The sequence below is a fragment of the Sphaeramia orbicularis genome, chromosome 2 (assembly GCF_902148855.1).
Source record: "Sphaeramia orbicularis chromosome 2, fSphaOr1.1, whole genome shotgun sequence".
In the NCBI taxonomy this organism is placed as follows: Eukaryota; Metazoa; Chordata; class Actinopteri; order Kurtiformes; family Apogonidae; genus Sphaeramia; species Sphaeramia orbicularis.
The window spans coordinates 3,603,639-3,835,138 of record NC_043958.1 but is presented as its reverse complement, the minus strand read 5'-3'; the positions used below and the strand labels follow the sequence as shown (position 1 = coordinate 3,835,138).

General features: G+C 35.9%; 5 protein-coding genes and 7 non-coding genes across 12 annotated transcripts; 9 read left to right on the top strand and 3 right to left on the bottom strand.

Moving 5' to 3' along the window:
• Positions 1-321: 321 nt before the first annotated feature.
• trnav-cac (transfer RNA valine (anticodon CAC)) lies at positions 322-394 on the bottom strand. Its single transcript has one exon. It is a non-coding gene; the product is annotated as a tRNA-Val (tRNA).
• An 18,813-nt stretch (positions 395-19,207) lies between these two features.
• LOC115431870 (von Willebrand factor D and EGF domain-containing protein) lies at positions 19,208-94,152 on the top strand. Its single transcript, XM_030152549.1, has 33 exons — positions 19,208-19,421; positions 30,661-30,839; positions 32,045-32,273; positions 33,548-33,616; positions 35,375-35,607; positions 43,362-43,451; positions 44,201-44,342; positions 47,165-47,382; positions 48,999-49,072; positions 50,575-50,860; positions 51,623-51,825; positions 52,167-53,077; positions 53,974-54,110; positions 54,203-54,364; positions 55,257-55,361; positions 56,615-56,729; positions 60,261-60,541; positions 61,164-61,383; positions 62,568-62,705; positions 67,357-67,839; positions 68,682-68,852; positions 70,987-71,372; positions 72,761-73,268; positions 74,363-74,458; positions 75,625-75,720; positions 75,802-75,897; positions 77,217-77,312; positions 78,553-78,648; positions 85,186-85,281; positions 86,676-86,771; positions 90,013-90,108; positions 90,596-90,693; positions 93,423-94,152. The coding sequence occupies exons 1-33, from the start codon at positions 19,325-19,327 to the stop codon at positions 93,441-93,443; spliced, it is 6,324 nt and encodes a 2,107-aa protein (XP_030008409.1). The 5' UTR covers positions 19,208-19,324; the 3' UTR covers positions 93,444-94,152.
• On the top strand, positions 74,959-75,031 carry trnav-aac (transfer RNA valine (anticodon AAC)). Its single transcript has one exon. It is a non-coding gene; the product is annotated as a tRNA-Val (tRNA).
• Positions 75,221-75,293, top strand: trnav-cac (transfer RNA valine (anticodon CAC)). The gene has a single exon. It is a non-coding gene; the product is annotated as a tRNA-Val (tRNA).
• trnav-cac (transfer RNA valine (anticodon CAC)) lies at positions 81,341-81,413 on the top strand. Its single transcript has one exon. It is a non-coding gene; the product is annotated as a tRNA-Val (tRNA).
• trnav-cac (transfer RNA valine (anticodon CAC)) lies at positions 82,091-82,163 on the top strand. The gene has a single exon. It is a non-coding gene; the product is annotated as a tRNA-Val (tRNA).
• trnav-aac (transfer RNA valine (anticodon AAC)) lies at positions 83,965-84,037 on the top strand. The gene has a single exon. It is a non-coding gene; the product is annotated as a tRNA-Val (tRNA).
• trnav-aac (transfer RNA valine (anticodon AAC)) lies at positions 84,238-84,310 on the top strand. The gene has a single exon. It is a non-coding gene; the product is annotated as a tRNA-Val (tRNA).
• A 10,662-nt stretch (positions 94,153-104,814) lies between the features above and the next one.
• Positions 104,815-112,925, top strand: LOC115432715 (transcription factor 15-like). The gene is made up of 2 exons (XM_030153647.1): positions 104,815-105,498; positions 109,169-112,925. The coding sequence occupies exons 1-2, from the start codon at positions 104,899-104,901 to the stop codon at positions 109,202-109,204; spliced, it is 636 nt and encodes a 211-aa protein (XP_030009507.1). The 5' UTR covers positions 104,815-104,898; the 3' UTR covers positions 109,205-112,925.
• A 2,174-nt stretch (positions 112,926-115,099) lies between these two features.
• Positions 115,100-132,899, top strand: bzw1a (basic leucine zipper and W2 domains 1a). The gene is made up of 12 exons (XM_030153344.1): positions 115,100-115,213; positions 117,094-117,167; positions 117,287-117,463; positions 118,433-118,527; positions 119,350-119,415; positions 121,727-121,862; positions 122,647-122,756; positions 124,469-124,639; positions 126,409-126,555; positions 127,913-128,051; positions 128,482-128,604; positions 132,113-132,899. Exons 2-12 carry the CDS (start codon positions 117,104-117,106, stop codon positions 132,142-132,144), a joined length of 1,260 nt encoding a protein of 419 aa, XP_030009204.1. The 5' UTR covers positions 115,100-115,213; positions 117,094-117,103; the 3' UTR covers positions 132,145-132,899.
• A 9,200-nt stretch (positions 132,900-142,099) lies between these two features.
• Positions 142,100-182,221, bottom strand: aox6 (aldehyde oxidase 6). Its single transcript, XM_030152631.1, has 35 exons — positions 182,139-182,221; positions 179,668-179,725; positions 179,470-179,566; positions 174,372-174,480; positions 172,702-172,828; positions 171,693-171,754; positions 171,419-171,499; positions 170,605-170,679; positions 169,722-169,866; positions 169,549-169,641; positions 167,268-167,419; positions 167,082-167,175; positions 165,689-165,798; positions 164,622-164,806; positions 162,998-163,160; positions 161,711-161,788; positions 160,219-160,388; positions 160,009-160,135; positions 159,084-159,206; positions 157,047-157,143; positions 155,624-155,748; positions 155,331-155,464; positions 155,007-155,094; positions 153,373-153,459; positions 152,362-152,553; positions 151,440-151,667; positions 149,442-149,537; positions 149,210-149,338; positions 148,465-148,539; positions 148,216-148,268; positions 145,472-145,586; positions 145,331-145,396; positions 144,662-144,850; positions 144,394-144,561; positions 142,100-142,598 (listed from the first exon to the last, which is right to left on the bottom strand). Exons 1-35 carry the CDS (start codon positions 182,187-182,189, stop codon positions 142,548-142,550), a joined length of 3,993 nt encoding a protein of 1,330 aa, XP_030008491.1. The 5' UTR covers positions 182,190-182,221; the 3' UTR covers positions 142,100-142,547.
• Positions 182,222-208,014: 25,793 nt separating this feature from the next.
• On the bottom strand, positions 208,015-209,614 carry LOC115432748 (ADP-ribosylation factor-like protein 4C). The gene is made up of 2 exons (XM_030153708.1): positions 208,582-209,614; positions 208,015-208,551 (listed from the first exon to the last, which is right to left on the bottom strand). The coding sequence occupies exon 1, from the start codon at positions 209,186-209,188 to the stop codon at positions 208,604-208,606; it is 585 nt and encodes a 194-aa protein (XP_030009568.1). The 5' UTR covers positions 209,189-209,614; the 3' UTR covers positions 208,015-208,551; positions 208,582-208,603.
• Positions 209,615-231,500: the final 21,886 nt, after the last annotated feature.

The following is a 231,500-nucleotide window of genomic DNA, read 5'->3' as shown; positions in this document are numbered from 1 at the left end:
CCTGCCCACTGAAAAGAGCCTATTGAATATAAAAAAACACAGACTGAATTTGTGTTTTTTTTCTACATATGTTTTTTTAAGACCTGTATTTTTTATTTCCTTTTTCCAAACATATCATACATCAAATCCTAACATGAGGGCACTGGTAAATTAGCCCCCCATAACCAGTAGGGCTCTTCATATCAATATTGTGGCATTTATCCCACACACTTCGACTTTGAGTATCCATGTATTGTAAATATGTCTTCGATGAAGTGGCAAAAAGCTCTTTTAAGACTAACAAATATTGTGTAAGGTGACTTCTGTACTGTTGACAAAAAGTGTTTCCGCCCGGTTTCGAACCGGGGACCTTTCGCGTGTGAGGCGAACGTGATAACCACTACACTACGGAAACTGCTACACTGCAACAGAAAACATCGATTAAATACCTAAAAGCATTCAACATGTGGACCCATAGGTCTGAAAGCACGTGCTCCTGAACAGAAAGAGCAAGGAGACGGCGACTGACTTACACAGCCCCCCACCCCCACCCACCCACACACACACACACACACACACACACACACACACAGCGCATACTAGGGAACATCCAGCAATACAGACACCCTGTTGAAGAAGGGCCAGAGCTGACTCCACCTACTGACAAGACTGACACTCTCTGCCACATGCCATTTCAATGTACTTGCAGCTGACATTTGAATCATATTTAAACTAACCATTTGTTAAAATCATGTACCAAAATAAAAAGATTAGAGCTGAGATGGAAAAAGGTGTTGCATTGGCCAGGAATCAAACCCAGACCTCATCTATGGATAAATATATATATGGACAAACGGCCAGAAAGGCCTTGGCAGAGACATTCTGTGCTACAGATGGGTTAACTGCGTTAATATTTTTTATCAGATTAATCATGATGATGGGATTAATCTGCGTTAACACATTCATTTTGAGATATATATATATATATATATATATATATATATATAAAAAGCAGTGAAAAAACTCCTACTTAAATTATTTGTTCTTCTTTATGGTATTATTCAGTTATTAAACTATCTTAAAAACTTATAGTCTGAGTCTAAATGTCACAGCTTGATATCACAAATCACAAACTAAGCTTTACCAAACCTTTCAGTGTTTAAGGAGCAATGCTTCAAGGCCAAAGGATTTTCCTCTGTGTTGAGGAGTGGATTCTGTGTGTGTGTCTGTTTTATAACTCAAAAACAGACAGAGCTAGCCTTTTCCGTTTGGAGGACTTGTGTATTTTAGGTGAAGGATCAGACAGGCGAAAACAGCTTATTGATACAACCAATACTTTTTGACTTATTAGTTGTTTTAAAACTTACAATGGGCTTACAGTGCTGTTGCTATGACACCACAGCAACAGTTCTGACAGTTGCCAGGCTTCTAGAACCCATGGATTCCCACAGGTCAACATGCTAGTTAACCCATAAAGACCCAGTACTACTTTTCTGGCAGTTACCAAATGAATTTTATCTCTATTGAACCTTTATTAATTGATTTATCATCAATTATTATATTTTCCTCTATATTTTGCATTTTTCACTGTAAATCATGTGCTTTCCTGTATTTAATTTTCTATATTTAACTTACATGTTCATGAAAACTCACAGTAAAATCAAAGATTATATCAAAACAGAGAAAACTGATGAAAAAGTGTCTTTTTTAGCAAAGATATTGTATCTGAACATAAACCAAGTGTCTCCATCCACTGTCATTTGTCAAACTCCATGGGTTTTACTGGTGAATAAATGTTGTAGATGACGCTGTTTCCACGTTCACTATGGAGCCTCTGAACATCTAAATGACAGCAGTCTCTGACAGCAGCAGCGCGACCATATGGTATTATATGGATGAAACAAACACGTGGAAACAGCTGAAGGAATATGCATAGAAGGAAGGGAGTTCCTGCCGTTTCCGATCGTGTCTGTTCCAGCTGCCGCTGTAAGGTGGCTGCACGAGCCTTCGCTTCCCACAATGCATGTCACAACAAAATTCCGAAGATGCCCGAGTGACCTCCCAGCTTGTTTGCATACACATGGACTGTTTATGGTGGATAGCACTTCGAAACTGTTCACCGTAATACAAAAGATGCAGGTGAGTAATCACAGAGAGACTTACAGATTCGTGATACTTCGGTTATGACTGAGGTTTTACAGATTTGATGAAAAATTAGTCATGGAAGTCTCCAGCACCTTTAAATGTCTTAAGAGAAATGCAATTTTAACAATATTATGTTTGTTACTAAATGTTTTGTGCATTTATAGATACACTGTGATCTCTAAGTTGTAATTAACATATGTAAATGATAAACCGAAGCATAATACTGTTAAAAATGGCACTTATTTTGCTTAAGAAATTTCAGTGTGTTTATGTTATTCACATTGTTTCAAAAGATAGTTGGTAGATGTATCCATTTTCATCATGTCATTTTACATTTTTCACTCTAGAACAGGGGTCACCAACCCTGGTCCTTGACAGCTACTTTCCTGCATGTTTTAGACCAGGGGTATTCAGATTTGGTACTCAAGGGCTGGTATCCTGTATGTTTTAGATATTTCCCTCTTCCAGCACACCTGATGGTCGTTATCAAACTTCTGCAGAGCTTGATGATAAGCTTATGAATCAGGTGTGTTGGAAGAGGGATACATCTAAAACATGCAGGATAGTAGCTCTCGAGCACCAGGGTTGGTGACCCCTGCTCCAGAATATAAGGGAAAGTTTGGAGTTAACCATATCTATATATTATTATGTTACTATTTTACTGACCCGCCCCACTTTAGATCAAATTTGGCTGAATGTGGCCCCTTCCTGTTCTTTTCAGTACAACTAAACCACACCGATCTGCAGAACTGCAAACCCTTAATAAAGTCCTAAATGCATTTCCACTAGTCCTTATTCTTACCTTCTGAAAAGATCACCATGATGGATCTGGAGTCAAAGTTGGGTCCATCCCGGGGGTGAGGGCTGCATTTAGGTGCCCAGTTCTGGAATGTTGACTGGTAGGGTTGGATTATTTACTTCTTTTTGAGAATGCAGGTGCACAGGGGTGGCCATCTATGCAGAAACTGCAAGCATGAAAAAATTTACAGGTAGAAAATCTGCACATTGTCATTGAAATTAATACACAGTGGGGTTTCAAGAGTCTTAGTCTTTGTGGTCACCTCTTTGCCTTGATCCTCCATTTAAAGCAGGGGTGTCAAACTCATTTTAGTTCACAGGCCTGATTCAGCTAAATTAGATCTGCAGTGGGCCGAACCAGTAAAATAATAACATCATAATAATATATAAATTATGTCAACTCCAAACTTTTGTCTGTTTTAGAGTGAAAAAGTAAATTTACATTATGAAAAGGTTTACATCTACAAACTATCCTTTCAAAATATGTGAATAACATGAGCAAACTGAAAAAATAAGTGTAATTTTAACAATATTCTGCCTCAGTTTATCATTTACACATGTACATTATAACTTACAGATCACAGTGGATCTACAAATACACAAAACATTATAATAACAGACAGAATATTATTAAAATTGTACTTACTTCTCCAAAGACATTTCAGGTTATTCGCATTTTTTGCAAAATTATAGTTTGTTTTAGTGTAAATACATGAAAATATTTATATTTACAAAGAGAAATATTTGGAGTTGTCATTATTTATAAGTTATTATGATAGTATTTTACTGGTTTGACCCGGCGACACGGTGGTTAGCACTTGTGCCTCACAGCAAGAAGGTCCTGGGTTCGATTCCAACACCAGTTGACAGGGGGTGGGACCTTTCTGTGTGGAGTTTGCATGTTCTCCCCGTGTCTGCGTGGGTTCTCTCCAGGTACTCTGGCTTCCTCCCACCATCCAAAGACATGCACTGATAGGTTAGTTGGTTAATCTAAATTGCCCATAGCTGTGAATGTGAGTGTGATCGTTTGTCTCTATATGTTCAGCCCTGCAATGAACTGGTGACTTGTCCAGGGTGTACCCCTCCTTCGCCCCTATGTAGCTGGGATAGGCTCCAAGCGACCCCTGTGACCCTAGTGAGGATAAAGCAGGTTCAGAGAATGAATGAATGAATGGTTTGACCCACTTGAGATTGAACTGGTCTGAATGTGGAACCTGAATAAAAGGATTGTTAATATTTTAGTGTAATTTTTGCATTTCACAAATTCATCCCAAGGGCCAGACTGGACCCTTTGGTAGGCCGGATTTGGCCCCCGGGCCGCATGTTTGACATCTGTGGATTAAAGGGTGAAGTGAGAGGGCTATCCTGGTTTAAGGCTGTTCTTGGACATAAGCTAACAGGGTGGGAGAAGAGATATGAGCTGCGCTGCTGCGACCTTCTTGGCCACAGTGGCCCAACTCCCTCCATCAAGAACAGGCAGAGAGAGAAAATTCTAAAAGTGTATTGAGGGAATGCACATCCGTCACTTCCCCCCTGGGCCACGCCCCTCTAAGTCAGACTGAGTGGCAAAAACAAACCGGCTCAACATGGCGGAGTATAGCAGTAACTACAGTGAGACCGGGAAAAATGTGGAATATAACATGAAATTAAAGACAACTGGACTGGACATGGATCCATACAAGCTACCAAACAACAAGTGGTCTACGAACATTGATATGTGGCCAGAAATCACGTACCCTGACATTTATATTAACCTGATTTACAACGCCGGGAAAATACATAATGCAAAGGCTGAAAGCATACAAAAGCCAAAGAGTTGTTGACATCCTTGTCATCGTTAATTAGAGGATTACAGCTGGTGAGTGCTTTCAAGTCAACATACTATTGTTTTTGAGGTTTTATGTCAGTGCAGACGTATTTTCTTGGCGGTGATTGCCAAGGTAAAGGCCCAACAGTAGTGCTCACACTTCGCTTCTGATTTACTGGAGTTGAACCCTTAGTATTGACCCAAGTGAGTGTATGATCTACTGGTACTGTGGAGATTTAAGTATTTTATTTTATTTTATTTTTTTTATTTTACCTTTATTTAACCAGGAAAACCTCCTGAGACTTCCATACATAAAACGAATACACAAACAGTACATAGACAAGTCAAACCTTCCAAAGTCAACTCTGCAAAAAGTGCTCATGAAATGTAGACAAAAATGCGTCAGGCAAAACATCTGACGCCAGATATCTCCCTCTCTAAGTCATACAACATCCTCTTAAAAGTGTCCAACGAAACCAGATCCTTCACTTTCAGGTCTTTTTGTAGTTCATTCCAGGTGAAAGGGGCCGCAAACCTGAAGGCCTTTTTCCCCTGTTCAGTTCTAAGTAGAGTTAACATCAAATACTGGATACAACACAGCTACAACAGCTTTGTGCTAGAGTACCCCCTTATTTGGAAAACTAGGTTAGCCTCAGTTTAAGCTAGTTTACAAATCATGTAGAGCACAAGGTTCAGAATCACACAGTTGAAGACAAAAACGTTTCAGTTATGAAATCTAGAACTAAATGACAGATGCCAACATTAAGAGCTTTACTAAGAAGTAACGTTAGCCAAAACGATATGTAATTTAAGGGATGATTTTACACAAGAATACAGCATAAATTAACATTACCTGACTCAAATCCAGGTTTTGTTGCCTGGATTCCAGTGATTTCTATGAATTGCAGCGATCCATCTGCTTCTTCTGTCTTTGGCTTTAGGTTGCCGCTAAAACGATAGCTCCCAGTGCTTTTTAAACCTGTGCAATCGATGGCACAACAGCTCTTCCTCATTTTTCAGATTGTTCTAAAGTTTTCGCAGTATTCAAGCCAAAGCCGCTACTCATCTCCCTCTTTCTGCCACTCAGTGGGCGGAACCGCGGTGACTTCCGCTATCGGTGACGTCACATACATACCCTCTATATTGCTCACAGAGTAGGGTCCACTGACGAGGAACTATTCCAAGTTTGTCAGAGATAAAAACCTGCACTGGCCCCAAAACAATGTGTGGAAAAAAAGGACACATGGCGGCCTCTCACCTGTGCATAGCGGTTAGCTAGCATGTACTGCTAGCATGTCTGACCCACAGGCTGAAGACCCGGGCCTCTCCGCCATGTTGAACCTCTCATCCTTCAGTGATGCACCCGCTGGAGCCCCAGTACATCTGCTCTCCTACTCTCTGGCATCTTGGAAGTCAAACATGGCAGTACCAATGTCAATGTCATGTACGTGCCACCACCGCCGGAATTGAGAAGGACACACGCACGGCCCAGCGAAGCCACGCCCCAGCGAAGCCACGCCCCTGAGGACTCTGGGAAATGCAGTTCCATTAGCATCCCACCTGCAGCTGCAATGATGTAAACCTGGGTGAAACTTCTGCTAAGCTTTAGGGAATCTTCTGACAAACGTCTGCTTGAAAGACTCAGTAGCCCCTGGGAAGAGATATGAAGAAAAAAAAAAAAAACATTGCGTTTGTAATGCAAAAGTATTGCATCATAATGCACAAAACTATTGCATTATAACCAGAGGTGAGTAGTAACGCATTACATTTACTCTGTTACATTTACTTAAGTAACTTTTTACATAAATTGTAAGTGAAAAAGGTAAAATTCTATTCTGATCAGGTTTAGATCTACAAAGTTTCCTTAAAAATCTGAATAACATGAACAACTTGAATTGTCTTAAGAAAAACAAGTGCAATTTTAACAATATTCTGCCTCGGTTTATCAGTTTATCATTTACACATGTGCGTTACAATCGCAAAAAACATTTAGTAACGGGTATAATATTAGTAAAATTACATTTACTTTTCTTAAGACATTTCCGTTTGTTCATATTTGTTCAGGTTTTTCAAGGTTTTTTTAAAAGTATAATTTGGTAATGTAAACATTTTCATGTAATTTTACTTTTTTACACCAAAAAACACAAAGACAGAATTTGGGGTTGTCATTATTTATAGGTTATAACCAGAGGTGGGTAGTAACGCATTACATTTGCTCCATTACATATACTTACGTAACTTTTTACATAAATTGTACTTTTAAGAGTACTTTTAATATGACATACTTTTTACTTTTACTCTCGTATATTTATGAAGAAGAAACGCTACTTCTACTCTATTACAATGGTGCACATTCTACTTGTTACTTTTATTTTTGGTCATTTGTTAATGGACGAACCTTTTGTTTTGTTTTGTTAGAAAGATTTCCACCAAAAACTCACATGACTCCCATGAGTTAAAGAAATTCGACAGAAGGGGAAGATATGTTAAGATAAAGATATCTAGGCTAACTCGTAAAAGTAAATAGAAAAACATGCACAGTATCTGCGTCCATAAGAAAAGACTAGAAATATTAAAGTGTTGGAACCAACAATGATTACTGTGAGGTATAGTTGTAACTAGCTGTAATGTTCCCATACATATTCTATATATTTTATTCTAACATTTCATTTGTTAATTGTTGAATTTAAAAGAACAATAAATATGATGTTACTCAAGAAGTACTCAGTACTTGAGTAATTTTTTCATTAAGTTCTCCTTTACTTTTACTCAAGTAATTATTTGGATGACTACTTTTTAATTGTACTTGAGTAATATTTTTCTAAAGTAACAGTACTTTTACTTGAGTCTAATTTTTGGCTACTCCACCTGCCTCTGGTTATAACGTAAAAGTTTTTGTGAGATAATGTAATCATATTTGCTCTCTCTTTTCTGTACATAGTCCGCTGGGATCCAGTTCTGATCCAACCGTGCAGGTTTGACATGCCCCCCTGCCCCCTCTTTAATGCTTTAATTACAATGTACTTAAATGATTTAAGTTTTATGACATTACTATAAAATGTTCAGTATATTCTACTAGTTTATAGACATAGTTGAAAGTACGAAACAGTTTAAATTGAATAATTTTAAATCACTCAGTTTTAGTCATGACCACATGTTTTTATCTATGCATTGTATTGTGGGTATTGGGCATGTTGTTGAAAATGTGTTCTTTTTCTGTGCAGGGGTTCAGTGGGGTTGTGGTGTTACTGTTCATTTGGACTGAATGTGTGAATGGCAGTGTTTATTTTTATAGAGTTGCACCATGAGTCAGAGCCATCGGACGAACAATGACTTTCCTGTTTGTCAGCAATTGTTCTTGTATAACTAAACTTTTCATGCCTTGCCAAATTAAAAGCACTTCCTTCACTGGTAAATGACATTGAGCTAACTTTTTTTTTTTTCTTCATTCTAACTTTATTAATCAAAATCTTGTAAAACATTTCAACCATTTTCATATAAAAATTCTTATTTTCTCCAGACTGAGCAACATTTTCAAACTCAAGAGAACAATATTAATAAAGAACATCATAAAATAAAATACAATTGAATAAAATAAATAAAATAATTATCAAAATAAAGTCAGGGGTCTAATCAGGAATCAACAAATTAAAATTTTGACATCGAGCTAACTTCCATCCATGCTACAATATATTAAGCTGAATGATTGTACAAAGCATTTTATATTGCAAAAGATTTTAATTCAAATCAACTTGGAATTGAGTCCAATGAAGTGATAATATTAAGTCTAATGATTGTACAAAACAATTGACATAGCAACAAATTTGTAGTTAAATTTACTTGGCATTTAGTGTGCTGTACTTAAAATAGCAATTCCATTCAAATCAAGCATTTCAGTTTAATCCACTCAAGCTTTCATTACTCATTACTTACATTTTTTATGGCAACGAGTTACCTGAGATTGTTGAAGTAAACTCAACTATCTGGTCTTACAGTGCACTGTGATTAGAATTGTCTTTTGTGAGGGTGATGTGGCCAAGGTAGCAGCCACACAAAGTCAAAACTATATAAAACACATACATGATACACAATGAACAATAAAACAGAATAAGAATTCATGGAAGCTTTCTTCTTCTTCTTCTTTTTGTCCACTCCTGTTGAGTGTGATGGTGCTGAATGTTCTGCATTTGTTCACCATCTGCTTTACAGTCAACGGGTGGAGTCCACACTCGGATATTCTTCTGTAATCCTTTCCAGCGCCAACAATTACTCCTTCAAAAGTCCTCAGAAATCTTTGTTGAGCCATGAGACGTTTTCATAAAACTGTGCTGTCAACATCAGCTTTGATAGTCACATGACAAGACACATGTTAGCATTAGCATTAGCACATTCAGCTGCTCAGGTTTCCTTTGTGTTTCTAACTCATCCCTGAGTCCATTTACATTCACACTAAAACTCTGATCAATACCTGATTTCAGGAGTTATCTGATTATTCAAGTGATCATCCATGACCATAAAAATCTGATAAGTGTTAGTAATCAGAGAATTGTAATAATCTGATGAGTTTACATGCATTTCAGAAATAATCGAAAAACCCTAGTTTAGATGTTTCAGTCCGTTATTGGGTTTCTTTCGGAACATATATGTACGTAGTGATGGCAGAATCAAACTTCCTACATAAAAGAATAAAATAAATGAATGAATAAATGAATGAATGAATGAATGAATAAATGAATGAATGAATGAATGAATGAATGAATTTTGACCCATTATCAGAAAGTGATATACTGTGTGACAACTATAAAATAAAAGCATTTTTAATGCAGCTAATCTGATGTTTTCTCATATTTTAACATACTCTAATACTAGTTGCAAAAAAAAGCAAAAAAAAAAAACAAAACATAACTTTTTGTTAAAGAAAACTGTTAATTACAGTCTAATAACAATTAGCAACTGATTTACACTCAAACATGTTACTGCAGATCAGGTTCATCTAGAATGACAAAAATATAGTAAGGGTATGAACTGCAGTGTATGGGGATGGTGCTGTGTCGGCTGATATGGAACTAAAACAACAAAAGCCATGAATATACAAGAGAACAGCTGCAGAAGAACTGTCCACTGGAGTGACCACTGTGCATGAAAGGGTTAAAGACAGAAAAATGCTAAATACAAAGGGTAATATTATAATAAATGTTGATAAATCACTTAAGAAATGTTAAATCTACAGAAAAATTCATCTGGGAACTGCCACAAAAGTAGCATTGGGTCTTCATGGGTTAACTAGACCAGATCTTTCATCTTTAGCTTTTTCGATCTGTTTTTCTACTGAAAAAAAAAAAAAAAGCTTTGGGGCTTAGATTGCTCAAATGAATCTGTGCATTTTCGCTAATCCATGCCATTTATCCAGAGGCTTTAAAAGAAAGAGGTGCCCTCAAGGTCAGGACACTTGACCTTTGACCCTCAGCCAGATTTGAGATAATATTCAGGTCCTGATAGTTTCTCCTGGAGGCGTTTTGGAAAATGATCTAAATCTATAATAATTACAGATCTGCTTGTTTTTGTTTTTTTTTTCTTTCACTGCAATCTAAAAAGACACTGTTTGATTTTAAAGCCTATAGATAAACAAGCACTGCTGCCATTTCCCATCATGCATTGTGAGATGCCGAACTCCGCCTGTAAACGTGTTTGAAGTGACTCATGGTTTTTAACGGCGCAGAAACAATATGGTTGCAAGATGTTTGGGGGGGCATTGTAGCTGCTGACATGCCTCTTGTATGTGCCTCCCTCTTGTTCTCACAGTTAAACGGGATGGATGACATCTGGAAGTGCTCAGGAGGCCCGACCCCCCCCCCCCCCCCCCCCCCCCGTTGTCGCTTCTCAGGGCACAAACTTCAAAGACAGCTGCAGATAATGTCTTCACTCCTCCTGTAAAAACGCCACCAATGTAGTCTGAGATGGAGCTGTTTCCAGAAGTCTCTCAGGGTGGGGGGGTGGAAGGGAGGTGGTGGGTAGGGGGTGGGGTGGGGGGTCTGATGTGGGCAATTGGGCCCCCTCTGAAAACACAGGACGGAGAGTTATGAGACAAATTGTGGGAGGAAGCACAGGAAATGCTTTACCTTTTGTTTATCAACCATGTCTGGGATTTTTGTTTTTTTTTTTCATGGGGGGGGGGGGGGGGGGGGGGGGGGTAGTGTTGTCAAGGGCAATCAGTGAAACAACGCTTTATTAAATCATTTCACAGCATTGACACTACTTTTAGAACAGTGTGCAGAACGTTAACAGTAGCTCCTGTTGCACTTCACACATTATTTCGTGCTAACTTTAAAGGATTTCAGACCTAAAATATTCTGAGATGCACAAAACAAAGATCCAGTTGCATTTCTTGACAAAACTGGAAAAAAAACATGAGCGCACATTGATAGAAGAGTTACTTGGAATATACACTGATGTCAACATTTACTGCGAGAACCATGTTTTTTTTGTTTTTTTTTTCAAAATTATATTTACTGTCATTTTTGTTTTATACACACACTCACAAAATGACAATAAACAAAACAAAGAACATATCAACAGAACAACTAAACAAAAACAAAAAACTAAACAAAAAATTGGCCCATAAAAATGATGTTTTCATTTCAAAATACAAATGCCCTTTTAACAACTGTCGAAGCTTCCAGTCCCATATAGGTAAGAAAAAGTTCCCAAGTCTTTAGAAAGACATCATCCTTATGGTGTAATCGACATGTGAGATAGTCGAGGGAAACAGAACTAAAAACTGTCTTATGCCGTTGTGTCCGGGTGGGAATCTGATCTGAGATCCAGTTTACAAGCAAACATTTTCTGGCACAAAAAGTAAGCATTCGATATAGTTTTTTGTGATATTTGTTAGTAACAACAGGATCAGTTAACACAGGCAAAAGAAACAGAGGATTACAGTTCAGTTTCACATAAAATGTTTTTTCCATTTCCTGACCAATCATCTGCCAAAAATTTTGCACTTTTAAATAAGACCAAAAGCAGTGTATGAGGGTACCAGTCTCAACTTTACACTTCAAGCATAGTGGGGAGGAATCCGGCTTAAATTTGTAAAAGAAAAGTAAATACTGACCTACAGGGACATCGGTCCTATTTGGCTGGACTGGCTTCAGCTGAGGTGACATACCAGACATCTATTTCTGACTAAAACACAGATCTAAGCTTCTCTTTTTCCTTCAACACCATGTTTGAGTGCAGACACCACACACAGTTTTCTGGTCCTGTTCACTAAGTCGTCCCCATGTACTGTACATACTGTAAACCACTGCAGCCAAACAAGCCGGTCCTTGTTTCGTCCGACCACCAGATGTACTGTTTGTTTGTGAGTCGTGTTGTGGGTTTAATTCTTGGACTTGTTCACTCACAGTCTGGCCAGATGTTGTGGAAACATCTTGAACTACACTAGCAGCACTTTTAACATCTGTCCTGAAGAGGCAGCCTGAGGACATGAGTGTATGATCTGATTTTAAGTGATTTAACGCTATTAAAAATGTCACAAGAACAGAGACATTTGTAGTCTCTAACAGCGATGGGAGAATAAAATGACGTCAGCCAGCAGAAGAATTTGTTTTGCAATAGTTGAGAATTCTACGGAATTATTTGGAAACAGCAGAATCCTTTTAATTAATGCTTTTAAATAATACAGATGAATGGCATCATAGTAGGCTTAAGCAGTGTTCAGACTGCAGGTAAATGTGGCCCAAATCTGTTTTTTTTTGTCCATATGTGACCTGTATCTGATCTGTAAAGACAGTTTGGACAGCATAAATCTGATTTTTTTCAAATCCAACCAAAGACACTTTCATATGTGGTCCTAAATCCGATACGTATCAAATATTTTGCAATGCGACTTCAGTCTGAACAGCCAGGTCGCATTTATCCAACCTTTACGTCATTGAAACACGACAAACGTCACAATTCTGCGTCACAGTGTGTGCCTGCATGATTACGTATTACGTCAGGACCTCTTTTGTGCATACAGGTCACTTCAGAGTCGCATTCAGTTCGTACTCAGAACTGACAGAAGTCGCATTTAATGTGTAATATGAACAAGCACTCAAAAAAAATCGGATTTCACCCAAAAATCCAAACTGTGTATAAAGACCTGCTGTCTGAACGTAGCCTAAGTCACTTCCTTCTGACAACAGCCTAAGTTATACATGGTTCATTTTCATAATTAACCGATAAAGACCCAAACACCCACCTGTGACAAAAAGTACCTGCAGATGAATAATGTTTAACCCTTTCATGCATGAATTATCAGAACCTTAGTCAATATTTTTTTCTTGAGTGTTTTTATTCCTCTGTCGGCATGAAAAAAACAATGCAATTTAATTTTTTTTTCTTTTTTTTTTTAATGAACCTATTTTTCATGGAGTTACAAAATGTCCACTCAACTGGACACCATGCATTTTAATTTTTGAAGCAAATAAACATGTATTTAAAACCCATATCAGAAAGTGATAAACTGTGTGAAAACTATTAACCCTTTAATGCATGAATTATTAGAACCCTAAATGAGATTTTTTTTTTTTTTTCCTGAGTGTTTTTATTCCTCCTTAGGCATGAAAAAAAAAATAATGCGATTGAAATTGTTTTTTATGAACCTATTTTTAATGGAGTTGCAAAAATGTCTACTCAGCTGGACACCATGTGTTTAATTTCTGAAGCAATGAAACATGTATTTACTGATACACTGTGTGAAAACTATGAAATCATTTTAAAAATATTGTTAATCTGATGTTTTGTCACATTTTAACAAACTATAATACCAGTTATTACTCACTTTATGGAGATTATATGCAAAAAAAAAAAAAAAAAACAACTTAATGTTAATGACAGTCTAACAACAATAACAACCACTTGATTTACACTCAAACATGTTAGTACAGATCAGCTTTACCAAGAACAGCAAAGTTATAGTAATGGTATGAATTACAGTGTGTGGGATGATGCTTAAGTGTCCACTGTGTTGGCTGATATGGAACTGAAATAATAAAATCCTTGAATATACAAGAGAACAGCTGTAGAAGAACTGTCCACTGTAGTGACCACTATGCATGAAAGGGTTAAATAAAAACATTTTTAATGCCGCTAATCTGATGTTTTCTCACATTTTCTCATACTCCAATACTAGTTATTACTCATTTCCTGGAGATAATATCCTCCTGAGACCCAAGTAATTGACAATTTTAGCTTTTTTTACATTAAATAATCGTCTTGACTGTAAACTGCATAATGCAACAGTTTTTTTAGATACATTTTTATAATCATTTTTATTTGTTGATTGATTTTTTAATGGAATGTCCTTTGCAGTGGACAGTATTTTCAAGTTAAACTGTCAAACTTTTGTCCCCTACAGAAGACAAAATGTATTGCTGGGTCTCAGGGGGATATGCAAAAAAAAAAAAAAAAATTTTCCAGAAAACTGTTAATTACAGTCTAATAACAATTAGCACTTGATTTACGCTAAAACATGTTACTGCAGATCAGGTTTATCAACAACAGCAAAGTTATAGTAATTGTATGAATTGCAGTGTTTGGGGTCATGCATAAGAGTCCTGATATGGAACTAAAACAACAAAACCCATGAATATACAAGAGAACAGCTGCAGAAGAACTGTCCACTGGAGTGACCACTGTACATGAAAGGGTTAATACCTGTTGATCCACTAATCCTATCAATACATGTCAATAATTAGTATGACAACCGAAGTGGTTTGATAAATGACGGTTGATGGAGACGCTTGGTTTATGTTCAGTTAATGTGAATATTTTTACTGATAAAGTCACCATTTAGTCTGAACTTTTACATGAATAAACCTGATTTTCACTGAACAATGCAAAATGCAGAGGAGAATAAATGCCAACAAATCAAGGCTGAATGTAGAGAAAAATTCATGTGAATAATAAAAATATTCTAACAAGTACAGGTTCTAAGTGTTTAAGGGTTAAGTAAAATAAAAATGCTGAACATAAATGCCACAGCTGTCACTTTTTTTAATAGATTAATTGAGAAAACACATTTTAATTTGTGAATTGAACATATTACAACAAACCATAACTGCAGAAAGCTTCATTTACAGCATGCTTAGAAGGAAAGGGGTTGGGAAAACGTTCATGTTACTGAATTTATAGCTGCTGCACTTTGATTATGACAGTAAGAGGACATAGACAGTTTTAGTTTGGGTAATAGAGAAGGATAATATTTGAAGAAATGGTGATAAATCACTTGGGAAAGAAAAAAATAATCATTTGGGAGTTATGACAAAAGTAGTTGTGGGTCTTTAAGGGTCAATATTTGGTTCTTTTTTATACTTTGTGAAACTGTCAGAGACTTTTTTTTTTTTTTTTTGGTGTTGAATTTTATTTTTGTTTCAAGTACTTCTTAAGTTCATTTTTTAGTTTTGAAAGTCATTTAAAATGGAGTAAAAGTGCCATAAAATATCACAAATGGACAGAAATGGGAAATGTTGATTTGAAAATATAATGTTTGGTTTGAAATGATTGTTTTGTGAGTTAAGTTTATTCCATGATTAGAACAAAATGAGCACCACTAAGGCATTATAATTAAATCCAAAATGGAGACACAACAGCTCCACGACAATGTTAATTCTACACATTATTTATGCAGTATTGAATGTTTTTATGCGTTTACTTGAACACTTTGATGAGTTTTTAATAGAGTTATATGTGAAATGTATTGAATGCATCAGCTTTTATAGGGGCATGTTGGAACCCGTCTATTTCCTGGCATTAGCCTAAGAGACATTCAAAGACTGACGCATGCATCCATTATATGTATTTTGGATTTCTTTATAGTTTTCTAAATGTCTTTCAACGGTACCTTCGAGAGGCAGAGAAGTAAATGTTGAAAAGACAAAGGACAAACCCTGAAAACTGAAGGTTTCCGTCTCAACGCTGAAGTCAAGTGTAGATGAAAAAGCAAGTGCCGAACACCTGCTGCGCACCTCAGGTCTTTTATTTAGTGGAAAGGTATGTGTTTCAGTCTGGGAAGCCTCCAGCACCTGATATTTACTGGAGCAGCATCGAGGCCGAACCCCCTGCTGGGAAATGACCTCAGTCACAAACTGTTTACAGTCACATGACCACGGAATGAAGCGAGCAAACACCTGATTAAAAGGTGTGAGAAAAAATTTAAAAAAAGGAGATCAGGCTCTAGATCAGGGTGTCCAACATACGGCCCATGGGCCAAAACCGGCCCCCAAAGGGTCCAGTCTGGCCCATGGGATGAATTTATGAAATACAAAAATTACACTGAGGATATGAACAATCGAGGATGTTTAAATTATTTTAGTTCAGGGTCCACACACAGATAAATATGTTCTAAAGTAAAACACCACACTCTCAAAAACAGGGGTACCAGCTTGTACTTAAAAGGGTACGAATGCTTGTCGGTGGGGGTGTACTTTTTTGAGAGACATTTCTGTATCCTTTTGAAATGGTCCATTTTTGTACCTTAAGTACTTTACATAGAAAGAAAACTCTCATATAGTTGATAATGCCATGATGTTTAAAGTTTGAGCATGTGGCCTAATTGAGAAAAAAAAAACAAAAAACGCATAGGCAAGCTATGACATCAAGACAACGAGGTGTGAATGAAAACTGGATAAAACAGAGATTATGGCAATAATCAGAGGTTTGAATAAGCTAAATATTATTATTAATAATATTTATTAAATAATTATTATTAAATATAATATAGAGTAATTACAGTATGATATATAATAAATAATGCGCTAACCCTAATATTTTAACTATAATTAGTCCTACTGTTCAGTTCTCCTAGCCTATAGCCTATTCTCATGGTCTACACACAGTTTTAATGCTGCAGGGTACCTTATAGTACAAATTTGTACTTTACAGAACTTTGGACCCTTTTTCATACTCTATAGATGCAGTTCTGGCCTCCTAAAGACTAATATTGTACTTTTGAGAGAACATTCTTAAACATGTACTCATAGGAACATAAATGTTCTGATCTCGTACCTCTATTTTTGAGAGTGCATCATAATAACCTATAAATAACTAGATCCTCTGATCCAGTTCATTCCTTTCCTTTCTTGGTAAATTCCACTGACATTTTCAGTTGAATATCCTCTCAGCTGGCATGTCTGTTTCTGCACATGAAATTTGACACTATGCCCTTTTGCCCTTTTGTTTATCTGTTGCTAGGTAACCCACTTCAATGAGGATTCTATGAGTTTGTGCACTGGCCATTGGGAGGCCACTGTATTCCAAAATTACTAATATTTCCCAAAATATTGGTCCTATCAACTTGTCATTTTCATTAGTCTCTTCTTTGACCAAGCCTGAGTCCACATAGAGGATGGCAATTCAAATTTTTTCTCAGTGTTTTCAGGTGAAAATTGTAAAATGACATGATAAAAATGTTTACATTTGCAAACTGTTATTTAAAAAATGTGAATAACATGCACAACCTGAAATGTCTTGAGAAAATTAAGTACAATTTTAACAATATTCTGCTTCAGTTTATCATTTATACATGTACTTTACAACTTACAGATCACAGTGGATCCAAAACCGGCCCACCAAAGGGTCCGGTCCAGTCCAGCCTGTGGGAGGAATCTGTGAAATGCAAAAATTACACTGAAGATATGAACAATCAAGGATGTTCAAATCATTGTAGTTCAGGTTCCACATACAGGCCAATATGATCTCAAGAGGATTGGACCAGTAAAACAATAACATAATAACTGATGAATAATGACAAATACAAATTTTTCCTTTTGTTTTAGTGTCAGAATTTAAAATTACATGATACTGTTTACATTTACAAACTAACCTTTCACATAAATGTGAAACATAATGTGTGAGCACTTGAAAACCCTCGGCGTTTGGGTACCATGCCAAAGTTTTTGCACATACAGACGGACAAAAGGACTGACGCCCCCGCCCACATTCAATTTGATTTAATATCGATTCGATTCAGTATTAATTGATTGATTCAGATTCATTTAGTGATACCAAAGAACAATTTTGAGCTGTAACCTGATTATTTGACTACAGCAGCCATTCAACACATCAATACTGGTATCAATATTGACATTAGAAAGGAAATAAACATAACATTTCAGCAGTAAACAGATGAATCTGCTCTGAAATGAACAGGACAGAAACACGACCATGTTTCTACAGAGGCTCAGAACAGACTCCTCTGGTCCTCTTGGTTCTGCTCTGAAAATCGATCTGATCCACTATCACTGGACTACGCAAAATTAAAATAAAATCGATCTAAGACTGATTTTTTTCTTTTTTACACAGCCTGTATGTGGAGGACGTTTGGATAAAACTGTGACACAGTGAAAGTGAAGTCCGCTCCCTTAATCACTGTTATTAACCCTTTCATGCACGAATTATGAGAACCTTAATCAAAATTTTTTCCTGAGTGTTTGTATTCCTCTTTAGGCGTGAAAAAAACAATGTGATTGAAAATTTTCTTCTGAAAAATAAATAATAAATAAAAATTATTTTAAAAATTAAAAAAAGTACATACAAATACATACAAAAAATAATAATGAAAAAAAAATTCTTATGAACCTATTTTTTATGAAGTTGCAAAAATGTCCACTCAGCTGGACACCACACGTTTAATTTTTGACGCACAGAAACATGTATTTACTGATAAATTGTGTGAAAACTATGGGGAGGGCTTGTGATTCTGGGGGATTTTTACTTAGGAGAGATCTACATAATGTTACCAATTCATGTCAGAAAAGATATGTAGTGTCTTAAAACTTTGATAAAGATACATGTAAAAAACAAAACAAAACAAAACAATTAAAAGAAGAACAAAACCCATGAACATACAAGAGAACAGCTGTAGAAGAGCTGTCCACTGGAGTGACCACTGTGCATGAAAGGGTTAATTTAAATAAATAAATAAATAAATAAATAAAATAAAATAAAAATGAACGGCTCTTTACAAAGTCTCGGTTCCCATCCTTCATTTCAAAGAGCCGTTCAAAAGATTCGATTCGTTCGTGAATGTCACATCACTAACGTGTGTGACTTTGGGCCAGTGGAAACCTGAGAGTGGAACATGTGTCTGCTGCTGCAGAGTGTGTTCCATGTGCCCTTGTGCTTCAGTTTGTTCAGACTCACTCATGGCTCTGTGTGTGTGGTGGATTCTAAACAGACAAAGGAGACTGTGAGGGGACCGCACTGATGACACAGGGTTTACTGAGTTCCATCCATGTTGTGGTGATGTTCATCTGATCACAGAGGACCCACCTACAGGACACACTGCTTCCCTCATCTGCGTCCCCTCCCTCTCTCCCCCCAGACCTTCCCCTCTCTCTCTCTCCGCTCTGGTCTTTGTCATTTGCGCTCTCCGCAGAGGAAAGCGGCTGTTTCCAAAGAGCGGAGCGCACACTGAAGCCTCCTAACTCCCATTACCAGGAAAGAGCGAGCAGTTAAGTACACTTTGCGACACTTCCAAACTCTTTTTTTTCTTTCTTTCAATGGAACCAGACGACTCAGACTAGCATCTGTCCTCAACTCGGAGCCGCAGCCATGGACTTTTGCGCATTTGGATCCGTGCGCCTGTTCGGTGGATTTTTACGCATCGCGTTGCTGTGCGCTGTGCAGTTTGGAGCATTGGCACAACGTGGTAGGTGGATGGAAACACTGGTCTGTGTCATTGGAAAGCTACGGAAGTGCAAATTATTTACTTAAGTTAAAAAAAAAAAAAATAGACAATTTTTCTCGTAATTTTAAGATTTTATAAGATCCATGTCCCATAAAAATGTCATTATGATGAGGATTTCTGGGAAAAGTTGGTCCTAGTTACCTGTCAGCATCTAGTTACATGGAATATTTGATGGTTTTTGTATAATTTTTACACAGAAACAGAAAAAAACTGGACATATTACATCTGTTTTTAATGGGGTTGGCTTGTGTTATTTTAACTTTTTATGAAAATGTGTCATTTCTGGGAAAAGTTGGTCCTAGTTACCTGTCAGCATCCAGTTACATGAAATATTTGATGGTTTTTGTGCAATTATTACCCAGAAAAAAAAAAAACAAAAACAAAAAAAAACAAAAAACTGGACATATTACGTCTGTTTTTAATGGGGTTGATGTGCGTTATTTTAACTTTTTATGAAAATGTGTCATTTCTGGGAAAAGTTGGTCCTAGTTACCTGTCAGCATCCAGTTACATGAAATATTTGATGGTTTTTGTGCAATTATTACCCAGAAAAAAAAAACAAAAACAAAAAAAAACAAAAAACTGGACATATTACGTCTGTTTTTAATGGGGTTGATGTGCGTTATTTTAACTTTTTATGAAAATGTGTCATTTCTGGGAAAAGTTGGTCCTAGTTACCTGTCAGCATCAAGTTACATGAAATATTTGATGGTTTTTGTACAATCATCATCAAACACTGAACAGATAAGATACATTTTTATAAGTGAGTTTGATGTTACTTGGGTTATTTTAACTTTTTATGAAAATATTGTATATATGTGTATATAATAATTCTTTCACTAGGTTCAATGTCAAATAAAATAAGACACAGCACATATTATTAGATTTCAGTTTTGTTTTGTTTTGTTTTATAAGATCTCATGTATTTCTGGGAAAAGCTGGTCCTAGTTACCAGTCAGCATCCAAGTACATAGAATATTTGATGGTTTTTGTGCAATTATTACCCAGAAACAGAAAAAACTGGACAAATTACATCCGTTTTTAGTGGGGTTGGCTTGTATTATTTTAACTTTTTATGAAAATGTGTCATTTCTGGGAAAAGTTGGTCCTAGTTACCTGTCAGCATCAAGTTACATGGATTATTTGATGGTTTTCAGACAATAATTGTCAAAGACTAATTAACACTGAACAAAGAAGATATTTTTTTATAGGTGAGTTTGATGTTGCTTGTGTTATTTTAACAATATCAGAATTTTTCCATTAGGCTTCATGTCATTTAAACAAAGACACAGCTCATATTATTAGATTTCAGTGCTTTTTTATTATTTCATGTATTTTTTGGAAAAGTTGGTCCTAGTTACCAGTCAACATGAAACTACACAGAATCTTTGATGGTTTTTATGCAGTTATTGTCAAACACTGATCAAATCCGGTCCCTTTTTATTGGTGAGTTTGATGTTACTAACATTGGACGTTGGACCCCCCCCCCCCACCGCCCATTTGGTTCATTACGTTCCATATCCTATAAAATAAGACATGCATGATTATCATATTATTTTACTTCCTTTTTTACTCCTTATTTATTCTTACATTGAACCTGTTTTTTTGGGTGTGGTGCTGCTTGTGTTATTTGAACGTTTTAAGAAAATATTAGATTTTTTTCATTGGGTTCTATGTCATATGACAGTACTCTGCTGAACTGTAGTACTGTACTGAACAAATACGACACAGCTCCTATTATTTTACTTAATTACCTCCGCCAAGTGTAACGGTGGAGGTAATGTTTTCATCGGGGTTTGTCTGTCTGTCTGTTAGCAAGATAACTCAAAATGTTATGGACAGATTTTGATGAAATTTTCAGGAAATGTTGATACTGGCACGAGGAACAAATGATAAATTTTTGGTGGTGATGGAGGGGGGGGCGCTGATCTGCCATGGTGGATCTCTGAGTGCTTTTCTAGTTCCTTTTTATTCTTAGGTTAAAAAATTGTAATGAATAACGAATTTTAGTTTTAAAAATTGGGTAAAAATTTTTACATATGGGTAAAAAAAAAAAAAAAAAAAAAAAAGTTGTATTTGGGTCACTTTTCCCTGCAGTGTGAACCATAGTCTGAAGTGCATCCATAACAGAGAACAGCCTCCAGCCTCATATTAGGAACAGAAAAGTGTAGAAACAGGTCTGTTTGGGATCTGAACGTCAGACTGTGCAGAGGTTAGCGACTGGGCTTGTGAGGCTGCATTCCCATCAGTCATCAGGTCCACAGGTTATAGATGGACCCTCATAGACTAGAGGACTCCAGACCAGAGGACACGACAGAGACGCCCAGAGAGATTCCACTTCAGTAGAAGAAACCTGATCTCATCACAGGTTTTTATCATTACAGACGAGATGCTGTTTTTCTTCGTACGTTACATCAGTTTATAACCAAGTGCTGTTGGTCTGCTTGACAACAAGTGGAGAACATGTTGTAAAATCCTAGTGGAGTAAACAGAATCACAAAGAAGTCATCTTAAAAACACAAGGATAATTGAAACAAGATTATGAAAATGAGCAGCGGTGACTCATTACATGCTGTTCCATGTAATGCAGTAAATTACTTAATAGAGCTGTTGAGGATTCACTGGACCTCAAATGCCTCCAGAATAAAAAAAAAAAACAAAACAAAACAAAACAAAAACAAAGCATTAGTAGAAATAAAGAACAGCATTATGTTTCCCCCAAAACAAAAAAACAACTCATGGACAGGGGTCACAAATCTGGAGAACAACAAAACAAACCATTAAAAGAGGTCAAACGAATTAAGGGCACTTTAAGGGGTTCTAAAAGGCGACTGGAAATAAAACTTGTAACCACCCACTGAGTCCATCACAGAGATTCATAAAACTAAAAGATGGGTTTAACCCTTTTAGGATCATTGTGTCTCCAGTGACACAGTTTGGCGTAGACCCTCCTTTATATTACCATATTAAGTGCACCACTGACAGAATTCAAATGGCATCTGAAAGCTGAGAATCTGAGCTTAATTTATATATATATATTTTTTAGATTTTTTTTATTACTTTTAGCAGAGTTTTATCTGGGTTTTAGCAGTGTTTTTCCTGTGAATTCCTGTAAATAATTGTATATATTAGTGATAGTGCTGCTTTGGAGTATTCGACTAGTGTGTTTTGCCACGTTTTTGTTGATTTTCAGTTTTATTGTTGTTTTTTTTCACTGATTTTATCTGTATTTTTTCAATTTGTATAGTTTACGGCTGCATGATATTAGAAAAAACGGACATTGCGATTTTTTTTTAACCCTGCATTTTATATTGCAATATGGAAAACTACACAGGAAAGATATAATAGTTGTGTGGTGCCGATGTAAATGCTCAAACAAATTAGTTGTGTTTCCTCTCGTTGTGGCGACATGTGGAAGGCACTGTTGACACAGGACACGTGTTTCAGTATCCTCCTTCTTGTAGCCGAAATAATTCCAGATAACTGAGGGTGCTTTTCTTTTTGGCACCAAGTCTTCATTTTGGGGGATTTTCTCTTATTTGTTGCTCATTTTTAGCTTACCAGCCGACAGGCCATAAGCTATTGTCGTCATGTGGTGTCCGTTGTCATCATCTGTTGTCTGTCGTCGTCAGTTGTCTGTCGTCGTCTGTTGTCTGTCGTCGTCTGTCATCTGTCGTCTGTCGTCTCTCATCTGTCGTCGTCTGTCATCGGTCGTCTGTCGTCTCTCATCTGTCGTCATCTGTTGTCTGTCGTCGTATGTCATCTGTCGTCTCTCATCTGTCGTCGTCTGTTGTCTGTCGTCGTATGTCATCGTCGTCTGTTGTCTGTCGTTGTCTGTCATCGTCTGTCGTCATCTGTTGTTTGTCGTCGTCTGTTGTCTGTCGTCGTCTGTTGTCGTCTGTTGGTAGAGATGTAATGATATGAAACTTTCATATCACAGTTATTGTGACCAAAAAATATCACCGTTATCATTATTATCATGGCTCAAAATGTTCAAAAAGTACTTACACGCAAACTGAAGTAATATAACCAAATTTTATTCTAAACAAAAAAATAAAATAACACACACAGTGTACTTTCTCTTGGCAGAAATATTAAAACATTAAAAGAGTGCTGTCCGAGCAGGTGTCTACCACCATGTTTTCAGAGGCCAAGCTTTGCAAACTGCACACGATAATTAGAATTTGAAACAGTAATACTAACAGTTGGGAATTTTACCATGGTTTATTGTTATACCAGTAATTGTTACAGCCCTAGAGGGGGGCTTTATGTACACAGCTACATAACCCACCATGTCCTCCACATACAAGTTTTTCACTTAACTTTTAGAATAACCCCTGCTCCGTCCCAACTTTTTTGGGGGATGGGGGGTCGGCAGGAGGCTCATGATGCCGTTAGTGCAGGGTTTCCCAAAGTTTTTTGGCTCGTGACCCCATTTTAACATCACAAATTTCTGGCGACACCAGACATTCAAAACGGAGACTTTTTTTTTTTTTGCTAAAATTTATTTGTTTTTGATCATGTAATAGTTTGCTCTACTATGTTGCAAATAAATGTTAATTTTAGATGACATTTTGTCTATATAAAGTATATTATTATGGACAGAGGCAGTAAAGCCAGGTGTAGATTACTGCACAAAGTGAGAATTTTATTTTCCTTGGTCAGGATATGTACAGTCAGTCCAGCTTTTATTTACAAGGCTGACAATTAATACTGAACAAACAAGAACTCAAACTATGAATTATGAAAGAGCTGCAGCATCTGAAACCGACCCCAATGAACATTTGACAGATAAACAGAACCACAGTGCTTCAGTTTCAGCTTCAGTTTGTCTTTGATGGATTGTGTTTGTCTCTGTCAACTCACCATATATTTTTTAATACTAAGTTTATATTTTCATTTTTATCAATTACTAGAAATTTCAGGAGACCCTATTTGAATTCCAGGCGACCCCATGTGGGGTCCTGACCCCAAGGTTGAAAACACTGCGTTAGTGGGTCTTTGTTCAGAAAAGGTTGAGAAACACTGGTCTAGAGCATTCTGTGTCCATGTTACAGCTTCTTATTTTTTGTTATTTCTAAAAATGACTGAAAATAAGAAGCTTTTCAGAATGTTTGCACCAACTGGCTTCTTGCACCTGTTGACTCGGTTCATACTCATAGTGTAGTCTGGTCGTGTTCCCACCATAAATTGGTTGTTTTGTCTGTGCTGAGACCACTTGTTGCAGTTGTTTTGGTACAGTTGACATGCCAATGATAAAATGACCAAACCAAAGCATCAGCAGTGATAAAGAATCCCTCTGGCATTAGCAGATGTGAGCAGAACTGGGAAACTGAAGTGCAGTAGCTGTTGTTACTGGACTGAAACATGCATCTGCAGTGTGGCTCAGTCCAGCAGCCTCCCCTCACCTTTGCGGTCCATCTCGCTTATATCTCCGGGGTGTTTAACGACAGATCAAAGCACGCAGTCGTAAACTTTAAGGCAGCCCATCGTAAACTAAATGGTGTGGGTCTTTACAGAACCCCGTAACACAATCCCAGGCATTTCGGAGCCAAAACAAAGTCTACCACAAGGCTTGTAAACTCATGGAGACATGCAAGGATTGGATGAAAGATGTTAAACAGCATTGAGTTAACCTGCTGAGAGATAAAAGGTCATAACCCTGCTGACCCGTAAATGAAACCATCAATAACCAAGGCTCAAAGGTACTTCAATCTGCTCTGCAAAGGTGACACAAACATCAGACTCAAACACTGGTGGAAGGTAGTTCACTTATACTTCATATGAGTATTTCAATTTTCTGCAGCTTTGAATGGATGGATGGATGGATGGATGGATGGATGGATGGACGGACAGACCGACGGATGGATGGATGGGTGGGTGGGTGGGTGGACGGGTGGATGGATGGATGGATGGATGGATGGACGGACAGACCAACAGATGGATGGGTGGGTGGGTGGGTGGACGGATGGACAGGTGGATTGATAGATGGATGGACGGATGGATGGACAGACGGATGGATGGATGGATGGACAGATGGATGGATGGACGGATGGATGGATGGATGGATGGATGGATGGATGGACGGACGGATGGATGGATGGACGGATGGGTGGATGGACAGATGGATGGATGGATGGATGGATGGATGGATGGATGGATGGATGGATGGATGGATGGACGGACGGATGGATGGATGGACAGATGGATGGATGGATGGATGGACAGATGGATGGATGGACAGATGGACGGACGGATGGATGGATGGACTGTCTGGGGGTGATGCCCCCACCACTGATCTATATACATCTTTTTTTTTATACAACTATTATTATTATTATTATTATTATTTTGCATTTAAAATGATCATGTGACCTTTTCTACTCGTAAAACCTACAATGTTTATCCACTGCTGTTACACCAGTGTTTTAGAGTTGTCCATAATTGCTGTAATTACTGATACATGATACGTCAGTTGTCTGGTGGTTTTGGCTCTCCTGTAGCTGGTCTTGGTCCTGGTTTTGTGGCTGGTCTTGGTTCTGGTTTTGTAGCTGGTCTTAGTTCTGGTTTTGTGGCTGGTCTTGGTTCTGGTTTTGTAGCTGGTCTTAGTTCTGGTTTTGTAGCTGGTCTTGGTTCTGGTTTTGCCTTGTTTTTTTTGTGTTGTGCAGTGACTGACGGGGTCTTGGAAAAGGACCTGTAACCTCAGTTGTGTTAACACCACGCTCTACCAAACTAATCTCCTTTTCCTGAGAAACACAAGTATTCCCCACAGAGTCCCTGCGCATCTGGGCTGAAAAGCGCCTCCCTCTCAGTGGGATCCCCTTCACCCAGGGGCCGCTTCATTAGCTCACAGCCCCCCCTCCGGCTCTGTAAACTCATTAAGCTGCCAATTGGAGCAGTTTAGCTGGCCGACAAAGTTTCAGCGATTGTCTCTCATCCCTAGAAAACCTGAATATTTGGACAACCTGTGACCTCTCGGGTTGTCAGCGGAGCTTCCAGACAAGGTGTACACGCAAAGCCGACACTGTGTAAACAGAAGCTTTTGCTTTCAAGGGGCTGTCAACATGAAGATCAGCATGTAAGACCTTGTTTAGGCTTCTAGTAACTCAGCCCTGTCCATTCAAGGCTTTGACTGTAAATACCGCCAGTGTTTGTTTTACTCAGTCACAGTAAAAAGTCAAGACTGCAGAAAGAAACAGGTTTTTTGAGGTGAAAGAACAGCCCATTTCCCTTTTGTTCTGGCCTCCGTTGACAACTTTGACCCATTTTGCATCACTGATGTAGAGCTTTTGAGAGCGTGTTGGTGTGGAAAACCACATGTTCTGCTTAAATTATTTCCCCGGTTGTGTCTGCCTCCAGCTGCAGACTGTGTTCAGAGGCCTGTCATGCGCCATTGGCTTTAGCATCCCTTCCCGGGGCGAGTTTACAGAGGCGAGAGGTTCACAGGAATGTATGTTATTCTTAGTAATTGAGATAACCTCTGGGGGGGAATGATCCTTTAGAACCACTGACACTTCAATATAGGTGTCAGGAGTCCACACTTGAATTCCTCCCATAGAAGTAAAGGATACTTATGTAAAAGCAGACTGAAAATAGAAGTACTGATTCCATCCCTTTGGCAAAAAATGAGAATAACCTGAAATTTCTTCAGAAAAATAAGCACAATTTTAAACATATTACACCATTTCTATATTTTAAAGTGAAAAAAGTAAAATTACATTATGAAAATGTGAACATCTACAAACTATCCTTTTAAAAAATATGAAAAATGTGAACAAATAACATGAACAAATATGAACAACCTGAAATTTCTTAAGAGAAATAACTGCAACATGATGACTCATGTAAATATACAGACCACTTTTAATTGCCGTGTTATCTGCACACATTATACGCTTTCCTCATTTATGTTCACGCTGTGAATCAATGTGTCAAATACCACACACTTAGGGTTTGGGTTAGAGTTTATTGTTACGTGAACCGGAGATCTTGGCCTAAATTGGCACGTGATCAAATGGTGTTGAATAAGACGTGAAAGGTCTAAAATGCATGGGTATAGCACACCAAATGCCATAAGAACTGGTGTGACATACAACGCCTTTGACTGTGCTCAGTCTGGCCTTTTACTAAATGTTTTATGTATTTGTAGATCCACTGTGATCTGTAAGCTGTAAGTAAACCAAGTCATATTATTATTTGTACAATTGTACTTGGTTTTATTTTTCATGTTCACGGATTTTCATGTCATTCACATTGTTTTAAATGATAGTGTGTAGATGTTAACATTTTCATAATGTAATTTTAACTTTTCTACTCTAAAACAAATAGAAGAGGGATAATAATGTTAAAATTGCTTTTTATTTTTTTTTTATTTTAATACAAATGTCATGTTGTTCAGGTTATTCATATTTTTTGTGAAAGGATAGTTTGTAGATAAAAAAAAAAAATAAATAAATAAATAAAAAATTGTTACTGTAATTTTAGTTTTTGGCACTATAACAGGAAGAAAAATGTGAAGGTGAACAACCTGAAATGTTTTAAGAAAAAAAAAGTAAAATTTGAACAATATTCTGCCTGTTACTAAATGTGTTGTGTATTTGTAGATCCACTGTGATCACATGCATTACAAGCAGATGTAAATGAGAAGCTGAGGCATGATATTGCTAAAATTGATAAAAGCTTGTAGTTATTATTTATAGGCTATTGTGTTACTAGTTTACTGGTCTGACCCACTTTAGATCATATTAGACTGAATTTGACCCATGTAATAAAATGACTTTGACATCCCTGGTTTAGAAGCTAAGTGAAAAAACTTTGCTAGTTTTCAGTGTAGCTAATTAGCTTAGCTTAGCTTAACAAGTTCACTCAAATACGTTCACCTGTTAAAACGAACTTTCAGAGCTTCTGTGTGTTGAGTAACGTATATATTTTTCCTCTCAGACAAGTCGACTGAGGTTGGAGTTGGTAAGTTATACTAACAAGCCAGTAAAATGATTTTGTGACGCAAATGTTAAACGCGGGTTAGCTACCATTTTACCTGTTCTGTAAGTTAGCATCGGTTGCCTGTTAGCATAGATGAATTAGCCATAGTGTTGCACAAACTTGATATTACAGCCTGTGGTCTATCAGTGTTGCTTTATACATAGTATGGAGTAGGCATTAACATTATCAGACACAGCCACATGTGTTGATATTAATGTGAAACTGCCCGGTTAGCAATGTGGTCGACCACATTGCTAAAATTGTCAACAACTTGTCAGTAGTTAGCATTAGCTTAGCGAGTCCAAATGATAGTATAAGTGCACTCAAATTCTGCTTAGTTTTAGCTTATAGTCGTTTCCAGTGCCTTAAATCTAAGTAATTAAGTTTTCACTTCAGTAACAAACTGATTCAGCTTCTAGATTTTAAACTGTTACTAAATGGAGCGGTTTTGCATCTTTGTGGTGAGACCATGTCTAATAAGTTTGCTGTTAAATCTCAAAATTAGACAGTTTGTTTGTGTGTCTTATGGACATTTTTTTTCCTAAAACTACTTGTCAACAACTGCAACTAGAAGAAAAAAAAATGTGGAAAACCACATATGTAAGGCACATGTTTTTAAGACATAATTGCATTCAGCAGTGGTGGTTTTATTTAAAAGGCTATTTTCTTTGCAGTTTTACCCTATCATTTAATACCTCCAGTCACTAGTCTATTTAACTTTATCCAGTCTGTTTGAATTGGATTTAGGTCTATACATAATATATAGTGTGAATTTAAGTTCACATTATCAGTTACTTTCACATTAGCTGATAGAGTTAAATTAAACACAATCCATACAATGCAAATACAAATACATAAAGTATCACTGTACAGTAGGAACACACTTCAGTCATATGATGATGACATGAAAACTGGACAAATTCTGTCGACAAGAGGGGTGACAATACCCCTTAAAACTGCTATTTTATTTTGTAAAACTACTATTCTCAAACCTGAAATTTAACACTTGAGTTAAATTGAAGGATGCTCTGAGAAAGAGAAAACCAAGGATGTCAACCTCATATCTGCCGTTTCCCACGACAGTGTGAGATCCACTGGTTTGTTTTCTCTTTCTGGTCAAAGATGAAGACATTTCCAGGTTAAATCTGACTGTCAGATCATGGCCTTAGATACTTAAGTTTTAATTTCCTCCAGATTAAATAGACTGATGTGGAAATGAGAGGTTGGAGGTAAATTAGGAGGGGAGATTCAGTGAGTATATATGAAAAAAAAGAAAAACTATTAGTGTCTTTACAGCAGGGGTGTCAAACTCATTTTAGTTCAGGCGCCACATGCATTCCTATACAATCTAAAGTGAATCAGACCAGTAAAATAATAACATAATAACCTAAATATAACGACAACTTCAAACTTTTCTTTGTGTTTTAGAGGGAAAATATTTAACATTACATTATGAACATGTTTACATTTACAAAATGTCCTTTAAAAAAATGAGAATAACACAAACATAAAATTTTTAAAAGAAAAATAAGTTAGATTTTAACAATATTCAGCCTCAATTTATTATTTACACATGTGCATTACAACTTACAGATCACAGTGCATCTACAAATACACAAAACATTTAGTAACAGGCAGAATATTGGTCAAATTACACTTATCTCTATTAAGACATTTCAGGTTGTTCGTATTTGTTCAGGTTATTTGTTCACGTTTTTCACATTTTGTAAAAGGGAAGTTTGTAGACGTTTGCATTTTCATAATATCTTTTTACTTGTTTCAATTGAAAACATGGAAAACGTGTAATATTGTTAAAATTGTACTTATTTTTCTTAAGAAGTTTGAGGTTCATGTTATTCACTCTTTTTGTGATAGGATAGTTTGTAGCTAAATGTAAACTCTTCCATGTAATTTTACTTTTTTTACTCTAAAAGAGAAAAATGTGTGGTTGTCATTATGTATAGGTTGTTATGATAGGATTTTACTGGTTTGACTCACTTGAGATGTGAACTAAAATGATTTTACCATTCTTGATTGTAATATGTTCAGTGTAATTTTTGCATTTCATAAATTCATCCCAGGGGCTGGATTGGACCCTTTCGTGGGCCAGTTTTGGCCCACGGGTCGTATGTTGACCCCCTGCTTTACAGGAACAGATTAGAGTTTGGAGTTGAGTGTTGGACTAATGTTGTCCATGTTGTCCTCCCTTCTGCTCCAGAGTGTTTCCCGGGAGGACATCGGACTTTACGTAATCCCTACCGCAGCGTTGACTTCGACTCCACGGAGATCCAGAACACAGCGATCCAGGATCTCATCTGTGACCACTCACTGTCACCGGGCTGGTACAGATTCAAGATCAACAACAAGCCAGCCGAGATGCCGACCACCTGTGTTGAAGTAAGATATAAAAATAAAACATTAAAAAAAAAAAAAAAAAAAAAAGAATTTTAACCCATAAATACCCAGTGCTACTTTTAGAGGTTTCCTGAATAAATTTTCCCCCCCTTTTTAACCTTTGTGCAGTGATTTATCACCATTTGTTATAATATTATCCACATTATTTTGCATTTTTTCCAGTGTAAATCAGATATTTTCCTATATTTAATTCACTGATCATGTAGATGTTCATAAAGCTCAGAGTAAATTCAAAGGTTGTTATATCAGAACAGAGAAAATGTAAGAAAAAGTGACATAAAATATAAAACAAGTGTGTCCATCCACTATCATTTATCAAACTCCATGGGTTTTATTGGTGAATCAGTGCTGTAGCAGATGATTTGTTGTTTTTTTTAGAATTGTATGTGTGAGTTTATGTGTAAATTGTATGTATAAATCCAATGTCAGATTTTATTCATTCAACCTAAATAAAAGAAAGAGTCTACTAAAGTACAATTTTAACCCTTAAAGACCTAGAACTATTTTAGTGTCACTATCTCATTAATGGTTGTTTACATTTAACCTTTAAAGTGAGTTTGTTACCAGTTTTTGTAACATTATCCACTGTATTTTGCATTCTCCAGAGAAAATCGGGTATTTTCCTGTATTTAATTTACTGATCATTTCATAAATTTAAAGTTATTATATCAAAACAGAGAAAACAGCAGAAAAAGTGACTTTTTTAGTGTGTCCATCCACTGTCATTGTTCTAACTCCATGGGTTTGACTGGTGAATCAATGCTGTAGAAGATGACGGTGTTTCCACAGTAACTATGGCGCTTCTGAATGTCCAAAAGGGTCATATCTGATGACCATGAAAAGACGACAAACTGTATTTTACACCAGTTATTTACATGTGTTTATAGGATTAGTGGATCACCAGGCGTTAAACAGTTCAGATCAGTAGATGCTTTTGGTCAGTGGTGGATATTTGGGTCTTTATGGGTTAAAAACCTGCAGTATTCACATCCTTTGAGGAAGAATCTGCCTTGTTTGTGTCTTAAACATCCTGCCTCGCCACTGTTTGATGGTCATTATATCACACATCTCAGCCTCACTGTTACAGATCCAGGCTGATTGTGTAATAAGCACCTCCAGTCCAGGTAAAGGGCATAATAACCCCCTTGCTGTGATAATGACTGTTTCTGTTCCCGACCTCCCTGCAGATGAACCGTTGTGGGACCCAGGCGCCGGTGTGGCTGTCCCTGAGAGACACCTCCCTCCCGGGACCTGGCGAGGTCCGCCAGCTGTCGGCCTGCGCCACCTGGCAGTTCTTCCACGGCAGCGCCAAGGACTGCTGCCTGTTCCGCATCCCCGTCACAGTACGCAACTGTGGTGACTTCCTGCTCTACTACCTACAGCCCACGCAGGGGTGCATGGGATACTGCGCGAAAGGTAGGCTTCATTTGGTTAACACTGTATGGACAAAAGTATGTGGACACATTGAAGTCAGGTGTTTCTTTTCTAACAGGGTTCTGAGATAAGTAACAAAAATAACACATGTCATAATATAGTTTTATATTGGGATAAATATCATTGCATTGGTTAGTCTGGTTTAAATTGTTATCTTTGCTTCCAAAATGCCTCAGAGCATTAATTTCTTTTAAAATTGATTTTTTTTTTTTTTTTTTAATCCATGACCATGATTTTAAATGTTCTTCCTCTAAATTTCCAAAATATTTTTCATGCTCTGACTGTAAACAATAATTTTCTACCACAACTAACCAGCTACTGTCTTCACATCTCCCATTAAACTTTAAGGAAATATTGATGTTTTTATCTCAAATCATCATGAACATCTGACAGCTGTACACATGATGTGTCCCAAAATTTTTGTCCATATATTTTATAAATATCAACGTCTCCTTAAAGTTTAAAGGGAGATTTTGAGGCATTTTGGAGGCAAAGATAATAATTTAAACCAAACTAACCAATGCAATGATATTTATCCTAAATATAAAACTATATTATAACATTTGTCATTATAGTTTTGTATCCCAGACCCCTGTTAGAAAAGAAACACCTGAATTCAACATGTCCACATACTTTTGTTCATGTAGTGTGTGTTTCCATTAAGTCAAATGTCATTCACACACTTTTGTTCTGTGTTAAACTTCAGTTGGTTTTAACCCATAAAGACCCAGTGCTACTTTTGTGTCAGTTCCCAAATGTATTTTTCTCTCTATTTAACCTCTATTAAGAGATTTATCACCATTTATTTTAATATTATCCTCTGTATTTAGCATTTTTCGGTGTAAATCATGTTTTTTCCTATATCTAATTCACAGATCATGTACATGTTCATGAAAACTCAAAGTAAATTCCTATGTTATTATATGAAAACTTGGAAAACTGAAGAAAAAGTGACTTTTTCAGCAAAGATATTTTTAACTAAGCATAAGAACAAGTGTGTCCATCCACTGTCATTGATCCAACTCCATGGGTTTTACTGGTGAATCAGTGTTGTAGAAGATGACGGTGTTTCCACAGTAACTACGAAGCCTCTGAACGTCCAAACGGGTCATATCTGATGACCATGAAAAGATGATAAACTGCATTTTACACCAATTATTTATTTATGGGTTAAAGTAAGTATAAGCACGAGGCTGGATTAGTAGATATTGTCTTTTACATAATATTGTAGATATCTGATCAGTTTCCTGTTTCAGTTGCTCCAGATTTGGGTCCCACCAGGCTATGCCCACCAGGAGAGGTGGAAGTCGACGGTCGATGTACGGGTAAGAGGATCTCAAATAATGGCTTATAATTTCAGATCTCATCCAGATCTCATATCTGGACAAGAGGGTGGAGCGGGATAAGAGTGAGGGATGACGGGTGAAACAATCTTTTCAAAACAAACTCAAATCCTTCCAGACTTAGTTGTGGTTTGGGAGCTCCAGGTGAACTTGTAGATGACATTTTGAGATAGCTCTTAGACTCGAGAGTCTCGTAAATCCAGTGGGATCCAGCCGACTGAGCCGAGTGTCGCTGTTTTCAACATGCAAATAATATGGAACTCATCCCCCCCTGGTCCTTACCCTCAAACCCTCCCCTCCTTGTCAAAAAGGTGACAAAAAGTTGAAACTGAAAAACCACAGTAAGCATAAAAAAACTGATCAAAAAAGAAAAACGTCAGTGAAATTCTAAACTGTCATTGATAAAACAGTGGCATCAAACAAAAATAATATGATTCTCATTCAAAAACACTTCACAATGCAAAAAAAATATAAAAATGAAATAATATAACATTTGATGTCTGTGTTTTAAACTTCAGCAAAACGTTATCAATGCCAATACCAGTTTTGATGCCATTACAGTTTTTTATAATACACGATTTTCAATGCCAGCGTTTCTTTTTTGAGTTTCAGGGTGTGTTTTCAATGCAAAATTTTATTTTCAATGTCAAACATTAAAGTCATCGTTTTGGCTCCATATATTTGCTGCTCACGAGAAACTAAGTGATTTTCATTGTTCTTGTAACAATGACAATAAAGTTCTATTCTATTCTACGTGGCCCCTGAACTAACTAATTTTAACATCCTTGGTTGTTAATATTTTCAGTGTAATTTTTGCATTTCACAAATTCATCCCATTGGAAGGATTGGACTCTTTGGTGGCACCTGTTCACACAACCTGGTTTCCAGTTATCTTCTTGCCTGGGTAGAGTGTTCCTACCCCAGTTAACACTTCCACATACGTATGGACACTCTTAAGGCGAAGACACACCAACCAGATTTTCGGCAGTCGGATGTCGTCAGTCAGTCTGGCGAGGTCGGTGACATGAGTCTTGTTGGTGTGTTCTGTGTGATTGGCCGTCGTTAATGCCGTCGCCAGGCTTTTCAGCCGATTCAACATATCTAATTGACCGCTACCAGTCGTTCAGTCGGACCAATCTGATTGGTGGAGGGAAAGCCCTTGACTAGTGAATCAGTGAATGAAAAGTTTGCCTGTGAATCCAGCTATGCCAGGGTACTTCACACTATTATTGTCTTCTATAATAGGCCATTCACCTCTCGTATTGTATCTGAATGAGTCCCAGTCAGTGTTGCCTAGAGACTTCATTCATTCCATGAAGTGAACACTGTTAGTGTTGTTAGCATAGTGCGATTTCTCATTTGTTTTTGCTTGCGACATCTTTCTTCTTCCACAAGAAGACGCCCGAGAGCTGACAACGCCAGTGTTTTCTTATTACTAGCCATCTGGTCAACGAGTACAACAACAACAACCCTTCTTGACTACTCAACACTCTCTGCTGACAATGACTGATGACAACGAGCTCTGAGTTTGGAGAGATGTTCCGTTACTTTCCGGTTTTATGTCTTGCGTAAACTCAGAATGTACACTCAAGCTGATTTGGTGCGTTCTTCACACTTTTTTGACTGTGTTGGGAAGACAGGAGTCGATGGCTGTTGGTGTGTCTTCGTCTTTAGAATAGAAACAGCCCACCTGATGTTTGGTGCACAGCTAACTTCACAGCTTTACTTTTGTGTTTTCAGCCACTGTCCCATCCCTACCGTCCCGACCAGTGATCACTCCAGAGCTGATTGGCCACAGCGTCCACCTGCGATGCTCCTTCATCCCACCGCCATGGAGACAACCGCTGGGCTTCCAGGTGGTTTGGGCCAGACACATCGGCCACAGCATGAAGGCCGAGATCAGGCAGGAATCCACACTCAAGCCCTTCTCACTGGTGGAGATGGACGGTGTTCACTTCAGGCTGGGAGAAACGGTAATCCCTGCCAGACCAATGCTCAAAGTTATTGGGGAGAATGTGTGGAGGGTTTGACCTCTGGGTCAGGTCAAGATAACACGCACATCTATGAGAAAAATCAGTTTCTCTTATCCTTATCCTATTCGGTATCCTATTCTGCACTCATTTGTTTGTTTATAACTATGTTGTATTATAAAAACTGTATTAACAAGTGGTGCCAGGCACAACAAACCCGCCCCTCACATGTATTGTAGCTTATTTTGGCATCAATCCACTCTTTCATCCATATTCAATATCTGTGACGTATAAAAATATTTATGTGTTAACCCATAAAGACCCAGATCTACTTTTGTGTCCATTTCCAAATTAATTTTTCTCTATATTTCACCTTTCTTAAGTGATTTATCACCATTTACTAATATTTTATGCTCTGTATTTTGCATTTTCAGTGAAAATAATGTATTTTCTTATATTTAATTCACTGATCATGTAGATGTTCATTAAAGCTGAGAGCAAATCCAAAAATAATTATATAAAAACAGAGAAAACTGAAGAAAAAAGTATCTTTTTCTGTAAAATCTATCATTAATTGAACATAATCCCAGTGTCTCCATCCACTGTTATTTATTAAACTCCATGGGTTTTACTGGTGAATCAATGTTACAGAAGATAACAGTGTTTTCACAGTATCTACGAAGTCTCTGAACATCCGAATGAGTCATATATGATGACCATGAAAAGATGACAAACTGTATTTTACACCAATTATTTCAATATATTAATAGGTTTAGTGGTTCAGAAGTGATTAAACATTTTAGATCAGTAGATGGTTGTGGTCGCTGGTGGCAGGCTGGGTCTTTATGGGTTACAAATACCTACTGAAATACAGGACACACATTGATACAGGTTATATATGTACAAAGTTAGAGTCCATTGAACATGAAACACATAACCGTGTCACCTTTTGACCTGACCCCCCCTGGAGAAGCCATGGATCACACTGACCCTTCAAGGCCTGAGTTCAGCCTCACAAAGCACAGGCAGAGAGGCATTATGGGTCATGTCCTGCTAAGAAAAGGCAGAGGGTAAAGATGTGGAATGAGGTGCAGGTTAGAAAAGCCTGCAACTAATTTACCTTCACTGTTCAAAGTTAAATCAGTCATATCCCTTTAAGGGAAGAGGAGCCAATAGGAGGGGGAAGGGGAGGGGTTGGTAAATCAGATGCAGGTTACTTCACTTCACATGCTTTCCATTTAAACCTCTACATCCAAATTCAGAGGGAGTTTGAAGGAAGTTACTCTCACGTGGACAGATGCTCCAACACACATAGAATAAAGCACATTTGTATTGTTTTATTCTGGCGAACACTAAGAGGATTTCAGGCAGTATTAAAGACTGATTAACCCTTTAGGCAATGGAGTTTATTAAAGAAATATTCAAATTTGATATCAAGATTTCAAAAAGCTGTAGCTTGGAACGTGTAGGGGTAAAGACATGCTGTAAATGAGTTAAGATCAGATAAGATAAGATATAACTTTATTTATACATTCATACATCAAGCAAGTGCAGAGAAAAAGACAGGTAGAAAAACCGCAACTGAGTGAAAAATGAAATATACAAAGGAAAAAAATAAGAAATTAGGTATTTATATAAAAAATTATACATTAATATAGAATTAGAATCAAAGTTAAATATTATTTACATTGTGGTTGCACATACACATGATGTGTGTGTGTGGGGGGGGTATTAGGCATGACTCAAGGTTTATGATGGAAGTAAATGTGCTCATCTAATTTGCATATTGTGACATCACAGTATGGCGGCCATTTTGGACTGCGTAATTTTTGGTAAAATTGAACTTTGAACATATTTACATGGAAGTTTTCCTTGTGTTTTTGGTTTTTTGTTATCTTATCTTATCTTATCTTATCTTATCTTATCTTATCTTATCTTATCTTATCTTATCTTATCTTATCTTATGTCATCTTATAAATAAGTGGACTTAAACATTATTAGAAGTTTTAGTATGTTTTTATCCAACCAGCAAAGTAGCCAAATCTGTCCTTATTTATCAAAACTAAAACTAAATGAGCTTTACTTCCTTACCCACTAATCCAGCTCTGGCCCAAGCCTTTTAACTGGATTTACTTGTTCACTTTGAATAGAAACATACCCTGAAATGGTGTTAGGATTGAAGGGGCACATTGGTAAGAGGTGGTAACAAGATTTTTCAACTCTGTTTGGAGCTACGGTCTGTTTCATTCAGTCATGTTGTTTGCCACTTTGGCACTTAAAGGGTTAATTTATTAAACTGTAGAATCTTGTGAAATCACAGAACAACACATTTTCTGCCAGCATTAGCCAATTTATGCTAGGAAGTAGGCAGATACTCACTTTATTGCTGCTTACATTCTTAGCTAAAGGCCATGCAGTGACCCTCTCAGATACTTGTATGTCATAAATTTAACCCACTGAAGTGTACAAACACAGTGGAAGTGGGAGTGCTGTGTTTCCCACAGAGTCAGATTTTATCTGTGGTGGTAAAGTGCTCAGTTAGTCCACTTAAAGTTAGAGGAGTTTATTTTACTGCTGTTGTTAAGGCTGTTCAGGTCATGTTTGGCTGCAGATGTTTGGAGAAATACTGGTCAAAATGTCAACTATTTATGGACAGTAGGGAAATATGCATACAATTTGTCATGTTCAGATGCTTTCTGGTGTTTTTTTTTATCATCTTAGCTGTTCAGTTTGTCTCATGATGTGTACTTTACCTTCATGTTGGGTTAGTGAAACCATGCCACGAGTGATGAACCTGTTAGAATGTTAGAATCAGAATCACAATAGCCTTTGTTGTCATTGTGTGTGTAGTGAAAGTAGGAATACTACTCTAATCAGTGCATCAATATGAATAAATAACCAATAGGTAAGAAAATAAGAACAGAGCGAATATAAAAGTACAAAAACTAAAAAGTAAAATAAGAAAATAAAATATAAAATTTTACAAAAAGTAAAATAGGACTAGAACTAAAAGTAGAATAAAATAAAAATATACATAAAATATGAATAGACACAATATTAACAGTATCGCTGAACAAGTCTATAGAAATAGTGCATTTATGTTTGGATAAATACTGAAAAAATATTGCATTATTGCTCAAATTTAATGCACAGATTTCATCTTATACAGGATTACAGGTGAATGAATGGAAGGATTTTCCACTTGCAAAGTAAAAGCTGTGTAGATAGAGATGCAATTTGTCGTACCAATACTGTTAAGAGAGCTTTTGGGATGTCCATTGTCTAAAGGTTTGTTTTCTCCATTTTCTCCCCCAAAAAACAAAAAATCAAGGTCAAAGAAATTAAGTAAAAACCATCTCTGAGGCATTTTGGAAGGAAAGATAATTTCAACAAAACTAACAAATGCAATGACATTTATCCCAATATAAAACTATATTATGATATTTGCCATTATTGTTTTGTATCCCAGACCCCTGTTAGAAAAGAACCATCTGAATTCAACATGTTCACATACTTTTGTCCATATAGTGCAGTTGTACGGTAGCTCTTTGGCCTGTGGAAAAGCAAACCAGATCTTAGAAGGTTGAAAGGTTTAACCAACTCTGAACCAGGTAACGCACCAGCCTAGAAGTCAAAATAGATGTTTATTATTCTGTTGAAGCAGAGTTGGAGTGAGAAAAACACTATCACTAGCCATCTTTTTTAGAGGAGATCACATTTGGAGCGTGCAAACAAAAGTCCGACTGTTTGAACATTGTTTCTTGGACCGCAGCCGTCTGAAATGTTTTGTCTTCTCATACATCTGTAGCCTTTTACATGAAGTGATGCAATCAATTTGCTCTGTTGGCATTCCTCATTGTTTGAGGTTTCGTCGTCTCCTTTTTTGGACCAGTTAGAAACAGTGTTAAAAGAAAAATTAAAGCCAAAGAGCATTTCCATTTTAGCTTTAACATTTCAGTGGGTTGATCCCGTCTTGGCTCGGACCAGGAACACCTGCAGCAGTTATACGCCAACATCCTGATAGACTTACATTTGTCAGACTTAATTTATACTCGTAAAACCTAATTCTGTCTGTGGGGAAACAAGCAAAGTCTAGAGGAATTACATAAATCTGGCACTTGGTATAAACTGACAACAAAAGCTTTCTTGAGCGTCCACAGATTGGTTTGGTGAGTTGTTTTCTTACAATTGATGACAAACTCATTTTAGTTCAGGTTCCACATTCAGCCCAATATGATCTGAAGTGAGTCAGACTAGGAAAATAATGATATATAAATAATATCAACTCCAAACATTTCTCTAGTTTTAAAGTGCAAAAAGTAAAATTACCTTATGTTTACATCTACAAAGTATCCTTTCAAAATGTGGATAACATGAACAAATGGAAATTTATTAAAACAGGTGTAATTTCACAATATTATATTGCAGCTTCTCATTTACACATGTACATTACAACTTACAGTGGATCTACAAATACACAAAGCATTTAATAACAGGCAGAATATTGATATCTTACCCTTATTTTTCTTAAGACATTACAGGTTCATATTTCTTCAGGTTATTCACATATTTTGTTAATTATATCCCTGAAACTCCATTCTGACCTCTTGGTGTGAACACAATAACTTTGACAGATTTGGTTGGATTTCTTTTCCCTTGATAACCAACATAGGGGACCCCTTGTGGAAGAACTCTATTAATTTCAGCTTCTCCATGAGTATTATAAGTCAATCACATGGGGGCACTTGAGTTGAAAATCTGTTTTGTGGATGTAAATCAAGCAATAACAGACCGATTGCGATCAAATTTGGTTCATATTGATCGTCTTCCAGATGTCCATTTTCTGTCTACCATCCAGAGTTCATATGGTGTCATTTTCATTCATTAGGTGGAGTTTTGTGGGGAAAATGGGTTCTCTGACCATTATTCTGCCACTATCAGGTCCATGGATCTCAAATTGAGTTCATACCGATTGTCTAACAATGATCTTTCTTCATGCCACTACCTTGAGTTTACATGATGTCATATTTTGACTCCAGGTGGTGTGTTTTTTCTAAATGGTTGGGGGAGATTTTAGAGGATTTTGGGGATATACCCTTGCCGTCGACCCGTGACAGTTTAAGCCTCATTATTGTGATAGTATTTTACTGATGTAACCCATTTAAGATCATATTGGGCTGGATTACAGAGTTGGCTTTTGTATATTTGAGTATTTCTTGTAGTTTTGTACATTGTCAATTTTTTTGGGTACAGTTTGTGTGATATCTATTTTTATACAGACTTTTTTTGCACTCTAAGTGTTTGCTGCTAAAGAGAAACAGAGGAAACAGAGCTGCTAAACTGATTTTCATTGTTCTTGTAACAGTAACAACCTTCTATTCTATTCTATTCGATTCGATTTGATTCGATTCGATTCGATTCTATTGGTTTGACCTGTTTGAGATCAAATGTGGAACCTGAACTAAAATGTTTAATATCTTGAGTGTAATTTTTGCATTTCATATATTCATCCCACAGGCTGGATTGGACTCTTTGGTGGGCCAATCCAGCCCGGAAGAGTTGTTTTTGGCACTCGGGAAAATAAGTTCTAATCCTCTGCCACATCAGTGATCAGCTGCACAGCTTCATTTCCCAACATCCACAGCACAGAGGCTGCTGACAGCTCTCATTTCCTGGAGAAATAGTTTTTTTGTCAGGAGAAATGAAGTTACTCGATGCCATCTGAAACTGAGGTGATGTCACTCTCACTGACAGCGCTCATACAGCTGTGGAGGCTTCCTCTGCCATATCTGCAGAGCACTGGGCTGGCTCACAGGACTCATCCTTAACACATGTTGATGTAGCAGCTGGGCTGGGTCAAAGGTCATTTTCATTTTTTTAAATCCTGTGAGTGAGTTAAAAGTCCTTAGTGCTTGAAAACAGTTTTAGTGGATCAGAAATCAATTCAAAAAGTTTGGAAATGACTCACGCTTTGTATTAAAAATTTGAAAATATTAACAGGTAGTTTATATGATTTGAAAGTATAGATTTAGTTGATTTTTAAATGGTAGTTTTAAAGTGTACCTGTACTGGTCATGCTTACGACATTAATTTTGCTCTGTGTATTATTTACAAGCAAGAAAGGCATGAATGCTGTAAAAAAAATCACGGTAAACGCACCACACTGGATTATTTTATTATCTAAATTATGCACATGGGCAGAACCTATGGGGAGCAGCCATTGCTGACCAGAAAAGGGGTGTCTAAAAACAAAATAAAACACTAAATCTGAGGAAAAAAGGTACTCAAAACAAGTGAAATTCTCTGTCCATGCAGCAAGATAGTTTCACTTGACAAGATTTCTTGAATTATGGTTGTTAAATCTAGAAATAAGTTTGTCTACAGATGTATGAACACTTAAAATAAGAAATTAACTCTTAAAACAAGATAAATTCTCTAACACTTCTAAATCTAAGTTGGTTTTTTTTATCTTGTAAGAACCAAATAATTTGCAATGGACATACCCTTGTTGATTCCGAGTGATCAAGTACAAGTAAACAAGCAGCAGTCAGTGAGCAAGATTGAGTGGAAAGCATATGTTTGCACTTGTTGTTTGTGCAGACGTAAGCTTTGCACTCCCCCATTGTCCTAGAGACGCGACCCAACACGGTCTGATAATGTAAACAAACATCTTAGACTGGTGTCTGCTGCACAGGGTCAGTGACCAGTTCATCGCAGCCCAGGTAATCAGATAAACCAACAAAGCCTGCTTCACTACCGCTGTTGGAACAACCTGTGAAGGAGGTAACATGTCACTGACTATGCCTGACTGATGGAGGAGTGACTTAGAACTTGCACATATGAACAAAGCAACCGAATGGAACCACTAGTATTATACGTGATCTTTTGAAATAGCTGGCAAAGAAAATTCACCACAGGTACCGTTTAAGCACGGAGTCTATAGAAAAACTAGATAAAGCCTCATTGATATCCCCCATCCCTGTTGTTTTAAAGACTCATCTCCTTTTACACCAACATTCCCAGGAAGTTTAATATATTTACCTGAATGAAAGTATTCCTGGTAATCTGCCTGGTTTGCGTTTTCACCTCAAAGTTCCTGGAAATGTATTCAGATCAGGCTTTGTCGTTTCATTTGAATTTCTTTTGAACAGATTCTGCAAATACATTCAACGAGGTCCAGGTTTGTTTTCCAGAGTGGATTCAGATGGAAAGACAAAATATTGTAATGCACTGGTAGGAGCGAGATGAATACGCTCAAAAACTCAAAAATTGTATTCAACAAATGGATGTCATCATCGTCATCCACTTCTTATAGTTTCTCTTCATGTGCTCCATTTAAGATTAAATTCCTTGTTGCAGCTAAAATGTAATAATCACTGCAGTGTTTATCCAGAGGAGGATCTGAACTATTGGCTGAGTTAAATCCAGATGGGTCTTGTTGACCACAATAGTAAGTGCTAGCTAATTAGTTGGCTAGTTGACAGACTGTATAACAATGTCAGATTATTGCTAACTTAGTGTAGCTAGGTTAGGCTAATGGATCAACCAGCTGTCAATCAAAGCCCACATGGCAGACGCTTATATTATACATTACATTATAACGTCATTATAATTTAACAGGGTGAGTTTTGTAAAAATCCAACCCCTGTGTTGGCTTCATCTTTCAGTCGTAGATGTTTTTACAAGAAGAACACTAAATCCTGTAAAGCAAACATAAAATCACTAATGAGACTGATGGTCTGTGATGTTCTTTGCAGTTCTCCTGCAGTGTGTCAACCTTCAGAGCCAACTCCAGCTACAGCAGATCTGCATCTAAAGAAAGTGAGAGTTTCTTTGCTGGACTGAAGGTAATGTGAAACAGTTGGAGCTCCAATATAACTGAGCTATATAGATCCTTATACTTGGCTCATCATGGCTTTTACTACTGATAATAGGGTTTTATCACTGAACCATAGGTCTTATACTTGACACATAGTTTTTATTTGCATATTTATTCTATCTTGTATATATCGTGTCTGTTTTACGTATTGCTGCTGCTTCCTGAACCAGTTGCATTGAAATTTCATTTTCAGATCAGATAAGACAAGACTTTATTTATCCCACTGTGTGGAAATTTCACAGTTAACGGCACAAACGTACAACAAGCAAGTGCAAAGAAACGGACAGGTAGAAAACTCACAAACGAATGAAAAATGAAATAGAGAAAAATAAGAAATTTGGTATTTATATTATAAGTATTTATATAAATATAGAATTACAATTAAAGTTAAATACTATTATTATTGTTTCAATACTTTTTTCTTTTTTGTAGTTGTTTTGCTTTTTTCTTGTGGTATTTCTTCTGTGTATATTTGTTGTTGTGCTGCTTTTGGAACCTCAATTTCCTGAGGGCTCTGACCAGAGGATCAGTAAAATTCAATCAAATCTAATCTAATCTAATCTAATCTAATCTAATCTAATCTAAATATTACTTCCATATTTTCATTTTTAGATGTAAGTCTGGAATGACAAATAAAGTCTGTCTATGTCTAACTCTAGAGCTAAGAGTGACACTTTTAACCCAGATCTTATTTAGGACTGGCCTGTTTTCCTCCAGTTTTCTCCAGAATCTCTCCAGATCTCAGAGAACAGCCAGGAGCATGAGGTGAGCGTCCACACCACCGTGCCCATCCCTTGTTTTGGCTTGGACCAAAGTGACCAGTGTGGATTGGCTCTGGTTCTGAGCGTCCAAGACCCAGGTCAGACCTGTTGAATGATACGTGTCTGGAATGTCAAACCGGATTCTGTAAAGCTTAATTTTAGCTCAGCCCATAAAGACTCAAACATCTACTAGCGACCAAAACCATATACTGAGGTAAAATATTTAATACCTGTTGATGCACTAATCTTATCATGGCTCTGTAGTTGCCATGGAAACACCATCATCTTCTACTACATTGATTCACCAGTAAAACCCAGTGGATGGAGACACTTGGTTTATGTTCAGTTAATGATGTATTTTACTGAAATGGTCACTTTTTCTTCAGTTTTCGCTGTTTTGATATGACCTCTGAGTTTTTGTCATGAACATCTAAATTAAATATAGGAAAATACATTATGTACAGTGAAAAATACAAAACACACAGGAGAATATGATGATAAATGGTGATCACTTAAAGGTTAAATAGAACTAAGAACTGATACAAAAGTAGCACTGGGTCTTTATGGGTTAAACTTATTTTTACATCCATTTCAGAAAAGCAGTATAGAACTAACAATAAACTACATATCTCAATTAATATCATAATTTACTGTATTCTAAATGGATATAATGGATAGATATGGTTAGTGTTAGGAAGTTATTGCATTATTGTCCAGAATATTGTCTGTCTGTGTGTTGTCCTCATCGTCAGTCTTCCCTTAAGGTCTGTTTAAACCATTTATATTCACACAATTGTCCCAGCAACAGCAGTCTAGTCTAGTCTAGTCCTTTAAAGTCTACAAATACTGAAATGTGCTTTTGTCCAGTGTATGAATGGGACTGGTTAATATTTTTATTAACCTCATCAACGACAATAAACTTAGCTTCTCGTTTTTGTGTCCATTTAGAAAACTAATGACATTTTTCTAGTCTGTGTATTGTCCTAAATATCAGTCTTTATTTAAGGTCAAACTCATTTTAGTTCAAGTTCTACATTCAGCCCAAGTTGATCTCAGATGGGTCAGACCAGTAAAATAATAAAATAATACCATATAATTAATGGTGACTCCTTTTTTTCCTCTTTGTTTTAGTGCAAAAAGTAAAATTAGATATGAAAATGCTTACATTTACAGACTATCCTTTCACCAAAAAATGTGAAAAACCTGAAATTTGTTAAGAAAAATTAGGAATTTCAACAATATTCTGCCTCAGTTTATCATTTACACATGTTCATTACAATTTACAGATCTCAGTGGATCTACAAATACACAAAACATTTCATAACAGACAACAAATTGATAAAGTTTAGCAGTTTGGAACTAAAATGAGTTATATATCCTTTGTTGTTAACATCTTCAGTGTAATTTTTGCACTTTGCTAATTCATCCCATGGGAGGGATTGGACTCTTTAGTGGGCCACTTTTGGCCCGTGGACCATATGTTTGACACCCTGTCAAACATATTCATGTAATTGCCCCATAAATGAAGAATCCAACAGCTGCTCAAGCTGTTATTATTTATATTATGGTACAAGTCTCATTAGTGAGTAAGATGGTGGTGACATGGTAAGATCTTACACTATGCTCTTCCAGGTTCCAGTGTTTATGTCTGATCCAGTCTGACAGTCCGATGGATGGAACATTAGTATCAACTGAGGACATGTATTTACGTTTCAGATTACCAGCCCACAGCAGATGTACTCAACATGTTTCAGTCACGGAATGAAATGTTGGTGTCTTGTACTATCAAAACAGAAAAGCTGCTCTGACATCTGAACTTCTAAGTACATAGAATGGAAAAGGATAGAATAGAGTAGAATAGAACAGAATAAAACAGAACAGAAAAGGTAAGAATAGAACAGAATAGCGTAGAGAAGAATATAATATGATATAACAAAGTAGAGTAGAATAAAATGGAATAGAATAAAATAAAATAGATCAGAATCCAATAGAGTAGAATAGAATAGAATAGAATAGAATAAAACAGAACAGAACATAATATAATATAATAGAGTTGAGTAGAATAAGATAGAATAGAGTAGAACAGAATATAATATAATGGAGTAGAATAGAATAGAATAGAATAGAATAGAATAGAATAGAATAGAATAGAATAGAATAGAATAGAAACGCCTTTATTGTCAGTGTGCAGTGAAATTAGGAGTGCTACTCCAGTCAGTGCAACAATATGAATTAAAAAACAATACATCAGAAAGTAAGAATAAAGTGGATAAAAAATTACAGAAACTAAAAATTAAAATGAGAATAATAGAATAAAAAAGTAGAATGAAATAAAAATAGACATAAAATATGAATAGACACACTATTAACAGTATGTATATCTGTGAACAAGTCTATAAAAACTGAATTTCTGTTTAAAAATATTGAATAAATATTGCATTGTTATTGCAAAAACAGATGATTATTAGATTAAATTAGATTAGATTAGATTCAACTTTATTGTCATTGCACATGTCTAAGTACAAGCTATCGAATTGCAGTTTAGCATTTAACCAGAAGTACAATCAGTGGCTATACAGTATATACATAAATATAGGATCGATTGTTGGGGTACTATGAATACACTATATGGATGATTATATACAGATTAATAAACATTACAATATGCGGTGTTAATTATACATATATTACACGATTTAATGCACATAATTTACATTATACAGGCTCCAGTTACTGGTCAGTGGTAACCAGATTAAAATCTCCTCTTTGTCCTCCTGCTCCAACATGCCCTAGACATCATCCTCTTCATCATCATCATCATCCTCACATCAAAGCCAGCAGAGAAGGACTTGAATCCAGTCCTGTGAGCAGCTGTGTGTCGTCCATTAACACTGACTCACTGTTGTGTTGACATTCACAGACAGTCTTGCACATGAGGTGTCCAATGTGGTGTTGTCCACCTGCCAAGTGGAACTCCTGCCGAACACCTGCAGTCACGGCGTCTGCGGACGGGCTTCGTTTTATGTCGCTGCCGTCACTGATTTCACACGAGACTGGAACAGGATGAGCCTGGTCAGTGTTCAGCCCGGACACAGCGTGCCACGACTCTGGAGGAGCTACAGTCCAACATCACTGAAGGTAAGAAAACTCCTTAACCTTAACTCTCACTTACTATCTGTCATCTGCCATTATTCAGCCTCATTTATCTCCCATTAGAGACATTTGTTAAAAATAGAATGACTGACAACATTAATGATCAAAAGACGTTATGACAAAATGTCATTTTAGACATGTTTTCTTCACTTATGTATTATTTGAGTCATATATTCCACCACTGTTATGAAACTAAAACTTTGTTTAAAACTATTTCAACACTAAAACACTGTCCACATGAGTGAAGGGGTGTTTTTACTAGAGATATAACATTTTCATTCATCTGACTTCAGAATTTGAGCATTTGGGGTGAATTATCTCTTTGTTTAGTGCTCTGGGAAAAAAACAACTTCAAAGTAGGGTTGTCCTGAATATTTTGATGTAAAACACTTGTGTTTTGTGTTATTTGTGAGAACTTTAAAAGGTGAATTTAAGAAAGGATGTAGAACTAGATTTACAATTGTGTTGCTACTAAGAGATTTGATTTATGAAACACATTTGCCAAGATTGTATGAAGGAAACTAAAATGGATATTATCAGAGTCGGTTCATTTATGGGATTTTTCATCTGTGGAAATCTGAACAACTAGCAATTTAACTGAAGCCATAAACACCCAAACATCCACCATCAACCAAAATCATTTACTGGTGTAAATTGTTAAATACCCGTTGATCCATTAATCCTATCAATACATGTAGATAATTGGTGGAAAATGCAGTTTGTCGTCTTTTCATGGTCATCAGATATGTCCCATTTGGACATTCAGAGGCTCCATAGTTACCATGGAAACACTGTAATCTTCTACAACATTGATTCACCTGTAAAACCTATGGCGTTGGATCAATGACAGTGGATGGAAACACTGGGTTTATGTTCAGTTAATTTATATTAACTTATATTTTGCAGAAAAAGATACTTTTTCTTCAGTTTTCTCTGTTTTTGATATAACCCTCAACTTTTATCTAAGCTTTTATGAACATCTACATGATCAGTGAATTAAATATCAGAAAATACATTATTTACACTGAAAAATGCAAAATACAGAGGATAACATTAGAGTAAATGGTGATAAATCACTTCAAGAAAGGTTAAAAATTGAGGAAAAACTCATTTGTAGCTGCCACAAAAGTAGCACTGGGTCTTTATGGGTTGAATTATGGAGGAGTCCTTGAGGCAGTGTTGAGATTTCAGCAGCTGTGGTATGATGCAATTATCCAGGTATTACTTTAATTAAAGAAAGACAGTTATGATTAAAGGTATCTCTGTCGTAATGTTTACATAATATATATATATATATATATATATATATATATGTATACACAGAACTCCTTATGGCTGCGTATTGAAGGCCCAAAATGTGCCTGTTTGATTGTCTGACCTGATGTTAGAAGACTGCAGCTCTAAGTGGTCATTAGTTCCATCTATACAAGCCATTACCTTATGTAAGACATAATGTCAGTCCTCCAGACATTGTGTCTCGGAGTGTCCTGATGCTGACGTTTTCCCGCGTGTGCTTAGTGAAAACATCAAAGTGAGCATTCAGAGGATCAGAGGGTGGACTGAACTTCCCTAAACTCTGTCCTCTTGACCTTTGCCCCCAGGTCACGGTCCAGGACATTCCCACTTCCATATGCTACTCCCTGACCGATCCACACGTCATTACCCTGGATGGCAGGTAATTTACCTCTGTGTCTGCAGATGTTCACCATAGTAACGGCTTCACTTTATTACATTATCCATTCATAGAAATACTGAAAAAGACATTCACAATTGTTTGGAATCTATATTTAAGTCCACAGTCCCATTTGATGCTTTAACACTGTATATGGGAGCCATGACGCAGAACATTCAAACTACAGGAGACAAATATTTAATGAGTACTACTTATTGGAGGGAAAAAAGCTCTGACAAGGAAGTGGCTCCACCCAGATGCACCACAACACGAAGACTGGTTAAAAGCAATCTATGAAATCTATGTAATGGAGAAACTGTCATTTTCATTATAAGTAAAACAGGATAAAATTATGGAAATATGGTCAAAATGGATTGTATACATCACCCCATTGAGGCTAGATTTAACTTAACTGGACATGACAAGTTGTAATTGGACTGGTTCAATGTACTGGAGCTGAAACTTGTGTGGATTTTGGAATAAGAAAAATGACAAAAAGGGGAAAATGTGACATCTTTTTGTTCTAAGGTATGTTTAACAAAATATAACAAAAAGGGAAGACTTACTTTAAGAACAGTTTTTTGTTTTGTTTTTTGTTTTTTTCTGAACAGAGAACTTATATGGAATGTGTGTATGTTAAATTTCATGCTTTACCATTGTTGATTTTTCAGACATGATATACAAATGTGCTTAGTTGTTTGTTCTAAAGTCTCTTTCCAAATGAAAAACTAAAATTGTTTAAAAAAAAGAAATACTGAAATATGCTTGTGTGCAGCGTATGAGAAGGGACGGGATTGGTTAATGTTGGTGCATTATATGGACGACTATTGGGACACGGTGTTTCTTCACAGGTGTTTCTTCACAAAGCAATAATGATAAATGTCATAATACAGTTTTATATTGGGATAAATATCATTGCATTGGTTATCATTGCCTCCAAAATGTTTTTTTTTTATATCCATGACTATGATTTTAAATGTTCTACCTCTAAATTTCAAAAATATGTTTCGTGCTCTGACTGTAAATAGTAATTTTCTTCCACAACGAACAATGTACTTTCTTTAATCTCCCATCAAACTTTAAGGAAATATTGATGTTTGTATCGCAAATCATCATGAACAGGGCATCTTACAGGTGTAGCCATGATGTGTCCCAATACTTTTGTCCATATGGTTTATAAACATCAATGTTTCCTTAAAGTTTAATGGGAGATACTTTCTTCCTAAGAAAGTAATTATTTACAGTCAGAGCACGAAAAATATTTTAGAAGTTTAGAGGTAGAACATTTAAATCATAGTCATGGACTCAAAAAAAAAACAAATGCAATGTTGAGAGAAAGTAAAAAGTAAAGTAAAGAAAGTTAAAAACCATCTCTGAGGTATTTTGGAAGCGAAGATAACAATTTAAACAAAACTTGACCATCGATTTTTTTTTTCAATCCATGACTATGATTTTAAATGTTCTACCTCTAATAAAATCTCAACTCACATTCTGATCTTGATTAGACGTTATGAAAACCACCAAACGGGCACCTTCGTCCTTTACCGAAGTCTTTCCCGGGACTTCGAGGTCCACTCTCGCCAGTGGGACTGTGGAAGTCGACACTACGCAGTCGCCTGCAACTGTGGCGTGGCGGCGCGAGAGGGAAATGAAGTCGCCATCTTTGACATGTGCAATGGTCAGCCACAGGAAACAAGACCACACCTCACCTTGAAGAACCTGGATGGATCCACCAATGGCAAGGGCAACCGGGTCCGGGTTATGGAGTCCCACCAGGGGAAGAAGGTCACCGTAGGTATCTGAACGTTTTGACAATGCCCAAGATAAAATCCACAAAGAATCTTTAGGATCTCAACAGGGTTCCTGCAGGGTCTTAAAAGGTCTTAAAAGTCTTGAATTTACAAATCTACATTTAATACCTTAAAAAGTTTTTAAAAGGTATTAAATTAGTTATGGTAGGTCTTCAGTTATGTTGCCATAAACTTGTTGACTGTATTATGTTTAAATGGAGAAATGTCTAAGCTGCCAAGAAAGTAATGTTAGTCGACTCAGTTCCACCAGTTCCACCCTGACAATTTGTACTGAAATTAGGAACAAGTAATTGCTAACTTTGTAGGACATTGAGCCCAACACACGTGCAGTTGTTTGTCACCCGATAAAGCTGACTTTAGGAACTTTGACGGCTCACAAGTGAAAAGTAAACATGAGGAAGTGCAAATTTAATAATGCCAGGTTGGAGAAAAGATCATTCTAGACCTGGTTGACATGAGTCAAGCGGAATGTGTTGAAAGTTTGCTGTACCTTGTGCAAGAAACTCAGAGCAATGAGAATCAAGGCGTTGAAGTAAATAAATACATTTTCCAAAATTCTAGGAATTCACAAATTTTTGCCAGTATAGCTGTGATATTTTAAGTGGTCTTAGAAAGGTCTCAAAAAGGCTTAAATTTAACTTGTAGAAACCTGTAGGAACCCTGTCTCAGGTTCTAAAGCTTTGTTGTTTTTTTGGCGAGGAGGTTGTGTGCACTGATTCTGAGTATAACTCTCTTCTTGCAGTTGCTCTTTCCGTCCGGGGCCTTTGTCAGGGCTGATGTCGGCGACTGGGGGATGAGTCTTTCGGTTCGAGCGCCAAGCGTCGACTTCACCAACACACGAGGTCTATGTGGAACCTTTGACCGCAATGGCAGCAATGACTTCCACAGTTCTGATGGCAGCTCTCACAGCCCAGCTGACCTGCACCGCTTCATAGAGAGCTGGAGGTGAGTCACCTCAGTTATTTATGACGGTTATTTTTGAAAAATTGATAAAACATGAAAGTGGATGAGATGGTGAATTAAAATGAAAACGTATTAATATGGATGTTGCCTAAGGCCATGTATATGCAACTCTGGCAATTCAGGCATTAAGGGGCTAATTTTTTTGAACATATTTTTTCAACCTTTTGTCATGAAATACTTCATAATGCGCATAAAAACGCATTGTAAAAGAAAGATGGACATTCGCGGAAATCACTGTGTTGTGTTTTTTACATTGGGCATATTGAGCTGATGTCTTGAAAAGGTTTTTGTTGTCAGGTTTGACCTTTTTCCATCTGTGTTAGGATAGCTCCTGGTGAGAGTTTATTTGACAAGACACCATCTGGGGTAAAGCAGCAGGACCGGAGGCCTTTCTGTCAATGCCAGAAAGGATACAGTACTTCCCATACTTCAGGCAGAGGGATGAGGAACCTCTACAGTGCTCCTTCTCACTCTGACTGCATCGCATATGATGATGTGGATTACACATCTGTGTTCCCTGCTATGGATACGACACTGGAATACACCAAGAGTCCTGATAAAGACCAAGATGTCCTAGACATGTCGGACTTCCACAGTCACCCTCTGGAGAGGAGGCACCTTCAGCTTCACAGTCAAACAGACCAAAATGATAACGGTGATGATGAACTGGGCAGTGAGTTGAGGGAGGACCTTCTGTTTTTTCTTCATAGGCCGAAGAGGCAGGCATCACTTGAGTTCCAGCCTGTGTTTGCTGCTCATACTCTGACCCAGGCTGAGCTAGAGAACTTCAGCTACTTCTTTCCTGAAGATCACTCAGCTGAGCCTCGACCGGATGTCCAACCCCGATGGCCCACACCGAGTGGCCTGACCTCTGCCAAAGCCTTGGAGGTGTGTCAGATGGCTTTAGCTAACTCCACTGTTGGTGCAGTGTGCCGAGGGCTGCTGGGACGCCGCCTGGACGACGCTGTGGATCTCTGCATGTTGGACCTACAGCTCAAAGATGACCTGGCCTGGGAAGAGGCGCTTCTGCCATATCTGGAGAATGAGTGTGAGAGACGACTGCTGGAAAACCAGACCCAGCGTGCCTTGGAAGTAGCTGGTTCACCAGGACCAGCAGGGGAGGTGGTTACGGCACTACGCTGCCCCAACTTCTGCAACGGAAATGGAGAGTGCACGGAGTGGGGCTGTCAGTGCTACCCAAGCCACAGCTTCTATGACTGCAGCCTGGCAATTAGTGAGTATCTGATACAGGTGGTCAAATGCTTTACAGGTTCTGAACATTAATTTATTTTTTGTTATTTAACCAGGAAAAAGCTCATTGAGATTAAAAATCTTTTATTCAAGAGTGTCCTGGCCAAGACAGCAGCAGCAGAGGTTATACAGAATAGAAATGACAGCCATACATTAAATCTTACATACGTCGTACATCCACACTAAAAATATATGTAAAACACAATAAAAGGCAGTTCTAAAACCATACATAAATTCCTTAACTAAGAACATACATATAAAACACCATCAATAATTCTGATGATTGATAAACAGTAGATGAGCACGCTGGTTTTATGCTCAGTTAATGTTAGATTGTTTCTGTTTTGATATGATGTTTGATGTAATGACCTTTGAATTTACGCTGAGCTTTTTTGAACATCTACAAGATCAGTGAATTAAATATTGGGAAATACCTGATTTTCACTGATAAAATGCAAAATGCAGAGGGTAATATAATAATAAATGGTGATAAATCACTTGGGAATGTCTACAAACTTCTCAGTTTTGAGAAATTTCGATTTTAAAATATTTGACAAATTTTCAAAATTTTCAAAATTTGCCTTACAATGGTCTATATTTGGATGGTTTATTACATGTAAATGGTTACAGATATTAACATAGTTACTAGTGATCACTGATAGAAGTCATATATGGACTTTGATTGAATTAGTTGAGTTCTCCTCCAGTGAAAGTACCACCCACTTCTATAGGGAGATTGATCTCCTGCATCAGGACCACAGGACTCAGAACCTGGCAACCTCACAAATTCAGCTCGGTATTGATTCAGATGGAACATACTGGTCAGGTACAGGGACATTGGTTCTATTGTTTTGATTGTGTGGTGCTCCCCTCTGATAGGCCAGCCAGTAGAGTTAACCGATTTGGAGAATGGTGGTCTATGTGATATCCGCTCCTTCGACTGCCGCAGCATTCGAGTCTTTGGCCTTGGCTTCATTGACTCTTCTGACCTGAGCTGTCACGCCACCAGACTAAAGGTGAGAAATGGCAAGTTTAAAATGTAGAGGCTGACTCAAGCCTCTTAAGATGTTCAATGTTATATCTAAATATCATGACACAACTTCCGCAGTACCTGAATGGAGCTTGGATTCCAGGTGAGAAACAGAGGACCAAGGCCACCTTCCTCAGTTCCAAAGCACTGGACTGTTCTGTCCCATCCCTCAGCAACACAGCTGTCCAAACAGAGGACTTCATGATGGATGACAAGCCATACGCACGCTGGGAAATAAAGGTAATGAAGCCCCTTTTAGACCAGATACCCAGGTACTTTTATTACCATTTAGTTGGGTAAAAGAATTCCTGATAATCTGTGTTTCCACCTTGAAGTTCCTGGAAATGTATCCTGATGATGTTCTGTCATTTGGAGTCGTCAACTGCTTGAAGTCCTGCTGAATTGGTTTTGAGCATATTCTGCAGATGTTTGACAAGATTCAAGCTGTTTTGAGCGTATTAGCTGAAGTATATAAGTAATATTTCCACCGGTAAACTTTTGCTGCTTACACGCACCACCACCTTAACCCATAAAGACCCAGTGCTACAAATTTGGCAGTGCCCAAATGATTTTTTTCTCTATATTTTTAATCTTTCTTTAGTGATTTATCACCATTTACTCTAATATTATCCTCTATATTTTGCATTTTCAAGTGAACATCAGGTATTTTCCTATATTTAATTCACTGATCATGTAGATGTTCATTAAAGCTGAGAGTAAATCCAAAAATTATGAATGTCCAAATGGGTCAAATCTGATGACCAAGAAAAGACGACAAACTGTATTTTCCACCAATTATTTACATGGATTGAAAGGATTAGTGGATCAGCAGGTATTGAACAGTTTAGATCAGTAGATGATTTTGGTCTACAAGTGTGCTTCAACAATCAGTGTTCTTCAACACACAGCCCTGCCCTCGAATCTGAAAAGTCCATCCCCTACTAGGAACTTTTTCCAGGGAATGTTTGGGGTTGAGGGAATGTTTTTTACCTTTAACTTCTTCTCTTGGAGTGTGCTGAGATTTTTCGAAGTTCCTGGTGCAGTAAAAGTTCCTGTGGTGGAAAAGAAGCTATTGAAGAGTCTTTACTGATCCACAGTTGAAGTGGTTAAGTCCCTCCCCTCTCTGTCTCAGGTGACCAATGATGGCTCCCAGTACAGCCAGGCCAAAGTGTTGACTATCTACGACGGGGTCTGCCAGGTCTGTGAGGGATCACGCTCAGGACTCTGTAAGTTAAAGGTAACTCATACGTTGTCCCTGATATGATGTTGTTCAGCTCATTAAGACTGAAAACTCCAAACTATCAACCAAAACCATCCACTGGCAACCCACGCTAGGATTACAGTTACATTTGGCAGGAAGTTTAGTCTTATATATTAGTAATTTTGGAATACAATGGCCTTCCAATGGCCAGTGCCCGGCATCATAGAATCATCATTGAAGTGGGTTCCCTAGCAACAGATAAACAATAGGGCCAGATTTCATGTGCATAAACAGATATGCCAGCTGAGAGGTTATTCAACTGAAAATGTCAGTGGAATTTACCAAGAAATGAAAAAAAGGAAAGGAATGAACTGGATCAGAAGATCTAGAAGCCGTGGTTCCCCACAGGTCAACGCACTAGTTGTAGTATAATATAATATATTATCGTATAATATAGTATGTTGTAGTGTATTATGATATATACTAGAATGTTATGGTATATTATAGAATATTATGGTATAATTATAGTATATTAGTGTATAATATAGTATATTATGGTATACTGCAGTATATTATAGTATATTATGATATATTATTGTATATTACATTATATTATGGTAGTGATGGTGGTAGTTAGTGATGATGACTCTGGGTTGACAAAGTGAGCTGATAACTTCCATTGTGACACTGTAGCATTACTGCTAAGGTTTGTCGGGCTTTGTTGAAATAGATAGTGGTTTGTAGAAGCAGATTCATACGACAGATGTGATTCAGTGGGTGTCTGGTGGAAATGTAGTGAAGCGTTTTATCAGCTCTGCTCGGCTCGTAGTGTCTGTATTCTAATGTAGAATAACTAAACCAGACCAGAGACTGTATGATGTTGGGGGCAGCAGGTGGCTTTTTAAAAAACTATGTTAATAAAAACATTACAGTGGGGGTCTGTTGTTACTGGAACAGTGTTTTATTAGTGCATGAGGAAAATGTGCAATCCTGAAAACAAACTGTGGTGAATAAACACACAAGCAGTTCCTGACAAACGCCACCAGGGATTTCCAGGCCCGTGCCAGAAAAGCGCAACTAAATTGAATTAGCTGACAAAAGAGATGGAGCAGATGATGTATGTTTGGAGCTCATTTCCTGTTGCTTACCTGCTAACAGGATGATTTCTTTGGCATCTCCGAATGGAAAACAAACACATTAAAAAATGTTATAGAATGTAGTAAGTTTAACATATCAAGCTTAATACATAAACAAACCTGTTTGTGTTTCTCTGTGTGTCTGCTGCCCAGGAACGGACATGCAATATCGACGGGATGTGTTTTGCAGAAGGAGACTCCAATCCCAGCAGCCCCTGCCTCCTGTGTGACCCAGAAAAGTCCAAATTCACCTGGTCTGTCAACCAAGGTACACTCCACCTATGATTTTAATGCAATAAATAAGAACAAACACGTACATGTACAGTGAAGTGATTGGTATAACCCCTTAGTACCTAAAGTTATTATTGTACAAAAAAATTTTATGTGTGTGTGTATATATATATATATGTTTACCAATTATACTCTATTAAGACAAAATTAGAACAACAATTTGTACAATATATACTAGACAATATATTATCAATATAATTTAAAAAATAAATTTAAACAAATTTATTTTTGCATACTTATTATGTATAAGGTGGAAATAAACAGTTAAACCAAATCACTTGGTAATAGTTAAATGTAAAGAAAAATTCATTTGGAAGTCAACACACTCAATAAATTATACAAAATAACAAACAAATGAAAGAATATGATCAAGAAAATGAACAAAATCATTTAAAAAACTAACCAAATAATGAAAACAATCAACCTGAAATGAAGAAAATTGATACAGCATTGCAGCGTTGATTCACCAGTAAAACACATGGAGTTTGATAAATGATAGTGGATGGAGTGGAGATGCTTGGTTTATGTTCAATGATGATAGATTTTACTGAAAAAGACACTTTTTCCTCATTTTTTCCCAGAATTGATGTAATAACCGTTGACTTAACTGTGAGCTTTTATGAACATGTACGCAATCAGTAAATCAAAAATAGGAAATATCTGATTTTCACCGGGAAATGCAAAATACAGAGGATAATATTATTTTATGTTATTATATTATATTATTATGTTATTAGAAATTTAGTGTTTATGAACATCTACATGATTAGGAAATTAAATACAGGAAAATACCTGATTTTCACTGAAAAATCTGAATCAGAACACTTCATTAATTCCAGGGGAAATTATTGTGTGTTACAGTTGCTCCTTACAAGTTTAAAGTAGTAGGAAAAATATACACACACACATACTGGTATAAACACTATTAAATACAGTTAAAACACCAAGTTGTACAATATGTACGAGGTGAATATTATCAATATGATTATTAAAAGACATGTAGATGACTAAGTATGCAAAAATGTTGTTGTGTGTAATTATAATTATCAGGTTATAAAATGGAGTGAAACAGTAAAATGTAGATAATAATATGATAATAAATGGTGATAAATTACTTTGGAAAGACAAGAAAAAATATTTGAAAGTTGTGGCAAAAGTAGTTGTGGGTCTTTAAGGGTTAAATTTTTTCCAATATTTCCATTTTTCTAAAATCAGTGTACAGCATTCCCAAAGAATGGAAGATATAAGCAAATGAATGTGCTTTTATATGACATGCTTAATAATTTCTTTTGGCTGTAGACAGATCAGAGGTGTTGTTTTCTGCACAGCTTTAAGTCCACTAATGGGGGGAGGTGGATTTATCTCCCTTTGTTAGTGCAGCGGTGTGTCGCCGTGGTAGCCAACCCACTGTGGTCCTGTTTGTCTCCATTAGCTGATCAAAGCAGCAGGTTTAGGTTTCCCAGCATGCCTTGACCTGCTGCTTACACTCTGAGGCAGAGGAGAAGGGACAAGAGGGCAGTGAATCACATGGATGGTTTCCACGGCAACACAAACCAACAATCATCCAACAAACCACTGGACATTTGTATATAATAATAGCTGATAACGAACCAGTGTTTTCCATTTCATAATCTGCCTGTAAATGTAGTCATTGTTCTTTTATTTGTCTGATATTTGGATTTTAACTGTGTCAGGACTGCCTTGAAAAAGAGACTGGGATTTTCCTGGTTCAATAAAGGTTAGAATAGATAGTACATGCAAAATAAACAAAAATAAGCAGAAAAATCAATTTTAAAAAAATTAACATAATTAGATAAAATGAATAAAAATGGAACAAAATAAATGCAAATAAGTAGCACAATGAACAAAAAGTACCAATTAATTAACAAAATGAATAAAATGACAAACATAGATAGATGGATAGATAGGTACGTAGTTAGATACATAGATAATGAATAAAAAGAATGAATATAAGCAACAAAATGAGTAAAAAATTAAGAATGTAAGGAGCAAAATGCACAAAAATAAGTGGCAAAATCAGTAAAAAATGAACAAAATGAGATAAAATGAATAAAAGTTGAGCAAAAAAATAAACACAAAAATTTAGCACAATCAGTAAAAAGAACACAATAATGAACTAAATTAATAAAAATGACAAACAGAGAAAAAACGAGTAAAAAATTAACAAAATAAAGACCAAAATGGACAAATATAAGCAGTATAAAGTCAGATCTTATCTGGTCTGTATAATGAATAATGATTTTAATGTGTTTTGTTGTAAGTTTTAGGGTGAATAGATACTTTCTATCTATGTCTTAAATCAAAACTGCGCTTTATTTTCTGAGCACCCATGAACTAGAAATGTACCAAAAATGCCCCCCAAAAGATACAGGGAACTAGGAAATATCAGTGCAGCAGCAGCATGAGGCACAGAAAAAATGAATACAAAAATAAAAAAAAATAGAACACAACTTCAAACACTATACTATACACTATACTTCTATATCAGAAGAAAAACAGAACTGGTGAAATAAAAATTGTGGATAATCAAATATTAAACAACAAAAAACAGTAATGTGCAAAGTAAAATGCAATTTTGGAATGATCTCAGCACATGACCAGGTTGCTATGGATACCCCATTTCCTTGGATTATCACTTTCTACCTTTTAAACATCTGTGGATGAAGCAGTGGATACACATGATCCTGTTGAAATGACCACTAAGATCTCCCTTTGGACAGAAATGACTAAAACCCTTCCAGCTGTGGAAGTGAGCTTAAAATGACTCTTTCAGGTACAGTTTGGTCTGGAGGAAGGATTTTACTGAATCCCAGCTGAAAACAGTTGAGGTGAGTTCAGGACACAGGCTTTGTCATGTAGGAACCAACTTCTAACCCATAAAGACCCAAACATCCACTGGTGATCTAAAGCATCTACTGCTGTAAACTGTTTAATACCTGCTGATCCACTAATCCTATCAATACATGTAAATAATTCAGGTAAAATACAATAAGATATGACTAGGTTATGACCCATTTGGACGTTCAGAGGCTCTGTAGTTACCGTGGAAATACCGTCATCTTCTACAGCATTGATTCACCAGTTGGATCAATGACAGTGAATGGAGACACTTGTTTTTAAGAATTTAAAATAATAAATAAAAGAAAAATGAATTTAAAGACATTTACAAAATAATAAATAATGTTAAAAAAATAAGCAAAAAATGAGTAAAATTATGTAAAAAAAGAATAAATAGATCATTAAAATGAATAAAAATCAATAAGACATCAACAAAATAATAAGTAACATGAGCAAGGCAAAGTTTTGTTCTGGCGTAGCAAATATGATACATATGGTTTTATAGGGTTGAAATGAAGCCAAAGCCTAATGAGGCTGGCTTCAAAAACAACATTCCTCATTGACCACCATGTTAGAATGTCCAGCTTTAAAAGTTGCTTTCAGAATTCCCATGTAGCCTGAGTCTCCCATTCTTCTTCTCTGTCTTTAGTCAATGAACCTCCGACCTTCCACCGACCTCAGGGTAACCTACGGACGTTTGCCGGGGAAAACTTCGTCTTCCAGTTTGCAGCGTCAGACCCCGAGGGTTCGGCCCTCCTCTTCCAGCTGGAGAGGGGGCCGGCGGGGGCCATCCTGTCCCCAGCTGGTCTCCTCATCTGGAGGGTCCCGTCTCATCCAGAGGAGGAGGTGGAGGATGGACATCAGGCCAGACGTTCTGTGTTTTTCACGCTGTCGGACGAATGTGACGCCCAGAGCACCTTCACTGTGGAGGTAAAGTAGAAGAATATCAGAGGAGCTGGATACAAGAAAAGGGAAACAGAAACAGAGGAAGGTGAAAGGAGCGATTTGATCAACTTCGACAATTTATAGTAGTCATTCCTGAAAAGAGATGTGTGAAATATAACAAGACAAAGATGGTGTAGAGGATGTAACAACATGAGAGTGATGTAAATGCTGTTAATCTGAATCAGAATCTGAATACTTTATTAATCCTAGGGGGAAGTTATTGGGTGATACAGTCACTCCATTTAAGTAGAATAAAAAAGTAGCAGGAAAGAGATTATCAATACAACAGAAAAGGAATTATGGTGAATTATGTCACCAATTAATGTTTGTGGAAATGACCAAAAATAGTCTCTAATGACCGAAATATGCCAGGCTGAACAAAAAAGTAACAAAATTTTTATGTAGTGTATTGTATTTTTTGCATCAGAAAAATATGGTTTGTTTACATTTCAAAGATGACATTTAATAGGTTGTAAATATGAGTTACTGAGTATTTGATATTTTTGTTTTACGGCTCAAGTTGAATGAATCAGTACTTTCATAATTGCCAGGACTAGTGAAAGGTCACGTATGACTTTGACTTGTCTGTTCTCTGTCCGTTACACAGATCGATGTGGTGTCATGTGGTTGTCAGAACGGAGGCACATGTGTAACAGATGTCAACTTCCCCGCTGGTAGAGGGAAATACCTGTGTGTTTGCCCCGAGGGGAAACAGGGTGACCTCTGCAGTGACGATGTGGATGAGTGTTTATCGGCTCCGTGTACAGTCGGCAAGTGCATCAACACAGCCAGCGGGTTTAGATGCCAGTGTCCCGAAGGTCTGAGAGGTACAGTGTTATTAAAGTCACTCAAATATATGTATGTTATGAATTAAAACACACCTTTCATACTCAAAAGCAGCTGCTGTTTACATCATTTTAAACTTGTGTCTCATGCTGCAAAGCCAGGGTGTCAAAATCATTTCAGCCTTTTTATCTCAAGTGGGCTGGAAATAAGAATTAGAAAAATAAGAACCCCGAAATTTTCTCTATTTTAGTGCAAAAACATACTCTCCTTTCACAAAAAAGTGTGAAATACGTCAAATTCAAGTTTATTTCTGTAGTGTATTTAAAACAATGCAAGCTGCCTAAAGTGCTGGACAAAGATACAAGTAAAATACATGATATAATAATAATAAACTAGTAACAATACCAATAAAATATACTAAAACAGATACAGAGTAAATAAGATAGATAAGATAGAACATCTAAAACACCACCAGTAGATAAATAGAGAAGTCACAATAGTTTTAAAAGCCTTGTGCAAATACCAGAACAAATATGAACTACATGAAATGTCTTAAGAAAAATAAGTGCAATTTTAATGTTGCTATGTGTTAGCTTTACCCTGTTAAGACCCAGCAATGAATTTTTGTCCTCTGTTGGGGACAAGAGTTTCACACCTTTACTTAAAAAATAAAAAATATTGTCCACTGCAAAGGACATTCTATGAAAAAATTAAAATAAAATAAAAAATGTGTTTGAAAAAATTGTTGCATTATGCTATTTCCAATCAATCAAAGCAATTATTTATTGTAACAAAAAACAACAACCCAAAAACCAAATATTACTTTCCTGGGTCTCTGGATACAGATCTCAGTGAATCTACAAAGGGCACAAAACGTTTATTAATAAGCAGAATATTGTTAAAATTTTGGAGTTTATTTATTTTATTTGATGTCATTATTTAATTTATTTATTGTCTTCAGTGTAATTTTTGCACAAAGCGTTTTCGCAAAAACATTTTTTTCCCCACAAAAAAATTTTTCCTACAAAAATGTGATTTTCCGCAGAAATTTTATTCTTTTTTTTGTTTGTTTATTTTAGCTCAAATTCATCCCATGGGCCACAATGGAATCATTGGCAGGCCAGTTTTGACCCATGGGCCATATGTTTGACACTCCTGCTGTAGAGGATGAGTTCAAATGTTTGCATTCAATTGTAGAATGAATTGTCTGTGTATGTTTTGGCAGGTGTTACATGTCTTGAAGATGTCAATGAGTGTGAAAGGAAGCCCTGTTTCCCTGGAGTCCAGTGCTTCAATAGCTTTGGCTCCTACGGCTGTGGGCCCTGCCCCAAAGGCATGATGGGAAATGGGACGACCTGCACAGGTGAGTAATGGCCTATGGTGAAGATCTGACGCCTGAACAATACAAAGCATATTTACCAGAAACCCACCAAATCATACATGAAACACCCCTTCCATACAGTGACGTAGTTTGTAGTCTAAAATCTGGATCCCATTAACAAACACCGCAAGAGTTTATCAGTTTTTGATATAATGCAGCCAGTCTGTGGATTATTATGAAATACCGAATTCAACGAGCTGTTTGCCAACACTCTTATTCCGCCCTGAAGCAGTTAACTCTCTAACAGGATCATTTGTTCAAACCTTTGATGTTCCTTCCAACATTCTTTATAACTATCGCCTGCAAAACCAAACACTGATACTGATATTGCTGTTATGTTCACTCTGCATAAGAACATCAACTACCAGGAACTGTCTAAAACATGAAGGTGAATTCATTCATCATGGCCGTGCACCTCTGAGGAACACTCACGAGGGTTAATGTTCTTAAGCTGAATGGAAACCAGATGGCTGTTCACTTGCATCACCGAGACTGCTAACTGGAGTTAATGCTTGGAAAACATTACTTGAGGGAAAAAAACGAACTGCTGCCAGTTAAACACTCGAGCTGTTTATGAACATACATGTTTATGAGGTAGTTTACATTTTAAAATGGTGTTAAAGCGCAGAAACTCCACAAGATGAGCATTTTAGCAGAGTTTCTGAAATAAACTCCATCTAATGGTGTTCATTTTCAAACAGGGCCTGGTAATTAGATTAGATTAGACTAGATTAGACTTTATTGATTCCACAACAGAGAAATCCAATGGTCAAGGCAGCAACAGAATAAAGTGCAAGAAAAAGAGTGCATGCATACAGATAGTGCAAAAAACAAACAATATAAAATAAAAAATAATAGTAATAAAAACTGTATAGACTATATACATATTTACGTTGGAATTGCAAAATGTCAGACAGTACAGATGCAGATGAGACACATACAAGACAAGGTTATGATCGAGGTGATGTGTTATTTTGTTCTAGAAAGTCTGGAAATTAGGGAATGACACATTTTGACTGATAAAGGTATGTTCTTAGGCACCAAAATATCTGTTTCTGACTTCAGAGCTACAGTGCAACCCTTGAGTTTGAGCATTTTCAACATTCTATTTTATCAACCCTAACATATTGCATTAATGTGGACACAAGAGTTAAATTTAGTAAAGGTTGCATTTTTCTTGCGGAGGTGCCATAGTCTTTTTTAGCTACCAATGGTTGAAGTTGCGGTACACCCAGTTCATCACAGGGCTGACTTATTGTGGGATTTTTAGGGTGAAAATCACCACTTGTAGATGAGATGCCTGAAGAAGAAATGCTTAGTTTATTTCAAAGCCTTTGTGACAACCAGGGACAGTCGGGTTTTGAAGAGAGGTCTCTGCTGACCATCCAAAAGGAAGATACTTTTATACCCAAAAGTTGCTATCTCAGGTCTTTACTGCATGCATTAGACACATGACAATAACAATTTATGGACAAGATGACATCTTCAGGTGAGAATATCATCTTTTTGATACAAAGAACTCTGCCTTGGGGTAGGGTATGAGTTATAACAGAAGAACTGAGAAATATGTGTAGTAGAACTCATTTGAAAAAGGACGTCTTCCAGTTTCATCAGGTCAAACATGGCTCAAATATGACCCTAAAACTAACCCATAAATGGCTGATGTTAAAACGTTGATGTAATTTAGGTGCAGACCACAACAACTGTGCTGGGATTATCTACAGGAAGTTGTTTTCATTGAGTCCCAAGCAAACTCTGAAGCAATTTAGGAGAGATCTCTGCTGACCATCCAAAAGGAAGACACTTTTATGCCCAAAAGTTGCTATGTCAGGCATTTACTACTTGCATTAGACACATGACAACAATAAGCTTTATGGACAGGAGGCCATTTTAAAATGAGAATTTCATCTTCTTGATACAAAGAACGATCATATACAAAGACCATACAAAGACCACAACGCATTAGGACATTAGAATCCACACATGCAAGTTCCCCACAGAAAGACCCATGCATGGGGGCTCTTGCTTCTGGATTATCCCTGGCAGACCTGCTAAAGCCTAGTCCTACATCCCACTGCAAGATAAGGCCTGCGGCAACATGTCCATTACCACACCTCATCAACTCCAGCACAAGGTTGATCCTGCCAGTAGCATATGCTTATCTCAAACATTAAGCCATGCTGCAACAGAAAAATCATCACCCCTGACAAACCATCAAGCCCATCTTCAATATCTTCTATGATGGCACAAACAGCAGGGATGGAAAAACTGCGAGTAGCTAATTAAACCATTATGGTATCTTTGGTTGCACTAATATTACATGGAAAAATATACCTACCTAACCCTAGAGCCAGTACAAGAGAAGAGCGCCATAACAACCTTCACACTGTATTTTGATGTCCAGTTGAATGCCTACAGCTGCCACTTAACCTCTAAATGTTGACTCTGTTCTGGAAACCTTACCTAGCTCATTGCTATTTTTAACAAAAATCTGTTTTCTAATTGAGAGTAAACTGAAAATGTGGAGAAATCCCTGAATATGTTTGAGGTTTTGTATTGCATGACTTTAAAACAGACTGAGGCTTTAAAGAATTTGCTTTGTTTTTTTTCCATTTAGATTATTTGGAAGTCAGTTGAGGTTTTTTTTTTTTTTTCCTTTTTTTAAACTTTACTTTTATGGTTTCATTTTATGTACATTACAAAACAAGACAAACATAGGGGGCATATGGGATACATTGACTACAATAAACCTAGTGACTAATAATTGTTTTTAGAAGTGTGACGTTGAAATGAAAATTGTCTATTTCTTCCATTTATCATGACACTGTTCTTCTTCAGTCCTCAGTCTATGGGTCAGAATCTCCATGGAAGTCAGTCGAGTTTTGGCATTCTCACAGCCACACTGTTACCCCTTAATGCAAACCTTACAAATCTGTCAAACTGAAAATCTAATAAAGGTGTATGTTTCAAGACATTATTTCCACTAATGGAAGAATTGGCCCACAGCAAAGAGCACAGCGTAAATTATTATGTCAGTGTTATATTTGTCATTTTTAAAGAATGCTGTTGTGGTCTTGTGAGGCTGGATCCTTGAATTACATTTCATCATATGTTTGTTTTATGGCTCTCCCCTTAGTCTTCTGATCTTCCCGAGCCAAGTCAGTTTGGTTAAATCATGAAGCCTTCCAGTTCTGTTCACTGTGAAAGATGCACAACTTTATGTGTCAGCCATTAGAAGGTGCATGGGAGCAGTCAAACTGTGGACTTTCCAAATCCTACAAGCACTAAATGCAAAGGGATATGTGAATTATTACCCTTTTTTGAAGTAGTGATTTAGATCAACAGTACTCAGATACAGATACTAGTGTAAAGCAGACTGTGCTAAAAGTAGAAATATGGAACCAGGCTTTGAAATGTCCTCGAAAGTAACGAATCCAAAGTCAACCTTTGAAGGACATTTGAAGAAGCTGCTAAAGAGTGCAAAGAAGCTCATGTCATATTAATGTGAAGGTTATTAAAGTATTAACACAAAAAACAATAGACTGAAAAAAATGAAGATGAACTTAACTCCACTGTGTAAATCAGTTTACAATATCAGAACTTGTGCCTCATTAACTGGTCCTTTATCAGGCTTCCATCTTGCTGCATTTGTAGTGCATGATATGGCTGGATAAACAAAGGAATCATCTTTTCTGTGTGTTACCGTTCCATGCTTTTAGACTGAAATGTGTCTTGATGTTGGGAATGTGCACAATGAAGCAATATACAAATAACTGATAATTACCTGCATTAACCCTGAAATAGTAAACACTTTTGCCCATAAAATGTCATAAAATATTATTTCCTCTTCTCATGAAATGATTGCGACAATGTGATTTCTTATTGATGGACAAAGTGTAACTGGGACTGTTCATAATCATTGCACCTGATGATTAGTGATATATATAAACTGGAATAAATAGAGGAATGTGTCCGAAAATACAATTCCAATTTAATGGGCAACGGTGTATTTGTACTCTGTTATATCCCATCTCTGTTTAAAAATAATGTCAAAAGACACAATTAAAGACCCGGACAAATGAAATGAGAACAATTTAAATAATTACATGTAAAGCTCTAAAACCCCATGTACTACCGACTTATAGTTTAAACAAAATGTGCAAGATGAGAGATGAGTCTGATGTCAATGAGTCGCTACCCTACTTTTTTTATCAGGAAGATTCAAGGAAGAACTCTTGGTAATGTGAGCATAAGACAAATCAATGTCAGGTTGGTTGACTTGCAGCCATGTCTGCGGTCCGCTGCCGCCAATTACCAAATGTTTCCTGCTATGGTTGCAGCTTGTAAATGTGTTAAAAGGCTGTGAGTGGGAATCACGCCTCATTGAGATGGTTACAGAAACTTGTTACAAACTGATCCTGTTGCTGGGCTTCTGACTTAATAAACACCACCTTCTAACCTGTCAAAACCAGATTTTCTTGTTTTACTACAGACTCATCCAACATACCTCATGAATTCTGTAGCCTTCAGTCTGTGTTAATTTTGCTATGGTTTGCTTTTATGTGAGGCACCCTGATGTTGAGCAAGAAGGATAACAAGTGACAGATAAAGAAGTTTTTTTCTTCTCACACAGCAGTCGTCAGACCAGCCACCGTCGCTCCCACATCTGCTCCTCGTACAACTGTCTACCAGATACCACATGTGCTGCTGCAACCACCTAAAATAAAGACCGGGACTGTCCGGAAGACCTCCAGTGGTAGCTCTCCACAGACAAATGCTGAGGCAGCAAAGAAAGCTCCAAGAACTAGCCCCAACCAAGCCCAGATCACCACTTTGACGAGGATTCCAGGAATGAGGTCCAAATCTACCACCTCTACTGCAGACACTAATAAGAGCATCACAACAATCACCAAAAATGTGTCCCAAACTAGGGCTGATGCTTTGAGGAAAACCCAAGAAATTATACCTGACCAATCCAGGACAAACAAGAACACGTCCAAGAACATTTCAGGGATTACAACGGACCAAGCCAGACCTAATCTGTTGGAAGTCAGCAATATTATTCCAAAAGCCTCCACTGAAGTGCAGTCTTCAGGAAATAGAGGTCCTGCTGTGGGTAAGCACAGTGTTTCCAAAAGTCTGATGCATCTAATGTATTTCTTTCCTTTAAGAAAAATATGCACTCTCCAATGGGATAGTCAATCTGGAAATGACACTCATCAAAAACTGTTAAAAGAAATGTATATGAAAGCAAGGAATCCCATGGATGTTTTCACACCTGCAGTCTTCTTTGTATGGGACCATAGTTTGTTTTCCCCCTTGGTGAGATTCATTTAGGTAGGTATGGACTGTGTGTTTAACCTTTTAACATCAATCCTTTTCATGGAACTTCTGCCTTGGGGAAGGGTACAAGTTCTAACAGAAGAACTGACAGGAATACAGGTATTAGAACTCATTCAAAAAACAACATCTTCCAGTTTCATCAGGTCAAACGTGGCTCAAAAATGACCCTAAAACTAACCAGTAAATGGTTGATGTCGAAAAGTTCATCACATTTAGGTGCAGGCCACAACTACACCACGATTATTTAAAGGAAGCTGTTCTCATCGAGTCCCAAGCAAACTCTCAAGCAGTTTGTCTACCCTGGTATGACTTTGATCCAGACCAGTTACGATGTGTTGGCAATGTGGGAGGTAGTAGATGCTAACTGGAAAGTGTTTACTTTCTTGACAGACCAGTATGTGGAATGACTGATGTTGTGTTTTGTAGTGATCAATTTTGATACACTTGGATTTTTTACTGTGTGAAAAAAATTAAACCAAGGGGGGAAATGCTTCAAGTTTACAAACTCAGTAAAGCAAACCAACTGTGGGTGTGAAAATGCTCTTCGTCTCTGAACTTGCATGAATTTACCTTGAGACTTTCTCTTAAAAACTGATCTTGCTTTATTATCTCCAGGGTCTGCCCAGTCTTCGCCCGTGAATGTGTCGGCTACATGTGCCAGCAGACCCTGCTTTCCAGGAGTTCAATGCATCAATCGGAGGCCACCTCATGTTGGATATGTTTGTGGTCGATGCCCGCCTGGCCTTTATGGTAATGGACGTGTTTGTATGAAGAGCGCCAAGGCAGGTAAGAAAGTAGGGGTGTGCCAGAAAATTGATTCATATTAAAATTCTCATTTACTATGATTCAGAATCGATTTAAAATGTTCCAAATCGATTTTTAAAAATAAAACAAATACACCAGCAGTCTGCACGTCATTAGTGCAATTAGCGGCTAGCGCGTTAGGGTTAGGTTTAAGGTTAACAATTAGCGGTTAGGGTTAGCGATTAGTGGTTAGGGTTAGCGATTAGCGGCTAGCACGTTACCTCCTCCCTCTCCCCCAGTCTCTCTATATCTCTATCGCTCTCCCTTTTCTCCTCCTTTACTCTTGCTCTTTAACCCCAACTGGTTAAGGCAGACGGCCATCCTTCAAGAGTCTGGGTCTGCTTGAGGTTTCTGCTGTTAAAGGGAAGTTTTTCCTCGCCACTGTCACCAATCACAAGTGTTTGCTCCTGGAGGATTCTGTTGGGTCTCTGTAAATTTGGTTTGATTTTGATTTGATTTGATAAAGCAGTTTGTGACTGTCTGTGAAAAGTGCTCTATAAATAAAATTTACTTACTTACTTAGGTTTAAGGTTAGCGTTTAGTGGCTAGCGCGTTTAGCGGTTAGGGTTGGCGATTAGCGGCTAGCGCGTTAGGGTTAGGGTTAAGGTTAGCGGCTAGCGCGATTAGCGGTTAGGGTTAGTGATTTGTGGCTAGCGCGGTTAGCGGTTTGGGTTAGCGATTAGCGGCTAGCGGATTGACACGCCGTCAAATGGCGTTAAATAACATGCAAAAAGATGAAAATGCGTACGTGTAGCACGCCAAATACAATAATCTGGCATCACATGCAAAGCAATTTAATGAGATCAGTCTGCTACATGACCTCCCACTTCCAAACTAATATGTGCTTTGACACCTAGAAATATTCACCAACTCAAAAAAAGATGAAGCATAAGTGGGATCCATTGAGACCACCAAAGTTGCATGATGACAAAATGAAATAATCAAATTGGTTCTAAACAAGTTCTGCAGAATTTGAGATGAAATGACACAAATTGGTTTTAAATCTGCCAACACTGTGGTTAACTTCAGAGATGTTTTGTTTTGTTGTTATGATGGCCTCTGTTACCCTGATGTCACTTTATGTGTTTTTCTCGGTTTAGAGGAATGTCATGTTTTGCTGTAAATAAGTCAGTTGAAGTGGTTTAAGACTACATGGATCTAATAACCACCTTTGGTACTTAGATTTTCTATTCTGTTCCCAACCGCAAAACATTTCCACACAACATTGCTTAACAAGCAAAGCAAGAGGTTCAAACAACTCTCTAGAGATGGTTCCATTCCAACTTAAATCCCTTTACTACAGATCATGTTTGTTTGGAAAGTCTCAGAGCACAACAAACTCGTCATGCAGAAGAGTGAGTCTGTCTCCAACAAGACACAAATGGCATTTTCCACCAAATTATCTCTGGTTTTGAACCAGTTCCGCTACGATTCTTGGAACCTTCATACCATCAAGCAAACGCTTTCTCTTCACTCTAACAGACAAACACATTGGATTCTGTTGATTTATAAAACCCTAATTGGTAAAACTCCACCTTATCTTCAATAACTGCTCAACATCTTTATCGTTCCAGCAGCTTTATCGCTTACTCATCCCCAAAGTCTCACTACTCTCGGTTAATCATTGTTTCATTTTTCTGCTACAAATAACTGGAATCAGCTGAAACAGACACTAAAACTCCAGTCACTCATTCCATTTTTCTTCTTTTAAAACTTTAGTGATGCCAACATTTTGTGACTGTTGCACCTGCTTTTAGCCATTTTTACTGTACACTTGCAACTGTTATCAATGGTTGAATAATGTTTGTTGTAGATGTATCCTGTTTTCTTGTTTGTTTGTCCTGTTTTCATGCTGCCTCTTGGCCAGGTTGTCATTGTAAATGAGAATTAGTTCTCTGTTGACTTACCTAGATGACAAAAGGTCAAATAAATATAATAAACTACGCTACTTTTCTGCAAGTTTTGAACAGAACTATAGTAATTGAGGATGTGCAATTGATGGATGGTATCAGTTCAAACACAGCTCAAGCTAAATCTAACTGAATCCCTAAGAAGAGTCATTAGCATCCATGCTAATTGTCCAGAAGTGCTGACCTCACCTCTTGTCTTCCCTCAGCATCCAATCATCTCCCTCAGCAGCAGACTTTAGGGAAATCTACTCGACCTCAGCACGGAACAAGTAAAGTTTCCCAGCTGCACCTTCCATCTCTGCCCAACAGACACAACATCAAACATCTGTCTGCATCGGTCACCAGAGCAAACCGAGACAACACCCCACGCCAGCCTCCTGCTTTAGGAAGGGAAGGTGGGACGGGCAGAAGAGAAGCGGTTACTGTCGTATCAAGAGATGTCCCTAAAGTAACCAACGGTGACGTCCACTTAACTACGAATAGCCATGTCACTCACCAAGGTGCCCACCCCAGATCAGACGCCACTACATACGCCAAAACTAGCAGAACTACAAACAGAAAGTTAGTGCTTCCACGTGCACCTGTTTCTACGGTGAGTTAAAAAATGTATTATTTTCCATGCAGCAAATATTATTTTCTTGGATATGTCAAAGATTAGCCAAAATATTTACTTGCATTATTATTGCACTATAGCTTTTTGTGTAACATCAAATTTAACATTTATGACGCTCTTGAGTCATTCAGGACATAAATGTCCACTTTCAAAAAGCTGCTATAAACACAACAGATTAATATTTTTGCGGCTTTTTTCCTGCACAAATATTAACTTCAGCCCTGCTCAAAACTAACAGTCACACTAATAGTCAATCATTTTAAGGAGTTTAACCCTTTAAATGCCAGTTTTATTACATGATACTAATATTTATTAATGAAAAAAGACAAACAATAAGTAATTTATATAACAAATGTCATTATTTACTTAAAATCAGTCTTAGATATCTCAATTGTTAGCCAAAAGTAGTTTTTGTGTGGCATCAGATTTAATATTTACTTCCCTCTTGAGTCATTCAGGACCAAAATATCCCATTAAGTCTCATTATAACTAAATGTTTTAATCTCAAAGCAGTTACAAAGTATAATCGTGCATTCTGTAATTTTATGGTTTCATTACACATCAGTATAAAATCAGACATATCCAAGACTATGGTTAAAAAAAAATAAATAAAAAAATCACCCCAGCCACGTAAGATTTTTTAGATGGTAAATAACTTATTTTTTGTTTATTTTTCATAAATCATGTCAGTGACTTCAAGTAATCAAACTAGAATTTAAAGGGTTAAAACCCTTAAAATTATTGAATGTTTGATAGTTTTGAGCTGAAATTGTTGAAGAGATCTGTGCAGAAAAAAGCAGAAAAAATATGAATCTGTAAAGTTTTTATGGGAGTGGTTTTTGGAAGTGGACATTTTTGTCTTGAATGACTCAAGAGGGTAGTAAATCTTTTTCATGGTGTTCTGGTGCTTTATAAGAAAATTTTAAATTAGAATTCTAAACTTTGTTAAGAGAAAGACGTTGCAAAAAAACTGTTCCATCTGCATTAACACAGTCAAAATGATGAAAATGAAGAGGAACGTTTTCCTGAAATGGACTAAAACGTCCATAGTGACACTTGAGGGTTCAGGGTCACTGGTGTCTATTGAAGTAAAAGGTAGTAAAAATATCCAAACTGTTTTTTCCTCACACTGTGTTAGAACCCAAAATATAAATACTATAAGTTACAAGTTCAATCACAGTGGATTATTTAATTAAAAATGCAATTTTGGTGCATAGAAGAGTTGGAAATGGATTTCTGGTGGTTGCATTAGACATTCTCTACAAAACATGAAAACGTGATTATTTAAAACAAATTGTCATATTCATCATCTTGTACAAAATATGACATTACCTCTCTTAACCTCATTGGTTCTGATTATTTCCCAGAATTCTAATGGAGCGCTGGCAGGTGCCTCACCCCTCAAGGTGACCCGACCCGCTCCTCACCCCCCGACCCAGTTTTCCAGAGAGACACAACCCAAACACACACCTCATTCCCAGCGGAGCCACCTGGCGTCCATGCAACCCCAACCCTGGACCAATCCAAAACCGGTTCTCCCGCTCACCGCCGCCCTCAGCGCTCTGTCCTACTCCATGTCTGAGTCGGAGTTCTCAGCGGACGGAGATGAGGAGGAACCTGGATCCCAGAGCCCAGAGCAGTCGTCGGTGGTCCCAGTGTTGACCCTCACAACACCGGGTAAGACAGTGTCCACCTCCCCCCTCCAAAAGGCTGCATCCGTCCAACCAGGGCCTGGAAGCAGCACCACACCAGCCCTGACCACCTGCGCAGACCGACCATGTTTTCCTGGCGTCCAGTGTGAACCCGCCTTGGACGGAGGCTTCCGCTGTGGGAGGTGTCCTGTTGGATATACCGGTGATGGACAGACCTGTCGAGGTACGGCGTCACGCCTTTGTTAGTCATGTGATCTCTGTAGTGAAATCCATTATATGGACAAAAGTATGTGGACATGTTGAATTCAGGTGTTTCTTTTCTAACAGGGGTCTGGGATACAAAACAATAATGACAAATGAGATAATATAGTTTTACATTGGGATAAATATCATTACATTGGTTAGTTTGGTTTAAATTATTATCTTTACTTCCAAAATGCCTCAGAGGTGGTTTCTCTCAATGTTGATTTTATTTTGTTTTGTTTTGTCGTGTTTTTTATCCATGACTATGATTTTGAATGTTCTGCCTCTCAATTTCTAAAATAGTTTTCATGCTCTGACTTTAAATAATAATTTTGTGCCTCCACAAATCATCTACTTTCTTCACGTCTCTTAGGAAAAAAAATCTCATATTAAACTTTAAGGAAATATTGATGTTTATAAACTACATGGACAAAAATATTGGGACACATCATGTCTACAGCTGTAAGATGTCCTGTTCATGCTGATTTGTAATGTAAACGTCAATATTTCCTTAAAGTTTAAAGAAAACAATTTTAAACAAAACTAACCAATGCAATGCAATAATATTTATCCCAATATAAGATAAGATATACTTTATTGGAAAAAATATGTTATATTTGTCATTTTTGTTTTGTATCCCAGACCCCTGTTAGAGAAGAAACACCTGAATTGAACATATCCCAATACTTTTGTCCATATAGTGCAGCTTTTTATGGAATAATTAATCTGAAATTAAAGGTTATTACTTTTTAAATGAGATGTCATTGATTACTTTTCAACTTGTGGTTCTTCAGCTATAAGCTTTGGAACTTGGTAAATAACTTAACATAAATTAGGTGTGAAGGAACAGCTTATACTGACGTAGGTGTTGGCTAAAATGGTTTGAGTGTTGTACTTAAGTCTTAAAATGGTTGGAAAAAATCTGCCAGATAATCCAGTTGGCTGCTCCATTTTTCATGACAAATGGATATAATTGTTCATCATTTTCTGTAGTGTCACAAAGTTTCTGTACCATTTTTAATACCAAACCTGTAGAACAGCTGTGATGTTAAATCCCCCTGTCTGTGCTTCAAGCTGTTTGCAAGCATACGTGTGGAAGAAATATGGCGTGTGCAGCGCCGAATACATGCCGCTGTAAACCAGGATACACTGGACTCAACTGTGAGACAGGTAAGCAAAGACATATACCCACCATATGTTTTGTGTGATTCATTTGAAGTTTCATATGGAGTTTGTTCACAGTTTTGAGAAATTTAGATTTTTGAATTTTTGACAAATTTCTGAAATAATACACATTTGGCTTTACTTATAATGGTCCACATTTTAATGGCTTATCTTAATGTAAATGGTTACAGATATCAATATAGTTACTACTGAGCACTGAGAAGAAGATATACATATATATATATATATATATATATATATATATATATATATATATATATATATATATATATATATATATATATATATATGGGGGTTCAATTCCCAGCCAATGCAAAACCTTTTTTAATCTCAGCTGTAATCTTTCTATTTTACCTTACACGACATTTGTTAGTCTTACTACAGGTTTTTATCACTTCAAAAAAAAATATATTTAGAACAAAACACAAATAAATCCTGTCAATATTTTTTTTATATTCAGTTGGCTCTTTTAAATGTGCAGGATTGTTTCCGTAGTGTAGTGGTTATCACGTTCGCCTAACACGCGAAAGGTCCTCGGTTCGAAACCGGGCGGAAACACTTTATGTCAGTTCTTCTTGGTCCAACTGGACTGGTTTAGCTCAGTAGTACAGAAGTCACCTTACATGACACTTGTTAGTCTTAAAACAGCTTCTTGCCACTTAATCAAAAACAGATTTAGAACGAAACTCAAATAAATTCTGTTTATATTTTTTCATATTCAGTAGGCTCTTTTAAACATGCAGGATGGTTTCCGTAGTGTAGTGGTTATCACGTCCGCCTCACACGCGAAAGGTCCCCGGTTCGAAACCGGGCGGAAACACTTTATGTCAGTTCTTCTTGGTTCAACTGGACTGGTTTAGCTCAGTAGTACAGAAGTCATCATATGCCGCGTTTCCACATCGTGGAACCGGCTTGGCTCAACTCGGTTACCAGGGGCTGTTCTTGGAGACCGTTTCCATCACAGGATACTACCGACTTTCAGGTACCTGGACCACAGGACTCTTAACATAGAGACAGAACCTGACAACCTTGCAAATTTAACTGGGTATTGGTTCTTGATAGAACATGCTGGTCAGATACAGGGACATTGGTCCTATTTTTCTGTAGTTCATCTAACTGATAATCATTTTCATGTATGTATGTTTTGTCAGCGATCTGTGAACCACAGTGCATGAACGGTGGTGTCTGCATCGCCCCTGGTGTGTGTAAGTGTCTCCGGGGTTTCCATGGAGACACATGTCAGGAAGGTAAATGTTAGTTCTCTACACATGATCACACAGAGAATGTACAAACCTGTGTATTAACCTCAGTGAAATCTGTCTTTGTAGCTCTGTGTCGGTTACCATGTGAGAATGGAGGCACCTGTGTGGGAATGCAGACTTGTTCCTGTCCCTACGGGTTTGTCGGACCTCGATGTGAGACCAGTAAGTCCACTATTACTTAGACTAGTACTCGTACTCATCTTCTGCTTATCCGGGTCTGGGTCGCAGGAGCAGCAGCCTCAGCAGACTACTTATGCCATGTTTCCACTACATGGAACCGGCTCAGCTCAACTCGGGTTTCAGGTACTATTCCTGGAGACCGTTTCCATTACAGGATACTACCGACTTTAGAGTACCTGGATGTCATAGCGATGCGGTGTGTTTCTTCCATGTCATCAGCTCAGAGAGTTGCTGATAAACTCGCTAGTTGTGTGTTGTCTCGTCTGGCTCATGCTCAATTTTTACGTTGGTCACCAAAGACTGAATCTCCTCGACTGACTATGGTGTAGTTTTGCAGGCTGTCATCATGTGGATTAACCTACTGTTATATTTACTGTCAACTTCCGCATCTGTTTTTTGTAAAGCGGCGGGTCACAGAGACAACTCTCTGACTAATCAGTGGTCTGCAGTGTTTACACGTCACGTTTTAGTATCTGTTCACCTGTCATGGTACCTCGGTGGAGGTGATACCAAAAAACTAGTACCGTGTACCAGATTCCAGGTCCTTTTTCATAATGGAAATGCAAAAAGGTTGAGTCGAGCCCGTACCACATAGTGGAAACACGGCATTAGACTCGGGGTGTCAAACACCCCTAAACCGGCACACCAGAGTCCAATCCCTCCCAAAGGATCAATTTATGAAATACTACCATAATAACCTATGAATAATGACAACTCCAAAATTTTGTCTTTGTTTGAGTATAAAAAGGTTAAATGGCTTGAAAATATTTTCATTTACAAACCATCTTTTCACAAAAAATGCAGATAACCTGAACAAATATGAACAACCTGAAGTATCTTAATAGAAATGTAATTTGACCAATATTCTGCCTGTTATTAAATGTTTTGTGTATTTTTAGATCCACTGTGATCTGTAAGTTGTAATGTACATGTGTAAATGATAAACTGAGGCAGAATGTTGTTAAAATTGCACCTTTTTTTTCTTCAGAAATTTCAATTTTTTCAGGTTATTCACATTTTTCATGAAAGAATAGTTTGGAAACGTGATCATTTTCATAACTGACTTTTACTTTTCTGCACTAAAACATAGAGAGAAGTTTGTAGTTGTCATTATTTATGGGTTACTATTTTATTATTTTACTGGTCTGACCCACTTGTGATCATATTGATCTGTGTGTAGAACCTGAACTAAAGTGAGTTTGACACCTCTGGCTTCGACAGGATTTCTGTTTGTGTTTTTTCAGTTTGATCTCGTGTTCTTAAATGTTGCTGTTTACATCACTTTTTTGTGTTTCTCATAGTGGTGTGTAGCCACCATTGTCACAATGGAGGTCAATGTGTGGCTCCAGACAAGTGTGTTTGTCTGCCAGGCTGGACCGGACCGTCCTGTGAAAGTGGTGAGTGTGGGTCTGATTTTCTTTTTTAATATTCCAGGATTCCACAGCACAGAACAGCTACTGAACAGATGTTTTGAGTAGTTTGTAGAGTTGAGCCAAAGCACCGTCAGAGTGCAACAAAAGGTTTGTAAAACAGGTGATGAAGTGTAATTAAATTAACATATGTTAGTTGTCATACAGAAAATGACAACGTACTGCTAATTTATCATTTTATTTTAAATCCCAGACAGTTACCTTTCTATAGTGGTTAACCCTGGTTACTGTGCTGCGGGTGCACACTGGGTAAATTGCTGTGGGAATAATATACAACTCCTTACATGAACATCCTGCAGCTGGAGTGTTTATAGGCCACATTTTTGTTTTTGTTTTTTTACAAAATGCATCTTTTCATCTTCAAAACCTAAGATATGATAGTTAATAAAACCCTCTCAGTGCATGTTTTCACCAGTTTCACTATGTTTTTATTAACCTTTTAGTTTTTTTCTCCATATAAAAGCAGTTGAAATACTTCCATAAATAAGAGAATTTCATCTTTTCCACACTCAATTGATGTCCCATGTGATTGATAGCCGGAGTTAGAGCTCTTACTTATTATTTTATTTATATATTCCACTACTTTTGTGAAGCTCAGACTTTGGTAAACCCAAACCGTAAGTGAACAAAATTATCTTGAAAATAGACCCCCAAAAAATGAACAAAATTATTATGAAATGGAACAAACATGAACAAAATAATCAAGGACAGAACACAAACAAATAAAATATTCAAGATGATGGTCAAATTAATCTAGAAAATTAACAAAAAATGAACAAAATTATCAAGAAAATAAAAGAGTTCAAACATGTTTTCTCCATGTACCTATTATTTTATTCATATATTCCACTACTTTTGTGAAGCTCAGGCTTTGTTAAACCTGTTTCAACACTAAAACACTTCGTCCACATGTGTGAAGAGATTTGAACATTTTCACAACTTTCAGCATTTGGGCTGAATTATCTCTTTCTTCAGTGAACTAGGACACAAATAAGCCTCAGTTCCATAAAGCTGAGATTGTCCTGAACATTTTGGTATAAAACATTTGGGTTTGTTGTTATTTGCACGTACCTTAAAAAGCTAAATTTAAGGAAGTATGTAGGAATAGAGTTAATACCGTTTGTGCTCTGAGGGTTAAATCTGTCCTAGACTGTCTGATATAAACCCTGGTGTGTTTGGGGTGTTTGCATGTGTGTTTCTTGTCCAGCTCTCTGCTCACCCATCTGTCTGAACGGAGGGTCGTGCATTCGTCCAAATGCCTGCGAATGTCCTCCTGGTTTCTACGGTGCTCACTGTCAAAACGGTAAATCCACTGTCACTACTACACACTCTGATCATTTTAACCCATAAAGATCCAGTACTACTTTTGTGGAAGTTCCCAAATGAAATTTTCTCTCCATTTAACCTGTACTTAAGTGATTTATCATCATTTATTACAATATTATCCTCTGTATTTTATTTTCCACTGTAAATCATGTATAAACCTACAATACAGGCCAAAAGTTTGGACACACCTTCTCATTCTTTGCATTTTCTTTATTTTCATGACTATTTACATTGTAGATTCTCACTGAAGGCATCAAAACTATGAATGAACACATGTGGAATTATGTACTTAACAAAAAAGTGTGAAATAACTGAAAACATATCTTATATTCTAGTTTCTTCAAAGTAGCCACCCTTAGCTCTGATGACTGTTTTGCACACTCTTGCCATTCTCTTGATGAGCATCAAGAGGTAGTCACCTGAAATGGTTTCCTAACAGTCTTGAAGAAGTTCCCAGAGATGCTTAGCACTTGTTGGCCCTTTTGCCCTCACTCTGCGGTCCAGCTCACCCCAAACCATCTCGATTGGGTTCAGGTCCGGTGACTGTGGAGGCCAGGTCATCTGGCGCAGCACTCCATCACTCTCCTTCTTGGTCAAATATCCCTCACACAGCCTGGAGGTGTGTTTGGGGTCATTGTCCTGTTGAAACATAAATGATGGTCCAACTAAACGCAAACCGGATGGAATGGCATGTCACTTCAGGATGCTGTGGTAGCCATGCTGATTCAGGTTGCCTTCAATCTTGAATAAATCCCCAACAGCGTCACCAGCAAAGCACCCCCACACCATCACACCTCCCCCTCCATGCTTCACGGTGGGAACCAGGCATGTAGCATCCATCCGTTCACCTTTTCTGCGTAGCACAAAGACACGGCGGTTGGATCCAAAGATCTGAAATTTGGACTCATCAGACCAAAGCACAGATTTCCACTGGTCTAATGTCCATTCCTTGGGTTTCTTGGCCCAAATAAATCTCTTCTGTTTGTTGCCTCTCCTGAGCAGTGGTTTCCTAGCAGCTATTTGACCATGAAGGCCTGATTCACGCAGTCTCCTCTTAACAGTTGTTGTAGAGATGTGTCTGCTGCTAGAGCTCTGTGTGGTATTCATCTGGTCTCTAATCTGAGCTGCTGTTAATTTGCGATTTCTGAGGCTGGTGACTCAGATGAACTTATCTTCAGCATCAGAGGTGACTCTTGGTCTTCCTTTCCTGGGGCGGTCCTCATGTGAGCCAGTTTCATTGTAGCGCTTGATGGTTTTTGCGACTGCACTTGGGGACACATTCAAAGTTTTTGAAATTTTCTAGACTGACTGACCTTCATTTCTTAAAGTAATGATGGCCACTCGTTTGTCTTTACTTAGCTGATTGGTTCTCGCCATAATATGTATTCTAACAGTTGTCCAATAGGGCTGTCAGCTGTGCATCAACCTGACTTCTGCACAACACAACTGATGGTCCCAACCCCATCAATAAGGCAAGAAATTCCACTAAGTAACCCTGACAAGGCACAGCTATGAAGTGAAAACCATTTCAGGTGACTACCTCTTGATGCTCATCAAGAGAATGCCAAGGGTGTGCAAGGCAGCCATCAGAGCTAAGGGTGGATACTTTGAAGAAACTAGAATATAAGAGATGTTTTCAGTTATTTCACACTTTTTTGTTAAGTACATAATTCCACATGTGTTCATTCATAGTTTTGATGCCTTCAGTGGGAATCTACAATGTAAATAGTCATGAAAATAAAGAAAATGCGAAGAATGAGAAGGTGTGTCCAAACTTTTGACCTGTAGTGTACATTAAATTTCCTATACAAAATTTTGATGTTGAAGGTTTTATATCAGAAATTTATCAAACTACATGGGTTTCACTGGTGAATCAGTTATTTATTGTTTTTTTTTCGTTTGTTTGTTTATTTTGTTGCCTATTTCTATTTATAGTCGACTATTCTGTCTTGTTTTTTTTTTTGTATTCATATTTCCATCCAGAGGGCCAACATGCTGTTTAGTGTCTTCCATCTGCTGCCTGTTACTACCGGATCAACTGAACATTTGCGCATGCGCGATGCTAACTCTACTGGACAAACTGCCCGAAATGCGTTTGCAGAGATGTTCAGAGTCATGAGTTAATTGTGTTAAAATTTTTGATTAGATCAATCATGATGATGGCTTAATCCTCATTAATGCGTTAATTTTGACAGCCCTAATGTGTGTGTGTGTGTGTGTGTATATTTTTGTGGCCAATGAAAAACCTTTTTTCATCTCAGCTGTAATCTTTCTATTTTATCTTACACAACATTTGTTAGTCTTACAACAGGTTTTTATCACTTCAAAAAAAACATATTTAGAACAAAACACAAATAAATTCTGTCAATATTTTTGTTATATTCAGCAGGCTCTTTTTAGTGTGCAGGATGGATTCCGTAGTGTAGTGGTTGTCACGTTTACCTAATACATGAAAGGTCTTCAGTTTGAAACCGGGTGGAAACACATTATGTCGGTTCAACTGGACTGGTTTAGCTCAGTAGTACAGAACTCTCCTTACATAACACTTGTTAGTCGTAAAACAGCTTTTTGCCACTTCATAAAAAACATATTTAGAACGAAACACAAATAAATTCTGTTTATATTTTTTCATATATTCTTTCAATAGGCTCTTTTGAACATGCAGGATGGTTTCTGTAGTGTAGTGGTTATCACGTTCGCCTCACACGCGAAAGGTCCCTGGTTCGAAACCGGGCGGAAACACTTTAAGTCAGTTCTTCTTGGTTCAACTGGACTGGTTTCGCTCAATAGTACAGAAGTCATCATATGCCGCGTTTCCACATCGTGGAACCGGCTCGGGTACCAGGTACTGTTCTTGGAGACCGTTTCCATTACAGTATACTACCGACTTTAGAGTACCTGGTTGTCATAGCGATGCTACGCATTACTTCCGTGTTGTCTGCTCAGAGAGATGCTGATAAACTCGCTCGTTGCGTGTTGTCATAAGCTCATGCTGAATTTTTACATAGGCCACCTAATCTCCTCGACCCGCCATGGTGTGGTTTTGCAGGCTGTCATCATGTGGATTATCCTACGGCTATATTTACTGTAAACTTCCGCATCTGTTTTTTGTAAAGCGGCAGGTCACAGAGACAACTCTCTGACCAGTCAGTAGTCTGCAGTGTTTACACAAATTTAGTAGTAGTAGGTTTAGTATCTGTTCCGGGTACCAGATTCCAGGTCCTTTTTTGTAATGGAAATGCAAAAAGGCCGAGTGGAGTCGAGCCGGTACCACATAGTGGAGACGCGGCATTATACGACATTTGTTAGTCTTACAGGAGCTTTTTACCATTTCATCAAAAACATATTTAGAAAAGAAAAACAGATAAAGTTTGTCTGTATATTTGATACTCAGTAGGCTCTTTCCAGCATGCAGGACAGTTTCTGTAGTGTAGTGGTTATCACGTTCGCCTCACACGCGAAAGGTCCCCGGTTCGAAACCGGGCGGAAACACTTTATGTTGAATAATCAACCATGAAAATTAGTTGATGTGTTGTTTTACTATTCACCGCCTATTTATTTTTGGCCACGCACATGGGGAATCCATGCTGGCATTTGCACCTGCAGCTGTAGGGCCGCACCTCCGAGAGAGAGAGAGAGAGAGAGACCCCGGTCTGTGGATCTGTGCCTACATCATTCATCCTTACATTCACCCCCTCCCTCCCCTGGTCCACATGTGTACCTCATTCATTCTTGCGTTCACACCCCCTCCCCCGGTCCACGCGGATTGGTGCGGTGCCTCGATATGCGCCCGCTATCTCGATTTAGGTAATAGACCAGCAGTGTTTCATCTACAAATTGGTCTGAGTCCTGGGACTCAGCTCACCAAAACGGACTGAGTCCTTCTGATTTTTTGTTGAGTCCCACTGCTTTACTATTGAGTCCTGAAACAAAACTTTAATTTTAAAAAGTATGTTGTTTGTTTCATCATCTTCATTTTCCTTATCAAATCATTCACAGTGTCACACATATACTTCATTGTACACACAGCCAGAAAGTGAAACATAATCATATTTTCCTGAACTGTTTAGTGAACAAATGTAAATATTCTGAAAGAATGACGATTTTAAAACACGTTAGGGTGATCTGATCTAGACTGGTCAGTGGTTCACTACTGGTGAGTGACAGACCATTCCCAGCTGTGTCATATGGTCCAGTTACTCAGGAGGTCAGTCACTGGATTTACTGTTGAATTTCCTTCAGTTCATAAAGCCTCCTCTCCTTTGGTTTTTTCCACATATCAAGTGTCTTTGTAAAGTTGAAGCTCACTCATTTGGGGCCATTTGAACTGGCATCAGTTTGTCCTGACTGTCTATATTAAGTAGGGTGAAGTAGGATGAATTAGGTGAAGTAGGATGAATTCAGTCAGACTACTTTGCCTACAACTTATAGGCAAAGTAGTCTGAATTCATCCTTCCACTGAAGGACTTTATGCCACAACTAGCATCAGTACTCACTGACAGTGTCCGGAAAATGATTGACAGAGATATGAGACCATATTTGCACCATATATATTTGCACTGTTAAGCAAATACTCACTAGAAATTTAGATCAAAAAAACACAAGCCTGGAGTGCTGCGTGGGTATCATTGGTCTTCCCTCCTAGCTTTTGGTGCTCATCAGCGCTGGGATCCAAATACTAGTTGTTTGCAAAAACTGAGGCACTCAGAGCAACATGTCAGCTCAGTTTTTATTTGTTTGGCCATGCTTTAATAAAGGCTTTTTAATTTCAGCCCTGCTCTGAGTGCCTCAGTTTTTGCAAACAACTCACTGGAAATTGTAAGGGCCTGTTGTATTAATATTTTGTTTTATATTGATATAGCTAGCCATTTGCTTGAATAACTTTGTGGATTTTTTTTTGGAATGTGGAAAACATCTACTTTGTAATTTTTTTTTTGGTAGTATTTAAGTTATTGATATTGTTCATATTTACCATGGTACAGGTGACATTTTTGTATTTTGGCCCTTCAAAATAAAATGGACACAACAAAAGAACAAACACTTGCTAAAAAATAAATAAAATTGTCGTTTAAATTAGTCGACTAATCGAAAAATTAGTCAAAAGATTAATCGTTAGAAAAGCAGTTGTTAGTGGCAGCACTAATGTCAGTAGTACAGAAATCACCTTACATGACACTTGTTAGTCTTACATCAGCTTTTTACCACATCATCAAAAACATATTTAGAATAAAACACAAATAAATTCTGTCTAAATTTTTTTATATTCAGGAGGCTCTTTGAAGTGTGCAGGATAGTTTCCGTAGTGTAGTGGTTATCACGTTCGCCTAACACGCGAAAGGTCCTCGGTTCGAAACCGGGCGGAAACACTATGCCAATAGTTTTTGGTTGTTCTTCTCGGTTCAACTGGACTGGTTTAGCCCAGTAGTACAAAAGTCACCTTAAATGACACTTGTTAGTCTTAAAACAGCTTTTTGCCACTTCATCAAAAACATATAAAGAATGAAGCACAAATAAATTCTGTTTATATTTTTTCATATTCAGTTGGCTCTTCACATTGTGCAGGTCAGTTTCCGTAGTGTAGTGGTTATCACGTTCGCCTAACACGCGAAAGGTCCCCGGTTCGAGACCGGGCGGAAACACTGTGTTTTCGGTTTTTTTTTTTTGTAATTATAGACAATTTTATATACAGTTGATTTTGCACAGTTGATTCCTGGCCAATGCAACACTACTTTTCATCTTGGTCATAATCTAAATTTAACAGATGTTTTGTTTAAATTTGAAGTTGTGCAAGAAGCTTGTTCATTTATTTCTAACATTTTTTTTTTGCTGTGGCTAAATGGTAAGGTCTGTCTTTTTTTTTTTTTTTTTTTCTTAAATTTCATAGGAGATGGGAATATTTACTTTTATCTGTCTTTTTTAGAGACACCACACCATAGCCAATACAACAGAGTTTCACAGAGTTCAAGGTAAAATAGAATTTTTCATTGATATGAACGTGCATAAATAACATTAAAGTGCACAGTGGAAATAGATTTATGACCAGAGGCAGAAGTGAGTTTAATCTTTTCAAAGCATTCTGGGCATTGCAACTTGATTGTAAGGCTAGAGTTTTCCAAAATTACTAATATCTCCCAAAATATTGGTCCTATCAACTTGCTGTTTTCGCTACTCACTTCCTCGACAAAAATACATAAGTATGCCAAACTGCAGCTGTCAGCTCTTTCTGGATTTTGTGTGATGCCCAAGACACACACACACACACACACACACATACACACACACACACACACACACACACACACACTGTCATTGATCCAACTCCATGGGTTTTACTGGTGAATCAATGTTGTAGAAGATGACGATACTTCCACGGTAACTATGAAGCCTCTGAACGTCCAAACGATGGTAGATGTTCGGGTCTTTATGGGTTAAATACTCATAGCATCAGTGTTGGATTATGGGTATTTTAATCCAGTCTGGTCCAGTTGTGTGAGATGTTCTGTTTGTGTTCCAGCTGTGTGCAGTCCTCCATGTAAAAACGGTGGATTGTGTATGAGGAACAACGTCTGCTCCTGTGTTCAGGGATACACCGGGAGGCGCTGTGAGAAAAGTCAGTCTTCATCCTCTACTCATCTACACCAGTGGTCCTCAAACTTTTTACAGTGGAGTACCCCCCTGAAATATACTTTTTTAGCCAAGTACCTCCAACTCTCGCTTCAGCATTTTTGATTGAACATAATTGGGCAAAATTTGTTCCTGTGCCAAAGGTGTCCGTTTATATTTTCAAAACTTTACAAACAAACAACATATATTTAACTGTAATACATAAAAAATAACACATTTTTAAAAGTAAATTTTGTGTGAAAAGTATAAACTGAAAAATGCCCTCTTTCATTGATTAGAAAAATAAATAAATTGGTCATTAATTAATAAACGAACCTTTCATCAAAAAAAAAAAAAAAAATTAATTAGCTACTCAAATAAACTCATTTTGAATAATATAAAATACAAATGTTCCTCAAATGTAACCAAAGCTTAAACAAGCCGATACAAAACTATTATATGCATGTATAAATTGTGTTTTAGATTTCAGCATTAATTATCTTTATTTTGTATTTGAAACATGATCACTTATTTAATGTATTTTTCAAGCTATATTTTAAAGCACCCCCTGGGCTTCGTCCAAGTACCCCTGGGGGTACCGTACCCCACTTTGGGAACCCCTGATCTACACGATCCATCCTTAATGCATTTATAGAACTGTAGTTTTACTGCCTGTTTAGGGGTGTCTTTGGTTTTATCACTGATGAAATCGAATCGAATCAAATCGAATAAGTGAGGTAATAATAGATTAGATTAGGTTAGATTAGATTTAATTTGATTCAATTTAATTTCATTAGATGAGATTAAATTAGATTAGGTTATAATAGATTAGATTAGATTACACATTAGATTGCATTAGATTAGATTAATTTGCATTGGATTACATTAGTTGAGATTTCATTAGGATTAAGGTTGGAGTAGCAGCACAACACTGAAACTACACATTTAAGAAATATGACAAGACAAAGGGAAAAAAACAGGCAACTGCACATTAGAAAGTACTAGTAGTAATAATAATATATAATAATAAATGTATAATGTATGTGATATATAAGTAATAAGTGATATCAGTAAGTAAGTAATAGTAATAATATGTTATTGTCATGTTATTCACATTTTTTAAAGGATAGTTTGCAGATGTAAATATTTTCATAATGTAATTTGACTTTTTTCACTCAAGCATAGATAAAAGTTTGTAGTTGTCATTATTTACAGGTTATAATGTTATTATTTTACTGGTCTGACCCATTTTGGACCACACTGCGCTGAATGTGGAACCTGATCTAAAAATGAAAACATGAGTTGGACGCCCCTGCCAATCAGAGACCCTTAGAAAATGGATGTCAGCCCGGTCCCGTCCGAATGAAATTTGATTGCATTTTTTTCTGTTTTTTCCTGCAGGTGTGTGTGAGCCCATGTGCATGAACGGTGGGCGCTGTGTGGGTCCAGATGTGTGTGATTGCCCGTCAGGCTGGCGAGGAAAGAGATGTGATAAACGTAAGTGCAGTGGTTCTAGAACAGGGCATGCACAGAGTTTTAGATTACAAAAATGAAGTGCATCAAAGTGTGTTTTTAGATAAATATTAGATTAGATTAGATTAGATTAGATTAGATCACTTTAGATTAGAGTAAATTAAATGAGATTATGTTGTATTACATAAAATTAGAGTAGATGAGATTACGTTACATCAGATTATATCACGTTAGATGACATAAAATTAGATTAGAATAGATTATGTTAGATAAAATTAGATTACGTTATTTTACGTTAGATTAGGTTACATTACATTACATCACATTAGGTTAGATTGGATGAGATAAAATTAGATTATATTATGTTGGATTAGATTAGATTACATTATAGTAAATTAGATTATGTTATTTTACATTATATTAAATTAGATTAGATACAATTAGATTACCTTAGATTGCGTTAGATTAGATAATATTAGATTAGGTTAGAATACATTACATTAGATGAAGTTCACTGTGATTGGACTTGTAACTGTGTCAATGCATATGGAACAGTTTTTAGCAATAATTATTGTCAAAGTTTAAACTTCCAATTTTAATGTTTCTTATGAATGATCAGAACACCATGAAAAAGATTTACCATGCTCTTGAGTCATTTAGGACAAAAATGTCCTCTTCCTTTTTTTTATTTTGCATTAATCTCATAAACCACTTCAGCCCTGCTCAAAATGTTGAAATATTCAGGCATTTTAAGGATTATAACCCTTTAAATGACAGTTTGATTACTTGAAGTCACTTCTGTTAACGAAAAAATACACAAAACATTTTCCATATAATAAATGTGAAGTGGATGGGGGAAGGTTTTTTTAATCAGTCTTGGATTTGTCAAAGATTATCCAAAATATTGGCTGTAATGCATTATTAGTTTTTCGTGGTGCATCTAATTTAACATTTACTTCCCTCTTGGGTTGTTCACAAAAGCTGTCCTAAAAATAATATAGACTATTTTTTATGCTTTTTTTGGCTCAGACATTTTGATGAAATTTGGTCTTGATCAAAACTATCAAATGCTAATGCTAATGCTAATAGTCTTGATGCAAAACCACACAAAGAATGTGTTATTTAATAAATTAAATTATTTAATAAAATTTGTTTTTTAGTATCAAGTCCCATTTTTTAATCTCAAAGCTGTCACAAATTACAACTATGCATTCTGTCATTTTATGCTTTCATTTTGCTTTGGGAGGAAACCAGACAAATCCAAGACTAAAGTAAAAATTAAAAAAATAAATAAATACCCCAAACATCCGACATTTATTATATGAAAAATAACCTATTTTTTGTGTATTTTTCATAAATAACAACAGTGATTTGGCTTTAAAGGTTTAAACTCCTTAAAATGATTGAGTGTTTGGTAGTTTTGAGCAGGACTGAAGTTATTTATTTGTGCAGAAAAACATAATTCTAAGGATTTTAACCCTTTAAACACCAGTGTGATTGCATGACGCTATTTTTTATGAGGAAAAATAATTTGTGAAATTAATCAGTCTTAGGTATGCTAAACATTATCCAAAATATTGACTTTGGTATATTATTAAGTTTTGTGTCGCAACAGATTTAATATTTACTTCCCTCTGGAGGGAAGTTTAAGACCCTCTGACTAAAGTTTAATAGATTTGTACCAAAACATATGAATCTGTGAAGAGTTTATAGGAGTTTTTTGAGGTGAAAGTAGACATTTTTGTCCTTTTACTGACACCTGAGGGTTAATGTAATATATCACAAATACGTGGGGTGTCCACAAAGTTTTTTCCACCACTGTTACTTGAAAAGGTTTCGACCATTTCAGCTGACATGTGTGGACCATCAGTTTTCTTTTACGACTCCTGCTGAAAAACAGAACTGACTGAAAAGACAAAAAATGGGACCAAAGATCATCTGTTTAAGATCTTCTTCCAGTCGGTTTAACCTCTGTCACTCATCTGTCTGGTCTGGGATCTGTCATGAGGGTCTTTAAGATCTGACACTGAGTTTAGGTTCACTGTCACTGTGTCTGCTTCTTGTCGTCCATTGTTTACTACTGTTTTTTAGTCCAATGAACGATCGGTATAAGTGTCAGCGTCTGTCCATTGTCCGTAAACAATTTTTCAGGTACCTTTTCCAAAACCGTCATTCAGAATGACTTGGTGTTTGTTTTGGAACATCTTTGGGGTAAGGTCTACCAAGTTTTTTCAAAGAATTGGGAAATATTGTTTTTTGAAATTTTTAGGAATTTTTGAATATTTAAAAATCCCCATTGGTTTATAATGGGACAGATTTCAAAGTGCTATAACTTGAAAACAGCTGAAGATATTAGCATAATTACTATTGGCAATAGATAGGAAGTCACATATGGGCTTTCATTTGGTGCCATGACCTTTGACCTTGAGTGACCTTGAAAGGTCAAACCCAGACCGTAGCTTTTGGCTATCGTGACTTTTAGTGGTCGTATTTTAAACTTGTTTTTATGGTCATTTTCAGCTTGTAAAATGAGGTCCCTTTCCTCTATAAGGAAGAAAAGATACTATAGACAAAAGGGACCACATTTACATTTTACTAGCTTAAAATGACCATAAAAACAAGTTCAAAATAATTTTTAAAAAGTGAAAAAAAAAAGTCTAATGTCTTTAAATATGCCATTGGACTGCTATTTTGGTTTATCTCCTGGCTCCGACTGTCCACATGTTGAAGTGTCCTTGAGCAAGACACTGAACCCTAGAGTCAGATTCATTTCAAATTTCATATGTAGCTTCCTTGGGACAATGTCTGCAAAGTTTGTTCACCGTTTTGAGAAATTTAGATTTTTGAATTTTTGAAAAAAAAAATTTAAATATGGAAAATTGCTTTTTACTTATAATGGTCCATATTTTAATGGCTTATAACATGGAAATGGTTCCAGATACCAGTATAGTTACTATTGAGCACTGATAAGAAGTCAAATATGGACTTTGATTTAATTAATTGCATTACCCTCTAGTGAAAGTATCACCCACTTCTACTGGGACATTGATCTCCTCACAAATTCAACTTGTTATTGATTCTTGTTAGAACATGCCGGTGGCAGACAGGGACATTGGTCCTATTTTGTACAAGTATCTGTACTTCTGCAGGAGGAAACCGTGCAAATTCTGGTTCTCTTCCACTGTAGATGAGAAGTGAGTCACTATTCCATGTAAAACAGATGTGTCTGTACTAATAGAATATTCGGTGTAATGTTTCCCTGCAGCCAGCTGTCTGCAGAAATGCCTCAACGGAGGAGAGTGTGTCGGTCCAAACACCTGCCATTGTGCTCCGGGTTGGCAAGGCATGCTGTGTCAGATCCGTGAGTATATATACAAAAACACAAATGACCTCATGTAAAGACTGGAGATGACAGCCCCGTCAGCAGCTGCTCTTGGAAACATCGGAAATACTAAACATTGACTCGTCCTGTTGGCTGAACTCCACCTTAGGCGAGATATGGTACTGTCATTAAACTGGTTATTCACTGGGTTTCACCAGAACACTACATTTGATTTAATCTTTAACCCTTGCCACTCATGTTGCACTCTGGGTAAATTGCCATGGGAATAATATACAAATATACAACTCCTTGTCTGGACGACCTGGGGGGGGGGTTATAGGTCACATCATCATAAAATGCATTTTTCCAGAGGTATGATCGTAAATCCTTTTGGTCGCCGGTGGATGTTTGAGTCTTTATGGGTTTGGATGCAATGATATGAACATATAAAAGAATATAATAGGATGACATGAAAGTGAAAGGATATTATTTAGGTTTTTTTTCTCTTTTCTGGTTTATTTCTCAGCCCACTGTGAGCAGAAATGTCTGTTTGGCAGCCGATGCATCCGACCAAATGTGTGCGCATGCCGCGGTGGATATGCAGGTTCACAATGCAACAAGAAGGTAAGAAGCATTGACCAGATGGCATTATCTATAAGGGGTTCACCACGTGAGGACTGTTATTAGGAACAGCCGTCCTGGCGTCCAACCATAGATGTTCTATACAATAAAAGGACTTTATAGGAACTTATAACTCAAAGTCAAGGTCTATCATCCAGGTATGTTCGGACTTCTCTGGTTTAACTCTTCCAGTCTGTTTTTTAAATGATGGCAGGTAGAGAAACTAATATTTAAACATCAAACTTTCCATGTTACGTTAGATTTAATTTATTTAATCAAAAGTCTTATGGAAATCAACATTTCATTTACAAGAGAAACAAGAAAGTGCAGAACATTTACATGATATTTGATTTCTTCCGGAAAATATGTCTAGAAAACTATCCACCAGAAAAAGTTATTTTATTTCAAGAAGTTATAATTAAATAATAGGTATTTAAATGATAGATAGATAGATAGATAGATAGATAGATAGATAGATAGATAGATAGATAGATAGATAGATAGATAGATAGATAGATAGATAGATAGATAGATAGATAGATAGATAGATAGATAGATAGATAGAAAAATTACAAAAATAAACATAAACAAGTAGCACAATGAACAAAAAGAACAAAATAATTAAGAAAATGAATAATATGATACATATAAGCAATAAGATAACTACAAATATGAACAAAATATTCAAGAAAATGAACAAAAAGAACAAAATAATGAAGTCAGATAGGTACAAAGATATATAGATAGAAAATGAATAAAAATATTCAATGTAAGCAACAAGATGAGTAAAAAATTAACAAAATAAGGAACAAAATGCACAAACATAAGCAGCAAAATCAATGAAAGATGAACAAAATGAGATAAAATGAATAAAAACTGCGCCAAATAGGCCAATTTTTTAAAAATATATATAAAAGTAAGCATAAATAGAACAAAAATTAAATAAAAATAAAAAAAAAACAAATAGAACAAAAATAATTAACCAAATAAATAAAATGATAAATGTGAGCAGCAAAATGTAAAAACATGAACAAAATATTCAAGAAAATGCATATAAGTAAAAAAAAAAAAAAAAAAGACCAACACATTGAAAAAAAGAACAGAACTATGAACATAATGAATAATTACAGTGTAATGTGCCAAATTAAACTATAATGTTCAGTATGATGAAGGTCCAGAATGAAATTTAAGTGTCTAGTGACATTATGTTCATAAACACCTGGAATAATCAGAGAAATGCAGTCGGAATTCTGGGAGTTCCAGTCTTCTGTGATCTGTGTTTCAGTTCATTCCTGGTATTGAGGTGTAGAGAACAATGAACCTTCTGATCTCACATTCACACATGTGAGTCACAGAACTTAAAGAACATAAAGAAAACTGGAAACATGTGAAAACGCCTCCGATCACATGAATCGACCAAGAACAGGCGTCGATGATGGACTGACGTGATGAGTGATGGACATTCTGCACGGATCAAAGCACAGAGAATCAGAACCACTGTTTTATTCGAGTAAATATGGGTTAAAGTTACTGTCAAAAGTGTCATGTGTGCATATACAAAGACAGGGCATTAAAAATATGTGCATGTTAGTCTACATATGCATAAATAAAAAATGTTGTACAGTCTTGTTTAAGTCAAATCATGCATAGATTATATAGAGTATATTTCCTCTGTGATAATACAACTGAAAACATTACAGTTTAATGAGTGTGTTTACGTCATTATGAGTAACCTGAAACCCTGGAAAGGATGGATAGATAGATAGATAGATAGATAGATAGATAGATAGATAGATAGATAGATAGATAGATAGATAGATAGATAGATAGATAGATAGATAGATAGATAGATAGATAGATAGATAGATAGATAGATAGATTTCAGCTGAGAAAATTTGTTCATCCATCCATCCATCCATCCATTGGGAGGATTCAAGTAGGAAATTTTGATCTATTGATGCACATATTTCTGTTGGGTTCTGTGAATTGGCTTGAGAGTGGTTTCAACCAGCTTATACGTTAAGTGTCATGAGATAACTTTTGTTGTGATTTGGTATAAATAAAATTATAATTAACTATATAAATAAAATTTGATTGATTGAGATTTTGGAAAACTTTTAGGGTACTAAAAATCACAGTATGCGATTAAAAAATGCATCAGTCTCATGTGTGCGACCTTTGTTTATCCTCCCCTTAGCCCCATGATGGCGCTCTACAGGTGTATTTATGCAGGTTTGAGTAGATGAAAACAATCTAATTATTATTGAAAACAGAGGCAAGGAAATATCAGTTTCTAGAAAATATATGTAAATATGCAAACAGTATTTAAATCTAAATGCTTATAAATATTTATGTAAATACCAGATTTCTTTTTTCTTTTTATATTTTATGATTCACAAGTGTATATCTTCTGTTTTCTGTCTTCCCTGCACTTTATTTTTGTATTTGCTACAGTCAACTGCAAAATTTCCCCCATCAGTAAAGTCTTGTCTCTTCTTAATAATATCTTATCTTAATATCTTATCTTTATATCTTAGCTTATCTTAACTTTATAATATCTTATCTCAACTCATCTCATCTCATTATACCCATAACCATAAATACCCATGTCTAGGTATTTAAAAGATAATAAAAGATAAATCTTATCTTTTAAATACCCAGATATGTGTATACATGGCCTAAGCCTGTATCTGAAAGTGTTTTTATATGTTCTCCATCTTTTTTTTCCTCAGTATCCCATCGCTCACGGCTGATGGAGCTGAACCAGTCCAGAACAGACCTGATCATCCAGAGTCCAACAGACGACCCAGAAAACTGTAAAATCCACTGTTTCACCAGTTCATGTTTTCGGACACAAGCTCAGTGAAGTCAGACAACAACAAAAAAATTTGATTATTTTTGGATTATATTTTCAGTAGAGGGGTGAGATGAGCTGCTGTCACTGCCTGAAGTATCTGAAACCAAATTAATCTGACACATACGTTACCACGCAACTACTTCCTGTCAACAGTATTTTATACTTAGATTTACTAGTTAGTGAATAGATTACATTGTGTCTTGGTTTTGTAAAGAACTCAGTGAATATGGTGCTAATGAAATGAGAGACAGTTTTATTCTTAATGATAATAAAAACTTCAGGATTATCTTCAGGAAGATAATTTAAGATACTGTCTAACATTGGTCATAATCTAGGATTCAAAACTAGATAAAATTACCTCATTTTCTTTCATGTTTCCCTCTGTTAGCTCCCCTAATTAACTAGTTAACCTCACCTTTATTTACTTAATTTAAGGAAATTTTCAAACCTCTGTTCCACAGCTAAAAACACCAGAAATAATGTTATTCTACTTTATTTTCCAGAAAATTGCCTCTAAATACTGGTGACAGGAAGTAGGTCACAACAACTACTTTCTTCTACGTCAACATTTAAAAGTGGTTAAAATAAGGCCATGATGTACTGTATAAAAAACAAATTTAATTGGGGAACAGTTTTGACTAAATTAGCATCTTTAGCTTTCGAAAATATTGATATGAGCTCAACCAAGCAATGGTATTATTAGTACCTCAAAAGTTGCTTTTTTTTTTTATTTTTATTTTTTATCATGTCTCTATAAACCAAATGCAGCCTGCAGTAAACCAAGAAATAGAACTACTGATATATTTACTTCAGTTAACCCTCTGGTATCTGGGTGAGCATATTATGCACATGTTGCACTTCATGTTATAAAAGTTCATGTTATTTTTTCAAATTTTTTTATTAGGTTACAATTCAAAAGTTGTTCATTTTTGCATGGGTTTCAAAATTCTGACCCAGCCACTAAAATCAGGACATTAGACAAAATGGAAAATCACTACGCTATCACCCGTCTCCAAAGTGAGTAAAAAATGCGCATTGACACATTTTAGTCTTTAACATTTGACCTAGCATAAAAAATAATAATACATTTTTACCAATGTTGTTAATCATTGACATATGCCAGGCTACAAAAATAAAAAGATGAGTAATCTAAATTTTATGTTGTCTGTTGGGAAAAAAGGAATAAAAAATGTGTATATTTTTTCTTTTATGTTACAAAGACAGCATATAAAGGGTTAAAAAGACACAATTTAGCATTTAACATTTGACCCAGCCCAAAAAATGATAATGCATTTTAACCAATATTACTGTTAATCAGTGACATATGCCAGACTGCAAAAAATAAATAAGTAATCCAAATTTTATGTAGTATATTGAAAATTAAAAAAAAAAATGTTTTTACATAAAAAAAAAAAATGGTTTGTTTATGTTACAAAGATGGCTTATGAAGGGTTAAAAAGACACAATTTAGCATTGAACATTTGACCCAGCCCAAAAAATGATAATGCATTCTAACCAATATTACTATTAATCAGTGATTTATACCAGACTGCAAAAATCCCCCCAAAAAAGTAATCCAAATTTTATGTCGTATATTGAAAAACTTTTTTTTGTGTGTTTTGCTTCAAAAAAGTCTGGTTTGTTTACATAAAAAGATGGCATTTAAAGGGTGAAGAAGACACAATTTAGCATTTAAGATTTGATCCAGCCCAAAAATTGGTAATGCATATTAACCAATATTACTGTTAATCACTGACATATGCCAGACTACAAAAATCATAAAAATAAGTAATCCAAATTTTATGTAGTATATTGAAAATTAAAAAAAAGGTTTTTACATTTAAAAAAAAATATGGTTTGTTTATGTTACTAAGATGGCTTTTATAAAGGGTTAAAAAGTCACAATTTAGCATTTAACATTTGACCCAGCCCAAAAAATGATAATGTATATTAACCAATCTTACTGTTAATCATTGACATATGCCAGACAGTAAACATTATAACAATAAGTGATCCAAATTTTTTTAGTGTATTGAGAAAAAAAAATATATATATATATTTTTTTTCTTCAAAAAGTCTGGTGTGTTTATGTTGTAAAGATGGCTATAAAAGGGTTAAAAAGACACCATTTAACATTAACATTTGACCCAGCCCAAAAAATAAGAATGCATTGTAATCAATGTTGGTATTAATCATTGACATATGCCGGGCTGCAAAAATAAAAATAAAAAAGTAAGTAATCCTAATTTTATGTGCTACATTAAAAATACAAAAATTGTTTTTTTGCATTAAAAAATATGGGTTTTGTTTACATTGTAAGCACAGCATTTAAAGGGATAAAAATATGCCACTTATTGAGTATTTGGTGTTTTTGCCTGTGGCTCAAGTTGATTAAATACAAAAAAAAAACAAAAAAAAAAGGTAAACAAATTTTATGAAAACCATTTTGGCATTTGTACCCTACTGTGCACATCATGTCCTTTTGGTGGTTAGGATTCTCTGGGTGGGATACCAGGGGTTAATAAGGTCTCATTTATTCTAACCCTGCTTTAAAAACATGAGTGAAATAGGTGTTGATGGTGGAATTAGATTAAATTCCTTTTTTTTTTTTTTTTTTTTTTAAATTTTAATCCAAACCTCACACCTCAAAGGCTGCACATATTTCATTTATCCTGCACATCTTCACAGCTGTTTATCCATCAAACCGCTCATTTCAAAGCTGCACTGGGGTGTGTTTAATTTATCCACCTGTCTGTCCAGTGTAAATGCATTCACCATCAGACTCCACACAAACCTTTGTACGACTATTTATTTATTTGGTTGTTCGATGTTGTCGCATATTTCTTGATGTATATATGTTAATCGCTGTTTAATCAACGTTGTTTGTATTAAAGCATTGTTTATGGGTTATTTTGTACGAAAACAAATAAAGATCCTTTTACAGTATTGTGTTTTTTCAGATTTCTGATCATGAGATGAACTAACGGACGGTTAATCATCCTCAAGGTTTGGAAAGATTGAACGTTTTTTTGCTTTGGATGAGAAAGAACAGTAGGTTTTACTGTTTAATAGTGGTTTCATGAAGTCTGTTGGGTTTTTATTTTGTATGTTTTTCCACATTTATCTTGAAGCGATCGGTTGAAAGTGTGGAAAAATTGCAAAAGTAAAATTACATTATGATTTTCTTTACTTGTATAAACTATTCCTTCATAGAACATGCAAATAACCTGAAATTTCTCAAGACAAATAATTTTAATTTTACCAAAATTCTGTGTTATTAAATGTTTTGTGTATGCAGATTCACTGTGATCTGTAAGTGTAATGCACGTGTACATAAACTGAGGCAGAATATGCACTTATTTTTCTTAAGAAATTTCAGGTAGTTGAGGGTTGTTCATAGGATTGCTTGTAGAGGTAAACATTTTCAGAAAGTAATTTTACTTTTTCAATATAATACAAAAATTTTAAATGTAAAAAATATGCCTATTAAAGAAGAAAATTTGGACCAGTACTGACCACAATAATAATGTAATGTGATTGGAGTGTTCAGGAAAGGTGTAATGGTTTAGGAGAAAGGGTAAGCTTGACCTTTGACCCTTAGATAAAATGAACTGTTAGATATTTTTTGATAATATCGGAGATTGTGTAAATTTTTAATAGAGTCTGGAACCTTTGTTCCCACTACTGTAGTTGCACATATAGAACAACATATATAGAATGACTATGTTCCCTTACCAGTCAGCAGAGTATCATCATGAGACAATAATATAATCATAAAACTGGTCAAAGAGACATAAGTGGGTCAAAATGACCTGGTGAGGTGGTTTTCTTGCAATATATTTGAAATGAGAAGTTGTTATTATTTCATATTCGAGGTATTCCTAAAAAAAAAAACATGTTATTGACATCATAGCATTTAAATTTTTAACTTTTATAGATTTTAAGAAATTATAGTTTTTATGTTTTTACCCCATAGGTGGGTCAAAATGACCTGCATTCATTTACAATGGAATTACATCTGAACCTTTGATTCATTCAACAGCAAAACCAAAGGAGTGACTGCTCTACTGCTATTCTTTCTATATTATGTTATACTATATATACTTTGCTTTTCAGATTTTCAAAGTAATTTTAAAAAATTATAAAATTGTTAAAAATTAAAAAAATTAATATAAAACAAAAAAATAACACTTCAAACATGATATATATATATATATATATATATATATATATATATATATATATATATATATATATATATATATATATATATATGTATATACACTTTATTATTTATTTCTATTAGTACTTTCTAATGTGCAGTTGCTTGTTTAATCTATTTTTAACAGGTCAAAAGTGTCTTAAAAACACATTGATTTCAACATGGATCATTTTAGACCCACCTATGTAAGAGTGTTTGTCCACACACTCGTACATCTAAGGCTTAATGAACGTTTTGCAGTAATGTTTTTTTTTACATTTATTGATTTCTTTCTTTCTTTCTTTCTTTTTTTTTTTAGATGCTTCCACCTTGCAGATGTTCCTCATGTTTCCGTTGTTCGTCAGCAGCAACCGAGAAACATTTGACTTCGAGGCCAGACAAGTTCAGTGCCAGCAGGTCGGGGCCACAAGGAAACGAGGATTAAAAGATTAACGAGGCCACATTAGCTCTGCACCAATTAGGATTCCTCTGTCGGCCTCTCCTTGACTTCAATGTTGGGTTGACTTTTCAACTAATGAAACTCCAGACACACAGATAGACCCTTTCATGCATCAGCTGTTAGAAACTACTGGTATTTTGGACATAAATCATAACACATGTTATTTCTTTATTATAATACACCGATACTCATTGTAGTGGATTCATGCATCAACAGTTTAACCCTTCAAAGCCCAAAAGCATCTACTTTCATCCAATACAGCAAAGTCATCAAGATTATTTCTTCCACTTTACAGCTTATTTTGTTCATTTATTTGACTAATTTGCTCGGGTTTGTTTATTTTCTTGTTTATTTTGTACATTAACTTGCATGTTTATTTCATTTTTCTGCTCATTTTGTTCTTTTTATGTTAAGTTTTTTGCTAATTTTCTTCATTAATTTGTTCATTTTTGCTCGAGTTCTTACTTATTTTGTCCATTTTACAGCTTATTTTGTTCATTTTGTCAACTAATTTGTTCATTTTTTAATTTTCTTGTTTATTTTGTACATTATCTTGCATATTTTGTTCATTTCCTGCTTATTTCAATCTTTTTTTGCTTATTTTCTTGCAGCTTTGAGAAAAACTATAGGATGAAGATGAACAAACTATTCCCTAAACTGTAGCTTATAAGAGAATTACTTTGAAACCTCATATTTTGGATTCATTAAACAATGTATCAGAATAAAATAAGACTTTATTCCACAGTGGCAACATTTACAAGAAACTGATTATGATTATTTTGTTAATTTTCTCGACTAATTTGTTAATATTCTTAATTAATTCATTCATTTTTGCTTATGGTTTTACTTATTTTGTTCATTTTTACTTTATTTATCCCACAGTGGCAGCATTTACAGTAAAGTGAATATAACAAGTCTTAGAAACTGCACAACAATTAAGAGTTGGAGTCATTACTGTAAATAATGTAGCTTCAATTAAAGGCTGAATAACTTTAACATCATGACTGAAAGGACTGACTTGCTGGATGTTAAGAAGTAAAAAATTTAGAATAGAATTTACACTATAATATCCATTATTTGCTAAAAACAGAGCTGTGTCAGAAATAATCATTAGACCTTTAGTGCCCTCTAGTGGTCTAGAGCAGGGGTGTCAGACTAATTTTAATTCAGGGGCCACATTCAGTTAAATTTGATCTGAAGCGGGTGAATCAATATAATAACGTATAAATAATGTCAACTCCAAACTTTTCTCTATGTTTTACAGTGAAAAAAGTAAAATTACATTATGAAGAATTTTGCATCTACAAACTATCCTGTCAAACAATGTGGATAACATGAACAAACTGAAAAATATGTGTCATTTTAACAATATTCTGCCTCAGTTTATCATTTACTCATGTACATTAGAACTTACAGATGACAGTGGATCTACAAACACACAAAACATTTAGTAACAGGCAGGATATTGTTAAAATTGTACTTATTTCTCTTAAGACTTTTCAAGTTGTTCATATTTGTTCAGGTTATTCGGATATTTTTGCAATATTACACTTTGTTTTAGTGTAAAAACATGAAAATATTTACATTTAGAAAGAGAAAAATTTGGAGATGTGAGTATTTATAGGTTATTAGATTGAATTGGTCTGAATGTGGAACCTGAACTAAAATGATTGTGAATATCTTTGTGTAATTTTTTCACAAATTCATCCCAAGGGCCGGACTGGACCCTTTGGTGGGCCGGATTTGGCCCCCGGGCCGCATGTTTGACACCTGTGGTCTAGAGGTTCATTCTGGAAGTAATATAATATTGAATTCAGGTCATAGATAATTCAGTAAAATTATCAGAACGAATATTAATTTAATCTCTGTTTTAAGTCTTAAAAGCTGGTTTGAATGCACTGAGGCTTCACACACACACGCACACACAACACACACACACACACACACTAGGCAGAGTCCAGTCAGATATTTATAGCCACCCCCCAAAGATGGCACTGGACAAGGTGGAGGAGGAGGGGGCGGGGCTAAATGAGCGTCCATCACAGCGGGCACGGGCTCAGGATGGTGTGTGGGTAAGTACACCTGGGCTGTTCACTCAACACACACGCACACACACACTTAGTAACAACACACACTGGACGGGTTTAGATCAACAGGAGGGATGACTCCATAACTGTTAAAGAAGTAATAACAGTAGAAGTCATAATAATAATAACTGCTGTCCACCTTAAGCAGTGTTTACAGGATGACTGAGGTAAAATGAAATGCTCTATCGTTAAATATCTTTAAACTACAGCTGTTAAATTCATCAAAATGTAAAACGTTAAAATCATTTTAACCCTTTCATGCATAGTGGTCACTACAGTGGACAGCTGTTCAGAGCTGTTCTCTTATATTTTTATGGATTTTGTTGTTTTAGTTCCATATCAGCCAACACAGTGGATACGCTTATGCATCATCCCACACACTGCAATTCACACCATTACTGTAAATTTGCTGATCTAGATAAATGTGATCTGCACTAACATGTTTGAGTGTAAAAAAAAAAAAAAAAAGCTAATTGTTATTTGACTGTGATTAACTTTTTTTTTTTTTAAGTTTTTTTTTTTTTTTTTTCAAATTATCACCATGCAGGTATGTTAAAATGTGAAAAAACATCATATTAGCAGCATTAAAAATGGTTTTTATTTCATAGTTTTCATGCAGTATATCAGTAAATACATGTTTCTTTGCTTCTTCAGCTGAGTGGACATTTTTGCAACTCCATGAAAAATAGGCTCATAAAAATGTTCCTTTTTTTTCATGCCTAAAGAAGAATAAAATCACTCAGAAAAATATCTTGATTAAGGTTCTCATAATTAATGCATGAAAGGGTTAATTCAGGTTCATTCGGCCCCAATACGATCTAAAGTAGATTAGACCAGTAAAATAATAACATGATAACCTAAAAATAATGTCAACTCTGTACTTTTATCTATGTTTTTGAGTGAAAAAAGTAATATTACTTAATGAAATGTACAAACTACACTTTAAAACACCAAGAATAACATGAACAACCTGAAATTTACCAAGAAAAGTAAGTGTAATTTTAACAGTATTCTGCCTCAGTTTATCATTTACACACGTGCATTACAGCTTACAGCTCACAGTGGATCTACACATACACAAAACATTTAATAACAGACAGGATATTGATAAAAATGACACATTTCACATAAGATGTTTCATGTTGTTCAGATTTGTTCAGATTGTTCACATGTTTTGTGAAAGGATAGTTAGTAAATGTAAACATTTTCATGCTATTTGATTTTTTTTTTTTTTCACTAAAAGAGTCAGATTTGTAGTTGTCATTATTTATAGGTTTATTATAATAGTATTTTACTGGCACTTTAGATCATATGTGACCCCTGAACTAAGATGTTTGTTTAATATTGTCAGTGTAATTTTTGCGTTTTACAAACTCATCCCATGTGAGGGATTGGACTCTTTGGTGGCCTTTTTTGGGCTGTGAGCCATATGTTTGACACCCCTGCTGTGTTGGGTTTTAACAGAAATGGTGACACTGGTGGTTAAGGGTTTATTGTCCCAACTTTTTGAGAATATGATGCAAAAAATCTAAATGAAAAACATAGCATAGTGAGTATCAAATAATGTTCCGATCTATTATTTTCAGTGCGATACAAGTGTTTTAAAGGTAATTTGACTGTTTTGGGTTTGGGTTTGGACCTGTATTCATCTGGTCTAGTGGTGCATTTGGGATTTATTACATTAAGAATCACTCTGAAGTCACTGAACTCTGCCAAGTATTGCTCTATTCTCCAATCACATGCTCCCCTCTGCACATGCTCAGTTCCATCGAGGTTGAAACTGGATGTTTCAGCAAAATAATGAAACACATCCAGGACATGACATGTTGAAACTGACAATGAATGTTTTTTTTTTTATTATTGTTAATGAACAAAAAAAAAACCTAATTTGCATTTGTTTGTGTCTGATGCAGTGACACATTTGCATAAAGATTTTTATGCAAATTTTTCATAACATATGAGATTATGTAAAATTTTAAGGGTGACCAAAAACTTTTTTTGATTACTGTATTTATTATTGTTGCTCTCATCATATTTATATTACCTGCAGTAATTTCAGAATGAGATGATATAAAACAAATATGAACAACACGGAATGTCTTAAGGAAATCCAATTTTAACATCATTTTTTAGTATTTTGTTCTTGGTACTGTTTCATTTATTCATATTTGTTGATTTTTTTGCTATTTCTGTTGATTTTTCTCCAAAATCTTTTTTGTTTTGGTTATTTTTTAATTTGTTCATATTTGTTGATTTATTTTTTTTGTTTTGTTTTTGCTATTTCTGTTGGTTTTTCTTCAAAATCTTGTGTATTTTTTTTTGTTATGTTTGAATTTGTTCATATTTGTTGATTTTTTGCTATTTCTGTTGATTTTTCTTCAAAATCTTGTTTTTTTTTTGTTTTTGTTTTTTTTTTGGTTATTTTTGATTTTGTTCAAATTTGTTGATTTTTTGTTTATTTCTCTTCATTCTGTGTAGGATTCTCAAACTATTGTATGATTGTTTCTTTTGTTGCTGTTTTATTACCTCCGCCAAGGAGGTTATGTTTTTGCCAGGGTTTGTTTGTTTGTTTGTTTGTTTGTCTGTCCGTTAGTGTGCAACATAACTCAAAAAGTTATGGACAGATTTGGATGAAATTTTCAGGGTTTGTTGGAAATGGGATAAGGAAGAAATGATTAAATTTTGGTGGTGATCGGGGGTTGGGGGGCCCACGGGGGGGGGCACTGATCAGCCTTGGTGGAGGTCTGCGCTCTCCGAGTGCTTCTAGTTTTAAATGTGAATAACCTGAACAAATATGACCAACCTGAAATGTCTTAAGAGAAATAAGTGGAATTTTGACAATATTCTACCTGTTATGAAACGTTGTGTGTATTTGTAGATCCACTGTGATCTGTAAGTTTTAATGTACATGTGTAGATGATAAACTGTGGCAGAATGTTGTGAAAATTGCACTTCTTATTATTATTTTTTTAATAAATGTAAGGTAATTCACAGCATAGCTTGTAGATCACAGGTGTGAAACATATGGCTCGGGGGCCAAAACCGGCCCGCTAAAGGTTCCAACCCAGCCCGCGAGATGAATTTGCAAAGTGCAAGTTAGGGCATCAAACTCAAAAATAATATCATAATAACCTATAAATAATGACAACATCATTTTTTTTTTCTCTTTGATTTACTGCAAAAATCCTGTGATGATCCTGTTGATTGATTGATTGATTGATTGATTATTTATTTCGAACATGAATGTCAAACAGAAGAAAATAAATAAACAAAACACTTAAACATAGGACATATAATACATATTCTTGCCACCGGATCTCAGAAACACCACTTCACTCCCTCTCTTTAAATCCAGACTCAAAACCCATCTGTTTAGGACCTCTTTCTCTTTGTGAACACAATTGCGTTGTCCAATTTTTTAACCTGCCTTTTATTTTTTACTCTGCTTTATTGCTTGTTTTAAACTCTCCTGTTTTACTGTACGGTGTCCTTGAGTGCCAAGAAAGGCGCCTATAAATAAAATGTATTATTATTATTATTATTATTATTATTATTATTATTATTATTATTATTATTATATTCGAAAAGGAGTGAGAAGAAGTACAACTTATAAACTCCCACCCCCTCTCCTTTTATAATTAACCCTTTCATGCATGAATTTTGAGAACCTTAATCAAGATTTTTTTCCAGAGTGTTTTTATTCCCCTTTAGGCATGAAAACACTGCGACTGAATTTTTTTCATGAACCGATTTTTCATGGAAATGCAAAAATATCCACTTAGCTGGACACCATGAGTTTAATATTTGGAGCAAAGAAACATGCATGAAATAAATTTTTTTTAAATGCTGCTAATCTATTGTTTTGTCACATTTTAACATACTCTAATATCAGTTATTACTCACTCTATGGAGATAATATGCAAAAAAAAAAAAAAAAAAAAACTTTTTGTTAAAAAAAAAAAAAAAAAAAAGGAAGTTAATTACAGTCTAATAACAATAATAAGAAACTGACTTACACTCAAACAGCAGTAACAACTGCAGATCAGGTTTATCAAGAACAGCAAAGTTACAGCAATGGTACGTCCACTTTATCAGCTGCTATGGAACTAAAACAATAAAATCCATGAATATATAAGACAACAGCTTTGAACAGCTGTCCACTGTAGTGACCACCATGCATGAAAGGGTTAATAACAATAATAACCTTCCTAGTCTAATCATATCTAAACACTATGCCATAATATGACTGATACTTAGTAATAAATAATGAGGTTTGTGGCTTTATATTATTACGAACAAATATAATATGATTTCTATAAACACATCCTGTTGTGACTGATATGGACCAGAGGGCCTGGTTCTGTGGATCCTAATTTAAACCTGTATCCTCCAGAGCACAACAGGTGCCCCCTCCCCCCTCCCCCCGCAGACTCCACCTGTCTTCCCTTTTCCGTTGCGGGCTGCCGACCCAGAAAGTATCCGTCATTCATTCTGAATGGTATGCGGATCCGCCGGGGGGCCGGGGCGGCGCAGACCCCCTCAGTCACCGGATCGGCGGCAGCTGCTCGGCCCCCGGTGCTATTTTCACCCAGAGGATAAAGTGATGTGCAGCAGCCGGCCGCCCGCACGGCCCCCCCTGCAGCCCCAGTCCGAGCCCAGCGCCCCCAGGATGAGGTCCAGCGGCCGTGAACGCACCACGCAGCCCGACGGCTTCACCTCCGACCCGGACGACCTGGACAGCGGCGGCTCCGACAGCTCCGACCGCCTGTCCGCCGCGGCCGCCGGGGAGGACGAGGAGGAGGAGGACGCGTCGCTGCGGAGGAGGAGACGGCGGAGGCGCGGCAGCTGCGGCGGAAGGAGGAGAAGCGGCGGCGGAGACGCGCGTGTGCCCGGCGTCAACAAACAGAGACAGGCGGCCAATGCGCGCGAACGAGACCGGACTCACAGCGTGAACACGGCCTTCACGGCCCTCCGCACGCTCATCCCCACCGAGCCCGCCGACAGGAAGCTGTCCAAGATAGAGACGCTGCGCCTGGCGTCCAGCTACATCTCCCACCTGGCCAACGTGCTGCTGCTGGGGGAGGACAGCCGCGACGGACAGCCCTGCCTCCGCTACCACAGCATCCTGCACGGCCCCGCAGCCCTGAGCGCGCCCCCGCTGCGGCCCATCTGCACCTTCTGCCTCAGCAACCAGAGGAAACTGGTGAGTGGAACCAGGGCCGAGCCGAGCCGAGCCGAGCCGGGACTGGATCTGCACTGTGGACCATGGAATAGTACTGTAGAATAGAATAGAATAGAATAGAATAGAATAGAATAGAATAGAATAAAATTTTAAGTGGAAACAGATAAATAGAGATAAAATATAAGGTACAAAATATATACAAGTTAAAGTCTTACAAGACAGTGCAATTAACTCTGTATAACAAATATGAAGATAAAAAGACTGAGAATATAAGTGTAAAAATGTTTTGCTCAGGATGATTGAATATAGAATAGAATAGAATGTCCTTTATTGTTATGATACTGAATATACAACGGGATTGGAGAGCTTCTCCTTTTTCAGTGCAAACAGATAATTATAGATAAAATATAAGGTACAAAATATATACAAGTTAAAGTCTTACAATTAACTCTGTATAACAAATATGAAGGTAAAAAGATTGAGAATATAAGTGTAAAAATGTTTTGCTCAGGATGGTTGAATATAGAATAGAATAAAAAAGAATGTCCTTTATTGTCATTATACTGAATATACAACAAGATTGGAGAGCTTCTCCTTTTTCAGTGCAAACAGATAATTATAGATAAAATATAAGGTACAGAATATATACAAGTTAAAGTCTTATAATTAACTCTGTAAAACAAATATGAAGATAAAAAGACTGAGAATATAGTTGTAAAAATGTTTTGCTCAGGATGGTTGAATATAGAATAGAATACAATAGAATACAATAGAATAGAATGTCCTTTATTGTCATTATACTGAATGTACAACAAGATTGGAGAGCTTCTCCTTTTTCAGTGCAAACAGATAAATAGAGATAAAATATAAGGTACAAAATATACACAAGTTAAAGTCTTACAAGACAGTGCAATTAACTGTATACAAATCTGAAGATAAAAAGATTGAGAATATAAATGTAAAAATGTTTTACTCAGGATGGTTGAATATAGAATAGAATCGAAAAGAACAGATCTTTATTGTCATTGTTGCAGGAACAATGCAAATCTGTGTAACAGCTCTGTCTCTTATTAGCAGCAACACCTAAAGTGCAAAAAAAGTTTAAAAATATCACACAAAATACTGACAAATATTGGCAATATACAAAACTACAGAGATAAAATATTAAATATGCTAATACTACTAAAATACTACTAATTACTACCAAAATATACAAAACTCTATACTACAAATAAGAAATATGTACAATGTAGGAGGATATATACAAGTAATAAAGAATACAGTTTAAAAACAAGGTGCATGGGTGTGATTATTGTACATAAGCATCTAGTCCAGGTTCAGTGTAGTTGGGTCTCAGTTGGACTGGGCCCCTGCACCTGCTCCCACAGTGATTGACACATCTGACGATAACAACCCCACAGGCCTGACCTGAACATACAGGGGTGTCAAACATACGGCCCATGGGCCAAACCCGGCCCCCCAAAAGGTTCAGTGCAGTCTACGGGATGAACTTGGGAAACACCAAGTTAAAAATCATTTTAGTTCAGGTTCCAATATGAACTCAAGTAAAATAATATCCTAATAACCTATAAATAATGACAATGACAAACATTTTTTTTTCTTTTTGTGTAAAAAAGTAAACTTGCATGAAGATGTTTACATTTACAAATTATCCTTGTAGATGTAAACAGTTTCATAATGTAATTTTACTCTTTATTCTAAAACAGAAAAGTTTGGAGTTGATTTTATTTATAGGTTATTATGTTGCATTTAACTGGGATAAATTAGATGTAAGCTAGTCATATTAGCCTATGTATGGCAGCAGCTAATAACAGAACAGGAAGTGGAAGGATGTATAAGTACATTAAAGGTTCACTATGGAAGATCCATATGTGTTTTGTGCATACATGATATTTGTGAGTTTGCTGTAACTGTATATAAAGATAAGAGAGGCACAGAGGGTTTTATTTTGGTCTTTTGTGCTAGGAGCTGGTTTAGATGTTAGCTAGTTAACTATTGCTAAGCGAACAAAGTTTTTTTTTTTTTAATTTTATTTTAATGTAAGTTGAATTTAGCTAACATCAAACAACAACCGGCTCCTAGCATTGACCTTCACACAAGTAACTCTATATAGATAGTGCATTAAAGGTTCAATATGGAGGAATTAAATGTGTTTTTGTGCATACGTGACATTTGTGAGTCTGCTCTAACTGTACACAAAGATAAGAGAAGCACGGGAGGTTTTATGTTCCTGTTTTGTGCTAGGAGCTGGTTTTGATGTTAGCTAACTAACTCTACTGTTAAGCTAACAAAAAAAAAAAAAAAAAAGTTTTTCTTATGTGAGTTGAGTTTAGCTAATATCAAACAACAACCAGCTTCTAGCACTGACCTTCACACCCATAACTCTGCATAGATAGTACATTAAAGGGTTCAATATGGAACATTCAGATGTGTTTTGTGCATACATGTTTGTGAGTTTGCTGTAACTGTACACAAAGATAGGAGAGGGACAGAGGGTTTTATGTTTGTGTTTTGTGCTAGGTGCTCATTTAGATGTTAGCTTACGAACTATTGCTAAGCTAACAAAAGGTTGTTTTTTTAAATCTTATTTTAATGTAAGTTGAATTTAGCTAACATCAAACAACAACTGGCTCCTTGCACTGACCTTCACACAAGTAACTCTATATAGATCGTACGTTAAAAGATAAGCGAAGCACGGGAGGTTTTATGTTCCTGTTTTGTGCTAGGAGCTGGATTTGATGTTAGCTAACTAACTCTATTGTTAAGCTAACAACAAAAAAAAAAAAGTTTGTTTTTCTAATGTGAGTTGAGTTTAGCTAACATCAAACAACAACCAGCTCCTAGCACTGACCTTCACACACATAACTCTGTATAGATAGTACATTAAAGGTTCAATACGGAACATTCACATGTGTTTTGTGCCTACATGATGTTTGTGAGTTTGCTGTAACTGTACACAAAGATAGGAGAGGGACAGAAGGTTTTATGTTTGTGTTTTGTGCTAGGAGCTTGTTTAGATGTTAGCTAGCTAACTATTGCTAAGATAGCAATGTTATGTATTTTAACTTAATGTGAGTTGAGTTTAGCTAGCTAACATCAAACAACCAGGTCCTTGCGTTGACCTTCACACAAGTATCTCCATACAGATAGTACATCAATACACTGAAGGTTCAATAATGAAGTTTACGTGTGTTTTGTGCAGACATGATGTTTGTGAGTCTGCATAACTGTTCACAAAGATAAGAGCAGCACAGAAGATTTTATTTTTCTGTTTTGTGCTAGGAGCTGATTTTGATGTTAGCAAACTAACTACTGCTAAGCTAACAAGTTTGTTTGTTTTTTGTTTTTTTTTAGTGTGAGTTTAACTAGCTAACATCAAACAACAATCAGCTCCTATAAGTAACTCCATATAGAACATATAAACCATATATTATAGACGAAAATCATTTTATATGCAGTGAAAAACATTTCTTAAGAAATGTATTCACTAGGATATGCAAAACAGAGTGAGACAGGCATATTTAAGGTTTTAAATGTGATTAACTTGCTCTATTTAACTTACACTTGTTACTGTATGTGCAAATAAAAAGACAGTATTATATGCTATTTATCGTGGTGCCTTCACTGATCCATAATTGTGCTAATAAACATTCTTTTCTTTCCTCCACAGCTCAGAGACGGAGGAAAACACTCAGCTGCCATGTGAGGCCAAGCTGCCAAGTTCACCTCCAGGTTGTTTACATGTAGAAATGTGCTGTTAAATGTGACTGTAGGACTTTGTACATATATAAATATATTTATTTTTTGGTTATAAGGATAGAAAACAGAAAACTCAACACTGAAAGCACTTTCTGGTCAAGTTTGTGTGCTTCTGAACCTCTGTGTTTTGGTTCAGTCGTAACCTGAGCCGATGTGTAAAGTTGCACCTGACGAGGGGCTATTTTGGTCCCACGAATAGTATAAACCCCCACTAGCTAACCACATGTCCGACTCCTATAAAAAAAAAAAAAAAAAAAAGAAAAAAAAAGAAAATAGCCTTGTTGCCTTCAGTCAAATGAAGGAGTGAGGAGCAGCTACTACAGTGGTTGCTGTTAAGTGGCCTTCAAGTGCTGTTGTGAAAATCACGATTACAACGGGGGCACTTTAATAGGGGCATTAAAAATGATCTCTGACCTTTAGTGATAGGAAACATAGAGAACACCTCCTATCAGCTGCTGTTCAGAATCTCAGGAATCAGAAAATTCCCACGTTCCCTCAAGTGTTTACAGCCCTAACACCAACTAGATGTGTTTGTCAAGTCATGACAAAATGCATTTGGCACCTTTTTATTTTCAGCGACACTTAAAGTTAACATAAACCCCAAAAACTAAACATCTCTGTGGAGCTAATTTCATGCCAAAACTTAAACAAAAATAACCCATGTTAAAAAAACATTAAAAAGTCAATTCATACAAAATGTACCTGAGTTATTCCACCATGTCTCTATATATGTAACAGCATAATTTAAATGATGTATTACATTATATATTTTTACTCTTCTCTAAAATACTGTTTTGGTTTTCATAAATCTTTTTATTGATATTTGCATTCAGTTTTATCACGTCTGAAGTCTATGCTGATCAACGTCCACAACAACTCAAACCTCCGTAATAATTAATAAAGAGTATAGTTCATTTGGGGCACATTTTCAAAAAGTTGACTAGTTTTTCTTCAAGGTTTAACTTGTGTTGGTCTGTGTAAAAAAAAATGCATGTGTAAAAAAAATTTAATAATAGAAAATGGAAGTGATGTAATTAAACATGAGCGAAGAAAATAATAGGAAATTTAAATCTACTGTTATTAACAAAATCCAATAATGGACTAAAACGTCTAAACCAGTTTTTTGTTTTTAAAAAAAAAATATTTCTGAAGTGCATGTAAACGCATCAGATCTGATTTTTACAATTATCTGATTACTAACAGTTATCTGATTTTTTATTTTGATGTAAACGGGGTCAGTGTTGATTCTGAGCCTCAGGGTAGATTTATTTTACCCGGCAACACAAGATGCTGAAATATGATTGGACGAACACTCTAACATACAAATAAAATAACAGAAGCTGTGAAAATCAAGAGAAAAAATACAAAATAAAGAGAATAGACTATTGGAAATAATTTAATACATCTTCATGGAATAGATATAAATTTGGAGGTCAGTGACTCTGCTTTTTTAGGTCATGACCTGATGAAACACCACTGATCCTTATATATTCACATGTATTACACACCCTTATAGACTAAATATACACTGTTTGGCTCGCTCCATCCTGTTATGCAACAGCATTAAAAATAACTCTGATGTGTTTTGGAAAGTTGTGTTCATCAGTAGAAAGTCCACTTACATCTAATTTCATAAAGTTGCTGATTTCTCAATAATTCTAATAGAACTATTTGGATAATAACACATTGTTTTTTCGTGTGTGACTCACAACAAAGGCTAATCTCTACTTTACATGGATGTTTTGGCAAGAAATTAGCTCTATATGCCCAATCCCTTATAACTGAAGGTGTTCCAATTCAGTTTTCGTAGCAGCAAATACTAGAAAATCCACTCCATTACAGGTTCAAGACTTTTGATTTACATTATATGTTTAATTTTCTACCAAGGTGTTCAGTTCATTCAGAGAAATCTGAGTTTTGAGTCAAAATGAGTTCCTTCTTTTGTTATCCCCCATATGTGCACCAAGGGAAGTCAAAAAATGGGTTTCCCTGCAATGAATAGAATATGAATAAAAACCAGTACATCAGAGAATAAGACCAGAAATAAAAGTAGAATCAAATAAAAATGACGTAAAATATTAATAGAAAGAATATTAATTATATTAACAGTATGTATATCTGTGAACAAGTCTATATAATAGTAGTGCATTTATGTATGTGATAAATATCTGATAAATATTTCATTGTTATTGCAAGAACAGAGGGTTATTGCATTTCTTATTGCACATAATTCACATTATACAGGATTATTGCCAGTGTTGGGGGTAACAGATTACAAAGTAATGGATGACTGTAATTTCATCGCTTTTATGGGTAACGAAGTAAAGTAATGTACTACACCAAGCATACCAATAACTAAATTGCATTTAGTTTTGCATTTAGTCTAATTATTGGACTGTAGGAATGTGATTTCTTGCATTACTTAAGCCAGGTTCCAGGGACTGTTTCCGATGTCACGTTCCCCCATAATATTTTTGTACTTCTGGTGTTTTTGCACATGCGCTACGTGGGTAAATTTGGTACAGCACACAGCATGCTGGTTTTACACTCGTATTATTTTTACCTTATTAACAATGTAATTTTGAATATCCAAAAAAAAGTGAAATTGACTATAGTAAATGATAAATAAATGTACGAAACATTTCACCACTGGATCTTTTCATTGAAAAGAATGCGGTTACGCATGACTGGCGGTTTAGAGCATGTGCATAATTATTAAGAGGAAAAAGAATATGGGGGTAAAAATATATGTGACTCTGGGTTCTGGTTGGATTTATCTGTGAGACGGCCTTTTTCTTTAATAATTGTATTTATTATTTATTTTATTTGCTGTTCTTATATGGCTTAGTATTAAACAACTTTATACAACATACACTATGTTGAAAGATTAAGTTCTGATTCAAAATTGAAAATAGAATGACTCAAAGGTCATTGTGTTTGTTTTATATATGGTAAATTTGAGCATCTATCAATTACAAAACTGAAAAGTAAAGTAATAAGTAGCAAAGTTACTTTTCAAATGCAGTAACTAGTAAAATAATCTCATTAAAATTTAAACAACTTGTAACAAGTGACTAATTATTTTTTTGGAGTAGCTACCCCAACACTGGTTATTGCCCACTATTGGGAGTGATTGCATGAGGATGCATTGAGGGCAGTGATTGTAGAAGAACAGCAGAGTTATTACTTTTTGCTGATAATGGTTTTAACTCAGACTGTACATGAAATGATGATTTCTGTTGAGGAACTTCTACATTTTGACTCAAACTCAAGATGAAACACTTCGGTTCTTGTATTTGCAGTGTGGTGAAATGTTTACTTATGCATTGTTGCACAATCTCTGTATCACTTTAAACACAGAACTGTGGTGTTTTGTGTGCACATGAATGCGGGATGCCCTTTGCATGGCAGGTGCAAAAGTTTACCTTTTGTCCTTAGTGGAAAATATAATGTAATCATTTTACAATCCACTTGACCCCTGGGTATGACACAGCACAGACAGATGAAAACTATGTTGTACACTACCTCAAAGTGTTTTCACTACGAAGGCCTACCTCTAAATCTACTGTGTGATGTACTTGAATACCTGATGAACTGTCCTTTGCACATCAAATACTGAGAAGCTGCTTCATAAAAACAAAAATGTATTTTTGTACAATAAAAAAAGAAATGTGTACCAGTCGTCCTCAGCAGTGCATTGTTTTGCTTCTGTGATAGAACTACTACATGCACCTTTAATGCTATGTTTACACCGCAGGGTTTTAACGCTCTATTCTGATTCTGAAAAAGTAAAATTATATGAAAATGTTTATCCTTTCACAAAAAATGTGAATTACCCTTCACAAATTTGAAATAACTTTAAATGTCTGAAGAGAAGTAAGTGCAATTTTAACAATATTCTGCCTGTTACTAACTGTTTTGTGTATTTGTAGATCCACTGTGATATGTAGATTGTAATGCACATGTGTAAATGATGAGCTGAGACATAGGCCCAGTCCCAGTTCACCCCTCACCCCTCCTTCTCCATTTTGCATGTTCACGTGAAGGGGTAGGGGTGTCCCAATTCCTAATGAGTTGGAGGGGAAGGGCTAAGGGAGGGATGTTTAGCCCTCGAAATAGTGATTCTTCTGGACCACACTACAAATGGAAGGGTATGAGAAATCTCCCATAATTCATCTTGAATCATTGGGAAGATGGAGGTAAACACAGCAAAAGAGTGCAGCAGTGTGATGAAAGAAACACACAAATGTACACATTTTATTGGTTAACAATGACATCATTTGATCATTTAATGCAGTTTCAATTTGTTATAGATCGCATTTCTGCAGTTGGTGGTTCATAGCCACAAAAAGATGCTCAAAGCCCATGGAACAGACAGTTACAGCTGCTGACAGCATGGGGAATTCTTTCAAACACAAAGCTGTCGCATCTGTTTATGGTGGCGTTGATGACTGATGATAATGTAACAGGTCTCAAAGGGTTGTCTCATTTCATAGGGCAATGTTTCAACCCCTATCCCTTGCAACTCCATTTCAAGAGGGAGTGCAGAGTGTAAGGCCCAATGGGGAGGGCCAAGGGGTGAATTGGGGTGGGCCATAGTATTGTTAAAATTGCTACTATTTTTCGTAAGAAATGTCAGGTTGTTGATTGTTTTCCATGTTATTCACATTGTTTTTAAAGGATATTTTGTAGATTTGAGTGCAGCATTTAACTCACTAGCCGCGAACCTCGGAGTTCTTCTTACGCAACACGTATCAGTAAACAGAAGGGTCTGGAATCCAACTTTTCTGTTTGCGGTCTTTACTTAAAACTTATATTAATACAAACAAAAGATGAATTTCTAAATTAAATTACGTGATGGTCAAAAGACTGTGATGCTCCAGGCTTCAGGCTTCCGGTTCCGCTCCTTTTTCTTCACATATTTATAATCTTAGCGGCCAATAGGATTGCATCTCACAATTATATCAAGACTTATACTATTATTACTCAAAATTCATATAATATACATAAATTATTAATGATAAATCAAACTTAATTATAAATATGAGTTTTTAACTGAAACACAAAAAGTGGCTCTAACAGTAGATGTAAACATTGTCAGTATGTAATTTTACTTTTTTCACTCTTATTATTTTACTAGTCCGTCCCACTGTAGATCATATTAGTCTGTATGTGGACCCTGAACTATAATGAGCTTGACACCTTTGACTTTTCAGTGTCATGTTTGCACTTTGCCAATTCATTCTGACCAGATTGGAACCTTTAGCGGACCAGTTTTGGCCCATGGGTTGTAAGTTTGGCACCCCCAGTTTAGAGGAATCTGTATATAATGATAAATCTCTTTCTTTTATCAATAAGACCCTATTACTTCACTTTTTTGAGAACAATAAAAATAAACCTTGTCCTGAAAATACAGCATCCATCCACTGATAAATAGATAAATATCCTCCTGAGACCCAGTAAGTAAACATATTCACCATTTTACATTAACTAATTGCCTCAGTTGGAAACAGCATGATGCAACAGTTTTTTTCAGATATATTTTAGTTTTCAGTGGACTCTTTTTTTTTTTTTTCTTTTTTTTTTTTTAAAGAAAAGCTGTGAAACTCTTCTCCCCTACAGAGAACAGAAATGCATTGCTGGGTCTCAGGAGGATATAACTAATAGATAAACACTGGTAATAATGAAGGTGCACTTGCATAATGAACAGTCAATGCGCTAGATTACCCACATAAATATATTATAATAAAATATAAAACACAGACTATACTTGTTGTTCTGTTGTGTGACATCAATGACTGGTGTGAACGGAAATCCCCCGTTAAATTGCGCACGCGCAGCGGGAGGAGCCTGCGGAAGTCCTGACGGGAAGGTCTTTTTGTTTGGGCCGCACACAGACTCGACTGTAGCTTTGATTCCCCTGGTTCACAACCGTTTTTTATCTGCATTAATTTCGGTGAGTATTCATACCAGTGACTGTGTTGTGTTTGTCATACAACGACTTTCATCTTAAACCACTGACGTAGCGGTTTAGAGGGCAGAAATCGCTATTTTTACCCGGCAATCTAACCATCATGGGCGCCGCTGGAGGGCGAACAGGGGCTTCCTTAACTAGCATTAGCTTCAACGGAGCTCACATGCTAATAGAAGTGCGTGTACATTTTTTTAAAAAGTGTTTGTAAAAAGAGTATTCGATAGCAGGTAATGTATAAGAACATATAAAGTCACGCTGACAGTCTTCGGAGTGTATTTATTTAGTAGTTAACCGTGTATGCTAGCCGGATAGCAGGCCTGGCTAATCAGTGGCGGCTTGGCGCATGGTGAGGCCCAGAGTTAGCTAATGCTAAACTACAGTTAGCTAGACGAAGTGTGGAAAATCCCTCTCTGTATCCGACTAAGTCTGTATCCTCAGGGTCAGAACGTGTGCAACCAGTTTGTGTTTCAGAGTCGCACCTTTTCCGTCAAGTTCAAGCATGTCTGTCAAACTCATAGTAATACGGAAGAATTCTAGCATCCAGAAGCCACTGGCTCCATTGTACACCTGGTATTGTCTTTTGTGTGTTTAGTCTTTTGGATTTCATCTTTGCTGAACGATTATATGTTCGTGTTTACTGAAATGATTTAGACATACTGTAGAATATTATGATGTGAAAGGTGTTCCATCAGCAGTTTTGTTAACTTTGAGTCGTGCTCAGTGTTTTCGCTCAGGTTTGTCATATTTAAAAGATAAATATTACATCATAAACATGACGTTTTCGTTCTGTTGATCCTGCCACTGTTATTTAAACAGCAGTAGATGGTGTAGTGTTTGGTGACTAATACACATGCACAAATCGTGTGGTTATTTTTGGCAGTAATAATGTGTATGTGGGATTTAACGAACTACATTGTCCATCAGAAGCAGGAAGTAGCAAAGCACAAATAGAGTGTAATATACTTCCGGTATCCGTACTCGAGCCCTTTTAAATGATTTTCATTTTAATTCTTACTTTGTAAGACAGGTGTGTTTCTTTTTCCCACAGTAATGCTTTTGAAGGGGAGTTATCCAGTGTTTATTTTTTTGCATCATTGTGTGTCGTCAAACACGTGCATAGATATTGTTTTAAGTTTATAGCACTGCATATTAATAGACAAACACCTGCAGGATTTTATTATGTGAGCCAGTGTTGGGTTTTGTTCATACACTTACTTTAGCACCTATTAAATCAAATGAAAGAACACAAATGTAATCTGAGTTCATAAACACTGTGGATAGTATTTAACAGATATGGCTTTTTATTACTTTAATACTTTGAGGACATTTCAGAACCTGTTTATTTTCACACATACTACAGCTAAGCACTTGATTGAAAGTATTTAACTCAATAATTTGTAGTTCTACTAGAGTTAAAGTGTGTAATGTACATTTGTTCATACTCATTGAGGAATACTGCAGTAAATTAGTTTTATGGGGCATAAGAGGGAGTATATTGGGCTTTGAATAGAGACAGTAGGCTTTTTGGTTTGTTGTTTTTGGCCTTTTGTAAGTACAATCAGTGAGGAACACTGCTTTGTTTATCCTTGATGTACATTCTTACATCTGGCTGCTTCTTTTATTGTCAAACTTGGGTTATGTAAGGAAAACTTTATTGTTTCGTATTTGGACACCAACAAAGGCTTGACGTGGAGCTCACCCAGGCTACACCCAAACACTAGCAACACAAAGCATAATTAAAGGGAACACTGTGTACTCTTCAGCCTCATTTTGTGTAACATGTAGTTTGTGCATCTTGAGTGAACATTAACTGTGATTTCTGCCTCTTTTTTTTTTTTTTTTTTTTTTTTTTTTTTGCTTAGGGTGTCTTTTATGAATAATCAAAAGCAGCAAAAGCCAACGCTAACCGGCCAGCGTTTCAAAACGAGGAAAAGAGGTGGGTGTTTGTTACTGCTGCTTTACATTCTTCTGCTTTTCAAAACCATGCAATGCCTCTGGATTCTTCTTTTTTTTTTTTTTTTGTCTGGATCTGATGTCTGTGTTGTATTCCCACAGATGAAAAGGAGAGATTTGACCCTACTCAGTTTCAAGAAAGTATCGTACAAGGCTTGAATCAAACTGGCACTGATTTGGAAGCGGTTGCAAAGTTTCTTGATGCCTCTGGCGCCAAGCTTGACTACCGCCGGTATGCAGAGACACTCTTTGACATCCTGGTGGCTGGCGGAATGCTGGGTAAGTTAACTGAAGATGCAGAGTATCAAATCTTCCTTTAACGGATATTACGACGCTAACACTTCTAAAGAGCTGCGTAGCCTGGGTACTGTTCTTCAGATAGTACTGAAAAGTCTTGTTAGATATCAGACATTCTTCGAAAAGAAATACTCTTGAAATCACAATAAATGGGCTTGTTTGTCTTATCCATAGGCTTGTATGATATAAAATGGCTTATTATAGTTGTGGGTTTGTTTAAGTTGAAACTTAACACTTAAATGTATTTTCCTCAACAAAGTAAAGTGAAAAATCTAAAATTACCCATCATTAAAGGTTGACCAAACTTTTAATTCTTCACATTACCCATCAGTAGCTATTGGAGCTAAGTTCTGCTGATGGAAATGGGTTATAAAGCATCCTAACAGAACTGATTAATCGGCCAAATGAATGACTAACCTTTCTTAAGTGATTATCACCATTTTTATATAATATTATCCTCTATATTTTGCAAATTGTCCAGTCAAAATCAAGTATTTTGTTGTATTTAATTCACTGATCATGTAGATGTTCATTAAAGCTCAGAGGAAATACAGAGGTCCAACACCATGGGTTTTACTGGTGAATCAATGTTGTAGAAGATGAAGGTGTTGCCACAGTAACTACAAAACCTTTGAATGTCCAAATGGGTCATATCTGATGACCATGAAAGGATGACAAACTCTATTTTACACCAATTATTTAAATGGATTGGTAGGATTAGTAGATCAACAGGTATTAAAGGTTGTAGATCAGTAGATGGTTTTGGTCACTGGTGGTCGTTTGGATGTTTGTGAGTTATTTCTCTGCAGCTCTTTCATAAAGAACTGGAACTAGAGTACAAGTCTCTGATGATAAAAATGGTCTGAGGACAGGTGTAGAAGTTGGAGTGTGACATTAGTTGGTGAAGCCTGGTTCTCGGATAAACTCAGTGTTTCCTTTTCTCTTGTTCAGCCCCAGGAGGGACTCTGTCGGACGACATGACCCGCACTGAGTTCTGCCTCTTCACGGCACAAGAAGACCTTGAGACAATGCAAGCATATGCTCAGGTAACAAAAACAGACCAGGACAAAAACTGAATTTACTAGATTCTATTCAACAGTTATATTTAAAGCTCACAGGAAGTGTTTGTTTGGACACCTTCAGGGGCCACATTCAGCCCAATTTGATCTCAAGGGGTCAGACCAGTAAAATACAACATAACCTATCAATAATGACAACTTCTTATTTTTTTTTTTTTTTTTTGTTTTAGTGCAAAAAATTTACATTTATGAAAATATTCATATTTACTAACTATCAAACCAAAAAAGATGTAAATAACCTGAAGAAACTGAAAGTTCTTAAGAAAAATAAGTGGAATTTAAACAATATTGTGCCTAAACTTATCATTTATACATGTGCATTATGGCTCAGATGTACAAAGGCACAAAACACTTAGGAACAGTCAGAATGTTGTTAGAATTGCACTTCATTTTCTTTAAACATTTCAGGTTCATATTTGTTCAGGTTATTCACATTTTATTAAAAGATTGAAGTAAATATCTTCATCATTTAATGGGTTTGGTTTTTTGCACTTAAACAGATATGTGGAGTTGTCATTATTTATAGGCATAATGTTATGTTGTTTTGTTTCACATTCAACCAAGAAGAATATTTGGAGTCATTATTTCTAGATTATAATTCTGTTGTTTTACTTCAGATCATATTGTTCTGTAGGTGGAACCTGAACTAAAACCAGTTCGACACCCTTGACTGTTACTGTTTTCAGTGAAATGTTTGCAAATTCATCTCATGGGAGGCATTGGACTCTTTGGCTACATGTTTGACACCCTACCTCAGGGTAAATGCTAACGCTCTTTTCTCTTCGAAAGGTTTTTAACAAGCTGATCAGGCGTTACAAGTACCTGGAGAAGGGTTTCGAAGAAGAGATCAAGAAGGTGAGTGTTGAGACAGGTTCGGTAACAGAACTCGTCCCTCCAGTTTGAATGCATTTATACTTTGGTGCAGACACAAGCTGCTGTTTTGATGCTATATCATACGTAGGTGATTCGAGTATGTGGCGCAGTGTTTGATTTAGGACCGAAAAACTCATGCAATTTGAAGTAAAAGCTGCACTGTGAAACCACTGGTATTTTCGGTACCAACTGTTGCATAATGGCTCTGAGTGCTTTATATTCAAGAACAGTGCAAAACACTTCAGTGAGCAGGAATGGAACAGAGTAGCTTCTATTGTCATTGTGTGTACAGTTAAATTAGGAGTTCTATTCCAGACAGTGCAATGATATTAATAAAAAACCAATATGTCAGAAAATAAAAACGGTGCGAATATATAAAATTACAAGAACTAAAAATATGATTATAAAATACTCACATTTTACCAAAGCAGAATAAGAATAGAACTATAAATAATATTCATAAATATGAATAGATACAATATTAACAGTATGCATATCTATGAATTGAAGTCTGTATAGAAGTAGTGCATTTATGTTTGATAAATAGTGAATAAATACTGTATTGTTGCAAGAACAGAAATTTATTGCACATAATTCACATTATACAGGGTTATTGCACAATTTTGGAAGTGATTGTACAGAACTAGAGTTAAAAAAGGATCTCTTAAGTTGTTTCCATGGTTAATCAAAACAAATATTCCAGGAATATTCTTGATAACATTCAGTTATGCACATTTAGGGCTGAATATTAGGAGGTGTTTTTCTGTGGATCATATTGAGACCTTTTATTAATTCTAGCAGAGGTTCAGTCATATGTTATGATGGTAATGGCGTTTATATTTACCCATAAAGACCCAAACATCCACTGGCAACCAGAAGTATCTACTGATCTGAAATGTTAAATATCTGTTGATACACTAATCCTATCAATACATGTAAATAATTGGTGTAAAATACAGTTTGTCATCTCTTCATGGTCATCAGATATGACCCATTTGGATGTTCAGAGGCTCCGTAGTGACACTGTAAATTCCATAGTTTTGAGTAAATGACAGTGGATGGAGACACTTGCTTTTATGATCAGTTATTCATATCTTTGCTGAAAGTCACTTTTTCTTCAGTTTTCTCTGTTTCTGATAAAATTACCCTCAACTTAAGTCTGAGCTTTTATGAACATCAACATCAGGGGTGTCAAAACTCATTTTAGTTCAGGGGCCACATTCAGCTAAATTTGATCTGCAGTGGGCCGAACCAGTAAAATATTAACAAAATAATAGAGAAATAGTGTCAACTCCAAACTTTTCTCTGTTTTAGAGCGAAAAAAGTAAATTTACATGATGAAAAGGTTTACATCTACAAACTGTTCTTTCAAAAGACGTGAATAACATTTGAACAAACTGAAAAAATAAGTGTAATTTTAACAATATTATGTCTCAGTTTATCATTTACACGTACATTATAACTTACAGATCACCGTGGATCTACAAATACACAAAACATTTAATATCAGGCAGAATATTGTTAAAATTGTACTTACTTCTCTTAAGACATTTCAGGTTATTCATATTTGTTCAGGTTATTCACGTTTTTTGCGAAATTATACTTTGTTTTAGTGTAAATATATGAACATGTTTACATTTACAAAGAGAAAAATTTGGAGTTGTCATTATTTTTATGTTATTATGATAGTATTTTACTGGTCTGGCCCACTTGAGATTGAATTGGTCTGAATGTGGAACCTGAACTAAAAGGCTTGTTAATATTTTAGTGTAATTTTTGCATTTCACAAATTCATCCCAAGGGCCGGACTGTACCCTTTGGTGGGCCGGATTTGGCCCCCGGGCTGCATGTTTGACACCTGTGATCTACATGATCAGTGAATTAAATATAGGAAAATACCTGATAGTCAGTGGGAAAATGCAAAAACCTAGAATAATATGACAGTAAACGGTGTTAAATCACTTAAGAAGGGTTAAATAGAGAGACAACTTCATGTCGGAACTGCCAAAGAAGTACCACTGGGTCTTGTATAATGACGGAGACACTGATTATGCCATTTTGTTATTCTGTCTGCTGTAAAAAAGTGTTTACATTTCACACTCAATATAATTAATAAAGTTTTAGACATACAGACGACAGACAAATTGAAGTTATGAGTTCATTTACAACTATCTGCATCCAGTGATATTCGATACATAGAGATTGAATTGAGCTTTTGTCATGGTATTTTTTAAAAAAGAAATGCTGCCACAAAATAAGGTTGGATTAACTGTTTTCTATCCATTTCATGCAGTTGCTGCTATTTCTAAAGGGGTTCACTGAGTCTGAGCGCAACAAACTGGCCATGCTGACCGGCATTCTGTTGGCCAACGGCAACATATCAGCGTCCATCCTGAGCAGCCTCTTCAACGAGAACCTGGTCAAAGAAGGTGAGCACAGAAATGCAGCACTGAAAAACCTCAACAAATAGACCCTTTTAAAATACTGAGGTCTAAGTCTAATCCAGGGATGTTAAACATACGACCCCTGGGCCAAAAACCAGCCCACAAAAAAGTTCCAATCTGGCCTGTAAAATTTTAAAACTTACACTGAAGATATTAACAATCAAGGATGTTCAAATTATTTTGGTTCATTGGTCACATACAGACCAATATGATCTCAAGTAAAATACTATCATAATAACCTCTAAGTAATGACAACTCTAAATGTGTAAAAAAGTGGAATAATTTGGAATTTCTCAAGAAAATGAATTGTAATTTTACCAGTATTCTGTCTGTTATTAAATATTTAGTGTCGTTGTAGATCCACTGTGATCTGTAAGTATTAATGTACATGTGTAAATGATAAACTGAGCCAGAATATTGGTAAAATTGCATTAATTTGTCTGAGGTAATCTGTTTTACTCACATTTGTAAAAAAAAAAATAAATAAATAAATAAATAAATATATATATATATATATATATATATATATATATATATATATATATATATACATACACTTGTAGACAGACATTTTCTTAATGTAGTTTTACTTTTTTCACTCAAATACAGTAAAAGTTTGTAGTTGCCATTATTTATAGGTTCTTCAGTTATTATTTTACTGGACCGATCTGCTTTAGATCCTGTTGGGCTGAATGTGGACCCTGAACTCAAATGTTTGATCCTATTAAAGTGTTTGTTTATCTGAATCTTATCGGTGTCATCTGTTCAGGTGTCTCTGCTGCCTTCGCTGTCAAGCTCTTCAAGTCATGGATCAACGAGAAGGACATCAACTCTGTTGCTGCCAGTCTCCGCAAAGTCGGCATGGACAACAGACTGATGGTAAAGTTCACCCCCGTCAATCCAGACTCATATGAACGCTTTAACCCTTTAACCCCTGAGACATGATTCCAGGTAAAGGTGCTGCTGTGAATGTGCGTCTGTTTCAGGTTCATAAAAGCTGCTGTGAGTATGTGCTTGTGTTCTTTTTCTTCTGTGGTTTTGTTTTACTGTGTGTTTTAGGGTCAAAACAGGTGGAATAACAGAAAAAGACAGAGAGGAAGTGAAGTTTGACAGTTTTTTACTAAATAAGGCACTCAGAATGTACATCAATAAGAGATTTAGGATGTTGAACATGAACTGTGAACTGGAACACACTGAACAACAACAAGGATTTGAATTTGGACCCAGAAGTTTTAGTTCTGGGCTCTTTTCTAAATCAGTCCAGCTACTTTTTGACACCTGGTTGAACTCCAAAAAGCTGTTACATGGTCAAAAATCCATAAAAACACATAAAAAAACCAACAACAAAACATTAAGGAAAAACACCACAACACTGCAAACAACAGGAAAAACAAAAAAACACAAGGAAAATGGTGTAAAGAAAAAAAGAAGTAGAAAACAGTCTGTTTTTAGAGCTCTGTGTTTTGCCCTCCATTCCACAGGTGGCGACAGGTGCACTGAGCATGCTCAGGTGTCTATTGAAAGCACAAGGTCTATTCTCTCAGCACATTTTGAAACTTTTCCGACTAAGCAAACACTTGATTTTTTTTAATTTTTTTTTGTAACTTATATTTTATTCGTTTTAAAAGAACAACAAAAAGAAAACACAACAACATGAACAAGTCTGGGTAGCACAGTCTCATCAATAATTTTGCTTATATAATGTCCATTTTTTTCCACTTTTTGTTCATTTGTGGTTCTTGTAGTCTCAATCTGTGTGTTAGTTTTTCCATTAGAAATATGTCCTCGATCGTATTTATCCATTGATCCTTTGATGGCCCGTTCATCTTCCCCCAATTCCTTGTTATACATTTTTTAGCAGCTATCAACATCACCTTTACCAAATATTTATCATATTCATGTATCGTGCCATCACCAAAGTATTCAGGTTTCTTTGGAATTGTGTATCCTAGTACTTGACATTGGACATAGTAGATCATTTCCCAAAATTCCGAAAGTTTTAAACATTTCCAAAAAACATGAGAATGGTCAACATCCATCTCCCCGCATTCTCTCCAACATTCCTGATGCCTCTGTAACTGTTTACCTTTAAACTTGGGTGTAATAAAAAATCTTATAAGGTTTTTCCAGGCAAATGCCCTCCATGTTCGAGAGCTAGTAGTTGTATGATGTAATTTCCACATGTTTAGCCAATCTATATCATCAATTTCTATGTTAAATTCTCTTTCCCATTTTACTTTTACACAGTGAGTTGTTTGCTTATCGAGATTTATTAAGGTTTTATATAATGCTGAGATTATCCTAATATTGCTGTCTTTATATGCTTTAGTCATGATTTGAACCACATCGCTCTCTTCCATGGAGGGTCCCACCTGTATTTCCCCCTTTAATAATCTCTCATTTGAAGATAACGGAAAAAATTGTATTTCTCAAATTTATATTTTTGTGTCAAAGTTTGGAAACAACACTTGATTTTTTTCTGGATATTTAAAATAAATCATACATTCAGAACACTCACCACAGACACGTCAGGGGTTAAAGGGTTAAACACCATCTTTTTCGTCTCTAACCCAGAATCTTAACGTCCACAGGAACTCTTTCCTGCCAACAAACGGAGCTGCGAGCATTTTTCTAAATACTTCACCGATGCAGGGCTGAAGGAACTGTCCGACTTCGCCCGCAACCAGCAATCCATCGGCGCCCGCAAGGAGCTGCAGAAGGAGCTCCAGGAGCAGATGTCGCGTGGTGACCCGCAGAAGGAGGTCAGGCTTTGGATGGATGTACCTTTTATTAACCCCAATCTGGGAAATGACAGTGTAGCAGCAGCGAGACACACAGTAAAAATAGAATACAAGAGCAAACACTTGAAATGATAAATTAGATGTTTTTCCAGCCTGATGGGAAACTGTATTTTCCATGACGTCCACGGTCTGAGTTGTTGTTTTTGGAAGGGGCCGCCTCAGTTTGGTTTGAGCCTGATGTTCCTGTTGTTGTTTCGGTTCAGGTGAAGCTCTAAATGTTATCGCTCCTCCTGCCTGAGGGTGTGTTTGGCACACGTCCTATTCAAACCCCCCCCCCATTTAGTCGTTTGTGCTAAATGTCAATGAGTCAGAATGTGGAAGGAGAATTAGCAGCCCCTTTACGTTCATGCAGTCTGGGAAGTTTAACAAAGAGGAACAAAAAACAAGCAAATTTTACACAAATAACTACATTAAGATGACTCTGAGGACGAAGTTAATACATGAATAAAACATTAAATGGAATAAGCTTTATTGTCATTGTACAGTGCAATGAAATTAGTTTCTGTGTTCTATAAGGTGAAATATGCACATCAATTACAAAAACAGTCAAGAATAAAAAAATAATAAGTACATGAAACTTTATTTCAAACAAAATACAAAGGTGAACAAAAGCCAAAGAGAAGCCACAAATTTAAACAGAACATTCTAGAGTATTGAAGGCAACTACCCTGATTTTACATATTTAATATATAAAATCCATAAAAAAAGAACGGTCAGCACGAAGTTACGTAAAAAGAGCTCAATGTACAACACACCATAGAAAGCAGAAGGACACAAAACAATCCATCGGTATTTGCTTCTTTAAACACTTCCATTACCATCCTGGGTTAAACTGCTGTTCCTTATTTTTGTATTTCTTTAAAGTTTGTATTGTATATCTTCCTTTAAACTGATTTATATTTTTACTTTGCTTTAATTCATCTGTTCAACTGTTCAATAATTCAACCCTTGATTGAAACGCACATCTTTTTTACAGATGGTCTGAAATAATGCATTTATAAATTCAGTTTATATCCTCCTTCTCTCTGAGAACAAATTCTGTCTTTCAATATAAAACGGTTGTGTAAAAAAACAACAACATACACACAAAAGCGAGTCTAGTATTAGTGAAATGTGCAGGATGTACAGGTGACAGTAACAACTATAATGTTAAGTCTTTTCACCCATGAAGACCCAGTGCTACTTTTGGGTCAGTTTCCTAAAAAAAGTAACCTTTCTTAAGCAATTTATCACAATTTATTACAATATTATGCTCTATATTTAGCATTTTTCACTGTAATTTATGTATTTTCCCATATTTAAATTCCTATTTTTAATGTAGATGTTGATGAAAACTCAGAGTAAATTCAAAGATTATTTTATCAAAAAAGAGAAAAGTGAAGAAAGTGACTTTTTCAGCGAAAATATCAATAACTGAATCAATGTTGTAGAAGATGACTGTTTCCATGGTAACTATGGAGCCATTTGAATGTCCAAATGGGTTATATCTAATGACCATGAAAAGATAACAAACTGTATTTTACACCAATTATTTTCATGTATTGATAGGATTAGTGGATCAACAGTTTAGATCAGTAGATGGTTCAGGTCCCTGGTGGATGTTTGGGTTTTTCTGGGTTCAGTAAAGTGAGTAGTGTAATGTCCTGGCTGGTTGGTTCTAGTGTTCTCCTGGTAAAAACATGCAAAGTAAACACTTCTGACCTTCGCTATGTGTGTTTCTGTCACCTCAGATTATCGCCTTCACCAGGGAGGAGATGAAGAAGGCCAACCTTTCTGAGCAGGCCATGATCGGCATCATCTGGACCAGCGTGATGAGCTCTGTGGAGTGGAACAAGAAAGAAGAGCTGGTGACCGAACAAGCCATCAAACACTTGAAGGTACGCGGCCGATCCGTCCACAAGTCCGCTGGAGTTAGGATTAACTGGTTGTAATGGCTAATCTTATTCTGTACCAAGTGTTTTTACCAGTAGAGGGTTAGGAACAAGGTTTCTACTCATCCTATAAATGACTAAAGTCTTACATCTTTCTAGCCTTAACACTTAAAAACCCAAATAATGTTTAAAACCCGTTTATCCACTCGACTTATTAATACATGTGAAATCCAGTGGTTCAGTCTGTGGGATGGAAGGAGACAAGAGAGAACAGGTTTAGATGGACGTGTAGAGAGGATGGGTAAGGAATACACTGAAGGATGAAGATGATCTACCAGGAGGAAAAGAGGAGGTTTATGGAGGAGGGAGAGGATGGAGTCAGATAGAAGGAGGTGATCTGATGAGGAGTATGGAGGAGGAGTACTACTACTACAATGCAGAAATATATTGTAGAAGTATGGAGGAGGAGGAGGAGGAGGAGGAGGAGGAGGAGGAGAAGTATGTAGTAGAAGTACTACGACTATAATGGAGAAGTACATTGTAGTAGAAGTGTGTAGGAGAAGTACTACTACATTGGAGTAGTACATTGTTGTAGTAGTAGAAGGAGGAGAAGTACTACTACTACAATGGAGAAGTACATTGTTGAAGTAGTAGAAGTATGTAGGAGGAGGAGGAGGAGAAGTACTACTACTACAATGGAGAAGTACATTGTTGAAGTAGTAGAAGTATGGAGGAGGAGAAGTACTACTACATTGGAATAGTACATTGTTGTTCTAGTAGTAGTCGTAGTAGAAGTATGTAGGAGGAGAAGTACTACTACATTGGAATAGTACATTGTTTTAGTAGTAGTAGTAGGAGTATGTAGGAGGAGGAGAAGTACTACTACTACAGTGGAGAAGTACATTGTAGTAGTAGGAGAAGTACTACTACATTGGAGTAGTACATTGTTGTAGTAGAAGTACCGAGGAGGAGTATGTATTAGTGGAAGTATGTAGTAGTCAAAGTACTACTGCAGTGGAGGAGGAGGAAGAGGAGTACATTGTTGTCATAGAAGTATGGAGGATGAGGAGTATGTTGTAAGAGGAAGAGAAGTACTACTACAGTGAAGTACATTGTAGTAGGAGGAGGAGGAGTACGTAGAAGTAGTAAGAGATGGAGGATGTAGTAGTATTAGAAGTACTAGTAGTATTTGTAGTATTTCTGCGGGTTTTGAACAGAAGCTGCTTCGACTCTAACGTCAACACAAATGTAATCAGTTTAATTCTCAAACATAAACCTTCCGATCAGTCCGGTTCTGTTCTTATTCAGTTTTTTGTTTTTGTTTTTTGTTTGTTTTTGTGACCGGTGCTTGTCGTCTCCGCAGCAATACAGCCCTCTGCTGAAAGCCTTCACCTCCCAGGGTCTGTCTGAGCTCAGCCTGCTGCTGAAGATCCAGGAGTACTGCTACGACAACATCCACTTCATGAAGGCCTTCCAGAAGATCGTGGTGCTCCTGTACAAAGGTGAGCGCTAAGCCCCGCCCGCACGCCTTCAGCTGCACCAATGGGACGTCGCCTCCTACTGACACCTGTCTCGTTTTGTTTTAGGTTTATGAAAGTCCGTTCACTTTAAACGCTGACAAGTATGAGGTCATTTTTCCACATTTCCTCGACCTTTGTACCTCTAATGCTTGGTGTCTTCTATGATTCCCTTTAAAAACAAAAAATGAAATTAAAAAGAAAAAGCAGGAAAGACACGATAAATGCAAACTTGAGCAGATTTTTTTCTTTTTCAAAGGATGGAAATAAATTAATGAAATTGGAGCGACAGTAGCTACCAGCCCCGCCCACCAAGCATCAGTTACAGCTGAATGAATGACAGTATTGAAGGCGCTGGAGGGTTTTCACCGTCGTCTCCGTGTCTGATTAGCGTTTTGTTTCCTTTTTGCTCCAGCGGACGTTCTCAGCGAAGAGGCCATACTGAAGTGGTACACCGAAGCCCACCTCGCCAAGGGGAAGAGCGTCTTCCTCGAGCAGATGAAAAAGTTCGTGGAGTGGCTGAAGAACGCCGAGGAAGGTGAGGAGTAGACGAAGAGTTCAGCGTCAGGGAGGAAATATTTGACCTGTCGAAGCACGAAATGAAACCACAGGCAGGGAGTGAACGAAAGGAAGCGGTGATGAAATCTAACCTGTTTTTACACGTGCAACACAGACGAGGATTCACCGTCTGAGTCTGAACAGGAACTAGGATCAGGTTTTACTTCCAAGTCTATAATATCACCACCAAAAACATGCATAGATGTAATTAACATAGCAGTTCACGTCGTCGTTTTGTGTAGAAGTCGGTTTTATGTGGTGAGTTTTGAGATTTACAGAGCCTTTAGTTAGTCCCTGAAGGCAACATGCTAATGATTCTTACAGTAGTCGACTATTCAGATTATGAACTGCAAAAAATTATATTTATGGAACTAATAAAATACATTTGGGTTCCTTTAACAAGAACATTTAGTGCACAATAATTAGACTGTTTAACAAAGTTTGTTCAATATTCAACAAATATCGCAGCAGCAGTAAAATCCTTTTTTTTTTCTTAAAAAGTTTGTTAAACAACTAAATACTCAAGATTTGAAATCAGCAATGAAATAATATTTTTCTGCAAGTTCTCCCTGAAAAAAGGTGCAAATGAACTGGCAAAAGACATTTTCTGACACTTTTATGACAAAATCTAGGTGGTTTGTTTTAATAATACAGTCTCTGCCAAAAAACATGCGTAGAAATAATCTATATATTTGTTCACGTTGTTCTGTGTAGACATCTATTTGATCTGCGGTGAGTTTTTAGATTTACAGAGCCTTTGGTTGGTCCCTGAAGGCAGCATGCTAATGACCCTTTCAATAGTCGACTAGTCAGATTATGACCTACAAAAAAAATTATTTATGGACCAAATAAAATATATTTATTTTCTGTTAATGAGAACATTTTTTGCACAATTAGAATCCATAACAAAGTTTGTTCATTATTCAACAAATATCGCAGCAGCAATAAAATGCTTTTTTTTTTCTTAAAAGTGCATGCTGTGTGTCACAATTCCAGTGTCTAACAACTAAATACTCAAGATTTGAAATCAACAATGAAATAATATTTTTCCGCAAGTTCTTCCTGAAAAAAGGTGCAAATGAACTGGCAAAAGACATTTTCTGACACTTGTATTTCAAAATCTAGGAGGTTTGTTATAATAATACAGTCTCTGCCAAAAAACATGCGTAGAAATAATAAATATATCTGTTTATGTTTTGTGTAGACATCTGTTTGATCTGCGGTGAGTTTTTAGATTTACAGAGCCTTTGATTGGTCCCTGAAGGCAGCATGCTAATGACCCTTTCAAATGTCAACTAGTCAGATTATGACCTACAAAAAAAACTATATAAATGAACCAAATAAAATACATTTGGGTTCCTTTAACAAGAACATTTGGTGCACAATAATTAGACTGTTTTACAAAGTTTGTTCAATGTTCAACAAATATCACAGCAGCAGTAAAATACTTTTTTTTTTCTTAAAAGTGCATGCTGTGCGTCACAATTCCAGTGTCTAACAAATAAATACTCAAGATTTGAAATCGGCAATGAAGTAATATTTTTCCGCAAGTTCTCCCTGAAAAAAGGTGCAAATGAACTGGCAAATGATGTTTTCTGACACTTCTATTTCAAAATCTAGGCGGTTTGTTATAATAATACAGTCTCTGCCAAAAAACCTTTCAATAGTCGACTAGTCAGATTATGACCTGCAAAAAAAAATTATATTTATGCACCAAATAAAATATATTTGTTTTCTGTTAATGACAACATTTTGTGCACAATTAGAATCCATAACAAAGTTTGTTCAATATTCAACAAATATCACAGCAGCAATAAAATGCTTTTTTTTTTTTCTTTTTTTTTTTTTGTCTTCAGTAAACAAAAGTGCGTTTGGTGCATCATAATTCCAGTGGCTAGAAAAGTATGTTAAATGACTAAATACACAAGAGTTGAAATCAGCTATAAATAAATGTTTTTCCTTCATATCTGCCAAAACACACACATAGAAATAATATATCAATTCATGGCTGTTTGATCTGCAGTGAGTTATGAGATTTACAGAGCCTGTGGTTGGTTCCTGAAGGCAGCATGCTCCATAGCTGCAACTAATTGACTCGTCAGATTATGAACTGCAAAAAAATGATTTATGGCACCAATAAAATACATTTTCTTTTCTGTGACAGGAACATTTGGTGGACAATAATTGGACAGTTTTACAAAGTTTGTTAAATATTCAGTTCAGTTTTCAACAAATATCGCAGCAGCAGAAAGAGACTTCCCTTCCCTAATACTTTTCCTTCGACACTGGAATAGTGATGCACAGCATGTACTTTAGTGTAACGCAGTTTGTTAAACAACTAAATACACAGGAGTTGAGATCAGCAACAAAATGAATACTTTTCCCTAAGTTCTTCCCCCCAAAAAAAAGAAAAACAGGTGCAAAGTATTGGCCAAAAAAAGACATTTTCTGACACTTACATTGCAAAGTATAATTAAATCTAGGCAGTTTATTTAATGGTACAGTCTCTGCCAAAAAAAAGAAAACATGCATAGAAATAATTAATATATCTAGTCACGTTGTTTTGTGTGGGAAAACATCTTTTTTTTTTTTTTTTTTTGCAGTGAGTTTTGAGATTTACAGAGCCTCTGGTTGGTCCCTGAAGGCAGCATGCTCTAGGGCTGCAACTAAGGACTATTTCAATAATCGAGTATTCAGATAATGACCCACAAAAAAGTATATTAATGGCAGCAATAAAATGCATTTTTCGTCGTTTAACATGAGCATTTGGTGCATATGGCAAAAATTAGCCAAAAAACCAAACTGCTGTTAAATCATCGCATCAATATATTTTCAGCGTTTATTTTTTTTTCTTTCTTAAATTTCTTAAACAACCTCAAATTTGCTATGAAACTACCAAACATTGTCATTTTAAGGATTTTAACCTTTTAAATGCCAGTTTAATAATGTGAATTATGAATTATTTATTACAAAAAAACCCACAAATGAGTTATTTTCCATTGGTGGTGATTAGAGTCCTGAATATGTCAAAGATTAGCAACAAAACTGATTTAAGCTCATTAGTATTTGGTGAATAGTTATCGTTACTTCCTTTGGACATTTAAGTTCCCAAAAATGTGTCATTGACTTCCATTAGTACCTTTTCTTTTTTTTTTTTTTTTTTTTTTTTTTTTTTTTAATCTCACTGCCATTACAGTATAAAACCATACATTTAATTTTGAAAAAAGTAGAAATATTCAACATTTAAGAACAGCATTTTTTACCACAAATGTACATCAGTAGAGAATAAAAGACATGAAAGAAAAAATTTAAGTAAAAGTCAAGTTTAGGAAAAATGTACATCAGTGGCTCTTTTTCAGCCTTCTTTAGTTGTAATAATGTTCAAACCTCATAAAACTGAAATTAAACGTCCAGTTTGAAGTTGGTTTTATGCATTTTTCTGAGTTTGTCTTCTGTTTTTTTTTTTTTTTTTCTTTTTTTTTCTGCAGAGTCAGAATCGGACGAAGAGGAGGCGGACTAAAACCTGTCGCCATATGAGCTTTTTTTTTTTCTTTTCTTTTTTTTTTTTTTAGTTTTTTCTTTTTTTTTCCTGTTATTTTCTTTTTTCCAGGTAGCAGCAGGAGCAGTAGAATGTCTTTGACGTTTCCTTTCTCTTCTACCTCCTGTTCTTTCTGCCCAGACTCAACCCTTCCACCTTCCACTCCTAAAAGTTATTTAAGCTCAATTTTAAAAGGGCTCAGTCCTTATTCGGCAGAAAATCAACATGGCCCCTTTCTCTATTATCATCATTATTATTATTATTAATATTATTTTTCTTTGGTATCATTTCTTATGGTTGTTGTAATGCCTTCTGTAATTTGGATAGAAAACATTCCATGTGATCTCGCTGCTTGTTTGGATTTAAAAGGAGGATTTTGGTTCAGATTCGAGTTCGCCTTCTTTGCCATTCAACAAATGTTAAAACAATTTTGCCAAAGTTTTTTTTTTTTTTTTTTAATTTAATTTTTTTTTTTTTTTTTGCCCTTTTTACTCTTCATCACCCAGCTCATGTTAACGGCTCCTGTTTGGTCTTAAGCTCCGCCTTCTTTCTTGACTTTTGGGTAAACCTGTACGCGTGTCGAGGTCACTCGGGTGGGCGGGTTTGTGGGATGACACGCCCCCTGCCCCTCCCCCATAAGATGCCTCGCCAGCTAACTGATTATTATTGGTTTCTACTTTCTTTAATCTGATATAAACCAATTGACTTTTTTATGAAATAAAGACTATTGAAATGGTTTCAGTGTTCGTCTGTTTGTGGCTCCAGTCTTTAAGTACAGAAGAAACTTAAGTAGTAATTTATGATTGGTTTAAGCTGAAACGGGTTATTTAAATTTTTAAATTTGAGTTAAAAAAAAAATTTAATAGAAAAAGAATAAAAAATAAACGGGTTTTTTCTGTTTTTAATGAAATAAAAATTTTGAAGAATTAAAAAATATATTAGAAATATTAAATGAAATCAATTTTAAAAGTAACGCGTTATTTCTTAACCCTTAGGCACTTCCAAAAACTGCTAAATGTTAAAAACTTAAGATTTTGTTTTGTTTTGTTTTGTACATAATTCTTTGTAACATCTTCAGCTCTGCTCAAAACTACCAAACATTCAATCATTTGAAGGATTTAAACCCTTTAAATGCCAGTTTTGTTACTTAAATTCACTGTTATTTATGAAAAATACATATTAAATGACCTATTTCAGTAAAATATATCATTAACTAAAATTAAAACTAGCGTCTACAACTGAGTCCAGTCTTTTCTGCCTGTTTCAGTTCATCGTTTTGTATTTTTGCAGACTGTTCTAATATAATCACTATAAATCATACGATGATTCTTTAGCGTCTTCCAGCGCTTAAGTGTTCATTTTTAGCCTAAACAACTCCTTGAACACTAAGAACTATTTTTATGATAAGTTCCACATGGATTTCTCTGTACGTTTAATCTGTCCTGAGTGATTTATCACCATTTATTATAATATTATCCTGTGTTTTTAATTTTTTCAGTGTAAATCATGTATTTTCTTATGTCATTCACTGATCCTGTAGATGTTCATAAAAACTCAGAGTAAATTCAAAGGTTATTATGTAAAAAAAAAAACTGAAGTGACTTTTCCACTTTTTTTTTTTTTTTTTAATTAAACTCCATGGGTTTTACTGGTAAATCAATGCAAAATATTGTTTATTTTCTCTATTATTTCATTGGGTTTTGTGCATTTTGTTGCCTATTTTTAATTTTTTTCTTCAATTTTGTTCATTTTGTAGCCTATATTGTTCATGTTACTTCATGTATTATTGAATTTTTGTTCATTTTGTTGATTATTTTGTTTTATTTTAATTTTAGTTTTTTGGCTTATTCCCTCACATTACCACATATCCTTTTTGTATTTTATTATATTTTGCACTAATTCTTAACATGTCGATGGCCAGAATACAAAACCTCCGATCTGAAAAAAATCACTTTTTCAGGAAACAAAAAAAACATTTAGTTTTATTATAATATGGTCTTTGTTAAAGATATCCAAGCATATTCTACTGTTCTTAGACTCTCTTTCTATTTTACATGTTAACAGTATCATCCTTGTTCTCACCATTTAATGTGAAAACTCAAAATCTAAAAATTTGCAGATGGGAGGTTTTGTATTTTTGGCTGTCGATGTATTGATAATAGTTTATCAACAGGTATTAAACAGTTTTTAGTGGATGTTTTTGGTCACTGGTGGATGTTTAGGTTTTATTAATTATAAAAAAAAAACTGAAATGAATGTAGGGGTGGTTTTCAGAGGCGAAATAGGGTTTTTCATGCAGGACAGTGCATCAGGACTGGATGTAATTTTTTTTTATTTTTTTGTTGCACCAGTGACTGTTCTTTCATCTCTGCGTGTGATTGGTCGGCTGAAATCATGTGATGTGAGTTTGTGTCCCTGAGCTTTCACAGCTGATGCCATTTACTCATCAACTGTTAATGAGGTCCAGTCCAACATGTGTTGAACCACTGAGGTCATCTGTGTGAACGGACACAAGGTAAGACTTTTACCTGTTTATTTGGCAAATTATATGAATTTAAACAATTTAGGTTTAGAAATAAGTGCTTTTAAGTCTGTGTCAAAGCTGGATGTTATTACAGTTGGGTTAAATCACACAAAATGACTTTAATGTGTAGGTTTAGAGTCTGGTTAGTTCCAGTGCATCTTATTTAGCATTACAACAAATGTGTTAAAGGTGTAATAAGGTGATAATGACAGACGCAGAAAAAAAAACATGAAAAATTCAGTAAGACATGAAAAGATGCAAGTTTTAATCTTTTTTTTTTGTAGCTTTTTTTCTTCAGATAAAACAAGAAAAACACAATGTTATATCCTCTGATGTAATGATTTAGAGCTTATGTTCTTCACCTTGTTTACGTTTTCCTTTTTGCAAAACCGTTTTATGTATATTTACATTTATTTATTTATTTATTTATTTATTTATTTATTTATATTCAAATTATGACCAAAAAAGAGGGTAATTAAAAAAACAACAGACCAAATAGACAGTTAACCGGAGACTGGATCACAGAGAAATTCCATCATACTGTTTAGAATTCTATTAAATCATTATTTTCAGTTTGTTTTTTTATTTAAATTTTTTATTTTTTAGACATTAGACTTGTTGGAGAGGTTCAGTTCAGTTTCCACAAACAGCCAGAAACCAGGTTCATGTTGAGGAAAAAAAAAAAACAGAAGAGGAATTTGACCAGTATTCTGTTACTAAATGTTTTGTGTGTGTGTATCCACTGTGATACCACAGATGTCATGTACATGTGTAAATGAGGAAGGAGGCAGATAATTGGTCAAACTGCACTTATTTTTCCTCACAAATTACAGGTCGTTCATGTTATTTACATTTTCTGTGAAGAAATAGTTTGTAAATGTAAACATTTCATGATTTTATTTTACTTTTTTGCACTAAAACAAAAAAAGGGGGAAAAAAACAAAACAAAAAAACAGCCAGAAACGTCCAGTAAAGATGGAGTTTTAATTGTGATTCTTTGCGGACACGTCTGTCTTTTTATTGCTGTAAAAATTAAAAGTTGAATTTATTTTTATTTACCGTAAATTCTGGACTATAAGCCGCTACTTTTTTTCCCCCACGCTTTAAACACTGCGGTTTATACGACGATTTTACCGGTACCACGGCTCGGCACTACCGGCACCTCCGTGGCGCACCTCCGTGGCGCCTCAGGGCCAACGCTGGTGCCGTGGCACCGCGGTGGTGCCTCGGCTGGAGGTGCCGGTGGTGCCGGTGGTGCCGGTGGTGCCATGGCTCGGTACCACAGCTCAGCTCGGTGCCACGGCATCTCGTCCCTACTGCACGTCGTGCGTAATGTTAAATGAAAATGATATTATAACAGACGTAATTACTTGTTTTTAATCTTTATATTTTATAAATAAATTAAAAGTCCGACTCTAAGGAAAAACAAACATTTCTTCACTTTCAAGTGTCTTTCAAGTCATTTTCAGTCCGTGAATCCGCCGCCGGCGCCAAAGCCCGTCAGTCCTGTATCTGCACGAATCCAAAGGAAACCTGAAAAGTCCACCGACAAAAAAAACAGAAAGAGAAAATGTACTTTTATTACTATCGTTTTATTGCCTCGTTTTTTGTTTTTTAATCATCATATAAACAACGAATCAGCCTACAGACATGACAGCAGGCTCACACATATCAGACCCATTTACATTCAGGGAAGAATTTCATTTGAACTCAAATTAAACCTTTATCCAGTTACGTCCAGTTCTGACACAATGAAAACAAAGGTTCCACTCGGTCCCACAGACTCCCACAGAAGCCAGGCTTCAACAGGAAATGCACTGAGCACAGATCATATGAGGAAACAGTGTAACAGGAATGTATGAGAAGTGAACAACATGGAGTCTGAGGATCTGGGATAAAACTGATTCTGAACCAACTCTTCTGTGAGATGAACGTGTTTGAACACATGTGGAGTCAGTGAAATGTCAACACAACCGAACACATTTAACCATTTAATTTTGGTAATGACAGGGGAAGCCGGGCTTCTCTGTCAGTCTGTGAGGAATCTCCACTGGTGGACACCCAGGCTTATACTTGTACAGAATGGATTTTCTTTGTAAAATTCGGGTCTGCGGCTTATATTCAGGTGTGGTCTGCAGTCTGGAATTTACGGTTATTAACATCAGCACCAGAGGATCGAGTCTAGTTTTACCATCTTTGTTTTTGGTCAGATTTAATAAAAACCACATGTATTTATTTAAATAAAGCTCATTCTGTTCTAATTCCTTTATATGTTGTAAATCAGAGGTGTCCAACATGCGGCCCGTGGGCCAAAACCAGCCGCCAAAGGGTCCAATCCAGCCCATGGACCTGCAGAAATGACCCTGAAGAATTAACAATGTTCACATCATTTTAGTTCAGGTTCTACATTCAGACCAAAATGACCTAAAGTAAAATACTATGATAATAACCTATGAATAATGACAACTCCAATTTTGTCTTTGTTTTAGTTAAAAAAACAAAACAAAAAAAACAACTACATGAAAATATTTACATTTACAAACTATCATTTCACAAAAAAATGTGAATAAACTGAATAAATATGAACAACCTTAAATGTCTTAAGAGAAATGTAATTTGAACATCATTTTGTTGACGGTCCCTTCCAATTAAAGTGTAATTATATGTATTTAAACTTAAAGTTGGTCTGATATTAATGAATTATCCTTAAATCTTGGAAAAACCAGTGTTATGATATTTAGTAATAGAAGGAGGGGGGTATGAAGAACTTAACATAGATGGTTGTGTAATAAACAGAGTTAGGGAAACAACACTTCTGGGGGTTATGGCCGACGAAAACTTAATTTGGAAATCGAATATAATTCATACGAGAACACACGTTGCTGAAACAAGTGTCATATTACACAGAGTAAAAGCATTTATGAAACAATTCTGTGTTTTAGTTTAGTTTATTTGTCTCAAACTTTAAAGGGGGAAAAAAACCCAAAACAGTAAAACCAAGAAATCAGTTACATATGCACCCATTAATGGTCGTTAATCACAGAAAAAGTAACGAAATACAATAAATTTAGCATAAATGTACAAATGTATCAACTCCTCATACACAGTTTGAGAAAGAACAGAAAGAAGCCAAAGCTTTTCCAGTCCTGTTTCCTTCACTTTCACTGTCTAATTCTTAACCAAATACATTTAGTTCATCTGTAAAATAGATAATAAATAAAAAACTAGTCAGAACACCTTTGTGTTGGTTGTATCACCATTAACATCAACACAAACATTCTGCCAAGAAATAAAAAAATAAACAAATACAGAACGAAACTATGCAGAGTATAATACACCAACACCAAACTTCATATAAACCCCTGAAAAATATATGAAATTATACATACAATAATATGGAAGTGGTCTGATTACTCCATATATTTGTGTTTGTAGTAACATTTGTTTGTATTCTCTTTTAAATAGTATTCTTAGACGACTTTAAAGTGTCATCAGGTTTATTCCATAACTTGGTCCCACATACAGAAGGGTCTGGTGGTGCAGTTCTACTGATTATTCCAAATCTGGATTTAAAAATGAATTTAGCAGCAGCCATAGTAGCACAAACTGTAGATCTGAGCAAGTACCTTTAACTATAAACTCATACTTTCAGGTCCCACATGAAGAGTCCTGGTATGAGGAAACAGGAGTTCCACTGCCATCTGCTGGACACTGGTGAGTACTACAACAGAGTCATTAACAAGGGTTACATTGAATGAATGCTGCTTTATATATTTTTTTGTTCTTCAAGAATAAAAACAATCTTCACTTAGAAATATTTTTATATAAGAAAATTATATAATTTTTAACAATAACAACAATAATAATAACAATAACAATAATAATAGTCAATAAATATAAAAAGACAAAACTAAAAACAACTTTAATTTTCTCTTACCTTCATATTCATTTAGATTTTGAAAAGAAAACATGTTAAGTTCAGGTTTATGTTTCAGCTTTTACCATTTTGTTCAGTTTTAACGGAATTTAATCTCATTCTGTTTCAAATATAGACTGGCTCTGATATGAAAAAAGAGTTACACTGCCATCTGGTGGACTTTAAGTATTACAACAAAATCAACCATTTAATAAATGCTGCTTTATATATTTTTTGTTCTTCAAGAATAAAAACAATCTTCACTTAGAAATATTTTTTATAAGAAAATTATATAATTTGTAATAATAATAATAATAATAATAATAATAATCAATAAATATAAAAAGACAAAACTAAAAACAATTTTAATTTTCTCTTACCTTCATATTCATTTAGAGTTTGAAGAGAAAACATGTTAAAGCAGGTTAAGTTCAGGTTTATGTTTCAACTTTTACCATTTTGTTCAGTTTTAACAGAATTTAATCTCATTGTGTTTCATATATAAACTGGCTCTGATATGAGAAAACAGGACTAACACTGCCATCTGGTGGACTTTAAGAAGTATTACAACAAAGTCAACCGGGATAAGGATTACATTGAATAATTGCAGCTTGGTATATTTTTTTGTGCTTCGTGAATAAAAACAATCTTCACTGAGAAATATTTCTATAAGAAAGTTATATAATTTGTTAAATAATAATATAAATAATAATCAATAAATTCAAATAGAAGAGACAAAACTAAAAACAACTTGAATTTTCTTCATATTTATTTAGATTTTGAAGAGAAAATATGAGTTCAAACAGATTAAAGTCAGGTTTGTGTCTCAGTTTTTTACATTTGGTTCAGTTTTTACTGAATTTAATCTCATTCTGTGTCAAATATTAACTTAGATTTTCAGGTCACCCGTTCAAAGCCTTGATCTGGGAAAACAGGAGTTCCACTGCCACCTGCTGGACACTGATGAGGATTACAACAGCACTGTATTTAGTCAGAGGCTGTAATGACTGCATTTGTCCACCAGGTGTCACTTCTTTTCTTTTCTTTCTTTCTGTCTTTCTTTCTTTCTTTCTTTTGCTTTCTTTCTTTCAGATCCTCATTAGCTGTACCACAGATACAGCTGTTCTTCCTGGGGTTCTTATAATAATCTTTACAACTTGTCAGTGCAAATAACACACAATATAATCATACAAAACAATTGTCACATTCTACATAACATACAAAAAAAAAAAAAAAAATACAACAAAACAAAACTGTTACTGCAGATTTGAAGCTTTTGGCTCATTTTCTGCTCATTTTTCCTGTTCATCACTGATTTAAATGCACAGATGGAGACGCATGTTGACAGTGTCCAGCAGATGACGGTGTAAACTTTTTCTTATATTTGGGTTTTTAACGTCAACCTTAGTAAGGATTCAGTTGAATAAATGCTGCATTATATGTTTTTGTGCATCATGAATAAAACAATCTTCATTTAGACATTTTTTTATAGGAAAATTATATCCTTTGTAAATAAATTAAAGCATTAAAGCCAGAACAAACAGACTGAAAAACTACCCCACTGCAGCTAATGCACTGAATGCTGCGAAAATATAGTGCAATAGGATGGGACTGTGTGGTTTTATCTTTTAATCTGTTTTATGGTCGTGTGATTGTGTCTGTGTGTTTTTTTAATGTCAGGGATTGTACCTTTTAGGATCGCACTTTTTAATTTCTATTTCTAATTCTATAACTCAATCAAAAGAGAAGACTCAAAACAACTTTAATTTTCTTCATATTCAGTCAGATTTTGCAGAGTTCGAACAGATGAAAGTCAGGTTTCTGTTTCAGTTGTTGTCATTTTGTTCAGTTTTTACTGAATTTCATCTCATTCTGTGTCCAGTATAACCTCATTAGTTTGTGGGTTGTAGATGTGGGAGTTTTTGAAGTTGGGAAGAGTTGATTTTTGGGAAAAGATGTGAGTCTATATTTTATACGTAGTGCCATAAAAAATGTTCGGTAAATTCTTCTTTAAAATGTAAATGACAATTAAAACACAGTGATAGCGGTCTGTGATTGTCGTAGCGGTGCAAACTGAAGACGCTGTAGTTTTCCTGTAACTCTTCAGCCCCCTCCTCCACTGCTGTTTGGGCCCCCCAGGGATGCTGGGCCCCATGAATTAGCCATGCCCCCCCTCTTAACAGCTGGTTGTTACAGATCTATTCTAGAAGCTGATGTTAAACTTCTAAAATAAGTCCAGGATGTTATTAGTAAAATAAACTGGTATGGTCACTCATGTCCAGTCTTGACGTGTCTGGTGTCGGTCTGGTGTTTCCAGGGCTTCGCTGAACCGCCGCTCCTCAGCTGAGAAGATCCACATGGCCTGTGAGGACCAGATACCACGGTAGGCCTCCATCTGTCAGCTTCACCTCCACCACAAACACAGCAGCAGGTGTCCGACAGAAGGCCCACCGCCCAAAACCAGACCACCACAGCAGTCCAGTCCAGTCCAGCCAAACGTCAAACTCATTTTAGAACTGAGGCCTTAAACTAATGAAGAGTTTAATTTGGTTTGTACATTAATCATTGCACTTAGTTCAATAATTATAATAAACATAAAAACCAAAAAAGGAATAGACTAGAAGTAAAAGTTTATTTTTGTGGCTCTTTTTTTCCCCCTGGTTCACTGCTTAAACTGAACTAAATATGTACTGCATCAGAAAACAAACATCTACCATCTCAGCTGAATATTCCTAATGATTTCATATTTAGGGCTTTTTTTTTTTTTACACTTAGTCCAAAAAGTGAACAACTGAAATTCCTCAAGTCCATCCCATAATTTCACTGCCACAATTAGAATTACTCTTAATTTGAAGAAATCTTGAATGCTAGTTGGAACAATATTATTTTTTTCTTCATAAATCATCTCTAATACTTTATTCTAATCTTTGAAGGTTTGAAGTTGAATAAGTTAATAATTAGTTCCTTCAAAATGGTCTCCTTTATTATTCTGATAGCTCCATTTTGGAATTTTACTGATGTATCTACAGGAGTTTTTCCATAGTTCTAAACTAAAAGGATTCTGACATCCTCAGTGTGACGTAAACAGAACCATCACATATTCATCCAAATGTTCTTAGTGTGAAAAAGTATAATTATACAATGAAAATGTGAAGAACCTGAACATCCATGTACAAGTGGAAATTTAAGAAAAATCAAGATTATATCGAAGCTTAATATTTTTCTCAAGACATTTCATGTTGTTCGTATTTGTTCAGGTTATTGACATTTTATTGTGAAAAGAATTTCTAAATATGTGGTTGTATCTAAGTAAATGTCTTTAACGGTTTGTTTCATATTAGTTATATTCTCAATCGCAAAATATTTCACCACCGCTCCCTCCTATGAATGTAATAAACACTAAAAATAGCTGATATTATGCATATTTTTAATACAGTAATAATTTCAAATGATAACATTAGTTAATATTGTATTAATACATTCAGGAGCCTTAAATCACTGAGCCTTTATTTAGTGTTGACATGTTATTAGTACATGCAGATACAGAGGTTTATTACAGTGTGGCCTTTGCAGGTACATTGAAGAGATTTCACATTTATATCAGTAAAAACAATCATTTCAATAATTTTATACAACTATAAAAGATGCATTATTCATATAAAACTGTGCTGAAAGTGGTTTTAAAAAACTGGACAAACAGGTGAATCTGTGGCTGATTAGAAGACAACGCTAACATTAGCTTTGACGAAAGGATCAAAAAAATCTGAGAACGTGATTTTTTTTTTTTCTTGATGTGTTTGTCAATGACATCACTTCCTGTTTGTTCTTCAGGGGCCGTCGTCTGCAGACCACAGTACATCGACGTGTGATCGGCCTCAAAGGAAACGACCGTGAACAGGTTTGATTCAAACTGTGTGTGTGTGTGTGTGTGTGTGTGTGAGATGATCAGATGTTTAAAGCCCACGGTTTGAAAACTCCAGGTTTAGGAACTGGAACCTGAAAATATCAAACAAACAGAAGGAATGAACTAAACTGATGAATTCTGAGGAATGACCGTTTGACTCAACTCTTTCCACAGAGGAACCACACACACAACCAGCTGTGGACCCGCCCACAGACCGACGGACCCGCCCACGGACCGACGGATCCGCCCACTGACCCGACCCGCCCACCGACCGACCGACGGACCCGCCCACGGATCCGCCCCCCGACCGACGGACCCACCCACCAACGGATCCGCCCACCGACCGACGGACCCACCCACTGACCCGCCCCCGACCGACGGATCCGCCCAATGACCCGCCCACTGACTGACGGATCCGCCCCCTGACCGACGGACCCGCCTACTGACCCGCCCATGGACCGACGGACCCGCCCACGGATCCGCCCACCGACCGACGGACCCACCCACTGACCCGCCCCCCGACCGACGGATCCGCCCCCCCGACCGATGGACCCGCCCACGGACCGACGGATCCGCCCCCGACCGTCGGACCCGCCCACAGACCAAAGGACCCTCCCATGGACCCGCCCCCGACCGACAAATCCGCCTATTGACAGACAGACCCGCCCACTGACCCGCCCATGGACCGACGGACCCGCCCACGGATCCGCCCACCGACCGACGGATCCGCCCCCCGACCGACGGACCCGCCCACGGATCCGCCCATGACGACGGATCCGCCCACCAACCGACGGACCCACCCACTGACCCGCCCCCCGACCGACGGATCCGCCCCCCCCGACCGATGGACCCACCCACGGACCGACGGATCCGCCCAATGACCGACGGATCCGCCCACCGACCGACGGATCCGCCCCCCCGACCGATGGACCCGCCTACGGACCGACGGATCCGCCCAATGACCCGCCCACGGACCGACGGATCCGCCCCCCCGACCGTCGGACCCGCCCACAGACCAAAGGACCCTCCCATGGACCCGCCCCCGACCGACAAATCCGCCTATTGACAGACAGACCCGCCCACTGACCCGCCCACGGATCCGCCCACCGACCGACGGATCCGCCCCCCGACCGACGGACCCGCCCACGGATCCGCCCACGACGACGGATCCGCCCACCAACCGACGGACCCACCCACTGACCCGCCCCCCGACCGACGGATCCGCCCCCCCGACCGATGGACCCACCCACGGACCGACGGATCCGCCCAATGACCCGCCCCCAACCGACGGATCCGCCCCCCGACCGTCGGACCCGCCCACAGACCAAAGGACCCTCCCATGGACCCGCCCCCGACCGACAAATCCGCCTATTGACAGACAGACCCGCCCACTGACCCGCCCACGGATCCGCCCACCGACCGACGGATCCGCCCACAGATCCGCCCCCCGACCGACGGACCCGCCCACGGATCCGCCCACGACGACGGATCCGCCCCCCCCGACCGATGGACCCACCCACGGACCGACGGATCCGCCCAATGACCGACTGATCCGCCCACCGACCGACGGACCCGCCCACCAACGGATCCGCCCACAGATCCGCCCCCGACCAACGGATCCGCCCACCGACCGACAGACTCACCCACTGACCCGCCCCTGGATCCACCCCCCCCCCCCGACCGACAGACCCGCCCATGGACCAAAGGACCGGCCCACTGACCCGCCCCCCGACCGACAGATCCGCCCACTGACTGACGGATCCACCCCCTGACCGACGGATCCGCCCACTGACCGACCCACCCACCCACTGACAGACCCGCCCACTGACGGACCTACAGACCCACCCACAGACCCGCCCACCGACCAACAGACCCACCCACCCTTACCTTCTGAGTGAAGTGGGATGCAGAGGCGAGGCAGGCCTTGTCAGCGGTGGCGGGGCTGTCCAGTGGAAACGGACCGGCCAGACCCGACTGTGAACGGGCCGCCGCCACCGCGTCTTTGATGGCGTAGAACACAGAGCTGCCCAGGAACACAACCGGTTCTCCAATCCCCTGCATCCACACAAACAAACCAACGTTAACTAAACAAACCTTTTTAAGTCACAATTCTACAGCGAGAAAGCGTGTGCAGCAGTCACTGGTGACCTCTGACCTTAGACGAGTAGATGGCGTGGGGGTTGTACGAGTCTGGAAGCAGGTAGACGTTGAAGGACAGCGGAACGTCGCATACGGCGGGAATTTTGTACTGGGACGGACCTCGAGTGTAGAGGAGACCAGAGGGGGAGAACTTCAGCTCCTCCAGGGTGTACAGACCCAAACCCTGCATGAACGCACCCTCGACCTGCAACGCACACACACAGATGAATGCGGACGTGTCTACTTCCTGGAACATGGACTCAATATATTCAGGCTGTCCATAAAGTCTCTTTGGTTTTATCATAAATCTGTGAAATTGTAAATGAATCGACAAAACTGTGGAAATTATTACAAGATAAAAAGTACATGTTGAAGTTTTTTTTTTTTTGCCTTATTTAATTCACCTCTATATAAACTATTCTTACACTCACATTAAAGGTGGAAATGAAACGGCACAAATATATAAATTAAGAAATAACTGACTTCGAAGTAACATACCGACACTATTACCCAGACAGAGGGGGCAGTGACGACTATAGACAGAAACTAAACATGAAACACTGGAAAACATCACAAAAGTTAAGCACTTTTATAAAAACCTTTTCTTCCATATTTACGTTGGTAATTTCTAAGCCTACTTGTTCAGAATAAAATCCTTCCATTCATTGAATCGGTGACGTCTCACCTGTCCGATGTCCACGGAGGGGTTCACACTCCTGCCGATGTCCACCACGATGTCTGTCCTCAGCGTCTACAACAGAACATCACACGTTAGTGAGTTCAGGGTGGGTTGGACCAGAGGGAACATGAACCTGGTGGTCCTCACCCGGTAGTCCCCGCTCAGACAGTCCAGCTCCACCTCGCTGAAGCAGGCTCCGTATGTGAAGTAGGCGTAGGGCTGGCCCTCCATCGCCTCCCAGTCCATGTACAGGTCAGGGCCCCTGGAGAGGCACACAGGACCAGGTTTACCCACATTTACCCACCAGGGTTGTACAAAACTCAGAACTGAATTGAGAATGACCCCTAAATTCCAATCAAATTCTTGCAAAGAGGACGCAGAATTGCAATTCAAATTGCAGGAAGTAGAATTGGAATTCCATGAAACTCATGATACATAACACTGGTCAACAACAAAGTTATTGTTTAAGTTTTTTGAGCTGATTTCGGATAATTTTGGTGTGCTGAATCCAAAAATCACATTCATTTTGCTCAATCAGGTCAACTTTCTGAACTATACTACATATTGGCTTTTTAACATTTTTGCTTACATTTATGGGCATTTTCACATCATATGATACAAAATTCTTTCATATTTCTTGCAATAAACGAGTTCTGAACATTTTACTTTTGCCAATTTATGATTAATGGTTTTTTTAATATTACAGGTGAATGAAATGGCTTCGACTAGAAGATCTTGCAAAAATAAGCCTGACGTATTCTGCTACATCTGCGGTGAATACACCATTGTACCTAACAGGAATCCTGTTAGAAAATGATTTTTTTTCCTCTTAAAACCTATTTTGGGTGAGAACTATATAAAAAAAATAAACTGATAAAGTCACAAAAATGTAATCAATTTTGTGAGAAGATCAAATTTTTCAAAATCAAATTAGCAAAAAAACCTGACCTGATTGAGAAAAACAGATGTCATTTTTGGATTTAGCGGTGCAAAATGGTCCGAATTCAGTTGAAAAAACCTAGACAACTTGCAAAAAACATTTTTTTGTAACCCAGTGTAATTAAGGAATATTTAATAATGAAGTTTTACAGTATATATTACATATGATTACAACATGAATTTTATACAGATATTATTGTATAGACTTTATGTACACAATACTTTATCATTAATTGGCCTATTTATTTATTTATTTAACCACAAAACAACATTAAAATCCTACTCTATAAACCAGTCATTCAAATTGTAATAACTTTCAAATGGTTAAAAATGATAAGACAGCACTTCATTTCCCAGAATACCTTGGTGTATCCAAGTCTTCAAAATGGCTGTCCAAACATTTAGGACATTTTGTTTGGAGTACACTCTAGTGAAATAAGCTAATTGAGGGTCAGAGCTGGTTTGTACTTTAGATGTTTGTAACTGCAGTGATACGTAAAAGGATAACATGTAAAAGGACATCTGTGCTCGTTCATTTTGGATACCGCCTCAATGACAAAACGTCTGAGGAACTGTTGATGAGGATTAGATGCAACAACCTTACCCTGTAGAGAACTTTAATAAATGATAACTGCATTTACCAAAACATTGTTTCATTTGATTCCTTTGAAATGAAGATATTACTAATTTTTCAACATTAAGGGAACGTAAGCTTAATGTTAATGTCTGTCCTTAAATCTGGAAGAAAAAATATGTTCAAAGTATCACATTCTCACTGATATGTGATGAAAATGAACTTCTCTGAACTGCAATGAATTCAATTCCATTTCCTGTAATTCTAAATCAACATCCTGTAGGGTGGAGTCTATTCTAAGTCTAATTGAAGTGAATTAAATTCTGAATTTTGTGCAACTCTCCTACCCACGTTCACCCAGGTTTACCCACATTTATCCAGGTTTACCCACACTTACCCAGGTTTATCCACATTTACCCAGGTTTATCCACATTTACCCAGGTTTACCCACATTTACCCAGGTTTATCCACATTTACCCAGGTTTACCCACATTTACCCAGGTTTACCCACATTTACCCAGGTTTACCCACATTTACCCAGGTTTATCCACATTTACCCAGGTTTACCCACATTTACCCACATTCACCCAGGTTTACCCACATTCACCCAGGTTTACCCACATTTACCCAGGTTTACCCACATTTACCCAGGTTTACCCACATTTACCCAGGTTTATCCACACTTACCCACATTTACCCAGGTTTACCCACATTTACCCAGGTTTATCCACATTTACCCAGGTTTATCCACACTTACCCAGGTTTACCCACATTTACCCACATTTACCCAGGTTTACCCACATTTACCCAGGTTTATCCACATTTACCCAGGTTTATCCACACTTACCCACATTTACCCAGGTTTACCCACATTTACCCAGGTTTATCCACATTTACCCAGGTTTATCCACACTTACCCAGGTTTACCCACACTTACCCAGGTTTACCCACATTTACCCAGGTTTATCCACATTTACCCAGGTTTACCCACATTTACCCACATTCACCCAGGTTTACCCACATTTACCCAGGTTTACCCACATTTACCCAGGTTTACCCACATTTACCCAGGTTTATCCACATTTACCCAGGTTTACCCACATTTACCCAGGTTTATCCACACTTACCCAGGTTTACCCACATTTACCCAGGTTTATCCACACTTACCCAGGTTTACCCACATTTACCCAGGTTTATCCACATTTACCCAGGTTTACCCACGTTCACCCAGGTTTACCCACGTTCACCCAGGTTTATCCACATTTACCCAGGTTTACCCACGTTCACCCAGGTTTATCCACATTTACCCAGGTTTACCCACATTTCTCCCAGTCAGTAACCAGTCCAGTCAGATCAGGTCCAACTGAACCCGTCTTACCTGTGGAATCCAGTTGCTGATAAACTGATTTTCTCGAAAAAAGCTGCTGTGACCTGAAACAAAAGGAGAGAGGATAATATTTTTTAAAATAAATTTAACCTTTATTTAACCAGGAAAAATCCCACTGAGTAAAGTAAGTAAATCCTCCCACACACAGTAAGTCAAGTACCTCAAAACTACATAGCTACATGCGCCTTTTTTTTTTTTTTTTTTTTTTTTTTTTTTTTTTTTTTTTAAATCAAACCTTACCCAACTTTCCCATAATCCTTTAGGGTTCTTCTTCCTGATTGGCTCCAGTCGCTGATACAGAGTCTGGCAGGCGTTCTAACGATGCATTCAAGGACGAAAACACAGTCAAGAGAGGAAGGAAACACATGTAGATACACACTATTACTACTGATTCACCTGTATCTGACTTTTTATTTTGTTTCTATTTGTTCAATGTGTTGCTTATTTTGTTTATCTTTTTAGTTCATTTTCTTGAATATGTTGTTCATGCTCTGACTCATTTTGTTACTTAAATTTGTCATTTTTATTCATTTTGTTCATTGTGCGCCTATTTTATCTTTAATAATTTTTTTTTGCCTATTTTATTCAGTTTTTATTCATTCCATCTCATTTTGTTCATTTATCATTGATTTTGCTGCATATCTTTGTCCATTTTGTACCTGACTTGTTCATTTTTTCACTCATTTTGTTGCTTATATTTGTCATTTTTACCCATTTTCTTGTTTATACCATCATTTTAACCCATTTTGTTGCTTATATTCATTATTTTTGTTTATTTTGTTGCTGATACTCATTTTGTTGCTCATATTCATCATTTTGTTGCTTATATTCATTATTTTGGTTTATTTTGTTGTTTATAGTCATCATTTTTACTCATTTTGTTGCTTACATTCATCACTTTTATTCATTTTGATAGCGTCCATCCATCCTCAGTGCTATGGATGATGAATGCCTTTATTCACTCAGAGCCTTTTAGACACGTTACCTTGACCGCCATGCCGTTGGCGTCGGTGCCGAAGGAGGCAGCTGAGGGGCAGGTGTTGGGGACGGTGTTGGTGCCGGTTTCACTGATGTAGACCTTTGAGGTCGGGATGTGAAGCTCCCGACTCGCCACCTAACAGCAAAACAGGAAACCAAAGAAAATGACAACCCTGAACGACAATGAACCTGACGTATTCATTTTGGGTTAAAGTTGGGGTGGATTCGGTTCCAGATACCTGTTGTACTTTGGTGTGGATTCCCTGACCCATCTCTGTCCCACCATGAGTGACGAGAACAGAACCGTCTTTATAAATGTGGACCAGCGCCGCAGCCTAGAACACACACAATGACTAGATGATAGAAGTTATGTTTATGTCATAAACAGAAATGGACGGAGGTTTCTGAACCATTTTAAAACCAGAATCTTCATATGTTGGTTATTTGGAGCAAAAAGTGATAATATTTGGATAAAGTAGTAGAGCTGAACATCTTGAGTGAGGAATGTTACTGCTGCTAGCATAAACAATAAATAACAACGTCATTGGACACTGTTGTGTTATTATTTACAAGCCCTAACCCCCCTCCCCCATCTCCTTTTTATTTTCTTTATTCATTTTTTTTTTCTCTCCAAAACTTAGTCTATTTTATTTCGATAATTGTTGATATCTATGTATGTACTCCTGTTGGCACCTGTGCCTTTGGATGTTCTTTAATATGGATGCCAATTTGTTTATATATTTGTATATTTTCATTTAAACAGACAAACAAAAACAAAAAAAAACCCCAAAAACAAAACAACAAAATGGATTTCCCATCATTCACCGTGGTACTGTGCTTACGGCAACTGCCATGGGCATAGCAATGCAATTGTGAGGCTATTGTATTCCAAAATGACTAATATCTCCCAAAACATTGGTCCTTTCTACTTGCCAAGGTATATAATATGGAGATGGGACTATTCCTCAACTGTAAGTACCAAATTAGCCAGGTAAAAACATCTACATTTCTCAGAACTGTGCAGATACACACACACACACACACACACACACATGCTCAGAGACCTTCCAGTATTATGATATAGATTATTATTCATTTAAATTAATTTTATTTGAGGTTCCACATTCAGCCCAATATGATCTAAAGTGGATCAGATAAATAAAATAAGGCAATGGCTACTGGCACAGTACTGTGGCACAAAATATCGGTTTATCTATTGTCACAGTTAGCATTTGTACTAGAGCCAGTCATGGATACAGTTACATGAACTCATTCTCCTCTTGTTGCCACAGTACTGTGGTCATATATGGCGTATACTTCAGTGCATTCTTTTGTGCATTTTGCTACTACAGTACTGTGGCAACTGATGGAAGAAACCACAAATTAGTGATAGTATATAGTATAGAATAGGAATTATCATTCTAAATAATCTATATGTTTTATGGTGTGCTTTGCTCTTTGGAGTCAGTGAGGCTGGAGAAAGTGGGCGGAGCTACATGTTAGATGCAGCAGTGTACCATGTGACTTCTCAGTTCTGTGTTTTGAGTGCTGTGGTCCAAATTCTGCACTCTGAACGCTGTCCCAGTGGCTGATTTCTATTAATGTTGGATTTACCTAACGGGGCCTTTGGCGCCGTGCACCCCCCATTTGAAATTCTTCAGGGGAAAAAAAGAAAAAATGCTACTTCAAACAGGAATTGAACTCAAGTCTTCCGTGTTGCAGTCCAATGCACTACCATATGAGCTAAATCTCTGCTGTATCTGTATGACCTATCTAACATCTGACTGCCTTGGTACTTTTCAGGATGTAACATGTTACCAGTCTAGACATGATATAACGAGGGCGCTGACTGGCTCTGTGGTAATAGATAAACCAATATTTTGTGCCACAGTACTGTGTCAGTATCCACTTCCATAGAATAAATAACATAAATAACAACAAGTCCAAACTTTTCTGTATGTGTTAGAGTGAAAAAAGTAAAATTACATTATAAAAATGTTTACATCTACAAATTATCCTTTCAAAACATGAACAACATGAAATTTGTCTACAGTAGTACATATTGTACAAACTGCTGTTCTAATTGTGTTTTAATCTGTATATTTGGTGTATATGTGCATATTTAAAGCTTCATTTATTTGTTGTACTGATCATTTCTTTCCTGCTACTTTTTATTATACTGTAATGTAACTAACTGTAAAGTATTGTGACTGTGAAAGAGCCAACCCTGGACAGACCTGGTTTAAGAATCCTTCACCGAATGCGATGCCATATTTGATGGGGATGATGGACATGCCCCTCTTCTTCCACTGGTTCTGCTGGTTAAACTGGTCGACAGCCGTGCGTCTGGAGCTGAAGGTGGACTTGGCCTTGCATTGGTCCCAGCAGCGCAGCAGATTCTCTGGGTTGAACTGGTACTTGTAGTGGGTGACTGACGGACCCCTGTACATGTTGATCTCACGGATCTGACAAACAATTAAAAACAAGTTGGACTCAGTGTTCAACTGGAGGACTGTCAACCTATGCACTATATGGACAAAAGTCTGTGGACATGTTGAGTTCAGGTGTTCCTTTTCTACAAAACAATAACGATAAATGTCATAATATAGTTTTATACTGGGATAAATATCATTGCGTTGGTCTACAAGTAAAATGCTTCCAGAATAAAAGTAGTTAATTTTTCTTTATTAGTGACTCAAATGTGGGCCAAAATGTGAAATTCTGAGAATTAATGAGAATGGGTTTTATTCAAAAGAAGGTTTGTCTCAGAGTGACCAGATCTAACTCAAAACAGTGTCTGCACATGACAACACATTCCCTTTACAGATTCTATCTAGTGGAACATTTATAAATCTTTTGTATAAAGGTACATAAACCACATATGTGCATAATAACACACCATCATATATACTGAAAACATGAGCAAACCAGCACTTTGGTCATTTGTTTTCTGATTTATCTTATTAAAGTATGTATCACTTAGCACATTCAATGTCTGAAGCTGATATTTTATAAGAAATTGCAGAGCAGTGAATTTATCCCAATATAAAACTATATCATGGCATTTGTTATTATTGTTTTGTAGAAAAGAAACACCTGAATTCAACGTGTTCCAATACTTTTGTCCACATAGTGTCTTTTGACCATGTATTGTATGACCTTATCTGCAGGGAGTCCCAGAACCATGGACACATCTGTGATCATATTCTCCACAAACATGAGGCTCTGGGGGACGCCGAAGCCCCTGAAGGCCGTGTTGGAGGGGAGGTTGGTCCTGCACGCTGCCCCGCTTCCTCGCAGGTGGGGGATGTTGTAGGCGTTGTCCATGTGGAGTAGAATCTTCTCAATTACCTGAAAGGAAATTCATCATGAGTGTCATAGCGGTTAAAATCAAAATTAATCAGACATAGATCCACAACTGGACTGTACCTGCAATCCTCTGGTATTTTTTGTACACTTTTCTCAACATTTTTTTCCCCTATAATTTGGTGATCATTTTGGCTGCGTAATAGATTTTGCCAAGAATTGTCCCTTTTAGTTACTTGTTTTTTAAATATAGGGTCTTTTCTCCTTAAATGTCATACTCCTTTCGTGCATTTCCTATACTCTTGACACCTTTGTGGCCAAAAAACTGCTATAAAATCATCACACCAATATTTCTTTCTTCTATTTTTCCATAAACATCTGCTAAAACTCTCAAACATTCAATTATTTTTCAGGAATTTAACCCTTTAAATGCCAGATTAATTATTTGAATTATTTCTTATTATCCAGAGTCTGGTTTAGATCAGTTCTAAATTCATTCATTCATAACCTTTATTTAAACTCGGAGCTATACTGAGGAAGCAACCTCATTTACAATATAGCAGAGACAACATGAAACATCTGAAACATACAGTGGACATATCAGAAATACCAAACAGAAAAATGTGAATGTAAATGTGAAGTGCCATGAGATAACTTTGGCGCTATATAAATGAAATTTTATTTGAATTTCAATTATTTATTACTACAAAAACAATTATCATAAAATATTACATTCTGTATAATAAATAGTAGAGTGATGGGGCTTTGAATATGTCAAAAAATTAGCGACACAATTGTTTGAATTTCAATAGTATTATTCATGTAGTGCACCCACATTAGAAGAGCACACGTCTTTAAACCCACCAGCACTGACTCATCGATAGTGTTGCCAGCGTTGGTATAGAACTGAATATCAGCTGCTATGATCCTTCCATCATTCATGAACCCCACCTGAAAAATCAGAATCACAATACTTTATTAAACCCAGGGGAAATTGTTGTCTGTCACAGTTCCTCAGTGCAAGTAGAAGAAAAAAGTAGCAGGAAAGAAATAATCAGTACAAAAAATAAATAAATACACACACACACACACACAGCAAATATATATATATTAAAACACTATGAAAAACACATTACATGTAGCGTCCTTGGGACACTGTCTATAAAAGTTTTTACAGTTTTGAGAAATTTAGATTTTTGAAATATTAAAAATTGTCCTTTACTCAAAGGGGTCATATTTTACTATTTTTAAATGGAATCATGCATTTTAAAACATTTCAGATGTTCAGATAAAACATTTCATTCATTTCCCTGCGGTCTACATAAACTGTAAATGCTCTGCTTGGGTCTGAATTCTCCATTAATTCAACTCCACAGGTCCATCTTCAACCCTATTTCTGAGTAATGACACCAGAAAGGTGGTTTGGAGTGCTGGCCCTTTAAATGCAAATGAGCCACTTCATGCCCCGCCCCCTCCAGGTTGTTCGCTGTGCTGCTCTGTCCTGTTCAACCAACAACTGAACATTTTAGGTAATCAGCTCCAAGTTGGGACATATTTTCAGTATGGACTACAACTGCTGCTGCTGACAATTATGTCGTACTCAGAGAAATGTTCGTTGGAAGTCTGGACCTTATATGTGCAAATGTCATGACGTAACTAGTTATAGACGTGACAAATTAAGAAGGAATTCCAACAGGTTGTAGAAATCCACTCAATTTTTGCCAAAATGAATATACAGATAGCTTTGCAGCACCTGGAGGGTTCAAATTCAAACTTTATGAACTATTAGGGTCTAAATACACAAATAAATGAACCAGACTAATAAAATGGGTTTAGCAAAACAAATCCCCTTTAAAATGGCCCATATTTTGATACTTATAACGTGGAAATGGTTAGAGATATCAATATAGTTCCTTTTGATCACCGATAGAAAGTCATATATGGACTTTCATTTGGCTTGAGTGACCTTAAAGGGTTAAACTCAAGGTCACCAATGCCTAAATCATCTTCTCCAAAATTACTGGTCGGATTCATTTAAATTTTTTTTCGTAGCTTCCAAGGGACAATGTCTACAATGTTTGTTCAGTTATCAGAAATTTTGATATTTGAATTTTTGATGACTTTTTGAACAATTCAAAATGTGTCTTTACTTATAATGGTTCATATTTTGATGGTTTATAACATTTAAATGGTTACAGATATCAATATAGATCCTGTTGATCACTGATAGAAGTCATATATGGACTTTGATTTAATTAGTTGAGTCCTCCTCCAGTGAAAGTACCACCCACTTCTATTGGGAGATTGATCTCCTGCATCAGGACCACAGAACTCTTGCATAGACACTGAACCTGACAATCTCACAAATCCAACTGGGTATCGATTCTATTAACGGAACATACCGGTCAGATACAGGGACATTGGTCCTATTTTTATGACACTGCAAACTTCTTTGGATCACAGACTGTAAATCCACACTCGTCGAGTCCTGGTTGTACCTTGTATTTTCCCACCACTGGGTGGCGTCCTCCTGTGATCAGCATATCCTCACCTCGCTCCAGGATGCAGCGCACTGGACGGTTGGTCCTGAACAGAAGTCAGTCACATCTTTATAAAAGTAAGTACAACCAGTATTTACTCGTTACATCCTTGTCTTATTTAGAATTGCAAATTATCTACTTTTCAACGTTTTTCTCTGGGATGAAAACAATCTTGTCCTAAAAATTAAAATAATTCTGTACTGAGAGATCACACTTAACATTCAACCTTATGTGTGTGTTACTGTGCATGTGGTTTTATTTTTTTTCCATGCTGGTACTTGCTTCCACACAGCCACGGATGTGACAGACGCCAAGATGGACGTTTTTGTGACTTTTCCTCCAAAAGCTCCGCCCATCCTTTTGACATGACAGGTGACTCTGTTCGATGGGATGCCCAACGTTTGTGCAACCGCTTCCTATGAACGGTGACACATAATCTGATTAACATGTAACAAACAGCATTAGTCAGTGGAAATACAGACATACCCCACTGCACAGTTGTTAATATATGTGTTTTCATTTGCGTTTGTAAAACAGAATTATTCAAACAGAGTCCAGGTGTGTGTATGTGTCACCTGAGTCGCTGCTGGCCACTGAGTGGATACATAAATGTTGAACTCTCTCTCCTCACCGACTGGGACGACCAGCATGCTCTGAGTTTCCATGTAAAAATGCTCCTGACCCCCCATACGGTGCTCCCCTGAATAACAAAAATACAGATGGTGATATTAAAACACTCTGAAACTGACCGATAGAGCACAAGAAAAGCCCAAAAAGATGCTTTCTGTTAATCTTCTGGTATCTGGCTGAGCGTGTTATGCACACTGCAATTCATGTTATAAAAGGTCATATTGTTTTTCACAATTTGCATTAGCTCAGAATTAAAAGGTTGTTCATTTTTGCACTATCACCCTTCTATGAAATGAGTAAAAATATTAACATAGAAAAAAAAGATAGAACAAAAAAATAATAATACATTTAAACCACTGTTGGTATTAGGCTAATCACTGACGTATGCCAGAATGCAAAAAAAAAAAAAAAAGAAAAAAAAAAATCTAATTTTTATGTAGTATATTAAAAAAACTTGGTGTTTTTTGCATCAAAAATATAGTTAACTTACATTACAAACATTGCATTTAAAGTGTTAAAAAATATGACAGTTACTGAGTATTTTTTGTTTATGCTCAAGTTGATGAAAAACAAAAAAAGTTTAAAAAGTTCAACTGTATGACAAAAAACTAGACATTACAACAGCAGTGCACAGATTACACATTAACCATTTGACTTAGCACAAAAAATAAAAATGCATATTAACCAATGCTGCTGTTAAATACTGACATATGACAGGATTAAAAAAAAACAAAAACTAATCCATTTTTATGTAGTATATATAAAACAGTTTTGTATATTTTTGCACCAAAAAATATGGTTTGTTTACAGAACAAGCATGGAATTTAAAGGGTTAAAATAGGAAAGTTATTGAGTATTTGGTTTTTTGTTTATGCTCAAGTTGATGAAATATTCTCTTTTAAAAATATGTAAAAAAAAAAGTTAAAAACCAACTGTATGAATTTTTTTTAACATTACTACAGCAGTGCACAGATTACCCATTAACCATTTGACCTAGCACAAAAAATATTAGTATTTACCAATGCTGCTGTTAATCACTGACATATGCCAGGATGGAAAAATAAAAAAAAATAACTAATCCAATTTTTATGCAGTATAATGGGAACATTTTTTGTATTTTTTGCATCAAAACATATAGTTTGTTTATATTACAAACATGACATTTAAAGGGTTAAGAATACGACAGTGATTGAGTATTTGGCATTTTTGTTTATGCTTAAGTTGATGAAATTAAAAAAAAAACAAAAAAAAAAACAACAGTATGACAAATATTCAGACATTACTACAGCAGTGCACAGATTACGTTATGTTATGAAGGGGTTCTATGGATCGGATAGCAGAAGGTTACTAACGAAGATACCAGATTACCTTCATAAATCTGGTCAACGCTTTTAAAGGCTTCAGTCACATTTCCTCTCTCGATTCTTCTGCGTGGTTCGAAGAACGAGGATTTCTCAATGGCTTCCTGTCACAGAAGGAGACACAAAACACCATGAAGAGTTGATATGGGTCATGAAAATGTAGAGTTCTTGTAACGTACAGTCATATTTGACTACTGCCTAGATGCATATCGTTATCCTCATAGTATAATTGCGTAAGTCTTTTGTTTTTCAGATCATAGTTTATGCAGTGTAAGAGTAAATTTACAGATATCACAATTTGGCTAAAAATGTGACTTTGGCAATTATGGTATGATTCTAACGCTGCAGCTAAACACTGTTAAAGCTGAAAAATATGCACAAAAAGTCCAATCAAAGACCCACAGCTAATTTTGTGTCAGTTCAAAAATGAATTTTTCTCGATATTTAACCTTTCTTAAGTGATTTATCACCACCTATTGTAATATTATCCTTTGTGTTTTGCATTTTTCAGTGTCAATCATGTATTTTCCTATATTTAATTCACTGATCATGTAGATGTTTATGAAAAGCTCAGTGTAAATTCAAAGGTTATTCTATTAAAACAGAGAAAACTAGAGAAAAAGGGACTTTTTCAGCAAAGATATCAATAACTGAATGTAAAACCCAGTGTGTCCATCCACTGTCATTGATCCAACTCCATGGGTTTTACTAGTGAATCAGTGTTGTAGAAGATGACGGTGTTTCCATGGTAACTACGGAGCCTCTGAACGTCCAAATGGGTCATATCTGATTATGATTTAAAAATGAGAAAGTGAATTTTACAAGAGTTATTGACATGTATTGATAAGATTAATGGATCAACAAGTATTTAACATTTTATATCAGAAGATGCTTTCAGTTGTCTGTGGATGTTTGGGTCTTTACGTTTGTCGTTTTACTTTTCTGCTGTTTCCTGAGTTCTGTTTTAGCTCCAGTCACTGTTAAAATGGATTTAATGATTCAACACATTTCTGTTTTGTGAAAATTTTTTGTGCAAAGGTAAAATGTTGTTAAATATATTACAAATTTTATCAGGGAGTCCAAGGATTCTTAAAAAACCTTATATTTGTCCGAATCTAAGGCATTAATTACCCTAAAAAACTGCTAATTAATCCTTAAATCTGACTCTCAAAGGTCTTAAAAATGGCAATAAATAAATGATAGTCACATTTGTAGGAAATCATACAAGCTATAAACTGTAAAGAATTTATCCAAGTTCATTTTAACAAATTTTTTTTTTGATAATTGCGATGACTATTTTCTCCTATTTTTTCTTTTTTTTAAAAATTTTTCCCCCCATGTTATAATTTTTATATTTTTAATATTAACTTATTTCGACAATTATTTTATTTTTGTCATTTATTTTGTACATTTTTTTTCTTTCATTATGCTGATTACTTTGCCTTGTGTTTTAATTTTGTTCACTTTTAATTTTTTTGTAATTTTGACAATTATTTTATTAATTTTGATACACTATTACATACAGTGTCGACAGTATTTTCCTTGTTTCTTGTGCTTATTGAAGAAAATGCTGATATCTTCCAAAACAAATATTGTTATATTTGCTTTGGAAATCATTGGAAATAATGTATCCAAGTTCATTTTAACAAATTTTTTTTTTTTTTTTTTGCTGTGATGATTATTTTCTCCTTGTTTTCCCATTTTTGTTCATGTTGGTTTTTTTATTGTGTTCATTTTTTTCATTTTCATCCATTGTGATGCTTTTTTCCCCCACATTTTTGCATTTTATATTTTAAACATTTTTCATATTAACTTATTTCGACAATTATTTTATTTTTGTCATTTATTTTGTCATTTTTTTCTTTCATGCTACCACTTTGTCCCGTGTTTTAATTTTGTTAATTTTGTTGATTTTTAATCATTTTTTTCATATTTCCATTCGTTTTGACACTTATTTGGTTAATTTTCATACACTATTGCATGCAGTGTTGACAGTATGTTCCTTGTTTCTTGTGCTTATTGTTAACGTAACAGTCTCACAGACCTCTATGGTGAAAATGGGTTCAGGCAGGTCTTCGTAGCTGATCTTCACGGCCGCCGCTCCTCGTTTGGCGTGCGCTCTCGTATCGGCGACCACACCACAGACCATCTGACCAATGCACGACACCTGCACAAAACCAGCAGAAAGTATTGACCACAGCATTTACAGTTTACATTTACAGTCCATTACAGTTTATTTTGCACCTCACGGTTTAATTATGCAGGCTTTTTGCTCTTGTATTCTATTTTTCTATTTTTATTGTGCATTATGCTGCTGTACTGTGTATTTCCCAGTTTAGAATTAATATAGTATATCTAACTCCACCTTATAACCTCATAATTAGAATTACACAACTATATTTTTGCACACTTACGTGTATTTCTTTAATTATCATACTGATAATATATTGCCCAGTACATATTGGACAAATTCCTGTTCTAATTTTGTGTCTTAATAGTGTTTCAACATGTATATTTGGTATAGATATGCGGAGCTAAATATATGATTGTATATATACATTTAGAACTTTATATATATGTTTTTTTTTTTTTTTCTTTATCTGTTGCATGGATAATTTCTTTCCTGCTACTAAAAATATTTTTGGTGTTTTTTGCATCAAAAAATATGATTAGTTAACATTAAAAACATGGCATTTGAAGGGTAAAAAAAGGCAGTTACTAAGAATTTGTTATTTTTGTTTATGGCTCAAGTTGATGACATACAACATTTTTTAAAAAGTTTACAACAAATTGAAAGAAAAATACTTTGACATTACTACAGTGCTGTGCAGATTAAGTGCTTTCGGTGGTTATGAAGAACTTCCACAGACGGGATAACAGAGGGTTAATCCAAGTCAGTGTAGAAATGACTGAACATATAAACAAATAAAAACAAACAAACATATAAAGGCATAAAAACGCCGTCGTACCTCACTTCCTGCCAGCAGCTCCTCATCATAACCACACATCGTCCGGACTTTCCGCCCTGGTATGTCTTTGGCTGTGATGACGTCAACAACTCCAGGTACTTTCAGAGCCTCACTCACATCCAGCTGTCTGTACATTCAATCACACAGGAGGTCAAAGGTCAGATCCGCAGACTTTCAGACGGAGAGGATAAAACCGGATGGCCTTCGTACATAATCTTAGCGTGCGCTCGTGAACTGGTGACCAGAGCCAGGAAAAGCTCTCCATCGGTTCTGGGGAGGTCGTCACAGTAAACGGCTTCACCTGTGGCCTGACTCAGGGCAGAGCGATGCATGATGGGACGGCCCACTGGGTCCTGGGAATTCTGCTCCTGTGACACAGACTGAGGAAGAGGAGTCTGTGATATAATTATCTTTTTTTTCTCCATACCTGCTTATCATTACCTTTTTATTCCCTTCATATAACCTGATAGATTAGAGTTGATTCTTTGGGCAGAACCCTCAGGAAATTGAGGTTCTAATAGCAGCACAACACCAAATGTACACACAAGAAAAACCACAATACCAAAACAATAACTATTAAAACAGTGGTGAAAAAAGCAGCCAATTGTACATTAGAAAGTACTCGTAGAAATAACAAGTAAAGTAGTAATAATAAAGTGGTAGTAATAATAATGATAAACAGCTATATATTACTGTATTATAATATGCACAATATGTATTAAATACATGTATAGTTTAATCATCACAGGATAAAAGTTATAATAAAGTGATAACAGAAATAGTATTAACAATGATATATAAGTAATATGTAATTCCCATCAGAAAAAAAGCAGGATAAGAGATGAGGGAGGCATGCTGCCTTCAGGGGCTGACCAGAGTCTCTGTAAATCTCAAAATTCAAAGATAAAACAGATGTCTTCTACACAAAACAAAGATGTGAAACAGGAAATAAAAAAGAGAATCTGTTATTTATATAACTTGCTCTTTAGCATATGGATAATAGCCAAATAAACAGATACCTGAAATTAAGCATATAAAATAATAAAAACACAGAAAATTTTTTTTAATTGTTTTTAACTTTTTTTTTTTTTTTTTTTTTAGAAAGCTCTAATCATTGGAAACTCAGAAAAAGGGGATTGGGGGTTGTGCTGCCTTCAGGGACCAACTAGAGGCTCTGTAAATTTAAAAACTTAATGGTAAAACAGACGTGTTCTACGCAAAACAACGATGTGAAACAGAAAATAAAAGAGAATCTGTTATTTACATTACTTGTTCTTCAGCATGTGAAAAACCGTCAAACGTAAAAAAGAATTTAAAAAACACTGAAAAATGTAAAATGAAAAAATTAAATTGTTTTTCCTCTTTCTTTTACATACAAAGCTCTAATCAATGGAGACTCAGAGAAATGGGATGGGGGGGTTATGCTGCCTTCAAGGACCGACTAGAGGCTCTGTAAATCTCGAAACTCAAAGATAAAACAGACGTCTTTAACACAAAACAACGATGTGAGTTGGTAACGATTTTATTTCTATGCATCTTTTTTGGTGGAGATATGAGTAGAATAGATTCCTACATACAGACAGGTGTTACACAGTGTCATTAGAAGAGATAGGAAATGCAGAAAAACTACATTTCCAATATCTCACTGCATCTGTTGTGTATTTGTGAATAAACGTGTCCATTGTTGGTGTAGACGTCGTACCTGGAACTCCTGCAGGCTGGGCTGGATCTCTCTGGGTAAAGGCTGGACCTTCTCAGGAATCTCATCTGTGATCACATCCTTCAGAAGCACAATTCAAGTTTATCATGTTTAAAGCATCATATATTAGACCAAAGATGTTAAAGTCATTTTAGTTCAGGAGCCAAACACAGCCCAATATGATCTCAACTGGGCCGAACCAGTAAAATAATAACAGTGAAAAAAGGTAAATTACACTATGACTGTAAATTACACTATGAATAATCATACTTTACAGATAAAAAATGTGAACATGAACAACCTGAAATATCTTAAGAAAAATAAGTGGAATTTTAAAAGTATTATGTCTCAGATTATCATTGACAGATTTTCAGTGGATCTACAAAGGCACAAAATATTTAGTAACAAGCAGAATATTGTTAAAATGGCACTTATTTTTATTCATTTCAGGTTGTTCATGTTTGTTCAGGTTATTCACATTTTTTGTGAAAGAATACTTTGTAACTGTAAACTTTTTCATGTGATTTTTCTTTCTTCCACATTTAAACAAAGAGATTAAGTTAGAGATATTAGCGATAAGATATTATTTATCCCACTATGGGGAAATTTAACAGCAGCAAAATATAATAACAAACAAGTGCAGAAAAAGACAGGTAGAAAAAAAAAACAAATAAGTGAAAAATGAAATATAAGAAAAATAAGAAATTTGGTATTTATGTACATATTAAAAAAAGGTAAAAGGGCATTTGTCTACTCTGCTCCTTGCATGTGGAATATGTTGCTAAAAGACTGGAAACTGACTGAATTGATCTCCTTGAATGCTTTTAAATCCAAACTCAAAGTGCAAGAGAATAACTCAGTGACTTGCACTTGTTTTTCATGGTTTGACTTGACCTGTAAATTATTGATTCTGCAACTGTATGATGAAACTGTATGTTATAACTGTGTGTTGTATTTCATCTTGCCTCTTAGCCTGGACACCCTTGGAAAAGAGGTTCTTAATCTCAATGGGATCTTTTTTCCTGGTTAAATAAAGGTTAAATTTAAAATATAAAATGGAACAGAATTAAAATTAAGTATTATTTACTTCTTAACATAGGATATTGTGTTTTTATTTTACTGGTGTGACTCATTTGAAATCCTATTAGTCTGTATGTGATGGTTTTAACATCCTTGATTGTTAATATCTTTGCATTTCATAAATTCATCCCATGGGAGGGATTGGACTATGGTGGGCCGTATGTTTGACACCCCTGTATTAGATCCTAACAGTATTTATGACGGCCTTACCATGTGTCTGAGCTTGTGCAGGACCTCCAGGTTGAACTTAAACAACAAGCTGAGGGTGAGGGAGCGACGGAACTCCACCTTTCCTCCGGGAGCTGAAGGAGGGAGGACCAGCTCCTCCAGGAGGACTTCGTAGGCCCGGCCCAGGGTCTCATCATCCCACTGCCTGCAGACCACACAGGGGGCAGTGATGTTCATGTCATTTCAACATTCAAGGAGTGTCACATTTGGAAGCGGTGCAATAAAGTGTTGATGATGACACTATATTTTGATGTCACTTTGTCACTTACATTTTTTTTCCATACAGTATGTTGGGTGCCATCTAGGGGATTGTGGTGATTTTCTAAACCAAATTTTTTTGTGCTTAAATCACTACTATCAGTTTATATTCTGTCAGATGTGGTCATGGATTTTATCATATTATATCTCCTTATCATGTTGTATCTTATCTTATTGTATCTTAACATATTGTGTCTCATCTTATGGTATCATATTGTATCTTATACTGTACATTATTGTTGTATTTTCAACAACTTTGTACGGTGACCTTGAGTGTCCTGAAAGGTGCCTATAAATAAAATGTATTATTATTACTGTATATACTCATATCATTTCATCTTCTCACCTGTATCATGTTCTAATCATATTGTATCTTATCTTATTGTATCTTATTATATCGTATCTTATCATATCTTCTTAATGTATCATATGTTATTACTGTATTCTATCTTATTGTATCGTATGTTATTGTATTCTATCTTCTTATTGTACTGTATCTTACCATATCATCATATTGTATTGCATCTTCTTATCACATCTTATCGCATCAAATCTTATCGTGTATCTTCTCGTATCGAATCTTATTGTATCGTATTTTCTAGTATCATATTGTATTTTCTTATTGTATTGCATCTTCTTATCATATCGTATCTAATTGTATTGTACCTTCTTATTGCATTGAATCTTTATTGCATTTTATCTTATCTACTTATCATATTGTATCTTATTATTGTAACATATTTTATTTCATACCTTATCATATCGCATGTTCTTATGTCATCGTATCTTATCGTATCCTGTTTTATCATATTGTACCTTATTGTATCATATCCTTATCTCATCTTCTCATATCGGACCTTATCATATCTTCTATCAAATCCAATGCACTGTAATATTTTTACACTTACTGCCAATTCCCAAACCCATGCCAAGCTTTTCCTGTTAATATCTGAATATGTTGAAGAGTTATTCTACAGTTTTGGGATAGATTTATACAGAATATGGATCTTTCTGTAACAACTTAAGCTGACCACTGCCTGTGGATGATCCTGAGTGTACGCAGCATCACTGTGTGAATAAGGAAATAAAAGCAAAACAGGGGTTTCAGCAAGGAAAGAAAAAAAGTATTCAGCCAGACAGAAAAGGGAAAAAGAAAAAAAAAAGAAAATGAGTCTAAATAAGGAAAAAAAAGCTAAAGATTAGATTGAAATGCAAGATGAGAAAGAACAAAGATAATTGAAGGAAATATGCAGAAAATGCAGAAATGAAGAAGGGAAAATTGAGGCCAAAGAGTAATGAGTTAATTTTTTTCACGCCACATGAACTGTTTGATGGTCGTCACTCAGACCTCGTGACAATGGCTGCACACGTTTTGACGGCGCTAACAGTCGTCGGACCCATTCCTCCATAATAAATGCTGATGTCCTGGACCACTCTGGATCCCTCGGAGAAGAACACCCTCATCCCAGTCGTCACTGTGGCAAAGGAGCTCTCCTTCCTCGGAGCCTGGCGGAAAGCGCCGACAAACTCCCCCTACAGGATAAACAGGGTACTGCAAGTTAATAAGAAACAAAGCAAGTCTGATGATGAACATTACTGACAAAATTATGGCACACTATATGGACAAAAGTATGTGGAAAAGTATGTTTTTACATAATTTCTCTGAAAATTTGTATATTTTTTGAATCCATGACTATGATTTTAAATGTTCTACTTCTACGTTTCTAAAATATTTTTCATGCTCTGAATGTAAATAATTTTCTACCACAAGTAACCATCTACTTTCTTCACATCTCACTGAGGAAGGAAAATCTACCACTAAACTTTAAGGAAATATCGGTGTTTTTATGTCAAATCACCATGAACATGACATCTTACAGCTGTAGACATGATGAGTCCCAGTAATTATGCCCACATCGTTTATAAACATCAGTGTTTCCTTAAAGTTATGGTGGAAAATTATTTGCAGTCAAAGCACAAAACATATTTTAGAAATTTAGATGGATTACATGGATAAAAAAAATCTATTTTGAGAGAAATTAAGTAAAAACCATTTCTGAGGCATTTTGGAACCCAAGATAAAAATTTAAACCAAACTAACTAAAGTAAGGACATTTATTCCAACAGTGAAACTATATTATAACATTTGTCAATATTGTTTTGTTGCCCTTAGAAAAGAAACACCTGAATTAAATATGTCCATATACTGTACATCTACAGGATAAAACACTTAGAATAAATCTGTTTTATTTTAACACCAATATTAGCCTTTATTTAGTTGTATTAACAAAAACACACATGAGCAATGGTGTAAGTTTTATCATCCAGTCATTTTTAAATAATTGATCTGATATGATTGAACAAACAGGTACAATATATTATACATTTACTACAAACTGTAGAGAATGTTTGTACCTTTCTGGTAAAGGGAATAAAAACTGAAACCACAATCTCATGGGGCTTCAGGATGGTTTTTCCAAAGTTCACAAAGAAGTCTTGATTTAGAGGAACCTCCCGTTTGCCTCCTGGTGGATTTAAACAGAACTGTTTGGTGAAAAACAGAAAAACTGCTGACATATTAGGACATTTCCACTGCAGCAACTTTAACTTGACCCTAGACTTTGAAAAAAATCATTCTGTGTTTCCACTGAAATTACCCAGGTAAAAAAACCAAAGCAAATAAACTTTCCCTCAACCCAAAATTTTCACCAAAAAGTTCCTAGTAGGGGGATTGGACTTTCAGATTCCTGGAATTCTTGGGGGCAGGGCTATGTGATGAAGAATGCTGATTGGTGGAACCCGCTGTCAGCATTCCACACATACATTCACCCTCCATGTTTAATCCAGTGGCGTCTGCAAACTGGTTCATTCCATTTCTAAAAAAATGACATAATTTGTGTTTCAATCATTTGGAAAATGGAGCAAAAGAAGAAAAGCTACGACATGTGGACGATGACGACGACGACCATTTGACAAATATGATCTTTGAAACCAAGAAATACATCTTTGTCCTCTGTAGGGGAGGCAAAAATTTCACAGCTTTACTTAAAAAAAAACCAAACAAAAACAAACAAGAAAACTGCTGTCCACTGCAAATTATATATACACACACACACACACACACGTATAAATATATATATATGTACACACACACACACACATATATATACTTTTAATTTATCTGAAAAACATAGCACGCTGTGGACTTTGAATACCCCTCAGCCAAATATAGGGATTCTGTTGAAAGTTACTGCCCTATAGATTCAGATAACTTGATTTTGTCACTGAAAATACATGTCGCCATTTGACCTGGAAAAAGTAGGTCAAGCTCACCTATTTTCAATATTTTTCTGCTCCATGCCAAGATGCATCCACAGTATAAATTTGGTGCAGATATGTCAGTGCACATGGACAGACAGAGGACAAAACATTTACAATAATCCTTTCAGCCCCAAGTTGGCTGAGGAGTAAAAACTGCTGCATTCTGCTGTTTCCAATTCAATTATTTATACTATTTTCTTTTGTTCAGACAAGGTATAGTTGAACAAAAGAAAATAGTATATTTACATAAAAAGAAGACAAAATGAATGTCTTTAGCCTTAGACAATTATTTAATGTAAAAAAGCCAAAACTTTTACTTTCCTGGGTCTCAGGGGGTTAAATTTGCTATTGTGAGTGTATCTGTTTAGCTCCAGTGTATTCAGATGGACTTATAGAATGATTACAATGCACTTACAGGAGCGAGAGAGATTATTCTAGAAACTGTTTCAAATAAATGCCTGTAACTAATAATGTGGTGTCAACTCACCACTTGAAACAACACTCAGTTTGCAGCGTCCGGCAGCCAAGACCGGGTTCAGATCGGAATTTGGATAAGCACTCACGATATTCCCTCCAAGAGACTGAAAACCAAAAAGGGAAAAAAAAAAAAAGACAAATGAGAGCAGGTGAGGGAATGCAGACTTTGCTTCCATCAGTACTTCAGTCAACGTACAGCCACGTTCCGGATCTGTTGGCTTCCCAGGTTCCCCAGCTGCTTGATCAGGGCTCGGAACAGTTCGGTCTTCTCTGGTGGATACTGAGGGACCAGGTTCTCCAGAAGAGTCCGCACCTCTGACAGACTGGAACCCGCTCCGACCCAGACACCTGCACAGAACCCAGCAGGTCAACCCAGCAGGTCAACACAGCACTGGATCTGATCTGAGGCCAGTTTAATGACCCTCTGCGACATCACATACGGCTTCACCTAAACACTACCATCATCCATGAAAGACCACGTCACCATGGTTAGTAGAGTTTGACAAATACAGTACAACCTGGCGGTACGAGTGCACTATGATACAAGTAATTTACTTCATGAGCTGCAGCTGATGAGTATTTATGTGTTCAGGGTTAATACACATTTTTCAAGGTAAAATTCAAGCACTTTTCAAGTACTTTTAAGGATCATTTTCACCTTATCGCTGAGGTTAAATACATATCTACAGGAATAAATGCACACAATTTTTTTTTCACTTTGTATCACAATGATGTACATTGTATTTTAACATAAACATCTAAAATTATGTTTCATGATAGCAAAAAATTTGGACATTAAAGAACACAAATATCCAAAAATGGGAAGCCACTTGGTGTTCTTCAGACACGCTTGCACAGAGACAAAGGTTGAGATAAAAATGTACCTGGGGTTGACCTAAGAACACCTGGAAATTTTCAGTTTTGACATAAAGCTTTATTTTTCTAAATGTATCACCTCTCTGTAAATAGCTTTGGGTTGGCAGCTAACCTGGCAGAGTTAATATTGAAAAATAACAGTTATAATTGCAAGCATTTTCAAGCACTTAAACTGAAATTCAACCACTTTTCAGACCTTGAAAACACAACACTGAAATTCAAGCATTTTCAAGGATTTCAAGCGTCTGCATGAACCCTGGTATTAACTCTATCTCTACATACTTTCTTAAATTTTGCTTTTTGAGGTACCTGCAAAAAACACAAAACCCAAGTGTTTTATATCAAAATTTCTACTCGTATTTCAACAGTGTTGAAATATGAGTGAAAATCCGCAGTACAAGCGAGCTTCATACTCATCACTGGTAGTCAGCAGTGAGCTAACAGCCTCTGCCCACTCAGTTTGTGTTCATCACACAAGAAAAAATGCGATCGCAATCTCCATGCGAGAAAAAAAGCCAGAAACCGTTCTACCTGATGTTTAATGGAAGGAGATTCTCCTTCCCAACAGTAATCCTCCTTCTCCTCCTCCGATTGTGTAATCTTTAAGGTAAAAAAGTTAATTAAAAACCAGTTTGTTTCTTTTGCACTCCCTTTTATTATGTTTTTATAATTGTTATTTTCTTTCTAACAGCAATTTTTCTGTTTCAAAAGCCCTCAAAAATAATTTTTAGGTGGTTTTGGGAGGCTGGAATGGAATAACATTTAAATTAATTTCAGTGGGTAAAATTGATTTGTAAAACGAGTCAAAACGAGCTCAGTCATGGAATGGATTAAACTCGTACTGCGAGGTTCTAGTTTAAAGGAAGACGTCATCTATTCTCACTAGTAGAGGGGAAATACAGGGAAAAGTATGGAAATACACAGGTAATTGTTAGGTAATACCATGCAATTACTGAATTAATAAATACAAAATAGGATTGAGATTCAGATTTACTTTTCTGATTGCTTATGGGAAATTTGTTTGTCCATCTCAAGAGAAGAAAAAAAAACATCAAGTTAACAATGATTCATTCTTTCATTGCATTAGTAGTCACAGTCAGGAGTACAGATCTACATAGTAAGTGTAGTTCATGGGTCATTTTAGGGACATTTTAAGACAGAAATAGAAAAAAAGAAAATCCAATATCCTTATATGTTTTTCCTCAAAGTGGTGACTGTTTAAGAAGCTCTTTAGGAATATAACAGTTAAAATAGTTGGCGTTACAGTTTAGTCACCAAAAATAATGTGGCATCAACAAAACCATCTCCATGCCTGAGACTGGAGAATGTGTTTTTTTGAGGTTTTTTTAAATCATTTTTTTACCCTTATACCTGTTATTGCAAATATGCAGCATACCCAAAACCATCTATTTTATGCTATAGTCAAATCAATCTCCACTTAATTTAGTATCTACTAGAGAGCAAAAACAAAAACAAATTTTTTTATATACTTGTATATAAATTCAGGCATTAAGGGGTTAACAGTGGGTGTGTATGGGGAATAAGAACTGAAATGACTGAAACTTGTGCCAAAAATAGGCAAACGATGGGAATCTACCCACCCTCTGGTGTCTGAGTGGTCTCAAACAGCTCCGTGACTCTGGTTGGAGATATGATCAGTGGATGGATGATGCCTTTGAACTTAATATCTGGACCTGCAACAGAAACACAGACAGCAGAGTTTAGTCTGAGTGGTGTTTTACTGATCTGTGATGGAGCTGAACCTCTCCCTCACCAATGTTGGTGTTGCCCATGACCAACGGCGCTCCAGGGTGTCTGCTCCTCAGCTGGACCAGCTGGTCCATGGAGCCGGGGGACACCCAGGTCATCCTCTCCCCCTGGAAGGTCAGCGGCTCCGGCCTGGGGGTCTGAGAGGTCAGCTGAAGAAAAACAAGAAATTCTGGTTTGAGAAAATGTAAATGTACACTAGCAGAGGAACACACACAGTTCAGCAAATAGATAAAAAAAAAAAACCACCTGACAACGTATGAGGGTAGATTTGTTTCTTTATTGGTTTCACAAAAAAATATTTTCAATCAAAAAAAAAAAAAAAAAAAAAAAAAAATTCAATCAAAAAAAGCCTTTTCAAAGAAAAGAAGTGTTTGAATGCAAAAAAAATATTTGAGATCCCAAAAATTGCATTTGAATACTTATTTTTCTTTCAAAATGTTTTTTGATTGAAGTGAGTTATTTTTTGATTGAATATAACTTTTTTGATTGAAGTCATCTTTTTTGTGTTTGGGTCAAATTAGGGGTAGGATATTTGTGTCCTTATCATTCAATCCCAAAAAACTATCACTTCAATCAAAAAATATTTTCAATTAAAAAAACACTTAACTTCACTAAAAAAAAAACAACTTAAAAAAAACAAAACAAAAAAGTAACAGGTACAGTAGATGTGGCGACATGTATTAAAAATCCAATGACAGTAGTTCGACTAGTCTCAGTTTGAACAGAAGAGTAAAGTGCAATGATGTGACTGTAATATAAATACTTAAGAGTAATACGCTTACATTTTCAGGTATTTTCAAAGTAAAGTAAAGAGTGAGTGAATTTTTTCAGTACCAACTCTCGTCTTAAATGCAGTTCAAGTGAACACGTTAGTCCTGACGACTTACAATCAGTTCTGGAGGGAAGATGAGTTCTTGTGTTGGATCCAGCGGCTGAAACTGGTCTTTGTCGAACAGCTGTGGCTGAATTATAGAAAGAGGAGGCACACAACAAGCAAAGAAATATGATAATCCATGACATGGTTCAAAGAATGAGCTGAGAAGAAACATAAAACCTGACCCACTTTGAGTAGAGGAGCTGGTATGAGTATGAACTGCACAACCAATGCCAAGAAATGTTGTATTTCTAGGTTTTAGTGTTGTGTCATTTTTAATGACTGTCTGTTTTTTGTGCCGTTTTAAATTGTAATTATGGGGAATATTTGGGCTTTGTATGAATGTTGAGTCCTACAATTCTGTGTCTTTGTGACTTGATTAGTCTGATGGGGAAACTAACAGTTGTTATTGGACTTTGGAGAAAGTGGTGGCTGTTATTATACATAGGCTACGTTCAGACTGCAGGTAAATGTGGCCCAAATCCAATTTTTTTGCCCATATGTGACCTGTATCTGATCTGTTAAACACAGTTTGAACAACACAAATCCAATTTTTTCAAATCCGACTCAGGCCACTTTCATATGTGGGCCTAAATCCGATACGTATCTGATATTTTGCAATGTGACTTCTGTCTGAACGGCCAGGTCACATTTATCCGACCTTTACGTCATTGAAATATGACAAATGTCACAATTCTGCGCCCCAGGAGTGTCAATTTTGTCAACACTGTGTGAGAAATTAAGTAAAAACCTGAATTAAACACATCCCGATAGAAAAAGACACAGAAAATGAAATATTCAGCAGATAAAAACAGTCATACACTCACATATTCTGCTTCATCGCTGTTTCCATTCTCTCCATTGATGCAACAGTTGGTAACCCCACTCTCCTGGCAGCAGTTGGCCTCCTGCAGGGGTTGATTTATACACTATCACAGCTGTTCAGCGGGCGCACTCATAACACTTTATCACTGTGTACCATTGTATTTCCTCACACTCAAGTGTCACAGTATGCATTGTGGCGCTGTTCCAACAATAATCAGTACTAGATATAGAACTGATGGTTATTGCTGCCTCATGTTGTATCGATGAGCTTTGTACCTGACAAAAGGTCCTGCAGCCGTCAATAATAGGCCGATACCCAGTACAGCGACACAGATTACCTGAAGAAAACAACAACAACAACTGTATTTCTATGAGCCAGTGCACTTTTTTTCTGAATTAGAAATCATTCTGCAGTGTCAGGGGTGTCATATGTGCAGCCCACAGGCCAAAACCGGCCCAGCAAAGGTTCCAATCCGGCCCACAGGATGAATTTGCAAAAATTACACGGAAAATAATGTGCAGTGACAATAAAGTTTAATCTAACCGAATATGAACAGTCAAGAGTTAGTTCAGGTTCCACATACAGACCAATATGATCTCAAGTAAAATAATAACATAAAATAATCTATAAATAATGACTACAATTTTTTCTTGATTTAATGTGAATAAAATATTACATTTTTCCTATAAATAATGACAAACCCATTTTTTTTCTCTGATTTAGTGCAAAAAAAAAAAATTAAAGTATGAAAATATTTACATTCACAAACTACCCTTCAACAACAAAATGTGAATCACCTGAATAAATATGATCAACCTGAAATGTCTAAAGAAAATGAAGTGCAACTTTAACAATATTCTGCATGTTACTAAATGTTTTGTGCCTTTGTAGGTCTGATCCGTGTATAAATGTAGATGTACAAATGATAAGTTGAGGCATAATAATGTTAAAATTGCTCATGTTTTTTCAGGTTATTCACATCTTTTTTTTTTTGTTTGGATAGTTTGTAAATGCAAACATTTTCAGAATTGAATGTTTTTGGCACTAAAACAAAGACAAAAAAATTGGAGTTGTCTTTTTTAAGTTATATGCTCTTACTTTACAGGTCTGACCCACTTGAGATCAAATTGGGCTGAATGTAAAACCTGAAAGAGTCTGACACCCCTGCTATAGCCGATTCATTTGTTGTACATGCACACTGGCCATTAGCCACCCAACAGTTAACACATACATTAAAATAGACCCACACAAACCGCACACAGTCAAACAGCAAAGCACACAAACCAGCCAGAGCCTCTGCGATGTCATCCATAGAGGGCTGAGGTGTGTTCCTCAGCAGAGCGTACATAGACATCACCATCCCCGGAGTGCAGAAGCCACATTGAGAGCCATGAGCCTTTGCTATTCGCTCCTGAAAGCACAACATTCAACATCAACAACCCGTCCCACTGACACCTGAGGGGACTGGGGTCAGATTTAAACACAGACTTGAACCCTTTTTACCATCACCATTTTATGTTAGTAGGTCTGGAGGAGCAAAATGATTATTTGACTATGTATGTAATTCAAAAGTAATACAGGAGTCATGTAACGCATTACAATTCCTCGACAGTTATATTGTAAGGCAAGGTCATTATCGTTAGCGAAAACTAACAAAATGACGAAAACTAGAATTGTAAAAACATTTTCATTAACTGAAATAAATAAAAACTAACTGAAATTGTATTGTGTGCTTATAAAACTAACTAAAACGTATAAAAATCATGGATAAAATTCCCTTAGTTTTTGTCTTTGTCAATGTTGGATTGATATGAGATCGATTTATTTCCCTCAAGCAATTTTAGCTGCTGGCACCATATGATATTTAACGGTCCATCACTTCTCGTCACTTGTGGTTTAGAGTCGTCTTCTCATCCCCACTCTACCTGGAAACATGGAGACTAAAGGTGGGAGAAAGCAGCAGAGTCCTGTCTGGGATTTATTTGAATTTGATGGCAAAGAAGATAAAAGATATTTAAAAAAAAAAAAAAAAAAACTAAACTAAAACTAAGCATTTAGAAAATAACAAAAACTAATAAAAACTAGCAAACCTGCTCTAAAAACAAATTAAAACTAACTGAATTAGAGACAAAAAAAGTCAAAACTAAACTAGAATGAAAAATCCAAAACTATTATAACCTTGTTGTAAGGCACAGGTATCAAACATGTGGCCCAGGGGTCAAATCCGGCCCTCCAAAGGGTCCAGTCCAGTAGGATAAATTTGTGAAAAGCAAAAGCTAAGATATTAACAAGCCTTTTAGTTCAGGTTCCACATTCAGACTAATTCGATCTCAAGTGGGCAGGACCAGTAAAATACTATCATAATAGCATATAAACGACAAATCCAAATGTTTCTCTTTGTAAATGTAAATATTTTCATGCATTTACACTAAAACAAAGTATAATTTCACAAAAAATGTGGATAACCTGAACAAATATGAACAACCTGAAATGTCTTAAGAGAAGTAAGATTCTGCCTGTTACTAAATGTTTTGTGTATTTGTAAATGCACTATGATCTTTAAGTTATAATTTGCATGTGTAAACTATAAACTGAGGCAGAATATTGTTAAAATTACACTTATTTTTTCAGTTTGTTCATGCTATTCACATCTTTTGAAAGGATAGTTTGTAGATGTAAACCTGTTCATAATGCAAATTTACTTTTTTCGCTCTAAAACACAGAGAAAAGTTCGCAGTTGATATTATTTATATATTGTTATTATTTTACTGGTTCAGCCCACTTCAGATCACATTTGGCTGAATGTGGCCCCTGAACTAAAATGAGTTTGACACCCCTGTTGTAAGGAAAGGAATTACTTTTAAATAACAGTAACAAGTCATCTGTAATGGATTACAGTTTGGAAGTAACTTGCACAACACTGATAATAGATGATGGGATGTCCAGTTTCTGACCTGTACTGGGTGGACCCTGGTCTTTGTGCTGCCGATGCCCTCCACTGTGGTGATAGCGGCTCCGTGAAGCTGGCAGATCGGCAGCAGGCAGGCGTTGGCGGCGTAATGGCTGACAGGGCAGTGAAGGTAAACGCAACAGAGACGAAACTAGTTCTGTTCAAACTGAGACGAGTCGAACTACTGTCATTTGGTTTTTAATACATGTCACCACATCTACTGTACCTGTTACTTCCTTTTAGCATTGGTACGACTAAAACTGTATTATCTGTCTTTATAGTTTTACTCTTAATAACTACTCCTTAAAAATACATCATTGTAAAGTCCAATAATGTGCAAAAACCCTGAAAAATGTGAATTATGTGCAATAATCTGTTTTTCTGCAATAACAATTCAACACTTATTTCATATTTATCCAAAATATAAATGCACTAGTTTTGTATAGACTTGAGTTCTAGACACACATACTGTTTTCATAGGTAATGCATACTGTTAATATTGTAAATATAGACTTGGACAAACTTTATTGATCCACAGGGGAAGTTACTTGGTCACAATAGCTCAGTTGCATACAAAACACTCATGAAAAAACACTAGCAAAAAAAGCAAGCAAAGGAAAAAAAAAACAAATGTAATACATTTTTTCAAAAGATATATTGTTCATAGATATATACATACTGTTAATTGTGTAAATATTGTGTCTACTCATATTTTATTCTATTTTTTTATTCTACTAAGCTCCATTCTTGTTCTATTTTAGTGAAATTTTAAATTCTGAAGTATTGGTTCTTTATTAATATTGTTTGTACTGACTGGAGCAGCGAATCCCAATTTCATTGCACACACAATGACAATAAAGGCTATTCTATTCACTGTAAATAAAACTCTCTTTTAGTACTATTATGGCTCATTATGTAACTTGTTTCTTTTGACCAACCTGTTTAAATAAAGATTAACTAAATAAATAATGTAGGTTTTTTTTTCCTGCTCTGACTCTTTAAAACAGCAGTCCACAAACCACTTTCTGCTAATGTTTTGGATTCTTTTCCTCTATTAGAACAGGTAAACATCCTTGAATAATATTTGTATTTGGACTCCAGCATCTGGTGTGTATTTACAACCAGTTCAGTGATGGAGTGAAGCACATGTTGTGGTTTGGTGCCAGGAGAGGAAATTACTATCATCCACTACAAATTTGTCCCGACTACTTTGGCAGATAACCAGCTCACATTCAGAATCCCATGTGTTTAGTCAAAATCTAATTTAGTACAGAAAAATGGTACATGAGGCTGGTCGTTGGGTGTTTAACCAAGCATTGTGGCTGAACCAATTCAATTTGTGTCCAGATTGGAAGTGGGTTTTTTCAGTGTTGGGGAAACTTGGCAGAGATGAAGGTTATTTATCTGCAAGGAAACCAGACCAACTGACATCTGCTCCCATTCAGATTTTATTCACAGTCTAGTCTGACTGTAAGTGAATAAAAACAACTCAAGAGAGCGATCCTTTATCCTCAGGGCTATCCCAGTCATCTCCACTAATGTCAGCAGAAAAAGAAAAGCTCATATACAAACTGACCACAGCTATCAAATTAAACCTCTGCAACAACAGCACAGTGTACTTTTTAAAAAAACGTTATTACCTCACATATATATATATATACATACATACATATACATATATATATATATATACACATACATACATATATATATATATATATATATATATATATATATATATATATATATATATATATATATATATACATACATACATACATACATACATATATATATATATATACATATACATATATACATATATATATATATATTATGTTGTATACATTTCATCTTTCTGCAGTATAGAGTCAGCCTTTTGTGTATTTAAGCATTTCTTTGTAGTTTTGTATATTGTTAGTACTTTTTATCTATTTTTCAGTATAATTTTATATGATACTTTTATTTACAGTCTTTCTTTTTGCACTTTAAGAATCTGATGCTAAATGAATTTTCATTGTTCCTGTAACCGTGACAATTAAGGTCTATTCTACTCTATTGTATTTCTGTCTGCTGTTACCATGTAAAGAATCGTTTTTTCTGTTTTCAGTATGTATCGATTTTATGTCACAGTCTTGGGGAAAAAAACAAAAAAACAAAAAACACAGAATGAAAATTACAAGTGGTTTAAACATCTAATTTTTGGTGCCAGAAGTGACCATATTTGGACATGAGGGAAAAGCTGGGGAAGCTAACTCTACTGCTACCATCATAAAACAGTCACTACTACGCCAACTACAGCTTTAACTTCATAAAGTTTGTGTAGTGTCTGCCTATCCATATCTATATTGTTCATTTTCTTGAATATTTTGTTCATGTTTTTTTCTCATTTTGTTGCTTATATGCATCATTTTGTCAATTATTTTGTTCACTGTGTAACTTACTTGTTTATTTTTCATTTTCTTGCCTATTTTGTTACGTTCTTATTTATTTTATCTAACTTTGTTCATTTTTCATTGATTTTGCCGCTTATGTTCATTTTTATTCATTTTGTTAGTATCTATCCATCTATCTTTGAGACCCAACAATGCATTTTGTCCTCTATTAGAGATAAGAGTTTCACAGCTTTAAAAAAAAAAAAAAAAAGCCAACAATTTTACTTTTCTGGGTCTCAGGAGGATATGCCTGACTTCACGGAAAGATTAGCAGATGAAAGTAGGAATGCCAAAAAAAGGTCTTGTTTTCCTTTGTAACTTATTGGTCATAAAGGTCAATGTCCTGTCGATACTAGAGTGGATATTTGGCAAAACAAATATTTATCTCTGTGTTTGGGCCTCTTGTTCACATGCAAACTATGTTTTAGGGTAGAAGACCAGAGCTCTCATAAAACTGAAAAAAAAAAAAAAAGTTTGTGTGTCTGTAGACATGTGTTCTTTTAGTTTTACTTTGCTGTTTTTGGTTTAAAATTCAAAATGAACAAACAAGACATGGAAAAACAGAAAAATGATTGTTCCAACCACAGTATGAATAATGTTCTTTTACATTAAGAACATGCATCTGAAACATCAAATATAGGTCATATATTTATATATATATATATATATGACATATAAGTGGATTTGAAAAAAGCAATCAAGATATGACTGAAGTGTGGACTCTCTGCTTTAATTTAAGGGGTTTAACGAAAATACTGCAGTAACAGTTTAGGATTTACAACCATTTTAAACTAAGTTCCTCCATTTTCAGTGGTTGACAAGTTGCTTCATGTCCAGATGTGACCTTTTCTCTGGTTACTGTATGATAAGTGATGCAGATAAAAAGCTCTGGAGTTAACAGAGATAGACAGATCGATCGATAGACAGACACGGACAGACAGATAGATACTTTATTAATCCCGAGTGAAATTCAAGATGTTGTTGGATTTACAACTGTCCAAAAAGGTGTCAACGCAAGTGGAAGAGTCACCATTCAGCTGAAAAAACGCAATAAATCTACTGCAGAGGGAACAAAAGTCTGGTGAAGAAAAACCCTTTTACAACACCCAGCCAAGTCAAAAACACACTTGAGGAAGAAGGCGAGACATCAATGTTCACAATCAAGAAATGCCTTCATGAATGTAAACAGAGCAGGTTTAAACCACCGGTAATACTCAACAACAGAAAGAAAACAGTAGAATCCCCCAGAAAACGTAAAATAAAAACGTCTAATTTTGATAAACCTCTTGAATTTAGACTTTTTTTTTATTATCAATTCACTAGATGCAAAGAACACACACAGAATTGAGATACTGTTTCTTTCGCACCTTGTAAAATGTCAAAAGTGAAAAAAAAAGAAAAAAAAAAAAGGTAAAAATAGAATAAAAATAAGAATAAATAAATGGTATAAAGACTAAGCTATAACAGAGTATAAAGTGTACATATTAGTCTTTTTACAGTAACAGCAGTAGTGCAATAGAGTCTTGGTTACGGTTATTAAAGCTGAAAGTCCACATTTCAAAAACATCTTGACTGCTTTATATCGCATCCACGGATAAAGGATATTACATTAAAAAAAATGTATGTCCGGACTGTTGCATTTATGGGGTTTCCCAACAGTAATTATTTAACGTAAACAGCCAAAGCTTTTACTTTCCTGGGTCTCAGGAGGATATAAAAACTAATAAGTGCATAACCTGTCACTGCTGTTCAACCTCATAACAGGCAAAATTTGACAAAGGTTATTGTGGCAGTTTGTTGTCATTTTTACATTCTAGTATGTACTGAGCTATTTTGTTAAATATTATGAGACAGGATATTAAAAAAAGAGGACCAATGTTCCTGTATTTCATCGTCATGTTCTATCAATAATCTATACCCAGTTGAATATGTGAGGTTGTCAGGTTCTGTGTCTATATTAGAGTTCTGTGGTCCTGAAGCAGGAGATCAATCTGCCAATAGAAGTAGGCGGTACTTTCACTGGAGGAGAACGCAACTAATTCAGTCAAAGTCCACATATGACTTCCTATCAGTGATCAATACTAACTATATTGATATCTGTAACCATTTACATATTATAAGCCATTAAAATAAGGACCATTAGTAAAGGCACATTTCTAATATTTCAAAAAAAAAAAAAAAAAATTGTAAAACATGGAAAAATCTAAATTTCTCAAAACTGTGACAAAAATTTGTAGACACCGTCCTGAGAAAGATACACATAAAATTGGAAATTAATCTGACCTGTAGTTTTGGGTTTAGTTTTGTAGTTTTCTGTTGAAATTTAGACATTGTTAACCTTGAGTTTGACCCTTCAAGGTCACTCAAGGTCAAGGACCCAAATGAAAGTCTATATATGACTTCCTATCTGTGATCAGTATTAACTATATTGATATCTGTAACCATTTACATGTTATAAACCATCAAAATATGGACTACTATAAGTAAAGGCACATTTTAAATATTTAACAAATTTGTAAAAAAATAAAAAATAAAAAAAAAAAATTGCAAAAATCTAAATTTCTCAAAACTGTAAAGAAAATTTGTGAAATGAATGTGACCAGATTTCGTCAGAGAACAAACATCACAGCCAAACAACAGAATGATGTGATTTGTTTTAAAGGATACGTGATGGTTTTGGTGACGGGTCGGTATCGGGACACCATGACCGTACATGCCCCACAGCCTCCACCGCCGCAGCCATACTTTGTTCCCGTGAACCTCACTGAGTCGCTGTCAAGGAGTAACAAGCATCAGATTTTAAACAGTAGGTCGATGGAGCTGGTCACATGACAGCAGGAGTCATGTGACAGGTGTGAAGGATACACTTCTCTCTGAGGAAGGACAGCAGCATGGTCTCAGGGTCTGCATGGTTCTCCGATACCTAGGCCAACACAAGGTTATCACAGTTAGTTACAACCACAGCAGTGACAGTTTCCACTCATTCCACTCCAGCTGAGACTCAGGAGGTGAAACATGTTGTGCACTGGACCCAGAGGTGTCAGTAAGAATCAGAATCAGAACACTTTATTAATCCCAGGGGAAACTGTTGGGCATTACTGTTGCCCCGTGCAAGTATAATAAAAAGTAGCAGGAAAGAAATGATCAAAACTGCAAAAATATATATATATATATATCTTTAAATATACATATATACATACACTAGGGATGTCACAATACACTCAACTCATGATTTGATATGATTTCCGATACTGCGTTAATGATATGATTGTCTCATGATTTTCTTTAACAGAATGAGTTTGGAGACAAAGACAAACATATATTTTCTCTTATCTTTAACAAACTAAAGATAATCCATTTTTTAAATTTCTCTGAGGTAGGGTAAACTGCAAAGACTGATTCGGTCTTTGACACCTTTCATCACATATCTCGAAAACTTTGGTCACACTTGCAAAAACTACTGCATTCTGGCTAGTTGTCGCCATTTTGAAGGGTAAAGTGATAAACAAAGCTGCATATCAGACATCGAATGAGAGTTAAGGATTGTTTCTTGCGTGACAGAAAATACCATTGACTTGTTATTTTTGGATCATGCCTTTCCATGTGAACATACACTTCAAGATGCTTTAGTGCGAATGTGGGAAAAGAAACAGAACGTCATCACAGTTTGAAGGAGATACACTGACTAGGTTTTCTTACCTTTGCTGTGACGACTGTTTGCACAATTCTCCGGTTGAAATATCTAAAGATTCTGCACCCAATCATTGGAGAAGTGCCCATGAGCCTCTAGAGATTTGTAATTTTTAAACTCTTGAAAAGTCTAAGCATTTACGCCGTAAACTAGATAATTAGTAATGTCCATGGAAGACACTGGAGGCAGCAGCGCTGTCGGTTTTCTGGCATTTGTTTTTTCCAGGTGAAATGGATCGATGTTGTTTATAGAGGCCAACTTAGTAAAGTACCGATCCCTGGCATCTTTGCTAAGGTTCTTTTGATAAGGTATTCGTTTGTTCTTTTTCCCCTCCATTATTATATTTCCTTACCTCTCCTCTCCATTGATAATCAGTGTTTCTTGTTGTTCGATTACCCATTAAAATGGCGCCGGGGGCGTGTCTGTGATGTCAGTGTCAAAGACCTGACAGAGATGTACGACGTCGAACATGTAGTGACGTATGATGTCAAACAAGTGAACTCAAAGGCAGACTACGCTCTCTGCTGTTTAAAAAGGGCATGGCGATTCATTTTCCATCTCAGCCGATTTTGATCATCACACATTTGTATCAATTTTTAACTGTCTCGTGATGCATCGTTACATCCCTAACATACAATATATGGACAAAAGTATGCGGACATGTTGACCTCAAGTGTTTCTTTTCTAACACGGGGTCTGGGATAAATGTTAAACTGAGGCATAAAATTGTTAAAATTGCACTATTTTTTCTTAATACATTTCACTTTGTACATAATTGTTCATGTTATTCACATTTTTTAAAAGACCATTTGTAGACGTCAACATTTTCATTACATATTTTTACTTTTTCACTTTAAAACATAGAGAAAAGTTTGAAGTTGAGATTATTTATATGTCATTATTTTACCACTTCAGATTATGTTGTGGCCCCTGACCTGAAATTAAACTACTTATATGCACAGTGTGACTACATGAACAGAGTCCAACAAAACATCTGCTTATATTCTCCAGTCATAATTTACTTTTTTAAAATCTCATTTTATTTGCCCACAGATCATTCTCTCCATGTGTACACTGTGAAGGCAAAGCATGGTGCTAATTTAACATGTGCTAATTAACCTGATCTGACCCAGGTGTGGTTCAGAGGAGGCGCTGCACAACTGCTAACCTGACAAATCTGTGCATTTAACCGACTTAGCGTCTGTATTTCGTTAAATCAATGCTTCATTTGTACTGTTTTTAATGACTCAGACACAACTACTAATCTACAACCTATAATAAAAAAAATGCACAATAGCTGACAACCTGTTTTCCAAAATATTAGTCAGATAATTCATAATAACACTGCATCCACGCAAACATTTAACACTGTCAGCCTTCTTCCGTCACTTAATCTGACATTTATTTGCTTCACCTTTTCAACATGCCAACTACATCTACTTTAGGGTTAAAAAAAAAAGACAGTGTTTGTCACTAAAATAGAAACAAGGTTAGCTAGTTTGTGGAAACTTTTTTTTTTTTTTTTGCAGTTTCTGTCGTGGGCGTTAACTCGCAAAAAGCAAACAAAAAATAAAGTAGGAAGCTAACAGACTAAGGACAAAGTGTAGCTGACGTTTAAACGTAAGAAAATAAAGGTTAAATGTACCTTTTTTCCGTTGACAAAGAAGCATAACACGTCTGTTTTTTGGGAAGTCATCTCTCCGTTGCCAGAAACCAGTTCACGCAGACGTAAAGTCAAGTCAGATGTGAACGTACGGCACTTCCGGTGACAACGTTTAAAATAAGACCAAAAAACAGAAAAATAAACTGAGCTACTCCTTATCTTTCTTATTTTTACTTTTATTATTTTAATTTAGGCTATTAATTTTTCTGTACTTCAAAGTATTTTTATTTATGTATTTATATAACATTTTCTTACTGTACAGGGTGGGGAAGCAAAATGTACAATGAACATTTAGTTGTTTTTTCTCAGCAGGCACTACGTCAATTGTTTTGAAACCAAACATATATTGATGTCATAATCATACCTAACACTATTATCCATACCTTTTCACAAACTTTTGCCCATATGAGTAATCAGGAAAGCAAACGTCAAAGAGTGTGTGATTTGCTGAATGCACTCGTCACACCAAAGGAGATTTCAAAAATAGTTGGAGTGTCCATAAAGACTGTTTATAATGGAAAGAAGAGAATGACTATGAGCAAAACTATTACCAGAAAGTCTGGAAGATACTATTAAAGAACAAAAAGGGAGAAGTTGTCACCCGAATATTTGAGGAACACTTGCGCAAGTTTCAGGAAGTGTGTGAAGGCAGTTATTGAGAAAGAAGGAGGACACATAGAATAAAAACATTTTCTATTATGTACATTTTCTTGTGGCAAATAAATTCTCATGACTTTCAATAAACTAATTGATCATACACTGTCTTTCAATCCCTGCCTCAAGATATTGTAAATTTTGCTTCCCCACCCTGTATGTATTTTATAAATTTGACCTGAAGACATTTAGCTTTTGTGAGCTGAGAAATGACCTCCTCATGCATTTGTACTGGTTGTTTGGACACTCAGTGAACATCTGCACAGGCTGCAATCTCAGCATATTTCTCAGCATATTTGAGCCTTTTAAATCTGCAGGATGCTCCAAGCAAATTTAAAGTATCACACAAACAGAGCATTGGTTTGTGCAAACACAGCACGCACCAAAAAAATAAAAAAAAAACTCCTAAATTTATCTGTGACAATAGGTAAGATTATATCATTGTAGAAATAGTCAAGAGTGACAACAAGCATGTCTGAAGCATATTCTAAGTTTTGGTGGTGAAAATCAAGCAAATGATGTGTCAAGTCCTGTAAACTTCTGATGATTTGTTCAACATTAAAAGCAGAATTTAAAAAAAAAAAAAAAAAAAAAAAAAAAAACGACAAAAATAAATTACAACCCCAAAATGAATAAGTGAGTAGTGAGTGGTGCTCTAAAATCAAAACTAATCCAAAGTGAAAACACTACCTCCTCTAAAGTGGGTGAAAACTTTGGTGTCCTGGAGTCTCTGTTTTTATCTATTTTAATATGTTTTAGCCTGTTTTATGACATTTATGTCTTTTATGGCATTTTATTTTAGTGGCTTTTTTTTTTTTTTAACACAACAAATCTACTTATGCATATAAAAAAAAAAAAAGAAAAATTCATCCGGACCTGACATGTTTTATAATTCAATATACCAATAGTCAAATTTAATTATCACAATAAAAGTGAAAGTGATAATTAGATAGTACTAACCACTGCCATACACAAAAATCCAGTAAGAACCAAATTATGCATTAAAGTATCTATTATGACAACTTTACAAAGCTGAAAAAAAAAACAAACAGGTAATTTATGTTTCTGATAACACTGTCAACCTTGCAGCGACTGATAAAATGTGATATCATCACCTCACTTTAAATGGTAGCTATATTTCTATAAAATATCAGATCAATTTAAAGCAAATTCTTTGAAAACTCACCCCAAAAACGATGTGTATTACATGCATTTTGATTTAACTGGTTTATAGCAAATCAACCAGAAAGTGTCATGTGGTCAGAAGGTGGCGCTGTAGGCTGAAATATTTAATAAAAATAATTGAGCAGAATAAGTACAATAAAAGTAGAGAAAGCAAATGTTTCTGTTGCCAATCATTTTTATATGCTTTTATTCTGAAGGAAATGTCAGCGAATTGCCGTTAATGCTGCATCTGTAGGATTTATCATGATAGCTTTACTTTTTTTTTTCTTTCCTTTTTTTCCCCAGGACATGAGACACAATCTCACCTTAAAGGACCTATGAACTGAAATACACCCATGAAGAGCTGGAAAATGTCCACACATTGTTTCCAACAGCAGTCCAGATACAGACTGAGATGACGTAGAAGTCCATTTTCTTCTCTAAAAGTCAAATGTTGGCCTTGGAGGACATTTTTGGCACCTGTTTGGTGCAAAATGAACGGAACTTAATGCCCTACTATAATGTGAAGACTATTAAACAACTGTAATAATAATAATAATAATTAAAAAAAAAAAACAGTGATGCAAAATAAAAATAATGGATAATTCCCTTCATATGCATTAAAACTAAAGTAACAAGTATGTTTTGAGAATGTAAGGAGTGGAAAGTACATATATTTGTGGTAAAATGTAGGGAGAAAAAGAAAATAAGTTATAGAAAATCAGGTACAGATGCCGGCTACATCTTCTCAAATACTGTGATGAAATATTTCATCTTATTTAGCCCCTTTAACCCCTGATGTGAGCATTCTGAATGTATGATTTACTTTAAATATTCATAGAAATTCAACCATTTGTTCAATACAAAACATTTCAAAAGGTGCTGATAGAATAGACCTTGGTCTTTCCATAGACATTCAACCATGCTCAGTGCACCCCCCACCACCTGTGGAATACAGAGCAGTGAGTGAGACCGACTCACTATAAAAATAGTGAGTAAAAAAAAAATTGTTTGTTTCTTTTTACACCATTTTCCTTGTGGTTTTTTGTTTTTACTATTGTTTGCAGTGTTGTGGTGATTTTCCTTAATGTTTTTTTTTACTGTGTTTTTTCTGTGTTTTAAACGTGTAACTGCTTTTTGGAGTTCAACCAGGTGTCAAAAAGCAGATGGACAAAAAGCCCCAAACAAAAACTACTGGGTCCCAAATTCAAATCCTTGTTGTTTTTCACTGTGTTCCAGTTCACTGTTCATTTTCAACATCCTAAATCTCTTCTTGATGTACATTCTGAGTGCCTTATTTAGTAAAAAACCTGGCAAACTTCAATTCGTCTCTTTGTCTGTTTCTGTTATTCCACCCTCTTTTTTTTTTTTCGTTTTTTTTTTTTTACTTTTTATTTTGTATTTTCACATTTTTTTTTACCACGTACAACTGAACATTCCCCAAAATAAATCAGTAACAATTAACTGACAGAGGGAAGAAACAGCAATACACAAAGGTACTGTTACACAACTTCGACAATGTAAATGAATGTACATAATAATAATAAATCAGTACCTTTGTGTATGTTTTTTTCCCCATTTCTCAACTTCCCACATTATCCATGAGTATACATAAGTAAAGTAAGACACCCAGATAAACGTTGTGACAGGGTCAATTTCCTTTAGGTCAAGAGTTAGTTCACCAAGCCAAGAGTTATAAATTCAAGTACAGTTTAACAGCGTTCCCCTTCACTTGTTCCATGATATACTGTACACTTGCTTTAACTTTCATTCCATTCAATTATGGTTGGTGAGTTAATGTTTTACCAGTTTACAGTAATGATTTTTTTCTTTAGCAATCAACAACAGTATGTGCAGTGTTAGAGATCACCATTAAATTCTCCAACTGATGTAACACAGAGGAGCTAAAACAAGGGATTTGAAGGTATCTCCATTCTTACAATGTTTATTCCACCCTGTTTTGACCCTAAAAACACACAGTAAAGCAAAACCACTGGAGAAAAGGCACAGGAGCACATACTCACAGCAGCTTTTATGACACTGAAACAAATTCACAGCAGCACGTTTCATTGAAATAATGTGTCGGGGGTTAAAGGGTTAAATCCCACCTCTGTAGCTATGACATGCTGTTATAATTCAATAAGGATAATCAAATGTAATTATCGCTATAAAAGTGGAAATAGCTAATTGCAGTCACATTTTCTTGCACTGTCTTTGTATGTAGTTTGTGTTTGTTTGCACGTGGAGCTGCTTTAGAGTCACAGGGGAAAGATTCCATCAAAATATAACACAAACTCTTTACATCAACATAAAGTCCGCAAAGGATTTAATGAAATAAAAGTATTTTTCTGCAGCTGAGTGTCTTGTGCTGACATGAGCATGTGCTTACATCTAAGGAATGAATACCTAAACTGTATAATCCCTATTGGTTCTATACCTGCTGCATTCAGTTGTAATATATAATCATTAACCTGAACTCTGCTCAGAAGGTGAACACAGACCAGGGTCAGTCATACAGAGTTTAAGATGCAGTATTTAAATGAACAGCTGATGCATGAAATTCAATTACAGGGAATATTACTCTTATCTAACGAGGAAAATGTATATGCATAAAATCAGTCTTTCTAAAATGGGGGTACTTGGAAGAAGCCCAGGGGGTACTTGAAATTTGTTTTGGGAAAAATACATTAAGTCATCATGTATTAACCCTTTCATGCATAAATTAGAGAGTCTTAATCAAGATTTTTTCTTTCCTGAGTGTTTTTATTCCTCTTTAGGCATGAAAAACAAACAAACAATGCGATTGAATTTTTTTAGGAACCTATTTTTCATGGAGTTACAAAAATATCCACTCAGCTGGACACCATGCGTTTTATTTTAGAAGCAAAGAAAGATGTATTTACTGACATACTGTGTGAAAACTATGAAATAAAAACATTTTTAATGCTGCTAATCTGATGATTTCTCCCATTTTAACATACTATATTACTAGTTATTAATCAGTTCATGGAAATAATATGCAAGAAACACCTTTTTGTTTAAAAACACACACAAAAAACCCCCTGTTAATTACAATCTAATAACAATTAGCATTTTTTTTACACTCAAACATGAGAGCAGATCAGCTTTATATAGAACAGCAAAATTACAGTAATGGTATGAATTACAGTGTATGGGATGATGCATAAGTGTCCACTCTGTTGACTGATACGGAACCAAAACCACAAAATCCATGAATATACAAGAGAACACCGTTGAACAGCTGTCTACTGTAGTGACCACTATGCATGAAAGGGTTAAATACAAAATAAACAAGTGGTGCCAGACACAACAAACTCTGCCCCCTCATTTTAACCCATAGCAAGTTTAATAAGTTACTCAATGGCATGACAAATGAAATGACAAATTTTTTTTATGGATTTTTTTTTTTTTTTTTTTTTGACTGATTTCCTTCTACCTTATAATGGCAGAATACCACAATGTTAGGTAAATGGGGAGGGAGGGGGGGGGGGGTGAAAAACTGTACCCAAAATGTGAAAAATAAATACGCCTAAGGATGTATAACAATTGCCTCTATATACATATGTGTCAAGTTTGAAGTAAACCGCAACAAAATGGATGTTTTTATAGACATAACATTATTAAAACTGTCCATCAGTCAAACAGGGAAAGCTTTTTACGCTGGTCTTTCTCTAGTTTTACCACTAGAGGGAGCTAAAGGAACAGAAATACATTAAAGTATGAACTGCTCAAACATGTATGTAATAAAGATGTGGACTAAATGCATTGAATCAACTAGTTTAGAACAAATAAATAAGAAAATGTGTCATGTGATCAGAAGGTGGCACTGTAGCCAATGTTATATATTGCCAATAAAAATAGAGTAAAATAAAAGTAAAAGTAGAGGAAGTAGATAGCGCTTTCCTTAAAAATATGTCCCTGTTTCACACATATTTGTTCACGTTTCTTGTTTGTTTTCTTTCCTTTTGAAAAGATCTTCATAAATTATTGTCTGAGTTTTAGAACCTCTGTCTTCTTATGATTCATGTGACAACACAAATATACACACACATGACCTCAGCTTTTAGTCCACTTTCAGATCTGGTTTTGTGTTTTTTGTTCACATTTTTCTTCCTCTGATCCTCAGTCCTCCTTTCCTTACATCCTAATGATCATAAACAAACAGCTGTATTGATGGATGCTGTTGTCATGGCCACACAGTGGTTGCTAACCCCTCACTACTACCAGGGAAAAGGCAACAATTTTTGTATTATTATAAAATAATGTAAAATATCACAAATTAAAGGGAGCCTGAAAGAGCAAAGGTCAACTAAGAAAGTGGAATAAACAGAAAATGGCTTCAAAGTGTAACATGAAGCTTCAGATTGAGCTTTATATCAACACAGGAATCTCTGCTGTTGCTGAAATGGACCAGATATGAAAGTGGCCTGGGTCTGGTTTGTGCTGTTCAGACTGTCAGAAAAAAAAACAGATATGAGTCACATATGGGTAAAAAAGGCAGATTTGGGCCAGTTTTACCTGCAGCCTTTCATATATGGTTCTAAATTGCATACATATCTGATGTTTTGCAATGTGTCTTCAGTTTGAACGTCCACGTCGCATTTCATTGGACTTTTACATCTGTGAAATGCAACAGGTGTCACAATTCTGATGCATGTTATGCACTTCAGGACTAAACTGTTCATACATCAGTCTGATGGCATCATATTTACATTATAATGAGAACAACCATGCAATGAAATTGGATTTTCACAAAAAATTGGAACTGACCATTAAGACCTGCAGTGTGAACATGGTCGAAACTCAGATTTGTGCTGTTCAGACTGTCATAATGGGTCATATATGGGTAAAAAAAAAAAAAAAAAAAAAAAGGCAGATTCAGGCCATTTTTACCTACAATGTGAACATAGCCTTTCATATCTGGTCCTAAATAAGATGACGTTTTCCAATGTGACTTCAGTCGGAACGGTCATGCCGCATTTCACTGGACTTTTACGTCACTGAAATACTATAGGTGTCAAAATTCTGTACAATTTTGATGCATGTGACGTAATTTTAGGACCACAGACTGTCCACCAATGAGTCTGATAGCGTCACATTTACATTATAACATGAACAACCATGCAAAGAAATCCAGTTTCGCCAAAAAAAATTGGAATTGGCCATTCAGACCTGCAGTGTGAACATGGCCACAACTCTGATTTGTCCAGTTCAGACTGTTATAGCAGGTCACACAGAGGCACAAAAGTCAGATTTGGGTCAGTTTTACCTACAGTGTGAACATAGCCTTTCATATCTGGTCCTAAATAAGATAATGTTTTCCAATGTGACTTCAGTCTGAACGGTCATGCCGCATTTCAATGGACTTTTCCGTCACCGAAATACTACAGGTGTCCCAATTCTGCACAGTTTTGATGCATATGACATAACTTCAGGACCGCAGACTGTCCACACATGAGTCTGCATTGCATTTACATTATAACACAAACAACTACACACAAAAAAATACGATTTTTGTCCAAAAAAATGGAACTGACAATTTAGACCTGTGGTGTGAATGTGGCCAAAATTCAGATTTGTGCAGTTCAGACTGTCATAATGGGTCAAATATGGGCATAAAAGTCAGATTCAGGGCATTTTTTACCTACGGTGTGAACGTAGCCTTTCATATCTGGTCCTAAATTGGATACATAGCTAATGTTTGGCAACGTGACTTCAGTCTGAACGGTCATGTCGCATTTTACGTCACTGAAATGCAACAGAATTCTGATGCATATGACTTCACTTCATGACTGTACACTATTCACACACGAGTCTGATAGCATCGCATTTACATTATAACATGAACAACCATGCAAAGTAATCCAATTTCGCCAAAAAAATTTGGAATCGGCCATTCAGACCTGCAGTGTGAACATGGCCATAACTCAGATCTGTCCTGTTCAGACTGTTATAGCAGGTCACATAGAGGCACAAAAGTCAGATTCGGGTCAGTTTTACCAACAGTGTGAACGTAGCCTTTGACACACCTCAGTCCTGGAGGTTCACGGTCAGTTTCCTTCCCTACTTCTGTTCTATCGTCTCGATTTGCTGAATTCTTTTGAATCAAATCCCCACGCTGACCAACAAACTTAATGTTGACCCTCTGAATGTGTGCAAACCTGGAACCAGCTTCTGAAACCTGATCCTGGTGTTCGTTTACCAAAGGTGGTCCAGAGTTGCAGTGTTGTTGATAAACCAGTATGAGGTGAGTGTGGGAAACTGCTGCCGCAACAGCAGCGTGAACGCCGTCCCTGTTAGATCTGCTGCAAGTTTATTGACTCAGCTTCAGTTACAGGTCAAACGTAATCTGTTCCCCCTTTTCTCAGCAGATTGTGTTTCTTATTATACCTGGTCTGAAAAGCTTTTAAGGACAACAAAACATGGCTCAAGGTGAGTAGTCTGAGGGTTTTTTCATTGTGTCCTAGTTATTTTTTGCCTGCGGCTGTGAAATCAAATCACATGCCCTGCAAAAACTGTGGATGGTTTGAGTTGAACACATATCAAACAGAGTCATCTCGTGTCTCTGGCGCTTATTTACACAAATCAAAGAGATGGAGATTTACAGCTTAAGAAGCAGGAGAGAAGGTCAAAGGTCACAGTTCTAAATTATAGACACACCCCCTGAGGCTACCGGAGCTCCGACTGTGTCCAAACGGTGGAAAAAAGTTTCAGCAGTTAAAAGAGAAGCAAAGGAATCACTCTGAAAGACTCTCTGTGACTCTATCAGTGTGAAAAAAGTAAAATTACATCATGAAAATGTAAATAACCCAAACAACCTGAAAACTTCAGAGGAAAAATAAGAGAAATTTCACCAATATTATGTCTCTGATTATTATAAACACAACTTACAAATCACAGTGGATCAATAACTACAACAAACATTTAATAACAGGCAGAATATTGGTCAAGTTACACTTACCTCTCAGAAGACATTTCAGGTTGTTAGTGGTTCTTTAAATTATTATTATTATTATTATTATTATTATTATTATTATTATTATTATTATTATGTTAAAAATGGACAAAAATGTGAGAAACATGGACAGAAATAAACCACAAATTATTGTAAGAAATGAACAAATATGAACAAAATTAACAACAAGAACAAAAGATGTACAAATATTTTAGAAGCATCGAAAAATGAACAAAAATAAACAAAAATGATCAAAATAAACAAGAACAAAACATGCACAAAAATGAACACAAATTTGACAGATAAACAAAATGATGTTAAAATTACACTTTTCTTGAGACATTTCAGGTTGTTCATTGTTGTTTAGATAATTATTATAATGTTAAAAATGGACAAAAAATTGAGAAACATGAACATAAATAAACAAAAATTATTTTTAAAAAATGAACAAATATGAACAAAATGAACAATAACAAGAATAAAACATGTACAAATATTTGAGAAACATCAACAAAATGAACAGAAAGAAACAAAAATTACATAAAACCTACAAAAATCAACAAAATAATGACCTGAATGTACAGAAAAGAAAGAACAAGTTCTGATTTTACTCTTGCAATTTTTCACATTAAAATAAAGAGAAAAAAATTGTAGTTGTCATTATTTACATGTCATTATGATAGTATTTCACTTTAGATCCTCTTGGTCTATATACTATACAATATATATCTGCTACAAAAATTATTTTAACATCCCTGATAGTTAATATCTTGTCATTTTTGCTTTTCACAAATTCATCCAAGGGGAGGGATTGAATTCTTTGGGGGGCTAGTTTCGATATTGTTTCATGTTTCATTCAGTTATGTGGAAATCAGGGGAACACACTTCACCTATTAGTGTTCAAATATACAGCGTGAAAAGAAAAGAAAAAAATACACAGATAGACGTGGAAGTAGACACGAGACAAACCCTCACAGCACAAATAATTAATGTACGTTTATGAGCTGGAGTCGGGCTGTTTTTAGTGTCTCCCAGAATCCCTTGGGAGAGTCCCGTTAGAGGGGGTCCCGCCCTCTGGATTACAGAGGTGAACGGTGTAATGTGTAATTTAACATGTTAATGACACGCTCCACTACACAGCTGTTATTAAAGTTATAAATGCGCAGCCGCTTGCCTTCAAATTTACCCTTAAGTTTTCCCACCTTTTTCCCATAAACAGTATATATAGGAATTAGAATATACACTGTACATAGGGGGGTCAAACATACGGCCTGAGGGCCAAAAGTGGACCACCAAAGGGTCAAATCCGGCCCGTGGGACTCATTTTAGTTCAGGTTCCACATACAGACCAATATGACCTAAAGTAAAATAATAACATAATAACAATAAACTATTCTTTGTTTTAGTGCAGAAACAGTAAAATGACATGAAAATATTTACATTTACCAACTATTCTTTGGCAAAAAAAAAAGAATAACCTGAACAAATATGGACAACCTGAAATGTCTTAAGAGAAGTAAGTGGAATTTTAACATTATTTTGTTTTTGTCTATCATTGTTGTGCATTTTTTGTTTTGGTTCTTGTTTATTTTAATTTTTATTTATTTCTGTTCATTTTGTTGATGTTTCTCGAATATTTGTAGGTGTTTCATTCTTGTTATTGTTCATTTTGTTCATTTTTATTACACTTTTTGGTTTATTCCTGTTCATGTTTCTCAAGTTTTTGTCGATTTTAACACAATAATAACAATTTTCTAAACAACCACAAACAACCTGAAAAGTCTAAGGAGAAGTAAGTGTAATTTTAACCATATTTTGCAACTCATAGTATTTTCCTTGGATTAATGTAAAAAAAAAAAAAAAAAAATGTAATGAAAATATTTACACACTATCCTTTAAACTGAACAAATATTAACAACCTGAAATGTCCTGGGAAAAATACGTGGAATATTCTGCCTGTTATTAAATGTTTTGTGTATTTGTAGATCCACTGCAATCTGTATGTTGTGTTAATAATAAGCTGCGACACTAATATTGTTTAAATTGCTCTTATTTTTCTTAAGAAATTTCAAGTTGTACATGGATGTTCAGGTTATTCATATTTTCATCAAGTAATTTTTCATACATTCTTCTTTTATTTTTCTTTTTTCCCTACTAAAACAGTGAAAAAATGTGTACAAAATTGTTATTTATGGGTTATTGTGTTATTATTTTACTGGCCCGGCCCACTTAAAATCATGTTGAGTTGTATGTGGAACCTGAACTAAAATGTGTTTAATATATAAAACCACTTCAAACCAGTTGTTCCCCTGTTTTTATACTGACCTGCAGATTTTAGAGCATAAATCTAATAATTCTTGCAGTATCGTAGGAGGTTTTATTCTTTCCAGTCCAATCGGATTTAGCCCAGCATCTGCATGTAAATATGTGTGTGTGCCGCATGTGAAATAATTGGCTTTGACAGCTGAAGAATCGAAGGAGAATCAGAGCTTCTGTACCGCCTACACACACAAACACATGTGAGTAAACTGGTCTCATTCCAGTCCACCTGCAAATGCTGCTGCGACTGGGAGACCATCAGTTTGGTTATCACTTAGTGTATACTGGATATTCCAATCGTGAACCACAAACTCATATGTGTTTGTTTTTTATCTGCTGTTAAATTGATGTTCATTGCTCCTGTAACAGTGACAAACATCTATTCTATTCTATTCTATTCTATTTACATTTCTGTCTGCTGTTAGCGCAAAGAATTCTTTTTTTATGTTTTCAGTATGTGTTCATTTTTTCTCTTAAAAAAAAAAAAAATGGAATGAGAATTAAAGGTGGTTAAAACATCTATTTTTTGGTGCCAAAAGTGACCATATTTGGACATGAGGGTGGAGCTAACACTATCTATCTATCTATCTATCTATCTATCTATCTATCTATCTATCTATCTATCTATCTATCTATCTATCTATCTATCTATCTATCTATCTATCTATCTATCTATCTATCTATCTATCTATCTATCTATCTATCTATCATACTTTATTTTTAACCCCGTTGTAGTGATTTCAAAATGAATTTAACCTTTTTCTCTTTGATTTATCACCCTTTCTTTTAATATTATCCTCTGAATTTTGGATTTTTAAGTCAAAATCAGGTATTTTCATGTAGATGTTCATAAACGCTCAGAGAAAATTCAAAGGTTATTATATCAAAACAGAGAAAACTGAAGAAAAATGACATTTTCATTCAAATCTATCATTAACGGAGCATAAACCCAGTGTGTCCATCCACTGTCATTGATTCAACTCCATGGGTTTTACTGGTGAATCAATGTTGTAGAAGATGACGGTGTTTCCATGTTCTTCAAGAGTTGCAACAACAGTGCTATTAAATTTACTTTTGACATAGTTGCTTTTGTGCAATAAAAACAATAAGGTTCCTTTTACTCTGAAACAAAACAAAAAAAACCCAGTTTATATGGAAGGAGGATGTGATTTTACATTGATAGAATCTGTAAAAGCCACTAAATCACTTTTCTTTGTGAGAGTTGTTTAGAATATGACTTCACTAAACGTTCAATTACATGTAAATCACAAGAAAAATTGAAATTTTCATGAAAACATATTATTATCTGAACATAAAAACAAGTGTCTCCATCCACTGTCATTTGTTAAAGTCCATGAATTTTACTGGTGAATCAATGTTGTAGAAGATGACGGTGTTTCCATGGTAACTACGGAGCCTCTGAATGTCCAAATGGGTCATATCTGATGATCAAGAAAGACGACAAACTGCATTTTACACCAATTATTTACATGTATTGATAAGGTTAGTAGATCACCCGGTATTAAACAGTTTAGATTAGTAGATGGTTTTGGTTTTTGAGGGTTAACAGAATAAGTGCAGGGTTATGGATGTTATTAAAACAATGAATTCTTCATATTTTTCATGTATTTTGCTCATTTTCTCCTCACTTTACAAGTATTTGTTCACTTTTATGCCACATTTCAAGGTTTTTGGGTTTATCCTACGAATGATTGAGGTAAACCTGCATTTTACACCAATTATTTATACGTATTAATAGGATTAGTGGATCAACGGGTCTTAAACTGTTTAGATCAGTAGATGGTTGTGGGTCGATGGTGGATGTTTAGGTCTTTATGGGTTAATTCTCTGGTTATAAAAGTCACAGATTTCAGCTTTGAAGCTTCCATTTAGCATTTACAGAGTGGTGGATTGCATAATTAAGTCTTCCTCCCTGGTCTCTAATTAAAATGGTAATGAGTAGGGTTGTGACGTCAGCGCTGACTCTCGGTTCACCCCGACATGACGGATCACAGCTGGATTAGCCTCCGTCTGAACCTCAAAAAAAAAAAAAAACACCCTCCAAATGCACTCAGACTGTGACAGAAGAGGAAATCCAGATCCAGAACCCACCGGAACAGCTGCACACTGAGAGAATTTGCATGTGAATGGAGCCACATCATTTCCACGGTGCTATTGATCCATTTGAAACAGATGAATAGACAATACGACGTGTTGATCAGAGCACAAATTATACACAGACTCTCAGTTATGGCTTACTCCTTATTAACATGTGATTCTTGAAATGTATTAACTGATCCAAGCATGTTTGAGCAGATTATCTAATGCAGGGGTGTCAAACATACAGCCCGTGGGCCAAAACTGGCCCAACGAAAAGTCCAATCTGGCTCGTGGGATGAGATATTAACAATCAGTTGTGTTAAAATCATTTTAGTTCAGGTTCCACATACAGATCAATATGATCTAAAGTAAAATTGAGGCAGAATATTGTTCAAATTGCACTCATTTTTCTTTTCTTAAATATCGTCAACTCCAAATTTTCCTGTATGTTCTTGTATAAAAAAGTAAAATTAAATTATGAAAATGTGCAAAGCTTTCTCAAAAATGTGAATAACTTGAACAGCCTGGATTTTTTTTATAGAAAAATAAGTGCAATTTTACCGATATCCTGCCTTTGTTTATCATTTACACATGTACATTACAATGTACAGATCACAGTGGATCTACAAATACACCAAACATTTAATAACAGGAAGAATATTGGTCAAATTGCACTCAATTTTCATTAGATGTTTCAGGTTGTTCATATTTGCTCATTGTATTCACATTTTTTGTAAAAGGATAGTTTGTAAATCTAAACATTTTCATGGAATTTGACATTTTTTTACACTAAAATACAGAGGAAGATTTGGGGTTGTCATTATTTATTGGTTATTATGATAGTATTTTATGGATCTGATGCACTTTGCATAGAATTGGGTTGAATGTGGAACCGGGACTAAACAGATTTTGACACCCTGTATTAGAGGTAGACCGATATATTTGGCCGATATATTGATTTTTTTCAGTATCAGCCATTGGCCTGCATTTTTTTTTTTGAAAGCCGATATTTGATCAGTAGTAAAAATGTTATATCATATTTGATCTGGCACCTGTGTGGGCAGCACTTGAAGTTCAATAAATGTTAAGAGTACTATGTGTACGTGTATTAATAATTTAATTTATAATTAATTAGAATTTTAAAATCATAATTATCTGAGTGTTTCAATTGTATTTTATGGTCAATGTGCTTTAAAAAAAAAAAAAAAAAACAGTCTTAAATTTCGACCTCAAAAATCGGCTGTAGATATTGGCCATTGCTAACCAATTTTTTTTTTTTTTTCCAAATTGGTATTAGCCTTAGAAAAACCCATATCAGTCGACCTCTACCCTGGATGCTAATATCTTCAGTGTAATATTTGCATTTCAGGAATTCATCCCATGGGCCGGATTTGAGCCGGCCGGTTTTGGCCCACAGGCCGTATGTTTGACACCTGTGCTATAAAGGGTTAACCTGCTGAACACCAAGATCAGAAAGACAAGGATCTGAAATCTGAAAATCCAATGATAACAAAACAGAAATCTTCAAATCTGAGTCCTGATGCTAACACTTATGTTTACGAAGCCTAAATAAGTTCCAACTGCATCAGATTTGACAGGACAGACCCAAACAAAACCCAGACCATAGACATCTGTGTGGTCTATAAACATTACCCTGTTCTGTTTCAGGTCATCAGACAGTCTTTATAAATGTTAAAGCCTCTGCTGACCCAACACCAGCGCCTGTTCAGACATTAAACACCAAACTGGACCCAAAGCAACAACACAAAAACACACCTGAAACTCTGCACACTGTCCAACAGTCTCACTGTATGTCCTCTCAGGTCTCTGCATTGCATCCCACAATGCATTATGGTCAAAGCTTGATCTTTGACCCTGTTATTCACCTTTACACTACTGTAAATAAAGCCCTTATTGGTGTTTCTCGGTCGTGTTAAAGCAGATTCATTACAGGCACCATCGTAAACACAATGACAGAGTATTGTATTAAAAATGTTCTCATTTGATACGTTTGGTCAGATTAAATTACTTATAGCTCTGAGGTACTTCAGGTACTTCTCCATCTATGCATCAAAATTACCCCAAAGTCTTCAGTATAGATTACATTACATTTGTGAAAGTGGAGAAAGCAGGTCACATCCACAGGTTCATCCATTTCTTCAATTCATTCAGGGAATTTAACAGAGTTACAGCTTGAATATAATAATAATAATAATAATAATAATAATAATAATAATAATAATAATAATAATAATAATAATAGGGTGTAACCAATAATTGGATATAAAATTTACTTTAGACCCATGAACTGCGAAAGGAATAGTTAATAACTGTTGATATGTGAACTATTTAAAAGGATTTATTATTGTTAATAAGGTATTATTCTCTGTTTATATCTGGTGATTGCATTTTATCATAATTCCAATACCATTTATTATGAAATCATTATGCAACAGCTGACCATTTACTTAATTATAATTAACTATACTTTTGTATATCTTAGATATAAAGCAAAAAGACTGCCTTACAAGGTTAATAGGTGCTTTATTCTGCATTTGATATGAAATCAGCATGAACAGGACATCTTAGGCATGATGTGTCCCAATATTTTTGTCTATATAGTTTATAAACATCAATATTTCCTTAAAGTTTAATGGGAAATGTGGCGAGAGTAGATGGTTAGTTGTGGTAGAAAATTATTATTTACAGTCAGAGCATGAAAAATATTCTAGAAATTTAGCGGTAGAACATTTAAAATCCTAGTCACGGATTAAAAAACAAAATCAATGTTGAGAGAAATTAAGTCAAAACCATTTTTGACACATTTTGAAAGCAAAGATAATTTAAACCAAACTAACCAATGCAACAATATTTATCCCAATATAAAACTATATTATGATATTTGTCATTACTATTTTTATCCCAGACCTGTTAGCAAAGAAACATCTGAATGCAACGTGTAACAATACTTTTATCCTCCTTTCACCTCTTGGAGATTTCTATCTACTCAAATCATGGTGAAAACAGGCCTCATGCATCAGATATTCCTTAGAAAAAGATAGTTTGGGCCATGTTCAACAATCTAAAAACCTGAACCAGAAACCATAATGCTCATCATCTTCCTCTCTTTCATTCTTTAGTGTTTGAAGCTTCTGCACGCTCAGCAGAAACCTTCACCCATCCTCCATTTTGGACGGAAATGTGAGGGAATATCATCCAGGAGAAAACACAGATAAAGCATGAAATCCTATTCAGAGCCACCCACAGATGCACATGGAGGAGCTGGGAACACTTAAAAGAGAAATGAAACCGGCTTTGTAAAAAAACAAACAAAAAAACCCAGTGTTGAATCATATTCAAGTGGACAAATGTATGTATATGTACATACGTATGTATGTATGTACATATACATGCATATATGTATGTGTCTGTACATATGTATGTACGTATGCATGTATATATGTATGTATGAATGTATATGTATGTATATTTAGCTCAAAGACCTAAACAACCACCAGTGACCAAACCTATCTACTGATCTAAACCATTTAATACCTGTTGACCCACTAATTCTATCAATCCATGTAAATAATTGGTGTAAAATACAATTTGTCATCTTTTCATGGTCATCAGACATGACCCATTTGGACGTTCAGAGGCTCTGTAGTTACTGTGGAAACACCGTCATCTTCTACAACATTGATTCACCAGTAAAACCCATGGAATTGGATCAATGACAGTGGATGGGCACACTTGGTTTATGTTCAGGTAATGATAGATTTTACTGACAAAGTCACTTTTCCCCTAACCTTTTGATTCGATACAATAACTTTTGAATCTATGATCTTTTACTACAACCTATCGACCTGATCAGTAAATTAAACACAAGAACATACCTGATTTTCTGTGTAGGTTCACATTTGCCCAGGTCATCATTCTTCTTGGTAGTTCTTCACGGTTCAACTGGACTGGTTTAGCTGTTTTAATAACCTTTCATCTCTCATCCAAGAGACTTCTTCAGTTCTTCAGAAATTAAGAAAAAATACTTGATTTTCACTGAAAGTGCAAAATTCAGAGGATAATATTATAACAAATGGTGATAAATCACTTGGGCTTGGGCAAAAGAAAGACCTTTTTCCACAACTAGAGTCACGTGAATAAAAAAAAAACAGAGGTTGATGGACGTTACAACAAGCAAAGAAGAGTTTTAAAAGAAACATGGCGTGGTATGTGTGGACACACCAGGAAACCAAATAATTTTTTACCCTTGGCGACAGTGGCCACAGGGTATTGTTTAATTTAGCATGGGATAGATGGGTAATATATAATAATAATGAATATATCTGTAAATCAACACAATATTTATGTTTGTTGCCATGTTTATGGAATGACTTCTCGTGTCATCTCGTAATAATAAACAAATCATCGCATTTGTGATTTAATGGAAAAACCGACAATACGCACTTCTGTTTTTTCAACAATTAGTAAATATCGGTGAAATTTTGCGCATATGTCCAAGGGAAAAAGTGACTATTGTCCTGAGTGGGTGTGGATATAAGGGGGCTGGTTGTTCAACATCACCATTTTAATCTAAACATATTACTCTTACCCATGTCCACTAGTCTCTTAAAGGGACGGTATGATGTTGGAACCTACGTGACATAGAAACAGGAAATGACTTGTTTTGTCTTGTTAATGAACCGTCTTTGGTTAAAATGTGGCTCCACCCACTTTGGGTTCACTTTTACCTCCATAATGATTCCAAAATGCCAACTTGAGGTTTTGGAACAATAGTTTGAAAAACAATGGATTATGTCTGGCTCCATTCACTTCTATTATTATTATTATTACAGCCCATGACAAAGACATTTCCTGAGTAAAAACACTGTATATAAATTATTTGGCTCGTTAACCCTTTGGGTACCCTTAATAACATCTCAGACATCCAGTCAAAAATATTTGTGTTCAGATATTTAACCCAGTACCCTTTGGTCTGATATCCACACACATTCTTCTTCTTCCAGACAGTTAATCCCACAGGAGACATAAAAATGGACTTATTTCAGGAGTACCGTGCAATTACATAAAACACATCTCCATCCATGAGGAAAACAACATTTTCGTCACCAATGATTACACTTTAACATGACAGCGGTTGAGCGTTACACAGACCATAATAAGACAGAAGGATGTAAACACAAAGGTAATTTTGGCACTTGAGTTAACAACAAGAATGGAAACCTACACTTTGGATGTTCTGTCACGACAAAAATGACTGCCTTTGTCTATTGAGATGTGTCTTTTTCTAGTAGTGCAAATCCTGAACACTGTGCTCATAAGTCAGTTTGAAACATTATACTGTATATAACGGAACAAAGTTCATGCAGAAATTTACATTATTTTGTTGTAAGTTAAAGGAAACGGCCATATTGTCAGAACTGGAGCCTCTGAATGTCCAAATGGGACATATCTGATGACCATGAAAAGACGACAAACTGCATTTTACACCAAATATTTACATGTACTGATAGAATTCAAGGATCAACAGGCATTAAACAGTGTAGATCAGTAGATGCTTTTGGTTGATGGTAGATGTTTTGGTCTTCAAGGGTTGAATGAACAATGCCATTTGGCTCAGCTGATATTGCACAGCACAGGTTATTTTCATTAAAACAGACAAACAGCAAAAAAATCTGCTTATATGAACCAAAGGTGTGAATTTATGTTAATAGAATCTACAAAAGCCAACAAACTACTAACCTAAGTAGATTTATTCAGAATGACTTTAGTTCAAGCTCAATTACATCTAAATCTTGAGGAAAAATGAGCTTTTTCAACAAAATATATCATTAAGTGAACATAAAATGTGGAGTCCCCCAGGGGTCTACTTTGGGACCTCTTTTGTTCAACATACATATGATTGTTTTGTGCCAGTTAATACGCAGCAAAAATGTATGCTACCATAATCGTACAGATGACACTCATATTTACACATTTTTACATATACATTTTGCCTAATTATTTGCGTGTATTGATAGAATTTGTGTATCAGCAGGTTTTAAACAGTTTAGATCAGTAGATACTTTTGGTTAGTGGCAGTTGTTGAGGTCTTTGAGTTAAATGGTTTAAGTCCTATCTTGACGACAGGACACACTTTTTTTTTTTTTGGCCTTGACATGTGGAGTCCCCCAGGGGTCTATTGTAGGACCTCTTTTGTTCAACATTTATGTGATTCCTTTATTCAGTTAATATGTAGCTAAAATGTATCCAACCATAATTATGTAGATAACACTCAGATTTACATATAATATATGATATATATATTTGACCTCAGTTATTTACATGTATTGATAGAATTAGTGGTTCAAAACACTTTAGTCAGTCGATGTTTTAGGTCGGTGGTGGCTGTTTGGGTCTTTGTGTGTTAAAGAAGCAGTGGAAAAGGCTGTTGTTACTTTAATTTGATGACACACGGCAGGTTTCAGCATGTTGTTAAAGCATTGGAGAGCTATTTTACAATGTGTGGATCTAAGTACATAATTTTCTCTGGTAACGTCTCTGATGATTTCTGGGAATTCCCCATCCTGAAGCTCTGAAAACCAAAAAAAAAAAAAAAAAAAAGAGCCAGACAACACACACAAAGTCAATTACAAAGAGTTTAATCCCAAAAATATTTTTTTTCTCTTTCCCATTTTGGCATGGTATACATTGTTTGGTCTTGCTGTATCTCGGCTGCACTACACTGTAATTTACATTGTTTGAAATTGTGGCTGTCATGCAATGTGGAACACACACAGCTCATAACTGTTGATAACTGTAGGAGGGGGAGGGGATGCCACGTTCGTATCACACTGGATTTACAGAAAATATGAAACTATTCTGTGAAATTAAAACATTCAAGTCCGTCCCCAGTGCTAAATTACATGTAGAGCAGAATATTCAGCAGCATATTCATATTATGTTAAACAACCACAATCGGTGCTATTGTAAACCGACTAGCATGCTGCGCTTTAAAATCCATAACCAGCGTTATGATAAAGGGGACGCCAAGCTGCGGCGACAATATTCATCCTGTTTATTTAGTTTAGTGACATGAACGTGGCCTCTTAAGACAACACACCATATTCATTATTCAACAGTCCTGTTATTTGTCTACTGTCGGCTGATAATGTACTCCTGACAAATTCAATAAGGGTAACATTATAAAGGATTCATAAATGCTTCATAATTAGATTGTAATCACTTTATACATCAGTAATAAGCTGTTACAACACAAAAGTAAATAGTGAGTCCATCTTTCCCTTTATATCAACACTTCAACCTGATATGCTACATTTTTACCCACCATGATATTAAAATCAAATAACTCGCCTTTGAAATATCAAAATAAGTGACTCGTACAAGTTAAATAATGTGCAGTTTAACAAGTAATTTAAGTTCACTATTTAAATTTCCAAATTTTATTATGTTATGTGTGGAATTGTGTGTTCTTTTAGCTTTAGCTTACTAATTTCTAGCAAAATGGACATTTAGCAAGAAGTGCATCATCAAACAATGTCTTTAAGAGCAAAGAGAGGATTTTATATAATAGGTTATGGTGCCATTTGGGTTACCAGTTTGGTAACATTAGACCAGCAATAATTTAATATAAACAATAAGCTTGTTTACATGAACAAAAAAATCTGATAACTGGGAGTAATCAGGTAATTGTAATAGATCTGACACGTTTACATGCACTTAAAAAATAATCAGAAAAACACGGGTTTAGATGTTTCAGTTCATTATCGGATTTCTTTCTCATTTCCTGTTACTGTCTTCAGCTCACATTTGACTACATCACTTCCATTTTCTAAAACTTAATTGTTTTCACATGTGCAGAAATAAAACAATGAAATGAATCTGAATAACAGGTATATATGAAGACGTCTAAGTATTGGAAAGAAAACAAGGTCTGTTAATCTGATTTCTCATAATCAGATTACTGCTGTTATCTGATAAAACACATCCGATATTCTGTTTACATGATCATAAATAATAAGTCCATAAATCTGATAATAATCAGATTTTATTGTCAATGTAAACGGGGTCAACGCTTCTGTAACTCTAAGATAAATTTGCCGGTAAAAGGGAAAGATGCCTTTGTGGATGTTCATGCATGATGCTCCATTTTGGTTGATATCTAATATAATTATTAATCTAATTCTAATTCTATTTAACACTTCACAAGCCTCTCTTTTGCCTGTTACAAATGGTGGTAATTCATTTGAAAATGGTTAAACACAATACAGTAAAAAAAAAAAAAAAAAAAAATACTAATAATAAAATAAATTAAAGTGACATGATCCTGCTGAAAAAGTGGGCCTAAACAAATACATAAAATGCTATTACTCTGTTACAATAAACAACCTTATTACAAACCATTCATAAATGCTTTATATGGGTGTCCTTATTCTAGAGTTGTACCATTAAATATATGGGTGATAATGTCAACACTTTAGAGGTACAATGTCTTAACCCAAAGTGATAAATGGACTGTTGAATCTGTTTTGGTGTGTCACCCGTTAACATATCATTCATCTAGAGAAAAGTTTAGCAATAAACATCATTCACTGAACAGCAGCTGAACAGGTTCCAGCCTGTTGGTTTGTTTTTTTTCAAAACATCATCTTTACAGGAAGACACTTAATCCTCATCACTGCCAGCAGACCGACCCTGTAGAATGCACTCAGAAGTACTATTTAATACTTTTTTAACAGCTCAGAGGAAAACCTGATACCAAACCTACATATTTATACTGCTGGGCAAAAGGAATGGAATCTAATATCATTGCAACAACAAGAAATTACTGAGATTTCTGCTGATTCTATCCATGAATTCTAGTTATACTCTATGCTGACGACTACATGGTGTTATTCTTTAATTTGCTGAAGAATATTGCAAGCATTTGGTGGATTCAAAATGTATAAATGCTGAAACGCTGATGAATTGTGTGTGGCTTAGTTAACCTAAATCACTTTCAGTTTTATTCCAGAAGGTTTGCATGAAATCTCCTCCAGACATCAACATCTTTCATCAAATCAGAAATGGATTAAGTCATTGGTTGCACTTAAAGCGACACGTTTCCCATTAAATCAATCATGATGTTAAAAGTTAAATTGAAAATCTAGAGTCGTCTTCATCCAAGATGGAGACGAGAGTTAAAACAGGGTCAAAATAAGGTTCAAAAAGTGGTCTGGAGACCTGATGACAAGGAAATGGAAAATACAAAAAAATCAAAAAGCAATGAAATTAACCCTTTAGGCGCCAGAGTTTTTTTCCTATTAAATTTTAATATCAACATTTCAAAAAGCTGTATTTTGGAAGTGTTTAGAGATAAAGTCATAATGTAAATGAGAAAAATATTAGGTACAATGATGGGTGTAAATGTACTCATCTAATTTGCATATTGTGACGTCACAGGGTGGTGGCCATATTGGATTGCGTAACTTTCAGTAAAATTGAACTTTGAACATATTTACATGGAAGTTTTCTTTGTGTTTTTGTTTTTTTTGTCATCTTATCCTTAAAATAAACAAATTTAAACATTAGTAAAAAAAATAAAATGCAGGAAGTTTTGCTAGCTTTTTAGCCAAATCTGTCCTTATGTATCCAAACTAAAACTAAATCAACTTTACTTATTGACTAAACCAGCTCTAGACCACGCGTTAAATTGGACTTTCTTCCTCACTTTGAATAGAAACATGTCCTGAAATGGTGTTAGGATTGAAAAGGTACATGTCCATCATCTATTGGTGGGAGGTGGTAACAAGATTTAGGAACTCTGTCTGGAGTTATGATGGTCTGTTTCATTCAGTTATGTTACTTATCATAATATAGTGACTTTGGCGCTTAAAGGGTTAATTCGCTTTGAGATGCAGCTTGTTAATGACCAAAACTATCCAGATCAAATATATAAAACTGGAATTCACCTTGGTTCAGACTTTTTTTAGGTGTGAAAAAGCCCTGAAACTACCAGGGAGCTACATTAACATCTGAAAACCACGGTGTTTGAAGTAACAAACAGAGTCTTCAGTATCGACCGGATGGATCAGAGATAAAACGCTCAGTTATACAGAATGAATCAGCTGTTCAGGAGTTTCTTCAATATGGCTGCCACTCAAAGATGTTTCTCTGGGAAAGACACAGCACTCTTAAAAGTGTGAAAATAAAACAGTGGGGGAGATGGAGCGTAATGTTTTCGCGAGGGAATCATCTTTGGTTGAACAACCCGTCACATAAAAAAACACCAGCATCAGTGCATCAGTGCATCAAGAATCATATTTATAACAGTCTCACATCTGTGCACTTCAGAAAACATGGACATTTTCATGGAAATGTCCCCGAGTGAACAGCCCTATTAACCCTTGTACGTTACAGTCTGATTTTTTTTACATGACCTCAGCTCCTACAACAGGTCTGTAATAAACTGTGATACCAAAACACCACCCGTCAACTCCTTACAGACAAAAAATATTATTAAATCTGTTAAAATTGCAGTTTGTACAGTTATGACTCCTTAAAATCAGGCTTTTCACCCCTAAAGACCCAGTGCTACTTTTGTGGCAATTCCCAAATGAATTTTTTTCTCTCTGTTTAGCCTTTAAGTGATTTATCAACATTTATTCTAATATTATCCTCTGTATTTTGTATTTTTCAGTGAAAATCATGTATTTTCCGATATTTAATTGACTGATTATGTAGATGTTCATACAAGCTCAGATTAAAGTTGTTTATTCTGCCAAAAACAGAAAAAAACTGAAGAAAAAGTGACTTTTCAGCAAATATATCTATATCTATCTATCTATCTATCTATCGATCTATCTATCTATATATATAGATAGATAGATTGATAGATAGATAGATCGATAGATCGATAGATAGATTACCATTTATTATAATATTATCCTCTGCATTTTGCAAAAGATCCTAGTAAATGTAAAGGTTACTAGATCAAGTCAGACAAAAATAAGGAAAAAGTCGATTTTTCAACAAATTATACTATAACTGAACATAATATAAACATCTCTATCCACTGTCGCTGATCCAACTCCATGCGTTTTTACTGGTGAATCAATGTTGTAGAAGATGATGGTGTTTCTATGGTAACTACAGAGCCTCTGAACATCCAAACGGGTCATATGTGATAACTAAACTAAAGTTTACACCAATTTTTTACATGTATTGATAGGATTAGTGGATCAACAGGTATTAAATATTTTACATCAGTAGATGCTTCTGTCGCCAGTGGATGTTTAGGTCTTTAAGAGTTAAATTAAGAGCATTAACTTCAAAATTATCAGGCCACTGTTTCTGTTCGTCCTATGGGGAAAGTGCATGTATTTTCCTGAGCTCTGGTCCTCTATTGTGCAGGAGTATGAGTATGCATGTCAATGGAAAAACCTGCACGCTGTGAAAAAAATCACTCAAATGCTGGGTTCAGGTGTTTTAACAGAACAGTGGGTTAAAAACAACTAAACCAGGGCTGTCGAACTCATTTTAGTTCAGGAGCCACATTCAGTCCAATATGATCTGAAGTGGGTCAGACCAGTAAAATAATAACAGAATAATATATAAATAATGACAATGACAAACTTTCCTTCATGTTTTACAGTGAAAAAAGAAAAATTACATGACGAAATTGCTTACATTAACAAACTGTCCTTTGCACAGATTACACTTGTGCCAGGGTAATGTCAAAATATTTTTTTAATAGTTTGTTTTTAACGTTTTGGTACAACTTTTATGTATTTCACCAATTTAAGCCATAAACAAAAATACAAAATACTCAATAACTGTACTATTTTTTAACCCTTTAAATGCCAAGTTTGTGTTTTGGATGCAAAAGACACAAAAACTTTTTTTCCCCAAAATATTGCATAAAAATTGGATTAGATATTTTTTTATTTTAGCAGCGTGGTATATTTCAATCATTAAAAGCAACATTGGTTAATATGCATTATTATTTTTTCTTCTAGGTGAAATGATAAATGCATGATCTGTGCTGTAGTAATGTCAAAAATATTTTTTTTTCGTAGTTTGTTTTAACTTTTTTGTAATTTTTTTTTGTTTTTTTGTATTTTATCAATTTGAGCCATAAACCAAAATACCCAATACTCAATAACTGTCAAATTTGTAACCCTTTAAATGCCATCTTTGCAATGTAAACAAACCATATTTTTGATGCAAAAAACTTTTTTTTCCCAGTATACTACATAACAATGGGATTTTTAAAAATGTTTTCATCCTGGCATGTCAGTGATTAACAGCAGTACTGGTTAATATGTACTATCATTATTTTTTCTGCTAGGTCAAATGATAAATGCATAATCTGCGCAGTGCCACGGTAATGTCAAAATCATTTTTCATAGCTGATTTTGTAACTTTGTTTTTTTAATATTTGTTTGTATTTCATCAACTTGAGCTGTAAACACAAATACCAAAGACTCAATAACTGTTATATTTTTTTAAACCCTTTAAATGCCATGTTTGTAATGTAAACAAACCATATGTCTGATGCAAAAAACACACAAAAAATATTTTTTATTATACTACATATAAAAATTGGATTTTTTTTTTTTTTTTTTGCAGCCACGTATGTCAATAATTAACAGCAGCATTGGTTAATATGAATTATTATTTTTTGCGCTAGATCAAATGTTAAATGCTAAAATGTGTAGATGCGCATTTTTTAGTCGCTTCAGGGATGGGTGATAGTGTAGTAATTTTCCTTTGTTTTTTATAATGTGTGGATTTTAGTGGCTGGGTCAGAATTTTAAAAAAAAATCATGCAAAAATGAACAACTTTTGAATTCTGCCCTTATAGAAATTGTGAAAAATAATATGACTTTTTAAAAGATGAAGTGCATCTGTGCATAATACGCTCACCTGGATACTGGAAGGTTAAAGGGAAGCACAAGGGTTAATAGTCGCTGTACAGGGACTCAAACTACCTACAAATCCATGGGTTTTTGCAGATCTCATTCATTCTGTGTCATCAAATACAGATGTTGAGGTTTACCTTGGATTGGTCTTTTCTCAACAGTCCTTTAGTGACTGGTTCCCACGGGTTGTCATGGAAATGTGTGTTTGTGGGTGACCTGCTTCATACTGATGATGCCCGTTCTATGTTGTTGTATTTCTATGATGCCTGTTCTGTGTTGTTGTATGTCTAGGGGCTTCTCCTGGTGCACGCTCATCACTGCCTCTTCTTCTTCTGCTTCAGTGACTTCCTCCTCTTCACTATCATCTCGTACAGTTTGTCCATCCCTTCATCCAGACCTTCTCCGATGATGGCGCATGCGGGCTGGACGTGGTACGGCGTGGACGGGCTCAGCTCCGCCAAGGCCAGCTGCCTCTCGATCTCCCCCACGTCCAGAGCCCGGGGCAGGTCCTGTTTGTTGGCGATGACCAGCAGGGGGGTCCCCTGGTTCTCCGAGAACCGGGTGATCTTATGCAGCTCGGTCCGGGCCTCCTCCAGCCTCTCCGCGTCCACGGAGTCCACCACGTACACGATGCCGTCCGTGCAGCGGCTGTAGGGCTTCCACAGGGGCCGCAGCTTCTCCTGGCCCCCCACGTCCCAGAAGTGGCAGCTGATGCCCCGGGAGGCCCCCGCGCCCCCGAGCCGGATCCGCTCCGTGTTGAAGCCGATGGTCGGGACCGTGTTGACGAACTCGTTGAATTTGAGCCGGTACAGGACGGTGGTCTTCCCCGCAGAGTCCAGACCCAGCATGACTATGTGCAGGGACTGGAAGGAGGCCAGGTTGGACAAACTCGTCCCCATGTTGCGGTGTTGTTGTTGCGCGCGCGCTCCACGCACACGGTCCACGCAGCGACGCAGATTCCCGCAGGATAGTGGGTTTAAATGGGATCCATCACTCCCACGGGTTCAGTCAGAGAGAAAAGGTGCAAGGGGGAGTGGGGGGGACAGAAACAAATCCACGCTTCCCACGTTGAGCATCAGACGTGCAGGGCGCAGCCTCCGGTTGCGCGGCGGCACTCCGGCAGGAAGACGAGCCGCAGCATCCCTGGACCCACTCCAGCACTCACATCACACTGGGCTCCGGTTCTGGACCCTGAGCGACCTCCCCCCCTCCCTGTTCCACGACGGGTGCATCACGCGTGGTCCGGTGTCACATCATGTTTGCGTCTCGTGCGGGGACGCAAACACGCACTAGAGCTGGGGTTTGACGCGTGGACCAGCCTCTGTGGGCTGGAAGAAATAAGACACGGGCTTTTCCTGTGGAGTTCCCAAAATAAAAGCCTGGAGCACACGGTTTAAAAAAAAATCTGTAATTTAACAGAATTTTCACCGTTTACTTTACAGATTTTTCCTGTATTTTCAAGATACAGGAAAATATCAATGAAATGACAAAAATAGAGTGTAAAATAAAACTGTAGATGTGAATAACCAAAAAATTTCAGTTTTTCAATTTTTTTTCTTTTTACACATAAATACAGTTAAAATACATTTGCAAATGTATCATAATTTCACAAATATTTCTTTTCTATTTATGAGATTAAACTGTTAATTTAAAGTTTAATACTGTTTGAAAAAAAAAAACAAAAAAAAAACCAAGATGAAATTACTGACACACTGTAAGACCGGAAGTTGCATTGACTAAAATGCTTTAATTACAATGTACTTAAATGATTTAAGTTTTATGACATTACTATAAAATGTTCAGTATATTTTACTAATTTGTAGACATAGTTGAAAGTATGAAAAGGTTTAAGCTGAATGGATTTAAATCACTAAGTTTTAGTCATGACCACACTTTTTTTTTTATCTCTGCATTGCATTGTGGGTATTGGGTATATTGTTGAAAATGTGTTATTTTTATGTGCAGGGGTTCTGCGGGGTTGTGGTGTTAGTGTTAATTTTGACTTAATTTGTATATTGCAATGTTTATTACCCTTTTTGTGTTTGTTTTTTTAGTTTTTTAGAGCTGCACCATGAGTGACAGCCATAGGCCAAACAATAGCTTTCCTGATCAGATATATACAATAAAATTTTGATGTCTTGCCAAATTATAATCCCTTCCTGAACTGCCAAATGCCCATGAGACAACTTCCATCCATGCTACAATATAATAAGTTGAATAACTGTACAAAGCCCTTAATATTGCAAGTCAACTCAGACTTGAGTAAAGTGAACTGATGGTATTAAGTCTAATAATTATACAAAGCAATTGACACTGCAACAAATTTTAAGTTAAATTTAGTGTATTGTACTTAAAACAGCAATTCCATTCATATCAAACATTTAAGTTTAATACACTCAAGTTTTCATTACTTGTTACTTAAATTTTTTAAGGCAACGTGTTACCTGAGATTTTTTAAGTTAACTCAACTATCTGATCTTACAGTGCAATTGACCGTAAAAGAAGCATTTGTTCTTGAAGTTTAACAAGACTTGTTTGTTAATTGACAAATATCTTGTGTAATTACGGAAGGTTCACAACAAAAATGTTGAATAAATGTACCTTTGTAAATGTATAACATGTATAAGCACTGATAAACTGTCCAAATACAGTTTTTATCAGTGGATTGTACAACTTAGTGTCACTGAAAAGTGTTTATATATATAATTATAGGTAATTTGATTGTTTTAATACATGAAAATATTCTTTATTAAACATTAAAAAGTAAAAAAAAACTATGCTAAATCTCATGTAAAGTTAGGGCAAAAAAACTGTATTTTACTTATGGAAAATTACCGTATTTTATGAGATGGTTATTTTCCGTTATTTAACAGTATTTTTTCGGCATCCCTGTTGCTGGAATAATACTATTCTTTTACGATTTTTTTTTTTTTTTTTTTTTTACAGTGCAGGACAACAGTGAATAAAATATGATCTCCAACGAGTCAGAGCAGTAAAATAATAATAACATACTAACATATAAATAATCACAACTACAAGATTTTACGGTGAAATCAAGTCAAATTATATTATGAAAATGTTTACATTAAAAACTATCCTTTAAAAATGTGCATAACACCAACAATCTGAAACCTCAAAAGAAAAATAAGTGCAGTTTTAACAAATATGAACAAAATATAAGAACAAAACAAGCACAAGAATGAACAAAAAAATAGCAAAACACCATCAAAATTATGTTACATTTGCAAATATTTAAGACATTTCAGGTTGTTCATATTTGTTCAGGTTATTCACATTTTTATTCACAGATCAATATGATCTCAAGTATACTGGACTAGAAAAATAATAACATAATAGCCTATAAATAATGGTAAAAATGGACATAAATTTGAGAATCATCCACAAAATTATGTCAAAATTACATTTACTTTTCACTTTGTTCATATTCATTCAGATTATTCGTGTATTTTTACACAAATATAAAGAGGAACATTTGTAGTTGTCATTATTTATTGGTTAATATAATAGTATTTTACTGGTCTGACACATATTAGACCATATTGTTGGACAAAAATTTTGAGAAACTTGAACAGAAATAAACAACAAATTAAAAAAAAAAAAATACAAATACAAATATGAACAAGATAAACAATAACAAGAATGAAACATGCACAAAAATTAAGAAACATGAACTAAGTTAACATAAATAAGCCAAAAAATTACATAAAATGAACAAATATGAACATAATAAATAATAACAGGAACAAAAATGAACAAAAATTTGAGAAACATCAATAAAATGATGTCAAAATTGCACTTACTTCTCTTAAGACATTTCATGTTGTTCATATTTATTCAGTTTATTCAAATTTTCATAATGTAATTTCACTTTTTCCCCACTAACACCAAGTCAAAAATTTGTATAAAATTATTTAAAGGGTAAAACAGTTTGTAACTAAACATTTTTCTGTCTTTCACATTAGGAGAACATTGGGGTTGTTGTCTTTTATAGGTTATTATGCTATTACTTCACTGTAATGAGCCACTTTAGATCATATTAGTCTGTATGTGGAACCTGATCTAACATGATTTGAACATCACTTCTTCAACTCACGCTAACGTTTGCTGTCAAATTTTATTTTGAAAATCCTCCTGTGTTGTGTTTCCTTTGCTGACCCCTAGTGGTTGCATCTGGAACTGCTTTATGATGAAAACACAGGGGCTACATGTGCACATACAGGATAATGAATGGTGTTGATACTATTCTGCACCACGTATGTGAAAACTAAATATAAGTTCAAATATGAGTCTGATAATATTTAAAAAAAACAAAACAGCTCCATATGTTGACAGCTGTGTGAAAAAGTACAATTACATAAACATTTTTATATTTACAAACTATCCTTCAACAAAAAATGTGAATAACCTGAACAAATATGAACAATATAAAGCATATTGAGAAATAAGTGTAATTTCAATATTATTATTCCTATTGTTAAATGCTTTGTGTATTTGTAGATCCACTGTAAGTTGTAATGCACATGTGTCAATGATAAACTGAGGCAGACTATTGTTAAAATTGCACTTATTTTTCTGAAAACATTTCAGGTTGTTCAAGTTATTCACATTTTTAAGGAACCTTTGTCGATGTGAATATTTTGTTCATGTAATTTGACCTTTTACATTGGTTTTTAGTTTGTCATTGTGGATGTTTTCATGATTTAATATTTTTAATTGGACCAAAACAAAAAGAAAACTTGGTGTTCTCATTATTTATTGGTTATTTTGTTATTATTTAACTGGTCTGACCCACTTTAGATCATATTGGACTGAATGTGAACTTAACTAAATTGAGTTTGAAAGCCCTGGACACACACTAACATTCACTTAGGATTCATGCAGTAGAACAACCACTAGATGGCAGCACAGCATCACATATAAGTCAGTTGAGGAAACTAACCCATGCAGCTGCAGTCCTCTGATATTTACAGTATGACTGGAGAATTCACCACAGTACATGAGTCAACTCCAACTGTTCATGACTAAATATTAGGGTTAAACATCAATATGTATGTTTAATATCTGAGCCGGAGTTTGGAGATTTGTTTTAGCTTTTAATTTATCTGTAAAATTGATTTGTTTCTTCCATTTTACCATTGCGTTATACAGTCCTGTGTAAAAGTCCTGTTCCAACATTCTGTTTGTTGGTTTATTAAAGTTCTAATGTCCACACATATGCATTTGCCAGTCTATAAGATCCAGTTTGGATATATGTGAAGGTTGTACAACAGTAAAAACAAATGTTTCAGGGAAAAAAAAACAGCTTCTATGAACCAAAATTCTGGTAACAAAATGACAAGAAAAATAATAAATCAACAGAATAATAAACAATCAGACAAAGTAGCAAAAATGACCAAAATAATTGACAAAAAGAACAAAAATAATCAACAAAATAAAAAAAAAGAGAGAAAATTAACCAAATTTAAAATAATTGATGACTCAACAAAGTGACCCAAATAATCAACCAAATAAACAAAAGAATCAAGAAAAAGAATCTAACTGATAAAGAAAATCTACAAAAAGATTACAATAATCAACAAATTGAACAAAAATGAATAAAATGATAAAAAAAAAATACCGAAAAGAACAAAAATGACCAAATCAATCAACAAAAACAAAAAATAATCTGCAAAATGAACAAAAATGGAAACAAAAAATAAAGAAAATGAACAAAAATTACCAAAATAATCAATAAAACCAAAAAATAATCAGCAAAATGAACAAAAATGAATAAAATGATCAACAAAATGAACAAAATAAACAAAAGACAATAAAATAATCAGCAAAATGAACCAAAATAACCAAAACAAGAAAAATAAACAAGAACAAAACGAACTGAATATCAGTGGATTTGTTTGTCGTTTGTCCCTAAAATGCTACATGTTCTGACCTGAAGAAAAGAATAAAACCTCTGGAGCAGAAACAGAGGATCAGTATGAGGTTAGAGGTGGAAAAAATGCATAATGTCGTGTGTGAAGGACAAAGGCGAAGCTACGACAGAGTCAACACTTGGAAAACACTCAACATAAATGCACATGAGCATTGACTCATCCATATGCATCACATCCACATCCACAGCTGCAACGGCCCCACAGTGGAACAACGCCAACTGTGGATCGACTGCACAACAGCGATAACAATATCCAACAATACTGCACGGAAAAGCCACCAATTAGAAAAGAATAATGTTAGCATCGTTATCCACCACATACACATCTGTCAGACTCTGTATTAAGATTCAGTCTGGATACATGTGACGTAAGTACAGCAGGAAAAAAAAGAAGATTCAGGAAAAAACAGCTTCTAGAAAACGTCTTTAACCCTTTAGTTCAGACAATATGAGATTTACAGCGATCGTTTTTATAGGTTTAATACCAGGAACTAATTATAAAACGAAAATCAAAATGAACCACAAATCAAAAAAGATAAACAACATGAAGTCATTTGTGAAGGCAGGGCACTTTCAAATTTTTTGGGACTGTGCTAAGATTGGTGATAAACATAATTAACATAATAGGAATAAACTTACCATTTGATTTTATTGTGAATTACTTGGGTAACCTACCACACGAGATGAGGAAATCTGACCCATACCTTTTGTTAATAAAATTAGCAGGGGCAAAAAAAGCCATAACTGGAAAATGGATGTGCGAAGATCTCCCAACACTTTTGGACTGGACACATGTTGTGAATGAAATTTATGACATGGAAAGGCTGAACTTCTCATTAAGACTCACTGCTGACAAATGTGAGAAATATTGGGAAAAATGGAATGTGTATGTTAATCAAAGAAATCCTTGAACCTGTGTAATCTTATACTTATATATGATTATTTTGACTTTTTTTGCCTAATTTGTCCTAAACCTGTCTGTATTTTATTTGTCTAAAGGTTGAACCTAGATGCTCTAACTGTTGTGGTCTGTTTATTTATTTATTTTTATTTTATTCTGTATACTGTAAAATTTGGAGGTAAAAATAAAGTATATTAAAAAAAAACAAAAAAAAAACATGAAGCCAAAACGAAAAAAAAAAAAAAAAAATGCTATTATCAACAAACTGAACAAAAACAGACAAAATAACTCACAAAATGAAAACATCCAGGACACGACATGTTGAAACTGTCAAGAATTTAGTTTTTTTCTTTTTAACAACAAAAATCATTTGCATGTGTTTGAGTCTGTCTGATGCAGCCACACATTTTAGAAACACAAAAAAGTGCATTTCATGATAATATTTGAGATTGAATAATATTTTACGGTGGTCTAGAAACCTTTGTCCACTGCTGAATATGTTTGTTTGTTTTTATCTTTGTTTATTGTGTTTTTCTTCCATTTCATTAACAGGAGGTGTGCTGAAGATGGATGGAAAATGTCAATATTTTTTAAATCCAAACACATCAGAACTAAACAAATGGGACCAAAAAATGACTTTGAAGCCACTTTTACTCAGAGATCCTGGAAAAAAGGCGAGATGGTGATCCCACCTTTTTTCCACCACTGACTCATTTCCACAGCCAAGACAAAGGAGTAACAGAGGAGAGACAGGCTGGACTTTTACACAGCGGACCTGTGTTCCCCAATCAAAGGGGCGGTGACGCGACGCAGCATATAGTGTGACGCGTAAGTTGCGTGTTTTAAAATACCCCGAGCACAGCGGTGTCACTAACCTCTACAGAGTTGGCCCATCTTTCACCGTTCCACAAATGTTAGCATGAATAGTCCTTCGCCCCAAGTGACAACAGCTGACAGATGTTAGCGTCTCCCCAGTTCCACATCTCTCTGGTTGTGTTGATATGCTTGTTTACTGTACACTGCCTGCACTCATTTTTTAAATCCCCCCGGTGCAGGGGTCACACACACAATATGTCATCAAAACGTCACACCTTGGTTGTGGAACAAGAGGTGTTCCTTTTCCATAACGTTCCTGAATCCTGAGTCCACCTTTATCACGGCTCTGTTACTACCTCCAGAGGCGCCACAGAGCCATGACAGAGGTGGGACCACATGAGCCACCATTTCACACCTGTTTTAGTACATGAGGCGACAGCTCTTTGAAAGCTGTGGAATGATCTCCCCCCATACCTACGGTCCATGGACTCTGTTGAGACGTATAAAAAGCATCTTAAGACAATATTGTTCAGGCAGGCATTTTAATTCCTAACTGACTCAGGGCTCCTACAAACGACCGCACTTTATGTATTTGTATTTATTGCATTTTAAATTGTATTTGACTGTATCTTTAAATTGTATTTTAATTGTATTTTGCACTGTAAAGCACTCTGTGACTCTCTGTCTGTGAAAAGTGCTCTATGAATAAAATGTACTTACTTACTGACTTCCTTCGTTTACACAGACGTCGTTCTGGAATAAAGGTGAAATATTCCTGGAACAGAAGTGCTGTGTAAAAGGGGCTAAATATTCACGAAAGTCCTTAAAACCATCATGTTCCTTTACTTTCAGGACATCTTGTGTGTGTGTGTGTGTGTGTGTGTCTGTGTGTGTGTCTGTGTGTATGTGTATACATGGTTAATCAAAAAGAATGAACCGATATCATGATGCACTGCTTCAGTTCTCAAGCATCGTCATGGAATGAGTCAGTGTCCATTTGAAACAGGACTTTTCTAAGTTTTGAATGGCTCCCACAGGGGCACCAGGGTCTGAAGGGGGCCCAAGACCTTGGTCTTTGTGCTTGGTCTGTGAGATCCCCAGACCTCACCATGTGTGATTTTTTCTTGTAGGAATACGTAAAAAATCACGTTTATGTTCCACCACTACCCACTAACCTTGATGACCTTGAACATCAAATAACAACAGCGATCAACTCAGTGGATCGTGATATACTGATACGCATCTGGGAGGAATTCGGTTATCACACTGATGTTGTCTGTGCTGCAGGTGGTGGACACACTGAACACTTGAAAGACAGGAAATAACAGCTGATTGTGAGTACAATACTTGTGACTTGGATGGAGTTTTCTATTGCTTTTCCATATTAAAATATTGCGTAATGAAATCAGTTCATTCTTTTTGAATAACCCTGTATATATACTTCTAAAACCCGTCAGTACAACATGAAAACTGACAAACAGAATCTTTTTTTTTTTTCTTAAGACCAAAAATTGACTTATGAAGATTGTTATGAGGACAACGATGATATATATATATATATATATATATATATATATATATATATATGTATTTTTTTTTTTATCTGTGTAATTCCATTTGCATTAAGTGTGAACCTGTGAGGAACAATAACACCCTCCCACCCCTAAATAAATAAATAAGTGAACAGACCCTTGTTGATTTCCATCTTCGACACCTGCATCCACACTCCTTGTCTTTGCACCAAATGAATCCAGACCCCGCAGCGTTTCCTCCTCAGGAAACACTTAAAAGGCTCCATGTCGTCGTGTGTTACCTGATGAACATCAAGCAGACGATGGAATAAATTAGATGGGAATCAGTGACGGAGCCTGTTGTTTAATGGATGAGGGACAAGTGGGTGAGTGGGCGCCGTCTGAGTGACACTCAAGCCTGTGGACAATGACAGACAATGGGAAAGGAGAACAATTACGAGTGAGTAGCGGTCTTGTAAAGTGGGCTGGTGCATGGAGACAGGCAGCCACGCCCACTTTGTAATTCGCTTCATTGATCCGTCACACACTCATTAGATAGCGATCGATGCCTGGGGAGGACAGTGAGAGGACAATTAGTGTAGTCTTGATGACTCAGGTTGGTTCGCTGTGGGTCTCTTTAGCATTTCCATAGTCACATGACGCCAACACTTAATTAAATTCATGTGGGAAATGTGCAGGTGTTCAAACCAGTTCAATAAACTCTTTCTATGGCAAAGCACTTTTACTTTACCAGGAACTTTGAAAAACATTGGCACGTTACCCTAGGTTGAAACCCCCCCCACACACACTTTCCCTGTAAAAAGTTCCTGATAGGGGAGAGATTGGACTTTTCAGATTCCCCAGAATTATTGGGGGCAGGGCTCTGTGGAAAAGAGCTCTGATTGGTGGAACACACTGTCAACATTCTACACTTATATTCACCATCCATGTTTACTGGGATGAATTTGTGAAAATACAAAAATTACACTGAAGATATTAACAATAAATTAAGTTGAAATAATTTTAGTTCAGTTTATATACAAACCAAAATGATCTAATGTGGGTCAGACCAGTAAAATCTATCATAATAACCTATAAATAATGACAACTACAAATGTTTCTCTTCATTGTATGTGTAAAAAATGTGAATAATCTGAATAAATATGAACAAAGCAATAAGGAAATGTAATTTTAACATCATTTTGTGGATGATTCTCAAATTTATGTCCATTTTTAACATTATTTATAGGTCATTATGTTATTATTTTACTGGTCCGACCCACTTGAGATCATATTGGGCTGTGACTAAAAATTGTGAATAACCTTAACAAATATGAACAACCTGAAATGTGTTGAGAGAACTAAGTGGATTATTAATATTTTGTGGATGTTTCTCAATTTTTTGTTCATTTTTCTGCATGTTTTGTTCCTGTTATTGTCTATTTTGTTCATATTTGCATTTATTTCTGTTTGTTCTGTTTGTGTTTCTCTGATTTCTGTCATTATTTATAAACAATAAAGTGTTCTACTGGTTACTAAATGTTTTGTGTATTTGTAGATCCATGTGTAAATGATAAACTGAGGCAGAATACTGTGTTGTTAAAATTGAACTTATTTTTCTTAAGAAATTCCAGGTTGTTCATGTTGTTCACACAAAAAAGGGCGACTAAAAAACAAGATAAAAACACTAAATCTGAGGGAACAGGTACTCAGAACAAGTGAAACATCTGTCCATGCAGCAAGATAATTTCACTTGACAAGATTTCTTGAATTAAGATAATAAGCTTGTCTACAGATGTATGAACACTTAAAATAAGAAATTAACTCTTAAAACAAGATAAATTATCAAGCACTTCTAAATCTAAGTTTTTTTTTTAAATCTTGGTAAGAACCAAATAATTTGCAGTGTGTACATTTTTTAAAGATAGTTTGTAGACAAACACTTTCTTCACGTAATTTACGTCTCTTTTATTTCACTTTAGATCATACTGGGCTGAATGTGGCCTCTGAACTTACATGACTTTGATCATTTATCATACATGAAGTGGTTTCCATCTCCAAATCTCCTCTTTTTCCTCTTCTCGAAGACCATCTGAGCTCAACCCAACCCAGTCCATCCATTGGCTGCAGCTTCAGAGAGTTTCATTTCTGTTTTTTCTTTATCTTTCCACGTCCTTTTGTCTTCTCCAGAGGTGAAAGTAGCTCGGCCTGGTTTCCACACAGATGTACTCCCAAACAAAGCCCAGATTCATCCTCCAGCTTTTCATCTCACCACCTGTTTTACATTTTCAAAAGCCGCTCAGCGCACGCCAATTAGTCCTGGATGAACAAAGGAATACACAGCAAGGACATTTGAGATAATACGTCCTTAGATCAGGCATTCAGTCCCATCACCCTGTGACTATATGCAGCCCACTGACAATCAGATTGAAGCCTTTTACTGAGATATTTTACTACTTTAATATGGGAAAACTTTAAAGATTGAGTTTTATCTTTGTAATGAACCTGACTCTATTAACCTGGATATTCATGAGTGGTTTTAATTAGGTTGTGAAGAGGTATAGAGACTTCACTTCACTTCTGAAATGTTGAATTTGCAACATCACAAAGACAAAAGACAAAGATACACACATTTCCACATTATAATCACTATTATTATGTAATTTAATTTTACTTATCATATTGATAACATTTGTCCAGTACTAATTGCTTGTTCTAATTGTGTTTTTATATGGTTTATTTGGTAAATATACACTATATGTACTATTGAATTCAGGTGTTTCTTTTCTAACAGGGGTCTGGGATACAAAACAATAATGACAAATGTCATAATATAGTTTTATATTGGGATAAATATCATTGCATTTGTTAGTTTGGTTTAAATTTTTACCTTTGCTTCCAAAATGCTTCAGAGATGGTTTGGACTTATTTTTTTTTTAAATCCATGACTATGATTTTAAATGTTCTACCCCTAAATTTCTAAAATATTTTTCAAGCTATGACTGTAAATAATAATTTTCCACCACAACTAACCATCTACTTTCTTCACATCTCACTGAGGAAGAAAAATCTCCCATTAAACTTTAAGGAAATGGACATTAATATCAGGACACATCATTATTTGAGATTATTATTATTAACAGTAGGTATTACAGAACAGTAAAATCATCTAACATGAGCAGTTACCGCTAGCTAACACTTTAAGTTCTGTTAAATTGAGGGGAAACCACAAAATAAGATGAATTTATTATAGCGACTCTGTCCTGTCTCGTCTAATAAAATGAATAATAATTTTCATATAATAATTCAAACTCATACAATACAATAATATACTATTAACCCAACGATGCTAGTTACACATAAAAACATAGTAATTATTCTGTCTTCACTAGTGTTTGACAACTGGCTGTACAGATAGATACCAGTGGTCTAATAAACATCCAGGGACCCTCCTGCTGAAAAAGCACACACTAAAAGTCGTGGGTTTTCCTGAGTATTTATTCTCTTACCTTCACTGGAGATTTATCATGTTAACTTATCACCAAATGTTTCTGTTACATTGTACGCTGAATATACCTTTCAGCTGTTGATACACAGTCATAATATATCTGTATATAATGTAATATGTTTGATGTTGCTTATGTCTATGATTGACTCAGCGGGTGCCAGTGTTCATCTTTTGGTTGAAGTTCCCTGTCATCATAGAGTTTGAAGAAAAAGCACAGAGGCATTGTTAAAAATGAATAGATTCCGTTGAAAAATCGAACGTAAAAAAAATAAAGGCCTCATATGTCAATATACATCTACAACATTTTGTTACTGTCATTTATATGGATGTATAATTTGGAATGTTAGGTAAGAGTAATGTATGATATACAATGTAAGCTTACATTAGAGCACTTAACTTGGTCAACACTTAATTAATAATCAAATTAAAAGGTATATTTGGTGTACAACTTAACAGAAACAACTTGGTGATAAATTAACATGATAAATCTTCAGATGACTTTTAGTATGTGTCCATTTACTGTGTTGACTGTACATACAAAAACAAAATGCATGTTACAGTCATGTTTTTTATGAACACAAAAATGTGTAGAGCTACAAAACACCATGTATCATTGCTTGTATTATGTCAAAGATACACATTAACTTAGTTAGCTAATGACAGCGATTAGCTTGATGCTAAAATACATTGAAAGTCCCATATACATGCTAAAGCTATTAGCGTTTTCTGTTTCTGCACAAAAATGAAAAAAATGAAGTATGAAACAGCACAAACAGCCTCAGCTGAGTATGTAAGGTGAACAAACATCTTACTACATGATAATACTTACAGACAGATATTTGTTTAGGGCCAAATAACAAGTTACACAGCTTTAACAGGAACTAAACCGTTAGCATGTCTCGAGATACGAAAACTACGGCAGCTCTGAGTGGACAAAAGGCATGAACTTGAATGGATTATCTCTCCACTAGGGGGCAGTACAACAATAGTGTGTGATTGTTTTGGACCTTATTAATGCACTTTCATTTGTCCAAGCGATGTTCTTTTTTTTTTTTTTTTTTTTTTGATCAGTTTTTTTTAAATGTTTTCATTGTGCATCTCAGAAGTACAATACAGAAGAAAAAGAAAAAAATTCACATTTTATAATACAAGATTCTGTGGCACACCAAGTATAAACCCCACCCCCCCAGAACCAGTGGCGACCCCCATACCAACCCAATCTGGATCTCAGAATACGAAAACCAACTAATAAAGACAAATAAAGACAAACACATGTATATAGATGAAAGAGAATCTAATTTACAGATATAAACAGAACAGTGATCGGGAAAGTCACAGACAATTACGTTGCACTCTTTCCAAGTGATGTTCTTTAGCTTTCTGACCATGTCAAAAGCAGGAAATAAGTCACTTTATTTTGCAGGATTGTAACATTCATGGTTAATTTTACAACTGTTTGCTGCCAGAGACTCTGCGTTAATGGAGAATACATGGATTAAATGTTTTGTGGGTGTTTTTACTGACACTTGAACTCGGACGGAATCTTAAATGTCAATGTCTCACTGATAAATGCTCAGATATTTTACACTGTTAAAGGTCAACAAGTCATTCATAAATAATCTGACAGTGATGAAATGAAAGAGATGAAGCTAAATACCATACTAGTGATTGAAGAGAGATTTAACAGCATTAACTTTGTCAAATAGTGAGCCTGAAGCCACAGATAGAAACTGTTAAAGCTGTCCAACAGGGGTGTCAAACATGTGGTCTGTGGAACAAAACCGGCTCTCCAGAGGTTCCAAAAGGTTGAAAAATGCAAAAATTACTCTGAGGACAATCAAGGGTGTTAAACTCTATACTGTATACTATATCAAATATGCTAAATACTATTACAATAACTTAGAAACACTGACAACTACAAATTTTCTTCTTGGTTTAATGTGAGAAGAAATAATATTACACTACGAAAATATTAACATTTACAAACTATCCTTTGACAAAATGTGAATAACCTTAACAAATATGAACATCCTTAAATATATGAAGAAAAATAAGTGCATTTTTAACAATATTATGCCTGTTACCAAATATTTGTGTGTATTGCATGTAATGCACATACGTTGAGTTATATTATTGTTAAAACTGCATTTATTTTTCTAACAAAATTTCAGTCTTTTCATGTTATTCATATTGTTTTTTATGAAAGGATAGTTTGCAAATGTGAATATTTTCACAGTTTACTGTTTTTACTGCACTAAACCAAAGAGAAAAACTTGGAGTTGTCATTATTTATAGTTTATTATGTTTTTACTTTACTGGTCCGACCCACTTTAGATCATAGTGGTCTGAATGTGGAGCCTGGTTGGACGAACGGTGTAGAATGTAGTTTTTATTTATTATTTATTGTTTCTTTGAGTCCAGGACCTGGCTTTGGTTTCCAGGAGACGAGCAGGAATGTTGAGGGTGAGTCATGGAGAGGCTGAGGACGACTCTGCCAGGGTGGCCTGTCCTCTCTGGGAGAATAATTACCTGCTTTAATTATGCACATTAAAGCGCATGAGAGTGTTTGATAGAGTGTGTGTGTGTGTGTGTGTGTGTGTGTGTGTGTGTGTGTGTGTGTGTGTGTGTGCGAGGGTGTGTGTGTGTTTCTTTCTTTATGGGGATGGAAATCTGCTTCCAGCTCCTTATGTGGACAAGGGATGTGGATCAAGAGCCAGTTCATGTAGAGGAGTGGGTGGAGCCAGTTTGGATTTGGGGTGGGGGGTGGGGTGTTACAAATAAAACTTAACCCATAAAGACCCAGTGCTACTTTTGACTTTTGTGGCAGTTCTCAAATGAACTTTTCTCTATATTTAACCTTTCTTTAGTGATTTTTCCCCTTTTATTGAAATACTATCCTCTTTAGTTTGAGTTTTTTTAGTGTAAATGATGCCTTTTCTTATTTTTAATTAATAGATGTTCATAAAAGATCAGAGTAAATTCAAAGGTTATGATATCAAAACAGAAAAAACTGAAGAAATAATGACTTTTTCTGTAAACTCTATTATTAACTGAACATAAACCCAGTGTGTCCATCCACTGTCATTGATCCAACTCCATGGGTTTTACTGGTGAATGTTGCAGAAGATGATGGTGTTTCCACGGTATAATATTATAATAATATAGCAAATGGTGATAAATCACTTGGTAATGGTTAAATGTAAAGAAGTTGCCATTATCAATAAACTGCACAAAATAACAAACAAATTAAAGAAAATTTTCAAGAAAATGAACAAAATAGTGAACAAAATGAACCAAATAATGAAAACAATGAGCATAAAATGAAGAAAATAATAAATAAAATTAAGATGATGAACAAAATAATGCATAAAATTTACAAAAACTGATGAAATCATCAAGTAAATGGTTAAAAGGGCACAAAAACAGCACAGAAATGGCCTTCTGGATTATACAGCACTGATTCACCAGTAAAACCCATGGAGTTGGATCCATGACAGTGGATGGACACACTGGGACACACTGGGTTTATGTTCAGTTAATGAGAGATTTGACTGAAAAAGTCACTTTTTCTTGATTTTTCACTATTTTTGACACAATAATCCTCAGCCTTAACCTGAGCTTTTATGAACATCTACATGATCAGTGAATTAAATATAAGAAAATATCAGATTTTCACAGAAAAAACACAAAATATAGAAGATAATGTTATAATAAACAGTTCTAAATCAATTAAGAAAAGTCAAATATGCCACAAAAACAGCGCTGGGTCTTTATGGGTTAATATAACATCTGCTTTCACTTACTGCTGCAATTCATTATTTGCAAAAAAAAAAAAAAAAAAAAAAAAAAAAAAAAAAAAAAAAAAATATATATATATATATATATATATATATATATATATATATATATATATATATATATATATATATATAATGGAAGTCAATACAAAGATTCATGAAAACCGAGTCTATATGTGTGTAAATATTTGTGGAAGGAGGGTCATAATGCTTTGTTGAAGTCGTCCATATGAGGCTTTACTCCGTGTGTGTTCATGTGCTTGTCTGCATACATGTAATTGTGCATTCATGTGTGACATGTGGATATTGTGCGTCTGTATGTGGGCATTATCATGCATTGTCTGTGTAGAATTCATAATGACAGCATCTCACAACAGTGGAAAAAACACAGAGAACAGTTAATGAACTCCCCTGAGACCACGCTAATTCATCTGTTTTCTCAACCCTTTACTGTTTCCTTTCAGAACCTGTGTCTTATTAAAGAAAAAGTCAATACATTGTTTCCAGACACGTGATAAATATTAGTTAGCTGCAGTTAGCTTAGCATCTGGTTGAATTACATATGTTTTATACTACTGTGTGCATTTGTGTCTGTAATGTACTGATGGTTACTGTTTTTAGGCAAAGAGGAAAAGCACATATAGGAAATGGAACTGTTAACATTTAACGTATGTGATTGGTCAACTGAATGATCAGCTGTTTACTTCCACATATTCTGATTAAATTCAAAAACGTGTAATGGTACGACAGAAGAATTATTCCTGTCTCATCTGTGAAAAAAGACATTTTAGATTGAGAACATTATGCTTCACCTCTAATATGTTTATTAGAGCCATGTGTAGCCTACAGCGCCACCTGCTGGCAACACAACGCAGCATGGATTATTCATTTTATGATTCGCATTTCCAAATTTGTGACGTAAAATTTTAGTAGAATTTTAAAGAAACACACCCGCTGTGTCATAGAGATGGGAAGTCTGATTCTTTTTACTAACTCGATTCTTTCAGTTCATTCATCTGTTGTGAATTGATTCTGAATCGATTCTTTTGATTCACCAATTAAAAAAAATAATAATCTAGCGTGCATTATCTCGTTTCATTCAGCAGTTCAACAGACTCAGCAATTCGTGAATGAGTCAGTGAGTCATCGATTTGTGAACGATTCGGTGATTTGTGAACTATTCAGTGAGTCATCGATTTGTGAATGATTCAGTGAGTCTTTGATTCATGAATGATTCAGCGAGTCATCCATTTGTGAACAATTCAGCAAGTCATTGATATGTGAACAATTCAGCAATTCGTGAATGATTTGGTGATTTGCTAATGATTCAGTGAGTCATTGATTTGTGAACGATTCAGAATCGATTCAGTGACTCGGGTTGACTCAGCCGCTCTTTCATTCAGTGGTTCACTACCTCGGCTCAGTCTGTCCATTGCTGGCAACTAGTCTCGTGATACAATCAGAGATGTTTCCGTGGAGACGACCTGCTGCACGGTGGGTCACACAGCACCTCTGCCCCCGACTTAATGAAGGATTCTGTCTACTTTATGTGATAATAAACAAAATATTAGCAAAGTGCTGCTGAACTGATTCAGTTGTGTTTGTGAATCGCTTCAACTCATTCACTTAAATGAATCGATTCATTTGAACGAATCATTTGTGAATTGGCATCACTACTGTGTAATAAAAGTGTGTGAGTGTAGACACAGTAACAGCTGCTGTTTGTTCCATTAAAGGTTTACTTTAATGATAACGCTTTCAACAGAAAATACTGAACAGATTCCAGATCTGCTGCCCATCACGAGTCCTCCAGTGATGTGTTTAAGGAACAGGTCAATACTCAGTTTGGTACAAATATATAAATCCTCTCACACGTTCTGTTCATGTGAATGTTCCAAAGAGACGGAGCATCTCTGGGTAAACGTTTCTGCAGCAGTTACAAACAAAGCATCGAAAGAAACAAAGTCCACTGAAGGAAACACTGACATGAAAATACCCAAAGCATCGTATGAGTGACACGACGAAAACAAAGATCAAACTCAGAATCTATGAAAACATTGTCCTCTGTCTTTCAGTACAAATTTAACAAACACTAGATTTAGATTTGACTTACATTTATGATGAATCTGAGCAGAAGTCTGGTGTTTGCACTAAATATCCCATAACAGTCTCTGAATCTGACTGGAAATAGTGTTGTAGTGAAAACCACCTGAACCAAGACCACATCCAGACCAGGATCAGTGTGTTGTCAAGACCACATAAACCACATTGTGTCCTGTCTGTGTCGTCTTTGTTTATCACAACAAAAATAAAACTTAGAATCAACCTGTCGTATATACACTATATGAACAAAAGTATGTGGACATGTTGAATTCAGGTGTTTGTTTTCTACAAAACAATGACGATAAATGTCATAATATATTTATATCGGGATAAATATCATTGCATTGGTTAGTTTGGTTTAAATTGTTATTTTTGCTTCCAAAATGCCTCAGAGATGGGTTGGACTTCATTTATCTCAACATTAATTTTTGTTTTGTTTTTCTTTTATCCATGACTATGATTTTAAATGTTCTACCTCTAAATTTCTCAAATATTTTTCATGCTCTGACTGTAAATAATAATTTTCTACCACAACTAACCATCCACTTTCTGCACATCTCACTGAGGAAGAAAAATCTCCCATTAAACTTAAAGGAAATACTGATGTTTCTAAACTATATGGACAAAAATATTGGGACACATCATGTCAACAGCTGTAACATGTCCTGTTCATGATGATTTAAGATCAATAAGTACATAATGAAGCTCTTATTAACCTTCTATGATGGTATTCTTGCTTAAAAAATAAATAAATAAATAAATAACCATCTTCACATCTCACTGAGGAAGAAACCTCTCCCATTAAACTTTAAGGAATGTACTTCACAAGTACCTTAAAAAAGTGAATTTAAGTAAGTATGTAAAAATGGAGAAAATACTGTTGGAGCTCTAAGGGTTAGAAGTATAAGTATGAGACCCATCTGCATATATTTGACTTCATTACTCCGTTCTAAATGGATTTATACTCTTGTCTTGTCTAGTAAGAGATTTACCATCTCACTTAGGAAGAAAAATCTCCCATTAAACTTTAATAAAAAAATACTGATGTTTATTTCTCAAAGACATCTTACAGTTGTAGACGTCATATGTCCCAATATTTTTGTCCACAGTTTATTAAAAACAATATTTTCTTTCACCGTGTCACCCTGCTTTACTATTGTTTATGAATAATCTCCATGACGACCAGGCTCAGAGGAGCAGCAGGTAGATGTAACACTCCTTCTACTGCACCTTTAGTGTAATGCAAAATGTTAGTGCAGATTTGACATTAAAGACACAATGTGCTACAGTTTTTTCCATAATCCAATGACAATCAATAGGAATCGAATCAATAATGGAAGCGGAATCGGTACATTTTCGTCAGTTCCCATCCCTATCATTAATATTTGGACTGCTGGTTTCAGATGTGTCTCATGTCTCCTTTTACAAACATCCTGTCTAGCAATGTCATGTCAATTCAAATCATTTTAGTGCTTTCATTTTCTTTTTTTTCTGTCTTTCTTCTTATTTTTTTCCCCAATGACAACCCCTCTAAGGCTACGTTCAGACTGCAGGCAAATGTAGCTCAAATCTGACTTTTTTGCCCATCTGTGACCTGTAACTGATCTGTTAAAGACAGTTTGAACAGCACTGATCTGACCCAGGCCACTTTCATATGTGATCCTAAATCTGATACGCATCTGATATTTTGCAATGCGAATCCAGTCTGAACAGCCAAGTCGCATTTATCCAACCTCTACATCATTGAAACTGACTGGAGTGTTACTTTTGTAGACACAGTGCGTGCCTGTGTGGTCATGTATTAGGTCAGGACCTCTTTAGTGTATGCGGGTCACTTCAGGGTCACATTCAGTTCATATTCAAAACTGATAGAGGTGGCATTTAATGAGTAATATAAATGAGCACACAAAAAAATTGGATTTTACCAAAAAATCCAAATTGTGCATGAAGACCTGCTGTCTGAACGTAGCCTAAGTTCCTGTAATTATAATAAAAGTGCCCCCCCCCCCCCCCCCGTCTGGTTTTCCACCTGAAAATTGAGTTTGGATCAAGGTGTAAAGCGACCAAATAAAAAACATCCTGAGACAAGACGGAGTAAAAACACAGCTGATTCAAACCTTCCAAATGTGGTCTTGAGCTCAGTCTCTGGTTTTACAACACTACTGTAAAAGCTAATGTGTCGTCTGCAAAACAGCGTTGATCGAGTGTCAAATAAAATACAACTTCAGCTGCAATTCCACAAACTCATCAGAAAACTAATGGCACTTGGTATGATTCTCTTACGCTACATGACTGTTAATGTTAAAAACAAAAATCTGCAAAAACAGGAAGTTGTGCTTGTGCTATTGTGGCTAAAAACTCCAGATTTTCAGTTTGGATGCTTTCAGGGACCAACATGATAATTGTAATTGTAATTTTCAAGGTAAGAAATCTAACAGAATGCAACATCATTATTACATCTGGATCATCACACGCTAGTCGCTTTTCCATTGAAACTCAAATTACGTGAATATAACCTGTGCATAAAAATTTGCCTAATGAAAAAATGCTAATTTCGCCCAAACTCTCATTTTTCGCTGAAAAGTTTTTGCATTTGCAAGAGGTACTTTTTCGGGTGAAGTGAAATTGGTATATCGCGCAAAACTGAAATGGAAAGACCTTTTTGCGCAACTAGTCATGTGAACAAAAAGAAAAAAAAGGATGTTGATGGATGTTACAATAAGCTAAGATGAAGAGTTTTTAAACAAACGTGTGGACACACGAGGAAACGGAATCCTTTTTGAGTTTAGTTCAAGTAGTATCAAGTATGGAGTACTATATATCTCTAAGTCAATGTGATATTTATGTTTGTTGCAATGTTCATCCCTATAAAACCATTTGTATCATATTTGCTACACCAGGTTCTGAGACCTCTGTCTAATCAACAAGCTCAATACTTTACTAAAAAACCTGTTTATACGTGTTTTCTGCCCCCTGGTGGATTATCATCCCACTACAGCCAGTGGAAGGGTTCTTTTTTTTCTTCAATATGGCCACTGTCATTAAATCGTTCACACACATTTTGTAGGACAGTCTTTGGTAATGTTCAAAAAGTTTCGTTAAGAAGAAGATTTACGTTGTTATTCAGTTGAAAAGTGAAAAAATTTGAAAAATTTTGAAATTATGGTGCCATTCAAGGGACATAAAAAGGCTGTAAAAAGTTTTATGTAAAAAAAAAAAAAAGACCAGAAATGCTATATATTTTCAAAATGTTACTGATAAAATGTATTTTTTTAATCTAAAGTTGCCATTATTGTGAGTAAAATGTATCGAATGTGATGCAAAAAATGTATCATAAACAACATGACATGGCAAAATTTTTAGTTTGGATTATGTTAAAAGGGCTAATAAACATTTCAATTCCAAAAATGTTAAATTTTGTGGCTTTTACAGGGTTATGGAATGACTTCTTGTGACACCTCGCAATAATAAACAAACATCATCGTATTTGTGATTTAGTAAATTTAGTACCTTTAGTAAATATCGGTAAAGTTTTGCACATACTGTACGTCCAATGGAAAAGCGACGACAGAAATCCAATCCAACAACACACAAAATATAACACTGCTGTCAACACTAGAATGTGCATGTATAAAAATAGAAGCATATCTTGCATAAACAGATATACTGTAGCTTTACTGCATGTTAGCGATGAACTCCCGGTTTATGGCGAGGAGACAGTTCGTCATGTTCGTCATCTTCATATTAAATTAAACCATGTCCGATTCAGTCCGAATGGGGGAAAAAAACACATCTGCAGTCCAACGTTAAATAAAAACACCTGACAGAAATGGAGAGAAAACGTGGTATTTGGGTTTATTTGCCTTATTGTGGGATTGAAAATGACGCGTAGTAGAGGTTAAAGGTCACAGTATGTGGGTTCATGTGCAGAGGTCACGGTCTCCGATGTCGTCCTGAGGATGGCGTACACAGATGTGATAAAAGGGGAAAAAACAAACACAAATAAACTGTAATTAAAGGCTCATTATGTTCCATCTGTTTGTGCTAGTGTGGTTGTTGATGTTTCTATGGTAACGTCAGCTTAAATCCATGGAAATACACTCATTTTTTTCAGTGACGATTCAGTGTTTATTTCTTCTGGTTGATGCTGAAATGTACTGGCTTGAGTGATAGGGATGGTTTAATTCAGGGGTGTCAAAACCGGCCAATCCAGCCAATTTTACCAATATTCTGCCTCAGTTTATCATTTACACATGAGCATTATAACGTACAGATCACAGTGGATCTACAAATACACAAAACATTTAATAACAGGCAGAATATTGGTAAAATTTTTGACTTTGGAACTAAAATGAGTTTGACATCCTTGAGTGTTTTCAATATTTTCAGTGTAATTTTTGCATTTCACAAATTCATCTGGTGGGAGGGACTGGACCCGCTGGTGGACCAATTACAAGGGTCTCAAACATATGGTCTGTGGGATGAATTTGTAAAAAGCAAAAATTCCACTGAAGATTTTAATAATAAAGGATGTTAAAATCATTTTAGTTCAGGTTCCACATACAGACCAATATGATCTCAAGTAAAATACTATCATAATAACCTATAACTCCAAATTTTTTATC

What these genes read in the sequence shown, in the direction of transcription:
- LOC115431870 (XM_030152549.1), top strand. Translation starts at nt 19,325, where the DNA reads ATGGACTTTTGCGCATTTGGATCCGTGCGCCTGTTCGGTGGATTTTTA. An exon ending in CGGACCGTCCTGTGAAAGTG is followed by an intron (nt 77,313 to 78,552) that starts GTGAGTGTGGGT and finishes TTTCTTGTCCAG; the next exon opens with CTCTCTGCTCACCCATCTGT. An exon ending in AGGCATGCTGTGTCAGATCC is followed by an intron (nt 90,109 to 90,595) that starts GTGAGTATATAT and finishes TTTATTTCTCAG; the next exon opens with CCCACTGTGAGCAGAAATGT.
- LOC115432715 (XM_030153647.1), top strand. Translation starts at nt 104,899, where the DNA reads ATGTGCAGCAGCCGGCCGCCCGCACGGCCCCCCCTGCAGCCCCAGTCC. An exon ending in TCAGCAACCAGAGGAAACTG is followed by an intron (nt 105,499 to 109,168) that starts GTGAGTGGAACC and finishes TTTCCTCCACAG; the next exon opens with CTCAGAGACGGAGGAAAACA.
- bzw1a (XM_030153344.1), top strand. Translation starts at nt 117,104, where the DNA reads ATGAATAATCAAAAGCAGCAAAAGCCAACGCTAACCGGCCAGCGTTTC. An exon ending in TTTCAAAACGAGGAAAAGAG is followed by an intron (nt 117,168 to 117,286) that starts GTGGGTGTTTGT and finishes GTATTCCCACAG; the next exon opens with ATGAAAAGGAGAGATTTGAC. An exon ending in CAATGCAAGCATATGCTCAG is followed by an intron (nt 118,528 to 119,349) that starts GTAACAAAAACA and finishes TCTCTTCGAAAG; the next exon opens with GTTTTTAACAAGCTGATCAG.
- aox6 (XM_030152631.1), bottom strand. Translation starts at nt 182,189, where the DNA reads ATGACTTCCCAAAAAACAGACGTGTTATGCTTCTTTGTCAACGGAAAA. An exon ending in CCAGCCTGCAGGAGTTCCAG is followed by an intron (nt 160,389 to 161,710) that starts GTACGACGTCTA and finishes CCTCTTCCTCAG; the next exon opens with TCTGTGTCACAGGAGCAGAA. An exon ending in AGCTGCTGGCAGGAAGTGAG is followed by an intron (nt 159,207 to 160,008) that starts GTACGACGGCGT and finishes GGTTTTGTGCAG; the next exon opens with GTGTCGTGCATTGGTCAGAT.
- LOC115432748 (XM_030153708.1), bottom strand. Translation starts at nt 209,188, where the DNA reads ATGGGGACGAGTTTGTCCAACCTGGCCTCCTTCCAGTCCCTGCACATA.